The 288,358-nt window shown below is 36.0% G+C and overlaps 12 protein-coding genes across 25 annotated transcripts in view; 4 read left to right on the top strand and 8 right to left on the bottom strand.

Annotated features, from left to right (window-relative positions):
* The window catches only part of LOC123523791 (adhesion G protein-coupled receptor E2-like), a 39,162-nt gene extending 12,615 nt beyond the window's left edge, over positions 1 to 26,547 (top strand). The window contains exons 3-14 of one of the 3 annotated variants that reach the window (XM_045301449.2): positions 6,731 to 6,967; positions 7,592 to 7,706; positions 8,056 to 8,165; positions 10,435 to 10,521; positions 11,012 to 11,087; positions 14,481 to 14,585; positions 15,789 to 15,911; positions 16,418 to 16,543; positions 17,008 to 17,238; positions 17,935 to 18,057; positions 19,233 to 19,355; positions 24,752 to 26,547. In XM_045301449.2, the coding sequence (XP_045157384.1) occupies positions 8,136 to 8,165; positions 10,435 to 10,521; positions 11,012 to 11,087; positions 14,481 to 14,585; positions 15,789 to 15,911; positions 16,418 to 16,543; positions 17,008 to 17,238; positions 17,935 to 18,057; positions 19,233 to 19,355; positions 24,752 to 24,831 (1,104 nt within the window). In that variant the 5' untranslated portion in view covers positions 6,731 to 6,967; positions 7,592 to 7,706; positions 8,056 to 8,135 and the 3' untranslated portion in view covers positions 24,832 to 26,547. Of the gene's footprint in view, positions 1 to 6,730; positions 6,968 to 7,591; positions 7,753 to 8,055; positions 8,166 to 10,434; positions 10,522 to 11,011; positions 11,088 to 14,480; positions 14,586 to 15,788; positions 15,912 to 16,417; positions 16,544 to 17,007; positions 17,239 to 17,934; positions 18,058 to 19,232; positions 19,356 to 24,751 lie in introns of all 3 variants that reach the window. The other 2 variants (XM_045301451.2, XM_053539586.1) reach the window with 2 other exon arrangements.
* Positions 26,548 to 32,422: 5,875 nt separating this feature from the next.
* Positions 32,423 to 84,134, top strand: LOC123523711 (myelin transcription factor 1-like). Of its 3 annotated transcripts, none has more exons than XM_053539582.1 (12): positions 32,423 to 32,512; positions 52,972 to 53,019; positions 55,596 to 55,653; positions 56,873 to 56,954; positions 61,682 to 62,568; positions 64,979 to 65,048; positions 65,978 to 66,018; positions 66,717 to 66,744; positions 68,677 to 68,739; positions 69,391 to 69,458; positions 73,767 to 73,898; positions 76,016 to 84,134. In XM_053539582.1, exons 2-12 carry the CDS (start codon positions 53,008 to 53,010, stop codon positions 78,034 to 78,036), a joined length of 3,462 nt encoding a protein of 1,153 aa, XP_053395557.1. In that variant the 5' UTR covers positions 32,423 to 32,512; positions 52,972 to 53,007; the 3' UTR covers positions 78,037 to 84,134. The 3 variants fall into 3 exon arrangements, with proteins under 3 accessions (XP_053395557.1, XP_053395559.1, XP_053395558.1); XM_053539583.1 differs by lacking the exon at positions 32,423 to 32,512 and adding an exon at positions 51,230 to 51,349; XM_053539584.1 differs by lacking the exon at positions 73,767 to 73,898.
* Positions 84,135 to 115,988: 31,854 nt separating this feature from the next.
* On the bottom strand, positions 115,989 to 141,843 carry LOC123523786 (protein-L-isoaspartate O-methyltransferase domain-containing protein 1-like). Of its 3 annotated transcripts, none has more exons than XM_045301441.2 (5): positions 141,756 to 141,843; positions 129,103 to 129,464; positions 128,170 to 128,444; positions 124,235 to 124,352; positions 115,989 to 121,274 (listed from the first exon to the last, which is right to left on the bottom strand). In XM_045301441.2, exons 2-5 carry the CDS (start codon positions 129,407 to 129,409, stop codon positions 120,142 to 120,144), a joined length of 1,833 nt encoding a protein of 610 aa, XP_045157376.2. In that variant the 5' UTR covers positions 129,410 to 129,464; positions 141,756 to 141,843; the 3' UTR covers positions 115,989 to 120,141. The 3 variants fall into 3 exon arrangements, with proteins under 3 accessions (XP_045157376.2, XP_045157375.2, XP_045157378.2); XM_045301440.2 differs by having other exon boundaries at positions 141,535 to 141,792; XM_045301443.2 differs by lacking the exon at positions 141,756 to 141,843 and adding an exon at positions 140,842 to 141,301.
* A 16-nt stretch (positions 141,844 to 141,859) lies between these two features.
* LOC123523785 (lethal(3)malignant brain tumor-like protein 3) lies at positions 141,860 to 186,969 on the top strand. 4 transcript variants are annotated; one of them, XM_045301439.2, is made up of 20 exons: positions 141,860 to 141,971; positions 144,088 to 144,281; positions 147,187 to 147,287; positions 152,086 to 152,151; positions 164,021 to 165,682; positions 166,028 to 166,199; positions 167,029 to 167,164; positions 171,151 to 171,284; positions 172,652 to 172,734; positions 174,290 to 174,524; positions 177,023 to 177,117; positions 177,695 to 177,923; positions 178,309 to 178,394; positions 180,498 to 180,723; positions 181,532 to 181,634; positions 181,889 to 182,026; positions 182,297 to 182,362; positions 183,035 to 183,096; positions 183,544 to 183,767; positions 184,224 to 186,969. In XM_045301439.2, the coding sequence occupies exons 2-20, from the start codon at positions 144,116 to 144,118 to the stop codon at positions 184,350 to 184,352; spliced, it is 4,113 nt and encodes a 1,370-aa protein (XP_045157374.2). In that variant the 5' UTR covers positions 141,860 to 141,971; positions 144,088 to 144,115; the 3' UTR covers positions 184,353 to 186,969. The 4 variants fall into 4 exon arrangements, with proteins under 4 accessions (XP_045157374.2, XP_053395553.1, XP_053395554.1 ...); XM_053539578.1 differs by having other exon boundaries at positions 141,923 to 142,093; XM_053539579.1 differs by lacking the exon at positions 141,860 to 141,971 and adding an exon at positions 142,208 to 142,348.
* Positions 158,939 to 162,649, bottom strand: LOC123523788 (uncharacterized). Its single transcript, XM_045301444.2, has 2 exons — positions 162,516 to 162,649; positions 158,939 to 162,247 (listed from the first exon to the last, which is right to left on the bottom strand). The coding sequence occupies exon 2, from the start codon at positions 161,252 to 161,254 to the stop codon at positions 160,154 to 160,156; it is 1,101 nt and encodes a 366-aa protein (XP_045157379.2). The 5' UTR covers positions 161,255 to 162,247; positions 162,516 to 162,649; the 3' UTR covers positions 158,939 to 160,153.
* A 1,380-nt stretch (positions 186,970 to 188,349) lies between the features above and the next one.
* LOC123523301 (uncharacterized) lies at positions 188,350 to 197,637 on the bottom strand. The gene is made up of 2 exons (XM_045300990.2): positions 197,532 to 197,637; positions 188,350 to 197,322 (listed from the first exon to the last, which is right to left on the bottom strand). The coding sequence occupies exon 2, from the start codon at positions 197,319 to 197,321 to the stop codon at positions 195,225 to 195,227; it is 2,097 nt and encodes a 698-aa protein (XP_045156925.1). The 5' UTR covers position 197,322; positions 197,532 to 197,637; the 3' UTR covers positions 188,350 to 195,224.
* An 8,220-nt stretch (positions 197,638 to 205,857) lies between these two features.
* On the bottom strand, positions 205,858 to 210,381 carry LOC123523710 (uncharacterized). Its single transcript, XM_045301360.2, has one exon. It carries the CDS (start codon positions 210,379 to 210,381, stop codon positions 205,858 to 205,860), a length of 4,524 nt encoding a protein of 1,507 aa, XP_045157295.2.
* A 63-nt stretch (positions 210,382 to 210,444) lies between these two features.
* On the bottom strand, positions 210,445 to 210,963 carry LOC123523709 (uncharacterized). The gene has a single exon (XM_045301359.2). The coding sequence runs from the start codon at positions 210,961 to 210,963 to the stop codon at positions 210,445 to 210,447; it is 519 nt and encodes a 172-aa protein (XP_045157294.2).
* A 5,624-nt stretch (positions 210,964 to 216,587) lies between these two features.
* On the bottom strand, positions 216,588 to 226,242 carry LOC123523784 (uncharacterized). Its single transcript, XM_045301438.2, has 2 exons — positions 226,149 to 226,242; positions 216,588 to 225,777 (listed from the first exon to the last, which is right to left on the bottom strand). Exons 1-2 carry the CDS (start codon positions 226,156 to 226,158, stop codon positions 218,297 to 218,299), a joined length of 7,491 nt encoding a protein of 2,496 aa, XP_045157373.2. The 5' UTR covers positions 226,159 to 226,242; the 3' UTR covers positions 216,588 to 218,296.
* A 2,469-nt stretch (positions 226,243 to 228,711) lies between these two features.
* On the top strand, positions 228,712 to 275,344 carry LOC123523783 (serine/threonine-protein kinase ICK-like). 3 transcript variants are annotated; one of them, XM_053539573.1, is made up of 16 exons: positions 228,712 to 228,829; positions 233,867 to 234,208; positions 238,051 to 238,105; positions 238,603 to 238,724; positions 244,716 to 244,795; positions 248,214 to 248,346; positions 248,698 to 248,869; positions 250,941 to 251,108; positions 259,776 to 260,021; positions 260,359 to 260,570; positions 260,923 to 261,032; positions 266,240 to 266,350; positions 267,803 to 267,988; positions 268,434 to 268,554; positions 269,085 to 269,144; positions 270,090 to 275,344. In XM_053539573.1, the coding sequence occupies exons 2-16, from the start codon at positions 234,108 to 234,110 to the stop codon at positions 270,103 to 270,105; spliced, it is 1,893 nt and encodes a 630-aa protein (XP_053395548.1). In that variant the 5' UTR covers positions 228,712 to 228,829; positions 233,867 to 234,107; the 3' UTR covers positions 270,106 to 275,344. The 3 variants fall into 3 exon arrangements, with proteins under 3 accessions (XP_053395548.1, XP_045157371.2, XP_053395549.1); XM_045301436.2 differs by lacking the exon at positions 266,240 to 266,350; XM_053539574.1 differs by lacking the exon at positions 269,085 to 269,144.
* On the bottom strand, positions 251,363 to 258,823 carry LOC123557080 (uncharacterized). Of its 2 annotated transcripts, XM_053539576.1 has the most exons (3): positions 257,963 to 258,823; positions 254,070 to 254,221; positions 251,363 to 252,479 (listed from the first exon to the last, which is right to left on the bottom strand). In XM_053539576.1, exons 1-3 carry the CDS (start codon positions 258,444 to 258,446, stop codon positions 252,438 to 252,440), a joined length of 678 nt encoding a protein of 225 aa, XP_053395551.1. In that variant the 5' UTR covers positions 258,447 to 258,823; the 3' UTR covers positions 251,363 to 252,437. The 2 variants fall into 2 exon arrangements, with proteins under 2 accessions (XP_053395551.1, XP_053395550.1); XM_053539575.1 differs by having other exon boundaries at positions 251,363 to 254,221.
* A 4,933-nt stretch (positions 275,345 to 280,277) lies between the features above and the next one.
* The window catches only part of LOC123523782 (general transcription and DNA repair factor IIH helicase subunit XPD-like), a 13,734-nt gene continuing 5,653 nt past the window's right edge, over positions 280,278 to 288,358 (bottom strand). For both annotated transcript variants that reach the window (XM_045301435.2, XM_045301434.2), the window contains exon 2: positions 280,278 to 283,003. In XM_045301435.2, coding sequence (XP_045157370.1) covers positions 280,669 to 282,951 — 2,283 coding nt within the window. In that variant the 5' untranslated portion in view covers positions 282,952 to 283,003 and the 3' untranslated portion in view covers positions 280,278 to 280,668. The remainder of the gene's footprint in view (positions 283,004 to 288,358) is intronic.

Here is a 288,358-nt window from a genome sequence, read left to right as displayed (position 1 = left end):
TGAGTAGTCAAGAATATTGACAATGAGTGGTTAAGGATTTGGTTAATGAGTGGTCAAGGATTTGGCCAATGAGTGGTCAAGGATTTGGACAATGAGTGGTCAAGGATTTGGTCAATGAGTAGTCCAGGATTTTGCAATGGGTCAAGGATTTGATTAATGAATGGTCAAGAATTTGGTGAAGGATGTGGTCAATGAGTGGTCAAGGATTTGGTCAATGAGTGGTCAAGGATTTGGTCAATGAGTGGTCAAGGATTTGATTAGTGAGTGGTGAAGGATTTGGTCAATGAGTGGTGAAGGATTTGATCAATGAGTCGTCAAGGATTTGGTCAATGAGTCGTCAAGGATTTGGTCAATGAGTCGTCAAGGATTTAGTCAATGAGTGGTCAATGATTTGGTCAACGTGTAGTCTAGGATTTGGTCTATGAATAGTCAAGGATTTGGTCAATGAGTGGTCAAGGATTTGGCCAATGAGTGGTGAAGGATTTGGACAGTGAGTGGTCAAGGATTTGGTCAATGAGTAGTCCAGGATTTTGCAATGGGTCAAGGATTTGATTAATGAGTGGTCAAGAATTTGGTGAAGGATGTGGTCAAGATTTGGTCAGTGAGTGGTCAAGAATTTGGTCAATGAGTGGTCAAGGATTTGGTCAATGAGTGGTCAAGGATTTGATTAGTGAGTGGTGAAGGATTTGGTCAATGAGTGGTGAAGGATTTGATCAATGAGTCGTCAAGGATTTGGTCAATGAGTCATCAAGGATTTGGTCAATGAGTCGTCAAGGATTTTGACAATGAATGGTCAAGGATTTGGTCAATGAGTTGTCAAGGATTTGATTAGTGTGTGGTGAAGGATTTGGTCAATGAGTGGTCAAGGATTTGATTAGTGAGTGGTCAAGGATTTGGTCAATGAGTGGTCAAGGATTTGATTAGTGAGTGGTGAATGATTTGGTCAGTGAGTGGTGAAGGATTTGATCAATGAGTCGTCAAGGATTTGGTCAATGAGTCGTCAAGGATTTGGTCAATGAATTGTCAAGGATTTTGACAATGAGTTGTCAAGGATTTGGTCAATGAGTTGTCAAGGATTTGATTAGTGTGTGGTGAAGGATTTGGTCAATGAGTGGTCATGGATTTGATTAGTGAGTGGTCATGGATTTGGTCAATGAGTGGTCAAAGATTTGTTCAATGAGTGGTCAAGGATTTGGTCAATGAGTAGTCATAGATTTGATCAATAAGAAGTCAAGGATTTGGACAATGAGTGGTCAAGGATTTGGTCAATGAGTGGTCAAGGATTTGGACACTGACTGACTGGTGAAAGATTTTGTCAATGAGTGGTCACGGATTTGGTCAGTGAGTGGTCAAGGATTTGGACACTGACTGGCTGGTGATAGATTTTGTCAATGAGTGGTCACGGATTTGACAAATGAGTGATCATGGATTTGGACATTGAGTGGTCAAGGATTTAGACAATGAGTGGTCAAGGATTTGTTGAACAAGTGGTCAAGTATTTTGTCAATAAATGGTCAAGGATTTTGTCAATGAATGGTCAAGGATTTGGACATTGTGTAGTCAAGGATTTTGACAGTTAGTGGTCAAGGATTTGGTCAATAAGTGGACATGGATTTGGACCATGGCTGGTAAAGGATTTGGTCAATGAGTGATCAAGGATTTGGTCAATATGTAGTTCAGGATTTGGTCAATGAGTAGTCAAGGATTTGGCCAATGAGTAGTCATGGATTTGGTCAATGAGAAGTCAAGGATTTGGTCAGTGAGTTGTCGATGATTTGGACAATGAGAGGTCAAGGATTTGGTCAATGAGTTGTTGATGATTTGGACAATGAGCGATGAAGGATTTGGTCAATGAGTGGTCAAGGATTTGGATAATGAGTGGTCAAGGATTTGGTCAATGAGTGGTCAATATTTTATTAATGAGTAGTCAAGGACTGGGTCAATAAGTAGTCAATGATTGGTCAATGAGTAGTCAAGGATTTGGACAATGCGTGATGAAAGGTTTGATCAATGATTGATCATGGATTTGTACAATGGGTGGTCAAGGATTTGGTCAATAAGAAGTCAAAGATTTTCACAATCATTGGTGAATGATTGGGTAAAGGAGTGGTCAAGGATTTGGTCAGTGAGTGGTCAAAGATTTGGTCAATGAATGGTCAAAGATTTGGTCATTGAGGGGTAAAGGATTTGGCCAATGAGTAGTCAAGGATTTGTACAATGAGTGGTGAAGGATTTGGTCAATGAGGGGTCAAGGATTTGGCCAATGTGTAGTCAAGGATTTGTACAATGAGTGGTGAAGGATTTGGTCCATGAGTGGTCAAGGAGTGGTCCAGGATTTCGCAATGAGTGGTCAAGGGTTTGGTCAATAAGTGGTAAAGGATTTGATCAATGAGTGGTCAAGGATTTGGACAGTGAGTGGTCAAGGATTTGGTCAGTGAGTGGTCAAGGATTTTGCAATGAGTGGTCAAGGATTTGGTAAATAAGTGGTCCAGGATTTGGTCAATGAGTAAGCAAGAATTGGTCAATGAGTGGTCAAGGATGTGGTCAATAAGTGGTCAAGAATTTGGTCAATGAGTAGTCAAGGATTTGGTCAATGAGTAGTCACAGATTTGGTCTTTGTGTAGTCACAGATTTGGTCTTTGAGTGGTGAAGGATTGGGACAATGAGTGTTCAAGGTCACAGATTTGGTCTTTGAATGGTGAAGGCTTTGGGCAATGAGTGGTCAAGGATTTGGTCAGTGAGTGGTCATGGATTTGGTCAGTGAGTGGTCAAGGATTTGGTCAGCTAGTGGTTAACTTAATATCCTGCCTTCAAGTACATAGATTAATGAAATGTGTTCTTTGTACTTATTTTTTATTGTGATCATTGCTAGGAACAAGATATTACAAGTTCTTGTTAGATTTGCTGTGACACATATACTAAACATGTGTTTGTTTGTTGGGTTTTTTTTGGCCAGCTAAAAAAAAACCCAGAGAATCCTGACTATGTACTGTGTAAAAGCATTTTTCTGATTGTAACAAGGAAAATACTGTTGATAACTGACAAAAAAGAAGTTGTAATCATTCATTATATTGCTAAGAGATCATTATTAGCATTTACTAAAACTGTTTAAACAAAGGGAAATTTTCATATACATGGTTATAAAAACTCACATCTGTCACAGAATAACAAGTTTCACCATGTATAATGTTCACAGCTTCTTTCAAAATCGATTTTTAGGATGTGTTGATATTCTAACTTTCTAAACTGTTAAAATATTTCCCCTGACATGAAACTTTATACTGTATGTTGCAAAATGACAGTAACAGTATTCTAATTACCAGTGTGGCATACCTTAGCACTTGTTTCATCCACCACTGATTCTTGTGGAGGAGTTGTTGTTTACTTGCAGTGGAGAAGCTGTTGTTTATTTGTGGTGGAGAAGTTCTTGTTTCCTTGCAAAATTGTTGTTTCCTTGCAGTGGAGAAGTTGTTGTTTACTTGCAGTAGAGAAGTTGTTGTTTCCTTGCAATGGAGAAGTGGTTGTTTCCTTGCAATGGAGAAGTTGTTGTTTCCTTGCAGTGGAGAAGTTGTTGTTTACCTGCAGTGGAGAAGTTGATTTTTCCTTGCAGTGGAGAAGTTGTTGTTTACTTGCAGTGGAGAAGTTGTTGTTTCCTTGCAGTGGAGAAGTTGTTGTTTACCTGCAGTGGAGAAGTTGATTTTTCCTTGCAGTGGAGAAGTTGTTGTTTACTTGCAATAGAGAAGTTGTTGTTTCCTTGCAATGGAGAAGTGCTTGTTTCCTTGCAGTGGAGAAGTTGTTGTTTACTTGCAGTGGAGAAGTGGTTGTTTACTTGCAGTAGAGAAGTGGTTGTTTTCTTGCAGTGGAGAAGTTGTTGTTTACTTCCAGTTGAGAAGTTGTTGTTTACTTGCAGTGGTGAAGTGGTTGTTTCCTTGCAGTGGAGAAGTTGTTTGCAGTGGAGAAGCTGTTATTTACTTGCAGTGGAGAAGTTGTTGTTTGCAGTGGAGAAGTTGTTATTTTGAATCCAGGAGTACTTACTGAGGTCATCTGTACGCCTGTGGTTTCCTAGCCCCGGGACTTCATATATCAAAGGAAACAAGCCTTAAAATTATAAAAATGGTCATTCCATAGTCGAGATATTGATATACTATTGATATATTATGTGATATACGGCTGTGCCTTCACCTTTAAATTTTGAATTTTGAGCCATGACATAAGTCCAGATGCTGAAGTTATTAACCCTTAACATGCTGGATATGACTGATTCTGCCTTTGTGACCAGTGTAGATCTTGAAAAGCCTGCACATCCATGCAGTCTGATCATGATCTGCACTGTTCACTATTCATCCTGTATCTTTTTGGTAAACTCACCCTTTTTAACAGGTAATGGTATTGTCCAAATTGAAAGATGGACAAGTTCATTATAGAAATTTAGCAGGGTAAGGGTAGTGTCTTGGACTAACTGACAAACTTTGTCCTCTTTATTTCGTTCCCCTTTTAATGTTATTTCGTAGAATAATTTTGTACAGAAAGAATGTTGTTTTTTATTTACATATCTCTATCAATTTCAGCGAGCATAAAGGTATGTCACCTCGGCTGTTTTAAGTTATAAATGACTGATTTGAAAATGGTATTCATTTGTGAGAATCAATAACAGAAGCAGACTTATTAAATCAGTTTTATGACAAATCAGATTTATTGACAAATTCCCTGAAAAGTTTTACTTCAGTACAACTTTTTATAATACTACATCACATATATAAATAATCATATAAATTCCAAACTTCACATGCATTTTTTTCTTTTTACTTTTATTTTTGAGAAAATTTCTAGTAAAGTATACTAAAAATGTATAAAATGAAAAAAAAAAGAAAAATTGTAAAAAGAAAAAAAAATAAATAGCCAAAATCAGAGAACTCTTCCTTCACTAGATGAAATCTTACTCGTAACTGCAGTGTATGTAGGGATTGGTATTTTTCTAACTTTTGCTTACTATTTGATTGATTTTCATATTCTGTTTTATGTAGAAAGTTTTCTTATCCATATACATGTATATTATATCTAGTGAAGTAAAATGACTGTGAATACTCGTAGTATCACACCTGTTACATAGTGAAAATGTTCAATTAACTTGTGTATAAATCAAAAACTACTAGTATGAACCGGTATGAGCCAGTATTGAACCAGTATTGAATATACTGATCTGCCAGTTTAATATTTGAGAGCTGCTATTGCTCAGCAGTGCTCATGTCGGTTACCAAGATTCTCCGCAACTGCACCACCAACCCCACCAATATTTAGCTGTTCTCTGCAGGTAACTGCCAATTTCTCCACATGAATCAGAGGTGGAAAACGAAATTACTTCAGGCACAGTGTCTGCTTTAAGTGGACACAGAGAACATACACCTTGCCCAGGGATCAGACTCATAGCCCCCTGTGTGCTCTCCCTATTTAGCTAAGCAGGCAGGCTTCCCTTACAGAAGAAAAAGGCCTGCTGCGCACTCTTGCTGTGTACATACAGCGTATATGATGCGTACATGATGTGTACTGAAATCAAGTGCTTTAAATAGTACGCAGGATATACACCGCACATACACTGATAGTACGTTTGTAGTACACTTTTGACATGCAAATGAGCTCTGCTGCGTACATGCTGTGGACTACATAGTACACAGGATGTACGCTGGAGGAATTTAGTATGCGGGAAATAGTACGCAGCATGTACGCGGCACATACACTTTTCACATGCAAATGAGCTTGCGGTGTACTACCCCTGCGGCGTACATGCTGTGTACCCCTGCGGCGTACATTCTGTGTACTCCTGGCCCGAGTCCTGCGGCGTACATGCTGTGTACTCCTGCGGCGTACATTCTGTGTACTCCTGGCTCGAGTCCTGCGGCGTACATGCTGTGTACTCCTGCTGCATACATGCTGTGTACTCTTGTGGCGAAACTGCTGTGATAATGTAAATTCCTTACCCCACCAACTTTCTTATGCAAATGCTGATCATCTGGACAGAAAAAAACAGAAAAAAGATAAGTGACATGCATCAATAAGTATTTACCCTTACCAAAATAATGTAGATTGATGTTATCAAATAAATTAGTATGCTTTTCTTTATCCACTTTTCAATGAAATAAATCAATTTTTGTAGCATGTAATTTGGTAAACATCTGAAGAAAATGGTGTAACTGCATCAAGGGGAAACAACTTTAATGCAACTATATATAAGTGTTATAAATTTCGAAGTATCTGCGGTGTACATGCAGTGTACTATTTTCTTGTACAAGTCCCTCCTGCGTACATGCAGTGTACTCCTTAAATTTTCAGAGTCTGTGCTGCGTACTTGAAGTGTACTAGTGACCTCCTGCGTACATGCTGTGTACTCGTCGAAATAGTACGCGGCATGTACGCGGCATGCGGTGTATGTAAAATGTACTCCTCTGGCTTACTACTGTGTTCGCGGCATATACACAGCAAATACGCAGCATGTACGCCACAGAGGCTTGCTTCTGTAAGGGTTAATATTGATCTAAAAATCACTTTTGTTTTGAATGATATGTCAAATCCTTTATGAGAAAGTTCACTAACCCTAGGTGAGAGTAGAATGACACGGAGATAACACAGCTTGAAGACAGTTAAACCAGTTTGTAGACAGTTAAACATTGACAATTTTCCTCAGTTACAGATCTGTTCAGTATAGGCTAATGCGTAGTATTGTTTATCATTGTAGATCAATCAAGGGGATGTCCTAGAGGCGTGGCTTCTAAAAGAAGGATTGCCCAGTGGAGATGTATTAATGTTAAAAGGCTTGGCTAATGTGAATACATTAAACATATATTTTGAATTGAGAGGCATGGTTTATGAAAACAAGATTGATGTAAATGGAAAATGTACGAGGAACTCAGTGTAGGTTTGAAGAGACGTGGCTTATGAAATGATGAACGGACAGTGTTGCATTGCTGAAACAGTAAGGTCGCATGATATTTTCCAATGTTTGATTCATATATTTTATTGCAAGTTGGCCACAATATTGATGTAAAATATTAGTCCAGGTATGTAGAGGGATAGAATGCGAGTGAAAATTTCCTGAAATCATTACAATACATGTACTTCTAAACGTTGCAAAATATAAATTTAAACTCTTCCTGAATATGCTACTTATTTAAATTTTCAAGTTTTAGAGCTTATGTTGTCCCACTCTCTAGTATGAAGCATGTGTCCTAATAACAAAAGTTTTGGATATAAGCAGGTTTCTCAGCACCTGTTGGACAACTTTTAAACTCCACATCAAGTGACCTCCATAACTTTTATTTCCTTCTTAACAAAATAATTCTACCTAAGGTGGTTTAGTGAAAACTAAGTTTGTGTATAAGCTGGTTTCTCAGCAAGACTTAACACTCCTTGGCTGCAGTTAAAGGGGCTGCCACAAGTAAATATAGAAGAGACCTTAAAGGACTGCTAAGGCAAACTTGCTCTATAAAACCCTTTAATGTGTCTATCTTAAATCTGGAACAGCTTAGACTCAGAATAAATTTAATAAATTTAAATAACATTAAAATAATAAATAATTTGAGTGTTGTTATATTTTCAGGTCCTTTCAGATAGTGGATTCCATTAAATGTTAATGGATATTAGAGTACTGTTGGGGTTGAGTGGGGTTGCATATTACATTACCTATCAGTCAAATTACGTCTGTTTTCATCAAGGTATGAAGTTTGACATCTAGACTTAGCATTTGGCTACCTTGTACATGTAAGTGTTTGATGCCCAAGGTGTGTCTGTATATTGATTCCCTACATGGCCTTCTGTAGGGTTACCAGGGACTGAACCTTGTTAGTATTTGTATATCTATTTTGAGAAATCTTTTGTCTTTACTTAACATTTTAATACTTCATATTATTTCACATGGTGAGGTGTTAATGTGTTTTCAAAGGTCTTTTGATGATTTCATTCTTATCTACGTTAATAATCAAAACTGTCAAAAGAATAATTGGAAATAACATGTTTTCTGATGAAAACGGCATGTGCTCACTAACAGTTAAGTATATATTACAGGTGAGAACTAGCTCCTGCTATCTTTCACTACTTTGGATTTGCTGTTGATCAAATACAAGGGAGGACATCACATTGTCATCATGGCAGGAGGAAATTTCGTCCTGAAAGCGGTGAGTGTTGATTTTGTTTTATTTAAATATTTTTCAAGTAATTTTATTTTACTGCTTGTTCAAATATTGTACTTCAAAATTTCCACTAAAATTTTTTTAACTGCATCTCTCACTTTAAAGTTTACTAGTTGGTAATAACTAAAATCACCTGAAGTGAAAGGAAGCTTAGAAAAAAATAATAAAATATTTAATCTTTAGATGTTCCCTTCAAATGTAGCTGAAGTGATCTTTACTAAATTTATAAATAAAGTACTTGTGTATGTAGAGGTATGTGGTGCTACATTCATAATTAGACGTCATGCATTGCTTGTTAAAAGAAAATCCATTCACATTTATCTATGCAACTGTTTTAAATCTAATGCGAAGTATTGTTAATTAAATACAATTACATTTACACAAAATATATTTGTAGAACTTGTGCATCTTTATTTCTTAAACACATAATTTTCTCAAAAATTTGTATTGGAACAATTAAACCTAATTTTAAAAAGAATTGATAAAGTAGGATTTTAATTCTATGAATTTATGGTAACCAGCTAATGTTTTAATATTGTAAAATATGACATTATCATCAAAAAGTCATTCACACAATCATGACACATAGTATATTTTCGATAAAAAAAGGTGTATGTATTAAAATTGATTTTTTTTATGGATAACAATTGCAATTAACCAAGTATTTCAGTTAAACAATGTAAAATAAAATTAATTAATTGAAAATATAAAATCTTACATATCTTTGATATTAATTGATTATTAAACTTTTTCTTTGTGATAAAATTAAAGCAAAATGATTTATGAAATATTCTAAAGCTCGATATTATTCTTCCACCTTACATGATACAGCTAAAAATGATTCTTAAAGGCACTGACCTCCAGGTTTGGCTAAAAAATAATCTTTCTTTCAAATTGAAGTTTGGTTATATTATGAACATTAGAATATGAGGTTTTTTTTCTAAAATATTTTAAAAATTCTAAAGAAAAAAAGATGACTGCATCGGGAATCGAACCCCGGATGGCCGCGGCAATAAAGACATTTTCCCGTCATTGTAACCAATAGTGCTATGGTGGAAGTAGTGAATTATGACTTCAAAATATAGATATTTATAATTGAGACAGAATACAATTGAAAATGGAAGAACAACTTCAAACTGGTTTTTAATTTATTTTTAATTAATTGAGACAGATAACCTGGAGTAAAAGTGTTACAAACGCTTTTTGATTTTCATCCTAAAAATTAGTAAAACCAGCAAAGCGTGTCAGTAATTAAGTTTTAAAGCTTTCTTAAGAAATATAGTATTTTATTCCAAGATATCTAAAAAAAAAAAAATGTTGTCAAACGATCTGGGGGCCTGTCCTATTTACTACTTTTAAATTCTATTACTGAAGTTGAAAGGTACTCACACAAAAAACCTATAAAATAGAATATATCCTCATTATGTTTAATGTAACAAAGCTGAAATTTCAGTGGTCCCAGAACAGTGTTTTCTTTGACAAAAAGAATTGTAATTTTTATAACATTAATTCGTTATCATCATCATAGTCCTTGTCATCATCATCATCACTAGTATATTTAAATTAAATAATTGAAACCTTCTGAATGTCCTTAAAATAATCAAGCTGAATGTTTTCAACTTGTGAAACATTCTGTAAAAATATTACTTGATTTGCTCTTAAATCAGGCGACTAGGTTGCCGACTAGTTAAGACTGATGACTTTGAATCACTTGCCAAAATCTTGCTTGGGGTGTAGGATATTTTAACTTGAGGAAGCCATTCAGCTGGCTAAGGGAAGGTTGGTGGTTCAACCCAGGTACCTGATTGTGTCTGCACTACTGCCCGGATGGGCACATGTGGTCCTTCTCCACCATCAAGAGCTTGAAAGTCACCATATGAATTATGAGAATATACGTGCAGTTTTCTAGTATCTGTGCAGTCTGATCATGATCTTCACTATTTGCCATTCAGTCAGTATCTTTTTTATTAACACCCCTTTTTACAGTTAATGGTACTGTCAAAATTGAAAAATGGACCAGTTCGTTATAGAAATTTAGCAGGGTAAGGGTTAAAGGTTACATATGTGCAATACAAAGTTTACAGAATTATGCGCTTTATTAAGTTGACTGAACTCTTCCATTCTCAACATGGCACACAACTGAATCTCTCTGTGATCCAGTTAGTTGTCTGCAAATGATTAAATACTAGAATATGCCTTAGTTTCTTTTTAGTTTCTTTTTAGTAAGTCTTACTACAGTGTTCTGTTCTTGCAGGTACTCCTTTTAGTTGTAGTTGCTGTGATAAAAGCAAAACCGCCGTGGGTGGAACAGAAAAGCAACTGTAGAAAAAATTTTCCTGATGTAAGTATTAAAGCCCTTATACTTATTTACAAAAACAATGTCTTTTGATTGATTAGAATTTGTTACATGTTTATGGCATTTTTTTCACAGTACCCGATTAATAAAATGTTTTATTAACTATTGCTCTGTGCACTGAGAAATAAAACTTCTTCATTTTACCACATGATTGTGGCATTTTCCTTTGAAGTACTATTGTACATTGTATTGTGTTTTCTAAAGACTAGTTTAAGTAGTAAAAGTGCTTTTAATCATGCTGCCTCAAGGCATTACCCTCTGATGTAAATCACATTGCATGGACGGAGTTGTGAGATAAATTGGACAATATGATATGGTTATTATAACAGGGCCATGATCTGAAATGTTGTATTCAGCTGAGTTGACTTTGCCAGGTCTGGATTGTATGAGGTGCAGGCCTGTAAATTCACGAGAATTTTTCTTTTTGTTTGTTTTCGGTTTTGTGTTTAAGAGTTGTAATGTTGCATTTTGACAGGATTGCCCGCCTGGTGAGTTCTGCCTTGCAACAGGCAATTCAAATAACCCTAACAGCCAGTTTAAATGCAAACCCTGTAAGTAAATTAATTATTGCATACCACTACTGAACCACTATCAAGTACATTTGTATTCTAATATGCTTGTCTCTGTTAAAACACTCTTACGCTAGAATGACGTCACATTAATGTGCGTTGACGTCATATTTTTGTTGTGACAAAGAAAGAGCTCTCCTATATTTTATCTACTGTTTTAGATTAAGGGCATATTAGAATCGAAATAATTTATGGCAAAACTGTGTTTTAACACTATTTATACACTCAGGCGGTAGTACGTTGTACAAATAATTTCACTCGGGCAGCATCCTCGTAAAATTATTACGCCCGACGTATAACCGCCCATCGTGCATAAATAGTGTTGAAACATTCTTTTGCTATAAATAATTTCTTAAATACTGAAGGTTAAAAGTTAGTAGTTTATGAGATACAGGTCATTAACTCAGTCTGACAATTAGCTTTTATCATTTTGGGAATTGGCATTTCCTGTTTAACACTGGCATTTAGCATTAAGTATATGGCATTTGGTATGTAGGATTTAACAGTAAGAAATTGGCATTTAACATTAAATATTTGTCATTTAGCATCTTTAGGGGCAATCAGCATGGCTAAATGTATATTCTGAAATCTTTACCATGCTTACATCTAGCCAACTTCTAGCTAAATTATGTTCCTGTTGTTCTAACAAATTGTTAGACTTGCTCCTTTGTATGCTATTGCTGTTTGCCAGTTGCCATTGTTGCTAAATGCTATTTGCCAGTTATACTTTTAATTATTATTAGCTCGACTATTCGAAGAATAGTCTAGCTATTCTACTCACCCTGGCGTCGGCGTCGGCGTCGGCGTCGGCGTCGGCGTCGGCGTCGGCGTCACACCTTGGTTAAGTTTTTGCATGCAAGTACATACAGCTATCATTTAAAGGCATATAGCTTTGAAACTTATTTATTCTTTTTCTAGGTCAATTACCAACCTCACTGGGTCAAGTTCCATAACTCTAACATGTATTTTGAGCAAATTATGCCCCCTTTTGGACTTAGAAAATTCTGGTTAAAGTTTTACATGCAAGTTACTATCTCCAAAACTAATGCAGATATTGAATTGAAACTTCACATGTGTCTTCGGGGTTATAAAACTAGTTGATAGCACCAAGTCCCATAACTCTGACCTTCATTTTGGCCAAATTATGCCCCCTTTTGGACTTAGAAAATTCTGGTTAAAGTTTTGCGTGCAAGTACATACAGCTATTACTAAAAGGCATATAGATTTGAAACTTATTTTTTCTTTTTCTAGATTAATTACCTACCTCACTGGGTCAAGTCCCATAACTCTGACATGTATTTTGGCCAAATTATGCCCCCTTTTGGGCTTAGAAAATTCTGGTTAAAGTTTTGCGTGCAAGTACATACAGCTATTACTAAAAGGCATATTGATTTGAAACTTATTTTTTTCTTTTTCTAGATCAATTACCTACCTCACTGGGCCAAGTCCCATAACTCTGAGATGTATTTTGAGCAAATTATGCCCCCTTTTGGACTTAGAAAATCCTGGTTAAAGTTTTACATGCAAGTTACTATCTCCAAAACTAATGCAGATATTAAATTGAAACTTCACATGTGTCTTCGGGTTATAAAACTAGTTGATAGAATCAAGTCCCATAACTCTGACATGTATTTTGGGCAAATTATGCCCCCTTTTGGACTTAGAAAATCCTGGTTAAAGTTTTGCGTGCAAGTACATACAGCTATTACCAAAAGGCATATAGCTTTGAAACTTATTTATTCTTTTTCTAGGTCAGTTACCAACCTCACTGGGTCAAGTTCCATAACTCTTAACATGTATTTTGAGCACATTATGCCCCCTTTTGGACTTAGAAAATTCTGGTTAAAGTTTTACATGCAAGTTACTATCTCCAAAACTAATGCAGATATGGAATTGAAACTTAACATGTTTCTTCGGGGTTATTAAACTAGTTGATAGCATCAAGTCCAATAACTCTGATATGCATTTTGTTCAAATTATGTCCCGTTTCGAACTTAAAACTCTTTTGATATTTAACATTTTGGGTAATAATTTCCTGCTTCTGTGACAATATTTCGAATAGTCGAGCTTGGCTGTCTTACGGACAGCTCTTGTTTTTCTTTGGTGTTTACAATGCTTGGGCTGAACCAATCCAGTATGTATTTATCCTTCATGATGCTATCAATTTTGGCACAACTAAATCAGACATTTCTATGTTGTTTTTTTTAACTATGTGACCTTTGATAGTTGTTGTAAATATCATTCCTACTGTTTAATTGACTGTTCTGCAGGAATCTCCAGGCTACACTGGATTTACAGTGTTTAATTGACTCTTTCTGCAGAAATCTCCAGGCTGCACTGGATTTACAGTGTTTAATTGACTCTTTCTGTAGAAATCTCCAGGCTACACTGGATTTACAGTGTTTAATTGACTCTTTCTGCAGAAATCTCCAGGCTATACTGGATTTACAGTGTTTAATTGACTCTTTCTGCAGAAATCTCCAGGCTGCACTGGATTTACAGTGTTTAATTGACTCTTTCTGTAGAAATCTCCAGGCTACACTGGATTTACAGTGTTTAATTGACTCTTTCTGCAGGAATCTCCAGGCTATACTGGATTTACAGTGTTTAATTGACTCTTTCTGCAGAAATCTCCAGGCTGCACTGGATTTACAGTGTTTAATTGACTCTTTCTGTAGAAATCTCCAGGCTACACTGGATTTACAGTGTTTAATTGACTCTTTCTGTAGAAATCTCCAGGCTATACTGGATTTACAGTGTTTAATTGACTCTTTCTGTAGGAATCTCCAGGCTATACTGGATTTACAGTGTTTAATTGACTCTTTCTGCAGAAATCTCCAGGCTGCACTGGATTTACAGTGTTTAATTGACTCTTTCTGCAGAAATCTCCAGGCTACACTGAATTTACAGTGTTTAATTGACTGTTCTGCAAGAATGTCCAGGCTACACTGGATTTACAGTGTTTAATTGACTCTTTCTGCAGAAATCTCCAGGCTGCACTGAATTTACAGTGTTTCATTCACTTTTTCTGCAGAAATCTCCAGGCTACACTGGATTTGCAGTGTTTAATTGACTGTCTGCAGGAATATCCAGGTTACACTGAATTTACAGTGTTTAATTGACTCTTTCTGCAGAAATCTGAAGGCTACTCTGGATTTACAGTGTTAAAATGACTGTTCTGCAGGAAACTCAAAGCTACACTAGATGTACAGTGTTTAATCAAGTGCTATATATATGCTATTATTTCAGTGCTACATAGATGTATTATAATGATTAATGTAAATATGTAAATATTTTGTTACCTTTTGATGTAGTGTTTTTAATATTGTTTGTTATGTTTCTTTCTATTTATCTGTATTATTTTCTTTTGTGTAGGTGATTGTGCTCTTTTGACTCAATGTTATTTGGTTGGTCAGCTAGTAGGACCACTTGATTGTAACTGTACAGGTTCCGGATTCACTGGCGAAACATGCCATGAAGGTATTATATCTACATTTGAGAGGTTGACACGTACATCATACTCGTAGGTAGTTTATCTGCGTGACAGCGGTTGATACATTGTAAAAAAATGTACTTTATTTTCGTCTGAGAGGTTGATACATCGTACTTGTAGGCACCATTTTTATGTAAGAGAGATTGATAGATTCATCATAATATAAGATACTATATGTACATCAGAGAGGTCAATACAGCATACAATGTCCACGTCAGAAAGATTGATACATTGTACATGTACAACAAGTGCTTGTCAGGATATTTAGCATATAAATGTATGTCCAATTTTAAAAATTCACAACACATGTTAAACCTGATTCTGAGATTTAAAACCTGTCAACTTGTGCTGCTTCTTGTAATCTGAGTGTAGAAGTCGCTTCAAACCCAGATGTAATGAAATATATTGCTTTATTAACATATTGGCAGACACTAATTGATATGTACAGGAATGGTCTGTACTTAAAAATAAACTGCAGCCCCTGGTTTGATGATTCTGAATGCTTTCTTGAAATTAGCTAGTGGCAATGCTGCAGTCTTAAGGTTGACCAAATTAATTCAGTGACATAGAATGTACACAATAAATTGTTAAGGATAGATTTTTCAGGATCATTGAGCGCATACAAGGCAGCCAGAGCCACACAACAAAGTAGGCTGCCCACAAATAACAAGCACCTTAGCTGACATTACGGTCTAAACTTATAAAACTAAGTTTGAATATCGCTCTAGGATTTGATTGGCTGAGTTTGAATATCACTCTAGGATTTGATTGGCTGAGTTTGCATATCACTCTAGGATTTGATTGGCTGAGCTTGAATATCACTCTATGATTTGATTGGCTGTGTTTGAATATCACTCTAGGATTTTGATTGGCTGAGTTTGAATATCACTCTAGGATTTGATTGGCTAAGTTTAAATATCTCTCTAGGATTTGATTGGCTGAGTTTGAATATCACTCTAGGATTTTGATTGGCTGAGTTTGAATATCACTCTACAATTTGATTGGCTGAGTTTGAATATCACTCTAGGATTTGATTGGCTGTATCTGAACATTATCTTAACACCAGTTTTAAGGTTTTATTTCTTTTAGATGAAGAAGCAGACTGCAGTTTAATTAAACAATTATATTTGTATTATTTAATGGAACATTTACATAACCTGAATGAAATACAATCTTGCAATTGTTTTTAGACATTGACGAGTGTGCAACAAACACAGACAATTGTGATACGAATGCAGCATGCCAAAACACAAATGGAAGTTTTACATGTGCTTGTAACGCAGGTTGGACTGGCAATGGAGTTACATGCACAGGTAAGTGTTTTTGGTTGGAAATATGATTGATTTTTGCCTGCAAGTTCTTATCTAACAACAATAAAAACAAGAGTATCTGAGTCAGCAGATTGTCTTCCATGATTTTAATAATATTCATAATGAATTACTGTGTTTACTTTAAATGGGGATGTAACAGGGAAAATCATATAATTTGAGAATCTGTGTTCTCTCACTTTAAGTTGTTTAAATTATGCTTGAAAGCAGACAACACCAGCGTTTAAGACTAAGGACATAAAAGTATGTTTGAATATCAGTCTCAAAACTTTAGCCTTTGATAGGCTGTTTCTGAACATAGTCTTAAATTAAAACAATGGTAACGTTGAAATCTAAAATTTATCTTATCACTTTGGAAGGTCAGGTTGAATAACAGCTGATGAATTTTCTTTCAGACGAAGATGAATTTTCAGACTTCAGTTTAAACAACTTTAATCTGTATTATTTAATTCCATACCCTGAATGAAATATGGTCTGTCAATTATTTTCAGATGTTAACGAGTGTGCACCTGGAGGATCCAATAATTGTGATACAAATGCAGCATGCCAAAACACTGAGGGAAGTTTTACATGCGCTTGTAACGCAGGTTGGACTGGCGATGGAGTTACATGCACAGGTAAGTGTTTCTGGTAGGAAATATGATTGATTTTTGCCTGCAAGTTCTTATCTAAGAACAATAAAAACACAGAAGTATCTGATTCAGCAGATTGTCTTTTACAATTTTGATAAGGTACAGACTGAATTGCAGTGTTTACTTTAAATGGGGATATAACAGTGAAAAATCAAATAATTTGATAATCAGTGTTCTCTCACTTTAAGTTGTTTAAATTATGCTTGAATGTTGGCAATGCCAGCATATAAGATTAAGGACATAAAAGATAGGCTGTTTCTGAACATAGTCTTAAATTAAAACAAAAGTAGCATTGAAATCTTAAATTTATCCTATCATCTTTGAAGGAGGTTGTATAACAGGAGATGAATTTTCTTTCAGAAGAAGATGAATATTCAGACTCCAGTTTATACAATTTTAAAGGAACATTTATTTGAATGAAATAATCATGATCTGTCAATTATTTTCAGACATTGACGAGTGTGCAACTGAAGCAGACAATTGTAATTCAAATGCTGAATGCGCAGACACTGATGGAAGTTTCACGTGTACATGTAACACTGGTTGGACTGGCGATGGAGTTACATGTGAGTGTATTGATTCAAGCAGTTGTGATGTGAATGCAGCATGCACAGACACTATTGACAATTTACAGTGTGTGTGTAACACAGGTTGGACTGGCGATGGAGTTACATGCACAGGTAAGTGTTTCTGGTAGGAAATCTGTTTGATTTTTGCCTGCAAGTTCTTATCTACGAACAATAAAAACAGGAGTATCTGAATCAGCAGATTGTCTTTCATGGTTTTGATAATGTACATACTGAATTACTGTGTTTACTTTAAATGGGGATGGAACAGGGGAAAATCATATAATTTGAGAATCAGTGTTCTCTCACTGTATGCTTCAAGGCTGACAAGATCAGCATCAAAGATTAAGGATATAAAACTAAGTTTTAATATCTGTCTCAAAACATCAGCATTTGATAGGCTGTTTCTGAACAAAGTCTTGCATTCAAGCAATGGTAAGGTTGATTTTTTTTTTTTGGTTTTGTTTTGTTTACAGTTTCAGTGAACTTAACTATGTTTCTAGAATCTGTACCAGTGCAAACCTGTTTTCAGCAAGTAATTGCCAGCTTCCCCACATGAATTATGGGTAGTGGACGAATAATTTCAGACACAATGTCTTTAATCAAATTGTCATGGAGAACATATGCCTCATGCAGGGATCAAACTCACGACACCGTAGAACTGAGCTTATGGAAAATTAGGATTCATCTTTTGATCACCTTGGAGTGAGATTGAATAACAGTTTTAGACTTGAATCCAATTTTAATCTGTATTATTTAAGAGAAACCTTACATGCCCTGAATGAAACACGGTCTTCTAATTATTTATAGACATTGACGAGTGTGCCACAAACACAGATAATTGTCATTCGGATGCAACATGCACAGACACCGATGGAAGTTTCACATGTACTTGTAACACAGGATTTTCTGGCAATGGAGTAACATGCGATGGTAAGTGTTTCTGTAGAGAAAATGGTAGAAAGTCTGATTTATTTCTGCCTGTAAATTCATATTTAACAACAAGAAAAATTAGGTTTTATATAAAGTATATAGCACGTCTTCAGGCTAACAGTGCAATGTTCTTAATTCTAACACGACTCAATTTATTTTCCTATTAAACAAAGAAGGCTGAAGATCGTGTGTTATTATACAACAATTAATTTTGCTTATGTCACAATTATGACATCATAGCATTAAACCACAGGATCCTGTGGTTACAAGGCATAGCAGCACACTGGAAAAGAAACCAATAGAAAACAGGCAAATATTTGATGTGTGTCATCAAGGATGTACTTGAAAATCCTTGATAATGTGTCAGAATTGAAATGATATATCTCATTTGCTCTTGAATAAAGTCATCGTTTGTCATTCAGATGCTGCGCCCTTGTGATATGATTCTTTTATTCAACAACAAAATCACAAAATGAGATATATTAACTGTAACACCACAGTTGTAATTGAATCCTAAAATTAATATTACCACCCATGTGTTGAATCCCAATCCGTCTTTCAATTGTACCCTTACAGTAATGAAATGTAAGTCATTTTCAGACATTAATGCACCTGTCAATATTTTGCCCGCCCGGGGGAGCGGCGGGCATACACGGGACTTTAGACAGAAGACCATTCCCGACAGGCGGGAATTTGACAAACATTTGATGTACCAACCAGGCTCTAGGGTGGGATTTAGACAAAAAAGGTTGTCCCTAGGGTGGGGATTTAGACAACAAAATTTTTGAAATGTCAAATTCCCCCGGGTCGGCCCGCCGCCCCCCTGGGCGGGCAAAATATTGACAGGTGCATAACTAGTGTATACAGACCTCAAACAATGATTGTTACATAGAGGTAGCCTGCACTTACACTCAAACACTCGAGGAAGTTTCTCTAGTAATCCTGTATGAATTAAGAGAACATATACTCCTCATTCATGGATCAAACTCTCCACCCTGTTATCCGTAGATCTGCACTCTCCAAGCTTCAAGCTTATAGAAAATAAGGATTCATCTTTTGATCACCTTGGAGTGAGATTGAATAACAGTTTAAGACTTGAATCCGATTTTAATCTGTATTATTTAAGAGAAACCTTACATGCCCTGAATGAAACACGGTCTTCTAATTATTTTCAGACATTGACGAGTGTGCCACAAACACAGACAACTGTCATCCGAATGCAGCATGCACAGACACTGATGGAAGTTTCACATGTTCTTGTAACGCAGGTTTTTCTGGCAATGGAGTAACATGCGAGGGTAAGTGTTTCTGTAGAGAAAATGGTAGAAAGTCTGGTTAATTACTACCTGCAAATTCTTATTGAACAACAAGAAAAATTAGGTTTAATACATGTATGTGTTTCACGTCTTCAGGTTTATAGTGCATTGTCCTTGACTGTAACACCAAAGTTGCAATTCAATCCTTAAAGCCCTGCTCCCGTTCTACCTTTTAACCTTGAATTGTCACTGAAAAAGCATGAAAATCCTGACTATGAACTGTGACACTTGTCAAAATAGAATCTATTTTATATAAAATTCTATATGAAATATTGTGGTTTTGCGTGCTTAAGAGTGGCACGTGTCCTTTAACTGTTACCTATTGTAATCATGGGTTGCATACACACAAAAGAATTTGAATAGCTGGGGAGCAGGGCTTTAAGGTTTATATTACCACCCAATATATTGAATCTCAGTATAAATGTAATCCGTGATTGCACTGTTACAGCAGTGAATGTAATCCGTGATTGCACTGTTACAGCAGTGAATGTAACCCGTGATTGCACTGTTACAGCAGTGAATGTAACCCTTGACTGCACTGTTACAGCAGTGAAATATAAGTCCTTTTCAGACATTAGCATGTGTACCGGTACACAGAACTTCAACAATTATTGTTACATGAATGCAGCCTGTACATACACTAGTAACCCTGTATGAGAAAAAATTTGTATTAGTTAAGGTATTAGGCCCATAATAGGGTACCTCCTTTTTAAAGAGTATTCAATTCTTACCATAATCCTACTTTGACTGCAATTTTCAGGGGGGGCATAGGTTCAAGCCCCACTGAGACCAAAATTTTTTTTTGTTATTTTCCTTTTTTAGCTCACCTGTCACAAAGTGACAAGGTGAGCTTTTGTGATCGCACGGTGTCTGTCGTCCGTGCGTGCGTCCGTAAACTTTTGCTTGTGACCACTCTAGAGGTCACATTTTTCATGGGATCTTTATGAAAGTTGGTCAGAATGTTCATCTTGATGATATCTAGGTCAAGGTCGAAACTGGGTCGCGTGCCTTCAAAAACTAGGTCAGTAGGTCTAAAAATAGAAAAACCTTGTGACCTCTCTAGAGGCCATATATTTCACAAGATCTTCATGAAAATTGGTCAGAATGTTCATCTTGATGATATATTGGTCAAGTTCGAAACTGGGTCATGTGCCTTCAAAAACTAGGTCAGTAGGTCTAAAAATAGAAAAACCTTGTGACCTCTCTAGAGGCTATATATTCCACAAGATCTTCATGAAAATTGGTCAGAACATTCACCTTGATGATATCTAGGTCAAGTTTGAAACTGGGTGACGTGCCTTCAAAAACTAGGTCAGTAGGTCAAATAATAGAAAAACCTTGTGACCTCTCTAAAGGCCATATTTTTCATGGGATCTGTATGAAAGTTGGTCTGAATGTTCATCTTGATGATATCTAGGTCAGGTTCGAAACTGGGTCACGTGTGGTCAAAAACTAGGTCAGAAGATCTAAAAATAGAAAAACCCTGTGACCTCTCTAGAGGCCATATATTTCATGAGATCTTCATGAAAATTGGTCAGAATGTTCATCTTGATGATATCTAGGTCAAGTTCGAAACTGGGTCACATGCGGTCAAAAACTAGGTCAGTAGGTCTAAAAATAGAAAAACCTTGTGACCTCTCTAGAGGCCATATATTTCATGAGATCTTCATGAAAATTGGTCAGAATGTTCACCTTGATGATATCTAGGTCAAGTTCGAAAGTGGGTCACGGGCCTTCAAAAACTAGGTCAGTAGGTCAAATAATAGAAAAACCTTGTGACCTCTCTAGAGGCCATATTTTTCATGGGATCTGTATGAAAGTTGGTCTGAATGTTCATCTTGATGATATCTAGGTCAAGTTCGAATGTGGGTCACGTGCCTTCAAAAACTAGGTCAGTAGGTCAGAGACCACCAATTTGAAATAGTACAGGGAACTTACTGGGAATGAGGTAAGCGTATACCTGGGAATAAGGTAGCATCTGTGCGTTCTGATTGGTCAGTCATGTAAACAAACCCAAGAAGTGATTATTTTTTTCAAAATGGAATATTTTTACTGCATTTACAGTATTTCATTATACATTTTGACAAAATTTGCTACATTTTATGTGTATTGAAAAAAAGTCTCATCAAATGAATTTCTCCCGCCATGACAACGATGTAAACAGGGGGTCATCTCATTCACACGAAAATTACTTAAATAAAGTATCACTATTCATATGTTTTTCGTCCGATATTTTGGTGGAACTAAGATAGTTCTTGAAAAAAATGTGATTGGATATACATGTTTCGATATATGGAAGGCCGTACACGCCATAATGTTATAATGGAAGTCTATGGGAAAACAATTGGTGTTCTCTACCCAGTAGGTCAAATAATAGAAAAACCTTGTGACCTCTCTTAAGGCCATATTTTTCATGGGATCTGTATGAAAATTGGTCTGAATGTTCATCTTGATGATATCTAGGTCAAGTTCGAAACAGGGTCATGTGCGGTCAAAAAATAGGTCAGTAGGTCTAAAAATAGAAAAATCATGTGACCTCTCTAGAGGCCATACTTGTGAATTGATCTCCATAAAAATTGGTCAGAATGTTCATCTTGATGATATCTAGGTCAAGTTTGAAACTGGGTCACGTACCCTAAAAAACTAGGTCAGTAGGTCAAATAATAGAAAAACCTTGTGACCTCTCTAGAGGCCATACTTTTCATGGGATCTGTATGAAAGTTGGTCTGAATGTTCATCTTGATGATATCTAGGTCAAGTTTGAAACTGGGTCAACTGCGTTCAAAAACTAGGTCAGTAGGTCTAAAATTATTAAAATCTTTTGACCTCTCTAGAGGCCATATTTTTCAATGGATCTTCATGAAAATTGATCTGAATGTTCACGTTGATGATATCAAGGTCGAGTTTAAAACTGGGTCACGTGCGGTCAAAAACTAGGCCAGTAGGTATAAAAATAGAAAAACCTTGTGACCTCTCTAGAGGCCATATTTTTCATGAGATCTTCATGAAAATTAGTGAGAATGTTCACCTTGATGATATCTAGGTAAAATTCAAAACAGGGTCATGTACCTTCGAAAACTAGGTCAATAGGTCAAATAATAGAAAAACCTTGTGACCTCTCTAGAGACCATATTTTTCGATGGATCTTCATGAAAATTGGTCAGGATTTTTATCTTGATAATATCTAGGTCAACTTTAAAACTGGGTCACATGAGCTCAAAAACTAGGTCACTATGTCAAATAATAGAAAAAACGACGTCATACTCAAAACTGGGTCATGTGGGAAGAGGTGAGCGATTCAGGACCATCATGGTCCTCTTGTTTCTAGTAAGTTTTTACTTCTTTCAAGACTTGTTATTGATTTATTGTATAAAAGTGGGAAAAACTCATTTGATACGCGATTTCTTGCTATTTAAAGTGAATTTATCTCTGAAACAGAAGGGTTAGAGTTAGACATCTTTAAGAATACTGAGTTACATGCGGTAAAAGTTCTCTATTTTGGCTTCTTTTTATTACATATTGTGGAAGAAATGTAGGTAGGTTTTACTTCTGCCCCAAGGTTATTTTTGAATGAAGTAAGCAAAATTCAAAACAGATCCGCAGGATGCGACCTTAATTTTTCAATTTTGGAGTTGGAATTCTGTCTGATTAAATCCGTTTACTTGAGGCACCCTAGAAAAAATTATATAGAAAGATTTTATTTTAAGTTTTATGATTGTTTACCGATAGTTTGATGTTTCTTACATAAATAATAATAGAATAATGAATTCTCTGCAAACATTTTGGATAAAGGCCACCACTTAGAAATTTGTCTCTACTTGAGCTTTAGGAAATACCATTAATTACACAAAATTTATAAAAAAACGTCACGGTAAAAGTTTTTAAAAATTTGCATATAAGTGCCAAGCACGGTCAACTGTAAGAATATACCAAGCAGATGCCTTTTTTTAAACATTGCTATTAGGGGCCTAATACCTTAAGTAACTAGACTGTAACAATTACGTACATAAACTCAAATAGTTTTTAGCTCGACTATTCATAGAATAGTAGAGCTATTGGACTCGCCCATGCGTCCGCGTCCGCGTCCCAATTTTGGTTAAGGTTTTGTATGTAAGCTGGTATCTCAGTAATCACTTGTGGGAATGGATTGAAACTTCACACACTTATTCACTGTGACAAACTGACGTACGTTGCACAGGTTCCATAACTCTTTTTTGCTTTTTTACAAAATTATGCCCCTTTTTCGACTTAGAAATTTTTGGTTAAGGTTTTGTATGTAAGCTGGTAACTCAGTAACCACTTGTGGGAATGGATTGAAACTTCACACACTTATTCACTGTGATGAACTGACCTACATTGCACAGGTTCCATAACTCTATTTTGCTTTTTTTACAAAATTATGCCCCTTTTTCGACTTAGAAATTTTTGGTTAAGGTTTTGTATGTAAGCTGGTATCTCAGTACTTACTAATGGGAATGGATTGAAACTTCACATACTTGTTCACTGTCATGATCTGACATGCACTAAGCAAGTCCCGTAACTTCAAAATTTCAAAATTATGCCCCTTTTTCAACTTAGCAGTTTTTGGTTAAATTATTGTATGTAATCTGATATCTCAGTACCCACTAATTGGATTGGATTGAAACTTCACACACTTGTTCACTGTCATGATCTAACATGCACTGTGAAGGTCCCATAACTCTACTTTGCATTTTTACAAAATTATGCCCCTTTGACTTAGCAGTTTTTGGTTAAGTTTTTGTATGTAAGCTGGTATCTCAGTATCCACAAATTGGAAAGGATTGAAACTTCACACACTTGTTCACTGTCATGATATGACATGCAGTACAGAGGTACAATACCTCTACTTTGCATTTTACAAAATTATGCCCCTTTTTCGACTTTTGTATTCATTCAGTTGACAAGGCTGTTGAATAGTCGAGCGTTGCTGTCCTCCGACAGCTCTTGTTACAAAATATTGTAAATTCCCTTTCAAATGAATAAATGCAGACTAAGCAAAAACTGTGAGTGCAGGTCTGCGATCACAGAACTGTTTGAAAGTTAACTTGAAGACCTGCATTTATAAAATACTGATTACATATGAGCCATGTCATGAGCAAACCAACATAGTGCATTTGCGACCAGAATAGATCCAGACCAAACTGCGCATCCACGCAGTCTGGTCAGGATCCATGCTGTTCGCTAATGGTTTCTCTAATTGCAATAGGCTTTGAAAGCGAACAGCATAGATCCTGACCAGACTGTGCGCAAAAGCAGGCTGGTCTGGATCCATGTTGGTCATAATGCCACTATGTTGGTTTTCTCATGGTGCAGCTCATATTTAGACAATAACATTTTTTTCAAACATTATCTTACAGATATAGATGAATGCAATCCTAGTCAATGCACGTCTGGGTTAGCCTGCACCAATACAGTACCTGGATACATCTGTGGATAAATACAAAGAGGACCCATTGAAGATGACATCTAGGAAATCTAGAATCACGATGGATTTATATATCAATTCATGTTTAATTGGTTGATATGTATATTTTAATTGTAATAAAATTTCTCTTATAAATGAAAGTCAGTGGCACAGTGGTCAGCAGGTTGGACTTACGCCAGAAGTCTTTATTCAATTCCCAGTCACGACCGATATCCGGACTAGTGTTCAGTGCTGGGTGATTTACTTAAATTGGTACTGTTTCCAGCAGTATCAGCCTAGACTGGATGCTAAGGAGGTAAAGATGACTCCTACCATGGGCTCAGCTGGAAATAAGTTGTTCCATTCATTCCAGGTGGGGATTTTATCAACTACCCACGTTAAACAAGAAACCTTTTACCTTTTTTTTAAAGGAGCAGGCCTGCAGATGAAGATAAGACTTTCAGATAGCAGTGACAGTATCAAAGTTAATTATTTTTTCAAGCTATGGCCTGTACACAAACAATCTGCATTCTCGAAATAGAAATCTTTATGTGTAAGTTTATATATGAATCCATTGTCCTTCTTTCATGACTGAGAAAAAAACACACAAAAAAAAAATCTCTTTTTCATATGAATGTTAGAAAGGTATGTGTTTATACATGTCTTAATATTGTAAATATAACAGATAACTGGCTAATAATTAATTAATTCTTCTATAGATTTCAATGTGTTAAGTGTGTAATTAATAAATAAGCTGTCTTTAAAACAGTCATTTGCTAAGATTAATTCACAAACACAGTTCTGAATTACTAATTGTTAAGTCCATTTAGCTTTCCTCTTAAACACGGTGAAGCATTACTCAAAATAATATATTATTATTCCTTCTAAACAATAAACACAGTTATGCATTAATTCTTGCCGTTCAGAATTTTTCTTGTATTACAAACAGTGTTTAGGTTTAACTGATGTTAATGTGAGCTGTGCCATGAGAAAACCAACATAGTAGCTTTGCGACCAGCATGGGTCCAGACCAGCCTACGCATCCATGCAGTCTGGTCAGGATCCATGCTGTTCGCTTTCAAAGTCTATTGCAATTAGAGAAACTGTTAGCAAACAGCATGGATCCTGACTAGACTGCGTGGATGCGCAGGCTGGTCTGGATCCATGCTGGTCGCATAGCCACTATGTTGGTTATCTCATGGCGTGGCTCAGTTGTATTTTTTTATGTAAATCACATGTGTACAGAAGACCAAGCATTCACCTCTGTTGTAATGACCTTGTACATACTGGTATGCTGTAAAATCATAACATTTGGTGGTCATGAAATTTCATGGTTCCAGCCAAACCGAAATTAATAATTGGATTGCAGCCACAGGAGATGAAATTGATTTGTTTGTTTGTTCGGATTTAATTTCGTGTATTGGCACAATTTGGAAACCTACAAAATTATATTCCACCACGAATATTAATGATTATACAGTAATTGTTATGATTGCACAAATTATTATCATTTTGTCAAATCTTTTTGGATCTTATAAAGTAATTGTTTTATTTAATGCTAAAATGTTTTATCTTATCATTAATTTACTACACCTATTGTAAACAGTTTTGATTTATGTTCGAATATTTATGATTTTACTGAAATGTATGGAATGTTTGTGATAGAATTGTTGATATCATTTAGCATTGTCGTTTTACTTTGAACTTTTCTGTCTTTCCCCATAAATTCTTTCCAATAAAGTTCTTGAAAAATTTCAAAAGAGGAGTTTGTGATTTACTTGTGATAGTGTATTGCTAATGGTATTGTGTTTAAACACTTACCCTGCTAAATTTCTAATAATGAACTTGTCCATCTTTGAATTTGGACATTACATTTAACTGTTAAAAGGGGTGCTTACCAGAAAGATACTGACTGAATAGAGAAATATGTAGCACTGATCACAAAGGCCAAATCAGTCGTGCCCAGCATGGTAAGGGTTAAGTAGACATAAATTGCAGGGTATGTTATATAGCATCAAATGTGGTCTAAGAATACTTTTATCAAAGTGTTTTGAATCCTGTTCTGGCATTTTGTCATTTTTGTCAAGTCATGGTTCAAGACAAGAAGATCCGGCAGGTACTAAAGTCAGTAAGAATATGGGACACTATGATTTGTTAAAACAAATCTGTAAACCTTCCTCCAAGATCAACTGTAGCCATATAAAAAAAGTGACCGCCAATTCTGAATATACCCAGTACTTCCTGTTTACTATGAAAGTTTGCTATAAATACTGATTACAATAATCGTCACTACATACAGTCCACTTCATCTGGGTTCCCTGAATGATGCCCGAATGTTCATTCAATGCTATGGTTTCTGTGTAGAAGACAGCAATGATAGGCTGGTTTTTAACATATAAAAAAAACAAGTTTATGAAAATTAGTAGTTTGTCTTGATTTTGTATAATTTCCTCAACACTGTAAAACAGCACAGCAATCCACTCTTACAAAAAAAAAAGAGCACCTCTGTCAGGTAATATGCCTGAAGCAATGTGCCTACCAAATTTGAAAATCATGAGTCAAAGGTCAAGGTCACAGTGACCTGGAGACTGAAAAAGGCTTCCAGACTGTAAGTTACCGGTATAAAGTGTAACAGTTGTGGCTATCAAAAATACAGTGACTAAATATTAGTGGCGGAACATTGATTTTGGAGTCAGTCGTTTAAGGTATTGGACCCGTAATAGAGTACCTCCTTTTTGAAGAGTATTCAATTCCTACCATAAACCTACTTTGATGCAATTTTCAGGGGGGCGTAGGTTCAAGCCCAACTGGGACCAAATTTTTTTTCTCCATATTTTCCTTTTTTTCTAGTAAATTTTTACTTCTTTCAAGACTTATTATGGATGTATTGTACAAAAGTGGAACATTTTCATTTTATAAGCGATTTTTTGCTGTTCAAAGTGAATTTACCTCTGAATCAGCAGGGGTAGAGTTAGACAGCTTTAAAAATACTGAGTTACATGCGGTAAAAGTTCTCTATTTTGCCTTCATTCTTTCGATTACATATTGTGGAAGAAATGCAGGTAGGTTTTACTTCTGCCCCAAGGATATTTTTAAATGAAGTGAGCAAAATTCAAAACAGACCCACAGGATTCGACCTTAATTTTTCAATTTTTGGAGTTAGAATTCTGTCTCATTAAATCTGTTTACTTGAGGCACCCTAGAAGATATGATATTTACAGTTTTATTTTGTGTTTTATAATTGTTTAACAATAGTTTGATGTTTCTTTTATCAAAATTATAGCTGTAATGAATTCTCTGCAAACGTTTTAGATAGTGGCCATAACATTGAAATTTGTCTCTTCTTGAGCTCGAGGAAATACCATAAACTATACAAAATTTACAAAAAACGGCACGGTAAAAGTTGTTTAAAATTCGCAACACGGTGCAAAATATGGTCAACTTTAAGAATATACCAAGCAAATGCCATTTTTTAAACATTACTATTAAGGGTCCAATACCTTAAAGGTTAAGGTCACAATGACTGGACTTATTTTCTGGTAATTTATGTTTCTAGGCTTTAAGTCACAAAGCATAATAACTATAGCTTTTAAACTTTACAGGATGACTCTGAGTCACCTGAGGAGAATCCCTTTTTTTTTTGGAATCAATAGGTCAAAGGTCAAGGTCACTGACTTTAGAGAATGAAAATAGTTTTTGAACTCGTAAGACATTAAGTATAACAGCTTTAGAACTTAAGACAGTGATGAAGTACCACTAAAGTCTGTTCCACCTATTACGTTTACCTCGTTTCTGAATTATCAGTATCGGTAAAATCGTCCAAAAAACATATTTATATCCCATACATCAATATCTCTAGACCTTTTTTTCATTTTTTCAATAAAGTGTATATTAAAGAAATAATCTTGGATTTTTCTTTTTTCCCCATAGACCGTAATGCTATATGACGTTACGTCGACTTTCCAATATGGCGGCGCCCGTAGCGCAATAAACTAGGGGTTAACTCAAAATTAAAATGCCCGAGTTAATATTTGAAAAGACTGTGTTTGTTATTGTATTATGTTAATTCTTATGGGAATTCGTGACATGCCACCTCAAAATGAAAAATAAATAAATAAATAAAATAAATAAATAAGAAAATAGAAAGAAACAAACACAAAAAACAAGGTGATTTCTAAAAAAAAAAAAAAAAAAAACAAATGTGCGTGCGAACGTCTCGTTATTTTGATAACACATGGGCATTATTCTTATATGAATAATTTTTCTGTCACTGAAACTCGAATGAAAAATATTATAAATACAGACATTTCAGAGTCTGTCACGGACGTACAGGCACAATATAAAAATTCGAGCTCTAAAGCATGCATTTTCATTTTGTTGTAGTGCATTTTGTTTCCAATTACATGAAAGTTTCAACATAGTACTTAACGTTTCTGGTGACGCGAAAATATAACGCCAACACGTAATTTTCCATAAGCACACGGTCATTTCCGAAGGAGCATCATGGAAGGCACGTGCAGTTTTCCCGCCAAAATACGAAGAAGAAACGTCTGCTTCCGGTTCTATGGAGAAATTCATTATGTTGTATACGATGGCCCGATATTTACGTATATTTAAGCTGGATTTTCATTATGTTACTATTCCCGTTTCCATCTTAAAGTTGTGTTCAACATCTGCCGAACAATGTACGAAAATGTACATATCGATCTAGCACAGGTTCTACAGAAATATGGTTTCGGAAGAATCGTGTTGCATTGAGTCATTAAAACTAGTATCACTCCCTGACGCCGACAAGGCTTGTAATTTCTTTGGACATGATTTATGGAAATTTGTTTTTGTTTGTTTGGCTTTGGGTTTAACGTCGTTTTTCAACAGTATTTCATCATGTAACGGCGGGCAGTTAGCCTAACCAGTGTTCCTGAATTCTGTACCAGTACCTGTTCTCCGCAAGTAACTGCCAACTTCCCCACATTAATTATCAGAGGTGGAGGACGAGTGATTTCAGGCACAATGTTTTTTATCAAATCGTCACGGAGAACATACACCCCGTCCGAGGATCCCGCGATCCGTATACCAACGCTCTTCCTACTGAGCTAAGCCGGCGGGTCCGTTTTCAAAATAATTACACGCAGTATATGTTTTACTAAATTTGTTTTAAAAGCACTGATCCCCAGAAAGTATGACAACAACAAAACAAGAGCTGTCTCCATAGGATGACACATGCCCCCGATGGCACTTTGAATGAATAGTTATGGCCGATGTTAGAGTTTAGGACCTTTGACCTACGGACCTGGGTCTTGCGCGCGACACGTCGTCTTACTGTGGTACACATTCATGCCCAATAATTTTAAAATCCATGCATGAATGACAAAGATATGGACCGGACACGCCCATCAATGCACTATCATGAAATATGACTTTTAATGTGTAAGTGTGACCTTGACCTTTGAGCTACGTACCTGGGTCTTGCGCGCGACATGTCGTCTTACTGTGGTACACATTCATGCCAAGTTATTTGAAAATCCATCCATCGATGACAAAGATATGGACCGGACACGAAAATTGCGGACAGACTGACAGACCGATAGACCGACAGACTGTTCAAAAACTATATGCCTCCCTTCGGGGGCATAAAAATAGATATCAGAAAATTATTGCTAAATTTCTCATGAAAGTTTTAATAGTTAATGACAGATTATGTTACAGAAACACATAAGAATTATTTATTTTTTTTTTTTTTGGCGATTCATTCAAAATAACGGGATACTGGAGGTAAACTGCCTTAATCATAAAGCTTTATATTTATTTAATTATTCCTCCGTGGTGTATTGGTCACGACCCCAGGGAAATTTTTATCGCGGCGGCGGCCCGGGTTCGATTCCCGACTCGAGCATGTTTTTATCTCTTAATTTGGCATTCTGAAACAGATTAGCAACAAAACCTCGTGTTCTAATATTCAAAATCTGACCAAACTTTAAGCAACTTGCACTGATTCCAAGGTGTGACCATGTAATTTGTAGTTGTACTTAATTGGATGATGTTTACGAGAAATTGTTATCACATTGCATTTTTCCGGATGAAATGACATTTTCCATCGGTTTTCCCAGATAGCGAGAGTATCAAGATCTTTCTGTAGAGTGTGGGCATCTGATTTTGATGACACTGTTAGATATGCTATTGTATCGTCAGCAAACAAACGGACTTTAGATGTTATGCCCTGGGGATGTCGTTTATATAGTATAAAAATAAGCTTGGTACCAGGACCGAGCCCTGAGGGATGCCAGATTCAACACTGATACTTTCGGATGTTACCCCTTCTACGACCACGGATTGTGACCTGCCACTAAGGAAACTTTGTATCCAACGATTAATCTTGCCATCAATACCATAATGTTCTAGTTTTTTAATCAGTAGGCTGTGGCTAACTTTGTCGAATGCCTTCGAAAAGTCCATAACTAGGACGTCAGTTTGTTTACCAGAATCCATATTTTTTGTTACGTCGTCAATAAATTCGATGAGTTGCATTTCACAAGAGCTCCCCCACCTAAAACCATGTTGCAAAGGATACAAGATGTTATTTATATCAGCATGCCCCATGATGTGACTTGTAACGCAGTGTTCTAAAAGTTTACAACACACGCACGTTAATGAGACAGGTCTATAGTTCTCGGCTTTATATTTTTGCCCTTTCTTAAAAATTGGTGTCACATGGGCTTTCTTCCAGTCGGTAGGAATGTCTCCAGTTTCAAGGGAGAGATTGAAAATTAACACTAGGATAGGTGCAATTACACTAGAAAGTTCTTTTAGCAACCTTGGTTTAATATTGTCTGGGCCTGGTGCCTTAAATTCATTCAAGTCTTTGAGGAGTTTTTCAATTCCCTTCGTTGTTATTACAAGTTCATTAATTTTTGGGTGTGATCCAGTCATGTTACATCTTGCTTTAAATTCACTGTCTGTTAAGTGTTCGCTATTAGAAAAAGCCGATTTGAATTGGTTGTTCAGAATTGTAGCCTTATCCAGTGGATCTGGGTGTAAGATTCCATTACTTTTCAAAGGACTCACTCCACCGCTGTCTGAATTCTTATGTTTTATATAAGTCCAAAAACGTTTTTTCCCCGAATAATCATTGTCATTTTCTTGCGGAGTTACTACATCCTCAATGTATTCCCAGTATGCTCTCCTGAGCTGCCTCTGAACCAATCTCTTAAGATCTTTATACTTATTTTTGAATGATTGATCTGCACTTTTTTTCATTTTTTTTTGAAATACCTGTCACGTTTTCTGATTAATTTTTTTAGCTCATAACTAATCCAAGGAAGATTTTCTTTCTGCTTTGCATTTTTATGGGGTATATGTTTGTCGGCACAACTTTCAAGTTTTCCAAAGATCCTCCACAGATAAAGGAAAGAAGCCAATTTGAGACAGCATTTAGATGCACTGGTCAACAAGGATTTGGTGAGCTATATGTATTGTCAATAAGGGGAAGAGTAGTTTTTTGTTTTTTTCCCCTTCCCCCAACCTTGAGATCGCTCCTACGCAAATGATAAAGAATAATGGCTCCGCGTTTCTACTATCAACTCCGTGGTTCGAACATGCGCACAGCCTTTTGTTATGATAACAACTTCCGGTCTAGAAAAAACTTTTCAGCGCGCGATTCACAGAAAATTGTTTATAAAAATCAATATGCCACTTAAAGTGAAATAACATTGTTGTGGTAGGTGTAATAAAAAAGAGCATTTGAATAAGAACCTTAATAGATTCTGATTGACGGTTATTATGGAATGCTGTAATGGGGAAACGTAGCATGTTTACCAAGTTAGCATGTGAATATTTCTAAGCCCCTTTCGGGTAAACTAGCAGGTGCATATCAAGTGCAAGAATAAAACTAGTTTAAAAGCATTGAAAGAAAACATCAAAGAAAAAAAAGTGAGAATGAAATAAAAGCATGATAGGCCTAGTGTTATTACTGTTAATACGTGGTGGCTGCTTGTGGTACTGGTAGCTGCCAAAAAAAGCTGGTAAAAACAACTGTCTCCATAGCTAAAAAATTCTAACTGCGAGCAGCATGCCCATTCACGCACTGCAGTACGTGAATCACGCACAGAATATCAAATGCACGCATAAAAATCACTTGTTGGGGGTACATGCACGCAGAGGTTAGGACTTGTCGAGGACCTAACCAGGAATTTAATTCAAGGTCACCAAACAGACTTAATACTCCTCGACTTCTCAAAGGCGTTTGATAAGGTTAATCACCTAAAATTACTATATAAGCTGCACCAACATGGCATCCAGGACTGTACACTACAGTGGGTCAAATCATTTCTCATCGGTCGCCGTCAGTCCGTCTTAGTCAATGGTGATAAGTCGGATGAGGTCCCGGTCACATCTGGTGTCCCACAGGGCTCTGTCCTCGGCCCTCTTCTCTTTCTGCTATACATAAACGACCTGCCTGAAAATATTGTTTCACAGGTCCGGTTATTTGCTGATGATACTGCTGTTTATATCACAGTCAACAATGTTACACAACAACATATTCTGCAAGAGGACTTAACCAGGTTACAAAAATGGGAACACACATGGGACATGGAATTCAATCCATCCAAATGTACAGTGATTAATATCTCCAAGTCTAAACACCCTTACAAATCCACTTACACACTACATGGGCAGACACTAGAAACTGTGAGTGATGCAAAATACCTTGGTGTTAGCATCACTTCAGATCTAAACTGGAACAAACACATAAACCAGGTCACTTCAACAGCTGGTCAAACACTTCACTTCATTAAGCGCAATATTCCCTCCAAACAGCAAAATATTAGGGAATTTGCCTACAAAACCCTTGTTAGACCACAACTAGAGTACAGCAGCTCAGTGTGGAGTCCACATACACAGCTCAACATACATAAAATCGAGATGGTCCAACGCAGGGCCGCTCGATGGGTCACCAGTGACTATTCAAATTACAGCAGTGTCACACACATGTTAAAGCAACTGGGGTGGCGTTCCCTTGCAAACAGAAGAAATGATGCCAGGCTACTGATGTTTTACAAGATTGTCCATGGACTGGTTGCAGTGCCAATGCCATCTTATATTTTACCTCCTACCCGGCTCACTAGACACATGCATTCCCAATCTTTCCGGCAAATTCAAACACCCTGTAATTATTACAAGTTCTCTTTCTACCCGGCTACCATCATTCTCTGGAATTCTTTGCCGGCTGACATTGCTCAAGCACCTACCCTGGACCAGTTTAGGCAAGGGGTAACCAAACTGGGCCAGGACTTCTGAGTGACCAGGCTGTTTTTAATCCTTTTACTGTACATTTCGCCTTTTTATTAGCACTATCAGCTTTTTCTCAAATTCTCACAAATACTTTATGTATTACTTTAATTCTTCTGTACATTCCTGCTTTTAAACTCTTATGCACTGACGCGCACCTGCATAAAATACTGGCAAGGGTGTCATGCAGTATTTATAGATAGATAGATAGAACTCGTGTTCAGCTGGCAAATCGCTGTTTATTTCATCATGCACTTGCCAATTGTTTGGTACAGTCTTAAACGCAGATCCGGTCCAGGGACGTGATAATTTTGTTTCCATCACCGAATTCTCGGCGTAATTCTCAGCCGCATAGAGGGGTTTCGTAAGTGTTTTAGTCAGACGTCACATGGGTCGTGTGCAAAAACAGTATGGATACAAAATGCAAAAAGGCATTTTAGCTTTATAAACTCAACAAAAGGTTAACAGCATTTTATTTTTGGATATTTAACTGCAATTTTGATACACATTGCATATCTGTAATAGTTTGGGCATTTATTATTGATTGGCAATTTTTATCAGTCTTCAGTTGACTGTATGTTATTTCGGACAAATCATGTTCCGTCCACGAAATCCGGAATACATGAACCGTGCTGAAAACTTATTTATATTTAGTATAATATTGGGAGGGGTCCTATGATTCAAAATTTCCTATCTTAACTTTGGAAAAACATTTTAAATTTTCTAAAATTATCTCATCTGTTATACCCCACCCACGAGAGTTCTACATGAAAAAAAAACATGTATATACAAATTTCAGTAGTTGAATAGAAAAAATTCAGATCTACCATGTAGTGTACCCCCAGATTTTGAAGTGTACCCCTATTTTGCAAAAGCAGGGGGTACATGTACCCTTAACTTTAAAAATGAGTGGGCATGCTGTCCGAGATGTTTAGATGCTGTTACGGATCTCTGAGATGAAACGAATCCCATACTGAAACCTAACCAGGAATCGTCTGTTGCGCTAAAATTTCATTAAAAGAATTGCAGTGGACTCATCTTTTACTTTAAAATATTTCTTGGCAGTGGCAGAACCGGAATCGGTTCCCTAGATAGCGAACTTATTCGTCCGGAACCGGTTCTCTAGCCAAAGTACCGTGCATAAGCTAGGGAACCGGAATTTTATTTCTATGCATTAAACTGCCGAAATTCACTTTGTTTCTTTTGGTATGTTTCATGCATGTTCTTATCTTAATTAATTTTACCATATCAGGAAGCCATGCCCTTTCATTTCTCTGTGTTTACTGTGTCTCCAAAAGTGTACTCGCCGCATACATGTCTGTCATATTGAAATGATAAAATAAACTAAAGTACGAATGAATGCGGAAATCGTCGGCATTGGAGCAAGCCGAAATAAACTTGAAAATTTAACATAAAAGGTACCATAAAATAAAAGAAACAGTTATAACAAATTAAGTAATTTCTGTTAATTAGTATTGATCACATATCTTTTCAATTTGCTATAAATTAATTGCAGACTTTAATCCAAAAATTGTTGCACATGAAATGCCGAGGTGTTACAAATCAGGATTTTTAAGTGATCATAGAATCCACATGAAGTTTTAACGGCAATTAAATTATTTTGTTTATTCATAAAGTTTACATGTAATGACGCAGATACAAATCAATATTATTTTATAGTACATGTTTAAAGCAAATAACATTTAAAAACGGCAAAGTAGTTTTCACGCATTCATTTGTACTAGTTATATCATTCCAATATGGTGGACACGTATGCGGCGTGTACACTTTTGGAGACAGTAAACGCAGATAAATGCAAGGGCATGGTAAAATAAATTAAGATAATAACATTCATGATACTAACCGAGAAACAAAGTGGATTTCGGCAGCATTATCACGGTGAGGATGCGTACACCGGATATTGCCATTTAGTGATAAGGTATTTTCCGAAAACGTGTTTATTTTTCGTCAACAAGGTAAGTAAAACACCTATTTATGCACCTGTCAATATTTTGCCCGCCCGGGGGAGCGGCGGGCATACACGGGACTTTAGACAGAAGACCATTCCCGACAGGCGGGAATTTGACAAACATTTGATGTACCAACCAGGCTCTAGGGTGGGATTTAGACAAAATAGGTTGTCTCTAGGGTGGGGATTTAGACAACAAAATTTTTGAAATGTCAAATTCCCCCGGGTCGGCCCGCCGCCCCCCTGGGCGGGCAAAATATTGACAGGTGCATTACTATTGTATTATACTATTATAGAAGAAAAGAGCATTACATTTAATAACTAGATACCATGTATATGCTCTCACAAGCGTAAAATGAGTCAATCTTATGAAGGAACGCTAAAATTTGTGATAAAATGGCAACTTTATCATCTGATAAATGCAGGTCGGGGACACATTTCTCTCGATAGCGTCACTTATTGTCTTGTAATAAAAATTCTGAATCGTACGATTTATTTAGTTACATACAAAGAAAACATGTGGAAAATTTCAGCTTTGTAAATGTTCAAATGACGGAGAAATCGATAATAAATGAGCGTCGATGGTGTACTGTGTATTGTAAATATATGTACTGTGTATTGACCTGTATCACATTTTACTGTACTGTGTATTGTTTAAATTATCGCTGAGTTTTAAAGAATAAATCGTACAAAATGTACATTATCATTTCCTTTTCAAAGTACAAAACAGTAATTTCTTTAGCCCTGAAGATACGTGATGTTTTACGTTGATATTTATAGCGTTTACTCTGTCGTAATTCATGTAATAAGCTCTAAATGTAACCCACAGTCAAAATAGTGCAACAGTGGGCAATAGTTTTTGTTATGCTTACCAGTTGTAAATGTATATATATATTCTATTCTTCCATTGAGCATTGTTTAAGTTGATATTACACGAATTATCTAAAAAACTGTTAAAGGTATCTTTTAAAATTTTGCATTGGGATGCCACTAAGACTTATTCCCAATATCTTGCAGAAAGCCCGGCCCTACTAATAAATACTATATTGTGATTTTTTTCGTTGCAGATTCAACTTGTTTATGTGTGTTTATGGCTGGCTCGACGAACGAATTTAAGGCCATTGTATGTCATTTTGTTGAACACCACCCAAATGACGTGAATATTACACAGTACGCTAATGACCAAAACCACAAAAAAAGTAAATTGCAAGAATGCACCAGACATTTGCGAGAAAAAAGCAGAAAAAAATACTGTTGATTCAGAAAATATTAACATACATGTTTCAAAAAGGAACCTGCTTACAAAAGGAACCAGTTTGCAACAGAAAGAAACCTTTGATTTGGGCAAATGGTGAGGAGCCTGTTCACTGACGGCAGTGGAAATGTATGCTACCTACCACGCCATCTAGCAGAACTCAACATTTACACAATGCTACCAGTACAAAAATATAATCTAGAGACCCATACACGACGTTATACATGGAACTTTCAATGTTACACAGAGTGCAATTCCATGGACAGACAAGGTTTTCGGAGAGTATTGTTATACAGTCTATGAAAAAATGTGACAAAATAGATGGATGAATAAATAGCCTTTAATCAGTTCGTTTGCCAAGAAAGTTTCTTTAACTGATTTTATAGTTTCCTATATTTCTTGAACGTCGCAAAATGTTTTCATCGACAGCTTGGTTAATATGAGGTATAGTGAAGACCTCAAGTTGTTTTGAAGAGCAGGCTTATAACTCTTCCAATGATTTTACAATTATACAACTGCCTGCATAACAGAGACCGCATTTCTGACGCTAAATTAAGAGGAAAGAGAAAAGCAAGACAGACGAATACTTATTGACATTAAAAGAAGCAGCTAGTAACTTCATAAATGTGATGAGTGTATATTACTTCCACATAAGACTAGGGATTGATACTGAAATAGGTTCTGTTGTGACAGATTTATTTTACCAAACATTATTTGACAAGCAATATTCTAAAAGCCATGTTTTACTTTGATAAAGAACAAATAGTCATGTACATTGAAATATTTATTAAACAAACACAAATTCATAAGATAGCAAAGATCATAATAAGATAGCAGAAGAACTCTATAAGATTTGTCTTTCGTTCCAATCCTTCCAACTGTACTTGTAATGTTAGTATAAAAATATAGTTATGTATATTGTTGGGAATAAATATGTTTAAACCAAAGATCATAAACATTTTTACATTCAACAGTTTGAATACATTTAAAAAAAAAAATCGGAATGATCTTCAAGTCAGTTCCCGATCGTTTGTTAGAGTTCGAAGTTGACCTTGACAATAAATATACTATTTTGGTCAACAGGGAAATTGATCACATAAAAGTGATAACGAACTGTTTGCATAGAAATGACATTTATCTTGCAAATTAAGTGTGCAAAATATATTTCAAGAAGAACACATGGCACTGTTTCCTCCTACCTTTAAAACAAAATTGCTCAGTGCATATGACACCCATTTTGTTTCGTATGAAGCAAGTGGTGAGCTAATTACCTCTCAGAACAATGCATTTAAAGCAATAAAAATAGCTTTGACTACATTATTTTAAGAAAATTTCATGTGAAACTAGTTCGAAGGTTCTTCGTCAAATGAGTCTAAGGTTATTGAGGAGAAACCACTTTAAAAGTTCAAAGCCCCTACGACCTTGACCTTTGAACTATCGACACCATAATCGATAAAGGTCGTCTGCTGACCAAGGTTTATGTCTCTTTGTAGTATGAAGGCAAAAGGGTAACATATTTTCATGTTTGCTCTTCTTATAAGGTGAGACCTTTTCCACACTTATCGTCAATTGGGCCAATGGAATTACATGCCTTTTCTATCATATGACCATAAATGCTGGGAATATGCACGGTTTTCAATATCAATACTCAGTACACCAAACTGCAATACACAGTACAAATATTACTATGAAAAGTCAATACACAGTACACCACCGACGCTCATTTATCACCGATTTCTCCGTGATTTGAACATTTACAAAGCTAAAATTTTGCACATTTTTTCTTTGTATGTAACTAAATAAATCGTACGATTCAGATTTTCCCTACAATGCATACAGGTTATGGTATCGGGACAAATGTGCTTACGGCATGCATTTATCAAATGATAAACTTGTCATTTTATCACAAATTTTAGCATTTCTACTTAAGATTGACTCATTTTACGCTTGTGAGAGCATATACACAGTATCTAGTTATTAAATCTAATGCTCTTTTCTTCTGTAGTTGTATAATACAATAGTAAATCGGGGTTTTACTTACCTTGTTGACGAAAAATAATAACGTTTTCGTAAAATACCTTATCACTTAATGGCAATATCCGGTGTACGCATCCTCACCGTGATTATGCATAGAAATAAAATTCCGGTTCCTTAGCCTATGCATGGTATTTTGGTTAAGAGAACCGGTTCCAGACGAATGAGTTCGCTGTCTAGGGAACCGATTCCGGTTCTCTAGCCACTGCCCTATTTCTAATCCATTTTTCTTTTAATCTGGCATAAAATAATCCATGCAACATAATTTGAACACAAGTTATACACACAAGTTTCAAATTGGTACCGTCTTCAACATTTTGTCGACCATTGCAGTTGTCACCTGATAAGGTAGGTCTTCATTTTGAAAACCAATAGGCGGTATAGAATCGTTATTTATTGACCTTTTCTGAGAATTTAAACCTTTTAAGGTATATTTTTTATGAATTTTATCAGAACTAGTTATGTTTATGATTAAATTTAATTCACAAATAGGTAAAACTTTGATCTTGATTTTCAAAAATAACCACATGCTCTGAACTGTTGCATGATGTATTAACCACTCTATACCGGTAATATGTAATATGACAACGTAAGATCTTTGTCTTGTGATTTCATTATCACTTTTATACCATCATGTGACACAGTTTTGTTAAGAATCACTTAAGATCTAAATGTGACAGCATGGACCCCGTTGGAAATAAGTTTTTGCATGTAAATGCCGAAGCTTTACGGGCAAGCCAGTGCACTATCTGCAATTTGAAATTATATATACTGGAAAAAGTATTGAGCCCGCCCGCTTAGCTCAGTAGGTAAGAGCGTTGGTCTACGGATCTCGGGGGTCGTGAGTTCGATCCCCGGGTGGGGCGTATGTTCTCCGTGACTATTTGATATACGACATTGTGTCTGAAATCATTAGTCCTCCACCTCTGATTCATGTGGGGAAGTTGGCAGTTGCTTGCGGAGAACAGGTTTGTACTTGTACAGAATCCAGGAATACTGGTTAGGTTAACTGCCTGCCGTTACATGACTGATGTTGAAAAACGGCGTTAAACCCAAAACAAACAAAAGGAACAAGTATTACAACTATCTAGAGGTGATATCGATATCATTTACATTTGTTTCAGTCACTAGATTATCAAAACAAGAATAACATCCTGTGATAAATTATAATCATTATTATATGGTAGATCACATTAGTATTACAACTGTGATATCTGAGAAATACTGTTATTATTTATTAGGCTATGTAATAAGTAGGCTGTAAACAATACACTAAGGGGCGAATATGATACGTATCACAAATACAGGCCAGGGTGACGAATACGAATATTTATTCATGAATATGAATTCTATACTAAAAGGTCATTGAACATTATGTGGCTTTTGCCAACAATATATTATAGTACTTACTGTGTACTCAAAACACTGTGATTGTGAAATAATACTGTTAAAAAGTAAAAAAAAAACCAGACGCACAGAGTCAACATATAAGTTTAAAGAGCTCTGGATTCAAATGACTTAAAGTGTCAACTGTTTGCAAAAAAATGACTTGAGGCAACCAAAAACGGACAATGCATATTTGGCAGGAGCAGTGTACAAAATTCAGATTTGAATCCACTTGCCCGTTCTGGCTACCAGATAGGAAATTGTCGAAGCCCGACACCAATTTCACTAGCCTGAACTTTAACTCCATAAAATACTTAATTTTTGCACCATATAACATTTTGTTTTACAGATATCTATGCATGTTTGAAGTAATAAAAAAAGACATGTTTGCCATGTTTTCGAACAATTTTAACTCTGAATACTCCAGTCCAGATCAGCATCGCCAGAGTCCAAAATCATCGGACATGTCACTCCTTGCCAAACAAAATCTAACCTCAAACGCACGATTTTTTAGGATCAGCACTCGCCAATTACTCCTACTCGGACTGTCGACAATTTGCAAGATGTCAAAACGAGTGCGGAATAAACGCACACACATACACACGCTGATTGCATAATTTAAGCTCCGCCTATTTCAGGTACTTGTGAGATTTCTGTGAGAAGTGTGAAAGCTAATCAAATTATCCATTACACTAGAGGTAATTGTATTCAGCCAATTAGCGCTGCGGTTACGTCTTTGACACTGCGTTTCATTGTCAACATATATGAGTGCAAAGAAACAACAATAATTCAATAAGCGTTCCTCAATCTGGATGGTGCATGATGCATTCTTGAACAATAAACCTTTATTAATGGAGATCATAATATTGAAATCACGATGCTATACTCGTTCAATTAGCATATTTTTTTAATCATATTAGGAAAATCCAGTAGCCTGGTCGGGTTTGTACCTGCGAAAAATTGGTAGCCGGAGCTGAAATTCAGTAGCCACAATCACATTTCAAGCCCAGAAAATTATGAAAAGCATTTTATTAATGGTAAACCAACATCATATATTGCCCCTATAACTTATCAAATCAATGTTGTGAAAATATTTGTCTACTGTAACAGTTGTGGGTGGGATAATATGAAGAAAAAGAATGATTAATCCAAAATGCGCCATGAAACAGGAGCTTCTTCAGTAGATTTCTTGTGTTTTAGGTAAATTCAAGTAATTTTAGTTTGGTTCATGCAGTTTTTATTAGCTCACCTGTCACATAGTGACAAGGTGAGCTTTTGTGATCACGCAGCGTCCGTCGTCTGTGCATCCGTCCGTCCGTCCGTAAACTTTTGCTTGTGACCACTCTAGAGGTCACATTTTTCGTGGGATCTTTATGAAAGTTGGTCAGAATGTTCATCTTGATGATATCTAGGTCAAGTTTGAAACTGGGTCACGTGCCGTCAAAAACTAGGTCAGTAGGTCTAAAAATAGAAAAACCTTGTGACCTCTCTAGAGGCCATATATTTCACAAGATCTTCATGAAAATTTGTCAGAACGTTCACCTTGATGATATCTAGGTCAAGTTCGAAACTGGGTCAGGTGCCTTCAAAAACTAGGTCAGTAGGTCAAATAATAGAAAAACCTTGTGACCTCTCTAGAGGCCATATATTTCACAAGATCTTCATGAAAATTAGTCAGAACGTTCACCTTGGTGATATCTAGGTCAGGTTCAAAACTGGGTCACGTGCCTTCAAAAACTAGGTCAGTAGGTCAAATAATAGAAAAACCTTGTGACCTCTCTAAAGGCCATATTTTTCATAGGATCTGTATGAAAGTTGGTCTGAATGTTCACCTTGATGATATCTAGGTCAAGTTCAAAACTGGGTCACTTGCGGTCAAGAACTAGGTCAGTAGGTCTAAAAATAGAAAAACCTTGTGACCTCTCTAGAAGCCATATATTTCATGAGATCTTCATGAAAATTGGTCAGAATATTCACCTTGATGATATCTAGGTCACGTGCCATCAAAAACTAGGTCAGTAGGTCAAATAATAGAAAAACCTTGTGACCTCTCTAGAGGCCATATTTTTCTGGGATCTGTATGAAAGTTGGTCTGAATGTTCATCTTGATGATATCTAGGTCAAGTTCGAAAGTTGGTAACGTGCCATCAAAAACTAGGTCAGTAGGTCAAATAATAGAAAAACCTTGTGACCTCTCTAAAGGCCATATTTTTCATGGGATCTGTATGAAAATTGGTCTGAATGTTCATCTTGATGATATCTAGGTCAAGTTCGAAACAGGATCATGTGCGGTCAAAAACTATGTCAGTAGGTCTAAAAATAGAAAAACCTTGTGACCTCTCTAGAGGCCATACTTTTGAATGGATCTCCATAAAAATTGATCAGAATGTTCATCTTGATGATATCTAGGTCAAGTTCAAAAGTGGGTCACGTGCCTTCAAAAAGTAGGTCAGTAGGTCAAATAATAAAAAACCTTGTGACCTCTCTAAAGGCCATATTTTTCATGGGATCTGTATGAAAGTTGGTCTGAATGTTCATCTTGATGATATCAAGGTCAAGTTTGAAACTAGGTCAGCTGCGGTCAAAAACTAGGTCAGTAGGTCTAAAATTAGAAAAATCTTTTGACCTCTCTAGAGGCCGTATTTTTCAATGGATCTTCATGAAAATTGATCTGAATGTTCACCTTGATGATATCTAGGTCAGTTTCGAAACTGGGTCACGTGCGGTCAAAAACTAGGCCAGTAGGTATAAAAATAGAAAAACCTTGTGACCTCTCTAGAGGCCATATTTTTCATGAGATCTTCATGAAAATTAGTGAAAATGTTCAACTTGATGATATCTAGATAAAATTCAAAACAGGGTCACGTACCTTCGAAAACTAGGTCAATAGGTCAAATAATAGAAAAACTTTGTGACCTCTCTAGAGACCATATTTTTCAATGGATCTTCATGAAAATTGGTCAGAATTTTTATCTTAATAATATCTAGGTCAAGTTCAAAACAGGGTCACATGAGCTCAAAAACTAGGTCACTATGTCAAATAATAGAAAAAACGACGTCATACTCAGAACTGGGTCATGTGGGAAGAGGTGAGCGATTCAGGACCATCATGGTCCTCTTGTTTTTTGGTCAATGATAAATAAAAATAAAGATTAATTTCTGTTTGAAAAATATTGTAAGATATTTTGCTAATGAACAGTTAAAATATGTATGTACCTAAGGTGGAAAGTTAGTGCTGGTCCTGAATAATTAAAAATCAACAGTTAACAGATGCTTAGAGATTGCATGCATGTAAAGTATCTATGTGATATAAACTTGAAATAAGAATTCTCGACTTGTTTTGACATTTGTTGTGATTTTTTCATATATCATATTAAGAGGGATCCCAAAACCTGAGGAGGATCCCAATATTTAAAAGGTAGAGATTCCTTTGTGCACCCTGTTCAAATAAGTTAGTGTCTAACCCTGGCAACGTATGTGGTACACTGACATTTTCTTCGGTCCGGCATATTTTTTTCCGGTCCGGCAGATTTTTAGGCATTGCTGGGCCAAATGTCCTGCCATTTTTTCCAACTTTCCTGAAGTCTGCTGACATCAAGGAGATGAATCATACCAAGGAAAATGAAAATGCGTTCCTTCATTTATAGCACTGGTTTTTTCTTTACTATCTTAAATTAACAATTGTGGGCACATGGAATATTAAAATGTTCCAGATAATGCCATACTAAATGCTAGTTGAATGGAAAGCTTGATTTTAGAAGGAAAAACAACAGTACTAAGTACATTCATATGAAATAAAGCGTGCATTAATGGTAAATATGATGTTAACGTAGATCATGGACAGCATTTTATATGAGAGATAAGGCCAAGCAAGTAAGACACAGAACGGTATCCATTTGATTGCATTGCATAGCGATCCACTTGAAACTGTGGTGTGTTAGGTTTAACAAACTAGAATAATTCTAGCATCCATTTTATTTAGTCACAACTAAACAATTTCTGCCAACTGGTTTCATTTTGAATTATACCAAAATTGATTACATGCAATATCAAAGTTTGTTTGATATACAAATATTTGAAACTGATATATTTCTGCTCAAAATAAAATGTGGTTTGCAAAAAAAAGTCTTGCACGGAAATGAAAGTTTAATTTGACAGTTGGCGGTAAAATAAGCAGATTGTTTGAAACACTCTCCGTGACGATGTTCCGCGCCTATAACATTATCGATTTTGCCTCCGGGCATGATCAAAACAGGCAATTTTTACAGGTGATAAAATGTATGTACATGAAAATTTATATATTGAAATTTCATAGCCGGGCGCTTAGATATTTAAGCAAGACCCTGCACCCGGCTGAAAGGGCCTGGGCAGGACTCTGACTTACAAGACTGGAAATTTATACAATCGGCCATATGTATGTCTCCCACCGTGACGCCTAACCTATACACTGGTTTTTCTAACTGTTCGCTTATCAATTTATTCACAAATAGTGTATCTATCATGTTTTGTTTGCCCAAGATTTAGCAATATTTTAATACCTGTACATGCTAGGCTTAATTCAGACCAAAAACTTGGTATACATTTTTAACCCCCGTCGAAGTGGCGGGATATAGTTTTGGTGCCGTCCATCTGGAGCCATATCTAGGAAGTGATTTGGAATATTTAAATAAAACTTCATGTACAAGTTCACCACTATAGGGAACAGTGGCCTGTCAAGTTTCAGTCACCCAAGTAACACCGGAATGATGGCCAGTAGTAGTTTCTAGTTTTAACTGTATAGGATCTTTGCCGGTGGTTACTTCATTATCCGATCCAATGAATACTTTTTCCGTACATTTCCGCTATCTTTGCTTTGTTACTATTGCTTATATCTTACTGTAACTTTACATAAACATTGTCCAGCATACAAACAAAGTATGTACAGGGGCTGGGCCCATTATACCCAAGGTCAAGGTCACCATGGTGTTACACTTAGGTTATTTTTAATGTTAAACTTTTTCGGCAAGCTTTGTTTTTAGCTCACCTGAGCACAAAGTGCTCAAGGTGAGCTTTTGAGATCGCCCTGTGTCCGTCGTCCATCCATCATCAACAATTTGACTGATAACACTCTAGAGGTCACAATTTTGGTCCAATCTTAATGAAACTTGGTCAGAATGTTACTCTCAAAAAAATCTTAGACACGTTCTATATTGGGTCATCTGGGGTTAAAAACTAGGTCAACGGGTCAGATCTAAGGAAAAGCTTGTTAACACTCTGGAGGCCACATTTATGGCTGTATCTTCATGAAACTTGGTCAAAATGTTAATCTTGATGATCTTTATGTCAAGTTCGAATCTGGGTCATGTGGGGTGTGTAAGTTGGTCACCAGGTCAAAATCAAAGGAAAAACCAGTTAACATTCTAGAGGCCACATTTATGACCATATCTTGATGAAACTTAGTCAGAATGTTAATCTTGATGGTCTTAAGGTCAAGTTTTAATCTGGGTCAGGTGGGGTAAAAAACTAGGTCATTGGTTCAAATCAAAGAAAAAGCTACTTAACACTCTAGAGGCTACATTCATGGCCATAGCTTAATTAAACTTGGTCAGTGTATTAATCTTGATGATCTTTAGGTCAAGTTTAAATCTGGGTCAGGTGGGGTTAAAAACTAGGTCACCAGGTCAAATCAAATATAAAGCTTGTTAACACTCCAGAGGCCACATTTATGACCATATCTTAATGAAACTTGGTCAGAATGTTAATCTTGATGATCTTTAGGTCAATAGGTCAGATGAGCAATACAGGGCCTTCATGGCCGTCTTGTTCTGTCATATGATCACTCATATCTTTGTTACTATCGCTTATATCTTACTGTAAGGAATTATTTTCATGTTAAATTTGTTCGAAAACTTCGTTTATAGATATATCTTTGGTACTTTAAAAGATAATGACTTGAAATTAAAAGTATTTCTTTATAATCATCATCTGCATGTGTGGGTACAAACTCCATAACTCTAGTTGTATTTTTGACAGAATTATGCCCCATTTGTACTTAAAGTTTTTTTTGCAATCTTCGCTTTTGGATATAACTTTAATGCAATATAAGATAAAGACTTGAAATTTGTATCTTTATCATAACTTTGGTACTATATAAGATAATGACTTGAAACTCAAAATATACTTGGCGTCACTGAAAAGTTACCACCCTAATGGCCCTTATATTTTAAAAATTGCATTTGACTGTGTTAAAAGCATAACACGAATACATTTTTGACGCAACTGAGACGTCACTGGTGTAAAAATTTGTCAAATTCGATGAACTCCATTTGAGGCACGGGCTGCACGTGCAAAATGACTTTTTCAAGAAATGTCGACATGTACGAACATTCTATCACAAATCATTCATCGCACTTGAAAGTTAGTCGGCAGACTAAAAGAAATACGTTAAAAAACATAATATCTTTGCTAAGAATGCCACGTTTAAGGCACGATCAACGCCATCGGGCCATTTGCATGGTTGACGCCAAACTTTCATGTCATGAAATTGCATGTCGTATGTGCTGTTCTCACCTGACAGTCACGAAATTGGTTAGGAGACATGATCAGACAGGGTCTATAAGTAATAGACCGCGTACAGGCCATGAAAAAGTGACGTCGATATTGTATAAAAAATAAAGAGGTATATATTTATATTAAGTGGTAACTTTTCAATGACGCCCAGTATATATCTTTACCATCATCCCCTGCATGTGTGGTAACAATCCCAATAACTCTAATTTGTGTTCTTGGCGGAATTATGCCCCTTGGTGTATCTTCCTTTTAAAGTCTCTTATTGAGACATATTCATTTTACTGTCAAATCGCCGAATAGTGGAGCGTGCTGTCTTACGGACAGTTCTTGTTGACTTAGCAGTTTTTAGCTCGACTATTCATAGAATAGTAGAGCTATTGGACTCATCCGTGCGTCAGCGTCCGCGTCCCGATTTGGTTAAGGTTTTGTATGTAAGCTGGTATCTCAGTAACCACTTGTGGGAATGGATTGAAACTTCAACACTTATTCACTGTGATAAACTGACTTACATTGCACAGGTTCCATAACTCTGTTTTGCTTTTTTTACAAAATTATGCACCTTTTTTGACTGAACAGTTTTTGGTTAAGGTTTTGTATGTAAGCTGGTATCTCAGTAACCACTTGTGGGAATGGATTGAAACTTCAAACACTTATTCACTGTGATAAACTGACTTACATTGCACAGGTTCCATAACTCTATTTTGCTTTTTTACAAAATAATGCCCCTTTTTCAACTTAGAAATTTTTGGTTAAGGTTTTGTATGTAAGCTGGTATCTCATGAAACCTCACACTTACTCATTGTCATGATCTGAAATACACTAAACAGGTTCCATAACTCTACTTTGTTTTTTGTTGTTGTTTTTTAGCTCATCTGATTTTTTGAAAAAAAATGATGAGTTATTGTCATCACTTGAGCGGTTGTCGGCGTCGGCGTTGCTTGGTTAAGTTTTATGTTTAGGTCAGCTTTTCTCCTAAACTATCAAAGCTATTGCTTTGAAACTTGGAATACTTGTTCACCGTCATAAGCTGACCCTGTATAGCAAGAAACATAACTCCATCTTGCATTTTGCAAGATTTATGGCCCCTTTTGTACTTAGAAAATCAGTTTTCTTGGTTAAATTTTATGTTTAGGTCAACTTTTATCCTAAACTATCAAAGCTATTGCTTTAAAACTTGCAACACTTGTTCACCATCATAAGCTGACCCTGTACAGCAAGAAACATAACTCCATCCTGCTTTTTGCAAGAATGATGGCCCCTTTTGGACTTAGAAAATATCAGATTTCTTGGTTAAGTTTTATGTTTAGGTCAACTTTTTCTCTTAAACCATCAAAGCTATTGCTTTAAAACTTGCAACTGTTGTTCACCATCATAAGCTGACCCTGTACAGCAAGCAACATAACTCCATCCTGCTTTTTGCAATAATTATTGCCCCTTTTGGACTTAGAAAAATCATTTTCTTGGTTGAATATTATGTTTAAGTCAACTTTTCTCATAAACTATCAAAGCTATTGCTTAAAAACTTGCAACAGTTTTTCACCTTCATAAGTGGACACTGTACATCAAGAAACATAACTCTATCCTGCTTTTTGCAAGAATGATGGCCCTTTTTAGACTTAGAAAATCATGGGTAGGACAATATTTCTATTATACAAAAAAAATCAGATGAGCGTCAGCACCCGCAAGGCGGTGCTCTTGTTCAAAATTATTCTCCCTTTTTTCGACGTAGCAGTTTTTGGTTAAGTTTTTGTATGTAAGCTGATATCTCAGAACCCACTAATGGGAATGGATTGAAACTTCACACACTTGTTCACTGTAATGATACGACATGCATTGCAAAGGTTCAATTACTCTACTTTGCATTTTACAAAATTATGCACCTTTTTGCAACTTTTGTATTCATTCACTTGACAAGGTTGTTGAATAGTTGAGCGTTGCTGTCCTCCAACAGCTCTTGTTGGTTAAGTTTTCGACGTAAGCTGGTATCTCAGTAGTCAGTACTCACTATTGGGAATGGATTTTAACTTCACGCAATTGTCCATTGTCATGAGCTGATATGTATGTACAGGTTCCATAACGCTGTTTTGCAATTTTACAAAATTATGCCCCTTTTTAGCTCAACCTTTCGAAGAAAAAGTAGAGCTATTGCACTCGCCCTGGCGCCGGCGTCGCTGTTGGTTAAAGTTTTTGATAAAGTCAAATATCTCTGTTACTATCAAAGCTATTGACTTGAAACATAAAATAGTTATCTATTATCAAAGTCTACACTAGGAGAAACAATCCCCATAACTCTGATTTGAATTTTGATGGAGTTATTCCCCATTTTGGCATGGATTTTTTTTTTTGAGTTTCTGATAAAGTCAAATATCTCTAATAATATCAAAGCTATTGACTTGAAACTTAAAATAGTTATTAACTATCAAAGTGTACACTTGAAGAAACAATCCCCATAACTTTGTTTGAATGTTGTCAGAGTTATGCCCCTTTTTAACTTAGAATGTTTGTTTAAAGTTTTATAAAGTTCTTACTGGTCATGGGCTGGAATACCTTATCATTGGTAGATCTTATGTTGGTCACTTGATTGGATGAAGGATATTATATTTTCATTATACCACATTTATATAGCGCTCTTTTCATGCACTTGTACATGTTCAAAAGTGCTTAAATATTTAGAGCATGCTTAATTTTTTAAAAATACAGACCTAGTTTTTGTCGAGCCTGCTTGTGGTGAGCTCGATGTAGTGGCCACTTTTGGCGGTTCGGTTGTATGTCATATTGTGCGTGTGTGCGTCCGTGTGTGCATCCATCCATCCGATTTTGTCCGACCATATCTTTGACATGCACAGACCAAGCTTGATTATATTTGGCATGAATATTTACCTCGATGAGAAGGCGTCATGCGCAAACCCATGTTCCTCAAAGGCCAAGGTCACAGTTGGATTAAAGGTCAAATTGAAGTTTGTCCGGAGCATTTCTTTTTCATGCATGGTGAGATTTTGATGTAACTTGGTATGAGTGTTCACCATTATGAGATGGAGTGTCATGCGCAAGAACCAGGTCCCTAGGTCTAAGGTCAAGGTCACACTTGACAGCTGGCGGGCTCGACATTCTGCCCGTGGACATACATGATTTCTGTGTATAATGTTTCTGGTACAAAATAGTCCCAATTTTCAATGTGTTTGTTTGCAAATTTCAAAACATATTTATGCAAATATGCAGCATACATGGAGCACAGATCAAAGGTCAAGAAGGCTGTATTTCATGAGGGCTCTGTATCTTTTTGTCCCTTGGAAGGATAATAAAATTTTTTTAGTTACTGACATGTGTTTACATGTTTTTGAATTAAACGTCTGAATGTAAAAAAATAGTTATTTATTGTTTCATTTTTACACACTAGTGTATCATAATGTCCAGATTTTACTATAAGGCATTCCAGAGCTGTGTTTGTTTTTAGGTTGAAGACTTAGATTAATTTCAATAAACTGTCAACAGTGGCATACATCGTAAAGGTTGAGAGATTGCAGCTGATGGACAGACTTGATAGATTTCCCCTTAAAGAATGTTTTTAATCAGTTTTTAAGTTATCAACAGTTGTAGCAGGATAAATTATGCATAATGATTATTGCAAAGTTTTCCGTCAGCCTCATTTTGAAGTTGATTATTGATTTTGACCTTGTATGGCAGCTGTTTATGGTGGTACTGCTGTATATACCAGGCTATAGAGCAGCGCAAAATGATGGAGTGGTAGCTTCATATTGATTTTAGATAAATGAAAATTAGGCAGCAATAAGGCATTTTAATTATTATTTTATTGTGAAATTGTTGTTGTTTTTTTGGTAAGGGTGTTTGATTCTGAAAAAAAATTGATGTGAAAGGCTCTGTAAGGTTAAAAACGGTGTTTACTGTCTATACTGGTAAAAGGAGTTATTTTAAGGTGGTTATTGTTGATTCAGTCAGCATCAATTTATGAAAACTTGCTGCAAACATTTACAAGTTTCTTTAAGAAAGTTTTAGGTGTGGTTTTGGAATAACTTTTTATTAAAGTGCAGCTGAGAATTACTTGAGAGAGTTTGGTAACATGTTTGTTGTTTTACAGTATTATAGGGACAAGTTTTAAAGGAAATGAATGTAATCTATGCAACTTACATATTGATTTTTCTCCTTGTTTGTCTTTGAAAGTAGGAAAGTTCTGAACTTGACAGTTTTTCTTTGTTTCCTTTTTGTAGAGAATTTAAAAGTGGGATTTTAGCAAATATACTTTAATTTAATAGGCTTGCTAAAGTAGGAATAGAGCTTTAAAAAACATGGGGATTATTTTTTGTGAAAGAAAATTTCACATTATCAACAATATTGAATTGCTGGTATTTTTTATATTTTATATTCAATACAAGTAAGAATGGAATGTCCAGTAAATTTTGCATTTTGTTTTAATTTCCGCATGGGACATATTATATTTTTGTTTGGATTTGATTTACACAGTAAATAGATCATTTAAGAACTTTTCAGTGAATTCTTTTTCTTGTCAATCTAAATTTTGTTATTGGGCAATAATGAAGTTATGCATTAAACATTTACTATCAATATTTACAGTAGAAAACAAATGTTTGCTTCGAATAGAAAACTTGTGCATAACTTTTCCAACTGTTGTCAGTGAATGTACCGCCATGTATTGATTTTCACCCTCAGCTAAGAGAAGCAATGGAGTCTCATATTGATTTTCACAACAAATCACAAAGTTTTGTATAGGAATTGTGTGTCGTTTTTGTTGCCATAGAAACAGTTGACATTGGCAAGTTTTAAACTTTTCCAATTATAGTAATTGTTGTTACATTGCTTTGTTTGTTTTGTTTTGTTTTTTCATAGGAATTGCTGTCAATACTGAACATTTATAAAAATGCTAAAAGACCTTTTTGATAAAATACGTAACTCGATCATTTTCAAGGCGAAGTAATTAAAGTGATACACATGGTAAAACTGATGTTAATAAAAAGAAAGTTTAATTTTATTGTACATCATTTTTATTGCTGTTGCAAAACTCCAATCATTACTGGTAATAAATGTTATATACTCTTAAATTACTATAAATTTATCAAAATTCTATAATTGATACTGTAAAATCATTTAATTTCGTGGGCTTGAAATTTCGTAGTTTTGGTCAAAATGGCAATTTCGTGGGGATAAGAATTCACAGATTTTAAATTTTGAACATTAAATTAATGGGAATTTTACTTGTTCGTTGGGATAACTCTGTCCCTCTGGTCAGATTGTTCTGTGTTTATACTCGTGATGAATTTAGCACCCTGATTGGCTGCCTTTGTATGTAAAGCACCTCTGAATTTGTTTATCGTGAAAAATGGTTCTATTTAGGTCTGGTATAATATAAAAATAATATATCACAGTCATCATCAGATTCTGCTGACTAATGTTATTGCATGGAATCGTGTGATGTAGTGAGGTCACATGACAACATAGTGGAGGTAACTGGAGTGTACACTGCTTTTGTCACATGACCTTACATTGTCTCCAAACTTCCAACAATAATAAATTCAAATGTTGTCTCAAAGTGTTACAAAAAATAAATGTTCCTCAGATGCACTCTAGGAACTCATTTACTGGAGGCATAGCCATTGTCTTAGAAAAATACTTGAAATATATATTATACAAATTTTATATAATTGTTTCTCTCTCTTTTCAGGTGATTTATCTACTCTGAAGTGTAAGGGTTGGAAAGATGAGCACTAGGGTAAGTCCAGGGGCAAAAATTGTCCCAATTTTTTTTTCAGGGGAAAATAATGTCCCCGAAATTTTTTTCAGGGGCAAATACTGTCCCAAAAATTTTTTTTAAGGGGCAAATTCTGTTCCAAAAAGTTTTTAAGTGAGAAAAGGTGGGGCAAACAGTGAACTTAATGTATAGTTATTTATTACTGCAAGTTATTCAACTGGTGACTAGGCCTGTAACATGACGTACTGTATCATTGCTAAATGTTATACCAAACTTGGTTAGCTTTAGCCCACGTGAACTAAAGGTTAAAAGTGAGGTGTTAGTAAAGGCAGAATGGTCTGGCATCAAAGTCTTAATATAGAGCATTCTTTTCTGAAACTACTGGTCCGAATTACACTAAAACTTGGTATCCTTGCAAGATCCGTTCTCAAGTTTATTCAGATGATTTTACTTTATCCCTTGTAGAAATAAAAATAGAAAAAACGTTTAAACAGCTTCTTCTCATAAATCACTTGGTTGATCTTCACCAAACTTTGTCTGAAGCGTCCTTATATATTTCTCGGTTCTACTTGGTCCTTTAAGTATATCAGAAAGGTAAAGGTAAATTTTATTTACTGTGGATTTGTGAAACAATGAACATTAGCTCTGTAGAGATTTTGAGTGACTGTATCTTAAGAACAGTTAAAACCAATTATACCTTACCCCCAGCAATTTGCTAGTACCCATTTACAGCTGGGTCAACTGAGGCAGTCATGATAAATTGCCTTGCCCAAGGACACACCGCAATGAGCGTAGCAAGGAATCAAACCCGTGGCCTTCACCTCCGTTGGAAAGCGTCTTAGCCCTCTCGACCAGTGCGTCCACTAAAGGCAGGAACAATTTTTTGCACGAACCTCTTGATGTTGGGTCTGTAGGGTCCTTGTGTGGTCTTCTCTTAAAACTTTTTAAATGACTCGAGTTAGCCCTTTTAGGGGCCACTGGAGTGAAAAATCTTTTTTAACTACTTCATATGAAACCCTTGATGGATCTTCATCTGTTTGGTCTGTAGCATCCTTATGATGTAGGCATGGGAAATAGAGATCAATATAATTGCATCTTTACTAATCTTACAAATTGTTTTTAAAGTGCTTCTGTTGTGACATTTTGATACAAGCACTGTATTATCTTCACTGTAAAATACTTATTGGTATTTCATTATGTCTCTCACCACACAGTGTTGTGGGAGACATATTGATTTACTCCAGTCTGTGTGTGTGTCTGTCTGTCATAAAGCTTGTCCGCACTCTTGTCGAACATATTTTCTTATCTGATCTTCACCAAACTTGAACAAAATGTGTTTGACCATAAGACCTCGGCCAAGTTTGGTAACTAGCAAAATCCCCTCAGGCACTTTTGAATTATGGCCCTTGAATTATTGAGTCCACTCGTCCAAGCCATCTAATTGGGTCCACTCATCTAATCCATCAAGAGAAACTAGACATTTTTCATAGGGCAGTTGTGGGAGACATGCGCTTTTCTCAAAAGCATCTCTAGTTTTATTTTTGGCTTGTTAATTTTTTACCATAAGTAAGCTGACAAAATCATATGAAGCAGGTTTAAAGAGTAAAACAACACATGATAAATCCTAAATGTTTTTATCATGCAAAATGTATGATATTGTGTCTTAAACCATTTTCATTTTCCACTTAATTGTGTAATTGCAAGGGAAGTAAAAACTATTAGATATCTCTGCTTGTTATAAGTTATTAGTACTGGTCTAAGGCAAGAAATTAACAAAACTATCATAAATTTCACATTTGTAAAATCATTTTTGTTTATTTCAAGGACTAAGAAATCAATTTCTAGACTTTATTTAATGTATTTCTATCATTGAAAATTTTAGCGTCTATCCCTATTATGTAGGACCTCTCAAATTTTTGCAAACTGTTTACTTGGCATTTTTCATAGGCTGCCAGAATTAGAGTTAAAATAGAAAACCTTTAAATGACTTTGAACACCGTCTTACGAAACTCTTGATGGATCTTCCCAAACGTTCTTGTTTGGTTCTCAAATGGTCCCACTTAGCACAGTGCCTTTTAAGGGTGTATAGGATCTAAAAATAGGAAAAAAGCCTTTAACAACTTCCTAAATCGTTGTTAGGGTTTTCGCCAAATTTGCTCTGTGGCATCCTTGAATGGACCTCTCTCAAATGTGTTTATTTGGGTTAGCATTTGAAAAGATGGAGCTGAAGATAGGAAAATCTGTGTATGACTTGTAACCATAAACAACCTGATGATACATTTCTTGATACAATATCTCATGACATATTCACGGTAAGCAGTTGAGGTTGGGTCTGGCTTAGGGCCTGTATGGCCCATTTGTTTTAAAATGGCATTGTGTCAATTAGTTATGCTCATATTTATGTACCATTAAAGGTAAACCTACCAAAAGAATTAGTAGGTGACATGTTTGCGGGACTACTAAAAAAGCATGACCCATAAAATCCTAGATCTGCCTTTGGGTACCCATAGATCTTCGAAACATATATCTAAGTTATTATTTTTTATTTGTTATATTTACTTGTATTGACTTACACTCAATTTGTTTTTCATAAACAGAAACGCAAAGAGAGCCGCAAGGTGCTAGAAGAGAGGGAAAGACTTAGAGAAATGCAAGGTTAGACTTTGTTTTTACCAGTCCTTCCATTTCCAGTATTTTTATGCCCCCTTCGAAGAAGGAGGGGTATATTGTTTTGCAGATGTCGGTCGATCGGTATGTAGACCAATCCATTTCCGGATGATATCTCAAGAATGCTTGGGCCTAGGATCATGAAAGTTAATAAGATGGTTGTTCATAACCAGCAGATGACCCCTATTGATTTTGAGATCAGTAGGTCAAAGATCAAGGTCACAGTGACCAAGAACATTTAAACGGTTTCCAGATGATAACTGAAGAATGCTTGGGCCTAGGATCATAAAAGTTGATAGATAGGTCGGTCATGACCAGCAGATGACCCCTATTGATTTTGAGGTCAGTAGGTCAAAGGTCAAGGTCACAGTGACCAGGTAATGTTAGACGGTTTCCAGATGATAACTCAAGAATGCTTGGGCCTAGGATGGTTGGTCGTGACCAGCAGATGACCCATATTGATTTTGAGGTCAGTAGGCCAAAGGTCAAGGACAGGGTGACCCAGAACAGTAAAACCCTTTCTGGATGATAACTTGAGAAGGCTTTGGCCTAGGATAACAAAACTTAATAAACCAAATAAAGGTTGATCATGACCAGCAGATGACCCCTATTGATTTTGAGGTCAGTAGGTCAAAGGTCAAGGTCACAGTGACCTGAAACAGTTAAAATGTGTCCGGAAGAAAACTTGAGAATGCTTGGGCCTAGGATCACCAAACTTACTAGGGAGGTTTATCGTGACCTGCAGATGACCCCTTTTGATTTTGAGGTTAATAGGTCAAAGCTCAAGGTTGCTTTGACCAAGAACAGTAGAACTTTTGTACATGGTGACCAAATAATTTCTGTTCCTTATGCAATTACTGAATGCATTAAGGGGGGCATTTCGTGTTCGACGAGCTCTTGTTTATATCCCTGTTTTAAAGTTATTGGTAACAATTCAGAAGCTACAGATTCTATGACGTTGTGCATAGAGATGGATATAAAACATATTGCTGGTATGTCCAGCTGATAGTAGACTGCTAGAGTCCGTTGTTATTGAAATCTATAGAATTATCGTTAATTTATGGTTATTAAAGGTATACAATGCCCAAACTTCATATTTATAAAAAAAAATATAAATTTTCGAATTCTGAACAGGAAAGCTTAATACAGTATGAATATAGTATATCTTTAAGTTAAACATATATGATGTATACTTTTATGATTTTAGAGAGTCCGTCTGGGTATGGCTGCCCTGTAGAAGGCTGTGACAGTAAGGGACACATCAACGGCAGGTCTCAGAGACATAGAAGGTTTGTACAGTATTGTAGTCTTACCTTTATGTGAACCAATGTTAACTTACAAGATGTCTGAGTATACACATAAGATGGGAGGAATAGACCCCTAGCTTTTATTGCAGTTTAAATCTTAATGAGAGCAGATTTGAACTACATTGCTATGCTTCCTGAGGAATGACGTCTGGTTTGTAAATTTCCCAAATTGTAACACCTGCTGCCTATTAACATTATGTCAATAGGCAGCAGGTGTTACAATTTGGAAACAATCCAGGTACCCCTCCAAGCATAACTTAGGTACTTGGGGAACAACTACTGACCTTATCCCACCAGCTTCGCTCGATAGGGGGAATGCAGATCAGTGCTTCGCAGGGTCATCAGTTTGATCCTCAGGTGAGGCGTATGTTCTCCGTGACAATTTGATAAAAGATATTGCTTCTGAAATATTTGTCCTCCACCTCCTATTCGTGTAGGTAATTTGGCAGTTATTTGCTGAGAACAGGTTTGTACTGGTACAAAATGCTGGAACACTGGTTAGGTTAACTGCCTGCTGTTGCATAACTGAAACACTGTTGAAAAATGGCATTAAGAGCAAAACAACTTTTAACTGCAATCCATCTGGAGGGCTTTCTTACACCATTCAAGCATTGGTCGATCCCACAGCAGTGAGGGAAGTAATTCAGTCAGATTGACAACTCGTGTTCCCGTCTTAGGAACCATTTCTGTATAGGTGTTGAAAAAAAATGTTTTAATCTCTTCCATAACTCTGGGTCAGAAAAAATGTCAGTTGAGTAATTCCTGTCTCTGCCTCACTATCTTGTGATTTAAGCATATTTTCCTTTATAAGAAATTAATGGGAATCCACTAATTACAGCTTCCAGTAAGATTTTTTGGACTTAATTTTTATGTTAAGTGAAATTTGGGTTTGCTTTTGGTAAAATAAAACTTATCTGTAGGTATTCAAATTATGTTATAGTGTACACAGTCATATGCCCGAGGTAAGATTGGCTGAGTGCTAAAAATTTGACTGTTATTATATTAACATTTATATTAACATCAAAAATAAATTGTCACATTTTTTTCGTCATGTTCCGGCTTCAGCCCAGAAAAATTTAGTGTTGAACTAGAAATCTATAGACTGTGAAATAAGACTAACTATGGACTGGTGAATTTATACAAGGATTCATTTAATAATAATTTGTACGGTTAGTTTCCAGCTTGTTTACGTATCGTGAAAACTTGTTCACCAAACAACATGTTACACATTTCATGAAATCATGAGAACAATGCAATATTATCCTATATTGAACATTCTAATACTTTTAAGTACATGGGGGCTATGTTGGAGTGACATATTATGTTTGTCCATTAGTCCAGTGGTTGGTTTGGCATCTTAAAATAGCTCCAGATAAGGTTTTGTGCAATTAGTAACGGTACTACCTGATGTTTTGATTAATTAGTAACGGTACTCCCTGATATTTTGTGAAATTAGTAACGATATTGCCAGATATCATAACAGACAAATATTAGTAACAAGGAAATTTGTCTAGTATCAGTACCACTTGACTTACTTTTGAAACAAAATAAGTAAGACTCTTAGATCATACTTTGGCTAAAAATGTGTCATAAACTTGTTTTCAATGTTTATTTCTTCCGCCGATGGAGAAACATATGTAAGCAGTGTGTTCTTTTGAATTTCGACCTGCCTCTTGCACTGCGCGCTGCCGTTTTATTTTGACTGGATCGATAGGTTCGGAAAAAAGAAGCAGAATAATGCACGAAAGTGGTAAACCAGTCTAGTACTTTTTGCTAATTAAAGTACCGGAAAGGTATATTGGGTTATAGACCACCAAATGCGTAACTCGGCGCGGCCATGCAATACGGCTGGTATTTTCCTTTGAAATTCGTAATACAGTTACATGTCTTACTGATATAACCACATTTTTAGCTCACCTGTCACAAAGTGACAAGGTGAGCTTTTGTGATCGCGCGGTGTCCGTCGTCCGTCCATGCGTCCGTCCATAAACTTTTGCTTGTGACCACTCTAGAGGTCACATTTTTCATGGGATCTTTATGAAAGTTGGTCAGAATGTTCACCTTGATGATATCTAGGTCAAGTTCGAAACTGGGTCACGTGCCTTCAAAAATTAGGTCAGTAGGTCTAAAAATAGAAAAACCTTGTGACCTCTCTAGAGGCCATATATTTCACAAGATCTTCATGAAAATTGGTCAGAATGTTCACCTTGATGATATCTAGATCAGGTTTGAAACTGGGTCACGTGCCTTCAAAAACTAGGTCAGTAGGTCTAAAAATAGAAAAACCTTGTGACCTCTCTGGAGGCCATATATTTCACAAGATCTTCATGAAAATTGGTCAGAACGTTCACCTTGATGATATCTAGGTCAAGTTCGAAACTGGGTCACGTGCCTTCCAAAACTAGGTCAGTAGGTCAAATAATAGAAAAACCTTGTGACCTCTCTAAAGGCCATATTTTTCATGGAATCTGTATGAAAGTTGGTCTGAGTGTTCATCTTGATGATATCTAGGTCAAGTTCGAAACTGGGTCACGTGCGTTCAAAAACTAGGTCAATAGGTCTAAAAATAGAAAAACCTTGTGACCTCTCTAGAGGCCATATATTTCACAAGATCTTCATGAAAATTGGTCAGAATGTTCACCTTGATGATATCTAGGTCAAGTTCGAAACTGGGTCACGTGCCGTCAAAAACTAGGTCAGTAGGTCAAATAATAGAAAAACCTTGCGACCTCTCTAGAGGCCATATTTTTCATGGGATCTGTATGAAAGTTGGTGTGAATGTTCATCTTGATGATATCTAGGTCAAGTTCGAAAGTGGGTCACGTCCCCTTAAAAACTAGGTCAATAGGTCAAATAATAGACAAACCTTGTGACCTCTCTAAAGGCCATATTTTTCATGGGATCTGTATGAAAGTTGGTCTGAATGTTTATCTTGATGATATCTAGATCAAGTTCGAAACAGGGTCATGTGCGGTCAAAAACTAGGTCAGTAGGTCTAAAAATAGAAAAACCTTGTGACCTCTCTAGAGGCCATACTTGTGAATGGATCTCCATAAAAATTGGTCAGAATGTTCATCTTGATGATATCTAGGTCAAGTTCGAAACTGGGTCATGTGCCCTCAAAAAGTAGGTCAGTAGGTCAAATAATGAAAAAACCTTGTGACCTCTCTAGAGGCCATATTTTTCATGGGATCTGTATGAAAGTTGGTCTGAATGTTTATCTTGATGATATATAGGTCAAGTATTAAACTGGGTCAACTGCGATCAAAAACTAGGTCAGTAGGTCTTGAAATAGAAAACCTTGTGACCTCTCTAGAGGCCATACCCTTGAATGGATCTTCATGAAAATTGGTCAGATTGTTCACCTTGATGATATCTAGGTCAAGTTTGAAACTGGGTGACGTGCCTTAAAAAACTAGGTCAGTAGGTCAGATAATAGAAAAACCTTGTGACCTCTCTAGAGACCATATTTTTCAATGGATCTTCATGAAAATTGGTCAGAATTTTTATCTTGATAATATCTAGGTCAAGTTCAAAACTGGGTCACATGAGCTCAAAAACTAGGTCACTATGTCAAATAATAGAAAAAACGACGTCATACTCAAAACTGGATCATGTGGGAAGAGGTGAGCGATTCAGGACCATCATGGTCCTCTTGTTAAGTAAATTAGTACTGATACGACCACATTTTAAAGTAAATTAGTACGATACGACCTCATTTTGAAATAAATTCTTACTGATGAGACCACATTTTAAAATAAATTTGTATCTGATCCCTAACAAATTTGTATTTATGAAAATACAGCCCTTATCTGGAGCTCTATTAAACTCTGTGAAGATTTTCATAAAACTTGCATCAATTATTGACCTCATCAAGGCTATATTCAGAGTGTACAACCCAGGTCACTGTGTCCAAGGTCAAGGTCACACTTGTAGGTCAAAGGTGAAATAGCTGACCTCTGCTCAGTATTGTTTAAACCTGCTGGGAAGATTTTCATAAAACAAGCATCATTTGTTACATGGAAGTCAAGGTCACACTTTAATCAAAGGTCAAATAGATTAAATTCATATCCTCTGCATATCTGTTAAACACTGGGAAGATTTTCATAAAACCATTATCAGTTATTTACCTCATTAAGGTAATCTGCTGAGAACACAACCAAGGTCACAAACCAAGGTCACAAAGCAAGGTCACAAACCAAGGTCACAAACCAAGGTCACAAAGCAAGGTCACAAACCAAGGTCACAAACCAAGGTCACAAAGTCCAACGTTAAGGTCAACTTGTAGGTCAAAGTGTCAAAAGCTTAACTTTGTTCTCTGCCCCATGTCATCTAAACAGCTGGTGAGATTTCCATTAAACTAGCATCAATTTTTAATCTCATTAAAATGAAAAGAGGAGCACATGACCCAGGCCGTTTAGTCCAAATTCAAGGTCATGCTTAAATGTCAAAGATCAAATAGTTGGAATTTGTGTCTGCACCATAATTATCTTCTAAACCGTCAGAATGATTTTCATAAAATTAACCTAAATTGTTAACCTCACAAAAGTGCAAAAACCAGTGACACTGGTGTCTTGAGATATTAATCACCTTTAGTGATAGCTCTAGTTTGCATTAGGTAAAAAGATTTTTAACCAAAACTAACTGGAATATTTCATTTATAGTTCTGTGTGATAACAGATTTATTACTTATTGTTTGTATATTACAGTGCTGCAACATGTCCACTTGCAAGAAAAAGGAAGCAAGAATCAGTAGTAGCTACAGACGAACCTAGAGCAAAAATACCAAAAAAGGAGATTAAAGAAGAAAATGACGATGATACTGTACTGTTAAAGGAAGTTTCTGATATACCATGTGAACTTGTTAGAGTTAAGGAAGAGCCAATTACTGAAGATGAGAATGGCAGGTTTAAGGGGCCAGAAACTATTCTTGTAGCTCCAATAAAAATTAAAGAAGAAACAAAAACAGACATTGGGGAAAATGGTGAAAGTGTTAAAGAAAATGACATAGATGCTTTACGACGGATTGAACAAGAGTGTGCAAGAATACAAAGTGAGAATAGTGTAGGTAATGTAGAGTCAGAAATGGATACCATACTGAGTCCGGTAGCTATACAACAACAGATTCAGAACGTTATTCGTGGGGATAATGTAAACATTACCAACAAATTTGGAAACAAAGTGGAAGTTGTGAACTTTGCAAAACCAGCTGCACAACTGAATCACCAGGAAAAGGATAAGGAAAATAAAAACTCAGCTGAAATAGGACTTGAAATGAATGTAACAGGAAATAATGAACCTAAGTGTACTCAAAATATATTAAAAGACGGACAAGATGAAGTGGTAAGACCAGGGCCAAGTGGTACCTTGAGCTTAACTGAATCTTCAGCAAGTGCTAAAAATGTTGAAGAGTCGTCAAATGGTTCTCGGATCATCGTGAAACAGGATCTGAATGATGACAGTGATGATGATGATATGGATGATGGCGGAGAGTACATGGTGCTAGCCGAGTGGACAGATGGAAAGCTAGAGGAGGCAGGATCAACAACAGCGGATAAAGAGAATGATAAAGACAAAGAACAGACTGCCTCAAAATGTAAGGGCACTGTTATCATACTTTGGGTTTATCCTGTTCGTCAACTTTCGACTTGGCGATATATGACCTTTTTGTGTCGATTTGCTGTAAAACCAAACTCACTCACTCAACTTTCGAAATGTGTAATGTAAACTTGCATACATGCCATATCTCCCGCCGGGAGCCTTTTTCTCCCATATTTTCAGTATATCTCCCGGTCTTCCGCCGGGACATGAAAACCTCGTGTTAAAAAAATAAATTCAGAAAAAAAGTTCTCTGTCGAAAAACCGTATTTCGGACCACATGTAGACCTTTAGAAAAAACTTGAAATTCAATATCGAGTAGCCCAGAAATACTCTTCAAACATAATTTTGATAGTTGTCTATAATCCCTTGCTTGTTTATCGAGAGATACACGCCTAAGGCATTAATCATCTTTCCACCTACTGTCACCATCTGCAATTAACCATTTAATCTTACCCGTAGGCAATTGTAAACATGTGCATTTGAGATTTTAGACTTGTTCAATAACATCAAAGTCACTGATCCATAGTTTTCAAAACAATATGTAAACCAGTCTTAAATTACGTCATTTCACTGCCACCTGCCAAAGTGTACTTTCGTTTTCGCTGACCTCAGTATTTATCGAACCATCAGAAGATGAGACAGGTTAGTGCTAACACCGAGTTCATGCTTCTCAATATAAATTCTTGTACAACATGCAAAAAAATAAATAATGGTTTAACAAAAATTGGCGAGTTAATGTCAGACTACACAGAATTTCGGACAAACATGAATTTGGATAAGTGAAATAGATTGCAATACTTACTGCCCAAAGAATTGAAAAATATTGTCATGTTGCAATAATTAACGGGAGAAGAATTCCCAGTTTAAATACATGTAGTTTTAATCTAAATATAGACAATCCAGCAATAGAACGACTTTCATTTTTAGCTCGACTATTCATAGAATAGTAGAGCTATTGGACTCGCCCATGCGTCGGCGTCCGCGTCCGCGTCCCGATTTGGTTAAGTTTTGTATGTAAGCTGGTATCTCAGCAACCACATGTGGGAATGGATTGAAACTTCACACACTTATTCACTGTGATAAACTGACTTACATTGCACAGGTCCCATAACTCTATTCTGCTTTTTTACAAAATTATGCCCCTTTTTCGACTTAGAAATTTTGGTTAAGGTTTTGTATGTAAGCTGGTATCTCAGTAACCACTTGTGGGAATGGATTGAAACTTCACCACATTATTCACTGTGATAAACTGACTTACACTGCACAGGTCCCAATAACTCTATTTTGCTTTTTTACAAAATTATGCCCTTTTTCGACTTAGAAATTTTTGGTTAAGGTTTTGTATGTAAGCTGGTATCTCAGTAACCACTTGTGGGAATGGATTGAAACTTCACACACTTATTCACTGTGATAAACTGACTTACATTGCACAGGTCCATAACTCTATTTTGCTTTTTTACAAAATTATGCCCCTTTTTCGACTTAGAATTTTTTGGTTAAGGTTTTGTATGTAAGCTGGTATCTCAGTACTCACTAATTGGAATGGATTGAAACTTCACACACTTGTTCACTGTCATGATCTGACATGCACAAAGCAGGTTCCATAACTCTATTTTGCTTTTTTACAAAATTATGCCCCTTTTTCGACTTTCGTATTCATTCAGTCGACAAGGCTGTTGAATAGTCGAGCGTTGCTGTCCTCTGACAGCTCTTGTTGTTTTAACAACTTCATTTCTGAAAAGAAGTGACTGCCCTTAAAAGACTGTTTGGACATGATATGTCTGTAATCTTTTGAGTATTGTATGCTTAAACATGTCAAAAAGATCACTCTCCAGATGCAGAAGCATCAAGACATAAAGCAAAAACAAAGTTCCTGGTTCAATCTTTCATGGAATTCTGAATTTCCTTGGATTAATTAAAGTGCTGTAAGTAATAACCATGAATTCTTTACACAACTGTTTGCTCCACTCATCAATTCAGTATAGAAAACTTGATGATTTTTTTTTCATGAAAACGGCTATTCAGCGCGTAAAAATGAGCGAATTAAAGTCTCCCTTATTTTTACCCAAATCTCCCTTAAAAAAGCCCTGTGGAGGCAAATCTCCCTTATTGACCGTCTGAAAATATGGCATGTATGAACTTGTGCTTGGAATGGCAAACTATTGTCATACTTTGGGTACATATTTTTCATCTTTAAGAGTATGTAATGTAAACTGGGACTCGAAGAGGCCAAAAATTTAGGTTTCTGTGTAAACTATAGTAGTTTTGACTTTCAAACCTTAAAAGTTTACTAAAGTGAAAGTGATGTAAAACTTTCTTGGACATCACAACTTAAAAAATAATTACTGTATAATACATGTGTTTGAAACAAGTTTATCGATATGTACCTATCTATTGTATTTCAGGGACAAAGTGCCCTACTCCAGGATGCACCGGTGAAGGTCACATTACAGGGCTATATACACATCATAGAAGGTAAACTTGTAAAGCAAAGCAGATTACTTCATTAAATAATTATCTGAATTCATGAAATTTCTTGAAAAATCATTCCAAATGTCCCTTAGCTTAATAGGGAGTATACAGATGGTATTTAATTAGCTCTATAGGCGAAGCATAGGGGCCAAGTGGTTAAGGTTGCCGACTTCAAATCACTTGCCTCTCATAAATGTGGGTTCGAGCGTCACTCGAGGCATTGAATTCTTCATGTAAGGAAGCCATCCAGCTGGCTGGTGGTTCTACACAGGTGCCCGCTCGTGATGAAATAATGCATGGAGGGGCACCTGGGGTCTTCGTCCTTATCAAAACTGGAAAGTCGCCATATGACCAATGTGTCAGTGCAATGTTAAACACAACAAAATAAATAAAGTAAATAAATAGGCAAGGTGTAAAGTCTTCATAAAAACTTTATAGGAGACAGTTTATCTGAAATTATTCATTATACTATACCTCTGATTCTCTGTTGAGAAGTTGGCTGTGACTTGTGGGGATCAGGTTAATACTGGTACAGAATCTAGGAACATGGGTTAGACTAACTGCCCACTGTTACAAAACTGAAATACTGATAAAAACCGTGCTGAGTCCTGAACTAGCAAACAGTGGTACACTTAGGAACCATTAATATTCATTCTAATTTTCATGGGTTTTGTGGTTGTTTCAATTCACAAAATTAAATTTAAAAAAAAAAAAGAGAAAGTTTTTGCTTATAAATTTTTGCTTGTAAATTTTATCGAATTTTAAACCCAGCAAAGTAGCAGTTATGGCCTAAACAACAATATTTAATATCATTGAAATAAAGTATTTCCACAGTATCTAGGAAACATTAACCAGCTCCATAGCTAGAATAGATTTGTGTAAATCTTCATTCTTCATAATTTTCTAAATTTAATACTATATTTACTTTTCAGTTTGTCAGGATGTCCGAACAGATCAGAGGTTTCACAAGAAAGTATGTATATCAGGTGTCATTTATTTGTTGAGAAATATCTGTCAGTGTAATCCTGTATCTGAGACTGTATGCAGATTATTCAGTAAAATTCTAATCATGTCTTAAACTTGTTTTTTTAAAGCCTAGGATAACTATTATACTTGGGACACACAAGGATAGGACAGTGTTGCCTGCTTGCTTAGCTCAACACAGAGTGCAGAGCTGCAGATCAGGGTTTGTTATTTCAATTCCTGAGGATGGCATAATGTTCTGCCTGACGAATTGATAAACGACATATTTGCATTCATTTCATCCTCCACCTGTGATACATATGGAGATGTTGACAGTTACTTGTGGAGAACAAGTTGGTACTGGTACAGAATCCAGGAACATTGGATAGGTTAACTTCCAGTTGTTACTGAAATACTGTTGCAAAAAACACACTAAATGCAAAACAAACACACAAAAAATCAATGTCAGATTTAATTATTGTTGGTTTTTACAGAAAAGTTAGACCAGGTTGAGCTTAATTTCTGTGGTCAGTTTTAAAACTTTGTTTCTGTTGGTAACAATGCTGAATGGTAGATTTGGCCTACAGATCCAGTAATGAATTTATTTACAAAGACGAGGGTATTTTTAGAATCTGTAAGGTTTTTTGTTCGAAACCCAAAGAAAAAATTTAGTACTGTAACTTATTTGATATGTTTTATTCTTTTCAGTTGTGAATGCCCACGAGTCAAGTCTCAGGTAAGTTATTGAAACCAGTGCCATAAAGGCAGAAACCTGTACACATTTGGTACTTCGTTTTAACTCAGCTGAGGTTTCAGGGTGAGCTGTTAGTACAGGTGGATGGTCTGGTGTTGATCGTCCCTCATACACAGTTAACATCAACATCTTTTCTGAAACTGCTTGTCAGAATTACACCAAACTTTGTCCAAAGCCATCCTTGCAAGGTCTTCTCTCAAATTTGTTCAACTTAAGGGACGTGGCCCTTCCCATAGGCTGCTAGAGCTAAAAATATAAATCCCTACAAACAACTGCTTCTCATGAACCACTGGATGGATCTGTATCAAACTTGGTCTTTAGCATCAGTGCTAGGATCTTTGCTAAGTTTCATTCGATTCTCTAATATATACCTTAGCCAGGGCTATTTTCATGGCAAGATCCTGGTAAGGTGTTTCATTGCGGCTGTTTAATTCATCCATTTGTTTTATTGTTTTTAGATAATTTTACATGCATAATATTGTTTGATGTACATAGTCGTTGAATCCGAGCCAGTATTAAAAATTAGTCATTCCTACGTATTTTTTGTGTCGTTTTTCTCAAGGCTGCTTCTGTTATATAAGCGGGTCATAAAATAATGCATTTATTATAAATTACTTTTTTCACACAAACTGCTTGATGGGTCTTCATCAAATTCAGTCTGTAGAATCATTTTAATGCTGTCTCATTTTTAGCTCATCTGATTTTTTGAGAAAAAAATGATGAGTTATTGTCATCACTTGATCAGATTTATTGGTTAAGTTTTATGTTTAGGTAAACTTTTCTCCTAAACTATCAAAGCTATAGCTTTGAAACTTGCCACTGTTGTTCACCATCATAAGCTGACTCTGTACATCAAGAAACATAACTCCATCCTGCTTTTTGCAAGAATTATGGCCCTTTTTGGACTTAGAAAATCATGGGTAAGACAATTTTTCTGTTATACAAAAAAATCAGACAAGCGTCAGCACCCGCAAGGCGGTGCTCTTGTTGAATAAAGAAAGGTGTTTGGCTGCTTTTTGGGACAGCCTGAGCTAGAAAATCAATACAAAAACCTCCAAATGATGTCTCATAAATCGCTGGATCTTCCTCTAAATTTGATTTGTAGCGTCAGTATAAGGTCCTTTCTCAATTTTGTTCAAATAAGGGTGTTTGGCTGCCTATAGGGGCCGCTAGAGTCAAGGATAGGAAAACTTTGAAATAATTTCTTTTAATACTCCACTTGATAGATCTTCAACAAACTTGGTATGTAGCATCATTATAAGGTCCTCTCCCAAGTTTGTTCAGAACGGGGTACTTTGAGTCGAGAGTTTGAAAATCAAAAACATTTAAACTCTTCCCATTCACCCTAAGCCTGCTGGCGGCAAGTGATTCTGCCACTGCGACCAGTGCAGATCAAGATCAGCCTGTACATCTGTGCAGTCTGATCATAGTCTGCACTGTCCGCTATTCAGTCAGTATCTTTTTAGTAAGCACCCATTTTAACAGTTAATGGTACTGTCCAAATTGAAAGATGGTCATGTTCATTACAGAAATTTAGCAGGGTAAGGGTAAAGAAGCCTTTGATGGATCTTCATCAAACTTGGTCTGTTGTAGCATAGTCAGGTCCTCTCTCTATTTTGTTGTACTGTCACTATTCTTGCATTTTATAATTGTAGATAAGCCTAACGTATATCTGAGAGAATTATTGGAAACTGCACTCCTAAAAATCCAGGGAACCACACCTACTAAAAATCGAGCAGTCACATGAAAATTAGAACATGTTTGTGCAAAGCTTGTAAATAAAACAACAAAATATTTTACATGAAGTATAGTACACTTTTACAACCATGTCTTACATGTGTAGTATAAATATCACAATTGAAAATTTTCTTGCTTAAATTACTGGTACCGCATGTTTCAGTGTTTTATCTGCAGGTGCCCGACACCAGGATGTAGTGGTAGAGGTCATGTGAACAGCAACAGAAGTATGCATAGAAGGTTAGTCATCTAATATAACTGTCAGAACAGCTTCTAGTTTATCAGGCATCACTGTTTCTACCCAAATATGACAGACAGAAGTGCTACATTTTCTAAAAATCTGCTCTTTTCTGTACCTTTGTCTAGCAAATCTCATTTTAAGCAGTGATTCCAAAATTGCTGTAGGACCAGTCTTTTGCTGGGTTAAAGTTAAAAACGGATATTGAGTTTGATTCCATGACGATTTGATAAAAGATGTGTCTGAATCTTTCATCTTTCACCTCTGATTCAAGTGGGAAAGTTGGAAGATACTTGCAGAGAACAGATTTTTACTGCTACAGAATCCAGGAACACTGGCTTAGTTAACTGCCCACTGTTCCATAATTGAAATACAGTTGAAAAAGGCATTTAATCCAGAACAAACAAAACTTAAAGAAAATAATTATGAAAAGTTTCTTGTGTCATGTAATAAAAAAAAAGTCCATTAAGTGTATATTAAACATATTAGAATTTTCGTTGCATTCTTGTGTCAAGGACTTGTAAATTTATTGTAGTGGCTCTGCTTTTCTCTTCTATAAAACTGTAGAGAAATAGAAAGCTAACATAAACTTTAAACTCTATAACATGAGAACTTAAATTCAGATATGTTGGATGTTACATTCATAATTTCAGTGTGTCAGGATGTCCTATTGCTGCGATGGGAAAGTTGCTGGGAAGTGATGGTGGACGAAGGAAAGCAAGTAAGTTTCTGTTGTCTGTACACCTGTCTGTCTCTTATCTTGATAATCTTTTGCAAAAATTACGGTAACTTTTTGTTTCAGCATTAAAGTTGAGGTAAGTTTGTAAACCATTTAGATAAATAAGAATGATATGAAATGGATATTATTTTAGAACCATCAACAACAAAACTGAATATGTTTATACCTAACCACAATAGAAAATATTTTGAATGATACACTAAAGACATAATTCATGTGAACTCAAATATTAAATTTTCTCAAAAAAAAACAAAACAACTATTAAAATACTTAAAGTAGAAATTAATGCAAAATTTGAAATAAAATTTTGGAGAATAATTTAGGTAGACTTGATTCTAAGAAGTACAATTATAGTTTGATGTATGTTAAATATGAAATTAATTAATATTTCTTCTTGCATTTCTTTATAATGCATTTTAAGACTTTTACTTCCCCTTGTTTTTAGCTCACGTCACAAAGTGACGGTGTGAGCTTTTGTGATCGCGCAGCGTCCGTCATCCGTCCGTGCGTAAACTTTTGCTTGTGACCTCTCTAGAGGTCACATTTTTCATGGGATCTTTATGAAAATTGGTCAGAATGTTCATCTTGATGATATCTAGGTCAAGTTCGAAACTGGGTCACGTGCGTTCAAAAACTAGGTCAGTAGGTCTAAAAATAGAAAAACCTTGTGACCTCTCTAGAGGCCATATTTTTCACAAGATCTTCATGAAATTTGGTCAGAATGTTCACCTTGATGATATCTAGGTCAAGTTCGAAACTGGGTCACGTGCCTTCAAAAACTAGGTCATTAGGTCTAAAAATAGAAAAACCTTGTGACCTTTCTAGAGGTCATACTTTTGAATGGATCTTCATGAAAATTGGTCAGAATGTTCACCTTGATGATATCTAGGTCAAGTTCGAAACTGGGTCACGTGCCATCAATAACTAGGTCAGTCGGTCAAATAATGAAAAAACCTTGTGACCTCTCTAGAGGCCATATTTTTCATGGGATCTGTATGAAGGTTGGTCTGAATGTTCATCTTGATGATATCTAGGCCAAGTTTGAAACTGGGTCAACTGTGGTTAAAAACTAGGTCAGTAGGTCTAAAAATAGAAAAACCTTGTGACCTCTCTAGAAGCCATATATTTCATAAGATCTTCATGAAAATTGGTCAGAATGTTCACCTTGATGATATCTAGGTCAAGTTTGAAACTGGGTCATGTGCCATCAAAAACTAGGTCAGTAGGTCAAATAATAGAAAAACTTGTGACCTCTCTAGAGGCCATATTTTTCATGGGATCTGTATGAAAGTTGGTCTGAATGTTCATCTTGATGATATGTAGGTCAAGTTTGAAACTGGGTCAGCTGCAGTCAAAAACTAGGTCATTAGGTCTAAAAATAGAAAAACCTTGTGACCTCTCTAGAGGCCGTACTTTTGAATGGATCTTCATGAAAATTGGTCAGAATGTTCACCTTGATGATATCTAGGTCAAGTTTGAAACTGGGTCACATGCCATCAATAACTAGGTCAGTAGGTCAAATAATGAAAAACCTTGTGACCTCTCTAGAGGCCATATTTATACCCCCACCAAACATGTTTGAGGGGGGTATATAGGAGTCAGTTTTGTCGCGCTGTCGCGTCGCGTCCCGTCCCGTCCCGTCGCGTCCCGAAATCTATTATCTCAGTTATTACCAAATGGATTTGATTCAAACTTAAAATACATGTTCCACCTTATCACCCACATCATGTGACACAAGGTGCATAACTCTTGACACCAAGTTTTCATGAATTATGTCCCCTTTTACTTAGAATTTAGGGTTAATTTTGCTGTATTTTCACTCTATCTCAGTTATTACTAAATGGATTTGATTCAAACTTAAAATAGATGTTCCACCTGATCACCCACATCATGTGACATAAGGTGCATAACTCTGACACCAATATTTTTTATGAATTCTGCCCCTTTTTACTTAGAATTTAAGGTTGATTTTGATGTATTTTCACTATATCTCAGTTACTACTGAATGGATTTGATTCAAACTTACTTAAAATAGATGTTCCACCTCATCACCCACATCATGTGCCCACATCATGTGACACAAGGTGCATAACTCTGACACCAAGTTTTCATGAATTATGTCCCCTTTTACTTAGAATTTAAGGTTAATTTTGTTGTATTTTCACTATATCTCAGTTATTACTAAATGGATTTGATTCAAACTTAAAATAGTTGTTCCACCACACCACCTACATCATGTGACATAAGGTGCTTAACTCTGACATAAATTTTTTTATGAATTATGTCCCCTTTTACTTTAAATTTAAGGTTGATTTTGATGTATTTTCACTATATCTCAGTTATTACAAAATGGATTTGACTCAAACTTAAAATAGATGTTCCACCTCATCACCCACATCATGTGACACAAGGTGCATAACTCTGACACAATGTTTCATGAATTATGCCCCTTTTTACTTAGAATTTAAGGTTAATTTTTATGTATTTTCACTATATCTCAGTTACTACTGAATGGATTTGATTCAGACTTAAAATAGATGTTTCCACCTCATCACCCACATCATGTGACACAAGGTGCATAACTCTGACACTAATTTTTCTTGAATTGTGTCCCCTTTTACCTAGAATTTAAGGTTTAATTTTGATGTATTTTCACTATATCTCATTCTGATTGGCTTAGAGCCAAAGGGAAGTAACCTTTTTTTAACTTTTGTTTGGAGTTTCTTCACCTTAAATTCCAGGAATTAGTCTATTTTAGAAATCCTATTTTTAGATTTTCAATTATTTTAGGTATTTTTCTAACTTTTTTATTATAAGTCCTATGTAAAAAGTAAATACATTTTTCTGTGGTAACATGGATCGGTAAGACACTTTTTTGTATTCACTTTTAGTGTATCTCTAATATTAGAGATTTAATATATTTACTAGTATTACTATACTAGTATTATACTAGTATTACTTACATGTGGAAGCCCAGGATGAAGTACTCCAAAGACTAAGTATTTTTAAGATTTCTTATGGTTGCCATTCTTCTGTGACAAGACCGTATGGTGGGGGTATGAGTCACTCCTGTGACAGTTCTAGTTTTCATGGGATCTGTATGAAAGTTGGTCTGAATGTTCATCTTGATGATATCAAGGTCAGGTTCAAAACTGGGTCACATGAGCTCAAAAACTACGTCACTATGTCAAATAATAGAAAAAAAACGACGTCATACTCAGTTCAAAACTGGGTCATGTTGGGACAGGTGAGCGATTCAGGACCATCATGGTCCTCTTGTTAGAGTTGAGTCATTGGTTTAATTTGTAATTTTAAATATGAAACTGAATGTTTTGTCCCATTATTGTTGTGTTTAGAGCAACTGCCGTACATGTCCGCTTGAACTATTGCTAAAGTGAGATGTTGGACTGGCTCTGGCAGTAATTTTGATAAAAAAAATTGCATCTTTTGTTTGTATTGGACTGGCTCTGGCTTTCATTTTGACACTGAAACAAACAAGTATACTCAATATGTTAGCAACTTAGCAGCATTTGAAGTTTGTTTGAAGACAGCAGTGAATTTTAACCAGCACTTTGCCACAATTTGGGAAATTGAGACTGATGATAATGAAAAAGTGAAGTAAAACCATCGAGAAAGATTCCCAATACATAGTCCACACTTCCTGGTTACTGATTACTTTGTCTTCCTGCAGAAAGTTATCTTTCAGATTTAAATGACTCTAAATATTATATACTGTGAAACCATTTACTTCTGTGGGCCTGAAGTTTCAGGTTTTTGCCTAAAAACAGCTGTTTCATGGGGATATAAAACATGGATTTCAACTTTTAAAGATTAAATGAAGGGGATTTTTTGTTTGTCCATTGAGATTCAATTTCCAGGATTGATGAACTCTTGAAAGAGCAAAAATTATTGCCTAACATATATTATTGATTTCACAGTATATAAAAGCAAGCATTTTTATTTGAGGCTAGAATGATGTATTTGTACTAGGTGACCACAGACTAGGAAACTGAAAAACTAAAATTTTAATCAGGGGTAGTAGTTGGGGGTTATGGTAAAATGGTATGTACAAAATTTTTTTAATCTGTACAAATGTGAATATGTATATTTTAAAGTGTTTGAGCTAAAGTGCCTTTGATAAAAAAAACAGTTGCCTTGGAATTTTGTATAATCACAAAGTGTTTTATATTTGTTTCCATCAAGTCTGTGGTCGTCCAGATAACCTGCCTTCAGTTCATGTTCACTTACACGCCGTTTATTTCTTTTTCTTTTTGTTGTTGGTGCCTATAGATTACCACCTAGTCGTTCTACCGAAGCAAGACGACTCGGCTAAGGCCATCTTGGCCGCTTGTACAGAAAAACAGCTAATCAAATTAGCCGCAAAACAATTGTTCCAGACATCGGACTACTTAAAGAAATCTGGTGTGTACTAAAAACACTAATAAAACATTTACTAATTATACAACAATGAACTGTGAAGATATATATAGATGTATATTCTGCCAGAGGTCTTTCGAACAAAAAAAAAAATGCCAATTTTGGTTTTCATTTTTGGGATATCGAAGTGTTGCAATTATTTTTTAACAGATCCTCCTATTCTCTATAAAACAATATTTGTGTTTTCTCACTCCCTGGCAATATTTGGCTGTGAAACTAATAAAGAATAGAATAGGTATTATTTTTCATTTAATGAAAAAAAACAGAACTGCTGTAAGAATAGAAATGGCCCGTCTTGTTCTACTGGAGTCATAAGTATCAGGTTAGACCAGGCTCGGTAGCCTAATGGTAGAGCTCGCAATTAAGTGCAGGATGTCATGAGTACGCTACCTGGTCACGTCGTACCAAGCATGTGAAAAATGGTACCAGAAGCTCCCTTACATGTCCCTCAGCATTGGAAGAGAAACTGGCTTCTCTTCTCCTGTTTCTATCCTACCCTCATAGTGATGCATGCCACCAGAAATGTGGTGTCTGGGCATTTAATATAAGTTCGAGAAAATATTTGAGAAAATATTTCTTAATCGACAGAACATACCTAAATTAATATAAACTAGTAGACCAGCTATGATCTTCATGATCCTATAGACTATAGCTGTTTCACCTTTAATGGAAAACTTTCAGCAGCTATTATAGTGGGCTGCATAATGAGGAATTCTATACTGAAACTTTTACTTAGGCGTTACTATTTTTCAGGAAAATAACACATTTATTCCAACCATTTACACGATCTATGTATCCAATGATGGGATTAAAATCCTTTGTTTATAAGTTTCTTCCAATTTATTTTAGTTTATATATATAATCTTCACAGTTCAAGTAATCCATATTTTGGAGTCAATATGAATCGTGCAGTTGTTTGTACAACGTGTCTGGCATTTCAAAATGAAAATACTAGAAACCTCCATGCTTGTATGGAAAATTTACTTTTGAGAACTTTGAGTACCATTGTCTGGAGTAATCTAAAAAGGAAACTGTAACAGAAGAATTCTGTATGAGAAATTATTCAGATATAACTGAAAACTCGAGGTCAACTTGCTTGGTCGTATTGACTCTGGATATTGTGGTGCTGTATTCTATGCCTGCATCTTGGTGTGTAATAGTACTGTAATACTTTTTTTTTTAAGTTTGAGAATTAGGTAAGTACTTGTTGATTGGTTTCATTTTTTTCATTTTTTCAGTTGGTTCCTATTATTGAGCTGTTGATTTTAAATATTTTTTTTTATTATTATTTACAATTTTATGTGTATATTTTTTTATATTTTATAATTTTTATGTTCAAAGCTGTACATTGACCTGGTATCAGTTACAGGCTGTATAAAAGCTGTTAGATCTATTACATACTTGTTTCTATTTTCTGTTAAGCTACAGAGGTACTGGAAAAGTCAATATTTTCCCATACACTAACACTTGAATTTCATATCGGGTGTGTGACGTAATTTTTTATGTGACATTGCATTAATTGTTTTATTCAGTTCAGTATTGTCAGTCTTATTCAGGCTATTGAACAAATTCATAATATTTACATTACATTTATATGTGTAGATATGTATGTAGTAAAAAGGTTATTATCTTTGCGTCAGGAAAATATGCACTCGTTTTTGAGCAGAAGAATATTGCGCTCCTGAAGTCACTCTGGGCATTGAATTCTTTATGTGAGGAAGCCATCCAGCTTTCTTGTTGCTGAAGGTCGGTGGTTCTACCCAGGTGCCCGCTCTTGATGAAATAATGCAAGTAGGGGCACCTGGGGTCTTCCTCTACCATTAAAGCTGCAAAGTATTTGATACCAGGCTACTGTTTCATTCCTTAGTGTTTCTGTTTTTCAATGTACCTTTTTGTTAGCAACCACTACCTTTATATCAGCTTGTTAAAAATGATATATGTCTTTGTAAAATTAAAAGAGACAGAAGTTTGTGTAAGTTATTTATAGTACAGACATCAGTATTGGTACTTTTTAGAAGATTTTCAGTGGATGCAAGTTTGATGCTATTTGCTTTGTATTTGTTTTCTTTGTGCTAACAAGTAAGTGTCTGTTTGTATTTTAGCATCAGATAGGGTTCTGCGACCGATGATTCTTACAAAACAGTTGGACTTTGCATCAGGGTCGTCAATCACAACACCAAGGATAAACCTGGTGAAAGAACTGGAAAAATATAATCGCCAGAATCAGGAGATTGCAAAGCAGAAGAGTGAGTCTGAAATAAAGCCCAGTGTGCAGACGTTATCTAGTGATGAAGCTGACGACAAACCGGCCACTCCAGCTATAGTACGATCGGTGTCAAGGCCAAACATTTTGAGCAGACGACCCCGTAATCGTCCTCAGCAGCGTTCATCATCACTTGATTCAGCATCATCAGGTGCTTCATCATCAAAGTCAATAGCAACATCATCAACTGCATCATCAGTGTCATCATCTAAAACAACTTTTTCTGCGTTAACCTCGAGAATTTCATCTTTAGTAGAGAAAAATTTGGATATAGTGAAACCAGATCCAGAATTAATGAGAAAGGGTCCAGAAGTGCGATTTTTTACAGGAGAGAATACACCAGTTAGTGCTGCAGCCGTTCTGACCATTCCAAATCCATCATTTTTAGGAAAATCTAGTGAATCTTCAAAACATTCTAGTTTAGTGTCAAATTCAGAAGCAGTCAATTCTGCTATTACTAGTATACCCGCGTATACTAACGCGAATCAGTGTCAGATAAGTTCTGATACAAATGTAACAACTGAACCAATTTTGCAGTCAGGAAAGGCTCAAGTTACACAAAAATCAAATAATACAATGATTGTAGGTAATGTGCTGAAGACTTCAGTGGTTACAGATCCGACAACTCTACCAGTTCTGATGCCGGTCGCCACTAACAAAGCGTTCCCAGCTAGCCCTGATGACATTGTTCTACCAGCAGGCAAAGGGTATGTTGTTTTTAAACCTATGGGAAATCTTCCAAAAGACTGTGTTTATACAATTGAGTCATCTACTGGCCTCATTAATGCTGTTGTTGACCCAGGAAAATTTGTAAAACCCGCTGGCCCGGCCCCGAAAACTGTTACTAGTTTCGGTCCGAAGAAAATTCTCCCCAAGACAGGCTTACCTGTAGCTACTGAAACAAGCATGTCTGCTCAGAATTTAAATCAAGCAATTCAGTCTGGGAACCAACCCACTGCACTTCCTGTTCGGAGTAATGGAGATACTAAAATTTCTGGAGAATCTGAGAAGTTACAGAAAGCGGCATTAAACCCAGATGTTCAGTCTAAGCTTAAGAAACATATTCACATTGAAGACAAAACAACTGTCAAGGAGAATTTGAATTTAATGGGTAATTCAGTTGCTAGCACCTCGAGTTCTGTTGTAGTGCCGGTAATTACCATGGGTAATAAACAAGTGTCTTATTCCAGAAAAGAATTGAGAGCTAACACACTTGTTGCTTCAGGGGTTACTCCACAAGGTCAGCGAGTACCTGTGCGGGTTTTAGGTTACACTACTCCACCTGGCTATTGTGGGTCAGAATCCATGTTTCCATCTCTGATGAGTAAACCAGTCATTACATTATCAGCTGTCACTTCCTCTGGCAACCCTTCACCCGCTATTGTGTCATATGTAAGTATTACCCCACCTGTTTCTGTTATTTCCCAGAGTTCCCCTCAAAGTTCCACTCAAAGTTCTCAAAGTTCCACTTTAAAAAAGATTTTCACTGACCCAACAGAAAACCTAAAACAAGAACATAATACCCTAAATGAACTTAAACATCGAACAAAAACTGTCCAGTCTCCCTCTACAGATACAGCCGTCACTGCCACAGTAGCTTCTGGAGACAACGTGAACACCTCTACCCCACAGCTTGATCCAAGGTTACGGCCGAGTTCACTCCCAACGGTCCTTCCAACTGTTCTCACTGAAGTACGGCACCATGGTTGTCAGACAGATACTGCTCAACCCATAAAAAATATTGTATCCAAAACTATGGTATATAAAGTATTTCCGGGGTCCCCAACAACCTCAATCCAGGTAGACCCAGAGAAGGTACCAGTAGATGATTCACTTGGGAACACAGTGATCAGTACGTGAATTGACCTGCCCAACCATTTGTCTCTCAAGATTAGAGAATCTTTTCAGTGATTTGTTACACCCAGTCTGTGTATATTTAGATTCTCTGACATACATGTTGTGTGAGGATCATACATTATGATAGCTGTTTTACCTGTTAACAGTGACTGTCTTGTCACCCAGACTGAAGTTAAGTCTATCATTCTAGGTCCTGTTTTTATAGACATTGTTATAGAATTACATTAGTTGTTAACAGTTTGTTTAAGTTTTTATTGAACCTTGCCTCACAGGAATTTGAGGGGGAAATCTCAAAACACTCTGTAGATGGAATCCATCCAATGTGAAAAAAAAATCATTTTGTTCACGATGATAGTGTGTAAGTGTCATGTTTCTCTGGCATGGGATTGTCATGTACAAACATATCCTGTTTTGTAACGTTTTGAAACAGCAATATTTAACTGTAACTTTATCCATCAACAATGCTGTCAGTAGATCAAGAAAGGTTGAACAGCTTGTTGATTTCAAGCCTTGTCCCAGAAAATAAAAATTTTCCTTACTACTGTTTAGTTCCTATTCTGTACAGTTTACTGCTGTTCAGTTCCTTACTACTGTTTAGTTCCTTACTACTGTTTAGTTCCTATTCTGTACAGTTTACTGCTGTTCAGTTCCTTACTGCTGTTCAGTTCCTTACTACTGTTTAGTTCCTATTCTGTACAGTTTACTGCTGTTCAGTTCCTTACTACTGTTTAGTTCCTTACTACTGTTTAGTTCCTATTCTGTACAGTTTACTGCTGTTCAGTTCCTTACTACTGTTTAGTTCCTATTCTGTACAGTTTACTGCTGTTCAGTTCCTTACTACTGTTCAGTTCCTTACTACTGTTTAATTCCTATTCTGTACAGTTTACTGCTGTTCAGTTCCTTACTACTGTTCAGTTCCTTACTACTGTTTAGTTCCTTACTACTATTTAGTTCCTTACTACTGTTCAGTTCCTTACTACTCTTCAGTTACTTACTACTGTTCAGTTCCTTACTACTCTTCAGTTACTTACTACTGTTTAATTCCTATTCTGTACAGTTTACTGCTGTTCAGTTCCTTACTACTCTTCAGTTACTTACTACTGTTTAATTCCTATTCTGTACAGTTTACTGCTGTTCAGTTCCTTACTGCTGTTCAGTTACTTACTACTGTTTATTTCCTTACTACTATTTAGTTCCTTACTACTGTTCAGTTCCTTACTACTGTTTAGTTCCTTACTACTGATCATTTTAACTACTTTTCAGTTCCTTACTACTGTTTAATTCCTTACTACTGTTAATTGTGAAACAGTCGTTGTTTACTTCAGTCAGATTGAAAGAAATCAGGATATTAATTGTTGAATTAAACTGAATTTTTGAGCAAATGTACAATATTGTGACTTTGATGAAGTGTGATCTAAGATAAGTCATGTTTCCTTCATGGTTTTTGTTCCAATTTACCCAAACACCAAGTTGTTTTTCCTCAAATAAGCGCTTTCTTGTCTTACGAGCAGACTGTGTCAGTAATTATGTCCGCCCCACCCCCAACCACTTTGGGAGACATATTGTTTTTGCCCTGTCCGTCTGTCACACTTCATTTCCGATCAATAACTGGAGAATCATTTGACCTAGAACCTTCAAACTTAATAGGTTGGCAGGGCTTATGGAGTAGACGACCCCTAATATTTTTGGGTTCACTACGTCAAAGGTCAAAGTTACAGGAGCCTGAACATGGAAAACCATTTCCGATTAATGACTTGAGAACCACTTTACCCAGAATGTTGAAACTTCATAGGATGATTGGACATGCAGAGTAGGTGACCCCTATTAATTTTTGGGTCACTCTGTTAAAGGTCAAGGTTACAGGGGCTTGAACATGGAAAACCATTTCCAGTTCATAAAGAGAACCACTAGGCCCAGATTGTTGAAACTTAGTGGGTTGATTGTTCATACCAAGTAGATGATCCCTATTGCAGCCAACCATCAGTGTCTCTTTGATTTTCGCTCCTGTCCCCTATAGACTTTTTGCCTATACAAGTATGCATTGGGGGAAGCATTTTCTGCAAAAGCATCGTCTAGTTGGAGATTAGGTCAGAAGTTGAATCTAACATTCCTCCAAATTAAGATTCAGGGTATATTGCCTTTCTGACATAGAATAATGTAAATGTCTGCTAAGAAATGACTTTGATCAGTCACAAACCCTATTCATGCTGGAGAAGATTCTGCCTTTGCAACCAGTGTAGATCATGATAAGACTGCACGGATCAGGCTGAACATGATATACACTGTTCGCCATTCAGACAGTGTTTTTGGTAGGCACCCCTTTTAACATTTAATGGTACTATCAAAATTGAAAGATGGACAAGTTCATTATAGAAATTTAGCAGGGTTAGGGCTAATGTTCTACCTGTTTTACTATTTAATGAAATTTGCCATGATTGCATCATTTTTGCTGTTCATTACCTCCTCTCTCAATTCAAGTGGGACACTGGCAAGAAAAAACTGGTTAAAGAGTGCAAATATTACATGTCTTCTAAATCAGTGTGACCTATAGATAGGAGATACCTGTTCACGTTGTGTCTGATTTATTTTTTAAAATGATGAACAATTGATATTTTAATTAGTATAATGAAGATTTTCAACTGAAGTCTTAATTGACTGGTATTGATAGAATTTAGCCATCAGAAATATGTGTTATAGGTAGTTTTATCAATTGTAATTGGTGTATTGATCAAGAATTGTTAGTGGGAATTAACTTGTATAAACCAGGTCTTTGATTAATTGTTTTTAGCTCACCTGTCACAAAGTGACAAGGTGAGCTTTTGTGATTGCGCGGCGTCCGTCGTCAGTCCGTGCGTACGTGCGTAAACTTTTGCTTGTGACCACTCTAGAGGTCACATTTTTCATGGGATCTATATGAAAATTGGTCAGAATGTTCATCTTGATGATATCTAGGTCAAGTTCGAAACTGGGTCATGTACGGTCAAAAACTACGTCAATAGGTCTAAAAATAGAAAAACCTTGTGACCTCTCTAGAGGCCATATATTCCACAAGATCTTCATGAAAATTGGTCAGAATGTTCACCTTGATGATATCTAGGTCAAGTTCGAAACTGGGTCACGTGCCATCAAAAACTAGGTCAGTAGGTCAAATAATAGAAAAACTTTGTGACCTCTCTAAAGGCCATATTTTTCATGGGATCTGTATGAAAGTTGGTCTGAATGTTCATCTTGATGATATCTAGGTCAAGTTCTAAACTGGGTCACGTGCGATCAAAAACTAGGTCAGTAGGTCTAAAAATAGAAAAACCTTGTGACCTCTCTAGAGGCCATATTTTTCAATGGATCTTCATAAAAGTTGGTCAGATTGTTCATCTTGATGATATCTAGATCAAGTTCGAAACTGGGTCAAGTGCGGTCCAAAACTAGGTCAGTAGGTCTAAAAATAGAAAATCTTTGTGACCTCCCTAGAGGACATATTTTTCAATGGATCTTCATGAAAATTGGTCAGAATGTTCATCTTGATGATATCTAGGTCAGCTTCGAAACTGGGTCACATGCGGTCAAAAACTAGGTCAGTAGGTCTAAAAATAGAAAAACCTTGTGACCTTTCTAGAGAACATATTTTTCAATGGATCTTCATGAAAGATGGTCTGAATGTTCACCTTGATGATAGCTAGATCAAGTTTGAAAGTGGGTCACGTGCGGTCAAAAACTAGGTCATTAGGTCTAAAAATAGAAAAACCTAGTGACCTCTCTAGAAGCCATATTTTTCAATGGATCTTCATGAAAATTGGTCAGAATGTTCACCTTGATGATATCTAGTTCAAGTTTGAAAGTGGGTCACATGCGTTCAAAAACTAGGTCATTAGGTCTAAAAATAGAAAAACCTTGTGACCTCCCTAGAGGCCATATTTTTCAATGGATCTTCATGAAAATTGGTCAGAATGTTCACCTTGATGATATCTAGGACAGGTTCGAAAGTGGGTCATGTGCAGTCAAAAACTAGGTCAGTAGGTCTAAAAATAGAAAAACCTTGTGACCTCTCTAGAGGCCGTATTTTTCAATGGATCTTCATGAAAGTTGGTCTGAATGTTCACCTTGATGATATCTAGGTCAAAATCGAAAGTGGGTCATGTGCGGTCAAAAACGAGGTCATTAGGTCTAAAAATAGAAAAACCTAGTGACCTCTCTAGAGGCCATACTGTTCAGGAGATCTTCATGAAAATTGGTGAGAATGTTCACCTTGATGATATCTAGGTCAAGTTCGAAACTGGGTCATGTGCGATCAAAAACTAGGTCATTAGGTCAAATAATAGAAAAACCTTGTGACCTCTCTAGAGGCCATACTTTTCATGAGATCTTCATGAAAATTGGTGAGAATGTTCACCTTGATGATATCTAGGTCAAGTTCGAAACTGGATCACGTGCCTTCAAAAACTAGGTCATTAGGTCAAATAATAGAAAAACCTTGTGACCTCTCTAGAGGCCATATTTTTTCAAATGATCTTCATGAAGATTGGTCAGAATTTTTATCTCGATGATGTCTAGGTCAAGTTCAAAACTGGGTCACATGAGCTCTAAAACTAGGTCACTGTGTCAAATAATAGAAAAAACGATGTCATGCTCAGTTCAAAACTGGGTCATGTGGGGACAGGCGAGCGATTCAGGACCATCATGGTCCTATTGTCTAAGATAAATTTCAGTGTGGCTTTGACCTTATAATTTTTAAGTAGACAAATCTGTTATGTTGAAATTCTTTGTGTCACCTGTTAAAGTAAAGTTGACAATTGCCTGATGATGAAAGATAAGTTTTACATTTTTACACAGAATTTACAATCCTGCAGAGCCAGGAATGTTTTGCTGTAATAGTTTTGAGTACTGTAAAAGCACATATTTTTGCTGGGTCAAATTTTCACGCATTTAATATTTTGAGTATGTTCGCGAGATATAATATTTGCGAAATAGTATACTTTAACTCAAGGTGAATATCTATGCTATGATTAATTTTCGCGAGATGTAGGGCCTGGCGAAATTAAACCCCTGTGAAAATTTCTGCTTTTACAATAGTTCTTGTGTTTTTCTTACCTTATATAGACATAGTGTCAGATTTGTTAGATTTTTACATGAATTTTGATAAATGTACAAAAAGTACCTTTTAGTACTTATATACACTGTTACATTGCAAAAAGGTCATCTGCTTCCAAGATGATGACAGAATTGCATTCAACTTTGGGTTGTATTTTTAGCTCGACTATTCAAAGAATAGTCTAGCTATTCTACTCACCCTGGCGTCGGCGTCGGCGTCACACCTTGGTTAAGTTTTTGCATGCAAGTACATACAGCTATCATTTAAAGGCATATAGCTTTGAAACTTATTTATTCTTTTTCTAGATCAATTACCTACCTCACTGGGTCAAGTCCCATAACTCTGACATGTATTTTGAGCAAATTATGCCCCCTTTTGGACTAAGAAAATTCTGGTTAAAGTTTTACATGCAAGTAACTATCTCCAAAATTTCTACAGATATTAAATTGAAACTTCACATGTGTCTTCGGGGTTATAAAACTAGTTGATAGCACCAAGTCCCATAACTCTGACATGTATTTTGGGCAAATTATGCCCCCTTTTGGACTTAGAAAATCCTGGTTAAAGTTTTGTGTGCAAGTACATACAGCTATTACCAAAAGGCATATAGCTTTGAAACTTATTTATTCTTTTTCAAGGTCAATTACCAACCTTACTGGGTCAAGTTCCATAACTCTTAACATGTATTTTGACCAAATTATGCCCCCTTTTGGACTTAGAAAATTCTGGTTAAAGTTTAACATGCAAGTTACTATCCCAAAAACTAATGCAGATATTGAATTGAAACTTCACATGTGTCTTTGGGGTTATAAAACTAGTTGATAGCACCAAGTTCCATAACTCTGACCTTCATTTTGGCCAAATTATGCCCCCTTTTGGACTTAGAAAATTCTGGTTAAAGTTTTGCGTGCAAGTACATACAGCTATTACTAAAAGGCATATAGATTTGAAACTTATTTTTTCTTTTTCTAGATCAATTACCTACCTCACTGGGTCAAGTCCCATAACTGACATGTATTTTGAGCAAATAATGCCCCTTTTGGACTTAGAAAATTCTGGTTAAAGTTTACATGCAAGTTACTATCTCCAAAACTAATGCAGATATGAATTGAAACTTCACATGTGTCTTTGGGGTTATAAAACTAGTTGATAGCACCAAGTTCCATAACTCTGACCTTCATTTTGGCCAAATTATGCCCCCTTTTGGACTTAGAAAATTCTGGTTAGTTTTGCGTGTAAGTACATACAGCTATTACTAAAAGGCATATAGATTTGAAACTTATTTTTTCTTTTTCTAAATCAATTACCTACCTAGGGGCAACCCATACTTGACATGTATTTTTGTGCAAATTATCCCCCCTTTTGGACTAAAAAAAATTTCGGGTTAAAAAAAGTTTTAATGCAATTACTATCTCCAAAACTAAAGCAATATGAATTGAAATTTCAATGTTTTTTCGGGGTTTATAAAACTATTGGCCCCAAAGTCCCAAACTCTGACCTTCTTTTTGGGCCCAAATTTATCCCCCCTTTTGGACTTAAAAATTCGGTTTAAAATTTTGGGTGCAAGTAATTACAGTATTACTAAAGGCATATAGATTTGAAATTATTTTTTTTTTTTCTAGATCAATTACCTCCCCAACGGGGTCAACCCCTCTCTGACTTTATTTCCCAAAAATTATCCCCCTTTTGGACTTAAAAAATTCTGGTAAAGTTTTGCGGAAAGTACATACAGCTATATAAAAGGCATAAAATTTTGAAACTTATTTTTTCTTTTTTCTAGGCATTACCACCTCACGGGTCAAGCCCCAAAACTCTACATTATTTTGGGAAAATTTAAACCCCCCTTTTGGGACTAAGAAAATTTGAAAGTTTTACGCAAGAACTATCCCCAAAATTCTACAGATATTAAATTTGAAACTTAAGGGTTCTTCGGGATAAAAGAAAGCCCCAAGTCCCATAACTCGGACATGTTTTTGTGCAAATTACCCCTTTTTTGGGATTAGAAAATCCGGGTTAATTTTTGGGTGCAAGTAATACAGCTATAAAAAAAGGGCAATAGTTTGAAATTATTATTCTTTTCAAGGTCAATTAAACCTTCGGGTAATTCCATAACTCTAACATGTATTTGAAAAATTTTCCCCCTTTTTGGACTTGAAAAAATTCTGGTTAAGTTTAACAGCAATTACACCCCAAAAAACTAATGCGATTTGAATTAACTTAACATGTTTTTTTGGGGGTTATAAAACTATTTTGAAACATAAAGCCCAAACTCTGTAGTTTTTTGGTAAAATTTATGCCCCTTTTGAATTTAAAACTTTGATTTTAACATTTTGGGGTAATAATTTCCGCTTGTGACAATATTCGAATTCAAGGGCGTCTTGTGGACACCTTGTTACATTACTTGAAAAAACTTTTTTTAAAAAAGAGATTTATTTTAAATTTCAGTATAAACAACAGTAAATTTACTAAGCTTGGGGAAAAATTCTTTTATACCAGTAGAAAACATTTTGATTAAAAATGTCCCTTTTCCTGTCATGGAGACAAACCATTTAAAATTTCCCAAAAGGCATGTTTTTGCTTTTTAAGAGCATAGACAAATAGAAAATTTTGTCGAGGGAAAATCGTTCATTGTTGAAAAAATAAAAATTTTAAAAATTTTGACTTTATTTTACTATCCTTTTCTAAGATTCCCAATTGTTTAAGTATTTGAGAAAAAAAAATTGAAATAAGGGTAAAAACAATCTAAGTCTTATTTTTTAGTTAGTTACAAGAGCCTTCTAAACGGAACCTCAGAAAAAAAGGAAAAACCTTTGAAACTTAACAGTCGCATCTAACTGAAAACCCTCTAAACCGTCGTTTTCCTTTGCTTCTGAGGTTATTTGGTTTAGGGGTCTTTGACTGTTTTATGGAATAGTCTCCAAAACTTTTCAGGGGACATCCTTCAAAAAAATAAGTGGTATCCCCAAAATTGAATGATGGACCACCCCATTTTAAAATTTACGGGGAAAAGTTAAAGCTTTTCTTTCACGCAAATTTCATGGTTCATCCCTAAGTCCTTAACATGTTACAATATTCGAGAGAAAATCATATTGGAACAAATCACTCCATTAATGCAAAAAGTACCTTTTGGAAAAAAAGGGGATTTTTTTTTTAATGGAAAAAAAAAGAAAAAAAAGTCAAAAATTTAGAGGCCAAGATTTTTTAAACTTTGTTATTACAAATGCATGGAAGTTGGAGATACCACGGGTATACGCTTGAAAAAAAACTAAAGTATTGGGAGCTTTTGTGCATTGGGGGAATACCCAAAGTAACAAATTCTGACAAAAAAAATCCCCCTAAAAAGGTTATATTAAAAAAAAAAAAAGAAAAAAACTACTTTTTTGGCCCACAACCTTTTTTTACAGAGTTAAATTTTTTCCCAGGAGTTTTGTTTTTCAGTTTGCCTGCAGAAGATACTAATACCATACAGTCGGGTTTTTTTCTGCAGAAACGTTTGATACCCTTTTAATTTAATATCATTTTGTTGGAACTTTTTTTTTTGTATTTTGTTAGCAAAAGCCATTTGCCCCTTGAGCCGGGGACACCGTTTTTTAACACCTGAACACACCCCCCTGTCCCCCCACTCGTCCCTGACCACCCCCGGGGGGGGGGGGGTGACCATGCCCGTGACGGGGGATTCCCTGCTTCAACTGTCTCAGGATTTGCTACCTCTAACACTAGGCAGTGCCAGTTTACTCGGTGCTAACCGTGACCTGTTGACTTGCCCGACACCTGGTTGTGACGGGTCCGGTCATGTTTCAGAAAATTATATCCCCGCGGTTTATCGGGCTCCCCTTTGGCCGATAGAGCACAGTAACCAACATTTAAAAAAAAGTAAGGGTTTTAAAGGGGTATAACTATTTAATTAGTGGAACTTTGAACAGCCCTGTTTTAGTCCCTTTTACCATCGGGCGTTGACTTTGTGCATTTTCCCCAAAGTGAAAAAGAATAAATTTGAATTTTAGAAAACTAAAAAATGGGATACTAGTTTTGGGACAGGCCCTTTTCTCTCTTTTTTGGGTATAATACCAAAATGCCTTTAAATTTTTTATTTTTTTTGCTTTGAGATTGACCTATAGGGGCACCTGCTCATATTTTAAAAATAAAGTAGCGATACCTAGAGGTTAAGCACTCTATTAGAAAATAAGACAGAGGGCAGGGGATTTCTAGGCGTCCGAGAAAAGATTGGACAAAAAAATAAAAATTTACGCTTTTTAACTCCCACAAACAGGTATGTTTTTTTGGGTTTTTGTATCTTGTTTCTGAAAAATTTTTAACTTCGTTGTTTTCAGTTGGTGATTCCTAGATGTGTTTTTGGGTTTTTCCCTTTTTTCGAGCATTTTATTTTTTAAGTGCTTTCGGTTGGAACCAGCTAAAGTATGACAATCCTTTTACCAAAATTTGGGCCCCAATTTTGTGCAGAAAAGGTTACAAAAAAATTGGAAAAAAAATCCAAAGGTATACACAAACCCCAGTTTCAGAATTTTTTTCATCTGTTTTCCTTTTTGTTAACATAGTTCCAAGCGTCAGTCTGGGGGTTTTGATAATCTGAAAAAATTTTGGAAAACAGTCGGGGGTTCTGATCAAAATTTATGTAAGAAAAAATGGGGAAAACAATCTAGGGGCTTTGAGATATGTAAGAAAATTTTGGAAAGGACTGGTTATTTCATTTGTTCTACACCGTTTATGTGGGGTTGTTGATGGTTTTCTTGTGGAGAGCATTTAATACGGTGGGGGAACAGGGAAGTCGAAATTTATATCCCCACCTTGAAAGGGGGAGTTTTAGCGAACCCCCAGGGCAGGGGGGGTGTTTGGGCCCAAAAAGCTGTCGCCCTTAATAAAACAGTTTTCATCTGATTTTTACCAATTTGCTGACAATTTGTGGGCTTTATATCTTGGCCAAGTTAATAAGCACCCAAATCCCCCCTGGAAAACGGGGGTTTATGGCCCTTAAATTCCGGGAAAAACGCGAATTTAGCCCTTTTTGCTTTTGAGTCGAACAGTTTTCTTCAAAATTTCACCAAATTTTAAACAATTTTTGTTGGCAAAATTTCCCCAAGACGAAAAACAAAACCCCAATACCCCCAGGCCCCTTTGGTGGGCCCCTTAAATTTTTTTCTCGAAAAAGCAATTTAGCTTTGTCTGCTCTCGTAATGAAAGTTTTCCCCCGACTTCATCAAATTTGCTGACAATGTTTGGGGGCAAATATTTGGGGAAAAGTTCGTAACCACCCAAATCGCCCCGGGGCAGTTGGATTAGGCCCCTTTGAATTGGGCCAGGTTTGATGACAGGCGTTTTTGTGATAGTCGGGGCACCCCTTTGTAAAATTCAGGGTTTAAGCAAAAATGGCTTTTTCTTGGGGTATGAAATTGTGGATAAAGAAAATAAAAAATAAAAAACATTTTTGGGGGGGGAAAAAAAATCCTCTTTTACCCACAAAGTATGTTTAAAGATAAGGGCTCATTAAAATTTACAAATATTTTCAGGGCCCTGCCCTACCAAAAAAAGGATCTAAAGTCATTTATTCATGAAGCTGACAAAATGTTGAAAAAACGGGAAGAAATAAATTTCAAGGTACATTTGAAGGCATTCTGAAACCTACCTGAGTCCGGACAGTCAGGTAAGAAACATGTTGTCTTTGGTATTTTTTGTTCATTTTCATGTGTGCTTATTTGGTTTTGGTAATACGAATAAGGGGTTTTGGTAATTTTTCGACCGTTTTGAAATTTTTTTAAAAAAAGAAAAATTGTCTTTAAATCCCCATTTTTTTGGTTGATTTTTAATGCGCTGAATCCGCAGTGTTTTGAATTCATGTGCCACTTTTAAAAAAATTAAAGCGGGGTTTAAAAAAATTCACAGTATACATTTTTAAATTGTAAATTTTTTCATTGTTTTTTTATATTTTTGGGCCCTTTAAAAAAATTGAAAGAATGTATGAAAATTCTCACAAAAGGTTTTGCGCAGTTGCGGGCTTTAGACCAGTTTTGATGGTTTTTTTTAAAGTTCTTAAGACTTACCAACTTAACTTAATTAAACCTTGTTTTCACCCTCTAGATATTGAGTTTTTATTAATTGTAAGTAAGATCATATTTGGAAAATAATAAACCTGAGATTTTTTAAGAGTATATTAAAACAGTTTCTCAACCTAATACAGATGTCCAACACCAGGATTGAGGGTCGGGCATGGAGGGGTAACTACTCTTACAAGGAGTCTGCGGGCGCCCAAGGGGGGGCAAACTCAAGAAAATTTTTGGAAAGAAATTGAGAAAAGGAGATGACCCTTTAAAGGTGGGGAAGCTTGCATTCAAAAAATAAAAGGGGATTTTCCTGTTAAATGAGTTATGTAATTCCCCGGTTTGATTTTTAAAAACCTAAACTAAGTTTGTTTTATTCACTATAGAATAGCTTCCCCTTTGAAAAATTAGAACTGGATTTTTTGACTATTCCCTGAAAAGCTTTAGAAGGTTTTATTACAGAGTTCAGAAAAAAAAAACCCTAATTTTTTTTTATGTTTTGACACCTAGAAAAAATTCAAGTTGAAACAGAATTTCCCAAATTTTGATATTAAAATGTGCCCCAGATATAGATGATTGTAAGTGCCCATTTCTTTTAAAAGTTGTTAAAAAACATTTTGTATGCAAATAATCGGAGCAAAAAAAGAGAAAAGGGGACGTTTTGTTTCATATTGTCGTATAAGCATGACGATGACCATGGGGTTTTCGCCGGCCCTTAGCTCAGGGGAGGCATTGGTTTACGGATCGCAGGGTCGCGATTGATTCCGGGGGCTGGGGTATGTTCTCCGGGGACGTTTGATAAAAACTTTGTGTCTAAAAAATTTTCACCTCCACCTCGAAATTCATGTGGAGAATTGGCAACTTGCTTTTGAACAGGTTTTAGGGTACAGAATCCGGGAACAGGGTTTAGGTTAATGCCCCCGTTACTGACAAAAATCGTTGAAAAACGGGTTAAACCCAAAAACAAAAAAAAACAGGGAGGTTTTCTTTTAAATTTTGATTTCTAAATTTCTTTGAATTTATTTTTAAAACTTTTGCATACATCACAGCGCAAAAGTTTTTTTTCAGATGTCCAATCCAGACTGTGAGGATCAGGGAAAAACAAAAATACCCTCTCTAAAAGGTAATTTTAAAATTCCTATAGAAGGTAATGCTTTAAACTTCTCCCAAGAAGATAATGCTTTAAATATTCCCCCATAAAAGTAATGTTTTAAATATTCCCCCATGAAGGAATGCAAAAAATACTTCCCCCATAAAAGGGCAATGTTTTTAAACCCCTTCTAAAAGAAGGTAATGCTTTAAATATTTCTCTCTAAAAGGGCAACTTTAATCCCTCTCTCAAGAAGGAATGTTTTAAATACCTTCCCATAAAGGCAATGTTTTAAAAAACCTCTTCATAAAGGGAAATGCTTTAAATACCTTCTCAAGAAGGAAAGTTTTTTAAATACTTCTCTCATAAAGGGAAATCTTTAAATACCCTCTCATAGAAGGTAATGCTTTAATACTTCTCCCATAGAAGGAAAATGCTTTAAATACCTTCTCTGGGTACTTTAAATACTTTTCATAAGGCAATGTTTTTAAAAAACCTCTCTCATAGAAGGCTGCTTTAAATCCCTTTTTAAAAAGGGGAAATGCTTTAAATACCTCTCTCAAAAATTTAAATGCGTTTTAAATCCCTCTCTCATAGAGGTAATGCTTTAAATACTTTTCATAGAAGGAAATTTTTTTTTAAATACCTCCTCATGGAATTAAGTTTTAAAATACTTCTCTCATAAAAGGAAGCTTAATGTTCTCTCATAGAAGTTAATGTTTAAATATTCCCCCATAGAATTGCTTTTTGTTCCTCTCTCTAAAAGGGAAAAATCTTTAGATATTTTTTCAAAGAAACATGCTTTAATACTCTAAAAGAAATCTTAATTTTTTCTATTATGGGGGGTATCCTTTAAATATCCCCATAAACTTCCTTTAAATACCTTTCATAGAATTAGTTTTTAATTACTCCTAAAATTTAATATTTTGAATTTCTTCTTTAAAGATAAGCTTTTAATTTTTTTTATAGAATTAATGCTTTTTTTTCTTCTCTATAAAAGTTAATGCTGAAAATTCTTCAGCTGAAAGTAATGTTTTAAATACCCTTTAAAATTTTACTGTTTTAATACCCATAGAAGGTAAGTTTTAAATTTTCTTCAGTTTTTAATATTTGTGAATATTCCTGGTGAATAAATTTTATTTTGCATTTGATAATGGGGATGATGCCTTTTAATATTTTTACTGCTTTTTGGAAAAAAATATCGAGAAAATTTTATCTAACCCATACTTTAAAAAGACTAGATAAAAATTTTCCTGTTTCGGGCCCTCAGGATGTCCACTAGAAAATGGGTTTTCAAATTCAAGTAATATTCCCGGGAAGGTACGAAATGGGGGTGTGGACTGTCCGGCCTCAAAATGGAAAACCTTTGTTTTAAAGTAACAGATTTTAACCCTTATCATGCTGGATTTCTGAAAAGAACTTTTTTTTGCCTTTGGACTGGTTTTTCCCGGGTGATTTAACCCCATGGGGGCAACCCTTTCCCCCCCATGCCAATGACTTCGTGTGTTAATGACAACTTTCGATCCATGCTTGAAATATGTTTATAAAAAAAAACGTACCTTGATTTTTTCTTTCCTTTGTAGTATATTTCCGTTCAAATTGTTTTTAGGGAAAGAAATACCTTAGCTACAAACTAAAAACCTTTAAGTGGAATTTTGTTTTTTGGTCACTGAAATGCAGATTCATTCTGTTTAAGCGTTTTTTTCCCGTGTTTTGTATACATATCTACTATAAAGGTCCAAAAGCTTTAGTTTTTCTATTATTTGTAAAATAGGGTAGAAAGAAAAAATTCTGTCAAATAAAAGTTATATTATACAATGCAAGAAAAAAAAAACATCTGTTTTTACGAATCTGATAAAAAAACCTCTCTTTCCACCTGCCTGGGCGGGAACTCGGCTACGGTATTTCTGTCTGACGAAAAAACATGAAGATATTTTTGTCCATCTTTTTAGTTTTGGGTTACCATTAACGTTTAAAAAGGGGTTTTTCCAAAAAAAACTACGAATGGGAAACGTGCAAAACTTGAAAATTTAGGGGGTGCAGGCTATCACGATCTACACTGGTTCAAAGCAAAAAAAACAAAACGAGTCTGGGGTGATAAAGGTTAAAGTTTTTTGTCATTGGGTATATTTCGTTAATTAAAAATTTCAACATTTTGGGGCCTATTATTTTTTTTCAAAAATGTCTTAGCTGACTACTCAAAAGTCTAAACTATTCACTCACCCTGGGGTCGGGGTCCGGGGACACCTTGGTTAAATTTTTTTTGTCAATACATACACTATTACCCAAAGGGATATAATTTGAAATTATTTTTTTTTTTTTTCTAGTCAATACAAAACCCCAGGGGCAAGTCCCAAAACCTGAAGTATTTTTTGGGAAATTATGCCCCCTTTTTGGGCTTAGAAAATTCTGGTTAAAGTTTTACATCAAGTTATATCTCCAAAAATAAACAGATATTGAATTGAAACTTACATGACTTTTTCTTCAGGGTTAAAAACTAGTTATAGCAGCAATCCATACTGTATCATTTGGGGAAATATTCCCCCTTTTAACTTCAAACCTTTTGAATTTAACCTTTTTGGGGGAATATTTTTCCTGCTTCTGGGAAAATATTTTAAATAGTCGAGCTTGGCGTCTTACGGAACCTTGTTAGCATGATTCTGGGTAATTCATTTATTTCAAAAGGCATGTCTCACATTGGGGGTATTAGCCCTCATGAAAATGCCCAGGTGCAGTAGTTCGGTCGTATTCCTTTTGATTCAACAGGTTTATCACAATTTAGAAAAGGGCCGTCATCAAATTTATGTCTTAGCCTTTATGGTGTTAGATAAAGCGGTTTTAAAAGGTTGACTTTTGTTTTTCATTAAATTTGTTTGTTTTTCGTGAAATATAAAAATTGTCCCTTCTTGGCAGATAATTTCCCTATTATAAATATTAAAAAAATTTTAATTATTTTTTGAAGTAACATTTTGAGTGTCTATATTAAAATTTTTAAAAATGCACACAAAAATCCTTTATTTTGTTAGGGAGCATGCTTAAATTTCATTATGTAAGCTATTTGAAAAGAAAAGTACAAAAAGAACAAAAGGGGACTGAATTTTAATCCCTTTCCATGCAAATTTAGAAATAGTATACAATATTCAAACACATTGACAAAGTTATTATCATTCAGTGTGTGACTGATACAAACAATATCTTAGTTATTATTTCAAGTACTGGTATTTCTCCAAAAAGCATAAAATAAATAACGCACTTCCATTATTGAAAGTCTTCTAATGTTCGATCAAAAATTTTGAAAACATAAATAAATATTTTACACATGTTTACAACCCGGGATTAGATAATGTCATAAAAAAATTATATATTGCACTATTGTAAAAGCTTGATGTTTGTTTTTTTTAAAAATAGAAAGTTGGTAATTGCTTGGGCATATGGGAAAAAAAAAAAAAAATTTTTTCACAGGGGAAAAACTTTCATGCAAATTGAAATTCATTTTGGCTTTCCAATTGCATTTATAAAATTGTTCAATAAAATTGATAAGGGCTGGACAAACCCCAAATTTTATTTTATTCAACTTGTTAAAAAAATTTCCCTAAAAAATTACTGGAATTTTCCCTATAAGTATATTTTTTTTGGTTTTCACAAGCTTTGATAAAGTCGGGAAAAAAGGGAAACATGAGATATTTTCAACCGGGGTTTTAATCATATTTAATTGCCGCGCCCGGGTGGACGGGTTTTGGCATGCAATGGAAATTCTGTACATCGTACCTGCCCCTTCCCGAGCTGTTGCGATGAAGAAACCCGATGAGTCCGGGAAAAGGGAATTAACAAAAGTGGGGAACGGGGAAGGTTTTTTTTACATTTCTCTTTAATAATCAAAACACAGTGGGTGGGCTTTTGAGAATAAGTGTTTTAATTTTTATTGGTGCCTGGAAAAGAAAGGAAGGTACCTGTTAGCTGTACAAATACAGCAAAACTGTTTAAAAAGAGAGGTTTTGATTTTGATACCCCGACGGTATGGTTTCATTGCGTTGTAGAAGTCCTTTACCTCCCCCTTTGTTTAATAATTTTTGCGAAAAATTTTTAATTACGATTTCCGGAATGTTTAAAAAGAATCTGAACTTCGATGGGTTAACTTTAGGGCCCCTTGGGAATTAGTTCGAGTTTTTTCCCTTTTTAAAAAGCCAAATGGCGGCCATTTTTAATTTGGGGAAACGAGGGCAAAGTGAAAACCTTACATTAACAATTTATATGTACCTAATGTGTTATGATATGAATCAACTGATGAAAAAAAAACGAACCGAAAATTGCTTTAGATTTTTTTCAAAATGACATAGATACGAAAAAAAAAAGAAAAACAAAATGTTTAAAAAACACACAAAAAAAAAACTGAATAGCAAAAACCCTTTTTTAAATTTACAGGACAAAAATATTTTCATATTTTATTGCTTTCCCAAAACCCACTTTAATAACCCCGTTTCCGGGTCCTTTATAAGGTTCAACCCTACTAAAGCAGTAAAACTATGAAGGTTGAATCGGATCCCTGTTTTATGAGAAAAAATAAAGAAACATTGCTCATTTTTTTGTATTTTTATTTTTTTAAATCAAAGCCAAATTTAAAACATTCATGTCGAAATCACGGGATTTAATTTTTTTGCGTTTTTTTAACCCACTTAAATTTAAAAAGCATGTGAAAAATTTCGCAGGCCCTTTTTAAAGGGGAACCCTTGGGGAATGTCAGGCAAAGGTGTGAAAAACTTATAATACAAGCCAATTCGCGACAAATTGTTTTCGACGAACCGGTGTAAATCAAGTAATTGGAGGGGCCACCAAAAAGGTTTGAGATTCGAATTTTCGAAATTCACGATAAGTAGAAATATAAGAATAAAAATGAAAAAATTCGGGGGCCAGCGAAGAGTTCGAGCAATCCGGTGTTGAAAGACCCAAATTTTGAGCCATTTAAAATTCAAATGAGTATAGAACTAAAAAGGGGGTTTAGATTTTATAATCTGAATTTCAGCATTGAACTGACTAAAAAATCTCCCCTTCAAAAGCACTTGGTAGTTTTCCCTTTTTAAACTTCCATTATTCTTAATTTCCCCCTTGAAAACTTGTTTGAATTTAAAAAAGAAACATTGTTAGAGTCAAACATTTTGATATTTGTTGCTTTCTGCAGATTTGAATGAAAATAAAAAGGAGAGGTGTTTGAGGGAAAAAATTAAAGAAATTTAAGGGCAACCCAAACTAACAGAAAGTCCCAAAAATAAGCTGAACTGAGTTAGTTTTGGAAGTAAAAAAGTTAAAAAAAAAAATTTTGCGATTTTTAAAAATAAAACTGCATAACATATTTATATTTCAACCTTCAGCCATGTTTTCAGGTAGGGGGTCCCACCGTACCCCTTAAGTAGGGGTGGAAATAAACCCCACAACCTTACAAATAAAGTTGGAGGCTTTCCCTTAGCCCTGCCGGGAGATCCAAGGTCTTTTTCCCCCCTGGGGAAACTGGCGATATAACCATTTGTGTTGATTTGACGAGAACCCCAATCACTCTCCAACTGGAAGACACCGTTGACCGAGTATTGGCTGTGTAAATTAAAAACCCAGCAAAAACTTGGGGGTTGGACCAAAGCTGAACTTTCCTAACGCCCGCCATTTTTTTTCAGGGGAATTGATTGGGTTTTCCATTTTCCCTTTTTATTTCATATTTGGAAAGGATTTAAAGAAGATGTTTTTGGAGCTTAGAAAGCAAAAATAGTTTTGTGCTTGTTTTTGAGGCTGTGATTTCCGGCAAGTTCCCGGCAGGGTTTTTAGCCCGGATTTTTGAAGGTGTTGCAGAAGGGATTTTTTTGATGAACAAAAGGGTGGGTGGGGGGGGGGTCCCCTCCCCAGGGGGGTTACCCCAAAAATTTTGGGGTTTTCTAAAAACCCTTTTGGTCTTTTGGGGCATTTAGGTGAAAAAAAATAGGGGGATTTTTCAGTGTTAATAACATCATTTTCATGCAAAACAAGAACAAAAAAAATATTTGGGGCATAAAAGTCTATGGAGTTTTTGCTGAATACAATTTAAAATTTATAAATTTTTTAAATTTTAAAAATGTTTATTTTCTATTTTTGTAAATAAAACAACACAATTTTGACTGCACAAGATTATTTTTTTAAAGTTTATGTCCCCTTCTGTGGGTTTATTTGCTGAAACTTATCCATTTTAAGTTTTTAAAATGTCCCCGTTTGTTGTAAACATGTAAAACAACACAATCAGGACGTCACCCCGGGGAATGTGGTTTCCCTTTTGGGTCAAGCCCGTTTCTTTGGGCCCTTCGGCGTGGCGGGAGGGATTTTTTGAAATTGTGTGTGGCCGAGTGGTTAAGGCGCGACTTAAAAATCACTTGCCCGTCATCGATTGGGTTTTACCCACTCGGGGCGTTGAATTTTTCAGTGGGGTTACGGAAGGTCGGTGGTTCTACCAAAGTGTCCCTTCGTGAGAAATAATGCACGGGGGGATTTCAAACTTTTCTCTAAAAGTTTTATTTTTAAAGTGACGAAAAAACATTAATTTTGCATTGTCTTTTCGATATTCCCCCCAGAAAACACTTTCATACATGTGAAAAACATTAATATTCGGCGATAATTGTTCAAAAATTTTACCGGTGTCGACAATTTTGACTTTAATTCCTTACATTTTCTTTCCCTTTATTGCAAAAATATTGGCATAATTTGGGAAACATCTTCATTATATCTAATCGTAAATCTTAAAACTGCGAAAACAGTCACTTTCATGTACACATCACAAATACCGCCCGTCAAAGGATTTTAAAAGGGAACTACGAAGAAAATTTCGTCACACGTTCCACATAGGGGAAATGTCATTGGGTATCGGGTTTTCTTAACTGGATCGCTTTTCCTAAACTTTTGGGTAAGCAGGGAGCTTTCGAATACACAAAAAGGTTTAAACAGGGTTTTATTGGATTTTATGACATTGCTTCGGCAAAAAAAAGGGATGACGGGGGGAAATAAGGGATGTCGAAAAAACAACCAAAAATCTGAAGGGATAGTCGCACGGACAGCGATAATAGCCGGGGGAACCTGCCCGGTTATGTTTTTTGTTTAACGAAAGGGCCCTCTTCTTGAATGTTTTATTTTCCCGGGTTTAAAGGGGCCGTCATACTCTTAATGTTTTTTTACCCCGGGGTTTAGCAGAATGAGCCGAGATTTCAGTGATTGACATCCAAACCGCAACTCCACGATACCTCCAGACTGAGCGTAAAAATCATCGCCAGTCCAATGCGTCCCCTTCCCACGTGGAAAAGTTTTTAAGAAGAAAGGTTTGACAACTTCCATAGAACATCACTTATGCATCGAGAGGCTCCATGGGGGGTACTACTTTCAAAAACAATCAAACGGCCTTGTCAGACATTCCCGTTGCCTAAATAGCACTTAACATTGACACAGCAAATATATTGTTTTTTTAAAGTTACCCTGTTAAATAATATTTTGTTTTAATTTATTTTGAAGAGTTTTTGTAAAATAATGATTTCATTTTTTAAGTTTTAAACAAATGCCGTTTTTTTGAAAAATCTCTTAAAAAATTGATTACCATAAAAATTTTTTAATTTTACACCAAAATCTTTTAAAAAATTTAAGAGTTTTTTTGAAGGGTCAAATTACTTTTTGGGGGCTTTTAAAATGTAATGACAAGTTTAAATTGAGTTTTGGATATACTTAAAAACATTTTTAATTTTTGGGGTTGAAATTTCGTTTTTGGTCAAAAGCCCTTTTTGGGGGGTTGAATTTTTGGATTTAAAATTTTTGAACAAAAAATAACTTGAATTTTATTTTTGTGGGGTTAAATTTTTTGGGGTTTTACTAAACCCCAAAAACCAGAAAAAAAGTCCCCCCACAATTTAAAGATTTCCAGTATCCCTAACTAAGAGTATGAATACCAGATATTTTTAACTTTTTTTCCCGCTATATTTTTTACATTGGCTGGTCATTATTCAATTTGGGCAATAACATTTATTATTAAAGGGGTGTTTACTGAAAATTTACTGAAGAATACGAAAAAATGCGACCATGACAGCCTGCATTTGTGCAGGCTGTCTTGGGAAAAATGGTCGCGAAGGCAAATCCTCTTTTGCAACAGGTAAAGGTTAAAATAATGAGTTTTTTATTTTTGACGGTCTTCGCTTATTTATGTTTATCAACAGAAAAAATGTGAGCAATGGGTATTGTTAATACATGAGGCAACTCTTATGTTACTTTGATGTTTTAACTTAATCTGATTTATTTCATTTAATTGAAATATAAATTCTTAATGTAATTTATTTGTTTTTATTGGAAATATAAGTTCTTTGAGGTGCGTTTTTTTACATTTCTTTTAGATAGTTGTTAAAGTGTGGAAAAGTTACTATGGCAAACAGACTGGTTGGTGTGTTTTCCTGTGGCTTAGCTGTTGTTGGTTTCTAGGTTTAAGATAAAAAACAGTTTAAAAGCTGTGCTTTAGAACTATGAAAAATAAAACCCTTTTGGGAAAGACCAGATATACGGTTCAAAAGATCATTAATTTCAATTTTCAAAGGGGTGATACACAAAACTTGAGATACATTTTTTTTATATTGATATTTAAAAACCCCATTTTTTTCAAAGGTCTTAAAAGCATGGTTTCCCTGGTAAACCCAATGTTTAAGGTACCGACCATTTTTTGTTTCAAAATGAGACTATGTCTTTGTTTTTGTAAACATCATATTACCTTGGTGTCCTGTCAGAATGTGGGATGGTGTGGCATATTACCATTATGTACCAGAATGATAATTGATTAAAATATAATGTTCTCATTCCATATTGAAATTCCTTGCTCAAAATATGCCAAATGATTTAATTTTTAGCTAGCGTATACGAAGTATAAGGAGAGCTATCCTACTCGACCCGGTGTCGGCGTCTTTCCGCGTCCCCACCTTGGTTAAAGTTTTTTTTTTACACTTTCTCTTTTTTCAACTTATCTCTGTAATTACTTGATGGATTTGATTCAGACTTGAAATACTTATTCCTCATCATCATCTGACATAAGGGTCATAACTCTGGCACCAATATCCATGAATTATCCCCCCTTCTCACTTAGATTTTTGATGCACTTTCACTCTTTCTCTGTTATTACTGAATGGATTTGATTCAAACTTAAAATAGTTGTTCAGCATCACCACCCACACCATATGACACAAGGTGCATAACTCTGGCACCAATATTTAATGAATTATGCCCCTTTTTGCTTAGGATATACTTATATAGTGTTTTGATACATTTTATCTTTACCTCTCTTATTACTTTAAGTTGATATTTTTGACATAGACTCAGGCTATTGTGCAATATCTTCATCCACAATTGGAGTCATTAAACACTCCAATGACAGCTCTAGTTTCCTCAGATGTGCCCAGTTTCACTATCCAGCATCGAAATAGTCGAGTGCGCTGTCTCCTGTGACAGCTCTTGTTGGTTTTCCAGCTTTACAGACTTTTTGCCATTCTTTTGTTTTTTCATCTAGAATCCAGGCTGCGTGTATTGTATTAAATATGGTTGTGAATGGTGATATCCAGCCATCCTCCTTGTTAATGTTATAGCTCTTCCGTGATTCTTTTAAAGACTGAAATTACATGATTTAATTGGATGACTTTTACTGAAACCACGACTTCATTGGAACATAAATTCATAAATTTACATTTTTAGCCCGACTATTCGAAGAATAGTCTAGCTATTCTACTCACCCTTGTGTCGGCGTCGGCGTCACACCTTGGTTAAGTTTTTGCATGCAAGTACATACAGCCATCAATTAAAGGCATATAGCTTTGAAACTTATTTCTTTAGCCCACCATCATCAGATGGTGGGCTATTAAAATCACTCTGCGTCCGTGGTCCGTCCGTCCGTCATTCCGTCCGTCCTTCCGTCCGTCCGTTAACAATTTCTCGTTATCGCATCTCCTCAGAAACTACTGGGGGGATTTTGACCAAACTTTGTCAGAATGATGTATTGGTACCCTAGTTGTGTCCCCCTGAAAATCAGACTGGTTCAACAATTTATAAGTGAGTTATGGCCCTTTGTTTATTTCTATATTTTACATAGATTTATATAGGGAAAAGCTGTGAAAATCTTCTTGTCCAAAACCACAGAGCCTAGGGCTTTGATATTTGGTTTGAAGCATCATCTAGTGGTCCTCTACAAAGATGATTCAAATTATTTCTCTAGGGTCAAATATGGCCCCGCCCTGGGGGTCACATGGTTTATATAGACTTATATAGGGAAAAACTTTGAATAACCTCTTGTCCAAAACCACAGGGCCTAGGGCTTTGATATTTTGTATGTGACATCATCTAGTGGTCTTCAACTAAGATTGTTCAAATTATACCCCTAGGGTCAAATATGGCCCCGCCCTGGGGGTCATATGGTTTACATAGACTTATATAAGGAAAAACTTTGAAAATCTTCTTGTCCAAACCGCAAAGCCTAGGACTTTGATACTTGTAATGTAGCATCATCTAGTGGTTCTCTACCAAGTTTGTTCAAATTATCCCCCTAGGGTCAAAAATTGCCCCGCCCCAGTGGTCACATGGTTCATATAGACTTATATAGGGAAAAGCTTTTAAAATGTTCTTGTCAATAAGTACAACATTCAAATTTGGACCACATGTATATTTTTGAGTGGCAAGATGAACCTTGACATGAGTTGACCTTGATTTTGACCTAGTGACCTACTTTCACATTTCTGTAGCTACAGCCTTCAAATTTGGACCACATGTATATTTTTGAGTGGCAAGATGAACCTTGACATGAGTTGACCTTGATTTTGACCTAGTGACCTACTTTCACATTTCTGTAGCTACAGCCTTCAAATTTGGACCACATGCATAGTTTTGTGCACTGGAAAAAACTTTGACCTTGATTTTGACCTAGTGACCTACTTTCACATTTTTGAAGGTACAGGCGTCAAATTTGGACCATATGCATAGTTCCGTGTTTCAAAATGAAATTTGACATTGATTTTGACCTAGTGACCTACTTTCACATTTCTCAAGCTACAGCCTTCAAATTTGGACCACATGCATAGTTTTATGTACCGAAAAAAACTTTGACCTTCACATTGACATAGTGACCTACTTTCACATTTTTGAAGCTACAGGCTTCAAATTTTGACCACATGCATAGTTTTGTATTCCAAAATAAAATTTGACCTTGATTTTGACCTAGTGACCTACTTTTACATTTCTCAAGCTACAGCCTTCAAATTTGGACCTCATGCATAGTTTTGTGTACCGAAATGAACTTTGACCTTTACATTGACCTAGTGACCTACTTTCACATTTTTAAGGTACAGGCTTCAAATTTGGACCACATGCATAGTTTTGTATTCTGATATAAAATTTGACCTTGATTTTGACCTAGTGACCTACTTTTACATTTCTCAAGCTATAGCCTTCAAATTTGGACCACATGCATAGTTTTGTGTACCGAAATGAACTTTGACCTTTACATTGACCTAGTGACCTATTTTCACATTTTTGAAGGTACAGGCTTCAAATTTAGACCACATGTATAGTTTTGGATTCCGAAATAGAATTTGATCTTGATTTTGACCTAGTGACCTACTTTTACATTTCTCAAGCTACAGCCTTCAGATTTGGACCACTTGCGTAGTTTTGTGTACCGAAATGAACTTTGACCTTAAGATTGACCTAGTGACCTACTTTCACATTTCTGTAGCTACAGGCTTCAAATTTAGACCACATGCATAGGATTGTATACCGAAACAAACTTTGACCTTGACATTGACCTAGTGACCTACTTTCACATTTCTCAAGCTACAGCTTTCGAATTTGGACCACATGCACAGTGTTGTGTATGGAAATGAAATTTGACCTTGAGCTAGTCAGTAAGTCTTGAAATTTGGAACACTCAAAAATGGCACATTGGTGGGCGCCAAGATCACTCTGTGATCTCTTGTCTTTTTCTAGGTCAATTACCAACCTCTCTGGGTCAAGTCCCATAACTCTGACATGTATTTTGAGCAAATTATGCCCCCTTTTGGACTTAGAAAACTTTGGTTAAAGTTTTACATGCAAGTTACTATCTCCAAAACTAATGCAGATATTGATTTGAAACTTCACATGTGTCTTCGGGGTTATAAAACTAGTTGATAGCAGCAAGTCCCATAACTCTGACCTTCATTTTGGCCAAATTATGCCCCCTTTTTGACTTAGAAAATTCTGGTTAAAGTGTTGCGTGCAAGTACATAGCTATTTCTAAAAGACATATAGATTTGAAACTTTTTTTTCTTTTCTAGATCAATTACCAACCTCACTGGGTCAAGACCCATAACTCTGACATGTATTTTGAGCAAATTATGCCCCCTTTTAGACTTAGAAAATTTTGGTTAAAGTTTTACATGCAAGTTACTATCTCCAAAACTAATGCAGATATTGATTTGAAACTTCACATGTGTCTTCGGGGTTATAAAACTAGTTGATAGCAGCAAGTCCCATAACTCTGACCTTCATTTTGGCCAAATTATGCCCCCTTTTATACTTAGAAAAAATTCTGGTTAAAGTTTTGCGTGCAAGTACATACAGCTATTTCTAAAAGGCATATAGATTTGAAACTTATTTTTTTCTTTTTCTAGATCAATTACCAACCTCACTGGGTCAAGTCCCGTAACTCTGACGTGTTTTTGAGCAAATTATGCCCCCTTTTAGACTTAGAAAATTTTGGTTAAAGTTTTACATGCAAGTTATTATCTCCAAAACTAATGCAGATATTGATTTGAAACTTCACATGTGTCTTTGGGGTTATAAAACTAGTTGATAGCAGCAAGTCCCATAACTCTGACCTTCATTTTGGCCAAATTATGCCCCCTTTTGGACTTAGAAAATTCTGGTTAAAGTTTTGCGTGCAAGTACATACAGCTATTTCTGAAAGGCATATAGATTTGAAACTTATTTTTTCTTTTTCTAGATCAATTACTAACCTCACTGGATCAAGTGCCATAACTGTGGCATGTATTTTGGGCAAATTATGCCCCCTTTTGGACTTTGAAAATTCTGGTTAAAGTTTTACATGCAAATTTCTATCTCCAAAACTAATGCAGATATTGAATTGAAACTTCACATGTGCCTTCGAGGTTATAAAACTAGTTAAGAGCAGCAAGTCCCATAACTGAAATGCATTTTGGTCAAATTGTTCCCCCTTTTGAACTTAAAACTCTTTTGATATTTAACCTTTTTGGGTAATATTTTCCTGCTTCTGGGACAATATTTCGAATAGTCGAGCTTGGCTGTCTTACGGACAGCTCTTGTTTATGCATGCGAGGAAGCCATCCAGTTTGAACAGATGGTCTACCCAGGTGCTGATGAAATAGTGCATGGAGGGGCACCTGGGGTCTTCCTCCGCCATAAAAGCTAGAAAGTTACCATATGACCTATAATTGTGTTGGTGTGATGTTAATCCCAACAAAACAAGCAAAGCAATATTTTGTTATGGTAAGAACAAAAAGAATGTTTTATTTGTTCCTTGCATTCATTTCGTGGATTAACCCATCCATATGCAAGCCCCATCACATTATTATTAAATGAAAAAATCTTTTTTATTATGTCATTAGTGAACATTTACATTATTTTGCTAATAATTCTTAAAATTTATTCATTACTAGCATGATTTAGTCAGTTTTTTTTTTTTAAATCAAGGCCCTTAATAAAGACCCCCCAACCCAACTTTGCAAAATGGGGACATTTATTTTGGGGATATAATTCTTTCAACAGAGAGAATTTGTTTGTGAGATAGCGGGATTTTTAAGGCTGCATTTGTTACAGGGTTACAGTTATAGTTACTGTTTATATTGTGCAATAGTCTGGCTTAGTGCTGCCTATATTGTGCAATAGTCTGGCTTAGTGCTGCCTATATTGTGCAATAGTCTGGCTTAGTGCTGCCTATATTGTGCAATAGTCTGGCTTAGTGCTGCCTATAATGTGCAATAGTATGGCTTAGCTTAGTGCTGCCAATATTGTGCAATAGTCTGGCTTAGTGCTGCCTATATTGTGCAATAGTCTGGCTTAGTGCTGCCTATATTGTGCAATAGTATGGCTTAGTGCTGCCTATATTGTGCAATAGTATGGCTGAGTGCTGCCTATATTGTGCAATAGTCTGGCTTAGTGCTGCCTATATTGTGCAATAGTCCGGCTTAGTGCTGCCTATATTGTGCAGTAGTCTGGCTTAGTGCTGTCTATATTATTTATGCTGTTAGTTGTTTCATTGTGCGTGTTATACTTGCAAAACTAAGAAATATTTATCTGTTGTTATATTCATGTTTTACAAGATTTATCAATGATTTTCTGACGATAGCTAGGAATTTATTTTTTATTATGGAATTCTGGAGTACTTGTATAAATTGGGGTGTTTTTTCTTTTTTTTACTTTTTTTTCCTCTTAATTTTGATTTGCATGTATGTTTTTGTGATTCTGAAACTGTACCGAGGTTCCAAGAAGAACACAGTCAATATGGAATAAAGAATGAATAAGAATTATAATTACACTGGAAATTAGCCAGTCAGAAAAAAATAATTACACTGGAAATTAGCAAAAAATAATTACACTGGAAATTAGCAAAAAATAATTACACTGGAAATCAGCCAGTCAGAAAAAAAAATTACACTGGAAATTAGCCAGTCAGAAAAAAAAAGCAATCCAGTCATAATTACACATGTAGGAGACTGTGTACTGTAATTAATTTTGTTTGACAGTTTAGTGCTTTTCGACAAAATGGTTATGGGGAAATTGAAATAGTTCACTAATCGGTACTTTGGCTTTATTAAGTGGACTGACAGAAGTAGTCCCCAAGAAATATTACTGATTTTAGTATCACAATAAATCTATTAATTTTTTTTTTATTAAACTGAATGTGGAGTTTACCTAAAGATTTTTGATGTTTTGTTATAATTTATAATGTTAACATGTCTTTCATATACATGTACATTCATTAATAATTCCAAACTTAAATTAAAAAGTAACCCATAACTTTCAACAATTTTATTTACCATGGAATTTTTTATTTTACCTCAACAATAAGCCCGATCGAAATTGCAAAGCATATTTCAGCATATTTCAGGGTTAAACTGGTGAGCATATAATCATGATCAAAAGTCTGAGGAAAATAAAATTGTTTCGAGTTATGGAATAGTATTGGAGCATGACGATAAACAACTATACTTGCAAAGATTTTTGAAGGTATGCAGGAGAAAGGACTAATAAAGACATCAGATTTATTTTGTCTTGCCCTCTATAAACACCTTTTATACTGCAAAAATTGAGTTGAATTGTATGGATTTTACCAAGGTATAATCTTCATGTTTTTAGCTCGACTGTTCAAAGAATAGTCTAGCTATTCCATTCACTCTGGCGTCGGTGTTTGCATCACACCTTGGTTCAAGTTTTGCATGCAAGTACATATGGCTATCATTTAAAGGCATATAGCTTTAAAAAAAAATTTTCTTTTTCTGGGTCAATTTCCAACTTCACTGGGTCAAATCCATGTATTTTGGGCAAATTATGCCTCCTGGTAAAAGTTTTGCATGCAAGTTAACTATCTCCAAATCAAATGCAGATATTGAATTGAAACTTTACTGTATCTTCGGGGTTACAAAACTAAGTTAAAGCATCAAGTCCCATAACTCTGACATGCATTTTGACCAAATTATGTCCCCTGTGAACTTAAAACTTCTGGTTAAAGTTTTGCATGCAAGTTAAATTGATATTCTAACATTAAGGGTAATATTCTTGTTTCTGGGACAACAATTCGAATAGTCGAGCATTTGCTGTCTTATGTACAGCTCTTGTTTTTTTGCTTTTTTGAATTTCAGTGGGTTTTTTTATGCTCTCGAAGGGAGGCATATAGTTTTTGAACCGTCTGTCGGTCTGTGCGCAATTTTCGTGTCCGGTCCATATCTTTGTCATCTATGGATGGATTTTCAAATAACTTGGCATGAATGTGTACCACAGTAAGACGACGTGTCGCGCGCAAGACCCAAGTCCGTAGCTCAAAGGTCAAGGTCACACATAGACGTTAAAGGTCATTTTTCATGATAGTGCATTGATGGGCGTGTCTGGTCCATATCTTTGTCATTCATGGATGGATTTTCAAGTAACTACGCATAAATGTGTGGCACAGTAAGACGACGTGTCGCGCGCAAGACCCAGGTCTGTAGCTCAAAGGTCAAGGTCACACTTAGACGTAAAAGGTCATATTTCATGATAGTTCATTGATGGGCGTGTCCGGTCCATATCTTTGTCATCCATGGATGGATTTTCAAATAACTTGGCATGAATGTGTACCACAGTAACATGACGTGTCGCGCGCAAGACCCAGGTCCATAGCTCAAAGGTCAAGGTCACACTTAGACGCTAAAGGTCATTTTTCATGATAGTGCATTGATGGGCGTGTCCAGTCCATATCTTTGTCATCCATGGATGGATTTTCAAGTAACTACGCATAAATGTGTGGCACAGTAAGACGACGTGTCGTGCGTAAGACCCAGGTCTAGTTAATTCAGAATCCATCCATAAATGACAAACTTATACTAACTCAAGTAAGGTCAAGGTCACACTAACAAAATACCCATTTTTGATAAGTCTTTCCCACTGACAGATAATTTTATGACCTTGACCCCTGAATGACCTTAATCTTGAAGATCCAATTGTCCTAAACTCTAACATCGGCCATAACTTATCATTCAAAGTGCCATCGGGGGCATGTGTCATCCTATGGAGACAGCTCTTGTTTATCATTAACAGAATTATACTGTTATAGTTGAGATTATTGTGTTAAACTGTCTCCTTTTATTCAAATTCAGACTTTATTATTTATAAGTGCAATGTTGTGATGTGCAATATGTCTATATGTCTGGTAAATTATTTTGTACCAGGGAATATTTAGAAATAAATTATTAAACTGTTCATCAGTGTTTTTCTTCTATCCACTTATTTCATTTTAAGTCCTCACACAGTTGAAAATCAAACAGATTACAAAATTGTCAGAAATGCACTTTTATTCTATGCAATATGGCTTTGGGATTGTCCATCTTTCCATTCATCTGTCATTTCGCTGTGGTAATGGTCAGTCACATTACATTGAAATTTAATGTGTTTTTAAGCATTTAGCTGCATCTCTGTTAGTACTGTGAAAATCAGCCCAATATTGTCTTTGTCAGTATCTCAGTATAAGTTGATATCATCTATAATAGATGTTTTACAGGAGAATGGATTCCAGCAAAATCTACTCAAAATCTTTACCATTATTACCCAAAAACTGCAACTTCTGTCCATTCAACGGGAGATCTAGATGAACATATCTCTTCACCGCCCAATAACCTGCAGCAGACATCTCATTTGCCCTATTTATTGGTCAGATATTGCCCCTGAATTAGTTTTGTAAGTACAAGTCTATTAATGTAGCAGATTCTGCGATGTCCTTTGTAGTACTGTTGACAAAGTTTCATGACTGTCTAGGAAAATGGTTGTGTGTTCAACTGTTCATGTGTACAGTCCAGCCAACCTCAACATTGCCACTATATTAGTAAGGATAAACACAATCATTTAAAGTTAGTATTGTGGAAAGTTTGATTACTGTTAATAACCTAAAACGACAGAAATTCTCCTGTGATTCGGATAGGGGAAAAAAAGTATGTTTCATTCATATTTTTCTTTCGTTTTATTGACTGACCAATGCAAGAAAATATCATCTTGAAACTAGGTCTCTAAATAATGAAACTAGAATGTGTCTGTAGGACACAGGGTGTGCCCCCCACTGGTACATTTGTCACAAATAAGGGGGAATAATTCAGATGTTTGCAGTCTTAATGTGGTATAGCCTCAACAAACATTTTATGAAAAGGATTCATTATTCTAGGCCATATACTTTTTGAGCTATGAGCATCACAAACAAAAATCCACTATTTTGGCTATTTCAAGGGCCATAACTCTGTAATAAATGCGAAGATTCTCAGGAAGAATGCCAAGTGTGCAAGGACACATCATGATAAAGACTCAAGCAAGGTTTCATGAATTTACATCGAATACTTTTTGAGCTAGACACATAATTAGGTGAAAATGTGCATTATTCTAAGAGATGTGCAAGTTTATATCATGATAAAGACTTCTGCAAGTTTTCAACCATTTATATTAAATACTTTTTGATCTAGGTGCATCACAAGGTGAAAATGTGCATTTTTGATTATTTCAGGGGCCATAACTCTGAAAATAAACAGACAAAAATAAAAAATAGGTGAACAAGTTCATATCATGATTAAGACTCGTGCAAGGTTTCGTGAATCTATATCAAATACTTTTTGAGCTAGGCCTGTCACAAGGTGAAAATGTGCATTTTTGACTATTTCAGGGGCCATAACTCTGAAAATAGGGGGCAGAGCTAGACAAAAAGTAGGAGGTGCGCAAGTTCATATCATGATAAAGACCCGTGCAAGGTTTCATCAATTTATATCAAATACTTTTTGAGCTAGGCGTCCCTTACAGAAGCAAGCCTCTGTGGCGTACATGCTGCGTATTTGCTGTGTATATGCCGCGAACACAGTAGTACGCCAGAGGAGTACATTTTACATACACCGCATGCCGCGTACATGCTGCATACTATTTCGACGAGTACACAGCATGTACGCAGGAGGTCACTAGTACACTTCAAGTACGCAGCACAGACTCTGAAAATTTAAGGAGTACACTGCATGTACGCAGGAGGGACTTGTACAAGAAAATAGTACACTTCATGTACACCGCAGATACTTCGAAATTTATAACACTTATATTTAGTTGCATTAAAATTTTTTCCCCTTGATGCAGTTACGCAATTTTCTTCAGATGTTTACCAAATTACATGCTACAAAAATTGATTTATTTCATTGAAAAGTGGATGAAGAAAAGCATACTAATTTATTTGATAACATCAATCTACATTATTTTGGTAAGGGTAAATACTTATTGATGCATGTCACTTATCTTTTTTCTGTTTTTTTCTGTCCAAATGATCAGCATTTGCATAAGAAAGTTTGTGGGGTAAGGAATTTACATTATCACAGCAGTTTCGCCACAAGAGTACACACCATGTATGCAGCAGGAGTACACAGCATGTACGCCGCAGGACTCGGGCCAGGAGTACACAGAATGTACGCCGCAGGAGTACACAGCATGTACGCCGCAGGGGTAGTACACTGCAGGCTCATTTGCATGTGAAAAGTGTATGTGCCGCATACATGCTGCGTACTTTTTTTCGCATACTAAATTCCTCCAGCGTACATCCTGTGTACTATGTAGTCCACAGCATGTACGCAGCAAGTAGTACGCAGCAGAGCTCATTTGCATGTCAAAAGTGTACTACAAACGTACTATCAGTGTATGTGCGGTGTATATCCTGCGTACTATTTAAAGCCCTTGATTTCAGTACACATCATGTACACATCATATACGCTGTATGTACACAGCAAGAGTACGCAGCAGGCCTTTTTCTTCTGTAAGGGGTGTCACAAAAAGTTGAGATTTTGTTTTGTCACAAGTAGTGAGTCCTCTAAGGAACATTTTATTTAATTATTTGAAAATCTGCCCAATGATTTCAAAGAAGATTTTCAGTTTTTCATAGTCATTTAGAGAAAATTAGTGCTCGCCCCAGGCAGTCGTGTTTTTAACCTTGTTTTTTAAAGTTGAAAACCTTAGATTGGTCATGTTGTTGGACGTTTGGATGGATGGGTGGCATCAAGATTAGGTTTCCGTTCAATAACTTTAGTTTGGGTTGAGTTATTGAAATGAAATTAGCCTATATGAATGCCTATAGAAAGCTTATAGTAAGACCAAGGTTGGGATTTAATATGGGGTTAGTGGAATCACGGTCAAGGTCACTAACTAAAAGTAGAAAACCAGTTTCTGCTCAATTACTGAAGTTTTGATTGATCTTGGCATATAAAAAGGTTATAGAATAACCAAGACTGGGATTGCACAAGAGGTCAGTAGGGAAAGGTTCAAGGTCAGTTTAAATGATTTAATTTGCATACTCCACAAATTCCGCGATGGCAAAGTAGTCTAGAGTATTTGGCCAAAGCTAAATTTTGTGTTGTGGAACGGATTGGTTGTGGCTCAAATCCCACTCGGCGCCTAAATTTTTTTTGTGTTGTCATTTAAATGCCACTGGTTCAAGATCAAGGTCATTGTTAATAACATTAAATAATTTTTTTGTTGTAATCGTCAAAATTTGGTGTCCGTTCAATCACTGGTTTTGGTTGGGAAATTGAAATGAAACTTGGCCTAGGTAGCTTATAGTAAGACGACGGTTGGAATTTAGTGTGGGGTCAGTGAAGTCAAGGTCATGGTTACTAATATTAGAGAAAAAAAACAACAGGTTTATGCACAATAATTTGTTTGGATCGATGTGTTGAAATTTAACTCTGCATATTAGTAGCTTATAGACAAACCAAGGGTAGGATTGCATATAAGCTCAGTGGGGTCAAGTTCAAAGTCAGCATAACTTACTTAAAGTGCATACTTTAAAAATTTGCCCATGGAGCAGTGGTCTAAGGTGTTGGGCTATTGTACCATTTATAATGTAATTTTGGAGTGTGACTGACCAGTATTGGTTCTAATCCTGGTCCAGGCTTAACTTATCGTTACTTGAAATAGAAAAAGAGGGCCATAATGGCCCTATATCGCTCACCTGTCATCATTGCATTTAAGGACAAGAAGGTCAAAAAATCATAATCAAGATCAATCAAAAGAATCATGAGAAAATATAGTTGAAATTTTCTTAAAGGTACAGATATGTCAAAATACACTTATTAGAGATAGACCCTAACATTTTCATTGATAGAAATACATTAAATAAAGTCTAGAAATTGATTACCAAGTCCTTGAAATTAACAAAAATGATTTCACAAATGTGCAATGTATGATAGTTTTGCTAATATCAATAACAGAAATTTTAATATTTAATTCAAAGTTGTGATCCGCAAAGAATGTCAACTCTTGCCTTGGGCTAGTACTTTAAAGCAGAGATATTTATTAGTTTACTTCCCTTGCAATAACACAATAGAGTAGAAAACGAAAACGGTTTAAAACACAATAATATACATTTTTGCACAACAAAATCGTTTAGGATTTATTAATATGTGTTTGATTTAACCCTGAACCACTGGTTCCTATGATTTTGTCAACTTACTTATGGTAAAAATTAACTTTTAACAAGTCGATAATAAAATGAAATACCAGTAAGTATTTTATAGTGCAGATAATACAGTTTTGCTTGTATCGAAATGTCACAACAGAAGCACTTTTGTAATACAGAACACCTGGTAGGATTAGTAAAGGTGCAATTTCATTGATCTCTTTTTCCTATGCCTACACTTATAAACTGGAGGTACCATCCATGTTGTACCACAGGAAAGTGGTCTCGGTTTTTCCCTACGGCCAATAATAAAAAAGTTACTAAATAAGCTATTTATAGTAACATAAAAGGGAAGTAATTAAAAAAAATTATTGTAAGTGAACAAAAGGATATGCCAAATAAAAACAAGAGCACTGCAATGCAAGGCAGAGCAATATACACACAAAAAAAAGTCATATGACCTTTGACCCCTAAGTGTGACCTTGACCTTGAAGTGAGCCATCCAAAACATGCGCTCTGCATCGTTTTGATGAGGTGAACATTTGTGTCAGGTTTCTTTGAAATCCTTCAAGGGGTTCAAGAGCAGAAGGGAAATCGCTAACCAACAGACAGACAGACAGACAAACAGACAGACACCGAGGCAATAACATAATACGTCTCTTAGGGTGTATAAAAAGGAATCAAGATCTTATGGTGATACAAGTTGTGTGCAAGTTTGGTTATAATCAATTCATAAATGAAGCTGATATTGTGCAGACAAAGTCAAAATAGCTAATTTTGGCCCTTTCAGGGACCATAAATCTGGAACCCATTAAGGGATCTGGCCAGTTCAAGAAAGGAACCAAGATCTTATGGTGACACAAGTTTTTGTGCAAGTTTGATTAAATTCAAATCATAAATGAAGCTGCTATTGTGCAGACAAGGTCAAAATAGCTAATTCTGGCCCTATCAGGGGCCATAACTCTGGAACCCATAATGGAATCTGGCCAGTTCAAGAAAGGAATCAAGATCTTGTGGTGATACAAGTTGTGTGCAAGTTTGGTTAAAATAAATCATAAATGAAGCTGCTATTGCACAGACAAGGTCAAAATAGCTAATTTTGGCTCTTTCAGGGGCCATAACTCTGAAACCCATTATGGGATCTGGCTGATTCATGAAAGGAAATGAGATCTTATGGTAACACAATTTTTGTGCAAGTTTGATTAAATTCAAATCATATATAAAGCTGCTATTGTGCAGACAAGGTCAAAATAGCTAATTTTGGCCCTTTCAGGGGCCATAACTCTGGAACCCATAATGGAATCTGACCAGTCCAAGAAAGGAACCAAGATCTTATGGTGATACAAGTTGTGTGCAAGTTTGGTAAAAATCAAATCATAAATAAAGTTGCTATTGTGCAGACAAGGTCAAAATAGCTAATTTTGGCCCTTTCCGGGGCCATAACTCTGGAACCCATAATGGGATCTGGCCAGTTCAAGAAAGGAACCAAGATCTTATGGTGATACAAGTTGTGTGCAAGTTTGGTTAAAATAAAATCATAAATGAAACCACTATCGTGCAGACAAGAAATTGTGGACAGACGGCGGACGAAGGGCGATCACAAAAGCTCACCCTGTCACTATGTGACAGGTGAGCTAAAAACTCTTTCCGCACAATAGCTCTAGTTAAGAATGGGAAATTCCAGTGCAAATTTATATGTGGGTAGCTAAATAGGAAACAAATACATGGGGATTAGTGTTTTTTGGCCATTAGGGTCAAGGTCACTGTTAGGTCAGTCAGTTTTTACTAGAAATAGAAAACGTTTGAAAAACCTGGTTTTCTAGAGTTTCATGGCTCTTGTATAACAAATTGCCATGGGCCATGATGGCTTGAATTAATTTGTAACTTGGCTAGCTGTTTCAGTGGGTTTTAAAGTTTTCTACATACTATTAGTCATAGAGGGAATACTCGTCCTGTATCTTGTCGACCATGTTTTTCTTAAACCAATCAACACTGCTTGACGAACTTTGGTATAGGGTCACCCAAATTGTGGGAAAGTATTTTGAAATCGGGTGATTGGTTTCAGAGATTATTTTTTAATTTTTCCATAAAGCCATACAGAGGAAACTAGCCCTGCACTGTAGCAGCCATTTAAAAAACAAGAGGACCATGATGGTCCTGAATCGCTCACCTATCTCCACGACCCAGTGTTCAACTGAGTATGACATCGTTATTTCTATTATTTAACATAGTGACCTAGTTTTTGAGCACATGTGACCTAGACATCAAGATAAAAAATTCTGACCAATTTTCATGAAGATCCATTGAAAAATATGGCCTCTAGAGAGGTCACAAGGTTTTTATATTATTTGACCTAATGACCTAGTTTTTGAAGGCACGTGACCCACTTTTAAACTTGACCTAGATATCATCAAGGTGAACATTCTCACCAATTTTCATAAAGATCTCGTGAAAAATATGGCCTCTAGAGAGGTCACAAGGTTTTTCTATTTTTCGACCTACTGACCTAGTTTTTGACCGCACATGACCCAGTTACGAACCTGACCTAGATATCATCAAGCTGAACATTCTCACCAATTTTCATGAAGATCCATTGAGAAATATGGCCTCTAGAGAGGTCACAAGGTTTTTTCTATTTTTAGACCTACTGACCTAGTTTTTGACCCCACGTGACCCAGTTTCGAATCTGACTTAGATATCATCAAGATGAACATTCTGACCAACATTCATGACGATCTCATGAAAAATATGGCCTCTAGAGAGGTCACAAGGTTTTTCTATTTTTAGATCTACTGACCTAGTTTTTAAGCCCACTTGACCCAGTTTCGAACTTGACCTAGATATCATCAAGGTGAACATTCTGACCAATTTTTATGAAGATCCATTGAAAAATATCGCCTCTAGAGAGGTCCCAAGGTTTTCCTATTTTTAGACCTTCTGACCTAGTTTTTGACCGCACATGACCCAGTTTCGAACTTGACCTAGATATCATCAAGGTGAACATTCTGACCAATTTTCATGAAGATCCATTGAGAAATATGGCCACTAGAGAGGTCACAAGGTTTTTCTATTTTTAGACCTACTGACCTAGTTTTTGACCCCACATGACCCAGTTTCAAACTTGACCTAGATATCATCAAGGTGAACATTCTGACCAATATTCATGAAGATCTCATGAAAAATATGGCCTCTAGAGAGGTCACAAGGTTTTTCTATTTTTAGACCTACTGACCTAGTTTTTAACCCCACGTGACCCAGTTGCGAACTTGACCTAGATATCATCAAGGTGAACATTCTGACCAATATTCATGAAGATCTCATGAAAAATATGGCCTCTAGAGAGGTCACAAGGTTTTTCTATTTTTAGATCTACTGACCTAGTTTTTAATCCCACGTGACCCAGTTTCGAACTTGACCTAGATATCATCAAGATGAACATTCTGACCAATTTTCATGAAGATGCATTGAGAAATATGGCCTCTAGAGAGGTCACAAGGTTTTTCTATTTTTAGACCTACTGACCTAGTTTTTGACCCCACATGACCCAGTTTCGAACTTGACCTAGATATCATCAAGATAAACATTCTGACCAACATTCATGAAGATCTCATGAAAAATATGGCCTCTAGAGAGGTCACAAGGTTTTTCTATTTTTAGACCTACTGACCTAGTTTTTGACCCCACGTGACCCAGTTTCAAACTTGACCTAGATATCATCAAGGTGAACATTCTGACCAATTTTCATGAAGATCTTGTGAAATATATGGCCTCTAGAGAGGTCACAAGGTTTTTCTATTTTTAGACCTACTGACCTAGTTTTTGATGGCACATGACCCAGTTTCGAACTTGACCTAGATTTCATCAAGATGAACATTCTGACCAACTTTCATAAAGATCCCATGAAAAATGTGACCTCTAGAGTGGTCACAAGCAAAAGTTTACGGACGGACGACGGACACCGCGCGATCACAAAAGCTCACCTTGTCACTTTGTGACAGGTGAGCTAAAAATCAACAGGGGTTGAGGGTATCCTAAGGAACAATTCCGTGGAATTTGGCTGAAACTGGCCTAGTGGTTTAGTAGGAGTTAGTTCTTTAAAGAAATTATGAATGGCAGGATTGCTACTATGTGCACTTTTTGCTAATTAACTACATGTTCAAAATTAGATCTGTAAGCATGAAGTGTACTATATATCGCATTAGACCAGTTCAAACTAGCAACTAAAACTTCTCCCTATTTTAACACATTAATGCAGAATGAACACTTCTTTATAGGTGGAAGTGCATTCTATTTTAGGTCATATGGCAATTTTCCAGCTGTGAATTATGAAGGATGATCCTCTCTCACTCTGTGAACTATGTTAGGCACAAACAGGTACCTGGCTAGAACCATCAGCCAGCTCAATGGTTTTCTCACATCAAAGTATTCAGTACCCTAGTTACATGTTCAAAGCCAACAAACTTATGGTAACCACTCTGCTACCAAGGGTGAGCACCACCACACCTCAACCACATTGACAAGTCTATAAGAAAAGAACAAAGATATGATAGAACCAATTTATTAAGCAAAACAATGTGATATAACAAAGAACTTGTGGCTAACTGGTAGAAACTATTTACATATTTTGTAAGTCTGCAAAATAGGTAGTAAGTTACAAAATATTTCTTCTACTTTAGACAGGAACCAAAATGCTGAATTTACTTATAGCTGTGTAGCAATATCCATGATTTACTTTGCATTTCTTTTAACTATTTGATCTTGGCAAAAATGAGACTCAAAATAAATAAACCTATAAGCCCCGCAGTTGCAACATAACATTTTACAAAGATTGGCAAAGCAGGCATTGAGATCAGGTAAGAACCACTTTACAATACAGGTTAATTAACTTTTATTTCATACTTTGCTGAAACTTAAGCATCTATGATTTTGTGTCATATTTCAAGATTAAAATATGTTAAAAATCATTCTTGTTTTTCTTTCATTATATTATATAGAAAAACTATTTAAGAACAAAAGAAAGGGTGATGAAAGCTCCCCCTTTTTCTTTTTAATCCAAAGGTTTGATCAATATAAAAAACGTGTCTAATTTTATTGAAATGTAAGTTAAATGTAAGTATTCACTTAACGAAAACATAAATGCAATATACAATATAAATAGCACTAAATATCATCGTACTGAATGTGTAGCCAACTAGAAACACCTGTACTGGGTAAATTCAAAAAAGCAAAAATTGTGTGGCTGTCAAAATGCTTGAAACAAACACAAATATTTGAAAGAAACAAAAACGTTCTACTGTAAAAAAAACCCAATCAATTTAACAGCTCTTGAAAAGCAAGCATAGGTATCGGAACAAAGTGCTTTGAAATAAAATTAACTAACTAAACTTGTTACACAAACATTATTTACCTATAACTGGTAGACAGTAACTCTGTATGCACTTATCTGCTCATAATTATGTAAGATTTCAGTCTGAAACTTCTGAATGGCAAATAATTATGTTGAACTGTTTTTAGCCTAGTACAGAATGAACATTCGTGTTAATTTCAATTACAATACCTGTTTATTCAACAATACCCAAGCTAATGAATTTAGCATTTCAAAGTCTGAGTGTAAGTTCACATTTAAAACATTGACGAGTTTAAGCCATGTCCAGATGCTGAAAAAATAAATAAGCTCAACATAAATCTGGCATGAATTACTGTTTGATTTCAGTATGAAAAAAGCGTGTAATGTCCAGTTATGGCATATATATATATATCTACACAGACTGATGAGGTTTTAGACCACAAAATTCAGCACATTCTGTTAGTGAGCGCAAGTAGTTCTTTTCAAGTTTTACTTCCAACAAGTGACAGTTTGTAAGAAAATCTTTGGCTGACCAACACTGAAGAATGACACAAGATGGAATAAATATTTCATAAATGCTCGCCAAACATCAACATTCAGTTGTACTGACAAGAAAAAAATAACAATATGATCTGTGCATAAGCTAATTATATACATGTATATTATCAGCCGAGAAACAGAAACTGCCTTCTATTAAAGAATACAGCTGTGTTGGTCCAGGAACAATTCACTAAATTCTCATAATTTACATGATCAACAATATTAATTAATTCAATATAATATATCAATTTATTATATTTATTTACAAACATCATGAATAAATTACATAATTTACAAACAATGAAACAAACCATTTAACAAAGGGAACGCATTTCTTTGAATGTTGGTACAAACTTCTAATGGCTAAAAAGTACAAAGTTCTACTGGGGAAAAAAAATGAAGAATTTTTAGACCAGGTTTTATCCATGTTGTTTTTATCGAACTGACAGACTGACTGACTGACTGACACGCAGCATTGAAACTGGTATCAAAATGTGTATATTTTTCATGAAATATTCGTACATGTCACAGAATTGGAATTCTCCTTTATTTAATGGCATGTCATTATTTTGATTGATGCATTCAAACCATAAAGATGTAACAAACAGGAGTCACTAAAACCTTAGTCAGTTGGTAATTTCTGCACGATGACGTATTCTCAAATGCTATTCTGGCATACTTCGGCCATAACATAAACATGTAACTGGTAATGAACAGCCAAAGAATGATGAAACAGCCTACAAGAATACGTTATTACACGAAATTGTTAAATTTTTAATCACAGTGTAATTCGGTAATTTATGTACCATTATGTATATCTCTAGCGCTATTTTGGCATCCTTCGGCCATAACATAAACATGTAACTGATAACTTCCTATCATCAAATACTGGTTACAGATAAATGTAAAACTTTTAGTCTTTACTGGGAATTTAACGCTAGCCATCTATAAATGAATCCAAAAACTGGACCCACTGAATGTACTGCTTGGAGTGTATTATACTAAACACAGTGTAATTCAAGCTGCCTTATTTGGTATTTCAGGAAATGATATTGTATGTTACATCTTTTTGGTTCCCGGCACCTAACTGATCACAAAGAGACACATGTCTATGCCGTGTCTTCAATCAATTGCACATGAGAATCACATTTGAAAAAAAATATACATAAATCATAAACAATTTTGAATATCACATGTCATTTTAATGACTGTAAAATAGTTCATGTTTTGTGCAACTTTTATTTTGTACTTTTTCTCTCTTTTCATCAATATTGTTTGTAAGACTGCCACCTTTTTTGTTCAACAGATACACAGAGAGATAATCTGACAATGACAGTTTGAAATAGGGATCAACACTTTTTAAAAATGTTCTTTGTAAAAATAACATTATAAGGGAGGTATTTAATTTTTTATTGACATTATAAGAAATGGTAAAAAAATTAGCAACATGGATTTATGTTGTTCAGGTTGTAAATGTGTAATGGTATCAATAATATTATGAACATCAAAAATCTAGAATTCTGTGGAAACATGTTTCTACTTTCAATATATTACAAGCCAAAATGACTATTATACAGGAAAATTAGACACTTTATAGACTACACATATATCAACAAGCATTTTACCTACTTATCACCAAAGCAACAAGTGCATGGAAATCATCACTATGGAGATAAAAAGAGGATAAGTTGATTCACTCTGGCATTGGCCTGCAAGCAGGATGAAACGGTATTACAGCAGGCATTATATCAATTCTATATTATATTCTCTCTGATTCCTTGTTTTTCAGCATTTACATTATTAAATGATAAATACTGCATGTATCTTCAATATCTATGCAACATCAATGTTTACATAGAAAATTTGGACATGTTTCGGAATACTGTACAAGCATACATTTTCAAACAGAATTATATCCATTCCATTGATGATCAACAGTAATCAAAAGGAGACTCTAGGGTTATAAAACTAAATTAGGAGACCAGTCTACAAATCCTACATTTCCATTGGTCAATTTCAAGAAATTTCAGAATCAGCCAATCAGATGCTGAAGTTTTGAGACTGGTTTCCAAATTCAAGTTTATAATCTACAGCCCAGGTTATAATACAATATTCATATCACAATTTTCCAAGGTGCATTTTAACTGCATCACATGCATTCCATTATTTTGCCAAACCCAGGGACGTTCCATGTCAACCCTGAGAAGAATCATATCACTTTAAATTGTTTCTATCAAAATGTTCTGTTGTCTTTCAGTATTTGATCATATATTCAATAAGATGGCCGCAAAGAGTTGAAAAGTAAACATATTTAAAATCTACATTTCATTCAAAGTAGAAAAAAACATCAATTTCCAAAGTCTTACCATGACAACATGATAAAGATTGACTAATCCAGACTTGGTCTTAAATTCTGCCTACTCATAAAAACAGACTTTTCTTGAATTTCACTCAAAATGGCTGATGAAAATAGGTAGCAGCAAAGAATTCTGATCTGTGTGAAAGATGTAGTACAACATGACTTAGCATAAGTAAAGTTCAAGAAATCAATCAGAACAACTCAAAATCCTGTAAATATAAGCAAACAAAAAATATTCAATGAATAAAACCTTTCATTAAGCTGAGAAACTCAGAAGTAACTAGCTTAAATCTCACTGTAATAAAATGCATATCAGATTCAAAAGTTCTATATTTAATCAAAACTGTAATAATTGCCATCCCTAAATTTGGCAAAATAAGAGTTAAAACTCTTTTTTTATTTACATAAAGTTTGTGTCATAAGCACATGTTTGTATAATTTCCTGCATTTCATTCTCGGTAATATCTGAGATAGGACTTCATGGCAGAAGGCAGGGGAAGTGAGTCTATGGCCTCCTTCATACACATAGACAGAGTTATTTTTAAAACATCTTCTCCGTCGGAATTTTTCTCATCCTCACTCTCAGTTTCTTCAACATCCATTTTTTGTGGCTTATTTTCGGAACATCCGGCTTCTGGTTCCAGCTGGTTCCAGCCGGGCGATGTTTTCTCACTATCACATTGACCCATTTCCTCTTCAAGATGTTCTTCAACAAAAGAACCAATCCCTGAAGTTGTTGACGTATCGACACTTGTACTGGATGAATATCGACTCTTCCGTGGAGGTTCCAAATTCTTCCCTCGTGCACCATATTTTATAAACTCCTCAATGTTATACTTCTTATCATCATCACCATCATCCTCATCTGTGTCTGACCAGTGAGCATCTGGAGGAGCCAGATTCTGAAGAGGGTCCTTACTTCTCTCTGGGCTGCATGAGGCCATTACATTTGCAATAATTTCATCAATTTTTGATGTCGTCTGTGCCACTCTTTTCTTAACACCATCTGTTGAAGCATTAACTTCAGCTACAGAGTCTATAGCTTCATTTATTTTCTCTTCTTCATCACTACCATAGTCACTTTCCAAATCACTATCCTTATCATTTTGCTTTTCAGAGACCTTTTCAATACCATTACCTTTCAATCCATTTCCTTTCTCTACCACTTCTTGCCGTTCATGGTTTTTGCTGACGTTGTTGTCTGCAGCCTTTTTATTTTCAAGCACTTCCTCATCTTCTTTCTCCTCTTCATCAGTAGAAAATTTCCCCTCAATACCATCGTTACTATCTTCTACACCATCCATTACATTATCGTCAGTTTCATTTTCCTCGTCTCTCCTGCCAGGTTCCTCGTCACTGTCTGTAACACTGTTGTCTCTGTCAAACTGATGAAGAATCATCATTCCCATACTTAACGGAACTATATTCAAGTTGGAAAGTCCTTTTGGTGTCTTCTTCTTTGGCTTTTTAGGGCGTTTACGAACTTTGGTCAATTCAGGATGTTCTCTGTGTATGTTTGTACGTAACACTCGCCTCACCGACGTCCGGCATAATTCCTGCAGTGTAGGTTGCTCAGGTTCAGCTAAAAGTAAAAGAAAGCATTCAACTAAATAGCAGTAAACATGACACATTGTAACACATGATTCTATGACTTCCTTTATTTAACACTTCTTTAAACTAATAAAATTAAAATGTTTTCAAGAGAAACTAGATTCTTTTCAAAACATGAGATCACAGAGTGATCTTGGTGCCCACCAATGAGCCATTTTTGAGTGTTCCAAATTTCAAGACTTATTTACTCGCTCAAGGTCAAATTTCATTTCCGTACACAACACTTTGCATTTGAAAGCTGTAGTTGAAAAATGTGAAAGTAGGTCACCAGATCAGTTTCAAGAACAAAGTCCTCTGGACACAAAACTATGCATGTGCATCAAATTTGAAGGCTGTAGTTTGAGAAATGTGAAAGTAAGTCACTAGGTCAATCTCAAGGTCAAAGTTCATTTTGGTACACAAAACTATGCAAGTGGTCCAAATCTAATGGCTGTAGTTTGAGAAATGTGAAAGTAGGTCACCAGTTCAATTTCAAGGACAAAGTTCTCTGTACACAAAATTATGCATGTGCATCATTTTTGAAGGCTGTAGCTCGAGGAATGTGAAAGTAGGTCACTAGGTCAATCTCAAGGTCAAAGTTCATTTTGGTACACAAAACTATGCAAGTGGTCCAAATCTAATGGCTGTAGTTTGAGAAATGTGAAAGTAGGTCACTAGGTCAAAATCAATGTCAAATTTCATTACGGAACACAAAACTATGCATGTGGTCCAAATTTGAAGCCTGTACCATAAAAAATGTGAAAGTAGGTCACTAGGTCAATGTCAAGGTCAAAGTTTGTTTCGGTACACAAACCTATGCATGTGGTCCAAATTTGAAGGCTGTAGCTACAGAAATGTGAAAGTAGGTCAATAGGTCAAGATCAAGGTCAGCTCATGTCAAGGTTCATCTTGCCACTCAAAACTATATAATTTTGTGGTTCTAATTTGAATGTTGTAGGTTATGGACAAGAAGATTTTAAGATATTCCCTATATGAGTCTATACGAACCATGTGACACCTGGGGCGGGGCCATATTTGACCCTAGGGGGTAACTTGAAGAAACTTTGTAGAGAACCACAAGATGATGCTACATTACAAATATTAAAGCCCTAGGCTTTGTGGTTTGGACAAGAAGATTTTCAAAGCTTTTTCCCTATATAACTCTATGTAAACCATGTGACCCCCAGGGTGGGGCCATATCTGACCCTGGGTGAATAATTTCAACAATCTTTGTAGAAAACCACTAGATGATGTCACATACAAAATATCAAAGCCCTTGGCCCTGCGGTTTTGGAAAAGAGGTTTTTCAAAGTTTTTCCTTATATAAGTCTATATAAAGCATGTGACCCCCGGGGCAGGGCCATATTTGACCCTAGGGGGATAATTTGAACAGTCTTGGTAGAGGACCACTAGATAATGCTACATACTAAATATCAAAGCCCTAGGCCCTGTGGTTTTGAACAAGAAGATTTTCAAAGGTTTTCCCTATATAAATCTATGTAAATTATAAAAATAAACAAAGGGCCATAACTCACTCAAAATTTGTTGAACCGGTCTGATTTTCAGAAGGACACAACTAGGGTACCAATACATCATTCTGACAAAGTTTGGTCAAAATCTCCCCCTGCAGTTTCTGAGGAGATGCGATAACGAGAAATTGTTAACGGATGGAGGACGGACGGATGGAAGGACGGCGGAAAAAAGGCACATGTCTCCCCATACAACTCCATTTAAATGGCAGGATCAGTATAGAATATCTGAACATCTAAACACAACTAGGCTTGTTACTGATCAATTCTTTTAAAGTTTCCTTCAAATCCACTAATAGTTAAGGAGAATTACTGTGGACAAACTTTACAACAATAAAAAACACCCTGAAGGTGCCATACTTTTGCTAAAAAAGTTCAAATTTTACAAAAAAAAATTGTCGTCGAAGATGCCATAATTCTGCTAAAAATAGTATAACCAGAATACGACATGAAAATCTAGCCTTGACATTGAACTTTTATACAAAGTTTGGCTGAAATCCCACTAGTAGTTTTAGAGTTATCTTGACCAGCTTTTGTCCCAGACCAACAGACAGATGGACATAAGGCAGAAAATCAACAGATTTCACTATGTATTGGGAGACATAATTCATGACTGAACTTATTGTCACAATTTGGTCGGATAATGCTAATATGGTGAATAAAATTTTTTTAAAACTTAAAACAAATGAGCCACGCCATGAAAAAACCAACATATTGGCTTTGCGACCAGCATGGATCCAGACCACCATGCACATCAGTGCAGTCTGGTCAGGATCCATACTGTTGGCTAACAGTTTCTCTAACTGCAATAGGCTTTGAAAGCAAACAGCATGGATCCTGACCAGACTGTGCAGATGCGCAGGCTGGTCTGGATCCATGCTTGTCGCAAAGCCACTATGTAGGTTTTCTCATGGTGCAGCTCATATTGTTTTATCTAATCAAAATAAATATATAGGCATAAAACCAGTACAGCTATAATAATTCATTTCATTTCTTAGCGGTACTTCATTTCATTTCATTTTATTCAAATACGTAACTTCTTATCTGAATGTAAATTGTTGCAATAAAAAAATGAACCAGTTCTTATCTGGAAAGAGAATGTAAATAAACCAGTTTTAACTGAAAATTTCTCTGGTCCACAGAAGTAAAATGAAAACTTTAAAAGTTTACATAAGTTCAAGCTGTCAATATTTACTAATTCATTTCTGAATGGTGTACATATTTACCTGTTTATAAATTCCAGTACCAGGGTATAAATCTGAATTTGGAAACCAGTCTCGAAGTCAAGTGAGCACAATTTTTAAATTGACCAATGGTATATTTTCATTTCGAAACTGGTTTCTGAACTCTGTTTTAAAATACTGGGCCCTGACAATGTGACTGTACAGATTCTCTGGTATGATGAGAAAAAAACTGTACTTACGGAGGTCAAACAAGTCTGGTGGAGCATCAGGTCCTGGTGACACAAGTGTAGCAAATGACACAGGTAATTTGTTCTTTATATCCCACTCCGTCTCACTTACTCTTTTAGCTTGAATCAGCTGAAATTATTCATAAGTCTTCATATAATATAAAACTGTTAACATAATAATACATACATAGTGTATTGAGCAGCCAACTTTACCTTACACGTACATGTTTCCAGTTGAACATGAAAATTTCATTATTTTAAAACTGTTAGCACTCGATATTTGATATCAACAATGATAAACCAGCTAAGTGTAAGTAGATGTTCTTTCTATATAATAACTAACAGTAATTTATTGTATTTTCTAAAACTTGAAAGTTAACGCAATTCTTTAAACATATTTAATAAATATTTTCTGAGCTTTCTCTAAAGCAAGTATTTAGCTTAACAAGAAGTATTAGAATAACACCCTTTATATTTTTCAAGGGTGCATCATTCAGATATATATCAGGATCAACAGCCCTAGCTGGTAATCAAAGGTGCATCATTCAGATATATATTAGGATCAACAGCCCTAGCTGGTAATCAAGGGTGCATCATTCATATATATATCAGGATCAACAGCCCTAGCTGGTAATCAAGGGTGCATCATTCGGATATATATCAGGATCAACAGCCCTAGCTGGTAATCAAGGGTGCATCATTCGGATATATATCAGGATCAACAGTCCTAGCTGGTAATCAAGGGTGCATCATTCGGATATATATCAGGATCAACAGCCCTAGCTGGTAATCAAGGGTGCATCATTCAGATATATATCAGGATCAACAGCCCTAGCTGGTAATCAAGGGTGCATCATTCAGATATATATCAGGATCAACAGCCCTAGCTGGTAATCATGAAACATCACAATGTACCAAAAAGTACTGCTGATCTTGACTTGTAATGTTCGTGAAGGCTTTAATTTATTTAACCTTTACCCTCCTGAATTTCTAAAGTGGACTGGTCTGTTATTCATTCCCAGTCCCACTTATTATATAAAGGGGTGTTCACAGAAAATTTTCTTGCAGATTAGCAAACAGCGCTGGTCTTGGTTTGCACTGGTCCCAAAGGCAAAATCACTTGCCATCAGCAGGGTAACGGCTACAGACTTTATGGTCTGAGGCCTTATTTGCAGTGTCAAGAATTTGCAAAACCTGAGTGTTTATGCTTGAGGACATATTCACAATTCTAATATGCTTGTTTCTGTTAAAACAGGTATACACTTAAATGACATCATGTTAACGGGCGATGGCATCAATGTTTTTGTTGCATCCAAGAAGAGTGCTAATATATTTTATCTTCAGTTTTAATTAAGGGCATATTAGAATTGGAATAATGTCATATCAAAATTATGTTTTACTAAAATTAAAATAGCCTCAAAATCAGTAGTACGCCACCAGACTAATTCACTCGGGCTACCCCTTTGTGAAATTATTCGGCAGACGTATAGTCTCTTTTTCATGTGTTAATAATGTTTAAACATGAATTTTCTGTACATTATTTCTCAGATATTTTGAATTTGTAATTGGCTTTATCTATAAATATCCATGAAAATAAAACAATCACAAATATTATCATATCTACATTTATATAATGCCAGAGCTATCACAAGAGACAGTGCGCTTGACTATTTCGATGCTGGATAGTGTAACTAGGCTCATCTGAGGAAGCTGGAGCTGTCACTAATGTGATGTGGATGAAGATATTGGACAAGAGCTTAAGGAGGTAGGATACCTTGTTACAAGGGTAAATTCAAATTAGTTGAACCGCAGCATGTTTTTGTATTTCGTGTAATATGAAGTTTTAACTGCTACAATCTCAATTTCGTTTGTCTCTGTCCCTTCAAGTTCAATTTTTATCCAGGTTTGAAGAACATGACCCTCCAAAGGTATTTCATATTGAAAGAAGAAGGAAAATACGGATATTTAACACTTTTCAGTGTATTATAGTTTCATTGGTATCCGTAGAAGTCTGCATAATTGATAATTTTACTGGTATGCACGTTATCTTTCTAATATAAGCTTAAAATGTATATGTCGCGGGGCTCGTGTTTCCATGGTAACGCATTTTCTCTCTTTTTTAAACAACTATGTATAAAGATAGGGGTTTTCGACGGCTTCAGTGCCATTCTGTTAATGACCAACATGAAATATTTGGGTAATATTATTAGCAAAATACCAAGCACTTTACATGGTACCCTGTTTTTCTTAAATTTTAAAGTAACCATGGCAACAGAGATGTTTAAAATAGCTAATATCTTGCTGTTTGTCGTAATTTCTTTAAAAAAAAAATGAGTAAGATTATCTTTCTAGTTGATGTAGCTTTAAAACATATTATTTCTAACGTAGGTTACATTTTCGTATTATTTGCATTTATTCAAACAAATTTCACAGCTTAGAATACGTACAGCAGTACCCCTCGTCTGCCATTTTTCATGGAAAAATCGTTCAGCGTGCTGCTATTATTCTCATGGATATTGTTGAAATGAAAATAAAAAGCCGAAGCTGTGTTTCTTAAATAGACCCGTGTCAACGCTTTTGAATTCTACATTTAGATACATAGGTCACGGGTTTCGTTTCCATGGTAACATCAATTCAATTCAAGAAACCACAATTTTCTACTGAAATTTTAACAATTTTAGATCTTAGTTTTAGTATGTAAGTAACAAATTATCAATGGAACCTGAAAAATAGGTATTACAAATCAAACTGCTAGACTATTTTTTTGAAAATGGCCGTAACAAGTAACCTTTCACCCAACTATATTCCAAATAACATTGGTTGCCATCATCTATTTTCTTACATTCCGCATAACATTTCAATATAACTACATAAAAGAAGCAAAATATTGATTATTATTCAGAGCAAAATGGTTATTTGAAAATAGTTAAAATAAAGAAAATGTACAGAATAACGTACTTTCAAGATAAAAGCTATTAATTTTGCGCGGTAACTGACACGTAACGTCATGACGTCATTTTAAGGCAACATTGTTTTGAAGCGTTTCTGCGACAATTTATTCATTATTTCTGCATTATTAAACCATAAAGCATCAGATCGAAGACAAGTTCATGATTTGTTTTCAGAAGAATGAATATACAAACACATTTAGTTTGTCGTAAACGTCGTCGTAAATCGTCACGTTAGCTTCCGGTTGGACATGCGCACATACAAATATGAAGGTAACCTACTTCCTTAAGTCAAGTGGCTAATAATGTGGAGCAACTATTTGAAGTTTGAATCACATAAGTGAGATAGAGCAGAAGTACATCACAACTTGAATGTGAAATTCCAGTGAAAAGGGTGGGGGGATAACTCATAGCATTTTGGTGCCAGCTTAATGAATGTTGTGCCATATGAACCACTTGACTTAAGCTTTAGGCTTTGATTTGATTTTATCAAAAACTTTAACCAAAAAATTCAAAGTTAAGAAAGGGTATAACTCTGTCAAAGAGATAAAGAGAAAAAAGAGAAAGTGCATCAAAACTTTAAAGACTCATGCCTTTGTATTAAACATGACTGCCACATTTTCTGTTATAAACATAAAATACATTGATTTCTTGTTAAATCCTATTTCCAATAAATGCTTTCTTTAACATCTGTCAAAGGTTTGAATATAGCTAAATATACTAAAATGTTTTATTGATTCTGTTGTTTTTTTATTACCTCCCTTTATGGCTTTAACTATATCAGTTCATGTGCAATATAAAAGTAGTGCTTTTCTAACCATGTAATTATGCATATCATCTATTTGGGAAGCTGTTTAATCTGTGGAAGGCCGACGCCGAGGCAAGTAGGATAGCACTCCATATACTTTGCATAGTCAAGCTAAAAACAAAGCCTGTTATCTCTATTCTGATCCTATCATTTAATGGGATAATAAATGAATATATTACTTTAAATCTTACCCGATCATTTAATGGCATAACAAGCACGCCTCCTATCTTTAACATGTTTTTCATATAGTTCTCATGCTCCGGTGGACAACCAGCACCGACGTAAACTCGATCATACAGCTGACATCCCGAGTTCAACTGTAGACAGTTTCCGACAATGAACTTTGGCTCGCAGAAATCAAATTCGTCAAAAGCAGAGCTGTTGTGCTTGAACTCGGCAAGTCTCTCCCGAGCGTACTGCACAACATCATCGTGCTGCTCGATGCCGTGATTCACACCGTACGGTCCTGCAGTGACAGTTATACCATATACACAGACATTAGACTTAGTCAAAAATCAGAATCTTAGAACTTAATAACAAACAAGAGACATATTTACATACTCTATATGCATCACAATATAACAATATACAATACAATTACACTGGCTATTCTACAAACACAAGCCTAATTCAAGACCATTCGAGAAAAGTCCCAGGTAAGATAAATATTCTATTAATAAATAATATTATATATAATATTATATTATTAAATATTATATTCATGTATAAGATAAACCCTTCATGGAATGTCTGTTATGATTGGTTACATACTTGTAACCTGTCTATACATGCAGGAGTAGAGCTTATACTCCCGTAGTTTGTGTCACACAGCGCCTATACATGACCCACTTAGTTTGCATCACACAGTGTAAGATGTGTTTTATGATCTAACAAAGATCTAAAAAAATTGCCTTTCATAAATACATTATTGTATTTTCTGTAACCAGCAGTTATCCTTGGTTATTAAAATCATTTTGAAATGAACAGGTAACGTAGAATCTTACACTCACAGCCATATTCATAAAAAAGTTGTACAAAATTATAAAATGTGATTAGTTTAGTAAGAACAGCTTCCAAATAATTTCAATGCTGTTAAATATTTCTTAAACTTGCAACAACGTTACCTAATATAAGCCCAACCATCGTGCTGAGATAGCCGGTGCCACTACCGAGGTTTAGAAAAGATAAGCTGGGTTCAAGCTGCAGTGCCTCCATAACCTCAGAGTATATACATGGTGCTGACATGTGCAGATGTTCATGTTTCCATGCTAAATCTTTGTACGCCGACTCGCGTTGATCAGGTAGATAATAGTCTGCACGATCCACTGCACGGAAAACTTTCTCCACCAATGGAGTTTTTATATAGTCTGCTTCAACAAGATTATCAACTAGATCATCATTGTCACTGCCCGTGCTCACAGCTCCGCCCATATTGTCACGTCAATGTTGATTGGTCTAATTAATGTTGTAAGGACGCTTCACATACCTGGAATATTAATAAGAACTTACTTAGTGACTAGATAAAGCACATCTTTAAATGTCACTATCATATAACATTCTAACTCCTTCAGTCCTGCATTTATTCCAAATACAATTTGAATGAAATCATTGTTATTCATGCTAATCAAATTTTCCTGGATTTCGTAGTTGCAACAATCCATGAAATTTAAATCCAACAAATAAACGAACATAGTCAATTATTTCCTCCCTGAATTTCAACCTTTACCCTGCTATATTTCTAATACGGACTGGTCCGCCATTCAATTTGGGCAGTACCACTTTTTATTCATAGGGTGTGTTCATTGAAATTTATTGACTGAATGACAAACAGTGCAGACCTTGATCAGCCTGCACAGATGCGCAGGCTGATCTTGATCTACACTGGTCCCAACGACAGAATCACTTGCCGACAACAGGCGAAAGGTTAATCACTTCTTATTTTTACTTCAGCTAATCTCAGAGATGGCAAAGAGGTTAAGGATGAAGACAGCAAATTACCTACCCCTCACCATTAGAATTTCATATGAGGATTCATACAGCTAGCTGGCTTTTCTTAACTCCACTGCCAACATAGCTGGCTTTTCTTAACTCTGCTGCTAACCTAGCTGGCTTTACTTAACTTCGCTGCCAACACAGCTGGCTTTTCTTAACTCTGCTGCCAACCTAGCTGGCTTTTCTTAACTCCTCTGCCAACATAGCTAGCTTTTCTTAACTCTGCTGCCAACCTAGCTGGCTTTCCTTAACTCCGCTGCCAACATAGCTGACTTTTCTTAACTCTGCCACCAACATCGCTGGCTTTTCTTAACTCTGCTGCCAACATTGCTGGCTTTTCTTAACTCTGCTGCCAACCTAGCAGACTTTTCTAAACTCCACTGCCAATCTACATAATGTAGCTGGCTTTTCTTAATTCCACTGCCAACCTAGCTGGCTTTTCTTAACTTTGTTGCCAACCTAGCTGGCTTTTCTTAACTCTGCTGCAAACCTAGCAGGCTTTTCTAAACTCCGCTGCCAACCTACATAATGTAGCTGGCTTTTCTTAATTCCGCTGCCAACATAGCTGGCTTTTATTAACTCTGCTGCCAACCTAGCTGGCTTTTCTTAACTCCGTTGCCAACATAGCTGGCTTTTCTTAACTTTGCTGCCAACATAGCCGACTTTTCTTAACTCAGCTGCCAACATAGCTGGCTTTTCTTAACTCTGCTGCCAACCTAGCAGGCTTTTCTTAACTCCACTGCCAACCTACGTAATGTAGCTGGCTTTTCTTAATTCCGCTGCCAACCTAGCTGGCTTTTCTTAACTTTGTTGCCAACCTAGCTGGCTTTTCTTAACTCTGCTGCAAACCTAGCTGGCTATTCTTAACTCCGCTGCCAACCTACATAATGTAGCTGGCTTTTCTTAATTCCGCTGCCAACCTAAAATAATGTTCTGAGGAGTACATACTTGGTCTTTCTCCAACATATAAAAGCACTGCAAAGTCTACCTGTCCTCTGCTGTGTCAGTGTACTTTTCTAACATAAATTACATTCATCTTCCACCAATGAGCTCTAGAAGGTACATAGTTTATAAGAGACTTGTCTTCAGATTGTACAACAAAAAAGAAAACAAAAAATTCAAGATTTCAAAATTATTGCTATATTTCTTAACAATGCCTTTCAACTTAATTACTGATAGATTATACATTATACAAGTTTTTACTTATTTTCCAATCAAATTTGAAAACAATTTGTAAATAGATACTGAGGGTAAACTGCCTTAATTATAGTGCATTTTATTTGACCTGGTGGGGCGTGGTTTCGCGACGGTCCACTACATTTTTGTGCAGGGTATGTAGTACATGTAACGAATGTAGCGTTGAATTTTAGTCGTTGGTTACCAAAGATTACGGAATGAAACAATTATATTGCTCTACCTATTTTGCTCGTTTTTTGAGATTACCATTATCTGCATATGTCAGAGATTAACTCCGCCCCACAAGGTCAAATAAAACGAAATATATAAAATCTTATATAAACAGTCATGAAGTACAATTACAGTAGAGTTTCTATTGCCATGGAAACTTTGAGTCAAATGTATTTAGTAATAACAGAGACAGATGGAAAGTATATCAAAACATTAACTAGGTATAATGGGGACATAACTGATGGAATATTTCTGCATGTGTCATATAATGTGACTAATTATTTGGAACAACTATTTTAAATTTGAATCAAATCCATTTTGGAATAACTTAGATAAAGTGATAGGGCATCTCACCTTAAACCTGAAATTCCTTGTAAAAACAGGGTGCATTTCATGAAATATTGGAGCCAGAGTTACGGACCTTGTGTTGCATGATGTAGGTGATGATGACAGCTCTATAGTCATGCTAAAAATCTTTTCCCCTTAATACACAGGGCAAAATGCCCATGGATGTAAAATCATATTCAATATAAAGGCACACAATTACAGATCCAAACATTTTAAAATTATTATACCAGTCTATCTAAATCTGCATACTGTCAATCCCTCTCATTAGTGTTACAGGAAGAATTAATGCATTTTAGTGACAGTATAAAGGGTGACAGTATGAAAAGAACCTAGCAATGATAAATGTCAGGTACAGCAAGACTTGAATGAAAGCGTTCCAGTCATTAAAGAATAAAAAGTAAAAGTAAAAGTAAAGGCAAAGGTAAAAGTAAAGGTAAAGGTAAAGGTAAAGGCATGGCATGGCATGGCATGGCATGGCATGGCAAGGCAAGGCAAGGCAAAGCAAAGCAAAGCAAGTAAGCTTTATTTATAGTCGGCAAGAGGTTACAACAGCACAACATAAGCTCATAAGAGCTTTTTAACTGACTACAAATAACATACTGTACATAAGCAACAGAATAAAAACTTCAAAATAAGACAAACTAGAGCTATCACTAAAGGTGATGAATGTACCTCCAGCATGCACTGACACATTACATTGCAATTTGACACACACAAGACTGCATAATTATGTGGACTGTATGTATATAGACCGTATGTATACAGTATAGTAACAAAAAACAAAGTCCCATAACTATGCAGAATATTTATCTAAAAGAATGTAACATGCACCATGCACAACTAGGGTTGGTACTGATCACTTGTGTAAAATTTCATTAAATTGTGTGCAAGGGTTTGGTAGATTTAGGCACGCACAAGATTGCATATGCAGACTGTATGTACATAGTATGTTAACAAGAAACAAAGTCCCATAACTCTGCAATTTTTGTCGCTGAAAGAACCTAACATGCCCCATGCACAACTACTGTTGTTACTGATCACTTGTGTGAAGTTTCGTTAAATTGTGTCAAGGGGATGAGGAGAGATGGTGCGCACAAGATTCTGTCTATGTATATAGTATAGTAACAAAAAAACAAAGTCCCATAACTCTGCAAATTTTTTTTCTGAAAGAACCTAACACGCCCCATGCACAACTACTGTTGTTACTGATCACTTGTGTGAAGTTTCATTAACTTGTGTCAAGGGGATGAGGAGAGATGGTGCGCACAAGATTGTGTCTATGTATATAGTATAGTAACAAAAAACCAAGTCCCATAACTCTGCAAATTTTTTTTCTAAAAGAACCTAACATGCCCCATGCACAACTACTGTTGGTACTGATCACTTGTGTGAAGTTTCATTAAATTGTGTCAAGGGGATGAGGAGAGATGGTGCGCACAAGATTGTGTCTATGTATATAGTATAGTAACAAAAAAACAAAGTCCCATAACTCTGCAAAATATTTTTCTAAAAGAACCTAACATGCTCCATGCACAACTACTGTTGGTACTGATCACTTGTGTGAAGTTTCATTAAATTCTGTCAAGGGGATAAGAAGAGATGGTGCACACAAGATTGCGTCTACAGACAGACAACCAGACGGACAGGTGGACAGACAGACAGACAGACAGACAACCTGAAACCAGTATACCCCCCCTTACAACTTTGTTGTCGGGGGGTACAATAATCAAGGCATAAATGCATTGTTAAGAATACATGAACTAAAAAACCAATGAAATAAGGCAAAAGAACTAAGACACTAGCTATATATAGCAAACAAAATTAAACAAGAGGACCATGATGGTCCTGAATCGCTCACCTCTTCCCACATGACCCAGTTTTGAGTATGACGTCGTTTTTTCTATTATTTGACATAGTGACCTAGTTTTTGAGCTCATGTGACCCAGTTCTGAACTTGACTTAGATATTATCAAGATAAAAATTCTGACCAATTTTCATGAAGATCCATTGAAAAATATGGTCTCTAGAGAGGTCACAAGGTTTTTCTATTATTTGACCTATTGACCTAGTTTTCGAAGGTACATGACTCTGTTTTAAACTTTACCTAGATATCATCAAGGTGAAAATTCAGATCAATTTTCACGAAGATCCATTGAAATATATGGCCTCTAGAGAGGTCAAAAGATTTTAATAATTTTAGACCTACTGACCTAGTTTTTGATCGTAGTTGACCCAGTTTCAAACTTGACCTAGATATCATCAAGAAGAACATTCAGACCAACTTTCATACAGATCCCATGAAAAGTATACACTCTAGAGATGTCACAAGGTTTTTTTATTATTTGACCTACTGTCCTAGTTTTTTATGGCACGTGACCCAGTTTCAAACTAGAACTAGATATCATTAAGGTGAACATTTTGACCAATTTTTATGGAGATCCAGTCACAAGTATGGCCTCTAGAGGTCACAAGGTTTTTCTATTTTTAGACCTACTGACCTAGTTTTTGACCGCACATGACCCTGTTTCGAACTTGACCTAGATATCATCAAGATGAACATTCAGACCAATTTTCATACATATCCCTTGAAAAATATGGCCTTTAGAGAGGTCACAAGGTTTTTCTATTATTTGACCTACTGAACCAGTTTTTGATGGCACATGACCCACTTTCGAACTTGACCTAGATATCATCAAGATGAACATTCTGACCGTTTTTCATGAAGATCTTGTGAAATATATGGCCTCTAGAGAGGTCACAAGGTTTTTCTATTTTTAGACCTACTGACCTAGTTCTTGACCGCATGTGACCCAGTTTCGAACTTAACCTAGATATCATCAAGATGAACATTCAGACCAACTTTCATACAGATCGTTTGAAAAATATGGCCTTGAGAGAGGTCACAAGGTTTTTCTATTATTTGACCTACTGACCTAGTTTTTGGCGGCACGTGACCCAGTTTCGAACTTGACCTAGATATCATCAAGATGAACATTCTGACCAATTTTCATGAAGATCTTTTGAAATACATGGCCTCTAGAGAGGTCACAAGGTTTTTCTATTTTTAGACCTACTGACCTAGTTTTTGATGGCAGGTGACCCAGTTTCGAACTTGACCTAGATATCATCAAGATGAACATTCAGACCAACTTTCATAAAGATCCCATGAAAAATGTGACCTCTAGAGAGGTCACAAGCAAAAGTTTACGGACGGACGGACTGACGGACGATCGATCCCACGCGATCACAAAAGCTCACCTTGTCACTTTGTGACAGGTGAGCTAAAAAGCACACATAGTGATAAAACTAGTAAGGAGAAGCACATTCACAAAGCAAAGCAAACAACAAGAACTAAGGCACAAGCATAGTAAGCAAATATAATAAGCTCAAACACAAACCTAGCTGTAGTGTTGAAAATTTACTAGGAAGTTATTTACAACAAGAGGACCATGATGGTCCTGAATCGTTCACCTGTTCCCACATGACCCAGTCTTGAACTGAGTATGATGTTGTTTTTTTTATTATTTGACATAGTGACCTAGTTTTTGAGCTCATGTGACCCAGTTTTGAACCTGACCTAGATATCATCAAGATAAAAATTCTGACCAATTTTCATGAAGATCCATTGAAAAATATGGCCTATAAAGAGGTCACAAGGTTTTTTTATTATTTGACCTACTGACCTAGTTATTGACTGCACATGACCCAGTTTCGAATTTGACCTAGATATCATCAAGGTGAACATTCTGACCAATTTTCATGAAGATCCATTTGAAAGAATGGCCTCTAGAGAAGTTACAAGGATTTTCTATTTTTAGACCTACTGACCAAGTTTTTGACCGCAGTTGACCCAGTTTCAAACCTGACCTAGATATCATCAAGATAAACATTCAGACCAACTTTCATACAGATCCCATGAAAAATATGGCCTCTAGAGAGGTCACAAGTTTTTTTTATTATTTGACCTACTGACCTAGTTATTGACCGCACGTGACCCAATTTCAAACTAGACCTAGATATCATCAAGGTGAACATTCTGACCAATTTTCATGAAGATCCATTTGAAAGAATGGCCTCTAGAGAGGTCACAAGGTTTTTCTATGTTTAGAACTACTGACCTAGATTTTGACCACAGTTGACCCAGTTTCGAACTTGATCTAGATATCAACAAGATGAACATTCAGACCAACTTTCATACAGATCCCATGAAAAATACAGCCTCTAGAGAGGTCACAAGGTTTTTTTATTATTTGACCTACTGACCTAGTTATTGTCCGCACGTGTCCCAGTTTCGAACCTGACCTAGATATCATCAAGTTGAACATTCTGACCAATTTTCATGAAGATCCATTCAAAAGTATGGTCTCTAGAGAGGTCACAAGGTTTTTCTATTTTTAGACCTACTGACCTAGTTTTTGACCGCACGTGACCCAGTTTCAAACTCGACCTTGATATCATCAAGATGAACATCCAGACCAATTTTCATACAGATACCATGAAAAATATGGCCTCTAGAGAGGTCACAAGGTTTTTCTATTATTTGACCTACTGACCAAGTTTTTGATGGCACGTGACCCAGTTTCAAACTTGACCTAGATATCATCAAGTTGAAGATTCTGACCAATTTTCATGAAGATCTCCTGAAAAATATGGCCTCTAGAGAGGTCACAAGGTTTTTCTATTTTTAGACCTACTGACCTAGTTTTTGACCGCACGTGACCCAGTTTCGAACTTGATCTAGATATCATCAAGGTGAACATTCTGACCAATTTTCATAAAGACCCCATGAAAAATGTGACCTCTAGAGTGGTCACAAGCAAAAGTTTACGGACTGAATGACGGACGCACGGACGACGGACGCTGCGCGATCACAAAAGCTCACCTTGTCACTTTGTGACAGGTGAGCTAAAAAACATCTAGAGAACTGGAAGTAGACCAGTTATTATCCTTGAATATTCAAAAAAAAAAATTTTTAATCCAAAATGTTAATAGCAGAATTTACAACTATACCACTTTAAAACTGGAACAAGATTAACTTAATACAAGAGGACCATGATGGTCCTGAATCGCTCACCTGTTCCCACATGACCCAGTTTTGAGTATGACATCGTTTTTTCTATTATTTGACATAGTGACCTAGTTTCTGAGCTCATGTGACCCAGTTTTGAACTTAAACTAGATATTATCAAGATAAAAATTCTGACAAATTTTCATGAAGATCCATTGAAAAATATGGTCTCTAGATAGGTCACAAGGTTTTTCTATTATTTGACCTATTGACCTAGTTTTCGAAGGTACGTGACCCTGTTTTGAACTTTACCTAGATATCATCAAGGTGAACATTCTCACTACTTTTCATGAAGATCTCATGAAAAATATGGCCTCTAGAGAGGTCACAAGGTTTTTCTAATTTTATACCTACTGGCCTAGTTTTTGACCGCACGTGACCCAGTTTCGAAACTGACCTAGATATCATCAAGGTGAACATTCAGATCAATTTTCATGAAGATGCATTGAAAAATATGGCCTCTAGAGAGGTCAAAAGATTTTAATAATTTTAGACCTACTGACCTAGTTTTTTACCGCACATGACCCTGTTTCGAACTTGACCTAGATATCATCAAGATGAACATTCAGACCAACTTTCATACAGATCCCATAAAAAGTATGGCCTCTAGAGAGGTCACAAGGTTTTTTTTATTATTTGACCTACTGACCTAGTTTTAAGGCACATGACCCATTTTCAAATCTGACCTAGATATCATCAAAGTGAACATTCTGACCAATTTTTATGGAGATCCATTCACAAGTATGGCCTCTAGAGAGGTCACAAGGTTTTTCTATTTTTAGACCTACTGACCTAGTTTTTGACCGCACATGACCCTGTTTTGAACTTGACCTAGATATCATCAAGATGAACATTCAGACCAACTTTCATACAGATCCCATGAAAAATATGGCCTCTTGAGAGGTCACAAGGTTTTTCTATTTCAATACCTACTGACCTAGTTTTTGAAGGCACGTGACCCAGTTTCGAAACTGACCTAGATATCATGAAGGTGAACATTTTGACCAATTTTCATGAAGATCTCATGAAATATATGGCCTCTAGAGAGGTCACAAGGTTTTTCTATTTTTAGACCTACTGACCTAGTTTTTGACCGCACGTGACCCAGTTTCGAACTTGACCTAGATATCATCAAGGTGAACATTCAGACCAACTTTCATACAGATCCCATGAAAAATATGGCTTCTAGAGAGGTCACAAGGTTTTTCTTTTATTTGACCTACTGACCTAGTTTTTGACGGCACGTGACCCACTTTCGAACTTGAACTAGATATCATCAAGGTAAACATTCTTCCCAATTTTCATGAAGATCTCATGAAATATATGGCCTCTAGAGAGGTCACAAGGTTTTTCTATTTTTAGACCTACTGACCTAGTTTTTGACCGCACGTGACCCATTTTCGAACTTGACCTAGATATCATCAAGGTGAACGTTCTGACTAATTTTCATGAAGATCTTGTGAAATATATGGCCTCTAGAGAGGTCACAAGGTTTTTCTATTTTTAGACCTACTGACCTAGTTTTTGATGGCACGTGACCCAGTTTCAAACCTGATCTAGATATCATCAAGGTGAACATTCAGACCAATTTTCATGAAGATCTTGTGTTATATATATGGCCTCTAGAGAGGTCACAAGGTTTTTCTATTTTTAGACCTACTGACCTAGTTTTTGATGGCACGTGACCCAGTTTCGAACTTGACCTAGATAATATCAAGATGAACATTCTGACCAACTTTCACAAAGATCCAATGAAAAATGTGACCTCTAGAGTGGTCAAAGCAAAAATTTACGGACGGACGCACGCACCCACGGACGACGGACACCGCGAGATCACAAAAGCTCACCTTGTCACTTTGTGACAGGTGAGCTAAAAAGCGGGGAAAATGAGTACTTGTGATTAATCAGAGGTAACGTATAGCTGGATGCATATGCCTGGTTAGTCTGATAGGTGTTTGAATGCAAGATGGAAGGCTCATTACTTCAGCATGTCTAGTATTTATTTTATTTATCATTTATAAAATTTCCACCGATAGAGAGTGATATACATGTATACTTGATTACTTCACTTAATCATGCAAGGATTTTACTAATTATAGAGTTAAGCATTTTGAACAGAAACATATCTACTCTAACAGTATGATACACTCTCTTTGTCTTAGTTGTAAACAAGAAGCTACTTTCAATAAACACTTGATGCCCCGGTGGCATCCTTGTCGATACAAAGCAACCTAACAGGGCTTAAGCTAGGCTAAGATTTTAGGGAGAAGTCACTTCTCCCTCAGCTAAGATTAGGGAGAAGTGGAGAGATTTTAGGGAGAAGTGACAAGATTTTAAGGAGAAGTGACGAGATTTTAGCACCATGACATGCAAGTTGAAAAAGGAACTAATTATGCTTAATACAAGTCACTATTTTTATTATTTCCTGTCTTTGTTTATTAATTTAAAGTAAATAACAAATTCATGGAAAATGTCAGTGATTCTGTTTTCTTATCATTTTAAACCTTGTGAATCTAATGTGCTTAAACTGCAATTTCAAGTTTTTTTCCACTCTTGCAATGATTGCCCAAACCAAGAAAACCCTTTAAATATGAATACAATTAAAAAAAGTTAATTCCATATCAGCAATAAATAAATCAAGCTCACTCAAAGTCAGTCACTTTAAATAATAAGTGTATGAATTAAATACATGTCAATAGCAGTGACATCACTATGACATCACACAGAATACACGTCTTCTTTGATCTGCTGGTGTCTCTTTGATACGCTGGTGTCGGCACACATTAAAAGAAGCAGTTGTCAAACCGGTTTAACCCAGTTTCTGATGGCAGGTGACAAAAATTTGCGTAAATTTCATTTACGTTATTCTATTCACAAAGTGTCAGTGATAATATTATATTTCTAAAGTTTGTGTTTTGAAAAATACGAGTAAAATTAAGTGGATTTAAGGAAACTATTCGAGCCAGTCACGGTAAGATACTTTCTAAAGGTCGAAAAAGAATGTGTAAGCTTATGTAATGTATATCCCTACTGCTTTGTTTATCAACAGTCAGTTTACAAAACAAGTGTCACATTTGCACTTCTCGGTAATCTGAAGTAGGCGGAGCTTAAATTATGCTTTCGTGTATTCCAGTCAAGTGTCAACAGGCCGATAGCGGATAACTGGAGGTGTGTACAGTAGATAAAAATCAGGCGACTTGAATTTCGCTTTGATGTTAGATTAGAGCGAAGTGGGGAGCTACAAAGCGACTATTTCGCTCAAGTCGCTCCCTAGCTCAATCCCTGCCTAAGTCCAAAACAAGGTAAAGTTCAAGGTCAAATTGAGGTTAGGTGATGACTGAAGATGAGGAATGGTCACAGGTTACATCTGCATTAGTATCAAGTCATTCTAGTAAGGGGTATTGATGCTAGACGAAACGGTCCCATTTGGTTAACCTCCATTCTCATCCATCAGATGTTCGTCAAAATCCCGAGACGAACCTCTGATTTATTTCTGTCGTTTATTTGGTGAGCATGCGCACTCGTAATTACTACCGGGAGAAGTTTCAGCCAATCAATGTTCGCCACTATTTGGCACGCCGAATTGAAATTTCAAACAATATGTAAGCAAGGTAGTTGCTAACGACAGATCAAGACGATATTCCGTTATTGCAATTAATAAAGATTTATTTCTGTTATTTGATGTTAAGAAATTTACCTGAAGAAATAATAATATTCCTCGTAAGTCGGCATCGATATGAAAGGACGCGGTCACGCTTTTCACGGACGATTTTGATTGGTTCGCTACATTTTGTCGCGAAACGACGCTGATTGGCTGAAACGTTTTACCTTTAATGTAACCAAACCACAAATATCGGCGAAATGTGCCAGAGGTTCATCCGGGGAACCACGGTAGACCTCTGGTATGCGAGAATGGTTAACCTCGTACGGATGGACGGATGAACGAATGGACAGGTCAATCACTATATGCCTCCCGCATCAGTAGATGCCAGTGTCAATATATATTGAAAGACTTTCATTTTTTCTTAATTATAACCTGTATTCTTACCAGACACAGAGACAGACTGGCTTTTTTGATCCATAAGCACGATTGCCAAGTTCAGTTGCAAGCACTAAATTTAATGTTTTGCAAAAATCAGCAGAACATATTGTATCCTGAAATTTCTGGTCCTATTTGGCTTACTTTAAACCCAATATTGGGTAATATCTCAACTTGTAAAAGTATCTTTATTGTTCAAACACAAGCACATAACTGAAAATTGTTAAAATTTCCCTTTCTAAAAAAAATAGGTTATTTCCATTCAATTTACATTTCTGTAGCTGTGACTACAACCACATTTATATAATTAAACCAGGATTATTTTCAAATAAACCACAAGATGTATGAATAATGTTGATTAAATTCCAAAGTCTGAAAACTGAATTATCCCATTGGACAATGTGGTGCACAATCCTGGGTAATATCACCAATCATCCAGTCCTTTTAAAACACTGTTGATTTTGCTTATAGCAAAGTATTCAACTGACATATGTTATTTCATTCCAACAACAGACTACCAATTCAGTCAGTTCCTATTTTGCATAAGTAAAAGTTCCAGATTTAGGACAATGCCAATTGGGTATATACAACAATCAGCTGGTCACGAGAAATGTTTCGTTCATCACGATAACACAGTGAATTCAAAATCAGTCTCAAAGTTACCTGTTTAGCTTAAAGTGCACGACAACTCGTGCTACTTACCGTGCAAAAACTGCGTCTCGAACTCACACTGATGTCAATTTCGTCCGTCACAAATGTCAGCACCAACCAAAACAAAAACAATTGAGGTCATGACGTCATTTGCTGTTCAACATAAAACTTGCAAATGAACATAGAATATTCCGTAGTTTTGGTTACAGGCGGAATTTTGAACACGAAAAAGCAACGTGATCAATAAGCAATCATTATTGAACTGATCTTACAAGTTGTCAATTATTTTTCCTGCTTTTTCCGATTGATATCTCGAACCACAATAATAATAACGAAAGTATCAGAACAGTCTCAAATGTACAAAATACCGGAAGTTGCCAAAGATAGCTTCCGCTGTTCTCGTTTACTCCCTCAAATGCAAATGGCGCACGGGGATGAAATTATAATGTGAAATTCAATTTGTTTATAAGTGTTTGGAAAGTTTACAGGTTTGCAACTTAGCCAAAGGCTGCAACATTTACTGTTTTAAAATTTTATAGTGTTTTATTATCTGCATTCAATGTTCTGAATGTAAAATTGTCACTTTTGTAACCTGATTTTCGTTTAAGAGGTTTGCTATTTTCTTTTTCATTCTTAATTACTGCGTTGAATAAAGTGCTGTTTAATTATAATCTTGTGTTAGCAAAATATTACATTTATTACAAAATTATACAGAAATGCAACTACACGAGTTTTCGTTTTCTTTCCTAAGATAGCAAAGCTTCGAAGGAATCGAAAATATCTGTTTGTTGATCACGTCCGTTGAAATTTCAAAACGAGGCTACAGGACACGGCATATTTTCCATTTCGTTTATGCTGAGTTTAGGTATTAAATCACAGGAGTTATTCTATTATATTTAGCAGACTTTTAGAAAAATATCTTATTTAGGAGACTGATTTATTTTTGTCCAGTTAGATGGCATTGTTTTTTCAAAATCATGTTCAAGAAATTTTGCTTAAGCCAACGGATGCGTCGCCATTTTGATGCGGTCACGGGCTTTGCACACGACTCATTAGAACATTTTTGTAAAATATCTTGTTTAATCAATGTGTCATGCAAAAGTAACATCATCTGGTATTCGATTGTTTTTCTGTTATATCATTGGTAATATGCAAATCACCTAAAATTAATGCAAACTGTAGCTACAGAGTACAGTGCATTGTGAGGTTCTTAAGGGAATTATTTTTGTCAGTAATGGGGCCCAATGAGGGTTTTATTAAGTAACTGGAAATTCAGAAATTCCAGTTTGTTGTTGCTCTAAACAGTTGTTTGATACATTTTCTTAATTTGTTTTATTTAAATTAGTTTTCATTTAGTCTGACTAAATTTTCTGAACAAAAAAAAACAACAACATATTTTAAGGGCCTACATGGTACTGATTAGTTTTAATGAAACTCATTTTACAAGATTAATACCAAAAACATGCAGGAGACAATCTTCTAAGCACTTGCAGTATGGTTAGGCTTAAAAAATTCTTTGACATTTTTTGGGGTTACTTGGAAATAAAAATGACACCATTTTTTTTCTGAATTTGAAAGTTCCTCAAACAAATATGATTATTGTGTTGTTTCATTTTGATAAATATTGTTTTTAGAAGATCTGGTTGTAGTTCATAAACAATTATAATTTTCATATTATATATCAGTGTACAGAAAGTCTTAGGGGGGAAACATTATACCCCAAAACAACACTTGATACTGCCCTCCCCCCCCCCCCCCCTGGGCCTGGAACTGGTTATTTGAGAAATGCTGTAAATATTAATAATTTTGCTCAGGGAGTATAGACTTTATAATTTCGTAGCACATGTTATATATTATAATTAATATGTTACTTTGAAATGTATCAACAAAATTAAACTGGTATAAGAAAAAAAATTCAGTCAAACCTACCAGCTAATGAAATGGGTGTTAAAAATGAAAGGGAAAACACGAACATCATTTAGGTTGGTCTTGCTTCGGAGGCTTAATAAGTTGACATTTCTAGGATGTTTGACTTTCTTTGTAAATTACTTCCACAATTTTTACTGAGCTGGCAGTCCATCTGTCCAAGAGGATGGGTAAATTTGTTATTTATATTTACAATACTGTATAAAGAATTTGGTATTATATTTGTAAATTACTTCCACAATGTTTACTGAGCTGGCAGTCCATCTGTCCAAGAGGATGGGTAAATTTGTTATTTATATTTACAATACTGTATAAAGAATTTGGTATAATATTGATATAGATCTGTTCCAGGGCATTTGATTCTTATATTGTTTAATTTTGTTCATTTGGTATTGATATGAGAGTGCTTCAAGAATTTCACAGGACAGGCATATAGAAATATTAAAGATTGTTTGCCTGTTCTGTTTTTTTTTATTGATTTCATAAGCTAATATGAAAGATGCATCTTTGTAAGGGGAATGTAATTGGCTCCTAGAAGGGAGGTAATTACAAAAAAAGGTTACTACATAAACAGTTGATAATTCATGCATGATATTTTTTTTGTTCTATAACTGTATGTGGGCTAAAAATGTTGTATCATAAAAAAGATGGTCTAATTGCATCTTTTATGTTTTACAGACTATAATTAACAACAGTCCCAAAGAAAATGAATCCCCAACAGGACTCTGGCGAACCTCCATTAAAGAAACAAAAGTCAGACAGTGCAGATGATCCACTGATAAAATATGACCCGGTTGCCATAGCAACAGCTTCTTTAACTTTACCAACTGTTGTCAGTGCTGTACCAACAACGGACATAAATGATCCCACAGGTATTACAAAAACATTCACAGCTTGATTTATATTTAAATAATATTTTGTGTTTTGTGATGCAATTACAGCCTTGATACATGTATTTCTCAAGTAGATTTTTTTTGTTTTTAAAATCCCGTATTGAAGGCTTTAAATTTTATGTCAAAAGCAGATGAAAAAGCTACCCAAATAGATGTTATGCATAATGATATGGGTAGAAAGGCACTATTCTTAATATTACACATGAACTATTACAATTAGACCATAAAGGGAGGTAATAAAAGACGATAGATTCAATAAAACTTTCTTCTGTGTTCATCACTATTCAAACACCTGGCAAATATTAGAGAAAACTATTATCAGAAATGAGATTTAACAAAAAAAATATATATTTTATGCTCCTAATGGAAAATATGGCAGCCACAATTTAAACAAAGGCATAATGAGCCTTTTAAATAAATATTAAGATAGTACAACACATTTGATAAAAATAGCATAATGGTGTTATAGCATTTATCCAGAGGACCTAGAATAAAGCCTTAAAAAATAAAATTGTCCTACCAATTATGGCATCTTAATTCAGAAGTGATAAAAGAACAATCACAATAATGAAAATGCTGACACATGAACAAGTCATGTCATATAAAATCTCCTTGAAATTTACTGGTCTCTTTTAATCATGAGTAATATATATCTCAAATAAGTACAGGGACATATATATGCATTTATTTTTCTGATTTTGTACTTAAAACATTCAAAATATTCTTTCCTGAAAATTTTCTTTTCGCAAATGATTTTCCCATAGACTCCCATTAAGAAAACTTGTTTTAGGTCCTTTTTCAAAATGAATCTGGCAAAAAATCAAGCACACACCTGTATCATTTTGTTTGTCAGATTTTCTTAAGTTTAAATTATAATCAGATTGCAATCAAGTTCTGCCTTTTAGAAAAAATGTGATCTATTTGAAAAGGGAAAAGTTTCATCAGATATGATTATAAGAAAGAACATCTATTCATTAAAAACACTAGCTGTTTTATTGAACTGATTTCTGCGGCTGACTGTGAAAACCCTAGTTTAGCTACAGATGCTCAAAGTTACGTCATGTGCAACCATTGTTCATCCATAATTCAATCTCACATTATGACCAGACCACAGTTTGTTGGTTTCCAGTTATACCGTATTATGTATGTGAAAAGTGGTACAGGAACCAGTAATTGCCATCATTAAAAGTTTTATCAAGGTTTTGAAAAAATGTTTATTTCATGATCATCCTTTGAAATTAGATGTTGAAATTGTACTTTAAGAAATTAATGCTAGTGTGTGTGAAAAATGAAAATAAAAATAGAAAATTATAGCATGATATGTGACTTTCATGGTTTCCATCAATTTGTGTGAAGAATCTCAGTGCTAGAATGGATTCAAACATGGTCACGACACAGCATGTTAACACTCTGTAGAGCTAGTTACGCACAACTTCGGCAAATTGGCCACATCAGGCAGTACATCACAGCTGATGCTACCAAGTCTCTTGTGAACTCTCTGGTTACATCGAAAGCAGACTACTGTAACTCGCTGCTGTATGGAATTTCCAAAGACTCACTGCAGAAACTTCAGTGTGTACACAACACAGCTGCCTGCATCATGAGGACTCCAGGATACAAACACATCAAGCCACTCTTGAAGGAGTTGCATTGGCTTCTGGTTCAGCACAGCATTGAGTTCAAAATCTCGACACTTACATACAAAGCCATGCACAATGAATCTCCTAAGTACATGGTCGATATGTTGGACATGTACAAGCCTCGTAGAGACATAAGGCCGGCAAATGGCCTGGTGTCTTTGGTTGTACCAAGGAGTCGAACAGTAAAGTATGGTGACAGAAGTTTCAAGCATGCAGCTCCAAAGCTTTGGAATGCCCTCCCTGCAAGCATCAGAGATCCAAGCTCACTGTCTGCATTAAAAAAATCTTTGAAAACGCATGTCTTTCACATATGTTATAAATGAATAACAAAATCTGAAATACTGTTGAAAATGGCGTTAAACCAGATCACATTCACATAATTATGTTATAAATGAATAACAAAATCTGAAATACTGTTAAAAATGGTGTTAAACCAAAAACCATGAAATGTTTATTTTGTGTTTAGAAAGGGATTGGTCTCATAATGTAATTTGACGTTGAAGGTAATTTATAGATGATCTTGTTTTAATTACTATTCATTTTAATCATTTACCAATATATTTTCATGTATGTATGTGTATGTGTTCTTGATATGTTTTTGTAAAGCACTTTTGAACGTACATATTTTGTATGAAAAGAGTTATATATAAGTTAGGTATAATAATAATAATGGTCACACCATATTTGTGACAGCAGTTAAATTAGCATAACACTAGAGGAGATAGTTGCTGCGAGTTTGATACCTGACATACTTTACAGTAATTTTTGTCATATATTTCATAGAGACTTAACACAAGAAAAAAGTATTGACTTCGGTATATGTGAAAATAGGCAGTTTTTTAGCTGACAAGAGCACAGTGTGAGTTACTAGTATTGTGATATCTCACTCCATCCATTCCATTAACATTTTCTTTGATTAAACTTAGCCTGGATTTTCCTTGAGTGGTCCCCTTGTGAAGTTGTTCAAATAGTTCTGCTTGGTTGCACATAGGGGCAGCCAGAGCTAAAAATTAAAAAAGTCTTCAAATATTGTCTCAGCCAAAACCACTGGATCATCGATAATTAAATGATTACAAGTTGGCAAAAGAACAGGCTGCAAAACAACACACAAAAAAAATTATTTGAAATAGTATGGAAAAATTTGTTTAGGATATTCCTGATTTTATTTATTGTTAAAGCTGGTGTTTTGTAACTTTGTGCAAGTTTTGTGATCATATTACTTTATAGTGCTTCTTTTTATACAGGGAAAGGAAAAGGGTTGCCAAGGGCGACAGTTGCTGTCACAACAGGAAATGTTAGACCCAGTCTTCAGCCACATTCGATACCAAGTGAACAAGTTATCAAGGTATGTGTAACCAGCTTGAGCTGAACCATAAACTCTACAGATATACTTGCATGAAATTTTAATGTTTGCAGTAGAACTGGTTTAGTAAAGTACTGATAATGCTGTTTGATTGTCTAGTCATCACTATATAAACAATTTTGCTTCTTGAAAGACTTATGAATGATGGTATTGAAACTTGCATGACCATCTGAAACAATTCTCACACAATTCAAAGTAGCTACTTGGCGTTTGTGTTTACATGCTTTTTAGTTTGACTATACAAAGTTATCCTACCCAACCAGACATTCATGTCCTTCTGTGTCCATATACTTTGGTTGCAGATTTGATGCACTTTTTCTTTAAATCTGTTATTACTTGATAAAGTTATTCCTCATCGTCATCCACATCATATTGCACAAAGGGTCATAGCTCTGGCACTAAAATTTCATGAATACCCTCAGGCGAGGGACCCTCGTTTTACTAAGAATTTCAGGTTAAAATTATGGTGCACTTTCATTCTATCTTTGACAGTTAATACAAAATGGATTTGATTCAAAATAAAAATAGCTGTTCTGCATCATTGCCTACATCATATGACATAAGGTCTATAACTCTTGCATCATTTTTTAGGAATTATGCCCCCATTTTACTTAGAATTATGTCTTGTCCGTCCATCTGTCAGTACGTCACACTTCATTTCCGATCAATAACTGGAGAACCATTTGACCTAGAACCTTCAAACTCCATAGGATGGCAGGACTTATGGAGTAGACGACCCCTATTGTTTTTGGGGTCACTCCGTCGAAAGTCAAGGTCACAGGGGCCTGAACATGGAAAACCATTTCCGATCAATAACTTGAGAACCACTTGACCCAGAATATTGAAACATGAGAGGATGATTGATCATGCAGAGTAGATGACCCCTATTGATTTTGGGGTCACTGTGTTAAAGGTCAAGGTCACAGGGGCCCAAACAAGGAAAACCATTTCTGGTCAGTAACTTGAGAACCACTTGACCCAGAATGTTGAAACTTCATAGGATGATTGCTCATGCAGAGTAGATGACCCCTATTGGTTTTGGGGTCACTCTATTAAAGGTCAAGGTCACAGGGGCCTGAACATGGAAAAAACATTTCCGATCAATAACTTGAGAATCACTTGACCAAGAATGTTGAAACTTCATAGGATGATTGAACATGCAGAGTAGATGACCCTTATTGATTTTGGGATCACCCAGTTAAAGTTGAAGGTCACAGGGGTCTGAACATGGAAAACCATTTCCAGTCAGTAACTTGAGAACCACTTGACCCAGAATGTTGAAACTTCATAGGATGATTGGTCATGCAGAGGAGATGACCCCTATCTATCTTAGAGTCACTCTAGTAAAGGTCAAGGTTACGGGGGGCTTAACATGGAAAACCATTTCCGGTCAGTAACTTGAGAACCACCTGACCCAGAGTGTTGAAACTTCATAGGATGATTGGACATGCAGACTAGATTACCCTTATTGATTTTGGGGTCACTTGGTCAAAGGTCAAGGTCACATGGGTCTGAACATGGAAAACAAATTCCATTCAGTAACTTGAGAACCACTTGACCCAGGATGTTGAAACAGGGATCAGCCTACAAGGCGATTTGAGCGATATCGTCGCTTTAAAGTCGGCCACTTCGCCTAATTATCGCCTCCGGGCGAAATCCAAATCGCCGAGCTTTTCAGCGAGTTATTATCTGTTTACTTAAAGTTGCAAAACTTGATGCATATTCTAGATTAAATTATCGATAAATCCATAGTCAACCCCGCCTACTCGCCTGTCAAACTCCAGCCAATCGTAGCGTTCATATCTAACAGTGTCAATCAATAATATTGTAAGCCGCCGCCATTTTGAAAATTTTCAATCGGCGTGTAAAAAACCGATAAACTTAACGAGAGCATGATTTTATGCAACAATTGTATATTATTCTTTCATTTTATTAAAGATTACTTCAAAAATTATTTCAATTACCATAATTACGGTCAATTTCTGTAAATGAACGGCTCGGGTACTGTGGATAAAAAATGATTTCGCGGACGTCAGAACTGCCGTACAAAATATTGTAAAAAGATCGCCATTAACTACGAGTTTGGTATTATTTTCGAAAAAAATAATAAATGAATAAATTAAATGTATAAATCTGAACAAATTGGTGCAAAAATCGGGCATTATAAAAGTACGAGAATCGAAACATTAATGAAAATTTTCACGCCGTTTTGATCGTGCACCTGTTAAATTTACGAATTTCGGACATGTAAATTTCGGATAAAAATTTAAAGGCGACTTTTTCATCGCTAAGTTTATACTTTATTTAGAAATTCATGAAAATGATAATGCAAGAATCAATTTTCTTAAATAATTACTGTTTATAAGTTACAGCTAGACCCACAGAAAGTGGATATATATAGGCAAGAAACTGAATGCTATGCCGATTCTTCTCCTTAAATTTCTCAACTTCTCCCTAAATTCTGTGGAGGGAGAAGTCACTTCTCCCTAAAATTTTGACCTAGGCTGATCCCTGTGAAACTTCATAGGATGATTGGTCATGCAGAGGAGATGACCCCTATTGATTTTGGGGTCACTCCATTAAAGGTCAAGGTCACAGCAGATAGAAAATGGAAAACCATTTCCGGTTTATAACTTCAGAACCATTTGACCTAGAACTTTAAAACTTCATAGGGAGATAGGAATAACAGAGTAGGTGACCCCTATTGTTTTTTGGGGTCACTTCATCAAAGGTCAAGGTCACAGGGGACTGAACATAGAAAACTCTTTCCAATCAATAACTTGAGAACTACTTGACCCAGAATGTTGAAACTTAATAGGATAATTGGACATGAGAGTAGATGACCCCAAATGATTTTGGGGTCACTTGATCAAAGGTCAAGGTCACAGCAGCCCGAACATGGAAAACCGTATCCAATTCATAACTTGAGAACCACTAGGCCCAGAATGTTGAAACTAAGTGGGATGATTGGACATGCCAAATAGAAGATCCCTATTGCAGCCAACCATCAGTGTCTCTTTTGACTTTTGCTCTTGTCCCCTATTGACTTCTTGCATATACGACTATGCAGTGGGGGAGACATGCGCTTTTTTACAAAAGCATCTTCTAGTTTTAGGTTACTTTTGATCAATGCATTTTCTCTGTATCTCTGTTATTACACAAGGGATTTGAATCAAACTTAACCCTTATGCTGGACAAGACTGATTTTGCCATTGCAACCCATGTAGATCATGATCAGCTTGCACATCCATGCAGTCTGGTCATGATCTGCATTGTTGGCCATTCAGTCTGTATGTGTTTGGTAAGGACCCCTTTCAGCAGTTAATGGTACTGTACAAATTGAAAGATGGAAAAGTTCATAATAGAAATTTAGCTGGGTAAGGGTTAAAGTAATTGTCCCACATCATCAAGGTCACCTGCATCTTTTGACAGAAGGGTCAAAACTTGATTAACTATCCCTCTTTTTATTTGAAATTTCACGTTAAAGTTTCAGCGCACTTTCACTGTATCATATTAAAACCAAACGGTATTGATTAAAACTTAAAATGTGCAGAGACATTCCAATTATTTGTTTTTGTCAGTGTTGGAGCAAAATGTTGGATAATCTTCCGTTTTGACCTTCTGGTCTAGACGACAACAGATTTTCTGATTGGCTGATGTGGAACATCAAGCATCGTTATAAAGGTTGACTTTCGGGTTAATGGGCCCTTTTACAATTAGGCCTTCTGGGTAGATAACCTGCAGAAGTGTCATTGTTCTAGCGAGGTTAAAAAATGAACAAGCTCATTGAAATAATTGATGTAAGTTTTTATGCCCCCCTTCGAAGGAGAAGGGGTATATTGTTTTGCAGGTGTCGGTTGGTCTGCATGTAGACAAATCCGTTTCTGTATGATAGGGAAGTTGGTCATAACCAGCAGATGACCCCTATTGATTTTGAGATTAGTAGGTCAAAGAGCAAGGTCACAGTGACCCAGAACAGTAAAATGGTGTCCAGATGATAACTCAAGAACTCATGAAAGTTGATAGGGAGGTTGGTCATGACCAGCATATGACCCCTATTGATTCTGAGGTCAGTATGTTGAAGGTCAAGTTCACAGAGACCAGGAACAGTTAAACAGTTTCTGGACAATAACTTGAAAACGCTTGGGCCTAGTGGTTTATCATGATGTGCAGACGATAAATTGAGAATGCTTGGGCCTAGGATCATGAAACTTTATAGGGAAGTTGATCATGACCAGCAGATGGCCCTATTGATTTTGAGGTCAGTAGACTAAAGGCCCGGGAACAGGTTAACAGTTTCTGAATTATGATTCAAGAACTCTTGGGCCTCGGAACATGAAAGTTGAAAGGGAAGTTGGTCATGACCAGCAGATGACCCTTATTGACTTTGAGGTCAGTAGGTCGAAGTCAAGGTCTCATTAACCCAGAACAGTTAAACCATTTCCAGAGGATAAGTTGAAAATGCTTTGGCCTAGGATCACAAAACTTTATAGGGAAGTTGATCATGACCAGCAGATGACCCTATTGATCTTGAGGTCAAAAGGTCAAAGGTCAAGGTCACATTAACCCAGAACAGTAGAACTTTAGTATACATTGACCAAATAGTTTCTGTTTCTTGTGCAGTTATTGAATGCATAAAGGGGGCATTTTGTGTTCTATGAGCTCTTGTTTTTTTAATGGTAAAGTAATTAAATCAGTTTCTCTGTAAAAATTATGTGTTTTAGCTGGTCAGATATGATGGACAAAGTTAAATTTAAGGATTTTCCATTTCAACTTTCAGACACAACCAGGTCAAAGCGCGAGAGTCACAGTAACCAGTCCACAGTATATATCGGGTCCACAATATGTAAGTTATAAAACTGCAAAAAATTATTTAACTTACTAATGTTTTTTCCAGGACTTAAAAGGGGCATGGTGCTGCTGGATCAAGAGGGCACTTTTCAGTGGGCTGATCTAACGAAAATTACAATCATTTCAACATTCATTATAGTCAGATATTTATGTCTCTCAAGACAATGTCATACTGTTTTTGCCCTGTCTGTCCGTAACACTTCATTTCCAGTTAATAATTGGAGAACCATTTGACCTACTACCTACAAACATAATATGGTGGCAGGACTTATAGAGTAGGCAACCGCTATTGTTTTTTGGGTCACTCCATTAAAGGTCACATGAATATGGGAAACCATTTCTAATCAATACTGTGAAATCATTTAATTTCATGGGCATGAAATTTCGTGGTTTTGGTCAGAACAGCAATTTCGTGGGGATATGAATTCGTGGATTACAACTTTTGAACATGAAATGAACGGGAATTTTACTTATTCATTGCGATTACATTACATGGATTGACTCAACCAGGAAATCCACGAAAATTAGTCCCCCATGAATATTAATGATTCCACAGTAACTTGAAAACTATTTGACCCAGAATATTGAAACTTCATAGGATAATTGGACATGCAGAGTATATGACCCCTGTTGATTTTTAGTTCATCTGACCCTTGTTCATTTTTTAGCTCATCAGATTTAAAAAAAGAAAAGATGAGTCACTTGATCGACATCGGCGTTGGCTTTCGCGTTGCCTGGTTAAGTTTTATGTTTAGGTCAGCTTTTCTCCTAAACTATCATTTAGCTATTGCTTAGAAACTTACAACACCTGTTCACCATCAATAGCTGACCCTGTACAGCAAGGAATATAACTTCATAACATAACTCCATCCTGCTTTTTGCAGGAATTATGGCTCCTTTTGGACTAAGAAAATCATGGATACTGTAAAAGCAGAAATTTTTGCAAGGGTTTAATTTTCACAATATCTGCGAGGCCCTACGCAAAAATTAATCCTCATGTAAATATTTACAATTAGTATAATTCTAATTAAAACAGGATACCATTTTTCCAGTTTCAAGAATATTAACCTTGCAAAGTTACTTAAAATTTCAAATTCGCAAAATGTTTACCTCATGAAAATATGTGTGTTTACAGTATGATAATATTCCGATTATACAGGGACAACACAATCAGATGAGTGTCTGCACCCGCAAGGCAGTGCTCTTGTTAATATCATAGGATCATAGGTCAAGGTTAAAGTGACTGATATTATGAAAACATTTTCTGCTCAGTTTCTTGGAAACCTGTTATTCTACCATTCTTCCCAGGCACATTGTGTGTGGGCAGTGGATGTCCATACATGTGATAAGTTCAAAATTCCAAAACTGGAGGTTTGCCATTTTTCAGCTGGAATTGGGGTCTCAAAACTGGAGATTTTTTATTGACATAAATTAAGCGCGCAGACACAAAAATTAGAGACAAAATCCAACATTTTAGGCCACACAATAATGCATAAGTTTACACCAAAAGAAACAATCCTCATATCTCTTGATTTAAATTTTGATAGAGTTATGCCACTTTTTAACTTACAGTTTTTAGTTAAAAGTTTTATATAATGTCCAATATCTCTGTTACATTCAAAGCTATTGACTATTTTGCCCCTTTTACTGGCAAAGCTTTATTTGCCCCTTTTACTGGCAAAGCTTTAATTCAGAGTCAATCACTGAGAAAAGTCAAGCATGCTGTCTTACAGAAGCTCCCTGTTATTGTTATAACTTTAAAACTTTCTTTTAAACAGATAAAATTTGTTGAAACAAAGTCTCAATTTAGGTCTGAAATGGTGGTGAACATGCATTAACATTATTCTACTCGAAGACTGAAAAAACCAAAAAAAACCCAAAGCTCTGAATTGGTCTGAACACAACTCATAAATTATGTAAATTTTAGGCCTAACCCCACCCACTTTCATATAAAAATACTGATCATTTATGATTTTGACATAAAAAGCAGAAAACAGAAATGCATCAACATGTCTTTACCCTTACCAAAATAATGTAGATTGATGTTATCATATAAATGAGTGTGTGTTTTCACCCAATTTTCAATGAAATAAGTACGATTTTAGTAGCAAATTAATTTGGTAAACATTGGAAGAAAATGGCGTACAACTGCATATCTGTGGTGGACGGATAGCTCAGTGGTTTGCACACTGGCCTTCCAATCCTGAGGTCCGGGGTTCGATCCCCGGCAGCTACTCACAAATTTTCAGAAATGCTTTTCAGTGTTTCCCACCCAAGTAGAGGTGTACTGGTCAGGAACCCAGGCAATCCTTGCGTGTATCAGTGCTATACACTGGGCACGTTAAAGAACCAGGCTGTCTTTTCGCAATGAGCCAGGCTAAGTTAGCCGGACAAGCATGTATCTGATTTCTGATCTCTCTGTCGTGGGGGTTTGTCTCACTCTGTCCCTCTGGTCAGATCACTCTGTGTCTGTACCTGTGTGGCTGCACTTGAACTATGTAAAGTGCCTTTGAACGTGAAATTGATCATGAAAAGGGCGCTATATAAATCTGGTATAATAATAATAATAATAATAATAAGGGGAAATAACATTCATGTTCTAAAAATAGTAATGGGTTGGATTTTCCAACAATTATTTATGTGATTTTATTACCGAACAAAACTTTTCTTTGAATAATCAAAAATTCATTTCAGCTGGGAATTATTTCTTATGACTGGGAGTTTTTTTTAGTTCAGATTGGTAAAAAATGGAGCCTAATTGGCATCAGTTGAGTGGGTTGATATTCGGCCCCGTGAGACAGGTGGAAAAGGCCCTGCTTGTTTAATCCCTTATCAAAACAATCATGTTTTCAAAATTCACCTGTGAAAAACAACTCTTTCCTCCAGCTACATGTGTGTCAAACATGTATAATACACAACAGTTGGTGACACTTTGATTTACTGTGTAAACATGTTTGGCACTCCTCGGTAATTATCAACCAAGTCATAATACTGATTTTTTTTTTTTTTTTTTGAAAAGCGGGAGAATTATGGTTTTGGTCGGGAGACGGAAGGCAAGGTGAAAAAATCGGGATTTTGACCCTCCCGCACAGGAGATCACATGTATGGGATGACCCTTAGTGATTTGAGGGCTTTAGGTCAAAGGTCAAGGTCACATTACTTGTTACTACAAAAATAACTTCCTGTCAATATTTTGGGAGCAATTTGGCCTGTGAACCTCAAACTTTGCAGGCACATTGTGGGCAGCAGATGAACCAAATGGGCAGTGAATGACCCCTACTGATTTTGAGGTCAGTGGTCAAAGGTTAAGATTACAGTGACTGTTAGTTGAAAAGAAAAGAAAATTCACAATGTAGCCATCTTGATTTTGATGTTTCTTAGTCAAAGGTCACGGTCACATCCATTTGAAGGAAACAGATTTATGTATTTCTAGATGGTGCTGGTCTCTATACTTTTCCACTAAGTAGCTTCAGAATGATTCATAAACTTTATAACAGTTATGCGTCAACTTCCGCTTTCTGCTCAATAACTTGTTTTAGAAGTGACCTTCAAATCAAACTTGGTATATAGGTAGCTTGCATGGAGATGGAATTTGCAATTGCATATGAGGTCAGTAGATTCAAGGTCAAGATCACTGTTGCAAAAAAGTAGAAAAAACAGTTTCCACTCAATAACTAAAGTTTGCAGGGATATATTGAAATAAAACTTGGCCTAGAAAAAAACACAGCTAGGATTATATATAGGGTCGCATGGGTCACGTTAAAGATCAGCATAACTTAATTAATCTTCACACTAAGAAAATTTCACAGTGGTGTAGTGGTTGAGGGGGTTGGTCCAAAAGTTACTTTTTGGTCTGTTGAACGGAAGGGTGTCAGTTCAAATCCCTCTGAGGTCAAAAGTTTTTTTCGTTACTTTAGGTACACTATTGTCAGTATATTTGGCATTTAGATAGTTTTTATAATGCTCACTTAGAAAATAGTCTACTCTAATTTATACGAGTGCAACCGTAGTGTAGGCGATTCTGTGTCTTTCATACTTGGTATTAAAGTTATTGTTGCCGATGCAGATGCTACTCTCGAGCATGTTTATCATTTTATTCAGAAGTATTGATATTATTGAAAGACACGTTATTATTCTTTTCTCATGTTTCACAGTTATTCTACTTTCTAAACTATTAACAAGTCTTTGATTAACGTTTCTATACTTTAATATTGATGCAAATTTATACACTCCCATTATATGTGATAAAAATTTGAGTTAATTCAACATGCACATTATATTAAAATAATTGCGAGATATTATAAAATATAAAATTTTTATAGTTCAATGAATTTGAATAATGCTTTTATCACTGAGCCAGTGCTCGGGGTATAATTATCTCATTGTGGCACCGTCCATTCCTTTATAACACTCTCCTAACGCTTGCAATTTTCCAAATTACGGAATGTTCCCATTTGGAAGCTTACAAAATGTTCAAAGATGTTCAATAGATTTGCGTTGCACAGCAACAAGAATTAAAGCTTTTCTAAAAACTAGATAACCCTAACTTTATTTTGTGTAGAACATTCCTATCTCTCACAATTGTTCAACGTGCCCATAAATTGACACCAGGTTATTTTGGCAAAATCTTATCTCTTCCAACATCGACTAGACTTAATATTGCATGTTAAGTTTCTAGTGACTTCTAAGTTTCATCTATCTCAAAATAATGCCAGGGTACTGATTTTACATAGTTTCTATGGATCTTCGTGTTAATAAAAAACTGAGCTTAGATATGCTGACTCTAGTCTCTACAATTTAATCTGACCCTGGGGTCAAATTATGCCCCTCATTGTTTTATTAGAAATTTCAAAATTTGTTAAATTTATCGGGCAAGTCTTAGTATTTACATAAATTGCATATGGATTTAGAAATTTGTTCTTGTCCTGATCAATTGACCCGTCCCAGGGTCATATTTCATAAAATCTTCAAATTTTTTGGGTGGTCTAATATTTGACATGTGCATGCCTATGGACTTGAAAATTTAATATCCGGGTTTAAATTTTGACATAGGCACTTATTTATATCTCCAAAATTTCTAAATAACCAGAGTATTTAATATTGAACTTACATTGCTTAGTAGTTACAAAATTTGATTAAATCAAGACCCCCGTAATTGACATGATTGGGTTACTTTTACATAGAAAAATTCTTCAAATTTTCTGCAAATAATACAAGGCTAATTCTAATATTTGGCATTAGCTTTGAACCTCTAAAATTTTTCTTTCCTCAGGTCAATTGACCAGCCCCTAGGTCTTATATACCTATAAATCTTACATTTAATTTGCTAAAAATTATCCAATCCTCTTATTTGGATATGAAAATTCTGTAACTTTACAAATTGTTCAAATCTTCCGAAAATTGCCCTGCAGGGATATTGATTGTAAAAACTCTAACAGTTTCTTCATCGTTTGACATTTAATGTACTATATACTAGTTGAGCGATCAGTCTCATAGACCCTCTGTTTTGCATTGAACGAATGTTTTGATGACTTTCACACAGTAGTCCGTGTTTCATTAATTATACTCTTTGTACCATCATATTAAATTTTGGTAAACTATATTCTCCTTGCTTCTTTGACTAACTTATTTACCAATGTAGAAGCTGCTATCTATGGATCTGGCACATTGTTCTTGCTCTTACATTAGGATATAATAACAGTAAGTCTCTACTCTTTTTATACACGTCATAGTTCATGTTCCGTCAAGTTGGGCAGGTCAATGTTATTGTAGGTATTGAAATGCTTTGTTTCTCTTGTCTCATATTGTGTAATTTATTAGAAAGTTGAGTAATGGAAAGAATTGACCAGTCCATCATTGTCACCGAAGCTAGATCTTGTGTATCTAATTTCTACTAAGTTTGGAATAAATTTCAATGGCGAAAGGACACAGATGATAGTGATGTATTCATTTTCATCATGTTGTCACTACAGTAAATTCTACTTTCTTAATAATATGAAACACACAGGTACAATGTTGATCATAACTTACTTCTATATTTTGAACTGTTCTGTTACTTGTCAAGATTTTATACTACTCCTGGATGTAGCTTCGTTACTGTGATAACATACCAGTAGATTCCAGTGAGAATTGCTATACACATGGCACTGTGAATGTTGATATGCGCAGTTCAAGTTGTACACAACAAATCATAAGCTGCATTTTAGTCAATCAATTTTGAAATACTACTAGTTGATAACTTTCAATGTTTGTTACTTTTCATACTTCGTTTTTAGATTCACGTTGCAGGACAAAAAGTATCGATGAGCTAGCATTGATGATGTCAATGTCCGCGAAATACGTCATACTTTCTTTATAAACAACATTCTCACTCGCTAACCGCTTGTCAAAATTTCATCCAAACTTCCGGAATGTTCCATTAGGTGAAGCTCTACAAAAATTGTTCAAAGAATTGAATTCAATGCAGAACTCTGGTTGCCACAGCAACCAAAAGGAAAAACTTTAAAAATCTTCTTCTCAAAAACCAGAAGCCCTAGAGCTTAGATATTTGGTGTGAAGCATTGCCTAGTGGACCTCTACCAAATTTGTTCAAATCGTGACCCCGAGGTTAAAATTGACACCCAGGGGCCACTTGATTTTACATAGGAAAATCTTAAAAATCTTCTTCTCAAAAACCAGAAGCCCTAGACTTAGATATTTGACATGTAGCATTGCCCAGTGGACCTCTACTAAAGTTGTTCAAATCATGACCCCGGGGTCAAAATTGACCCTGCCCAGGGTCACCTGATTTTACATAGATTTCTATAGGAAAATCTTCAAAAAAGTTTGAAAAATAAACCAAAAGGCCTTGAGCTTAGATATTTGACATGAAGCATTGCCTAGTGGACCTCTACAAAAAATTTTCAAATCATGACCCCGGGGTCAAAATTGACCCCGCCCCAGGGGTCACTTGATTTTATATAGGAAAATCTTCAAAAATTTTTAAAAAAATAAACCAGAAGGCCTAGATCTTAGATATTTGACATGTAGCATTGCCTAGCGGACCTTTACGAAATTTGTTCAAATCATGACCCCCGTGATCAAAATTGACCCCGCCCCAGGGGTCACTTGATTTTATATAGGAAAATCTTCAAAAATTTTGTAAAAATAAACCAGAAGGCCTAGGTCTTAGATATTTGACATGTAGCATTGCCTAGTGGACCTCTGCAAAAATTTTTCAATCATGGCCCCCGGGGTCAAATTTGACCCCATCGCAGGGGTCACTTGATTTTATATACGAAAATCTTCAAAAAATTTCTAAAAATAAACCAGAAGGCCTAAATCTTAGATATTTGACATGTAGCATTGCTTAGTAGACCTGTACAAAATTTATTCAAATCATGACCCCCGGGGTCAAATTGACCCTGCCCCATGGGGTTACTTGATTATACATAGAAAAATCTTCAAAATTTTCTAAAAATAAACCAGAAGGCCTAGAGTTTAGATATTTGACATGTAGCATTGCCTAGTGGACCTCTACAAAATTTGTTCAAATCTTGACCCTCCAGGGTCAAATTGACCCAGCCCCAGGGGTTACTTGATTATACATAAGGAAATCTTCATAAATTTGCTAAAAATAAACCAGAAGTCCGAGATCTTAGATATTTGATATGAAACATTGCCTAGTAGACTTCTACAAACTTTGTTCAAATCATTAACCCGGGGGTAAAATTGGCCCTGCCCCAGGGATTACTTGATTGTACATCGGAAAATCTTCTAAACAGTTTCTAAAAATCATCAGTTTGACATTTGAAACATGTAGCTCATATTACTCAGGTGAGCGATCCAGGGTCATCATGACCCTCTTGTTTTGCATTTGAAACAGAAATGTGTTTGATTACCTTTTATCACACAGTGAGTCACAGTGGTTTCATTAAAAAAAGTTGGATACATCACTTGTACCATCATACATAAATATTGTATAAACTGATATTCTCCACTTGTTTGTTCATTATAAACTAACGTTCATTTACCAATGTAGACAGCAGCCTACAAATATGGATCTTGGCAGCATTGTTTCTTGCTCTTACATTTAGGGATAATAAATAACATCGTAATGCATCTCTAGCTCGGCGCTCTTGTTCCATACACTGTCCCAGTAGGTTCAGGGCTGTTTCCCTGTGTCCAAGGTTTGGTTCCAGGTCAATGGTTATTGCTAGGTTTGAAAATGCTCTTTGCTTATTCTCTTGTCTCCCAATATTGCTGTAAGCCTTGTATTGTAGAAAGTAGAGGTATGGAAGAGAATCAATGACAGCCCAGTCCATCCACTTATCCCGTCTACCTCTGAAAGCTAGATCCTCTTGTGTAGATCTAAACATTTCATATCTAAGTTCATGTGGAACACAGTAAATTTCACATGGCAGAAATCGGACACAGGATGCTATAGTGAACTGTATAGCATTTTCATTATGATTGTCACTTATTGCATAAAATTCTCTTCTTCGAGGTTGATGGATGAAGTCATGACAACGACAAACAGGCTCAACAATGTCTAGATCATAACTTACTTCAATATTTCTGAGAACTGTTTCTGTTCTTTGAGTATCTTCTATACAGTAAAACATGGATGCTAGCTTCAGTTTACTAGATGAAACATCTGTGTGCAGACCCAGTGAGATCCAGGTGAGAACTTCTGCTGATACCGCATGGTACTGTTGAATGTTGATGGATGCCAGGGCAGTTTCAAAGGTTGTACACAACAATGGAGTCATAAGGCTGCAGGCTGTTTTGTCCAATCCATGGCAGTTTTTAGAAATACTAACTAGTTTGAAAATATACTTCAGCAATGTTTGTTTAGCTTCTTCATAACTACTGTTTTTAATTACAGTTAGACAGGACAGAAAAAATAAATCAATGAGCTCAGCAGTTGATGATAGTAAATGTCCCGAAATAAGGTCATTTTTCTTTATTTCAGAGGGCAAATTACTCATCTTCAGCTGAAGCCTTGTACCAAGAGAATCACATTCAATCTCCAGTAATGCTTTCCCTTTGCTGTTTATAACATCCAGCAGTATTTCAAGAATGTAAGGTTTAGTTTCATGAGAAATATGTCCTCTCATCAAATTGTTTCCAGGTATGATAAAATTTGGACAATTTTCATTTAAAATAAAGTTGTACAGGACAGATAAACACAATGATAAACAAACAAGTTATTTTTTATCCAGATGTTTGAACATGTATTTGCAGTGCAATGGAATAGAACAGTTTTGCACATGAAACTTGAAATATTGTCTTCAATGTGTGGCTTAATGAAGGTTTTTAACATCATCTTCATCAAGACGTAACAGCAAATCTGTGTAATATTAAGGTTAAACATTGAACACCTTTCCGCTAGAGATGTTGATATTCTCCATTCAAGCTCTTCATTTTCCTTGCTTCCAACACAAACAACAAAACATCCAGTACTTCTACAGTATCTCTTCATGTCATCTGAAGGCCACTGACCTACACCTTGCTGGTCTAACCATTGTCTAGCTTGAAGAGGCCATGATTTACAGGGGAAAGCACCAACATAGTCAGTATCTCTAATCCCAGGTTGTCCTTGTTGTGCATATGCTGGACCATGTCTTACTCTTCCCTCATAAACTTTAGCAGCTGCTGCTGACATGAATGTGTTCTTTAGCAATATTCTTCCTGTTCTGTCTCTGAAATGGTGTTCATAAGGTACATCATTGAATGGAAGAGGAGCATCATCTCTCAGGCGTTGTAGTAGACAGTATACCAGACGATACAGTCTCATCCTGGATTATCAACAAATTGTGTACACCAGGTTCCCAGTCTGCCCTGTCTAGTATCACATTAAGTCATAAAAACAGTTAAGTTGATCAATGTCTGATTTAAGTCCCAGTGTAGTGGTTCCCTCAGACTGACTGCCTAAGTAGTATCCTGAAGCATTCGTATCCGCTAATTGTGATGATATTGTTTTTATAGATTCCATCAGCAGCACTGCTCTTCTTCTCTTCAGCACAATCCTCTCATCCACTCCAATATCAGCAAGAACGTCAGACAGTCTCAGTGACACATTCTCAATATAACCAGGTTGTTGAAACATTCTGAAAATAAAGAAAACAAAGTCTGATTATTTTGTAGACTGATTCCATTATTTGCATGATACTCTATAAGACTATCTTAAATTTATTTAATCTTTTATTTATTTCATAAAATGGAAAGACATTTTTTGAGTACAGTTGTGAAATTTGATAAAAATTTACCAGCATGTAGTAGTAACACTGAGTAAGGCTTGTAATTCAATATGTTGCCAAGAACTGTAATGAAAAGTCAAAAATATCATATTTTAAAATACATCTACTTAATACATACCTCTGTTTGGTATGAAGTCAGCAAATCTGTATTTAAACTTCTTAAAATTCTATAATTTCTAGACTAATTAGATATGTCTATATTTATAGTTTTATGGAATGTTATTTTTTTCACTTCCTCTTTCTGTTTTGAATGAAGGATAACTCCAACAAAGAAACAGGTTTTGTGAGTCACTTGTTACCTACCTTTGTAATAGAATAACTCTGTCTTTCAAATTAAAGAATTATTTTTATACCCCCGAAGGTAGGCATAATAAAATCATACTGTCTCTTGAGCTGCTTGATGGATCTCTAGCACACTTGGACTGTAGCATCATTTAATAATTATAATCCTAGTTTTATTCAAATGGCACTTGGACCCTTTAAAGGACTGCTAGAGCTAAAATTAGAAACACCTTCAAACAACATCTCATGAACCCCTTGATGGATTTTCATCAAACTTGGTCCGTAGCAGCTTTGTTCAAATTCAGACTCTTGGCCCCTATTTGGGGCCAGAAGAGCTAAAAATAGAAATACTTTAAAAAGATTTTTTCTCATGAACTGCTTGATGGATCTTCATCAACCTTGATCTGTAGGATTATTATATAGTCCTCTTCCAATTTTATACAAATTGGGCCACTTATCCTCTTTGAGTGGCTGCTAGAGCTAAAATTAGAAACACCTTTAACATAACTTCTCATGAACTGCTTGGTGGTTCTTTATCAAACATGTTTGTAGCATCATTATAAAGCCATCTCTCAAATTTGTCCAAATGGGAGTAGTTGGCCTCCCGTAGGGGCCGCTAGCTCTAAAAATAAAAATAGCTTTAAAAGATTTCTTCCTTTGAACCATTTGATTGAGCTTTATCAAATTTGGTCTGTAGCATTGTTTTAAGGTCCTCTGGAAATTTATTCGATAGAGAGGCAATTGGCCCCTTTTAGGGGCCACTAGAGTTAAAAATAGAATTGCCTTTAAATGAGTTCTTCTCATGAACTGCTTGATGGATCTTCATCTTACCTTGTTTGGAACATCATTATAAGGTCATTTACCATATTTGTTCAACTGGGAGCACTTGCCCACTTTTAGGGGCCACTAGAACTTAAAATAAAAATACTTTTAAAGTACTTCTTCTCATGAACCACTTGATGGATCTTCATTAAACTTGGTCAGTAACATCATTATAAGGTTTCTTGCCAAATCTGTTCAAATGAGGGCACTTGGGCTCTTTTAGGGGCCACTAAAGTAAAAATAGAAATACTTTTGAATGATTAGTTCTGATGGTTATAAATGCATTTTTGGTGTGTGACAGCAAAATAAAAAAATAAAAAAGATTAAATAACTGTTGTTTTAATGAATAGCTCAAAGGATTTTCACCAAACCTAGTTAGAAGCAAAGTCAGATGGTTAAGGTTTTCTTCAGGTGAGCGACTAGGGCCCATTTGGGCCTCTTGTTTCGTGGTTGCATTCTATGCTCCCAGAGGATCTTTTTACAGAATTTAATTTAAATGAATCCTTATTTTTTTGACAGATTCCAATACAACAGAGTTGGACATCAGATGGAAAAGTTACCCTTCAGTTTGCATCAGGAACCTATGGTGCCCAGCCAAAGTCTCCAGTGACCCCTCCATCTACTGTGACTTTGACCTCGACTGGAGCTCCACGGTATCCTTCTCCTCAGATCATCACACTACCAAACAGAACTACTGTTGCAAGTACTACCAGCACAAAACCAGTCAAACCCACTTTGACTGTTGTTGATGCTAGGAACCAGCAACCAGTCCAGAGAGTAATTCAGTCTGATGGTGGAAAACCAGCTGAACCAGTCAAATTAGGTCCTGGACAAACTCAAATAAGTTTTCAGGTGCCACTTAACTGGAATTCACAAGGATCTAAATCTTTGCTAGACAGTTCAAAAACTGTATCTTTAGTCTCCTTGAACCCTTCAGATACAAATTCAAGGTCATTGCTACAAGGAAATGAGACACTGACCTCACAGAGTGGTGTTGCAAATATTGCTGTTCCAAAAGTAACATTATCAGGGACATCTGCCTCAGCACCAAAAACATACATCACTGGAAATAAAGTGTTTGGAAATCTGGGGGCAGGTCAGGTTATTGCACAAACAACAACTGGATTAATAGCTGTTACCAAACCAGGACAGACCGCATCAATTGCTAGAATTACTAAGGGAAGTTCTTTTATGATTAGTAACAAACAGTATACAATAGTTCCTTCAAGTTCAGCACCTGTGGTAACACAGCTTGTAAAAACTGAGAAGTTAAATAAAGGTAAAGTTACCATGGCAGAAGCGCAGATCATGTTACCAACAGGACCAGCAAAAATCTCGTGGCCAATTCAGTCACAGACCACTACTTCTGACAGTAAGCACATTTTGATTACCACCCCTGTTAGTAAAACTGGTCAGCAAGTTTCTGGAAAAATGACAAATGCCAAAGCACAGTTGCTTGTCACAACAAGTGATTCTAATGGTAAATCATCCAATAATTCATCAACAATTCCCACAGCAAAAGTGGTAGAAGTTGGATCAACTAATAAAGTTAACATGACAGCAGGGAACCAGACTGTTGGACAGAAAATTAGTGTTCCAGTCAAAACTAATGTAATTCCAGCCCAGAAAAACTGGGAGTTAGTGAAACAAAGTTCTCAGCTGATGCCACACAGGCCAGTTAAATCTCCAAATAATGGTTCAACAAGTACATCTGGTGACACTAATGGAAGTAAACATGTAGGAAAAGATGAAAAAGAGAATGTTTCTAAATCAGTCACAGATGACAAGTCATTACAGTCAAATATTACAAATGAACCAGTTGTTAAGTCATCAGAACTAAGTGATAAAATTGTAAGCAAAATAAAAAATGAGATGGACAACAATGGAAATGCCAAGAAACAAATGACAAAAAGTGAATCAAACACGGGAATTGAAGCAGCTAAGGCTTCTAAAGAAGTAAGTGAATCTGCTCAAAGTGATAACAGTAATGATAGTGTTGAAATTAAAGTAGAGAATATTAAGGATTCTAGTGAAAACATGGAAGTTGATAATGTCAATGTAGAAACAGTAAAGGATGAAAGAGGTAAAGAAGATGGTATGGACAAAAGAGAAGACTTTAATCCAGTAGATGCCATGACCTGGAAAAATGGTGTTGGTGAACTACCAGGCAGTAATTTGAAGGTAAAATAATTTCTTGAACTTTTTCTTTTCAAAAGGAAGTAGTCTTATTTCTTTAATAATTATAGTTTTATTGGTATAAAACTTCATTTTTCCGTAAGATCTGCTGTTAAGTAGGGGCATATAATTTGTGGGTTTCAAAATAGATTGGAGTTTTCTTTGTTTAATTCAAATTTGATTTTGAAGATTAGTCCTCTATACAAAGTAACAAACTAATGATTGCAGTAATTGAAAGTTTCACAAATTAAAAAATGTTTAAAGTTATGTTTATGTTGGTAATCGTGCAAAAATATATTTAATTATGATTAAATTTACAGTTTAAATCATGTAAATATAATTTATATACAGTTTCATATGAATGACCTTGGTATGCTGGAAGTGATCAATGATGACCTTGAATGTAATGAGACTCTCAATACAAGTGATGAGTTAGATCGTATGGAATCTGCAAATGATAACAATAATAAAGAACCCAAAAAGGAAAAACCAACTGAAAAGCTTGACACAGGAAATAAGCAAGGTATACATTTATTGTGGCCAAGTGGTTAGATCTCCAACTTCAAATCGCTTGTTGAGAATAAAATGTGTATGCAAGGGATATAAAATACTTTTGTTTATGAAAGTGATGCGGCTGGTTTATGTTTAGCTGATTGTTCTACCTAAGAAAATGCTCAGAATGGACCTTGAGGTCTTTCTGAACCATTTGCCATATGACCTAAAAAAAAAATCCTTAAAACTTTTCAAGTTTTCAAGAAAACATATACTGAAACAGTGACAAAACCTTAATGAATTATTTCGTAGAACTGCCAGTGTTAATATTTGTTTTGGAAGATATTAAAAGACCAGTATGGTATGCAATGTTGTATTAAGTTGACATTTTCAGTAATGTGAGCAGCGATAATTGATATTGTCACTGAAGTACATTGGGATTTTCAATAATGTAATGATATACATAGGAAAAATGGACATTCCCTTTGATGTGTGTGATGTGTTGAGGAAAAATGGACATTTTTTTGTGTACATAGGGAGAGTAAACATTTTCAGTGATGTATGTAGGGAAAAGGGGATTTTAATAATGTACCTGTATATAGAGGAAATAGACATTTTCAGTGATATACATGGAGAAATTGGACATCTTTATTGATATATGTAGAGAAAATGGATATTTTCAGTAATGCATATAGGAATTTTCAATGATGTATACATGTGAGGGAAATGGACATTTTCAATGATCTGTTTACGGAAAATAAACATTTTTCATGGTTCATTGTACTTACATTACAGAAAGCAAACTTTCAACTTATTTAAAGATGTAGATCAGTTTGTAAAGTGATTATTGTGTGTTTCAGAACCTTCTAATAAAGAAGTTAGCAACAAGGATGAGATCAGTCAGTGTGCGAACTGTGCTGAGTATGGTTTTACTACAGACTTCTATAAAGATGGTCGCTTCTGTAGTCAGACATGTATCAGAGCATTTGAAAGCAAGTAAGTTGATATTACTGTTTTATGCAATCATTGACAAATTAGTACAGAGCAGCTGAGTAATGATGTACATGGTTTTCATAGTCTGGAACTGCTTAATTAACTCAATAACTCTCAATATACTTGTAAGAAAAGAGTGCATTTAAAATCTGTGTTTTTGTACAATGAAAGTTATTGCAATACTTTGAGTGGGACAGTGATTATGTCAGTATGAAGTGGAAATACTTCGTGTCTCGGGTGACAGGCCTCAGGTTCACAATGTCTAATGTCCGTCTCCAAGCAATGGGATATTTACATAATATTTCATTTGACAAAATTCATGTGGTAAAATGTTATTTTGATTTAGTTAGTTATACTCTGTAACTTTTATTGCTTAGTATTACAGACAAAATGTGATTATTGTAAATCTGGTAAGTTAACAAACAACAGCAGAAATTTGTTCAGTCTCCTTTCAACAATTTGTATAACTGTATCAAGGGGTAGTACTGTGAAATCATTAATGTTCGTGGGGGACTAATTTTCGTGGATTTCGTGGTTGAGTCAATCCATGAAATTTAATCCCAACAAACAAGTAAAATCCCCATTCATTTTATGTTCAAAAGTTGAAATCCACAAATTCATATCCCCACGAAATTGTTGTTTCGACCAAAACCACATAATTTCATGCCCACGAAGTTAGATGATTTAACAGTAACCATGCAACTATATTATCAAATAGGATAGTATAATAGGTTAATAAACTCCCAAGATATAAAGAATATATCAGTGCTATATTGTAGTCAAGTGTGTTCATTTATCCGTCTGTCCACAATTCCTTTCTGGAAGCATACCTCTGAAACCTTTTAAATGAATTTTCGAAACGCTACATTTAAATGTAAGCTTTCATAATACAACAAGGTATATATTTAAAAACTTTTCCTAACCTGCTGGAAGGCTTTTCATAAAATTTGCATCAACTGATTAAAGTTTACGTTTCGTTTATAGACATCTGTGATTGCTAAGTTTTGTCATGTCAACTTGCTTTCCTTTAAATTAATTCTTCCACCCATTTCTGGTAGATGTACACCAAACTTCACCAGTTGACATTTGCCAAGCCTAGTTGTGCATATCCTCAGAATGTTCCGGTTCAATGGAGTTATAGGCCTTGATCCATCAAATTCTATGATATTGGGCTGATTTTATGGGATTTCCACCAGGCCTTACAGGAATAATCAGTGCCAAGCCTAATTGTGCATTTTGTGGGCATGTCCCAATTCAGTGATTTTCAGTGGAGTTATTTGCCCTTAATTTGTCATGATTTATATTGTTTGTGCAACTGCTCAGATACCACCAGTTGAAATTACACCAAATGGCGCGAAAGTGATTACTGCCAGTCTTACTTCTTGTGCATTTTCTGGTTCAGTGATTTTCAGAGAAATAATATTGTGACGCGCCTAGCTAGTATTTGATATAAATTGATGAAACCTCGCATGAGTTCTTGATCATGATATGAACTTTCGCACCTCCCATTTTTTGTCTGGCTCCGCCTCCTATTTCCATGAAATGGCCCCTGAAATAGTCAGAAATGCACACTTTCCCTGGTGACACGGCTAGCTCAAAAAGTATTCGATGTAAAGTGACAAAACTTTGCAAGACTCTGAATCATGATACGAACTTGCTCACCTTGTATTTTTCGTCTGGCTTTGCCCCAATATGTACAGAGTTATAGCCCCTGAAATAGTAAAAATATGCACATTTTCACCTTGTGAAGTGCCTAGCTCAAAAAGTGTTAGATATAAATTGATGAAAACTTGCATGAGTCTTTGTTATGTTATAAATTTGTGCATCTTCCATTTTTCATCTGACTCCACCCCCTATTTTCAAAGTTATGGCCCATGAAATATTCAACAATGCAGTATTTTAATCTAATGACGTGTCTAGCTCAAAAAGTATTTGGTGTAAATTCATGAAACCTTGCACAAGTCTTCATCATGATGTGACCTTGCACATTTGACGTTCTTCTTGAGATATTAGCACTTATTACAGAGTTATGGCCCTTGAAATAGCCCAAATAGTGGATTTTTTGTTTGTGATGCTCATAGCTTAAAAAGTGTTATATGGCCTAGAATAACGAATCCTTTATATAGAATGTTGAGGCTATGCCGCCTTAAGACTGCAAATATTTGAATTATTGCCCTTTATTTGTGACAAATGTACAAGTGGGGGCACACCCTGTGTCCTACAAACACATTCTAGTTTTGAGCAACTTCTCTTTCACCATTTGGCAGATTTTCACCACACATTACATGAGGCCTGGTTATGCATATCTTTAGTATGTTCCAGTTCAGTGATTTTAATGGTGTTCTTGCCCTTGATTTGTCGCACGCATACATATGCACGCATGAATTTCACCAAACCTCACTAGCGGCCATTATGAATGGTAGTTGTGCATATCATTGACATGTTCCAGTTTTATGATCTTCAGCAGAGTTATGACCCTTGATTTTCAAATTCTGTGATGTCTATGCTACATTTCTTATACCACTAGTTGGAATTCCATCAAACTTCACAGGAATAATCAATGCAAAGTCTAGCTGTGTATATATTTTGGAATGTTATTGTTTAGTTGTTAACACTTTAGTAATTGTTTTTCATATAATTTTTTAAATTAATATGGCATTTTACAGTGTCTGGTTGTTAAGTGGTAAAAGACATACGGTTTTCCTTAAAAAATCAAGCCCATTTAAAGCTTACTTTTAGAAGAAACTCACAACTACTACAGTAACAAGCTGCCTCAACAACATCTGTGATAAAATCTGTTGATGCATACTAACTTTAGTTATTGATTTAACATTATTTGAATTATATATATAGTTGTTATAGAATATATATTAGATTTTTTCTGTGTAAATGAAATTTTACCACTATACATGTGTGTCAAAATGCAGAAGACCCAGATGAACATATAAGTTTGAACTCGGTGTATGCCTGTCTGCCACAAAATATGAAAAATGGTTAATAATTTTCGATTTATGGATTTACAAGTTTGTCATAAGAGAGTACATTATCATTGTAGCAAGTTTTGCTTCAATCAGGAAACTTATACCAAAACAATACCAAAACCTGTAGCAGTTTCATATATTTACCAAAATCTATGGAAGCTGCTTCTTTTACCAAAAGCTATAGAAGTTACGTTATTTTCCTTTTTTGTCATATGAGGGAAGTTAAGAAGCTGGGAACCATTTCATTAATGTTAGATTTATTTTCCTGCATAGACATATAAGAGAAATAAAAAAGCAAGGAAACATGACAAGGATGGAACATTATTTTTCAGTAATATTTAAATAAAAAAGCAAGGAAACATGACAAGGATGGAACATTATTTTTCAGTAATATTTAAATAAAAAAGCAAGGAAACCATGTTAAATTAATTTATTTTTCCTTTGCAGACACATGAGAGAAGTAAAGAAGCAGGGAACCATGTCAAAGATGTTACATTATTTTTCCTTTGCAGACACATGAGAGAAGTAAAGAAGCAGGGAACCATGTCAAAGATGTTACATTATTTTTCCTTTGCAGACACATGAGAGAAGTAAAGAAGCAGGGAACCATGTCAAAGATGTTACATTATTTTTCCTTTGCAGACACATGAGAGTAAGAAGCAGGGACCATGTCAAGATGTTACATTATTTTTCCTTTGCAGACACATGAGAGAATAAGAAGCAGGGAACCATGTCAAAGATGTTACATTATTTTTCCTTCGAACATGAGAAAGTAAGAGCAGGAACCCTGTCAGATGTTCTATTTCTTTGAGCAAGAGAAGTAAAAAGGAAGCAGGGAACCATGGTAAAAAGATGGTTACATTATTTTTCCTTTGCAGACACATGAGAGAAGTAAAGAAGCAGGGAACCATGTCAAAGATGTTACATTATTTTTCCTTTGCAGACACATGAGAGAAGTAAAGAAGCAGGGAACCATGTCAAAGATGATACATTATTTTTCCTTTGCAGACACATGAGAGAAGTAAAGAAGCAGGGAACCATGTCAAAGATGATACTGAATATGAAAAAAGGGAAAAAGAAGTTACTGCTGAAAGATGGGGTACCAAAAGACAGGGACGTTAAGGCAGATCCACTAACACCAGGTATAGACAGGTTTAAGATTTTCATCTTACATGTCCCAGTCTAAGAAGTCTGGCATCTGATTGGTTTGAAAACAATTTTGATTTTGGCCAATGAGAAGATTGCATTCTTAGACTGGTCTCAATTCCTTAACCTTGGAACCAAGTAGGATTGATTTTAAGTGTAATTCTGTTACATTATGATGTATACTCGCTACCTGTCTTCACTTTGTAAATGAAACAGCAGCTTAAATATGCCGCACTTTGCAATACTAGTATTGAATTTCACATAAATTATTGTACCCCCCGAACAACAAAGCTGTAAGGTGGGGTATACTGGTTTCAGATTGTCTGTCCGTCCGAGCGTCTGTCCGTCCGTAGACCCAATCTTGTGCACACCATCTCTCCTAATCCCCTTGACACAATTTAATGAAACTTCACACAAGTGATCAGTAACAACAGTAGTTGTGCATGGGGCATGTTAGGTTCTTTTAGAAAAATGTTTTGCAGAGTTACCGGACTTCGTTTTTTGTTACTATACTATATACATAGACACAGTCTTGTGTGCACCATCTCTCCTCATCCCCTTGACACAGTTTAATGAAACTTCACACAAGTGATCAGTAACAACAGTAGTTGTGCATGGGGCATGTTAGGCTCTTTCAGAAAAATGTTTTGCAGAGTTACGGGACTTTGTTTTTTTTGTTGCTATACTATATACATAGACACAATCTTGTGCACACCATCTCTCCTCATCCCTTTGACACAATTTAATGAAACTTCACACAAGTGATCAGTAACAACAGTAGTTGTGCAATGGGCATGTTAGGCTCTTTCAAAAAAATAATTGCAGAGTTAAGGGACTTTGTTTTTCGTTAACATACTATGTACATATAGCCTACATATGCAATCTTGTGCGCGCCTAATCTTCCGAACCCTTGCACACAATTTAATGAAACTTCACACAAGTGATCAGTACCAACCCAAGTTGTGCATGGTGCATGTTACGTTCTTTTAGATAAATATTCTGCAGAGTTATGGGACTTTGTTTCTTGTTAACATACTATGTTCTTACAGTCTGCATATGCAATCTTGTGCGCGCCCAATCCTCCAAACCCTTGCACACAATTTAATGAAACTTCACACAAGTGATCAGTACCAACCCTAGTTGTCCATGGTGCATGTTAAGTTCTTTTAGATAAATATTCTGCATAGTTATGGGACTTTGTTTTTTGTTACTATACTGTATACATACAGTCTATATACATACAGTCCACATAATTATGCAATCTTGTGTGCGTCAAATTGCAATGTACTGTGTCAGTGCATGCGGGAGGTACATTCATCACCTTTAGTGATAGCTCAAGTTTTTACATTTTACAATCTTTAAGGAAAGAAATCAAAAGCATTTGTTTGGACAAGATATCTGGAGCAAGAAAAAGCTGTGGAGGCCCCTGCTAGACTCTTTAAAAATGTGAGTATACATTGTTGTTCTAAATATAAATGTAATGCATTGTGATCCATTTTTAGACAAGTAAGGCCTGAACAGATTTTTTTTGTTAGTAATTTACCCTGAAGCAGAAGAAAACACGTTTTTATCAACCCACCGGTACTTATCCACAGTTAAATATGGTTTGATCTCTCAGTCACAAATGTTTATTTCCTAACTTTTAAAGCATAGGGAAGTTTTTCTTAAATCATGGGTCATGGATAAAAAGCAATATATTCAATATACAGATCAATGTTTTGTCACTTTATCTGTCTGTTCATCCTTCAGTCACAAAAGATAGATCCTTTCTAAACTTATATTGCACTAGAAATATATTTATGAAACTTGAATTAAAGATTGTAGGTTTTTTGGAGGAACTGTTGATTTTCAATTAAATTTCAATTTAAAGCAATGTGGATCCTACAGAAGCAAATATGAGGAATCCCTCTGCCATTTTTGCTGATCAGTGGTCTTGTTTTACAATGTTCTGACAATCCTTTTTTTTTTTAATTGGCTAAAGGCTGAAAGCCTTTTGACGAGTCATTGCTATCCAACGATTCTCTAAATGGACCAAATAACACAGTGAAGGGATGTAGTTCCATTAGATTTCTCAAACTTCAAACAGTTCACTGCATGAATGAAGTTAAGTTGTGTCAATTCCCTTTGCTATGACCAATATACGATGTAATCTGTCATATTTATGACTTGTAATTGTGCAATTCTCGAATGTAACTCATTAAGCATAAATGTGCATTTGAAGAATTGCGCAGGCTTACAAAGCTTGGGTAACATCCAGCGAAAGACAAAAAATAGTTCCAGCAGGGCTCCAGATAAGATGCGTATTAGCGTAAATTACGTATAGAAATAATGCAAATACGCATGTCTAATAATTTCTAAGCGTATAAAAACGTATATAAAATTACAGAAACGCACACAATGCTTTTTTAAAAACAAAATCTGAATCGTCTGGATGCGTTAGGTAACATAGCCGATCAGCCTTAATTCTCCCACATTGAACGTAAACACGCATCGTATGATTTCAATAAACTTTGCATGGGTTGAATTTTGCAGTCAGTAAACGGATAAATTATCGGAAGAAGAAGCTCTTACTGGTTTGTTTAGTTACTACTGATATTAAAAATGATTTTAATTCTTATTTTTCGAGAAATAAACAAATCGGCGAAACATTAAATTGTATTTTCTTGTAGTTTTTGAAATCAAAAGTAGATCGTCTATGTTTGGCGAAACGAAACAACTTTTTTATGAAAAGATTTAAGTAAGAGGTAATTTAACCGTAAACTTCAATGTCAGATACTGCCAATTGCTGCTAAATGTCTTCGTATCATCACAATTTGTAAAATATATTGTTCAAACAGGAGAAAAGTGTAATCGTATTCGGATATAATATTTTGGGTAAATATCAAGCTGTGTTATGAAATTTTAAGAAAAAAACTGAAAACAAACTGAAACTGGTAGACTATACTGTCAGTACATCAATCATTAGCCGACTCAGGCCATTCAGGCCTTTGATTTATTTCAGCCATTTCCCTCGGTGAAGAACAATTTCCGAGTTGGAATGAAACTGGAAGGTGTTGACCCAATGCATCAATCAAAGTTCTGTGTTCTCAGTGTAGCAGAGGTCAGCGGGTACAGAGTAAGGTTACATTTTGACGGATACTCTGAGTGCTTTGATTTCTGGGTAGACATTGACTCACCATTCATATTTCCTGTCGGATTTTGTGAAAAACTTGGAAAAACACTCCAACCACCTAAAGGTAACGCACAGTTGAGAAATTGTCTTTTCAGAAAATATTTCATTCCTGTATTAAGGTTTGATTTAACATTTAATTCAACAAATCTGAACTAGGTTCATTATTTAAAGTACTAGGTGTGTTGCATAAACTGCCTTGAAACAGGATATCAAATTTATAAACAAAGATTTAAAGATAGAACTCGGGAATTTTTGATATTCGTATGTTGTCAGTCACTTTCAAAGAATCGAATATATATGTTTAACATTTCTTTTGAACAGTTTTTAACAGTATTTTCAGTTTGATATGTAATTATAGTCATTTAATTAACATTACTTGTTATCATTTATTACTGGCCCGATATCTTTTCTGATGAGAATCTGATGCGATGAATGAATGAATGAATGACTTTTCACGTACTGTCTCTTGTTGTTGTTTTTAGCTCACCTGTCACAAAGTGACAAGGTGAGCTTTTGTGATCGTGCGGTGTCCATCGTCCGTGCGTCCGTCCGTGCGTCCGTCCGTAAACTTTTGCTTGTGACCACTCTAGAGGTCACATTTTTCATGGGATCTTTATGAAAGTTGGTCAGAATGTTCATCTTGATGATATCTAGGTCAAGTTCGAAACTGGGTCACGTGCCGTCAAAAACTAGGTCAGTAGGTCTAAAAATAGAAAAACCTTGTGACCTCTCTAGAGGCCATATATTTCACAAGATCTTCATGAAAATTGGTCAGAATGTTCACCTTGATATCTAGGTCAAGTTCGAAACTGGGTCACGTGCCATTAAAAACTAGGTCAGTAGGTCTAAAAATAGAAAAACCTTGTGACCTCTCTAGAGGCCATATATTTCACAAGATCTTCATGAAAATTGGTCAGAACGTTCACCTTGATGATATCTAGGTCAAGTTCGAAACTGGGTCACGTGCCATCAAAAACTAGGTCAGTAGGTCAAATAATAGAAAAACCTTGTGACCTCTCTAAAGGCCATATTTTTCATGGGATCTGTATGAAAGTTGGTCTGAATGTTCATCTTGATGATATATAGGTTAGGTTCGAAACTGGGTCACGTGCGTTCAAAAACTAGGTCAGTAGGTCTCAAAATAGAAAAAAATTGTGACCTCTCTAGAGGCCATATATTTCATGAGATCTTCATGAAAATTGGTCAGAATGTTCATCTTGATGATATCTAGGTCAAGTTCGAAAGTGGGTCACGTGCCATCAAAAACTAGGTCAGTAGGTCAAATAATAGAAAAACCTTGTGACCTTTCTAGAGGCCATATTTTTCATGGGATCTGTATGAAAGTTGGTCTGAATGTTCATCTTGATGATATCTAGGTGAAGTTCGAAACTGGGTCATGTGCCATCAAAAACTAGGTCAGTAGGTCAAATAATAGAAAAACATTGTGACCTCTCTAAAGGCCATATTTTTCATGGGATCTGTATGAAAATTGGTCTGAATGTTCATCTTGATGATATCTAGGTCAAGTTCGAAACAGGGTCATGTGCGGTCAAAAACTAGGTCAGTAGGTCTAAAAATAGAAAAACCTTGTGACCTCTCTAGAGGCCATACTTGTGAATGGATCTCCATAAAAATTGGTCAGAATGTTCACCTTGATGATATCTAGGTCAAGTTTGAAACTGGGTCACGTGCCTTAAAAAACTAGGTCAGTAGGTCAAATAATAAAAATACCTTGTGACCTCTCTAGAGGCCATACTTTTCATGGGATCTGTATGAAAGTTGGTCTGGATGTTCATCATGATGATATCTAGTTCAAGTTTGAAACTGGGTCAACTGCGGTCAAAAACTAGGTCAGTAGGTCTAAAATTATTAAAATCTTTTGACCTTTCTAGAGGCCATATTTTTCAATGGATCTTCATGAAAATTGATCTGAATGTTCACCTCGATGATATCTAGGTCATTTTCGAAACTGGGTCACATGCAATCAAAAACTAGGCCAGTAGGTATAAAAATAGAAAAACCTTGTGACCTCTCTAGAGGCCATATTTTTCATGAGATCTTCATGAAAATTAGTGAGAATGTTCACCTTGATGATATCTAGGCAAAGTTCAAAACAGGGTCACGTACCTTCGAAAACTAGGTCAATAGGTCAAATAATAGAAAAACCTTGTGACCTCTCTAGAGACCATATTTGTCAATGGATCTTCATGAAAATTGGTCAGAATTTTTATTTTGATAATATTTAGGTCAAGTTCAAAACTGGGTCACATGAGCTCAAAAACTAGGTCACTATGTCAAATAATAGAAAAAACGATGTCATACTCAAAACTGGGTCATGTGGGAAGAGGTGAGCGATTCAGGACCATCATGGTCCTCTTGTTTTAAAGAGGAATATTTGACCTGACAGGAGATTGAAAATTTGATCTTTCAAGTTGGGGAGGGGGGCATGTTGGAATCATGTTATGATGCTATTTGTAACAATGGTTTCCAAAATGATTTTGACCTGATAAAAAGGATGATATTTGAACATATTATATAGTTTGATTTACTTGACATTTTCAGGGTTCAGTGTGGATGAATTCTTGTGGACGTCTTACCTGAAATTAACCAAAGGTGTTCCAGCTCCTAAATCTCTCTTCTCTAACCAGCCAGTCCAGGTAATTTTTTCCATTTGCTTGTCAGTCTACTTACCTAAAATCGTGAAAGAATGTTTTCCCATATTGCTATCTAACCTATCTAACATAATGCCATAGACATTTGTTCCAGTGTAATTTGTAATAAAATGTTTTGTGTAGTAGTGAATTGCTAAGATATGTATTGATTTATGATGTAATTTGTTGAGAGATAAATGTTACTATGTATCAGGATTTAAAAGTAAACAGGGATAGACCAATTTCTAATGTTGGCAAAACTTGTGGTCCAATCCTTTTGTCTTATCGCACATTTGCAAAGTTACTGAATATTTCTTAATGTACAGTAGTATTATATATGTCTTGATGTAATGATAGTTTGTTGTTGTATATATATTTACATATGTATCTGTATATTATTGTCTTGATGTACATTTACCATAATGTCTTGTGTGATAATTGCAATAAAAAATGATTAAACTAAACTAAAAAAGTAAACAGTTGCCCAGAAATCAGTAGAAATCAAGTCACCAAATTTTGCCATTGAAAAGAATCTACGGTATCTGGCAGGTGACATTTGTCAAACGCATTTCTGTGTTTATAGTCTGTGACACCAAATCTGTTCCGCGTTGGGAGTAAACTTGAGGCTGTGGACAAGAAGAATTCATCATTGATCTGTGTAGCGAGTGTGGCAGATACCCTTGGCGACAAAGTCCTCATACATTTTGACAGCTGGGAAGATAACTATGACTACTGGTGTGACATGACGTCACCGTTCATTCATCCAATTGGATACTGTGAGGAAAATGAACTTGTTCTTTCTCCGCCATTAGGTAAGTTACTACACAATTTGGATTGAAGTTATTTAGTGTTGCTGCAAGGTATAGTTACTATATGCTTTTATAAAGGCCATGCGGGTAAAGGGTTCCTCGTGATACTTGAAAAAAGACTTGTGTGACACATTGACCGTTTAAAACCTAACCTATAGCTGTAAATATTATTTCTGCATTGTCTGTGTATTATAACAGTAGAACACCATCGGGTCAAAGTTTCAAAGAGCTTGAGTTATCAAAATATAGAAAACATGAAGAAAATGGCTTTGGCCCCATGAATTTCCCGAATCAGCCCACATGCTGAAGTGGTTTGCCTTCAATCCAGCAGTGTTTTATTGTGTATGTATTTTTTGCACTAAGAATGTTTCTTTATTTACTTGTTCAGACTGGAAAGATGTCAATGCATTTACTTGGGAGAAGTTCCTGAATAAATCAAAATCTCAACAGGTGCCTGCTAGAGCTTTCAAACCAGTAAGTTTAAAAAAATTGCTTTGATACTGTTATATTTAAAATTTGTATTGAGATTGCCAGATGTTTTCAGACTAGTAAAAATAAAAAAAATATTGAGATTGCCAGATGTTTTCAGACAATGAATTAAAAAATTATACTGAGACTGCCTTTAGACCTGCAAAACCATGGTAACTGTAAATGTGAAGGTTACGTAGACTGTTTTGGATGTACATCTCTACTTGCATGACAAGAGATGTATCTTCACTTGTGTGACAAGAGATTAACAAAATGATTGTGAAATGATACTTGCAACAGTTTGCCGAACAAGGTTATTTCAGTTGGTAAAGCATGAGGCAGTGTATTGAGTTGTCAGTTTCATACTCCCAAGTGTGCAGTAGGTTTCAATGATGATCTGACTGATGACAGTGTGTCTGAAGTCATTCACCACCACTGCTGAGTCAACATCAGTGTTGTAACTTTTGACAGAATTCTGGCCCCAATTTCTCAGAAATTTAAGTAATTACTTAAGCCTGTAATGTTAAAAAATTTGCAGTTGCCTAGTAAGTTTTTGTTATTAAATGTGTTTTTTTTTTCTGTAACAATGTATTTATAGTTCAATTACACTTTGGTTAACAGTATTTGTCTGCAGTACTTATTTCAGTCATGCAAATATGATATTTTTATTTAACCAAGACATAACAAACTTAAGTATTTGCTTAAGTATATTTTTTATTTCTGTACTTTGTTTTCTGTTAAATTTATAACCATTGTGTTTTGATCTATGAAATAGTCATACATGTATGTGGTTCTGATATAGATGAAAAAATCAACATTGAAGATCTATGCATAAAGTGCAGAAACAAGCATTTGAAATAACAGACTTGGCTAAGCAATAACCTTTAGATTTTTTAGCTCACCTCAGCACAAAGTGCTCAAAGGTGAGCTTTAGTGATCGCCCTGTGTCCGTTGTCCGTCGTCGTACATCCACATCCGTCGTCAACAATTTGACTGTTAACACTCTAGAGGTCACAATTTTGGCCCAAACTTGATGAAACTTGGTCAGAATGTTATCCTCAATAAAATCTTGGACAAGTTTGATATTGGGTCATCTGGGGTCAAAAACTAGGTCACCAGGTCAAAACAAAGGAAAAGCTTGTTAACACTCCAGAGGTCACAATTTTGGCCCGATCTTAATGGAACTTGGTCAGAATGTTACCCTCAATAAAATCTTGGACGAGTTTGATATTGGGTCATCTGGGGGTAAAAAACCAGGTCACCAGGTCAAATCAAAGGAAAAGCTTGTTAACACTCTGGAGGTCACAATTTGGGCCAAATCTTAATGAAACTTGGTCAGAATGTTACCCTCAACAAAATCTTGGACGAGTTGATAATGGGTCATCCAGGGTCAAAAATTAGGTCACCGGGTCAAATCAAAGGAAAACCTTGTTAACACTGTAGAGGCCATATTTATGACTGTATCTTCATGAAACTTAGTCAAATTGTCAATCATGATGTTCTCAAGGTCCATTTTGAATCTGGGTCATGTAGGATCAAAAACTAGGTCACCAGTGGAAAAGCTATTTAACACTGTAGACGCCACATTTGTGACCAGATCTTAATGAAATTAGGCCAGAATGTTAATCTTGATGTTCTTTAAGTCATATTCAAATCTGGGTCAGGTAGGGTCAAAAACTAGGTCACTAGGTCAAATCAAACGAAAAACTTGTTAACACTCTAGAGGCCACATTTATGACTGTATCTTCACGAAACTTAGTCAGAATGTTAATCTTGGTGATCTTTAGGTCAGGGTCGAATCTGGGTCATGTCTTTTCAAAAACTAGGTCACTGGATCGTATCGAAAGAAAAGCTATTTAACACTTTAGAGGCCACATTTATGACCATATCTTATTGAAACTTGGTCAGAATGTTAATCTTGATGATCTTTAGGTCAGTAGGTCAGGTGAGCGATACAGGGCCTTCATGGCCCTCTTGTTATGAAATTGGGGTCATATTATCCACAGTTTAGGTTAACTGACTGCTGCTAAATAAGTGTAATACTGTTGAAAAATTGCGTTAAACCTATTAAAACAAATATGTTTAAAGCTTGCTTCCGTTATTTTTCAGAGACAGCCTATTTCATTTGAACCCGGTATGAAAGTTGAAGTAGTTGATAAACGTAACCCTCTGCTGGTCAGAGTGGCCACGATTGAGGAGGTAGAGAACTATATGGTGAAAATCCACTTTGACGGCTGGTCCGACATCTATGATTACTGGCTAGAGGACGATTCCCCAGACCTACATCCACCTGGTTGGTGTGCCAAAACTGGGCACCCTCTTGTTCCACCCATCAGTAAGTATCCTCTACAGCTATATTCTGTACCGTCCACACTTACAGTCTAGGAGATACTCCCTAGACATATATTCTACTTATTGTTGCACATTCTTACGTTCTATCTAGGAAATGGTATAACATACGTTTGCTTGTATCTTTGCTTCAGTTTAAGCAACACTGGGACTATATTAAAGCTTTTCCAGCTTTTGAAGGTGAGGACGATCCCTAGTGCACACATGGGCATTATCACAGACACAAGCTTGTATCTCAGTATTACCGCAGACCTTTTGAAGCAAAGCGAGGTTCAAAGTGAGAGGCAAATGCAATTTCAGGGACCTTAACCACTCTGCTACTAATGCTTTATACGCTCTTGATTAAATTTTGGAATTGATTTAAGATACTTGATAAAATTATGCATTTATCCGTTAGCTTACATTGAATCCCTTGTATAGTTACAGAAATATGGTCATACCACGGCACCATTTGCATTTGGCAGTATCGTATAGGTTTTTCACCAAGCATAAGTATTAAAATCTTCAGCCTAAGAAACAGAAATTTAATATTTTGTGATTTTCTGCTTAATTTAAAATCTTGCAATTCAACAACGTTTTATGAAGTTTCCTAAATGATCTGCTGGACACCTTCCAGATGTTGTATTGGTTGAGAAGTTTTATTATTAACAGGTACGCAGAAGTTGGTACTTTCTAGTCTTTGGCCTTCATCAGCAGTTTGACAGTTTCAAAAACAGAAGAATTAATTAAAACCAGTTCACTTACTGTTTTAAGAGTTGCTTATTCCTACTTTCTTCTACCCATATTTCTTTCAGCTCCTCAAGATTTAGTGGTAACAACGGGACCTGGTGTATGTCCTACTCCAGGCTGTAAAGGGATTGGACACATTAAAGGACCTAAATACTCTGGACATCACAGGTATATCAAATTAATATATGCTCAAGTATGTATAAGGGTAAAATAAACTTAATTCACGAAGCTTCAAGGTTCAACCACAAAGTAATCCGCTTTAAAACTGTTTTCTACCCTACTTCTTCACACGAGAAAGATATCAGTCTTATTTAATAAATAGAATATCAGTAGTGTAAGTTTATTTTCAAGACTTTATGTATTTTTTTGTATCTGAGTAACTGAAAAATATCAGTGAAGTATCTTGTACCTGTGTATTGCAGTACATTTGGATGTCCGTATTCCGATATCAACATGAACAAGGAGTCTGTACTGGGTGATAGATTAAGCTCTGTGACAATCAGACCGGAAGACACCGGATCCAGATACTATGATGATCAAAGAACTTCGCCAGACTCTAAGTATGACATTATATTACTTCACATTTTTGACAACATAACACTTGAATTGAATTACCTTGAAACAGCAGTCAGGATTTCCTTCATTTGAAATGTTAATGAATAAACACATTGAATATTTAAGTGTTCACCTGTTCTGGAAGTAAATTTACAAGATATTTCTAATTGCAAATTTCCTTGTCTATATATGAAAAAAATTTTGATTTAGAAACAGTTATAAGCTTTGTTTTTAACTGAATATCAACTATAATTATGAATGTATATCTGTTTCAGGAAACATGCTGATGCCTCACAACATGGTGACATACCTAAAAAACTTGGCAGAGGACGAAAACCCAAGTAAGTGGAAAGACTTTAACGGACATCAAGCTACTTTACACTGATTTATTATTATGTCATGTGACAAAGATCCTTTAGAAATAACTGCATTCAGAGAAGGAAGAACGAATCCAAGACCCCAAATAAAACCATACATCTGTGTATGTATGAGTACATGCATACTGCATAAACACACAATAACAGATAAAGCATATCAGCAGCACAGAAAAAGAAGACACATAAAGGATTAGATCTGTAATTTTTCAGTACCGGTCCTGATTTTAGGCATTTTGACTGCCAGAATTTCCCTGTATGTACATGTATCTCCATTGAAAAAGTACATTCAAGCCTTAGAAAGTAGGTTTTCAGGCTTCATTTATCCACCGAAATCCCAGGTCTGAATACAGAGCACTACCATGGAATAACCATTTGGTAAACACGATTGGGAAGTTTGAATCAGTTAATTGTGCACAGACCCTTCCTTTTAATCTTAGGCTTGCTCCAAGTTAAAGGACAGTGTAAATAAAAAAAATCCTGCCAGGTAAACCCCTGACATACCTACTTACACAATATGAAGTATGGAAAAAGAGCATGAAAAGTATAAAGACGTTAGGAAAATGAGAGAGAAAGGTTTTAAAATGTTCATGAAAATGAGCAAAAAATTTATAAAACATCCTTCAATCTTGATTTCAGGAGTTACTATGTAGCCTTAGAAGAACAGAAAGCAGCAAGGGAGAAAGAACGCTTAGAAAAAGGTAAGTAAATTTACATCAACACATTTTCTTTTATTCTGAACAGATTTTCTGTCACAACAGCTATTATATAACTAAACTTTTGTGTATAAAGTATTACTCTATTCCAAGGTATATGTTCTCTGTGATGATTTAACAAATTACATTGTGTCTGTCAAATGTTATTCATGTGAGAAATGCATTTTTTGCAGTGAACAAGTTTGTACCAGTGCAGAATCCTCTAGTTTACTTCTGAAATACTTGTGACAAAATGGCGGTAAGCCAAACAACAAACAAAAAAACATGCCCCTTTTCAAGTTTTTTGTTTGTTTGTTTTTGGATTAATGCCATTTTTCGACAGTTTTTCAGTTTAAAGCCAGAATTTTAAAAAATTCTAAATTAAATGTTTAAAAATATTTGTATATTTTCATAAACTTCAACATTCTTTATTCTAACATATGTTTGTTTCAGAAGAAACCCTGAGACAGGGAATCCATAATTCTGTGTTCTCATCATCTATGATCTCAGCTCCTAAACCTGATGTACCATTATGTTGGGAACAACACTGCAAGCTGTTGCCAGGGGTTACCAGTATACGTGGTAACGATGTCAACAAATGGACCATAGATCAGGTGGCAGCCTTTATTAACACGCTCCCAGGATGTGAAGAGCAGGCAAAGCTCTTCAAGGAGGAGGTGAGAGTTACAACTATAATTATTTTGTAACTAATATTCTATTCTGATAGAAAAAAGTCGCATGAAAATAAAAATATTCAGAAAGAATATATGTAATTAAGGCATATCAACAGTTTCGTAACTTTTGTGCTTCATGCAAGTTCTGTATGAGGTATTGTATTCTTAGCGAAATATCACTCATGGTTTTGTAACAAATTTTAGTTGACTTCAGTATAATCTAGGTTGAAATGAAGTGTGTTAGTTTAATATGTATTTCTTAAAGATTGTCTTATGTATACATTTAACATACAACTTCCCTTTGTAACAACAGTTTGTTTATCTGCCTGTGTAACACCACGGTAAAGTTTATTTTTCAAACCTGCTTAATACGCATTGATTTAGTTCTCACTTAAAGCATACTTTTTTAATTTTAGCAATGGTATACCTGTATAAAAGTTCTTTTATTTTCTGTTTCAGCAAATAGATGGTGAAGCTTTTCTCTTATTAACCCAGTCAGATATTGTGAAGATTATGAACATTAAACTTGGTCCCGCACTAAAAATATTTAATAGCATTGTCATGTTTAAAAATTCAATAGAAGTATAGTGGAAGAATGAATATCAAATATTAACACAACATGTACACATTATATGATGGAGGAGAGTTGTAGGCAGTGTATGCTGAAAATTGTCCATTGATAAAGGAATTCTTGCATAATACGCATCTAGAAAACTGTTGAATAGCGCAACAAAGATAGATGCATTTGATATTTTTGAAATTCTGATTTATAGGGTTGTTTTGCAAGTTTTTTGGAAGACAGATTTCGTGAAATTTGTATAGCTTATTGTAATTGTATTTAGTTGTTAAGACTGCTTAACTTTGAATTAAATGAAAGATATGCCAAGCAGGCAACATTGTCACATAGATTGTTTATACTTTGTTATTGTTTTACATATACTGTTTATGATACCCCTACTGGCCTATAAACATTATTCTAATCAATGAACTGCTGTTTACTTATTGCATGTGTCTAAGGATAAGCATACCCCGTGTATCAGCATCATGTTTTATTTAGTTATTACTCTACCAAGTTTTTCAGTGCCCCCCCGTGAACCAAATGCTGAGCTATTGTGGCTGGCAAAGGTCTGACATCCGTCATCCAAAGTTTAACACTAGAGGTTGAATTTTTTATCCCAGTCTTTAACAGTTAAAACCCTGTCCTACCAAATCTCGATAAGAAAATTAGGATCTATGAAATCACGACCTCGATACTATTCTCTGGAAAGTAAAAACTAGTATGTCAAGCCATAGCAAACCACTGACCACATTTTCAACCTTGTCTTCCATGAATTGGTTAAAGGGCAAGGAAAGCCTGACAGTAAGTTAATTTTTTATGAAAGCCATCCTCAAGAAGTCATGAAGTGAAATTATAGAAAAACTCAGCAACATGCAATTTATTCTCAGTGTACATTCTGTGATATATATGAGCTTTCTGTGTCCATTCCCCGTGAAATCCAAATCACTCCTTCACTTAATCTACATGAAACCTTTTGACAATGTTTGTTTAAAAAGATGTAGGTCAAGTTCTAAAGTTGGTGATGTAGTGCATTTTAGAGAAATAGAGGCTACATTGCCTTTCAGCTCTACCTGAAACCTAGCCAGAAAATTTGTTTTTTATGGAATCGAGACCAATAAGAGATATTCCATATTAAAACTAGAGGTGGATGTTATTCTTTAAAATTGTCATGAAATCTATAGGAATTTCGGAACTTGTTTTTTTTATGTTTTAAGTTTGATGGCAAGGTCAAATAATAGAAATACATTATAAACACCCTAAATCACATTTTATAATATCTGGATCTTCGTGAAATCCATTTAAAACTTTTTATGTGTAGCTGTATATTGAATTAACGTGAAACAAACATTCACCATACAAAAATCATAAGGAGCAATGGTACAAATGAGTGAATTAGAGCCATTTTGGCCCGCTTGCTTGTTCTCTTGCTTATGAATTTAAAGGACCATGCTAAAATGCATTAATGTTACCAATCAAATGGAAGTGCAGTTCTGTGTAGTCATTGGACAAAAAGAAGTGTATCTTCTGTCATCATTACTGGTCACATTCAACTAACTGAATATACTGCCAGGGGGTTGCACAGAATGGGGAAGAAAAAAGTTAAAGTGAGAATATGTACAGTTAAAAACAGATCAGAAGTTAGAAAAATAGTGTGGCTAGTCTGGTCTTAAAGGCCTCGGCTGACTGGATGTCCGGTGGTAGCTGGTTCCATTCCCGGATGGTTCTGGGTAAGGACTTTTGTATGGTGGTGGAGCTAGCAAAATGCTGCTGCTTATAAATTTTGTAAGACATATGAGTGTAATGTTTTGTATTCCATAGTGCCATGTAATAACCTTTGTTATCATGTTATAATAGTAATTATTGTACAGGGCAACATCTTGTTTTCTTATGTAATAATCTTGTTAATCTAGTTTGAAAGTAATACATTTTTGTGTACGTCTGTTTATTAAAATGAGGTTCTTCTTTTCATTGTAACATATACAAAGCTACATGTTTTAAATGTCATATTTAGAATATATCTTTTAAGAGATCGATCAGAACAGCATGGAATATATTTAATATATTATATTTAAAGGGAATGGCATCCATATCTTTTGGCAACAAGTAAAAAAGATCTTAAGACATTAGGAATTATTGGCACATTTCATAAGAAAGCTTTGTAACTTAGTTACTGACAGATTATATGTTACGGAAACACATGTTAATTAGTTGCTTTTATTGCTTTTTCCATTCAAAATTGAAAGCATTAGTCCCAGGGTACTGAAGGTAAATTGGTTTAGTTATAAAGCTTTATATAAATGGTTAAATACGAATTCCCTCATGGTGTAGTAATGATGATAGGATGGTGTACATGCCTAAGCAACCGAGGTTCAGTTCCTGAGTAATACATAGTTTTATTATTTAAGGACAAAATCTCATAATGTTCATATGACCAAACTTTAGTTTAAAAGAAAGGTCATTTTAAGCAAAATCTGATGTCCAGTCCCTTAAATATTTTAGATGGCATGTTGAACAATGGGTATCATTTCAACATAAATTACTTGTCATGTACCAAATCATGTTAGCAGTTGAATAGCTAAATTACAGTATAGACTACAGCAGAAACAACTATGTTATTACATGTACATTTATTTGAGCTGTAAATGTTGAAACCAGTTACTTGCGGAGAACAGGTTTGTACTGGTACAGAATCCAGGAACACTGGTTAGGTTAACTGCTCGCCGTTACATGACTGAAATACTGTTGAAAAACGGCGTTAAACCCAAAACAAACAAACAAAATGTTGAAACATTGTTGTAAAATGTGCTCAATATGTTTGTGTTACTAGCATTTGGTGCTGCTTGTTAATTATTTGTTAAGAAAGATTAAATAAATCTTTGTGCAATGGAATAATAAGTTGGTTGTTCTGATGATTACTATTACTTTGATAACTTTGAATGTCCTGAAATTAGCAAATCCTTAAACAAAGTGTATATGAACGTCATTTATTTACACTGTGACAATAGCATAAATACCGCTCAGAAACACTGTCTAGACTTCAGCTAATTTTTCCAGTTATAGTGCCAGTCGCTTATACACTTCTTTAGACGCCAATAAAACCCGATGGACTGATAGAGACATGGTGTTTATACAACAAATGTGCATGTAATGGTGAATATGTTAGTCAAGATATTTCAAAATCCCTTGTATGATAATATTATGACCACAAAATAGGCCATGCCTTCTATACAAATTGACGGATTCTGGTTCTAGAATGTTGATTATCATGTTTAATGTTAATGCAAAGTAATTAAAAATCATCATAAATAGGCGATGTCAACTGGATATGGCCAACATATTCCCAAGTGGGGAGATTGACCTTGCAGATTGAATCTGATGCGGTAATTGAACAAAATAGCATCGAGGTTTTTATAGGCGTCACAGTTATGGGTCAACCACTGAATGGATTGATTTCTTTTGCTCAAAATCGTGACAGTAACATTGGATCCAGGAACTTGGGATTTGCCTTTCACATGTGCCAATGTTTTGGTGTGTGATGTCTGTCGTAAAATACATACCCAAATGTGATGCTGGCTTATGATATTGGACAAATACCTTGATTATTTGTAAAGCTATAGACCTTGAATAAAATATACCACAAAAAGTAATGCTAGTTCTGGATATTTGACATATATCTATATGAATGACAGAGGTATGGACCGGGTATGAAGAAAATCCCCAAATATGACATGCTATTGGACACATACCTTTATAAATGACAGAGCTTTGGACCGTGAATGAGATAGATCTCCGGATGTCGTATTGACGATATATTACTTGACAAATACCGAAGATATGGACCGGGCATAACATAGGTGATCAAGTATCTTATTTTGGATAAATACCTTGATGGATGATAGAGCTATACGGACCATGCAAAAAAATTAATTGGAAACGGAGGAAGAAAATCAAGTCATCAAGTTTTATCTTCCAACCTTCTGTTTTATCAGAGCAAGATAAAATATGTCAAATTAATCTAAGGAAGTGAATTTAAACAACTTACAGAATCAAACATAAACAGATGGTGATCAGTCATGAAAACCTGGCCAGGAGCATCGATATCGTATTCTCAACGTTCCACGAACTTAAATACAACGGGTCCAAATTGTCTATTTTCTTCTATCATGCCATAATACCGGGAAGTGCGTCTGAGATCCTCTTTGACCACAAAAAACTGGGCATGTGAACATCAACTTTTCTGTATACTTGCACTTAGATTTTTGGTGAAGAGGAGCAAGGATTCAATCTACTGTAATTTTGTATGCAGCAAATGTGCCCCAGTGAAAATTTGCCTAGTTGCATGTAGCTGCAGAATGAACTCTCATGTGAAGTTTCATTGTAAACAGTGAATAGAAACAAGCATATTAAACATGTTGAAGTTTTCATATGACCTATTATTGTATTGGTGTGACGTTAAACTACACAAAACAAAACAACAAAAATACTAAGGAAGGGAAAATAATTTTTAAGATTTAAAGAGCACAAGAAGCACTACTCTGCATAATATCACTGTCAATAATAATTCATTTATATCCCCCTACAATTCTAGTGCATTCAGTGATATGGTACGATTTCAAGTGTTTTGCTATATATATATACTGTATTGTTACGTTTATATGTCCCTAAAACATTGCGGAACTGGCATACAATTCCTATTTCAATATATTTGTGAAGGTGTAGTGCGAAAAGATAGGCTGTTCTTTGATTTTCTGCAGTCGTTTCAATGTCCTTTTCTTAACAAAGGAAAACCAATATGAATTTATGAGTAAAAGAAATGATTACAAGCACACAATATGTATACTTACTAACACGGATGGTAAACGCGCAATCATACAAAATCGAGGTAGGTGGTTTTTGCTTTTGTAAATACTGACACAATTACGAGTGTTTTCGAAAATAAGCAAAATGCTATCCGACACAAAAATTAATAAAGATCGTATGTGTGAAATACCAAATTATTAATTTAAGAATCAGTCCTGTTATCACGAAAACTCTGCTGGCTCGAACTGTCAAAACAGTATGGAATCATGAATAATGCGAATTTTCTAACTCTTGTGCCTTCTTCTGGAAATGTGACGCTTCTAATGATCAAACACGTGTAAAACAGTCATGAATATTACATAAACTTGAGTGAAATGTTGTTTTTGGGGAAAAGCTGGGCAAAAATAATCGGGAATGGGATTGCGCCCCAGGAATGGAGTTGCGCATATACATTATATACATTATGATGTATACGAGCAACTCCATTTCATGTGTGCAACCCCATCGCCGATGATTTTTTGTCAATTATGTCCCCGTAATCAGGATTTGAAGCAAATAGTTTTGATATTTGTTACTTTATAACTGTTGAGTAATTATGAAAAGCATCAGGCGTCATCAGATTAGGCATATGAGGTCAGAAACTGCCATATTTGTTTATTTTATACTTTTTCACTTTTCGTGTCGCCTGGGCTTTTGTAATAATAGAGCCGAATCATAAATTACAAACCAGATATTTTTCGTATATGATGTATTATCATATTTGTGTCGCATAGCATTTTGCCCTTTTTTTCGAGAAAAATTATTATTGTCTCATACTAAGCAAAATCATAACTTCACATACCCCAATTTAGTCTTTTTTACGCGCACACCAGCACCGGACGTCGCGCAACCCATTTTAAGCGTATTCCCAGCGGGCATTGGATTGCGCATTTACCACCCGTGACTTAAATATCTAATAACTATGTCGATTATTCATATAAATGATTTTACAGACGAAAAGTATTTGTACCACCTCAAAATTGGGATCTATATGTTGGTATTTTGTTCATACGGGCTGAAAACCTTTATAGTATTAACTTTTTTCTTTTAAATAATTACACCACGTGAACTGCAGGTATAGATGATAAGCAGGATGAACATGAATGCACCCCTAAAGCTTTTCAGTAAGCTCAATACGCTTTTGTGACGGTCCTACAGAAGTAAATATATCATAAGCAATTTCTGTGCGATTTCGCATTCTCGTCTAATTTTGGCTTTCTTCGGCATTAAGTGAAGCTCAGGAGGACAACTGGGAATTTCTGAGATCACGAACGGAGAAAACTTATTTGATAGGAAATTACTTCCCACCGCCTTAAGTCATTATGGATCCTCCGCCTTAAGACAGTATGGATCAACCGCCTTGAGTCATTACGGACCCATCGCCTTGAGTCATTACGGAATCACCACATTCAGTCATAACGGATCAATCGCCTTAAGTCATAACAGACCCACTGCCTTAAGCCATTACGGATCTATTACCTTAAGTCATTACAGACCCATCACCTTAAGTCATTACGGACCCGCCGCCTTAAGTCATTACGGACCCACCGCCTTAAGTCATTACAGATCCAATGTTTTAAGTCATTACAGATCCACTGCCTTAAAACATAACGGGGATTCGCTGCCTTAAGTCATCACGGATTCTCCGCCTTAAGACATTACGGTCAACATTTTCCGGTTCAGATCGATATTTTCAACTTGTACATGTAACTCCTGATAGATACGGTTGGAATATCACAAACCGTAATAAAAATGATCAATGCCAAACCTAGTTGTGTATGTCATGGGCATGTTCTGATTCAGTGTTTTTCAGCAGTGTTATGGCATTTTATGTAAGTACAATATATATATCTGGATGTTCTGGTTCAATGATATTTAGGGGAGTCATGGCCCTTCGTTTTTCAAATTGTATGATATTACGGCAACTTCTCTTACACCATTGGGCAGACTTCCACCAACATTTACAGGAGTTATCAGTGCCAAGTATAGTTACACATGTCAACACATGTGTGTTCTAGTTCAGTGATTTTCAGCATGACCCTTGATTTGACATATTTTACAGATTTTACACTACTTATTGCATACAGTTTGGCTGAATTTCACCAAACTCCAGGAGTGCTTTGTGTGAAGCGCAAATTATTTTCATATGTTCTGATTAAATGATTTTGAGTGGAGTCAAGACCCTTGATTTGTCAAATTCTTTGCTCTGTGCTACTTCTTCTATACCACTGGTTGGAATAATTCCATCAGACTTTACAGTCCTGAGTTACCATTGCCAAGCCTAATTAGATGTTACGGTTCAGTGATATTCATTGGAGTTATTTTACATGAGACGAGCAGGTTTCTCAACTTCGTTAAAATGATATCTAGTACATCTTAAGCATCAAAAGATAAGTTCATAAGGATTCTGTTATAACTCTGGCTTACATATGACATACTGTAAAATCATTTAATTTCGTTGGCATGAAATTTCGTGTAGTTATGCCGCTTTTACGCTTGACTTTTTGAAATAGGCAAAGTTTCACACTGGCATCTTTTGATTAAGTAACTTAGTTTTTGTGTGTAAGCTGGTATTTCAGTAACCACTTTTGAGAATTGATTGAAACTGCACTCACTTGCTAACAGTGATTATCTAACAAATTCCATAACTCTATTTACCTTTATACCCCCACAAAACGGACGTGGGGGGGGGGGGGGGTGAGGAGCGTGTGGGTAGGGGGAGGTATAGGAGTTGGCTTGTCTGTTGGTCCGTTGGTTTTCTTGGTTTCCGGGCAATAACTCATCAAAGACTCGACAGATTTAAATAAATTTTGGTACACAGGTGTAGCATTATTAAATACAGGTTTGAATTCAGTAGGTCAAAAGGTCAAGGTCACAATGCCCCGAAACATTTTAATTGTTTCCGGATGATACCTTGAGAACGCTTGGGAACGCTTGGGCCAAGGATCATAGATCTTGGTAGATCTTGGTACACATTATGTGTGGGCAATGAATGACCCTATTGATTTTGAAAGCTTCAGTCAAAGGTCATGGTCACATTATTTGTTATTACAAAAACCATTTCCTGTCAATATTTTTAGGCCTGTGACCCTCACATTTTGCAGGCACATATTGGGCAGTTGGTGAAACATATGGGCAGTGACTATTCATTTTGAGGTCAGTGGGTCAAATGTTTAGATTACAGTGACAGTTAAAAAAGAACATTTACAATGGAGCCATCTACATTTTGATGTTTTTTAGTCAAAGGTCATGTGCACTTCCATTCAAAGAAAAACAGATAAATGTATTACAAAATGGTGTTGCTAACTCAATACTTTACACTCAGTACTTCAGAATGCTTTAAACTATGATCCATAAATTGGCTATGCACAGTGGTGCTCTTTGCAACTTTTGGTCAAGTTTTGTATTTAAGCGTGTATCTCATTTGATTAAACGGATTAAAACTTTCTTACACTTGTTTCCTGTGACGATCTGACATGCACTGTACAGGTTTCATTACTATATTTTATGCTGTAACAAAGTTATGGCCCATTATTTACTTAGCATATGTGTAATCTGTAATTAATCTCATTTAGCATCAACAGGGACAAGATTGTAGTCTGCTTCGTACTTTTAATCAGGTTTTCAAAGAAACCTGGTTATTAGATTGGTGAATGACCTTGGATAAGCGGGTGGGCTGCGTCAACTTTCGGTTTCCGCTCAATAACTTGTTTAAGAAGTGACTAAATGAAACTTGGTATATAGGTAGCTTGCATGGAGACTGAGTTTGCGATCGCAAATGAGTCAGTAAATTCAAGGTCAAGGTCACTGTTGCAAAAAGTAGAGAGAAAAAACAGTTTCCGCTCAGTAACTTTAGTTTGCGTGGATGTATTGAAATTGAAATTGGCCTATAGGTAGCTTTAAAAAAACACAGCTAGGATTGTATATGGGGTCACTGGGGTCAAGTCAAATATCAGCATAACTTAATCTTCACACCTAGAAAATTTTACAGTGATGCAGTGGCCTAGCGCGTTTGGCCAAAAACTACATTTTTAGCCCACCATCATCAGATGGTGGGTAATTCAAATCACTCTGCGTCCGTGGTCCGTAGTCCTTCCGTCAGTCCTTCCGTCCGTTAACAATTTCTCGTTATCGCATCTCCTCAGAAAATACCAGGGGGATTTTGACCAAACTTTGTCAGAATGATATATTGGTACCCTAGTTGTGTCCCCCTGAAAATCAGACTGGTTCAACAATTTTTTAGTAAGTTATGGCCCTTTGTTTATTTCTATAATTTACATAGATTTATATAGGGAAAAACTTTGAAAATCTTCTTGTCCAAAACCACAGAGCCTAGGGCTTTGATATTTGGTATGAAGCATCATCTAGTGGTCCTCTACCAAGATGATTCAAATTAATACCCTGGGATCTAATATGGACCCGCCCCGGGGTTCACATGGTTTATATAGACTTATATCGGGAAAAACTTTGAAAAACCTCTTGTCCAAAACCAAAGGGCCTAGGGCTTTGATATTTTGTATGTGACATCATCTAGTGGTCTTCTACTAAGATTGTTCAAATTATCCCCCTAGGGTCAATTATGGCCCCGGCCCGGGGGTCAATGATTTACATAGACTTATATAGGGAAAAACTTTGAAAATCTTCTTGTCCAAACCACAAAGCCTAAGGCTTTGATATTTGTAATGTAGCACCATCTAGTGGTTCTCTACCAAGTTTGTTCAAATTATCCCCCTAGGGTCAAATATGGCTCCACCCTGGGGGTCACATGTTACATATAGACTTATATAGGGAAAAGCTTTTAAAAACTTCTTGTAAATAACCTACAACATTCAAATTTGGACCACATGTATGGTTTTGAGTGGCAAGATCTCGATGAACCTTGACATGAGTTGACTTTGATTTTGACTTAGTGACCTACTTTCACATTTCTTTAGCTACAACCTTCAAATTTGGACCACATGCATAGTTTTGTGCACTAAAAAAACTTTGACCTTGACATTGACCTAGTGACCTACTTTCACATTTTTGAAGGTACAGGCTTCAAATTTGGACCACATGCATAGTTTCGTGTTCCGAAATGAAATTTGACCTTGATTTTGACCTAGTGACCTACTTTCACATTTCTCAAGCTACAGCCTTCAAATTTGGACCACATACATAGTTTTGTGTACCGAAACAAACTTTGACCTTTACATTGACCTAGTGACCTACTTTCATATTTTTGAAGGTATAGGCTTCAAATATGGACCACATGCATAGTTTTGTATTCCGAAACAAAATTTGACCTTGATTTTGACCTAGTGACCTACTTTCACATTTCTAAAGCTACAGCCTTCAAATTTGGACCACATACATGGTTTTGTGTACAGAAACAAACTTTGACCTTAAGATTGACCTAGTGACCTACTTTCATATTTTTGAAAGTATAGGCTTCAAATTTAGACCAAATGCATAGGATTGTGTACCGAAACAAACTTTGACCTTGACATTGACCTAGTGACCTACTTCACATTTTTGAAGGTACAGGCTTCAAATTTGGACTACATGCATAGATTTGTGTTCTGAACTGAAATTTGACCTTGATTTTGACCTATTGACCTACTTTCACATTTCTCAAGCTACAGGCTTCAAATTTGGACCACTTGCATAGTTTTGTGTACCGAAATAAACTTTGACCTTAAGATTGACCGAGCGACCTACTTTCAAAATTCTCAAACTACAGCCTTCAAACTTGATGCACATGCATAGTTGTGTATACAAAGAACTTTGTCCTTGAAATTGATCTAGTGACCTACTTCCACATTTCTTAAGCTACAGCTTTTGAATTTGGACCACATGCACAGTGTTCTGTAAAGAAATGAAATTTGACCTTGAGCTAGTCAGTAAGTCTTGAAATTTGGAACACTCAAAAATGGCACATTGGTGGGTGCCAAGATCACTCTGTGATCTCTTGTAGACTGTGGAACGGAAGGGTGTCAGTTCAAATCCCTCTGAGGTCCAAATTGTTTTTCTTTACTTTGATTTTCTCCACTTACTGGTCAAATAACTGTATCTTGTTCATTTTAAACCAAATTAGACAGCAGTCTGCAGATATGTAACTTTGCAGCATTGTTTCTTTCCCTTAGATTTAGGGATATTAGATAACATTGTAAAGCATCTCTAGCTCGGTCCTCTTGTTCCATACACTGTCCCAGTAGGTTTAGAGCTGTTTCCCTGTGTCCAAGGTTAGGTTCCTTGTCAATGGTTCTGATTAGGTTGGAAAGTGCATATTGCTTATCTTCATGTCTCCCAGTAGTGCTGTAGGTCTTGTATTGTAGGAAGTAGAGGTAAGGGAGGGAATCTACCACAGCCCAGTCCATCCAATGGTCATATCTACCTCTGAAAGCTAGGTCCTCTTGTGTAGATCTAAACATTTCATGTCTTAGTTCATGTGAAGCACAGTTAATTTCACATGGAAGAAATTTGACACAGAATGCTGTAGTGTAATGTATAGCTTCTTCATTATGATTGTCACATATTGTGTTAAACCCTCTTCTTAGGGGTTGACAAATATATCTATGGCAATTGCAAACAGGCTCAACAATGTTTAGATCATAGTTTGCTTCAATATCTCTGAGAACAATTTCTGTTCTTTGAGTATCTCCTATGCAGTATAACATGGATGCTAGCTTCAGTTTACTTGACGCAACATCGGTGCTCAGACCCAGTGCGATCCAGGTGAGAGCGTCTGCTGATACAGCATTGTACTGTTGAATGTTGTAGGCCTCAACGACAGATCCCAGTTTTAAAAAGAACCATGGAGCCAGAAGAATGCAGGTTGTTTTATCCAGTTCCTTGCATTGATCATAAATAATGGCTAGTTTGAAAATATACTTCAGCAATGTTTGTATAGATTCTTCATAACTACTGTGTGTTATTTTAGTTACACAGTCCTGTATGTTCTGATCAATGAACTGTGCAGTTGACATTAATAAGCGCCCTGAAATAGTGTCACTTGTTTTGAAAAACTCAAAGAGCAAATTAATCAACTTCTGATGAAATCTTGCGCCAAGATCATCACACTGAATCTCCAGCAATACTCTTCCTTTGCTGTTTATAATATAACGCAGTATTTGAAGTATGTAAGGTTTAGATGCATGTGAAATATGTCCTCTCATCAAGTTGTTTCCAGGCATCATAAAATGAGGACAGTTTTCACTCAAAACACAGTTGTACAGGACAAATAAACACAATGATAGACAAACAAGTAAGTTATTTTCTCTCCAGAAATTAGAATGTGTATTTGCAATACAGTGGAACAGAACTGTTTTACACATGAAACTTGAAATACTGTCTTCAAAGCGTGGTTTGATGAAGGTTTTTAATATCATCTTCATCAACACATAACATCGAATCTGTGTAATATCGAGATTAAACATTAAACACCTTTCTGCTAGAGATGTTGATATTCTCCATTCCAGTTCTTCATTTTCACTGCCCTTGCTTCCAACGCCAACAACAAAACATCCAGTACTGCTACAATATCTCTTCATGTGATCTGAAGGCCACTGACCTACACCTTGCTGGTCTAACCATTGTCTAGCTTGTAGAGGCCATGTTTTACAGTGGAGAGCACCAACTATGTCAATATCAATAAACCCAGGTTGTCCTTGTTCTGCATATGCTGGACCATGTCTTACTCCTCCCCCAACAGCATCAGCTGCTACTGCTGAGATGAATGTATTCTTTAGCAAAATTCTTCCTGTTCTGTCTCCGTAATGATATTGGTTAGGTACCTCATTGTAAGGAATAGGAGCATCATGTCTAAGATATTGTAGTAGACAATAGCCAGGTGATACAGTCACATCCTGGATCATCAAGTAATTTCTCAAACCAGGTTCCCAGTCAGCCCAACCTTGTATAACATTATAGCCATTATAACAGAGAAGTTGATCTATGTCTGACTTGAGTCCCGGTGTAGTAGAACCCTCAGACTGACTGCCTAAGTAGTATTCTGAACCATTCGCATCCTGTAGTTGTGTTGATATTGTTCCCATAGATTCCATCAGCAGCCATGTTCTTCTTCTTTTCAGAACAATTCTCTCATCCACTCCTATGTCAGTAAGAACATCTGACAGTCTCAGTGACGCATTCTCAATATAACCAGGTTGTTGAAACATTCTTGAAAAAAAAATAAAGTTGATTATTTTGCATGGAACTCTATCAGATATTTTATTCTGGTACGCTTTTATTTATTTCATAAGGTGGAATTATGAAAATTGATAAAATTTTATGTCGTTGTCAGGCTTTGTCTAGTGCTATAATGAAAATGTCCAATAAATTGCATTAAACAAAATTTATATTTTAAAATAAATTTACTTAGTATATACCTTTGTTTGGTATGAAGTCAGCAAATCTGTAATAAAATTTCTTCAAAGTCTGATTAAATAATGTCTATATTTATAGTTTTATGGAATGTTATTTTTTCACTTCCTCTTTCTGTTTTGACTGAAGGATAACTCCAACAATGAAACAGGTTTAGTGAGTCACTTGTTACCTACCTTTGTAATAGAATAACTCTGCCTTTCAAATATAAAGGAATATTAAAGAAATATAATTGTTTAGCTCGACTATTCTGTGAAGTGTAATTTTATATCTTTTTCTTTTTCTAGGTCAATTATCAACCTCACTGGGTCAAGTTGCATAACTCTGACATGTATTTTGAGCAAATTATGCCCCCTTTCGGACTTAGAAAATCCTGGTTAAAGTTTTACATGCAAGTTACTATCTCCAAAACTAATGTAGATATTGAATTGTAACTTCACATGTGTCTTCGGGGTTATAAAACTAGTTGATAGCATCAAGACCCATAAATCTGACCTGCATTTTGGACAAATTATACCCCCTTTTGGACTTAGAAAATCCTGGCTATTTTGAAATTTATGGTTTCTTTTTCTAGATCAATTACCAACTTCACTGGATGAAGTCCCATAACTCATACATGTATTTTGGGCAAATTATGTCCCCTTTTTGACTTAGACTTCTGGTTAAAATTTTTACATGCAAGTTACTATCTCCAAACCTAATGCAGATATTGAATTAAAACTTCACATGTGTATTTGGGGTTATAAATGATAAAACTGTAAAACTAGCTGATAGCATCAAGTCCCATAACTCTGACTTGCATTTTGGCCAAATTATGACCCCTTTTGGACTTAGAAAGTCCTGGTTAAAGTTTTGTGTGCACGTACATACAGCTATTACTTAAAGGCATATATATTTAAAACTTATTTTTTATTTTTCTAGATCAATAACTAACCTCACTGGGTCAAATCCCATACCTCTGACATGTATATTTGGCAAATTATGCCCCCTTTATGACTTCTTAATTCTGGTTAAAGTTTTGCGTGCAAGTCACTATCTGCAGAACAAATGCCGATATTAAATTGAAACTTCACATGTACAGCTCTATAGATATTTTATCATTTGGGACAATATCTAAAATAGTTGAACATTGCCTTACGGACAGCTATTGTTTTTGTTAAAGGCGCTGACCTCCAGTTTTTGGCTAAAAATGATCTTTCTTTAAAATCGAAGTTTGGTCATGTTATGAATTAGAATATGAGTCTTTTTTCTAAACTGTCTTAAAGATGCCAAATCAAGAAAAAGAAAAAAGGGAACCCGAATTGGAATCGAATCCTAGGCCGCCGTGACTATAAAAAGAGTTCCGCTGTGGTAACAATTATACCACTATGAAGGATTATATATTCATGAATTATTGAATTTAGATATATATTAAAAGACTTACACGTTAAAAGACTTCTTCTCTTGAACTGCTTGATGAATCTCTTGCAAACTTGGTCTGTAGCAACATTATAAGGTCCTCTCCCATTTTTGTTCAAATGTGGACACTTGAACCATTTTAAGGGGCACTAAAAGGAGCTAAAATGTAAATACCTTTAAACAACATCTTCATATAAACCACTAGATGGATTTTCATCAAACTAGCAGCATTGTAAGATCCTTAAAAATTATTCAGTTGAGGGGCACTAGAGTGAAAAAACAAAAACAAAACAGAAATCCTTTAAATTAAGTTCTTCCCGTGAACTGTGTGATAGGTCTTCATCAAACCTTGTCTGGAGCATCATTATAAGGTCATTTACCATGTTTGTTGAATTGGGGGCACTTGGCCACTTCTAGGGGCCACTAGAACTTAAAATACTAATACCTTTAAACCTTTAAAGTATTTCTTCCTTTGAACTGCTTGATGGATCTTTAGCGAACTTGGTCTGTAACATCATTATAAGGTCTTATGCTAAATTTGTTCAAATGGGTGCACTTGGGCTCTTTTAGGGACCACGAAAGTTAAAATCGATATACCTTTGAATAGTGTTATGTATGTTTGATGCGAGAACGCAAAATATAGAAAAAAACTTTAAATAACTGTTGTTTTATGAACAGCTTAAATGATTTTCACCAAACCTAGTTAGAAGAAAGTCAGATGGTTAAGGTTTTCTTCAGGTGAGCGACCTAGGCCCATTTGGGCCTTTTGTTTCATGGTTGCATTTTATGCTTCCAGAGGATCTTCTTAGAGAATTTAATTTAAATGAATCCAATACAACAAAGTTGGACATCAGATGGAAAAGTTACCCTTCTGTTTGCATCAGGAACATATGGTGTCCAGCCAGTTACGAGTGACCCCTCCATCTACCGTGACCTTGACCTCAACTGGAGCTCCACGATATCCTTCTCCTCAGATCCTCACACTACCAAGCAGAACTACTGTTGCAAGTACTACAAGCACAAAAGCAGTCAAACCAACTATGACTGTTGTTGATGCTAGGTACCAGCAACCAGTCCGGAGAGTAATTCAGTCTGATGGCGGAAAACCAGCCGAACCAGTTAAATTAGGACCAGGGCAAACACAAATTAGTTTTTCAGGTAAAATTAAAGACACTGATTCTGGTATGCAAGGTATGAGGCTTATGGTCTGCGTATTGGCAGTAAGGGCCAATATATAAGACTGGACGATTGACAGACTTGCTTTTGTTTATCATAATTAGCTATTGTATAGCTACTGTGCAGTACATAGACTGACTGCATGACATGTGATATTTTTCACCTTTATAGCAAACCAGTTCTCACCTTTATAACGAGTTTAGAAATCCTGATTAAATTAGAGTTAAACAAACAAAGTGATAAGATGCAACAGTATTTTTATTTTTTAATTAATCAAGTTGTATTACAATTATGTTTCATTATTGCTGGATTTTTTTTAAAGAAATAAAAGAAAATGCATTCAGGCACCTTTTAAAGTATTGAATAAGAATAACTTATGTATAAATAAATCATGTGTATTTTGAACAATGTTATCTGTTTATTGTTGGATTTTATTATACATGTCCATATATATTTTTTATCAATCAAAAATGCAACAGAACGCTTCTTTAATTTCTAATAAAATCCAGCAGTATTCATTTTTATGGTCATTTTATGGTTTTATTTAGATAAAAAGATCATGATAATTGAATAAAAAAACAACATGTCATTTCTCTAATTGAGTTTAAAATAATTATTTTATTTTTTATTAAGTACAGGTGAAAGTTTTCTTAAAGGGTGAATATAATAATGCCTTGATGTAAGAGTCATAATTTAATTGGTCAGAACATTACTCAACATGACTGAACAATTACATTTAGTATACTATAAACCAAAATAATTTTGTGTGTATTCTGAAGAAAAGCTGCATTTCAATCAATAAAATGCAAAAACACTGGAAATAACCAATTATCTTTACATATCAAATCTACAGGGGTTTTATGGACCCTTATCAGACAAGACCAGACAGGATCCTGTTTATTGGGGATTAAGATGTTTAGTGGGTGGGGGTAGAGGCCATTTATATAGGAGATTTTCTTTGCCTTTAACTGGAATTCACAAGGATCTTAATCTTTGCTAAACAGTTCAAAAACTATCTTTAGTATCCTTGAACCATTCAGATACAAATTTAAGGTCAAAAAAACGAAAAACTGACATCACAGAATGGTGTTGCAAATATTGCTGTTCCAAAAGTTACATTATCAGGTACATCTCCCTCAGCACCAAAGACATTCCAGTGTTTGGAAACCTTGGGGCTGGTCAGGTTATTGCACAAACAACAACTGGATTAATAGCTGTTACCAAACCAGGTCAGACCGCATCAATTGCTCGAATTACTAAGGGAAGTTCTTTTATGACTAGTATAAACAGTATATAATAGTTCCTTCTGTGGTAACACAGCTTGTAAAAACTGAGAAGTTAAATAAAAGTAAAGTTACGATGGCAGAAGCGCATATCATGCTACCAACAGGTCCAGCAAAAATCTCGTGGCCAATTCAGTCACAGATCACTACTTCTGACAGTAAGCACATTTTGATTACCACTCCTATTAGTAAAACTGGTCAGCAAGTTTCTGGAAAAATGACAAATGCCAAAGCATAGTTGCTTGTTACAACTAGTGATTTTAATGATAAAACATCCAATAATTCATCAACAATTCCTACAGCAAAAGTGGCAAAGTAGAATCAACTAATAAAGTTACCATGACAGCAGGGAACAAGTCTGTAGGACAGAAACTCCAGCCAAAACTAATGTAATTCTAGTCCAGAAAAACTGGGAGTTAGTAAAACAAAGTTCTCAGCTGATGCCAAACAGGCTAGTTAAATCTCCAAATAATGGTTCAACAAGCACATCTGATGACACAAATGGAAGCAAACATATAGAAAAAGAGGAAAAATAGAAATGTTTCTAAATCGGTCACAGATGACAAGTCATTACAGTCAAATATTGCAAATGAACTAGTTGTTAAGTCATAACTAAGCGATAAAATTGTAAGCAAAATAAAAAATGAGATGGACAACAATGGAAATGCAAAAAAACAACAACAAAAAAACAAATGGCAAAAAGTGAATCAAACACGGGAATTGAAGCAGCTAATGCTTCTAAAGAAGTAAGTGAATCTACTCAAAGTGATAACAGTAATGATAGTGTTGAAGTCAAAGTAGAGAATATTAAGGATTCTAGTGAAAACATGGAAGTGGATAATGTAAATGCGGAAACAGTAAAGGACGAAGGATGAAAAGAAGATGGTATGGAGAAAAGAGAAAACTTTAATACAGTGGATGTTATGACCTGGAAAAATGGTGTTGGCGAACTACCAGGCAGTTATTTGAAGGTAAGTTAAGTTCTTGAACTTTTTACAGAAGGAAGTGGTCTTATTTCTTTAATACGTATTGTTTTATTGGCATGAAGTTTTATGTTGTTTTCAAGATCTGCATTTTAGTTTGGGCGTAGATATGTGGGTTTCAAAATAGATAGGATTTTTCTTTGTTTATTCAAATTTGATTTTATAGATTGGCACAACCACAAAACCCAGAAAAATTAGTCCTCCATACGAATGAATGATTTTACAGTAAATACGAATTTAAAAAATGTAAAAATATTTTGAGGTTGGTATTCATACAAAAATGTACTTAATTATAATTGAATTTGTAGTTTCATATAATAAATGTTAAAAAATCATACAAATGTTTATCATGTAAATGTGATTTATACAGTTCCATATGAATGACCTCGGTATGCTGGAAGTGATCAATGATGACTTTGAATGTAGCGAGACACTCAAGTGACGAGTTAGATCGTATGTAATCTGCAAATGATAACAATAATAAAGAACCCAAAAAGGTAAAACCAGCTGAAAAGATTGACACAGGAAATTAGCAAGGTATACATTTAAACCGAAGGTCTTAGTGGCAAAGTGGTTTAGATTGCCAACTTCAAATCACTTGCGCTTAGTTTATACTAATTTGTTTTAGCTCATTTGTGATGAAAGCTTCAAGCTTAATTTGAACCAATGTCCATTTCCTGGTAAAGTTAGTACTGGTGTATATGAGAAACCTTGGTCATGGCCCCAGTAAGGCTCGAACCAACAAACCTTGGTTGAGCGGCAGACACCTTTACCGCTAGTCTACTGCTCCCCTTGCCCTTCACTGCTGTTGGTATAAATAAAAAATCTGGAAGGGTTTTAGAAACCTTTTGTTATTGGAATAAATGAATAAATTATGAAAAGGGAAATGGATATTTTTAGTAATTTATGAATGGAAAATGGATATTTTCAGTGGTTTATGTATGGAAAATGGATATTTTCAGTGGTTTATGTAGGAGAAATGGATATTTTCAGTAGTTTATGTAGGAGAAATGGATATTTTCAGTAGGAAATGGATATTTCTAGTGGTTTTTGAAGGGCCTCCATGACCGAGTGGTGAGGCTGCAGACTTTAAATCATTTGCCCCTCATCGATGCGGGTTCGAGCCTCACTCGGGGCGTTGAATTCTTCATGTGGGGAAGCCATCCAGCTGGCTTACGGAAGGTCGGTGGTTCTACCCAGGTGCCCGCTCGTGATGAAATAATGCACGGAGGGGCACCTGGGGTCGTCTATGTAATGAAAAAGGTATTTTCATTGAAATATGTTTGGGTATGGAATAATTTTAGTAATTCTTATCTATGGATTTTCAATGATGTACTGAGAGAAAACGGACATTTTTTACAGTTACATTGCATAAATTTACCTTTCAAAAAAGCAGACAATAAGGTTATTTAAAGATGAAGGTTAGTGTGTAAAGTAATTATTGTGTGCAAGTTTAGTCTGTTAAGTGATTATTGTGTGCAAGGTTAGTCTGTAAAGTGATATTTGTGTGCAAGGTTAGTCTGTAAAGTGATTATTGTGCGCAAAGTTAGTCTGTAAAGTGATTATTGTGCGTAAAGTTAGTCTGTAAAGTGATTATTGTGTGCAAGGTTAGTCTGTAAAGTGATTATTGTGTGCAAGGTTAGTATGTAAAGTGATTATTGTGTGCAAGGTTAGTCTGTAAAGTGATATTTGTGCGCAAAGTTAGTTTGTAAAGTGATTATTGTATGCAAAGTTAGTTTGTAAAGTGATTATTGTGTGCAAGGTTAGTCTGTAAAGTGATTATTGTGTGTAAGGTTAGTCTGTAAAGTGATTATTGTGTGCAAGGTTAGTCTGTAAAGTGATATTTGTGTGCAAGGTTAGTCTGTAAAGTGATTATTGTGCGCAATGTTAGTTTGTAAAGTGATTATTGTATGCAAAGTTAGTTTGCAAAGTGATTATTGTGTGCAAGGTTAGTCTGTAAAGTGATTATTGTGTGTAAGGTTTGTCTGTAATTTGTGATTATTGTGTGCAAGGTTAGTCTGTAAAGTGATTATTGTGTGCAAGGTTAGTCTGTAAAGTGATTATTGTGTGCAAGGTTAGTCTGTAAAGTGATTATTGTGCGCAAAGTTAGTTTGTAAAGTGATTATTGTACGCAAAGTTAGTTTGTAAAGTGATTATTGTGTGCAAGGTTAGTCTGTAAAGTGATTATTGTGTGTAAGGTTAGTCTGTAAAGTGATTATTGTGTGCAAGGTTAGTCTGTAAAATGATTATTGTGTGTAAAGTTAGTCTGTAAAGTGATTATTGTGTGCAAGGTTAGTCTGTAAAGTGATTATTATGTGCAAGGTTAGTCTGTAAAAAATATTGTGTGTAAGGTTAGCCTTTATAGTGATTAGTGTGTGTTTCAGAGTCATTGATATATGTAGGGAAAATAGATAAATTCAGTAATGCATATAGGAATTTTCAATGATGCATGTGAGGGAAATGGACATTTTCAATTATCTATTTAGGGAAAATAGACATTTTTCATGGGTACATTGTATTTACATTACAGAAAGGAAACTTTCATGTTATTTGTAGATGTAGGTCAATTTGTTAAGTGTTTCTGTGTGTTTTAGAATCTTCTAATAAAGAAGTTAGCAACAAGGATGAGATCAGTCAGTGTGCTAACTGTGCCGAGTATGGTTTTACTGCAGACTTCTATAAAGATGGTCGCTTCTGTAGTCAGACATGTATCAGAGCATTTGAAAGCAAGTAAGTTGATATTCCTGTTTTATGCAATTATTATTGAATTTGGAGGGGTTAGTAGATTTGTCAAGTTGTACCTAAAAATGACTGGAAGAAAATGAAAACTGAATATCAACATTGAATCAGCCACAGGTTTACGTTGTTCTGCCTTGGTGTCATCTATATCCTGTGTCACTAAAAGTTTTACTTCATTTTTCTATAGGTTAGATATTAATAGTATTTCTATTAAAAAATACTGGTTTTTAGGAAAAAGTGTACTGTCAACATGATGAGAGCTTTTCCTGTCGAGGATATTGGGAGGTTTCAGTTACTAGTATGTACATAGCTTTTGAGTACAGAGCGGCTTAGTTTTGATGTGCAGGTTTTCATAGCCTACAAAATTAAGTGTGTTTTCTTGAGCAGCTTCTCATTAAAACTTGTTAAAAAGGAGTGCATTTAAAATCTGTTTGTATTTTAATTTTTTGTACAATAAAACAGTTATTGTATTACTTTGCGTGGGCCATGTGGGGTTAGAGAGCAATAATTCGCGTTGTGGTTTTATCTGTCTTTATTTACCGGAAGCAAAACATGTAATAACGGAAAGCTGACGTCTGATCAGTGACGTTGACGTTGAACTCGATCCCGCCGTCATGACGTTGTTGGTATTCGCGCCAAAATAGTTGGGTATGTTTCTCGACATCCTCCGGGCCACGAAATGATAACTTTAGTCTATCTTACTTCCAAGGGGTAGAGTTTCACAATGGGTCTGGATGTTATAAGTCCATTACTCAGGCGTAACGTCGCCGCACGTGTAAGACCGTCGTTTCGGTGATGAGCTGCTCTATAGTTCCAAGTTTCCAATGAGTCCTTGGTGAGTCATCGTATATCTGCACCACATCGCCAACCTTTATAGTCTGTGTGTTGTTTCCTGTCGTCTGGTGGTATTGGCGTAATGACGTCAGGTATTCATGTCGCCATCGTTCACGGAAGTTGCCGATCAGTTGTTTCAGTATCCTTGCACGTTTGGATATGTCCGTTTGTGTAGAGGGTTTGGGTGCAGGAACTTCTTCTAGATGCGGAAGGGATGTAATACGACGTCCGTAGAGCAGGTGCGCTGGCGTAAGTGGATCCGGATCTGCTGCATCAGTTGTGACGTAGGTAAGCGGTCGGTCATTCATGACTCCCTCTATCTCTGTAACGATTTTACGTAAGCTTTCGTAGCTGACAAATGCACGACCTAGTACCTTTTTAATGGTGGTTTTCATTAGTCCAATCATCCGTTCCCACCATCCACCGAACCATGGTGCTCGCTTAGGTATGAATCTCCACTCGGTGCCTTGGCTATGGAAAGTATCTTGGATAGTCGCTGATCTCAATAATAGCTGAATGCTGTTGGCTGCTGCGTTAAAGGTAGTTGCATTGTCAGATACCAGGATACGGGGTAGTGAATTTCGGCAGGTAAATCGTCTGAAAGCCTGGATGAAAGATTCTTCAGATAAATCTGGTACCACCTCGAGATGAACAGCTCGTGTAGAAGCGCACGTGAAGAGGCAAATGTAGGCTTTCTTCTCAGCATCTTTTCTGTTTCTAACATAAAGCGCCCCCGTGAAATCGACTCCAGTTACTGTAAAAGGGGGTGCGTCTTGAACTCTCATCTTAGGTAGGGGCGGGGGGTCTGGGGCTGCATACGGTCTTCCTATAACCTTTCGACACTGGGTACACTTTCGCAGAAGGCTCTGGACGTACTGTCTGAGAGCAGGTATCCAGTATCTTTGTCTTAAATGTGTGATCAAGGCATTCGTGCCGGCGTGTAGCTGGGTCTCACGCGCGTCTAAAACTATCAAACGCGTCAGGGGGTGTTTGTTCGGGAGTAGGTACGGGAATTTTGTTAATTCTGTCAGTGGTGCATTGTGGATTCTCCCACCGCAGCGAATGTATCCATCTTCGTCAAGGAATAATCGTAACTGTTTCACGAGTGTGAGACGTTTCTCGTTGGACTTAAGGTTTGTAATTTCGGCTTCGTAATATGTTGACTGGCAGCTATGCAACCACATTCTGCTAGCTTCTTGTAGTTCTAGCACGGTCAAAGGTTCGAGTTTGGACGGACATTTTCTCATAGATCTGTGTCTGGACTTGCATCTGTTTATAAATCTTTTGACATATGCTGTCACTCTGAGTAGAGTTTTGTATCGGCTAAACTTGTTGATGTCGATGACATTGTGAATGCCGTACAGGGACTGAGTTGGATTAAAGGGGCTGCTATTCCTGTCGTTCCCTTGTTCATCGATCGTAGTGAGCAATACAGCGTTCTCGTCAACTTGCCAGCTTGGCCACATACTCTGGTCAGTAAGCCATTCAGGTCCATTCAACCATAACTTATTGTTCTGGAACTCTATGGCTGAGATTCCTCGTGTTAACAGGTCAGCTGGGTTTTGATGTGTTGGGCAATACCTCCACTTCCGGTTTTCCGTAAGCTCTTGAATCTCTGCTACTCTGTTCTGGACAAACGTTGTCAACTTTCGCTTCGATACTAACCAATGGAGGATTATCTGGCTGTCAGACCACATGTAGACTTTCTTCGCTGGTATTGAATGAAGAATGTGTGTCAATAGACGGGCTCCGATCACTGCCGCCATGAGTTCGAGTTTTGGTAGGGTCAACTGTTTCAGTGGCGCAACCCGCGATCTCGCCATAACAAATGTAGACTTCTTTCCTCGAGATATGTAGACCACTGATCCATATGCATGTAGACTGGCATCACAAAATACGTGAAGGGATACATCTTCTGCTATACCGGAAGTACTTGTGTCGTCTGCTTCATTAAAGTAGTACCTCGGGAATCTTGTCACAATCGAACAGTTTAGGTCTTCTGCTAAATGATACCATTGAATTTGTATGTCTTCAGGCAGGGGAACATCCCAGTCATATTTCTGTTTCCATATATCTTGCAGAAGAATTTTGGCTCTAACCGTTAATGGACTGAAGACACCAAGTGGGTCATATAGCTTTGCTGTTTCTTGAAGTATGGACCGTTTTGTCATGGAATCAAACATAGGAATGTTCTTTTGTGCCACGGATAGCTGGTCTGTAATAGGATCCCATCGCATGCCAAGAATCTTCGTGACCTTGTCAGAGTCAAGCACATCTTCGGCTTCAGCAAGACCTCGCAGACGATTGCTGTTGGAGTTCCAGGAACGTAAATTAAAGCCAGCAGACGACATCAGATCACGTGTATCACGGAAGTAGTCTGCTACGGTACCCTCATCTGGAAAACTGGAAATAACATTGTCCACATACAAGTCCTTCCTCAAGGTTTCACTCACCCAGACGTGTTCATTTTTATCGAGGTGTTTCATAAGTGTCGCGTGCAAAATGAATGGTGAACAAGTAGCGCCAAATAGAACGGATTTGAACCTGTAAGTCACCAAACTGCTATATGGATTGTTGCTGTCGCTCAACCACAGGAATCTCGTTACGTCACGGTCTTTCTCGTCTAGTTGCACGTGCAGGAACGCCTTTTCAATATCGGTGCATACGGCAAATCTATGTAGACGAAATCTCATAAGGATAGCAGTCAAGTCGTTGAGCTCTGGGGGATTAGATTCTAAACAGTCGTTCAGACTAGGGGAATCTTTGTTCTGTCGACAGCTACAATCAAATACTATTCGGATAGGCGTAGTAGCCGAATCTTTCTTCACGGCGTGATGTGGGATATAGTGTATCTGGTTCTGGGTATAGTCAACTACAACTCTTTCTACGAAACCTCGTTTCTCTTGGTCTGCAATTATCTTGCCATATTTCTGCAACATATCCGGGTCTTGACGAAGTCGCCGGATTGTGTTCTCTGTTCGTCTTACTGTGATGTTGTAGTTGTCGGGTAATGGTTGATGCTCACGTTTCCATGGTAACTTCGCTGAGTAATGACCGTCCTTGAATTCAATTGAGTTCATCTGATAGGTCGTAAGATAGTCAGAAGTAGTTCCCTCGTCTTTTTCATGGCTGATACCTAATGATTCTAACTTCCAGAATCTCTCTAAGTCTGACACATCTGGCGGGGATGTAATGAGGTTCATGATATAATCTGTAGCCGAATCTGTTGATTGTATCGGAAGTGGTCCGGACAGTAGGTATCCTATCTTAGATTGGACCGCAGTCGGACCGTTGCCTCGGACTACTCGGTTTCCAACGATCTCCCAGTATTTGTCAGCACCAATCAATAGCGATATGTTGAATGTTTCATCTTCTGTAACAGGATGTGCAAGTTTAAGCCCTCTAAGATACGGAAGTGCTGATGTGGTACGATGTAAGTTTCTCAATGGTACAGCAATGGTTGGTACTATGAGAACATCTATATCTATCCTCTCTTTGTTATCAGTCAACAAATACACGGTTGCTTTATTTTTATGGCTGACTTTCATCGAAGACGACCCAAACGCTGCAAGCTGTACGACCTCTGTGCCACTTCGGCTAAGTTGAAGTTTGTCTGCTAGTTCCTCTGTAATAAATGATCTCTGTGCGCCCTCGTCGAACAATATATTAGCATCTGTACAGTTGCCGTCAGACGTTACCTTGGCAACAGCGGTCTTCAATAAAACACTCGGTCTTGATTGCGTAGTAGAATGGAGTATAGCGGACTGTCCCCTAGAACCGGATATAACATTATCTCTGTTGACATAAGTAGGGACTGGGGTGAATCCTGGGGCTGCAGCGTTCATATTTGTGTATGCGGGGGTAGGAGCTGTGGTAAAGCTTGGGGCAGTAACATTCAAGTTTCTGTGTGGGGCTGTTTGCTTATCTTGTTGATCACATATACTTGTATGGTGTTTTCGGCTACAAATACGACATCGATGGTTAGATCTGCATGCAGCAACCCTGTGGCTTCCTAAACAATTAAAACATAATTGTTTCTTTTTAACAATATTTTTGCGATCAAGAGTTTGCGTTACCTTCTTGCAGTCACAAGCAAAGTGATGATCGTCACAGAATGGGCATCTTAGGCGTTTTGATCTTTCTGAAATTGTCGTCTGATGTTTGCGCGTGCTCGTGGGATTTGGTCTCGTTCCGGTGAAGAATGAAGCTGTAGCGTTATGACATTCCAGTGAATGTGTCGGCTGCCCTGACTCTAGAATGTTGATTTCTTTCTTCAATGCCTGTCTTAGTTCCGGAAGTTGCCAGTTACTGCTGCCATGTTCACGTGTCATATTTCTAATTATTTCAGTTGGAAGCTTCTCTATTATCACGGGAACCAGAAGATTTCCATACGAATCTTGGCACAGCCCAAGTGACTGTAACCCTCTAATATATGACTCCATTTTCTCCTGAAATGATCTTAGGCTAAGGATATTACATATTGGACGTTTTAGCTCGGGTAGGCCTTACATGTATGCATTTACGATTTTGTGTTCCTGTCCGAAACGTTCACGCAACAATTCAATTGCTTGCATGTAGTTAGAATGGGTCAGCTGGAATCCCTCGATCACTCTGGCTGCATCATCTGATAATAAGGACCTAAGGTAGCTGAATTTCTGGACGTCTGATAATGATTCGTTGTTATGAATACTCGATTCGAACGAATCCCAAAATGTCTGCCATTCCAAGATATTTCCGGTAAATATTGGGAGTGTCAGTTTTGGTAATTTATGAAACTGTGAAGACTGGTTTGATTGTATAGAAATGTTACTTACTTCTCTGCCGGAAGTGCTGTCGGTTGTATTTCCTGAACGATCTGCGGTGGTTGCACTGTTCGTACTGTTCCTAGGCTGCTCATATTGCGACAAATCTACGGGATTGAGCAATGGTGGCGGTAAATGGTCTTTGGTCTGTTTTCTCAGTTGTGCCTCCAGGTTCCGGATTCGAATCTTGAGATGCAGCATGTAATCTTCGGTTTCTAGCATCTCAGCTTCATAATCATCTTCATCAGTCTGGGAAAAAATCTTCTCGTTAACTCTATTAACTTCACCTTAGTCTGCAAAACGTTAAGTACTGTATGAAACTGTTCTTCGTCGTCCACTGAAGCCTCTAATTTCTCTAAATGTCTCGAAATAACTGCCTTTTGAGCGTCTCTCATCTTTATTATCTTAGATAGATCCATTTTTCTCTTTCTTTTGGTCACGGCACCAAAATGTGGGGTTAGAGAGCAATAATTCGCGTTGTGGTTTTATCTGTCTTTATTTACCGGAAGCAAAACATGTAATAACGGAAAGCTGACGTCTGATCAGTGACGTTGACGTTGAACTCGATCCCGCCGTCATGACGTTGTTGGTATTCGCGCCAAAATAGTTGGGTATGTTTCTCGACAGGCCAGTAGTTATGTCTGTAAGAAGTAGAAGTATCTACGGCCCTTCCAAAGCAATGGGATATTTACATAAGATGTTATTTGACAAAGCTTCGTGTGCTAAAATATTATTTTAATTCAGTTAGTTATACCATATTTCTTTTGTTATTCAAGACAATGTTGAGAGCACATGGCAACATTTCTATGCCAAAGGTCAAGGTGGTCATACTCAAGAGGTCATATAGTCCAAGTAATTGTACTCGAGAGTTGAATATCGTTAATATTTTTTTTGACTTGTCGATATCCGCCTCTAGGTAGACAACGTAAAATATCAAAATGTAAAATCGGTCTACCCGATGTCTCATTATTTAGACTAGAGGTCATAGGTCCTGATCTCAGCATTTTACCTTCCCTGTATCAACATCTGTGATGTTTGTTATGTCAACTTGACTTCTTTAATTAATTCTCCCGACCTGCGCTGGCAGATGTACACCAAACTACACAGTTGATCATTGCCAAACCTAGTTGTGTATATCCTTCAAATGTTCCGGTTCAGTGATTTTCAGTGGAGTTATGGCCCTTGATTTGTCAAATACTATGATACTTTGGATACTTTGTGGGGAATTTCACAAAGCTTTACAGGAATGACCAGTGCCATGCCAAATTATGCATGTTCATGTCCCAGTTCAGTGATTATCAGCGGAGATATGGTACTTGATTAGTGGTATTTTGTATTGTCCTAGCAACTGCACCGATACCACATATCACAAGGAGAAAGTACACGAAAGTACTAATCACTACTAATCTAAGTTATGCATATCTGGAGCATATTTCTGGTTCAGTGAAGTTATGGCTCTTTGTTTGGCATTTTTAGCTCGACTATTCATAGAATAGTAGAGCTATTGGACTCGCCCATGCGTCGGCGTCCGCGTCTGCGTCTGCGTCTGCGTCCGCGTCCCGATTTGGTTAAGGTTTTGTTTGTAAGCTGGTCTCTTAGTAACCACTTGTGGGAATGGATTGAAACTTCACACACTTATTCACTGTGATAAACTGACTTACATTGCACAGGTTCCACAACTCTATTTTGCTTTTTTACAAAATTATGCCCCTTTTTCGATTTAGAAATTTTTTATTAAGGTTTTGTGTGTGGGCTGGTATCTCAGTACTTTCTTATGGGAATGGATTGAAACTTCACATACTTATTCACTGTCATGATTTGACATGCACTAAGCAAGTCCCATAACTCTACTCTTTTTTTAAAAAAAATCATGTCCCTTTTTCGACTTAGCAGTTTTTGGTTATATTTCTTTATGTAATCTGATATCTCAGTATCCACTAATTGGAATTGATTGAAACTTCACAACTTGTTCATTGTCATGATATAACATGCACTGTGACGGTCCCATAACTCTACTTTGCATTTTTACAAAATTATGCCCCTTTTTCGACTTAGCAGTTTTTGGTTAATTTTTTGTATGTAAGCTGGTATATCAGTATCCACAAATTGGAAAGGATTGAAACTTCACACACTTGTTCACTGTCATGATATGACATGCAGTACAGAGGTTCAATACCTCTACTTTGCATTTTACAAAATTATGCCCCTTTTTCAACTTTTGTATTCATTCAATTGACAAGGCTGTTGAATAGTCGAGCGTTGCTGTCCTCCGACAGCTCTTGTTTTATGTTTTGGCAACTTCTGTTATATCATCTGACACATTTTCATCATACCTTATTAGTGTTATCATTGTCAAGCCTAGTTATGCATATCTTCAGCCTGTTCCAGTTTAATATTTTTTCAGTGGTGTTTTATGTCCCCTCTCCCCACAACTGGAGGAAACCTGTTATTTTTGCCCTGTTCGTCCGTCACACTTCATTTCCAATAAATAACAGGAGAACCATTTTAACCTAGAACATTCAAACTTTTTAGGGTGGCATTGCTTATGAAGAAGTCAACCTCTAATGTTTTGGGGTCACTCCATCAATGCTGAGGAATACTCCAGACAAGAATTGCGGGATGGACGGACACACGCACATACGGGCGTTCCTATATATGGGTATTTATTAAGCTATTCTTTTGTTCTAACTATTGTTCTTTTAGCCACGTTAAAGAAAAAATAGCCACATAAATACGGAATGAATTACTTCAAAGAAAAAGTACAGTTACCTATTGTTCCTGTATTACCTAAGTACATGTATGCAAATGTAAGCTCTGACTGACAGACCAACGGCGGACTAAGCGACGAATACATTTAGTCCAGTAAAAATAAGAACTTTAGGGGGAAAAAATTGCACAGAAATGATTCATTCTTCCTGTTTGGAGAGCATACTAATAATACATTTTCAAAACAAATAAAAACTACAACAAACCACCAACACGTATACATATTGTCAAAGACTTTTAACTTCAAGTACGACTTAATAACAAACAAAGGCCTCGATAACCTAGTTGAAGAGCGTCCGCTTCGAGTGCGGGAGTTCTATTCCCGGCCGCGTCAAATACGTGAAAACTTCTCTTCTCTCATACCCATAATATAAAGTGTTTACAATCGACCTTAAATAAAAGACCATAATTTATTATACTAAATATTTGACAAAGTAAGTCCATTAATCTATGTACAATAGCATTTTTTTCGTTGGAATTTTCGGAATAGTGTCCGTTTACACGAAATTATTTATTACGACTGAACAGAGTCCAAAAATTCTCCATAGACTTTTCATTTTTTTTTTTTTGGAAATTGCTGTTGTAAGATTTTCTTAGAAAAAAAATAAGCCAATTTTTCCTAGAAATAAAAAACTGCATTTTTATACGTTCAAGTTTTTCTTGATTTTGCCAGATGAATGTAAACATATCTATTTAGAAGTTGTTTTGTTTTAGGAAAGAAAAGTCAAAAAATATATGTCGCTCACAAAAGCTGAAGGGGGCAGACCCTATATTGAATACATTTTTGACAGGTCCAAAAACGCATACAGATTTCGTGCCAACAGAGTAAAAACTATTTCACTTAATTTTCATCAGAATTCTGCATGGATGAAACAAATTTGGAAACGAAAGGGGATCACCTAAGGAACATTCATATAGAAAACAGTTTGAGTGAAATTGGCTTGTTGGCTCCTTAATGAAATAATTGACGACGGACGAACGAACGGACGACTAGAGAGTTTGAGATTTCAACCTTCGCCTTCCCCTTCAACGTCTCTCATATATATTTGGGGTAACACGTCACCGGTATGTGTGTATTTTATTTATATCAAACGTTGCTACTAAAGTTTTCCATGTAATATCAAGTAAGCCTAAGACTTCTCTTTATTACTATGTGAAATAAAAAGCTTTGTTTCAGGATTTCTGCTTATTAAGTTATTCGATTATCCATATGTATAATTAGACTAAATTTGATGCGAAACACTATCAATGGCTAATAATTTTAACTAAATACATTGAATTGAACCTGGAAGTATGAAGTTATCAACTGATTTTGAGAAGCATTGAGATTTTGTTAAATCTTTAACTTTTACAGCATAATTGTGTCCTCAGGCGGTATCGATTATACTAGATGGGCCTTTTTGTCGTATGAAGTGAAGTTTTGAACGTCCGAAGAAGTGATATCACGAAAGTCAAAACTTCAGTCTTTTTTTTTTCATCTATTCTGTTCACATACTCGGCATCAAAGACTGAAATCTGGATGGAGGCACATGGCAGGGCAGTCATTTTACTTGAAAAATAAATAATTACGCGCGATTGTCATTTGGTGGAACGTTTTATTTTCACCAGATAAAAAATAAAAACAATCCGTTTCTGTCTGACACTTTATACGACAGTTACGTTAAATAATAAACATAAAATGGTACTAGTAAGACGGAAAATTCTTCTGAAGTATCAGACAAATTCAGATCTATGATATCATGATGCGAGAAGTTTCCTGTTAACCGTAATGGGATAACTCCATTCTTTACATGCACGGACCAAGAGTCTGGCAGAGGGGCATTGTGGGTCAATCCCCACTTTGATTCTTACATTTTACAAACCCCCTCTTTAAAGTTGGTGTCCCCCTAACCGAAATTCCTGGATATGCATATGCTTTATTTATAAAATAGAATACTCAAACAAATACATGATGTTTATGCTCACATGTTATTTTGTGCGACAATTTCCGTCTCCACCTAACATTTCTTGACTGTTTCACTAGACACATGGTGACTTGGCACGATTATATTGTGCTGTCTGAGAGTTTAGCGTTATACAGAGTCATGCAGAGTGTCATGATGCCAAAACGTATGATATCACGAGAGTATCTTACATTTGTTCAATTCGCTTGTTAAATGTATTCATAACTAGTGTATATTGGCTCATGTTATCAACATATCTTTTAAAAGGTTAAATTTTCATCAGATACATTTTTTATGAGTGTCTACAAGTAAAACGCGTCTTTTAAGGAATTCGATGTACAAAGTACCAATTCAAAGTAAAAAAAACCTTTAAGAAAAACTATGAAATACTAGTCCACAGCATGACGGATGAATCTGTCCTTTATATTTTATGGTCATGCCTTTTTTGTTTGGTTTATCGCATTTATTTAACTTAATTTCAAAGTATTTCGACAAATGCATTTGTAATAGTTGATGCTTCATGTTTTTGTTTGAAATATATTAACTGCATCATCTTTCAAGAACACCATCAACAATAAAATACGTTGATATGATAATCATTATTATAATGCACGAAAAAAAAAAAACTATCATAATTACGGATAAATTGATAGGGTGGATTAAAGTAAGGTTCATTCTAAAGTTTGAAATCTCAAGGAATTTTAATCGAACTTCAACTTCATACGTTAACTTCGCAAGAGACGTTGAAGGGGAAGGCGAAGGTTGAAATCTCAAACTCTCTATTGACTGATAAAGAACGATCCTAAAGTTTACCATGAACTTCGCTCATGTTTGATATAAACAAATTCCAAGATCTTCTATATGATTTTGCAGAGCAAGTCATTGTCGTTTACAACACGTGAAGTTATTTAGTGTTACATCCAGGGCATTGTGAGCATACTGCAATGATATCAATGAGGTGTGATTTGTTCTTTCAGCGCAAAAGAAGGTCACTTGATAACAACTTATATCTTTGTGGAGGTTCCATGTTGCATATTTCCTATGTTCCATAGTTTTTCATGTTGACTGAACTAGAACAAGGAAGAATATTCAACAGGGATGTTGTACTATGAAACAAATCAGTGTCATAAGATAAGATAAGATAGAATAGTAGTTTATTATTTTGACAAGTGCACAGTATCGCCATATACATATACATAAGAATACAAAATGAAACCAATATGACCCAACTGACCTATAAATAAATTACATTTATCAACAAACTCACGGATCATACAAATACTGAAAAAATGTATAGTTGAATCTACATGTCCAGGTTAATTTAAATAACCATCCTTTTTGCTCTTATTTTTCAACTGTTTCCTCGGACAGTAACAAGAGAACTTTAAGAAACCTGGCGTGATGAACTACATTGAAAGAAAGTGCATTATCATAGGTACCTTAATCTTCTTTCAAACTAATTAATGTTTGTCCAGGCGTGTCTGATAATATCTTAATATCTTTGCAACTATTATAGGGGATCTAAATTTTTTTATAGATGACAAAGAAAACCTGTATTAGTGACAAAAATTTCAAAATTGAGATAACAAAATATTCATGAAGAACATTCTTTTATCTTTCAAATCTGAAAATTTGAAATGGTTATCTTCACTATCTTAAGAGCTACAATGTTTTTAAGTTAGTCGCCGAGGACATTTTGAGACGTGACGTTAAGAACGTCATGAAAGCAGTATGACGTCGTTGTATATGGCGTGTATTTTTCAAGTCATTAATGAAACAAATTATGTGTAACACTTACTTAACATAATACATTTCAATATTTAGGAACAGTTTTAGGCGATTTTACTGTAAAATAACTTAACCGTATATTTTTTGTTTCATCACGGGTCTTTTATCTATACACCTTTATATTTTCATGACACATGGGTGCTTTGGAATTTCCGTTGCCGTGACAACAGAAACAACATTTATATGAAAAATATGGTAGAATTTGATTAGTCTTAGATGACAGTATTACAATATATTAGTTTCTAGCTTCTGGAGCAACATAAGAAAAACAGCGATTTTCCAGTATTTTAAACTACTAATTATGCAATAATTATATTATGTCACTAATACAGGTTTTCTCATGGAATATATGCACTCTGGGATTCTTTTAATGAAATATACACATACATGTATTATTATATGTATTATATCTCTTTATAAAACTAGGTGGAAAGACTCCCAGAATGAACTCCTTTTTCGCCAAGATGTTATATTTGCCTTTTTCATTTAAACGAACAAGTTTTGAAATATTCATAACGTTTGCAACCCAGTAGCACATTGTTTTCATACATTTCGCGCCCAGTGAAAGATAATGGAGTAACCCGTATCACGTGTCGTGTCGAATATTGCTTAATTGTCATTCTTCTTTTAGCTTCTACATTCAGTGATATTCTGAACAACTTCTTCACTTGTTTTTTTTTTCACTTCATCTATCCTTGTGCTCCTAAATGCGCGAGTAATCTCTTGTTCGAAATCTAAGTAACGCCAGAAAGAACTTATGCCAAACGCCCGAGCACTTTCTATAGTTTTATTCAAAAACAATTCGAAAACTGCCTTTTCTATTTCACTGAACCCCAAGCTAGTACTGACAAAAGATTGCTGATCTTTTATTTGTAAATTTTTTTTTTTGTGCAAATTGTTATACAAATTAAAGTGCGTTTATTAACTTCAACATAAAAATGTACGATTTTAATGATTGTGCTAAAATTGTCTATAAGAGTTTTACGAAAGAAAAGTAAATATGAGACAGAGATATATGTGTAATTTAAGGAAACAGCGTGAAAGTCATTTTCAAAGTATTACGTACGATAAAATGTAATGCTATCACCGGCGCCGCTAGAATATTTTATGTCAAATATTGCTTTTGCTGTAATTCTGTTTTTTGCTTCCACATTAAGTGACACTCGGATCAACTCTTGTACTTCTTTGTCTATTTGCTCTCGTATACGTTTTACGCCAGCCTTGACTGGGTAGTCCCGAAAAATATCGTCTAACCTGCCAAACAGGTTAAGCCAGAACAGACTTATGTCGTCCTCTGCGATTTTAACAGCCTCTGACATTGCGTGTCCGAAAATACGTTTTTGTCTTTCACTAAATTTCAGGTTCCAGCTGACTCTGGAAACACGGTTTTGTAGATTAAGTAAATTTTGCTCTGCAAATTTCTTTACCTCACGTATTGCGTCCGGAAATTCATTATGTATTGGTTTCTTTCTTCCAAATACACTAGCCAAAGATTCATCCATTTTAGCTGTAAAAATGTCATCCAAATAAGTTTCAGTGAAAATTATTTTGCATTTTGTTGAAGAACTTTGGAACCATGTTTTACATTGTTCAGTAAGATATGTTAAACAGGGTACTGCGTTCGGTGGTTCTCGCTCATTACAAGGAGCTAGCTTCGTGTATAAAATTACTTCACAAGGGTCTTGTTTTTTACACTTCTGTTTTACAGTGTTTTCAATTCTATCAATCAAACTTTGCTCAGTGTGCATTACGTCTTTCCCTTTATATGTTTTTGGGTTCGTTGCAGGTAAAGGAAATTTATATTTTGGTTTTGTGCCTGCACTTCTTAGTTTGTCTATAGTCTCTTCTGCTGTTTCAATAAATTTATTTCCTTGTTTGAGTCCAACAACTGCTACTTGTCCTTTATCTGGCAATACATGTTTTTTAGCAAGCTCCTCAAGGTCGTTTTTTATTGGATTTCCTGAAATACGCGGTATTTCGTCTTTATAGTCCGTTATGTCATTCAAAATCGGCTTTACACAGTTTCCGAGTGCTCTTTTACATCTCCGATGTATGTTATCTATTGTTGATGATAAATCATCTACTTTTTTTACAGCCTTTTCGGCCCTATTTGCCAAAGAATTTCCAAACACCTTTAGTTTTTCACTAGCCTTATTTTGTAAATATTCACCTTTTCTTTGAAGAATATGTGGAATTCTTTTCAAAGACGATTTGATCTTATAGATTGTAGCTTTGAATTTTTTTTTATATGTTGATATGTCCTTGATATGTGCAATTGTTTTAAATTTAAGCGTTTTCTTTATCCAAGACTTAAGTCGAAACAGTTTAGTGCTTTTGAGAGATTTTAGCCTCAAGAAGCGATTTTTTATCGCTGAAGATACAACTTTGGACTTCATATGTATTCTTGTCAGCTGACCGCTTATATTTTTCTTCAGGCCACGTCTTACAAATTTTAAGATATTTGATTTCATAGATTTAAATGTCACCTTTATCATAGACTTAAGCGCCGTTTTGACTGCATTAAAACCTGCTTTCACTCCTAGTTTGAGACCGGTTTTCACACCATACGCTAATGCAGACGCTGTGCCAGCACTAAGGGCAACTATAACATCTAAAGCAACATCGATTATGCCATCTATAAGTGACGATATAGCTATATCCGGACAGTTCTTTGCTCCATAAGCTATAGAACGACCGAGGTTATATAACCAACCGAACACGGGAATATAGGATATGACTTCAGATGCCGTTTCTTCTCCTTTATTGTAGCAGCGTGAACAGCGGAGTAGTTTGTCATTGTTTTCAATTTGCTCAACAGTGTACCATTTCCATTTTTGTTTATCATGATTGTCAGCCAAATTATTTGCCATTACTACTTTCGATCCCGTAAAAGTCAGATATTGAGAATGGTTTGTGTACTTGGATTTTATAACATCATCATCGGTAGACCAATGCTGTAATTTTTCATAGAAGTACTTCTGTTGAAGAAAGACGCTAGTTCCACTTACAACACTCTCTTTGACACTAAGACATTTTCTTTGATTTGTATGAATTATATGACTGTTGTCTTTCATCCAGAGACCATTACTAGAAAAAGAGTTTGACATTTTAGCAACACCGATAGAACTGCTATCTGTCGCCGTGAGCAAAGGGCAGGAATCATGCTCGCTTCTTACTACATAGAGCTTTTTATCTTTAAATGAATCAGTACAAATTAGCTGAGAAGGATTATTGACCCCTTCATCTCTGTCTATCAGGATCCATTGTTGGAGCTCGGGGGATGTTTGAAGAATCGAGTCTGCCACTATTTCACCAGTCGTTTCCGAAATGGTAATAAAGGCATTCTTTACTTGTTGAGACTTGAAAAACGAATTAGTGTATAACCACGAATATCCGTAACGTGAATCATAGGACGTATGTAACTTGACGGTATTTGAAGTGTTTGTTATTATCATAACACCATTATTTCCATAGTTGACCAGTTTCTTTCCTTTCCAGTACCATAACTGATGCAGGATCTGATCTGTGAGTAGAGGTCGTGTCCTAATTCGGTTACCACCAATGTGCGTCAAAAGCTCACAATGTTTAGCGTTACTTTTTATAAAGAACGTGCAAGTTAAGCTGCTTATGGCATCGGCGTCTTCACCATACATCACCATTTCTAAATCCGACATGACTAACTCAGAACATTTTGACACAATCGTGACAATTCCATCCAAATTTTCGGACTGAAGGAAACAGTTGTTTTGCAAGCCAGATCGGAATATGTCGTCCTTGTTCCTAGTCCACTTCTGAGCAAGAGAAAAGGCATAGTACTGCCACATAATCACGTTGTTCTCGTTGCTACCTTCCTCAAAATCGATCATCAAAGCCAGGTCTGTTTTAAGGTTGATAATATGATGATTGTCACGAAACCATATAAATCTGTCTATGTCGTCGGGATCAAAAACTTCAAAATACGGCGAGCTTCCCTGGTCACTCCCAGCCAGGACCAGACATGGATGTGCCTTACTGCGAATAAAGAAAACTGTGTTATTTGTCTTCTCTTCGACGATGCATTCATCTCGAGGCTCGGAGACATATGTATCAGTCAAAGTGTGATATGGTTCTTCTAACCATTGCTGTGACCATGCAGTCTGGTTTTCACAATACGATTTAGCTAGGACAACCTTGCCGTCAATATCTGTATTCACTTCTAACGCTAAGTAGTAATGACGCAGTGGTACAATCTGACTGCCCAGTGCCGACCAATGTTGGTAATATGTCTCTGTCTCGGTACCTTCTTGCTGAAGAGTGACTTCTGACGAACGATCTATGGATGCGGTCAGAAGCAATCCAGTTTTCATATGTACTATGTATTCATTTCTCCAGTAGAACAGTTGGTTATCTATAAGCTCATTTATGCGAGGTCTTACTTTTACTACTTCCTTCTCTTCATACCCAGTCAAATATTCGCAGGGAGCTAACTTGCTTCGTAGAAAGAATAAACAAATTAGATCATCTGCATTTCTCAGTTCTTCGTTAAAGTCAACACGTTTCCACTCCGACGCCTTTGATTCGGTAAACTGACAAGTCAGGCTGGAACTTCCATTATGTTCAATATAACTTAGAAAGCATTCGTGTGTTGTGTTGTACACATGCACGAGCTTATCGTTCATTGGGTAAATAATTTGTTCAGTGTCGTATATGAGCATTTCACTTATTTTAATATTGAAGGTACCAGATTTGTCCTTGACAAATTTAGTTACATTTCCTGTATATACATTAAACAATCGACCATTTTCAATGTACCACAATTGTTTCTCAATCAATTCTTCATCAAATATTTCAAAAGACAAGTGCTTGTCACTTGTTGCTGTAAGCAACTCGCATGGACGAATTTGATTTTTTAAGAAGAAAAACTTTGTGTTCGAGGAATGGCACGTGAACGTGTTCAAATGATTTGCAATCGTGTTTGAATTTATGATATTCCAGAATTTACTTTTATTAACCAGGACTTCATTTTCCGTAGCAAGTCGAACTGAAGCGAAGCCAGTTAAATATTCTTTCGAATTTTGTTCGAGGAGCATTTCATTTAGATAAGTCCACTTTAGTTCTGTTCCAGATTCATCATTGCTTATGGTTATTTCATTCCCCTGGGCTTTGATAGTAAGTGGCATACCACTTTGAAGATTTACCAAGCGACCGTCTGACATGAACCAGAGTTGGTCGTCAATTACGTCTGTAGCCATATACTCCAAAAACACTAGTTCGTTTGTTTTGTTTGCCGTAAGAAATGTGCATGGAGGATTCTGATTTTGTATAAAAAATGTACACAGCACGCTTTTTAGAAATGCAAAGTTTTCGTCGAAGGGGACAATATCCCATCGTGACTTAGTTCTGTTTTTGCACTGAACTTCAATATCACCATCTACCTCTGTCGCAAAAAGAGAGCATCCTGAATTTGTGGATTTTATGGTCTTGTTTTCAAAACTCCAGTCGTCATATTGAATAAAATCGGAATTTGATAAGATAAATTCGAACGAGGACAAGTTTCTTCTGTGAGTAGCAAGTCTTTTTCCAGTTCCTATGTTATAAAAATGTCCATTATTACTTGTCCAGAGTTGGTTGAAATACATTTCAATACTGTACTCGCGTAAGGCTAGTTTGTAACTTCCTGCATCAGTTGACACGGTAAGCAATTTGCATGGGAAATTTTCAGACTGAATAAAAAACCTGCTATGGTGGCATTTGGTTAGCACGCTAATTATTTTATCGGCTTCGTCGTATGGGATCTTCTGAAAGTTGCTGATGTTTTCATTAAAACTTTCACCTGTCCCCACATTTTCTAACGAATTGCCACTTGAGTACCATACTTGATCAAGAAGCTGTTCATTAGAATAAACTTGGGGTATTGGTTCTGATAAATTCTTGTCGGCGGTCAGAAACGCACATTTTTGTTCATTTGTCTGTTGTAAAAAGTACATGCAAACAACTTGCCTTCTGAAATTCATAGTGCCGTCGTGATAAACTTTGGTCCAAGATGCATTTTTGGAGGCAGTTTCTTTGCAACTAAACAATAATGTATCGCTCTGTTGTACATCCAGTTCTTTGTTGTCTTTCAAGTTAATTTCACAGGAGGTAGAAAAATTGCCGAATATAGTTCCATTCTTAAATAACCACGCTTGATCTGTTTCGGCGTTCAGTCGAACCACGAAGCCGACACCATCACTTGAAGATTCCAAATTAAAAACTCTATTGTTGTCTGCACTCCTAAGTTTCCCTGTATAATCGTGCCACAAACATGTTAAAGGCTTTGCTGTATAAAACTCTCGAAACTCAACAGTCTGATATTCCTTCAGAAACAATTTAGAAGATTCAATCACTGCAGCACATACAGCCGCAGATAATACCCCGACAGCGAATGCTATCTTAAAAGCTTTGTTATGTTCTGTACATGCAAGGCTCATTAGACCAAGCAGCATCCCTGTCACAAAGCTGATACTAACAGCAACAACACGAAACAGATTATCTGGACCCACTGACTCTGATTTCACACACAATACTTTACACGGCTCCTCTGCATGTTTAATGGCAAAATAGTGACCACGGGACTCACAGTTCAATAAATCACTTTCATTAGCAGTTGTCAGATTAACACGACTTTTACTGCTGGTATCAAGTGATACTTTTCCGTTTGTGGTATCCAAAACGGCTCCTTCAGTTGAACTAAACATTTGCAATTCGTGGTCGTCAAAAACCCATTTTTCAATTGTATCTTTCTCTAGAGTAAGAGCACGTGGTGTTATGCCTTTTGGACCGGAAGTCAGATATAATTTTGAGCTGTAATGTCTGATGTATTGTTGGTCCCATTGCCATACCTGGTTAATCATATCGCTTTCGTCAATCGGTTTGGTAACGAGGAGCTGCATTCCACTAGAATTTTGCGGTGTAACAACAGAGCAGGTTTCAATGTCTTGTATCAGAAAAAGGCAAGCTATTGATGCTATTGAGTTTTTTGCTTCTTGAAACGTTGTGAATGACCATACCTGTGGCGTTTTCTGACACGAAATCTTTAACTGTGCATCACTATCCTCGTCATCAACAAAAATAGTGCAGCTGCTGTTGTCCGTAAGAAAAAAACTGCGGCCACTAAACGTAAATTTCTCCGAAGGTAATTCATACTGTAAAGATATTGTATCTGTTTCTGTATGTCTGGTCACATACTTATATGTACCACGGTGTTGCAGGTATCCGTTTTCCCAAACCCATAATTGATCAATTAAAAATTGTTCATCATATGGTTTGAAACACAGCTTATTTCCACAAAACGACAAAAGTTTGCAAGGAAAATTTTCATTTCTTATCATTACTAACGATTCATAATCTTCAACAGATCTGTGATTTCGGATCCCCTTTCCTTCTAAGGTTGAATAACCGGAGCTATCCCTAACTTTGGTAGAATGATGGTCATCTGTATCGTGTTTGTAACGTCCCGCAATAACTGTAAGTGCTTTTGAATGAAGTTTATTCAATCTTTTTTTGCTTGAAGATGTGAATGACTTGAAAGCAGCTTCTGTCGATGTCCGAAATACTTCGTGTTTGTTATTAATGGTGTCAGCGCTACGTTTCTGTATTTTCTTGTTTGGCTGGATATTTAAAATCTGAGACATAATGTCATACTCTAGCATTGTTTCCTCAATCTTTTCTTCCAGGTCGGATGCGACTGTTCGGGTCTCGTTTTTATTCTCTTTATTCAGTAGGGCAGAGAATATGTGCACTTTGTCAATGCTGTCGACTAAGATATGTCTCATATGTTTAAAATGATGCTTTTCTGGACTTTCTGGTTCAAGAAGCCGATTGTCGTCTTCTTGTCCGAGAGTATCGTCGTCTGTAATCTTTCTGATAGACTCAATGATAGGAACGGATTCTTCTAGAAGTTCAATGGCGTCCTCGCTTCCCAAATTATCAACTAATTCTTCTACATGACTTATCATAACTTTATGGCACGATCCTATGCTAGCAACGACCGCACTTGATAGCAAATATAAGTTATAGACCACTGGCTGTCTTTTCCAAAAATGTTCCAAATGTTTTAACTTGGATTTGTGACAGACACTGGCTTTTAAGGTCTCTGCATTTTCTTGCTTGAATTTAAGCTTTTTGGCTACGTGTTTCACAGCGGAAACGACCTTATGTACTTCCTCATCCCTCTGAACTATTGAACGTCTTGATACTTTGTTTGTGGAATCTTCTTGTGGTTCACCAGACTTACCCAAGTGCCCGGGCCGGAAAGGAAAACCTTTAATTTCTTCGTCATACTTTGCAGGTTCTGTTTTGCGCAAGACATTTTGTTTCTGTTGTTTACTAGACTGCCTCAGCTGGGAGTGATCATACGTAGTGTTGCCATGGTCTTGGTTTCTCGGCAACTGAGTTCGCTCATTCTGCATCTGTAGCACGTTCATTAACAACACTTCTCTACATTGCTGTAGGAGAACACAAGTTATCCAAAGCGCACACCAAAACCGTTTTCTTCTGTTCGGATTCCTTGACATTGTATCTGTTTGTATAATAAGCAATTAATTTTATTTTTTTAATATTACCGAAGTTAATATGTGTGCAGTACAGTGAATATTATGTGCATCGAAAGCAAACAAAAATCACATTAAAGGACATGGTAATGTAAAATAACTGATATTAAAATAAAATTCCATATTTTGAATTATTAGGAAATAGGAGCAGCAACAACATTCATCGTAATTGTACGTACGCATTATAGTTTCAGTAAAGAGGCGCACATCAAATCGAAAAAAAAAAAGATAAATTAATTGCAAAACTCAGTTAATGAAATGCAATTAAAAGTTTAAGAATGAGAAATGCATAAACAGCTACAAGTTTTTATTTGAATTTGCAATTTCAAAAACATTTTACCTCTGTGCATTAATGCCTTGAAGTATTAACAAAGTGGTTGTAAATGTTCGAAAATTTACAATTATATTGGTATGAAACGTTTGTTTGCTTTATAAATTGCATTTTATAACTGAAATTAAATCGCTCAAAACGACCGGGAATTTTCTTAGAATTCAATGACTCATGTAAGTTTCAGTTTTCGGTCATCGCCAAGGTCCGCTAACCAGTATAAACTACATTTGTATGACATTTACTTTATTTTTACCGATACAAGTTTTAGTTCAGAAAATAATGAGATCATGTAGGAAAATGAGTAATCAAGATATCTAGGGCGTATTTTTTGTCTGGTAATGCGTACATAAAATAAAATCGCCACGTGAAAAATACCATATTGCACAGCAAACAACGTCTGAAATGGAAGATCGGCTTTCGACCCCCCCCCCCCCCCTACTCCCTAGGTGCTTTCTTCGTAAGATTTTAATTTTGTTTGGGGTTTAGGGTTTGGGGTTTCAGTCATGTAACACCGGGCAGTTAACCTAACCAGTTTTCCTGGATTCTGTACCTGTATAAACCTGTTCTCCGCAAGTAACTGCCAACTTCCCTACATGATTCAGAGGTGGAGGACTAATGATTTCAGACACAATGTCGTTTATCAAATAGTCACGGAGAACATACGCCCCGCCCGAGGATCGAACTCACTTCCCCGCGATCCGTAGACCAACGCTCTACCTACTGAGCTAAGAGGGCGGGCTTTTAATTATGTATGTGTACTATTTACATGACGTTCAAGCGTCTTACAGCTGGGTGCTGCGCATGCACTTTCCTCTTTGAATACGTCTGATGACTGTGCAGTAAGCAAAACAACAATTGTCCACCTAGTTATGTACTTTCGTGCGTGCGTGCGCATGTGCGTACGTGTGTGCGTGTGTTACTGTTATGAATCGGGGTGTTTTGAGATGTTTGTTGCTACGTACGTATTATTAAATATATTATACAACCTTCGGGTTTTGTTCTTAATGCGAGTTAGCCATTACAGAAAATTACAAATAATAAAATTAGCAGTTCTAAAAGCTCACTAGAGTTGAGCTACTTTGATATGTGTATTCTTGTCTGTATCCGCGCACATGGTTCTTTCTGTTATTTTAATACTTTTTTTATCATTTTATTTTTCAAGAGCCTTTTTGTATAAAATACGTACCTTTGTAACCACCGAATGTATTCACCTGACGTATAACTGTTCTTTAAGAGTTAATATCTCTGAAAAATGGTTGGGATAAAGAACGAGCGTTTTGGCGTAATTAATCGGTTTTTGTTGTTGTTGTTTTTTCACTGACCGTGCCAAGGCGGTGTCCCACAGTGTGATTTGCTGTTTGTTTGTTTGTTTTAATACGTTTATATGTTTATGTATATCGTTTACACATACGCTGTATAGTTTTGCGTTCGGGAACCTGCATTCTTGGTACATAACTTCTTTGATTTTCCGCGTGTGCCATATATATAATGTGCCAATTTTTGTTTTGAATGTTACCAGCTCCAGTTCTATTCACGATCGTTGAGCTTATTTTTGGACAATAACTAACAACAATTCTGCACGGTAACTTTAAACTTATTTAGGACATGTAATTACATTTTAATAAGTAATTGACGACAGTTGGGAATATCTTATTTGTAGTTAATTTTTGGGTAAGATTTGGGTATATTTGGGTTTTTCGTGCGGCCGGTTAATTTTAGAATGACTAATTCAGTACCCTCAATCAAAGAGCTATAAAATAAATATTTTATAGTTCTTTGCCTCAATCGAAACTTGTAATTTATTTTACGAAAATCGTGCAAACGGATAAGGCAAATTTTAAAACGTACTGTTGGCAATCTTTTCGTCATTTTGGAAAGCTTGTGGGAAAAGGAGTAAAAACTAGCAATATACTGCATTCTATCATTATATAGCATATGTATTGATCACATATATGACAAAAGATTTGGTTCACATGCAGCAGAGATCATTTGGCTCATGAAATTCATTAGTGATGGGTCAAGGAAATGTCACTAATTTTACCATTATATTGATATTGATCAATACATGTGACGGAGTCAGTGGGGCATCAGTACTTGTATTAACAGGTTGGACTACAATACCAGCGATCCGGGTTCGTTTCCTGAACTCTGTTTATATCAGGTTTGGGTGATTTACTTAAATTGATAGGCCTAATATCGCCTCAATAAAGTGCATTTCCAACCAGTTTTGCCGAGTGTATATTGTTCTTGATTCACGGAGATGAAGGCCTCGGGTTCGATTCCTGGCTACTCTCATTGCGGTGTGTCCTTTGGCAAGGCACTTTATTACGATTGCCTCAGTCGACCCAGCTGTAAATGGGGACCAGCAAATTGCTGGGTGTAAGGTTTAACTGGCTTTAAATAAGGCCCTTTAAATAACTGTTCTTAAAATATGGTCGCTCGATGTTCATTGTTTCACAAATTTTTTGTGTGTTTTGCATTTTCGATTCTTAGCTCTTTTAGATTGGGAGATAATACTCTGAATAAATTCGACATGTTTTTGCTACACTGTTTTGTTTGAGTTAGAAGCCAACGCGTGCGTAAGTAGTAGTGTCCGCATACTATATTTTGCACCGATGTTTATTTACATTGGTTGCTATACAGTCACGTGACATTGTGCGGAGCAAATAGCAACAACTGTCATGGCGGAGGTGAGTGTTTTGCCAAAATTTGGTACATTTTCAAAGAAATCGAGCCTAACTGACATATATTTACATATACGGAATAAATTGTGTGATATATAGAAGTGTCAGCATCGCAGGACATCACCTTCTATTGTTAAAGATTGTCATAAAAGCCAGCCTCTTCATGATCAAAATTACTGTATTGGAATGAATGATTTTGACAACAACAACAACTTTGAATAAGATTCCCAGGGTTGATAACCCATGGTTGGGAAAGGAGGGCGCGATGCATGAAAATCCCAGCTGAAAAAGAACTATAGAAATCGCAAAAATCAGTAAAAATATACCACACGACGACTTTATAAGGAGTCTACAAATTATGGACTATTCAGTCACAGTGTCTAAAATATTATCGAATTGAGACCGAGTCATTGATGCGTCGTAGCGGTACTTTCCAGAGATACCGATAGATGCTATTTAAATCACGTTCCGAGTTGTTTTCAATTATGACTAGATGCAATCAAAATGTTCGTTAGAAAGATCTCTGTGTCACAGGTCGGCCTTTCTGTGTTCTTTAGCTGCTGAGAAATTATAAAAATAAGAAATTTACAAAAAATGCATTTAAAATCAAACCTACGAGTATTGATATATGCATTGAATAAACGGGATACGTATTTTACTCAATTTAAATGCATTATCCAATTTTATCATAAATCAAGCACATCCCTTTTGTAATCGAGTACAACAAACAAAAGTGGTGTCTCATAAAAGCAAACGCTGATGATATCGTAAAATAATGCCATTTTCTTCTTCAAGTATATTAAAGTGTGTGACAAGAGATGACTCGGACAATTAATGCCCGTCGGACCGCTAAGTCTGTTATCTATGATATTTTATGGGTAACTGTTGAAAAAGCTGAAGCACCATACATGTGGGTGTTTCTGCAGAAGAAAAACATTGACAGTCAAAGTAATTCTTACAGTCAAATTTTCAAAATATCACTGGCTGTTGATAAATCGCAGTGGTCAGTAACTGAAATTAAGATGAGGTGTAAGATGTACACAATATATGCAGAAAACAAAATATTAAAACTATTGAATGAAGGCTAAAAAAATATTCAGGAAAACAGCATTGGTCAACAAACGTACGTCAACAGAGCACATGAATATCAAAAAATTATACAGTTATTGTTAATACCCTTTTGAATGAATTCTAAAAAAACATTTAGAAATTCTAAAATACCCTTTTGAAAAAAAACCTAGGGGGTGATATACCCTTTAACCTAAAATCTTATCTGAAGCTCTGTTGTCTGATTTTCTTGCGTACATTTTATGCTAACCCAATAAAACTTACGCAAACGACAATATTTCTATGTGTACGTAGGAAAAGTAAACAGCTAATTCAAACTTCGCTAAATGAACTGATCATTTACTGATAAATGTGGCCTCTAAAAACAATTTTCATAACCTGTGTTAACTCTAGGATTAATCTATGTCATGTGGATACACCACACAATTTGGTCTATTGGTTTTTTTAGAGATGGTCCAGCACTTATTGTTTACATCTGGAGCAATTTTTTGGATTTTTAGATTTTGCATGGCTTGTCCCAAACAACTTAAACTTGACACTTTCTTTGGGCATGAAAGTGTATTGAGTAAAGCATATATAATTAGTGATGCCCATTATTGATGATTTGATAACAGAATTTTTAACAAGAAGAAAGCAATGCAATGGTAAATCAGGCTACACTTGATAGCTGGAAGAGTTTTCCATGGCTTTTGGTCATAGACACAGATGACAAGGTTTGTCTGAAGTGTAGCCTTTGCACAAAATTTAGCATTCCTTATATAAATTATTATCTTTGTCTAAATTAAACATGGTACATTTACCCATCAGTCAAATTGTAATTTGACTATTTTCCCACATGCTGTGAAGAATGGGGGTGTAATTTACCCACATAGTCAAACTAATTAGACTATTTACTCCCATTCTCTGAAAAGTGGGAATATTTACCCATATGGTAAAAACGTTACCTACAATGCTGTGCCAGCTCTGAAAAAGTGGGGGAGAGATGTTGTGATAGAATGTTTGAGGTCATTTCCAACAGCTTCACACAACAAAGAAGAGAATGCCAGTCTGCAAGTGGTTAAAAAGAAGAAATGTACATGTCAGAGGGTAAAAGTGATACTAATGTATTTGTGAAGTGTTGAAAAATCAAGATGACAGTGTTATTAAAAAGAGAAGTATAAGCAGTTAAAAGACATTAAAAACAGCATTCTCTATATTATATTGTGTGAGAACATTATTTTGGTCACTCCCTGTCTTAATTGTTCAAGGGTAGGGCCTGGGCCCTGCACAACCTCGGCTGGAAGAGAGTTCCATAGAACTGTAGTAGCTGGGAAGAAGGAGAATTTGTAATAATTACAGGGTGTAATGACCTGCTTGTTAGACAAGGGATGCATATGTCTTGTGAAGGGGGTAGGGGGTATAACATAAGTGGGCATGGGCACACTGCAGCCAGTCCATTTACAATTTTGTAGGACATTAATAACGTTAATAACACTCTGGAGAATGTGGCAAGTACCTAGGAGTCTACATCAAGCAGGACTTTTCATGTCACAAGCACATAAAACAGATATCAGCGAAGGCACATTGGTCTGTTGGATTCCTGCGGAGAAACCTAAGGAGCTGCTCACAAAACATCAAGCCAGATTTACCACTAGGAACTATTACTCAGGAGACCCTGGATGTGTCACCACGTGCTACACCAACTAGAATGGGAGTCACGAGCCAGGAATACGATCGTCATGCTTTACACTTTCTTTTATTTCTTCTTACCTCTGTAATTACTTGATGGATTTGTTTCAAACTTAAAATAGGTATTCGTCACCATCATCCACATCATCTGACATAAGAGCCATAACTCTGGCACCAATATTTTATTTTTTATCCCCCAATATTAAATTAAAGTTTTGTTGCACTTTCATTTTATCTCTGTTATTTTGAAATGAATTTGAGTCAGATTTAAAATAATTGTTCAGCATCATCACCCACATCATATGACACAAGGTGCATAACTGTGGCATAGTTTTTTTCATGATTTATTCCCCCTTTTACTTAGAATTTCAAGTTTTGATGCATTTTCACTCTATCTCTGTAAGTGTAATGTTACTGAATGGATTTGATTCAAACTTAAAATAATTGTTCAACATCGTCAGACACCCACATCATATGACACAAGGTGCATAACTCTGGCACACTTTATCTGTCTTATTATGTAATACTTTGGACACAGATTCAAACTATTGTGCAATATCTTCGTCGACATTGGGAGTCATTAAACAGAGCATTTCATCAGGAAATTGGGAAGAGGCCCTGGCCTTTCAAACTGAGAAATTTATGTGCGATAATTATACATTTTGGGAAAAATGATCAACTGGAAGTACACACTGAATGACTAATTAAATTCATCTCCCCTAAAACACAGACTAATATCCAGGCCATGGAATGTAATGGACTAAAATCCAGGCCATGGAACATAATGGACTAAAATCCAGGCCATGGAACATAACAGACTAAAATCCAGGCCATGGAACATAACAGACTAAAATCCAGGCCATGGAACATAATGGACTAAAATCCAGGCGATGGAACATAATGGACTAAAATCCAGGCCATGGAACATAATGGACTAAAATCCAGGCCATGGAACATAACAGACTAAAATCCAGGCCATGGAACATAACGGACTAAAATCCAGGCCATGGAACATAATGGACTAAAATCCAGGCCATGGAACATAACAAAATCCAGGCCATGGAACATAATGGACTAAAATCCAGACCATGGAACATAACAAAATCCAGGCCATGGAACATAATGGACTAAAATCCAGGCCATGGAACATAATGGACTAAAATCCAGACCATGGAACATAACAGACTAAAATCCAAGTCATGGAACATAACAGACTAAAATCCAGACCATGGAACATAATGGACTAAAATCCAGGCCATGGAACCTAACAGACTAAAATCCAGGCTATGGAACATAACAGATTAGACTTGTAATGTGTCAAGCATGGTTCTGTGCACTGTAAGTCTATAGTGCAACGAAAAATCAATACCAGACAAAATTTAATGTTTCCTTTGGAAATACTAAAATGTAAACAAAATCTTAACCATCTGTTGGCATGATTTTGGGAAATCTTCTCTTGCATTTGGGAAATATCTCTGCCACAGTTGGGAAAAAAATAGTATATTTTTGGATTGGGAAGTGGCCTTATACAGGCCTCTGGTATATAATATAAGGATGAAAAGCCCTGTTAAACACTCCAGTGACAGCTCCAGCTATGTCCAGTTTCACTATCCAGCATGGAAATAGTCGACCGTGCTGTCTCCTGTGACAGCTCTTGTTTTCAGACCAGTTTGGGCCCAAACTTCAGCCCCAATTTAGTAGTGGCAGTGGCAAATAATGTGTTTCATTCCCTGTTCCAAAAGCTAAAAATAAAAGTATATATGTATTTGACACCTTAAGCATTTCAAACACAAAGTAGTATGTTAACTTAATCTTCGTAATGCATTTGTAACCAACTCTTTATTAACGTAGTTCATTTTAATAAAGTGCCAGTTTAACAATTTCCAATAAAGACATTTTACAACACTTTTCCCACAATTTTAAAGACCCCCAGCCCATCCCCCCCCCCCCCCACTCCAAACAAAAGAGTCTGTTGAAAAAGACACTGTATTACAATGGCTTTGGAAATGGCAATTTTCTTAGTTTTAGACCAAATTTAATATTCACTTTTCAGGCTTATTGTTAGAATAAAAGAATAAAAAGTATTGGTCTGAAAAAAAGAGAGAAAAGGTCAAAAAATTGGTTTAAAGTCCCAATTCAACCAACTGGTGTTGGTGAAATTTCCTAGGTACTGCCGGGCAGTGCCCAATGATGGACCAGTCATTAATTTATTGGAGCTTACTCATAATTCCTGTTCAAGCTGTTTATACAGTGGTATTGTTGATGGCATTATATATCCATTCCTATATATATTTTTATTGATTTCAGATTGCATACCACATACCAACAGTCAATATGTGAAGCTGTCACGACAATGATGCCACACTGTGATAGTGTTTCTATACCACTATATAACACTATCTCATAACAGGAATAGTTCAGTCAAAATTAAAGAAACCAGTTTGGATTATTTCTTCTGTGCAGTTTCTCTAATATTTTGGTTTGATTTGTTAAAAGTATTTATACTTGGTTATTGTATGGATTGAAAAAATAGGAAAAATCTGTGAAAATGAATCGCTACACAGTAACAAAGCAGCTTGGGGATGGTACATACGGGAGTGTATTGCTTGCTACATGTATAGAGACAAATGAAAAAGTGGCCATTAAAAAGTAAGTATTATTATTTAACTTTTGTTATTGTGTCAAACTTTGTTTATTGGTGGAATTCAGTTGCAAAATAAGCGGGAAGTTGTATGTTGTCATACAGGTATTGCTTGTCCATTCATAATGATCTATCAGTCTGTATAGGAAAATAAAAAGTTTTTTAGATAAAGCTATTTGTATCCCTGAAGGAATGTACTGTATAGTCTGGTGATGCTTGTTTGTCTGTCTGTCTGTAAGCAACTTAGTTTCATCTTGGTAATTTAAAAATGCTTTATCTGTGACCACAAATTGATAGGCACATTGGACAGTGGATGGCATGTCTTTGGTTTTGTGGTCTGTTGGTTAAAGGTCAAGTCATAGGATTAGTACAAATATTGTTTCAGTATATTGAGAATGCATTGATATACAAACCTTAAACTTTGCATGTTTTCCATGAGAAGTGGACAACTCAAACTTGGCAGGCACATTGTGTTTGGGCAGTGGGTGACTCAAAAATGATTTTATGGTCTGTGAGAATGATTAAGGTCACTGTGGCAATTAGTGCAGAAAGCACATTTACCTTGAACTCTTTAAGGCATCATAGTAGAAGGTTATGGTCACTTTTGTGCTGAGTAACGTATTATGTGATGGGTCTTGTCATCTGTCTGTCTGTTAGCAATAATGTTTCTGTAACTTCATAATATTTTGACCTATGATTCTCAAACCTGAAAGGTATACACTCATGTTCTACGTAAGTCTCTCTTATAATATTATCTTTAGGTTATTGTGAACATTCACTAGCCACCAACAGTTAAAACATAGGAATTATATATACACATTACGAGGCTGTGTAACATTTTCATAGGAACTGTTGGGAGACAGTTAAACCTTTAGTCTGCTGGTGACACGTGATTCTGTCTTAACAACCAGAGCAGACCAAGATCATGATTATGGTTTGCACTGTTCGCTTTTCAGTTGGCAAATTTTCAATGAACACCCCTTCAAATAATAAACGGTACTGCCAAAATTGAATGATGGACAAATCTATTTTAGAAATTTAGAAGGCTAAGTTTAAGATAAGAGTCGGTGTTCTGATATGACATGTCCACTGACGGTCAGGCAGCAGTAATTTACTGCATTATTGATTAGAAGTTGAAACATTAGTTCACATATTGTACATCTACATTTATCTGATTTGATATATTTGTTTGTTCCAGTCTGGTAATCGAATTACCAGGTAATATTTCTGGCAGGCTTGATCAAAGAATATGTTTTTTCAGTTCAATGAATTACAAAAGATTTCAGAAAACGAAATCAATGAAAAATCCAGTTCCAGGATAGATAACTCAATGCTAGAATTCTTTTTTGTTTCCTGCATGACTACATTTCACACTGACAGTTGTGTACCATACAGCATGTCTGGAAGTTTCAGGCTTTTTCAAGTAGGTGCTGTGTCATTCAGTTATATAATATTGTCATTTATTTTGAAGTATAGGGAGTCCATCTGAATTCAGGTCAGATTTCCTTTTAAGTCAATATTTATTTAAAATGAGGTTGTATCAATAAACATAACAAAACTAATCAAACATTTACGACAGTATAGATACAAAAGTTACATTTGTTATGCTTATAATCTGTCAAGAGCACAGAATCGATGAGGCAAAAAGTTAATCAAATTTGTTATTGATTGAATACTCTTTGAGGCGGAGAATAATCAGGTAAAAGCATGGTAATTATCACAGGCTTTGTTACCCAATAAACCCTTACCCTGCTAAATTTCTGTAATGAACTTGTCCACCTTTCAATTTGGACAGTACCATTAACTGTTAAAGGGGTGCTTACCAAAAAGAATACCAAATGGCGCACAGTGCAGACCATGATCAGGCAGCAAAGAAGTGCAGGGCTGATATTGCTCTGCATTGGTGGCTAAGGCAGAATCACTTGCCACCAGGAGGCGAAGGGTTAATGAAACATTTCTTTCCAGATCAGAAACAAGTACTATATATAATTATGTTTGTCCTGCTTTTTAGCTCGACTATTCAAAGAAAAGTAGAGCTATTGGACTCGCTCGTGCGTTGGTGTCCACGTCTGCGCCGGTGTCCTGATTTGGTTAAGTTTTTGTATGTAAGCTGTATCTCATTAACCACTTGTGGGAATAGATTGAAACTTCACACACTTATTCACTGTGATAAACTGACTTACACTGCACAGGTTCCATAACTATTTTGCTTTTTTACAAAAGCACATCTGTGCAGTCTGATCATAGTCTGCACTGTTTACTATTCAGTCAGTCAATTTTCAGTGATCACCCCTTTGAATGATAAATGAATGATGGACCAGTCCATTTTAGAAAGTTAGGGTAGAGGTTAATAAAAGAAATGTGACCTTACTAACGATACTCACACAGCACTGTATACTGACAGAACTTCCATGAAGTATATGGTTATGAAGCAGTTAGACAAATGTAAACATATAAACTCTACAACCATAATGCTTCTCTCTCACATCTGATCTTACTTTGATTTAGACTAACATCAGTCAGTTGTATCATATAATATATGAAACCTTCTATGTGACTTCCCATCACTTTACAGCTGCCCATTTGGGTCAGTATATATAGTGTAAGACTGATTTCAGAGGGGACAGGTTTGATCTCTTGCAAGGCCAATGTTCTCCATGAGGAATTGACAATTGTCATATTACTCCCAACTGTTAGGTTAACTCAGTGGTGTTACCTAGTTGAATATAAACTATGAAAATATGGAAAGAGGCCATGAAACCATATATCAGAGACAAACATTTTGTGTTATACATTATGTATGAATATAACTATGATATACTGTGAAATCATTGGTACATGTTGGTGTCTAACTTTTATGTATTTCATGGTGCTGTCAATCTATGATTTTAACCTTAAGCCTGCCGGTGGCAGGTGGTTTTGCTTTTGAAACCATAGTCTGTGTTCAGACCCTATGTTTTGTTCACAGGAGAATATTCGCAGGCTATTCAAATTTTGTATAATTATGTCCCTTGTCTTCTCGAAACATAATCAGAGCCAATACTGATGAAGCCAGAATTTTTTACAGAATTATTTTTTCTAAAAAAAAAAGATTATTTCAGGTAGCCAGACTATTGTGACCAGTGCAGACCAAGATCAGCCTGCACATCCATGCAGTCTGATCATGGTCTGCACTATGCGCACTTCAGTCAGTAAATTTTTTAATAATAAATGATATTGCCCAAATTGAATGATGTACCCAGTCTGACTAAAGTACATATCCTGTTACGCTACACTTAGGATCTGAACACGAGCTATTGATAGCTTTGTTCTGACGACCCTTCCACTAGCCAATCAAAAGCTAACTTACAAAATTCTGCAAGCTTAAAAAAGCCTTGGTTTTTGATATCTATAATTCTTATGTCGGAAGAAGTCAGATAGCCGGTTAGCTCAGTCGGTAGGGCACTTGCTCTGTTAGCGAGGGGTCCCGGGTTCAAACCTTGGACTGACTTTTTCTTGCTCTTTGACATTTGAATAAGTCGTCTGATTGGTTCAAATAAAAAAAGATTTGCGAAAATAAAAATAGCAATATTGGAAATCCAAAATATACAGAAGACGAATGTGAATGGGTCGTTCTCAGATCTTCGTTTAGAAGATCAAGCACTTTAGTCAGATTGATAATGGACCAGTCCATTATAGAAATTTAGCAGGTTAAGGGTTAAATCTCAAGGAAAGAACAAATATCCAATCTGTTATCTTGAAAAGGTTTAATGTCCACAGAATTAAATGATTTTACAGAACTTTATAAATTAATACACGTTATAATAAACTGTCTTTCAGTAAAACAATGTTTTGTTTTGTATCTTTTCAGAATGAAGAAAAAGTATTATTCATGGGATGAATGTTTGAATCTCAGGGAAGTTAAGGTAAGATATTGCTTCACATTCCTAATTCTGTACAAGCTTTATAAATCTCAGATGTATGCTTTGTAACTATCTTACAGAAATGTAAGAAAATATGTCCAAAACCCTATCACTTATGCATGAAAGAATTATTTCTATCTTGTTTTATGTGTCAGACTGTCGGTATAACAAAAGGCATTTTACATTCTATTTCATGTTTTTCATGTACAATTCTGTTGAATGTGTTCATGTACAATTCTGATTAATGTGTACATGTAAAATTCTGTTGAATGTGTTCATGTATGATTCTGTTGAATATGTACATGTATGTAAAATTCTGTTGAATGTGTACATGTTCAATTCTGTTGAATGTGTTCATGTACAATTCTGTTGAATGTGTTCATGTACAGTTCTGTTGAATGTGTTCATGTACAGTTCTGTTGAATGTGTTCATGTACAATTTTGTTTTATGTGTACATGTAACATTCTGTTGAATATGTTCATGTAAAATTCTATTTCAGTCATTGCGGAAGCTCAATCATGCCAACATAGTCAAATTGAAGGAAGTTATCAGAGAAAATGATCAGTTGTTCTTTGTGTTTGAGTTCATGAAAGAAAATCTCTACCAGATGATGAAAGACAGGTAAGGCTTTCATTGACAGTATTTAAGTTTAGGATTAATAAACAAGCAAGAAGATATTGCATCATTGTTTTAAGTTGCTTTATAACTATATTTGAAAATAGAAAAAAACTGAAACAATGTATCTCTGTGTAAGATAAGAAAAAACTTCCCTCATTTGATAGTTCCTTGCCAAGGCCTGGTCGTGGTTTACAGAATATTCCTCATCTTAATTAATGTGAATAGTAGAGGAGGCTCTCAGTTTGTTTTTAGCTCGACTTTTCGAAGAAAATGTAGAGCTATTGCACTCGCCCCAGCGTCGGCGTCAGGGTCGCCGTTGGTTAAAGTTTTTGATAAAGTCAAATATCTCTGTTACTATCAAAGCTATTGACTTGAAACTTAAAATAGTTATTTACTATCAAAGTCTACACCAGGAGAAACAATTCCCATAACTCTGATTGAATTTTGACAGAATTATGCCCCTTTTAACTTAGATTTTTTTGTTAAATTTTTTGATAAAGTCAAATATCTCTGTTACTATCAAAGCTTTTGACTTGAAACTCAAAATACTTATTTACTATCAAAGTCTACACCAGGAGACACAGTTCTCATAACTATAATTTGAATTTGAACAGAGTTATGCCCCTTTTTAACTTGGATTTTTTTTTTAACTGGCAAAGCTCAAATTTAGAGTCAAGCACTGAGAAAAGTCGAGCGCGCTGTCTTATGGACAGCTCTTGTTGGTCAAAATTTTGTGTTTTTAAATGGAAGTTTTTTTATTTTATTGAAGGATGATAAAGTAAGTTCAAATTTCAAGTAACTGCTACTGTGTGACAGTACATGTACTTTATGTAGGAGGCAGGACTGCTACTTTGAGACAGTATATGTACTTTATGTAGGAGGCAGGGATGGCAAATATGCATGTAGATGTAATTTATGCTCGTCTTTGAAGAAGAGAGGTTATATTGTTTTGTTCATTGTTGGGCTGTTTGCTGATAAATTATTTGGTGTTTGCCGATAAATCATTTGGTAGACCATTTGGATTTCTGAACAATAAGTACAGAATGCTTGATTTGAAAATGGTCAGACTGATGTGTGTGGTCAGTAGATGACGCCTATCTACTGACCACACACATCAGTCTGACCATTTTCAAATCAAGCATTCTGTACTTATTTATTACTATACAATTATTATTAGTTATTGCTTTAAAACTTGAAGCAGTTATTTGCTTAAAACTGACTCTGCACAGCAAGTACAGTAACTCTACAGTGCTTTTTGCAAGAATTATGGCCTTTTTTGGACTTAGAAAATCATGGGTAGGACAATATTTCTATTATACAGAGACAAAAAAAATCAGATGAGTATCTGCACCCCTTATCTGCACCCGCAAGGGTTGCTCTTGTTAACTCACTAGAATCATTGCTTTTGTTCAGCAGATGACCCCAAATGTTTTTGAGGGTTGATATGTTAAAGTCTCAGTGACCTTGAAACTGAGAATGCTTATTGGCTTTCATATATTTAGCTAGGGCCATCATGGCTCTCTTTATAGAATGGTTGCTCGTGGTCAGCAAAAGACTCCTATCGTTTTGTTTACCTCAAGTGTTAAAGTGAAAGTGACTTTCATAGACTGGTTGTCTGTACTTGTTAGATGATCTCTGTGGTTTTTGATACCATTTTGACAAAGGTCAAGGTCACAGCATGCGAAATTACATACCCAGTTGTCTCCGGGAGGTCACGGGGGCATGTATGTTTTACAAACAGCTCTTGTTATATATATTTATGAACAAAGTATAGTCACTGATGAATTAACATGTATCTAGTAATTGCTAGTCATAGAGAGAAACATCAATGTCCGTGGGAGCTTTTATGGACACTTTGAATATACAAATGATTCTTAACTTCTTTTTCAAAAGTGAAATTGCAATCTGGTCATTTTACATGTACAGTGGAATAAACCCCAGTTACAGTCTATATATTAGCCTTCCCCTTTCAACTAATAAGTAATTTGCTCATAATGATAATTGACAAATTGGAATGTTTTCTTATTTTTTCCAATATTGATATTGATGTCAAGAGATCTGATTTCAGTTATAGCCAAGTTAGACATCAGTGTTTTCATCATCAGAAATACAAAACTTTGAAGTATTTTAGGCTATAGTGACAATTGAAATGTAGTAATGTGAATTTTGTTTTGATATTATTTTTTTACCAGGACTACAAAATTGTGAGTTTGTTTAATAAGCTTATGCATTGTGCATTATAAAAAATGTATTACTATATAATACATGTATATACTATGTTGGGTATTTAAGAATAGCTTTGGGCCAGTAGTTGTGTAAAATTAGTCGTAGCCGATAGGTATTAAGTAGATAGTTTGGCTACTAAGTATTTCATATTAGTTTCCTAAAACAAACTGGCAAGAAGAATTTTGCAAGAATTTACCAGATGACTACCAAAATAAGTGTTATGTATTAATACATTTAAAGTTTATTGAGTATATGTTGAAAAGAAGCAATACATAGGGTTAGCTGAAAGAAAAGACAAGCTATAGTGCTGCAGTTCATTAAAAAGCGTCCCTATTTGTATTTATGAAAAGACACAGTGCTGTTGAAAATGAAATCTAAAATTCAGAAGTCACATGGGACTGGACTGTTCTTCTGGCTTTACTACATCAAGGTTGTTTATTCTTTTGTGCCCAGTATGGCATTATCTCTATGTTTTCTCTGCTCACTGTGAAAGGTGTCTGCCTTATACTGGTATAAGGACATACAGCCATATTTACATTTACTCAAAGGTTATTAGTAGGCTTCTGGTGTCAGTCTTACACTGCCATTGTTAATTTTAACAGAAAGCTTTTCTCTGAAACAACTGCAGAGAATCATACCAAACTGTGTGTAGCATCCTGGTATGGACCTCTCTCAAATCATACCAAACTGTGTGTAGCATCCTGGTATGGACCTCATTCAAATCATACCAAACTGTGTGTAGCTTCCTGGTATGGACCTCATTCAAATCATACCAAACTGTGTGTAGCATCCTGGTATGCACCTCTCTCAACTCATACCAAACTGAATGTAGCATCCTGGTATGGACCTCTCTCAAATTTAACTCCATACCAAGAGCTGCTATTAATAGCCAAACATGATAATATTTGATATGTCAAGTTTGTTTACAAGGTTTTGACCATGAGCTTAAAATTGACGTCTTACCAAGATTCGCTTGATGTTACCTTGCATCATGCCTAATATCATGACATATTCAAGGTCAGAGGGTCAAGGTCAGGTGAGTGGCATAGGTCCGCCATGGCCCTCTTGTTTCAATAAATTTATATCCCACTATCTCAAGTCAGTTAAAGGCATTTAGATATTTTCAGTGTGTGACCTGGATGCATTCCAAGTTATGTGGTAATTTATAGTATATGTAAATAAAAAAGTCCTTGTAATTTAATCAATAAGGAATCAAATTGTCACAATATCTGTGGCGTGTTCAGGTATAGGCCATGCCAATTTGTTCTTATGTTTAAGCATTCAACTTTATTCTTTTTCATGTACAGCTGCTTAAAAAGTTACCGGTAATTGAACAAGCTTTTAATGGGATTTGAAAAAATTACCCTTAATTGCTTTTTAATTGGCGTAAGTATTTTTAACTTTTGCCAAGTGTCATAATATTCTCATCATTGACTAAAGGCTCTGATGCACTTAGTAGTCCCCCAACTCCAATATTCTGTTTTAAATGATCTTCCATTCATTAATCAAGTATACACGTCAAACAGATAATGTCTGATCTTTACATACTGCTATATTTATTGTTCCGAAGGAATGTTCAGTAAACTTACACAACAAAGTATTCTGTGAGATTGCCTCATGACAGTAATAAATGTGGAAGTATAGGTTGTAGCATTTCTTGGTAAATATTTGATTAATGACAATAGTTTCATTGATGTGCCATAACATTTCAGTATGCTCCAGTAAGCTGACTGGACTATTTTATGATATCAGTTAAGGTTTAGAATTATGCTTTGAGAAACAAAAATCAAACAGCATCAAATCATAGAAAGAAAGAGTTGTTTAACATGAATATTGAGCAGCATGTAAAACGTGTATATTACTTTACGAAACAAGTGTCAGTATACTGATATAAACATTGAATTCCATAAAAGGACTGCCTAAAGGGGCCCCACTTCCGGACAGTCAAACGCCTTTAAAAACCCACCATTTTCAAAGAACTGTTACACATGTTCGTTTTGATGGATTTGCAACAGCGTGCGAGTGGTGAAATTTCACATAACAAGGTGGAACACAGTTTTCAGCAATTGTTTATCTTTATTTCTTTACAAAGGGCATTCATTTTCAAAGGGAAACAACTTTGTCCGAATATTTTAAGTACAAATGGCATTCATTTTCAAAGGGAGACAACTTTTTCCGAATATTTTAAATATAAGTTGAGAAAAAGGTGCCAACAAATTCATCAAAACAAACATGTGTAACAGTTCTTTGAAAATGGTGAGTTTTTAAAGGCCTTTGACTGTCAGGCAGTGGGGCCCCTTTAGGCAGTTCTTTTCCGGAATTCAATGTTTATATCAGTATACTGACACTTGTTTCGTAAAGTAATATACACGTTTTACATGCTGTTCAATTTTCATGTTAAACAACTCTTTCCTTCTATGATTTGGTGTTGTTTGATTTTTGTTTCTCAAAGCGTAATTCTAACCCTTAAAAGTTAGGTTGTCTCATGTTCAGGCTTTTATTTTCTATGACCATTTGACTAAAGCACTTACATTTTATTGGTCCTTAATGTAATTTCTGTATAATATAGAAATTTTTTACGAAGGAGGATTAAGTATATTCTTTAAATCTACATTGGGTGTGTACTATCCATACCTTCTAAAAACTTTCGCCTATCTTTTTGATATTGAATGAGATGAGATTTAGCGCTCAAGTGAATACATTTAGGCCCATTACTTTTATTTATACAGATTTTAAGTATAATATCATATCATATCAGTTGATTTGGATGCACTGAATGCACTACACTTGCCCATCATTCTGAAATCACAGCAAGAAGGTTATGATACAGTGTTTAGACTGGGACCATAATGTGATGTAGTACTAGGATATTATAGCTCACAGACTGTATTTGATTATTTATTTATATTCAAGTTTTTATCTTGATAACTTCTGCAACAGTATATGACTGTGTATTGATTGCACACATTACACTTGATGAAGGAGATTGAAGTTATACTATCAGGTTTTGCAAAAGGAAAATCTGAAAAAAAACAACAAATTTACTGTGTAGGTTCAATAAAGATTACTTAAAAATGTTTCTTGATTTTAAAAGTATTGACACCTCATATTGGCCAAGTTTGGGTGCTAATGCGCAGGCTTAGTGCAAAATGGTTGTAACTCCTTCTTTATTTCATATAAGTTACAACTGTTTTGCTCTAAGCCCGCGTATGGTTTAATAACTTTAATTACAGGTTCGCTTACATGCTTACCCAGCTCTTTTGGAAGCTTTACCCTTACTGTGCTAAATTTCTACAATAAACTTGACCATCTTTCAAGTTAGACTGTACCATTAACTTTTAAAATGGGGGTAAAGATACAGACTCAATGGCAAACAATGCAGATCTTGATCAGACTGCACAGATGTGCAGGCTGATCATGATGTACACTGGTCGCAAAGGCAGAATCAATCTTGACCAGCATAATAAGGGTTAAAACACATTTCTGTGGACTATGGTATCAAAAATGGTCAAAATAGAGTAAGAAAATGAGGTTATCATGGATGAACCACACTGAGGTTTTTTGGTGTAAGGTCAAACTTTAGTAAGCCCCCAAACTCTGCCATAATTACGCTTCTTTTAATGTTTGTAAGAACATATTATTAATGAAAATGACTCAACTGGAAGGCAAAAGAACACTAATTTCAGGCTTTTAGAGTATATCAGTCTTGTATGTATCATAGAAAGAAATCCTCACTTCACTGGATAATTTTGCTTCTTTATCTTTCAGGGACAAGTTATTCCCAGAGTCAGTTATACGAAATGTAGTGTACCAAATTTTACAAGGTTTAGCTTTCATGCATAAACATGGTAAGTTTGTGTTGTGTTTGAGGAGTATTTGTGACTTTTAGTGAAAATAGACCCCCAAAAAAAACAACCAAAAGAAAATCAAAATGAAGGCAAGACCAGTTTGTAGAATATTAAACTCCATAATAAACTAATCCTGAATGGCAAAAAAAAATCAAAAAAAATCAGAGGATTGCTTCATATATGACCCCACCCCCACCCCAAGCTAAAACATCCATAAATTACCCTGTAACACATTAGTTGTCAGTATTTTCTCTCTCAAAGAAATGTCTCTAAAGAAGGGACAGAAAGCTTAAGTCGCTAGCTGTGTTAATTTTTAAAATGATGAATATATACAGAGTGAAGGTAATTAATTATTAATCAAAGAGATAATTGAGCTGCACCATGCAAAAACCAACCTAATGGCTTTGCGACCAACATGGATCCAGACCAGTTTGCGCATCCACGCAGTCTGGTCAGAATCCATGCTGTTCGCTTTCAGAGCCTATTGCAATGAGAGAAAATGTTAGCGAACATGACATGGATCCTGACCAGACTGTGCAGATGCGCAGGCTGGTCTGGATCCATGCCAGTCGCAAAGCCACTCTGTTGGTTTTCTCATTTTGTGGCTCATATTATTAATCTAACTTCTCTTCTTGAGCTATAGGAAAACTGTACATTGAAATTTAAGCCCTACTGTACAGGATACAGAATTTTATAGTTTAAGATAGGCTAGCTTTGTTTACTTGATTATAATCTAGTAATGTCTGTTAAGAAGTTCAATATTGACATTTGATACATGCATGGTTCTTTATACAAGTGCTATGTTAGAATGCTTAATTGTATAAATAAAATATTAGGGCTGAAAGGGTCAGTGGATTTGTATGTTGTGTGTTATTCTAGCTGACACCTGTAAAGATCAGGAGATTAGACGGTTACTGTTAGGGTGGGACATGTATCTTTTAGAAAAATATTGGTTTAAACAGTGCACTAAAATGTTAATAACTTACAATACAGCCATGCATATTGTGTGTTTCTGGTCTTGATCGTCCCTGAAGAGGCGAAGCATTTATAATCCTGGGATTAGATATACTCTAAATAGACTTAATGATTTTATGGGATTATAAATTATTTTAAGTGTGCACTTCAAACAAATGTGTTTGAATAAGTAACCAGAATACAATTTACTTTGAATTAATATAAAATAGTATGCATTAAGATTTTCCCGACCTCCTCTCCTGGATCTGTTTTCCCAAGGTTTTCTGTTTAATGTATCTGAAATATGTCAGAATTGTCTGTTTATCATGTCTTTTCATCACATTTGTGCAGGCTGATCATGGTCTGCACTGTTCGCTATTCAGTCAACAAATTTTCAGTGAACGCCCATTTAAATATGAAGTGGTACTGACAAAATTGAATGATAGACCAGTCTATATGAAGTGGTACTGACAAAACTGAATGATAGACCAGTCTATATGAAGTGGTACTGACAAAACTGAATGATAGACCAGTCTATATGAAGTGGTACTGACAAAACTGAATGATAGACCAGTCTAGTTTAGAATGTTAGGTGGGTAAAGGTTAATTATCTTGAGGTAAATACTGAAGAATTTTAAAGGGATCTCATTAAAACTTGCAGTCAATATTAACCTCAACTATATTAACATATTAACCTCTAGTGATCTCGTCACAAGTGCATGCAATCATTCTGTTTGTTACATTTCTGAAAGTTGCTAGTGATGTGGTCTCTTATAAAGCACCATTAGGTTTTGTTGTAAATATTTCAGTACTTCAGTCATATACAGAATCATGTTAAGTCACTTAGGAAATGATTCATAAGTTTGTAATATTTAGGTCATTAAATGGATATCATAGGGGTAAAGTTACGGGGAATATTTTATGTAGCTCTATAGAGTATTACTTGAAATTTATTTTTATTGCGATTGTCATAATGTTTATCTTAAATTTATTTTGTTAAGTGTGACAGTGATATCAGGTTAAAGACATTGCAGAAATTGGCAGCCTTCCAGACTTGACATTTCAGTCGTATTTAAAAGTTATATATTTGGTTTCATTTTAAAATGTGAAACAGGAAGTTGTTTCCCATCATGCTTTGTCATCAGTAGATAAAAAAAATCAAATATACCTGGTAATCACTTTCAGAAAAGTTAAATTTTATGTATAATTGTTGACCTATTTAAAAAAATTATTTTCACCTTAGAAAGTTCATGTTATGAATAATTTGTTAAGTTGACAAACTTCCAGCGTAAATCAAAGTGCATGGAATATTACTGTAATATAGAAGTCCTGTTGCTAGGGAAGCTTAAGAGCTTTGATAGGTTATAATAAAAACATTTGATGTTGTAGCTGACACAGAATACAACTGAAGATGTTTTGTAACTTTTTTGTAGGTAGATAAAAAGTCATTTCAAAGTTTTTATATTTTATGAAATTTACCTGTGGCACAGATAGAGTATATATCTGGTATCAAATATGCAGACTATTGACCAAGCTCAGATTAAGGTTAGATTATGAAACAATTTCATAGAAGCTACATACAGTTTTGTATTTAAAGCACTTTTGAAAGAGTTGGTCATGAAAAGGGTGCTGCATGTATATAAATCTGGTATAGTAGAGAGATTGTTGTGAGCTGCAGTAGCCTAGTGATAGAGTGAGAGAGGCTGTGGGTTCGCTGCCTGCCTGCTTCATACAGAATACATGAAATATGGTACCAGTAGCTCCCTTGCTTGGTGCTTAGCTGACCTCTCTTTTCTCATACTCCCCTGGCAAGTGCCATCAACAGTGAAATTTGAAATATAATAAAACTTGTTTTACAGTCGGCTTGAAATAAATTAATCTAATCTTAATCTAAACTTAGTCTGCATATTTGATACCAGTTTGTTATTTCTCAATATCAGATATAAATTCTCAGTCAGGTATATATCTGATATACTGTATTACATACATTTTATATCAAACAATATGTACATGAACATATTCAAATTTATCCATCTGCATAGAACAAGCTTTTGTATAATTATAAGGAGACAAGTTAGTGTGAGGTAACTGATTTACTTCACAAAAGTCTTGTACTGAGAAAAGCCTTACTTCAAGATCTAGGCAGGTATTCATCAACATTTGAGGTCTGATATTAAGACTTAAACTTTAAACCTGTGAAAAATTCAAATCGCTGCAACTTCTTTAGTAATAAACCTATATTGCTGAAATTTTGCACAGCTTCTTGTTGTAGTGTATGCCTTTTGCTTGCCAAGTTTCATTAAAATGCATACAAGATCTACAAATAAAGAGCAAATTAAAGGTAATTTTAGCATTTCAGAGTCTTAGTTTTCATCCTGACACTTATTTTCACTATGAATTATAATTGGTCAATATTGAGTCAGTTTTTTATTACAAGTAAAAATAAACATATTGTCTTTTGCAGGTTTCTTTCATCGTGATTTGAAACCAGAAAATTTGTTGTGTTCAGGACCAGATTGTTGTAAGATAGCAGATTTTGGACTCGCTCGTGAAATACGATCTCGGCCTCCATATACAGATTATGTGTCAACACGATGGTATGTGGTCAAGTGAATAACTTGTTATTATGGAAGTTACTAATGAAAGTTCTTCAACAGTCCTTGTTTTTGATCATTTAATCATGAATTCTTGTCAGAAGTTTATAGTGACCTTGTTTAAGATATGATTGTTAAATTGGATATACTGTTAAATTTCCTTGAAGCATGAATCTTTCCAGAAACTGTTCAGACTTCGAATCATTTGCTGTATCATTGATACGTTACTGTGTCAGAAAAATATTATGTCCTAAAATATCAAATTAGGTAGTTTTGTAACAGGGATTTCAGTCAGCCTTTGTGTACTAAAATGTATAAATGAGTAACAAACAAACATATTTTTACCTGTACCAGGTATAGAGCTCCCGAGGTGCTGTTACGGTCAACAAATTACAACAGTCCTATAGATATCTGGGCAGTAGGTTGTATAATGGCAGAAATGTACACATTACGACCCCTGTTTCCGGGCAGCTCAGAAATAGATGAAATATTTAAAATTTGTACAGTGCTTGGAACTCCAAAACAGGTAAGTGAAGATTATCCCAGATTATTGAATTGTCACCAAAGTGTGAAAACTGATTCACTGCATTGGCATGGAGAAGTAGTTTCTTTACTGAAGTAAGCATAATTATAGTCCTAAAGCTACCCTTGATATATAATATTGTACCATATTTAATCGCCTGTAAAACCGGGAAATTTAACAACTATTTCATGTACGAAGTCGCCTCCTACTCTTTTAAGTCTTACAGGAATTTCATAAACTTGTGCTGAAATTTTCTTTCAGACAAGTAGAAAATAGTATTTTTCTCTTGATGCATTGAAACTGCGTTTGTCTAAAGCAAAACTGTAAATTGTATAAAGTAATTGAATATGTCTAAACTATTAATAAATGGATGTGAAAATCATCATAGATCAATGTACTGTAATACTGCAGTATTACATAAATTTACCTGTATACAGTTGCATTGAAAACGAACATTTGGAAATATGAAAACCCATAAGAGAAAAAAAAAAACTACTTAGGAAGCTTTCAAATGTTGTTATTTCTATTATCTCCCTCACATAACACCAGTACTGTTTTTCTCTCAGAAAGTGGGTTCAAGAGTGGCTCAGATAAGGTTCAGACCTTACAGTCAGGCTCAAATAATACCCGCGTATTAAATGGAAATGGCAAGCCTTAAGTGATTATTGGATCCACCTGACCTGTATCGACAGGAGAGTGTAGCCCAAGTGCAGAGGGTGGTACCAGTAACCTGTGGATGCATAACATTACTGTACAATGAGTTGTTATAAACCTTAATGTAAATGTACATGCTTCCAGATTGTTGACATGGCATTTAAACTTAGTTTCTGGTTTTTCATTCCCAATAAACTCTTTATATTATATATCATATTTTGCAAAATGTGTAAAGGCAGTCACTCATAGCACCAAATTCATCCTAAAACAAAGACATTCACATAATGATCTGAACAATTATAGAGCAAGATAAAGCCTCCAGAAACAGAGAGAGAGAAGGATAAACCTTATAGATACAGGCTTTTCCAGCTACTGTATAGTGGGTTAACTCTGTGGGTTTTTATGCACCCGGCATCTACTGATGCGGGAGGCATATAGTGATTGTCCTGTCTGTCTGTTCGTTCATCCGTCTGACGAGGTTAACCAAATGGGACCATTTCGTCTAGCATCAATACCCCTTACTAGAATGACTTGATACTAATGCAGATGTAACCTGTGACCATTCCTCATCTTCAGACATCACCTGACCTCAGTTTGACCTTGAACTTGACCTCGTTTTGGACTTAGGTTGCTTTGTATCGACAAGGATGCCACCGGGGGCATCAAGCGTTTATTGAACGCAGCTCCTTGTTATTTCTGCTTATTCTGCGGGTCGAGGCTGTCACGCAGAAATAAATTCCGCACATGTAAACTATAAGCTGAAGTTTTTTACACCGAAATAAACTTTGATATTTCGCTTAATATAATGACCTGTTACCTTTATCTCTGGAGTTTTTCGTCTGCTGTCAAGTTATTCACACGGTATTGATTGAGGTTGATTGCTTTTGTTATTGTATCAATCTGTTGTCCACAAATAAATTGTTACCGTTTTGGGTGTGTAATCTTTATAAGTGTGTATCATAAAACACGCTAGGTTTATGAAAAGTTTGACAAACATTATATAAATAGATAATGCCTCCAAGGCATAACTGACGAGAACCATATGCAATTTAGTCGTTAATTATGACGTAGTAAATACGGTAGCTATTTCCTATGTGCAGAATTTACTTCCACTTCCGGTTTATGCAAACCGCAAAAATTAATTCCTTCTTTTCTCAGTGGTCGCAGAAATAAAAAATGCAGAAATAAACTAGGCCCATTTAAGGACAAAACTCCAGAATTTTTTGTCTGCAGAATTAACCCATTATACGGTAACTCAGCCTTGCTGTTTTTGAATAGACAGTCTGGTTCTTCAGTGAGCCCAGTTTATAGCACCGGTTTATGCAAAGCCCAAGTTTCTTTGAAAAACCAGTTGTTGCCTCTTATTATCATACCCTATTTTGTCTACTTTACCCTTGTTAAATGATATGTATCTATACAGGATGATTGGGATGAAGGATTTAGACTCGCCTCTGCAATGAACTTCCGATGGCCACAATGTGTTCCCCAGAATCTGAAGACCCTGATACCCAATGCCAGTCAAGAAGCTATACATCTAATGAAGGACATGATGCATTGGAATCCACAGAAAAGACCTACAGCAAGTCAGGTTGGTTGTCTTAAGCAATGAATAGAATTGTTATCAGTGGTGATAAACTTGGTTTTAATTATATTTACTTATTCATCATTAGAACTTGATAAAAGTTCCATTACCATTCATTCAAAACATATAAGATTTAATAACAGAGGACTGTTAAAAAGTTGTTCATTAAATTAATTTTTTTAACAGTAATTGAATTAACTTTGCCAATGTAAATTAATTCATGCAGTTTCAGGTAACTTAGTTACAGCTAGAATATTTTATTATTTCATAAGTCGAAACAAAACAATTTCTATAACATATGACTTTTATTATTATTTCGTCAATGAATGAAACACAATCTGGAGTGCGTATACAATACACAATAGTAATCAGAGCCTCATTTATATAGTAAATGGTTGGAAGGTTATTGGCCGCTCAAGTAAGGGGGAAACAGACGTGAACGTGTTATTTATTTAATTAAAATTTTTAATGCGGACCGATGATTCATTAAGTGCAATATACCACAGACAAATCACCGCAATGGCAGCTGAATCGAAGATTTTATTCCTCGCCGAGTCGTCCTGCGTAAGAATAAAACCCCGATCCATGCCAAGTACGATGAGGCCATATACTGCAACCGTACGGGATTGCCATCCTTAGGGCAAAACCCGAATGCATTCCTCCATTCCAAACTATTTGGGTTGCCATTCCTTATGACAAGCCCGAACCATTCAATCCATTCCAACATACGGTCCATTTCCTATAGATTCCAATCAAGAACGCCAAAAGTAATGATTTCCTGAAATATGGCCTGCCTTCCCAGACGAGTGCTCCGTCTCGAGAATTGAGCCTTAAACAGGGTAAATTAACTAAGCACGTCTGTTCCCCCCTAAGAATTTAAGAATTTTGGCCAATAGAGCGACAAATTATTAAAATTTATACTTGCAACAATTAATACATATACAAAGTATTTTATAGTTATATATAGTTTAAATAAGACTGATGAATCTTACTTAGACCAATCCTTAGAAAATAAGTAACTTATAGTGTTGTTAGCAACAAACACATATACTGATAAGCTAGAGTTCACGTGGATCATAATAGCCATCGCTGGTATTGAAAGTTATAGCACATCCATATAAAGAATAATACACTTATATAGTAGTATCATTTCCTATAAAAAGTACCAGTCCTTCACGAGCGTACCAAACACATCACATGATAATAATACAGTTGTACGACATGTAACGCAATAGCACTGAACTGTCCTCACATATAACATCCGAGTAAAGAATGGTTTCTGTCCGTATATCTACTGGCTCGTGAGTTTTGATGGCCATCAATGTGCTCCACGTATCATTCTGACAGCTTGCAATTATTTGTATATAGATTACACTTCTGGAAATAAAGAAGTAAAGCAGCAGAGTGTTGTCAAATCAACATCGACATAAACATTCATTGCACATAAGGTTTCATATTTTATATCACTGTTTAGAGAGAAATTGTTTTCTTCCGCCTCACAAAATGGCTTAAAATTAAAAGTAGAAAAAAAAGGGTGCGGTGGGTGGGTTGCTAAATTTGACGCAGCTATTTGTTGACAGTGTAATCAAGGAAGATATCACGGTAATTTCGTGCTTTTATGCTGTCTTTAGAAGATAAATTGTTCATGGTAACAATGATTGGATTATTTATACCAAAACGTCTTTTCATTGGATGTATTTAGTTGTTTTTGAAATTGCTTAGCTACAACTGTATACCGACGTGTAATGGGGAACCAGTAATATTCTATAATTTTTATAAAACGACAAACACCGAGTAATCCCTGTTGCTAAGCAACCGCACCGACTTGGTACCGTATTTCTCCCAAAATGAATAAAATTATTTTAATTCTAAAATAATTTCTATTATTTCATAAGTCGAAACAAAACAATTTCTATAACATATGACTTTTATTATTATTTCGTCAATGAATGAAACACAATCTGGAGTGCGTATACAATACACAATAGTAATCAGAGCCTCATTTATATAGTAAATGGTTGGAAGGTTATTGGCCGCTCAAGTAAGGGGGAAACAGACGTGAACGTGTTATTTATTTAATTAAAATTTTTATTGCGGACCGATGATTCATTAAGTGCAATATACCACAGACAAATCACCGCAATGGCAGCTGAATCGAAGATTTTATTCCTCGCCGAGTCGTCCTGCGTAAGAATAAAACCCCGATCCATGCCAAGTACGATGAGGCCATATACTGCAACCGTACGGGATTGCCATCCTTAGGGCAAAACCCGAATGCATTCCTCCATTCCAAACTATTTGGGTTGCCATTCCTTATGACAAGCCCGAACCATTCAATCCATTCCAACATACGGTCCATTTCCTATAGATTCCAATCAAGAACGCCAAAAGTAATGATTTCCTGAAATATGGCCTGCCTTCCCAGACGAGTGCTCCGTCTCGAGAATTGAGCCTTAAACAGGGTAAATTAACTAATCACGTCTGTTCCCCCCTAAGAATTTAAGAATTTTGGCCACAAGAAATTGAGCGGAAAACTGTTCACGAAATTTCTCCCCCAATTCTTAAATAATCTTACAAGTGTTTAATTATGGCCTGTTTAATCTCATATAAGAAGAATTCTAAGCCTATATCATTCAAATGAACCCCGTCTTTGCGAAAAAAGTTTGTTTTGGCATCAATATCTGTTCTTATAACATCTACATTTCCTACATCTTTCAGTAACTGACGACCAATTCTGTTAACTCTTTTTCTTTTCTGTTCTATTCCGACCCAACCACCCGTAGCACCCTTCCAGATGCGGCGTTGTAAAATATCGACCCATATAATTACCGCATCTGGAAAAGCGTCACGCATGTAACTCAGTTCTTTCTTAATATAATCTTTTATGTCTAAGATTGACAAAGAAGATAAATCATTCCCACCTAAATGTATGAAAATAATTTTGGGGGGCGAGTTACAAAACAGCACCTGATATTCAACGGTATGTCGGAAATCATGCCAATGCAATCCACGCACTCCTAACCATGCTATTGTCGTATTCAGCTTTAAAGTTGGCTTGCTAGTTCCAGCCGCACGATTTCCCGCCCAGTACATTATTGAATCTCCCAGACACCATACATCTAAACATAAAGGAATAATGACAAATTGACGGGACAATAAATGTACCTGTATTATAAAATTCAATAATGCGGTACCAGTAAATTAAACAGTGGTATATTATAACGCATTATGTTGCTATTCAGTTGGTTACTAATTATAAGCTGCTTCATTTCACGTCAATTATACTTGTATAATTGTTCCGCTTATGACAGTATAATTGTTCCGCTTATGATAGAACAAACAGATGGCTTAAATCTATAACAGAAAATTGTCTTGATCCCTGACATCGTGACTAAAATTATTCTTTTTTAAAAAATTGACCATATATTTATTGCCTAATATAGAGCTTAAATGCACTACTTGACCAGCGGCCTAATTGTTTGATCACAGATGAAGGAGCCCCTTGTAGGCTTAGATCTGTTGCTCGGCCGATACGAAATGAGTGACTTTTCACCGATGTATTTGAGAAACTAGACCTACTGATACATTTAGTTAAGACGGCTGAAAATTGAGTTCTTGTAACGGGCGTTCCATTACTATGACAAAACAGCGGTCCTTGTACTTTTGGCCTTGAAAAAATGTAATCTAATAATGCAGATATCGGGCACAGATCGCCTGTTTGTTTTGGTATTTTAAGAAATACTGGGAACCTGCTTTGGTTCGTTTTTGAGTGACGTAATCTTATGACTACGTATTTGTTGTTTTGCATAAATGTGAGATCCGATAAGAATATTGCATGCTGTGTTTGCGTTGCGGATGCTACAACAAGTTCACCGATGCGAAACAGACCAAAATAAGCTAAAATAAATATTGATTTAAATAGTCTGTATTCATAAAAATCATAACATACATGAGAAAGGATCCCACATATTTCTGATAACATTCGTATTGTCATTGGTGCTCGGTTATCATTTTTACTGCGAGACCTATAGCAACCTTCTAACAATTTGCTTACAATGAAAATCCGACTAATATCAAAATAGCCATGTATTTTGTGACAAAATTTTATGCCAGCAATGTATGTAGAGATTGTTTTAGGTGATTGCCCTTTTTCAAAACAGTATGCCATGAATAGAATAATATGCTTGACAGGAATTGGCCACTGCGTATCTAAGTTGTAAAGGGATCTGAATTTTTCAAAAGCAGTGATGCCAGTTTGATACGTGAGACGAGTATTATGAGCTATTCCAGACTGCAAAAGTTGTCCAGCTCTAGATTGAAGGCGTTCCATAGAAATTCCGGAACCTGACATGGGGTGCTGTCTGCGTCTGGTGCTAGCTCCCGGAATCTGGTTAACTGAAACCGAGATAAAGCATCGCAGATGTCGTTTTGGTGACCAGGAAGGTGGCAACCTTTTATAAGTATATTTAATTTAAGACACCGTAAGGTAAGAATTCTAACAAGGCACATGACAAGGTCTGATTTGGAGGACAATTTATTCAAAATTTGAACTACTGCTATATTATCACAGTTGAATTTAATTTTCTTGTTCGCTAATTCATCTCCCCAAATAAACAATGCTACCACGATTGGAAATAGTTCTAGGACAGTAATGTCTGTCGTAATACCCGATAAATGCCAGGACACTGGCCACCTAGCGTTACACCAATGGCCCTGATAATAAATACCAAAGCCTAGTTGTTCGCCCCCAGCACTGTCAGAAAATAATTGCACATCTTCATTTGTGACCCAGAACCTATCGTGGAAAACGGAAATACCATTAAACTTTCGAAGGAATGTCAACCACATAGTCAAATCCTGTTTCACCTCATTTTTCAACCTAATGTGATGGTAGGGTTTAGTGAGACCGCAAACTGTATTTATTAGCCGGCGTATAAACGGCCTACCTACCACAATAGCCCTGCAGCAGAAATTCAGAGACCCTATCAACGACTGTACTTTCTTTAAAGTTGTTTTGGGGTGATGTAACATGTCTTCAATTTTTGAGATAATTTCTTCGATTTCGAAATGGGAATCCTTACAGACATGTCCCGGCTCGAAAGTTCAAGTCCCAAAAACGTAAGACACTCACAGGGACCTTCTGTCTTATCGTCTGCTAACGGTACCCCTAGCTCGGACATCGTTTCTTTAAAAAACAGTTAATATTTTTGAACAAGAATCTTGAGTTTTATTTCCCCTAAATAATCGTCTAGATAATGAATCAGTTTTCCCGATTTCATTTTCAGCTTGACACAAAATTCCAGAAATCTGGCAAAACGTTCAAAAGTAATACAGGAAATTGAGGCTCCAAATGGGAGCATTTTGTCCACAAAAAATCTGTTATTGAATTTGAAACCAAGTAGTTCCCAGTCCGCGGGACAGATCGGAATTAACCTATATGCGCTTTTTATATCGGATTTAAACAATTTGCAGTTGCGACCAAGAGCCTGTACCAAATTTACTGCCTCGTCAAAACGGGTGTATTGTACGGTACAGAGGGCCGGGTCGATATAATCATTTATAGATTCACAGGGTGGGTATGACAAATGATGTATCATTCTGTATTCCCCCGGAGATTTCTTTGGCACTAGTCCTAAGGGTGAAACAATTAAATTCGATACAAAATACGGATCTTGGAATGGTCCCGCCACGCGCCTAGCCTCAATTTCCTTTCTAATTTGCTTTTCTACAATGTCTGGTTTGAGTAAAACTGAACGTAGGTTATTAGCATCACGAGAAATCCTAGGACCAGAGTATTGAATAGAAAATCCATTCCTAAAACCATTTAGTAAGAAACTGGCTTCAGCTTTATCATAAAATTGTAAATAATATTCCAGAACGGATATATTTATCGGGGAAGGGGCTAAACTCTGAACATCTAAATTAGAGGGTTCGTTTTGACTTACTGATTGCTGCCCTTTACTTTCTGTTGTTTTGACCCCTAAAGAAACCTCTACCTCTTTGAAAGCCTCTACCTCGGAAGGGCCTTTGAAAAGCAGAGGTGTTGTTTATATTTCCCTGACTGTTAACTGATGGATTGCACTCAGCTTGAGGATGAGGCCCATTACATCTAGAACATACATGAGGGAATCTACAATGTGGCCATGAGCAACGACCAGCGTTAAAGTCCAAGCATGCAAACCTACTTTGTCTAACAGCAGGTGGAGTTGATGAGCTAGGCTTTGCAAGTGTACAACGCCACCATAGGTCGTTATTTATCTGTGACCACGGGGCGTGAGATATAGCTTGGCGAAGCCTAAATTGTTCATCATACGTTCTCCACGCAAAGCCAGGTTGACGCGTAGCACATTCACGGATGTTGTACATATAGTGCAATAATTCATATACTTGATCCGGTTGATTAGATAAATAAACAGATGCAAAAATAAGAAATGCGTCAGTCCATTTTTCAATGTTCGAGATATTTTCCTTACATTCTTTTTGAGAAGATATAATAAGGCCCTCTGAATTTAACTTAAACACTCCACCTTTGCAAAATTCTGACAACTCTATCGCTCCCTTAAGAAGTAGCGCTAAGTTAATATATTCTCCTCGACATATCTGCTGTTTTAGAGTAGTTGGCACGTGCACCGATAAATCATCGTGCGCTAGACGTATTATAGAGTTAGAATAACTGTTTGGTAGAATAGAGTTCGTCCCGTTTTGAAAATTATTTTCACAGACGGGTGAATGAAAGGCTGTATTACCCGCTTGATTCATAGAGCTACACCCATTTGATGTCAAATTTGAACTAATATTGTTTTGAGAAATTAAGCCAGAAGATCTTAAAATCTGTTCAAAATCTATAGTATTTGACCTACCGGCTTCTGTGTTTGTGATGGTATCATCCACCAGGTCCTCCAACTCCTCCGATGGCCGTTTCCGCCCTCGCTGTCGCTCAGGGTCCCGCTCCGCTGGGTGTTCCCGCTGTAACGCATGAATATCGCCAGCAGGGTGTTCCTGCTCTGCCCCTGGGATATTGCCAGCAAGGTGTTCCTGCTCGGCAACCGCCTGTGCTTCGTTGGCTCGGCCCCTAGCGATGTTAGCCCGTCTCCGCTCCGGCCTTTGTTCCCTCAGATTATCTGCCCCCGGGATATTGCCAGCAGGGTGATCCCGGTCGGCAACCGCACGTGCTTCATTGACTCTGTTTGCTCGACCCCTAGCGACATTAGCCTGTCTACGTTCCGGCCTTTGTTCCCTCAGATTTTGTGCTGCCCTATTTCTCAACACACGTTGGTTGATTCTTGGAGGACTCCTGGCTCTGTCCCTCCGTCGAGCTCTTCCTCCGCCCTGTCTACGTGGCATAATTTCTTATAAAAAACTTAAATAATTACTTGTTAAATCCTGTTTGCTAAATTTGACGCAGCTATTTGTTGACAGTGTAATCAAGGAAGATATCACGGTAATTTCGTGCTTTTATGCTGTCTTTAGAAGATAAATTGTTCATGGTAACAATGATTGGATTATTTATACCAAAACGTCTTTTCATTGGATGTATTTAGTTGTTTTTGAAATTGCTTAGCTACAACTGTATACCGACGTGTAATGGGGAACCAGTAATATTCTATAATTTTTATAAAACGACAAACACCGAGTAATCCCTGTTGCTAAGCAACCGCACCGACTTGGTACCGTATTTCTCCCAAAATAAATAAAATTATTTTAATTCTAAAATAATTTCTATTATGTCTCAGACAAAATGCTTTCTTGCTGTCCGACTGTCTGTCACAAAGTTTGACCATGCAAATCGTGCAACACCACTTGGCCAGTTCGCACTAAACTTAACAAAAATTATCAATGCCAAGCCTAATTGTGCATGTCATTGGCATTTTCCAGTTCAATGATTTTCAGCTGAGTTATGGCCCTTAATTCATCAAATTTTATGATGATGGATTTCCACCAAACTTCAAGGAGTGATCAGTGCCAAGCTTCATTATTCACATTTCTGGTTTGTTCCAGTTCAGTGATTTTCAGTGAAGTTATGGCCCTTGATTTGTCTTATTGTTACCATATCTGTGCAGCTGCTTTAATGCCACCTGCAGGAATTACATTATACTTCACAAAGTTGTCATTGCCAAGCCTAGGTGTGCATATCTTTAAATATTTTCAGATTTGATAGTTTTCATTAGAGTTATGGCCCTTGATTTGTCAAATTTTATGATGTTTTGGATGGATTTCCACCAAACCTTACAGGAGTGATCAGTGTCAAGTCTTAATATGCATATTATCAACATGTTCCTAATTAATGGATTTTACAAGATTTATTTCTATTTATTTATCTTTTTTATATTTCGGCTTCTTTTCTGAAATCATTAGGCAGATTTCTACCAGACTTTACTGGATCTATCAGTGCCAAGGTTAATTATGCATATCATCATGATGTTCCTACTCACTGATTTTTAGCAGAGTCATGACCCTTGCTTTGCCAAATTCTTTTATATCTGTGCTTCTGCTGTACCACTGATTAGGATTCCACCAAACTTCACGAGTTACAACTGCCAAGCCTGTGTATATCTTTGGAATGTTTTGGTTCAGTGATTTTCACTGGAGTTATTGCCCATGATTTTTGTCATTTTACAATTTTTGCTCGGTAAGTCATGGAAGACATGAAGAATGTTTTGTTTTCTGTTTCAGTGTTTAAGATATCAATATTTTCAAGTTGGCCAGAATCTTGGTACAACTATGCCATCCCCAGCTCGTCCCCCCGCCCAGCCCATTCACACACAATCATCTTACAAACCCCCAGAGAAGCCTAGCGTACCATCACCACAACATCACATGACAAATCGACCATTCCAAGAAAAGCCGACGATACCTAACCAACAACAACCAGTTGTGCCAAACTATCCTCAGAAACAGCAGCATAACCAGGATCTAGATGTAAGCCTTGTTGCATTTATTGTTTTACTGTTTTAGTTTTAAAATCATTTACTGATTCTTCTTAAATTACACTTAAAACACGCTTATTCTTCTTACTTTAAGATCAGAATTTATACCTTGTACTGTTTCAGATAACACCCTAATGAACAGTATTCATGACTGTTTCCATTTTGAACAGTAATTAGTGAATATAAGCAAAGATGAAACCATTGCCATATTTACCCAGTCTGCTTTGTTTAAACATTTACACTGGTTAGAATGTGGTCTCATGGTGTTTTTATTCTAAATTATGTATCATAATTCTTGAATATTAAAATATGAATTTTTATTACTCCAGGATCCTTTTCAAATGTCTGTAACAAAGAAACAAAGTGCAAGGAAACGTTGGGGTGGCGGTGTATCCGACACCTGGGATGATTTTGATGACCTAGATTTTGGTGTACCTCGTAAACAGAAAGCTGCACCAGTGAAACCATTACCTGGGATAGGTGGTAAACGAGAGGAAAAGAAGGAAAATATGTTTAATGATGATGAAGATGATTTCTTAGCGTAAGTAAAGTGCAAACCTTACAGTAAATGACAGTATTTAATATCTGTTTGATTAAATATTCACTGAATTTACACATCAGATGCCATATAATTATGTTTGGTACGTTTTAATAGTTCAAAATGATATTAAAATTCAGAGGAACATAGCGTTCTCTCCAATTCCTCAACTGTTATTTTGTAAAAGTTTCATGAATTGCTGAAATGAGATGTGTAAACTGAACTTTAAATATGAAATAATTATGCATGTACATAAAATTTATTTATTCTGCATTTAAAACCTTTTTTGAAGTGTTTACTAGCATTATAATTGTGTACAGTTCTGGTTTATTTGTAACATGTGTATATTTACCAGGAGTATATTAGGGAAAAAGTCATCGAAGGCTAACCAGCGGATACCTTCAGGTCGATCTCGAGAATCTTCTGCTAAACAACATTATCTCTCCAAGGCGAGGTATTTACCTGGTATGTATACAATCTTACACACATTTATCTCCCTTTAATATGGTTAATAAGCATACTAGCAGAGGGAGCAGATCTGTGTGGCAGATTCCTGAGTAGATTTCAGCAGGACATTGGTGCTGAAGTCATTCAAAAATGAATGATGTTTCTACACCATTTGTTCATAGTGGGTGTTTAGTAAAAGCAAAAATTTTATAAAAGGTTTGTACAACTTATATTCAAGCTGGTATAAATTTGAATAAGAAAATATAGAATGTTAAGCAAGAGTCTTCTGTTTGATTTTCCTAATCCATAATCAAGTTTTTCATGAATTTCTTTCTCATTTTGTAAGGACCACATATATTTTATACATTAAGCTGCAGTTGCAGTGTGGTTCTCAAATTAGATTTTTTTTTTTAATTTGAAGGTTTCTTGAATCATTTCAATTTTATTAGGAAAACTACATATAATTATGTTTTAGAGGACAAATGACTGGGTAAATTTGAATGTTTTATTCAAAATTTGACACAAAAGAAGTCACAGGAGTTTGATGTTTTTATGTGAGATATTCTGAATGTTTCATATGAATCATGGGAGAAACTGAGACAAAATTGCTGCCTTTTTACCAAAACAGCTACACATCAAACTACTATCCTGTCATTTTTTGACGATAAATTGATGTTTTAGAATCCAAAAGTTTTTTTTTTAAAAATTAATCTATCAATGATGGTTTTGTCAAATATTCAAAAGAGAAATCACAGAAGTACTTGTTAAAGAATATATGAATCCAACAGTAGGGTTGAAGACAGAATTGTTGTGACTTTTCATGTTCTATTATTGTAACTTTATTGTTAACTAGTGAACTAAAGTTCAAATACGTTAAAGGTACTGACCTCCAGATTTTGGCTAAAAAAAATTTATTTTTTTTAAAATTGAAGTTTAGTCATATTATGAACATTAGAAAATGAGTTTTCTTAAAACTGCCAATCAAGAGAAAAAAACTTAAGCCAGGAATCAAACCTAGGCTGCCAAGGAATTAAAAACATTCCTGCCTTCAGGACCAATACCCCACGGAGGGATATATGTATTTAATGATCGTTAAATATAAGTATTTATAATTAAGGCAGTTTACCTCAAGAAACCTGTTACAAACACTTTTTAGCTCACCTGTCACAAAGTGACAAGGTAAGCTTTTGTGATCGCGCGGTGTCCGTCGTCCGTCAGTCCGTGCGTGCGTCCGTAAACTTTTGCTTGTGACCACTCTAGAGGTCACATTTTTCATGGGATCTTTATGAAAGTTGGTCAGAATGTTCACCTTGATGATATCTAGATAAAGTTCGAAACTGGGTCACGTGCCATCAAAAACTAGGTCAGTAGGTCTAAAAATAGAAAAACCTTGTGACCTCTCTAGAGGCCATATATTTCATGAGATGTTCATGAAAATTGGTCAGAATGTTCACCTTGATGATATCTAGGTCAAGTTCGAAACTGGGTCACGTGCCTTCAAAAACTAGGTCAGTAGGTCTAAAAATAGAAAAACCTTGTGACCTCTCTAGAGGCCATATATTACACAAGATCTTCATGAAAATTGGTCAGGACGTTCACCTTGATGATATCTAAGTCAAGTTCGAAACTGGGTCACGTGCCTTCAAAAACTAGGTCAGTAGTTCAAATAATAGAAAAACCTTGTGACCTCTCTAAAGGCCATATTTTTCATGGGATCTGTATGAAAGTTGGTCTGAATGTTCATCTTGATGATATCTAGGTCAAGTTCGAAACTGGGTCACGTGCGTTCAAAAACTAGGTCAGTAGGTCTAAAAATAGAAAAACCTTGTGACCTCTCTAGAGGCCATATATTTCATGAGATCTTCATGAAAATTGGTCAGAATGTTCATCTTGATGATACCTAGGTCAGATTCGAAAGTGGGTCACGTGCCATCAAAAACTAGGTCAGTAGGTCAAATAATAGAAAAACCTTGTGACCTCTCTAAAGGCCATATTTTTCATGGGATCTGTATGAAAGTTGGTCTGAATGTTCATCTTGATGATATCTAGGTCAAGTTTGAAAGATCATCATGTGCGGTCAAAAACTAGGTCAGTAGGTCTAAAAATAGAAAAACCTTGTGACCTCTCTAGAGGACATACTTGTGAAAGGATCTCCATAAAAATTGGTCAGAATGTTCATCTTGATGATATCTAGGTCAAGTTCGAAAGTGGGTCACGTGCTCTCAAAAAGTAGGTCAGTAGGTCAAATAATGAAAAAACATTGTGACCTCTCTAGAGGTCATATTTTTCTTGGGATCTGTATGAAAGTTGGTCTGATTGTTTATCTTGATGATATATAGGTCAAGTTTGAAACTGGGTCAACTGCGATCAAAAACTAGGTCAGTAGGTGTTGAAATAGAAAAACCTTGTGACCTCTCTAGAGGCCATACCCTTGAATGGATCTTCATGAAAATTGGTCAGAATGTTCATCTTGATGATATCTAGGTCAAGTTTGAAACTGGGTCACGTGCGTTCAAAAACTAGTACAGTAGGTCAAAAAATAAAAAAACCTTGTGACCTCTCTAGGCCATACTTTTCATGGGATCTGTATGAAAGTTGGTCTGAATGTTCATCTTGATGATATCTAGGTCAGGTTTGAAACTGGGTCAACTGCGGTCAAAAACTAGGTCAGTAGGTCTAAAATTAGAAAAATCTTTTGACTTCTCTAGAGGCCATATTTTTCAATGGATCTTCATGAAAATTGATCTGAATGTTCACCTTGATGATATCTAGGTCAGTTTCAAAACTGGGTCACGTGCGGTCAAAAACTAGGCCAGTAGGTATAAAAATAGAAAAACCTTGTGACCTCTCTAGAGGCCATATTTTTCATGAGATCTTCATGAAAACTAGTGAGAATGTTCACCTTGATGATATCTAGATAAAGTTCAAAACAGGGTCACGTACCTTCGAAAACTAGGTCAATAGGTCAAATAATAGAAAAACCTTGTGACCTCTCTAGAGACCATATTTTTAAATGGAATCTCATGAAAATTGGTCAGAATTTTTATCTTGATAATATCTAGGTCAAGTTCAAAACTGGGTCACATGAGCTCAAAAACTAGGTCACTGTGTCAAATAATAGAGAAAACGACGTCATACTCAAAACTGGGTCATGTGGGAAGAGGTGAGCGATTCAGGACCATCATGGTCCTCTTCTTAATGTTTGGTCGGGTTTTCGAAGAAAAATCTGTCTTGTAGATTAGGGCTGTCTGGGCTGGCGGGTGGATGGATGAGATAATGAGTTTTGCTCACTCAGTATCTAGACAAGTGTTTCACCTAGGACCTTGAAACTCCATAGGTTTGTTCTTCTTGATGTGAACATGACCACGATTGATTTTGGGGTCACTTGGTCAAAGGTCAAGGTCACAGGGACCTAAACATTGAAAATTGTTTCCGCTCAATATCTGGACAAGTATTTCACCTAGGACCTTGAAACTTAGCGTGTATGTTGGTCTTGATGTGTACATGACCCCTATAAATTTCGGGGTCAAAGGTTAAGGTCACAGGGATATAAACATTGTAAATGGTGTTTTTTAGTTCACCTGTCACATAGTGACAAGGTGAGCTTTTGTGATCGCGCAGCGTCCGGCGTCCGTCGTCCGTGCGTGCGTCCGTCCGTGCGTGCGTGCGTAAACTTTTGCTTGTGACCACTCTAGAGGTCACATTTTTCATGGGATCTTTATTAAAGTTGGTCAGAATGTTCATCTGGGTGATATCTAGGTCAAGTTCGAAACTGGGTCATGTGCGGTTAAAAACTAGGTCAGTAGGTCAAATAATAGAAAATCCTTGTGACCTCTCTAGAGGCCATATTTTTCAATGGATCTTCATGAAAATTGGTCAGAATGTTCACCTTGATGATATCTAGGTCAAGTTCGAAACTGGGTCACGTGCCTTCAAAAACTAGGTCAGTAGGTCTAAAAATAGAAAAACCTTGTGACCTCTCTAGAGGCCATATATTTCATTGGATCTTCATGAAAATTGGTCAGAACGTTCACCTTGATGATATCTAGGTCAAGTTCGAAACTGGGTCACGTGCCGTCAAAAACTAGGTCAGTAGGTCAGATAATAGAAAAACCTTGTGACCTCTCTAAAGGCCGTATTTTTCATGGGATTTGTATGAAAATTGGTCTGAATGTTCATCTTGATGATATCTAGGTCAAGTTTGAAACCGGGTCAACTGCGGTCAAAAACTAGGTCAGTAGGTCAAATGATAGAAAATCCTTGTGACCTCTCTAGAGGTCATATTTTTCATGGGATCTGCATGAAAGTTGGTCTGAATGTTCATCTTGATAATATCTAGGTCAAGTTCGAAACTGGGTCAACTGCGGTCCAAAACTAGGTCAGTAGGTCTAAAAATAGAAAATTCTTGTGACCTCCCTGGAGGTCATATTTTCCATGGGATCTGTATGAAAATTGGTCAGAATGTTCATCTTGATGATATCTAGGTCAAGTTCGAAAGTGGGTCACGTGCCATCAAAAAGTAGGTCAGTAGGTCAAATAATGAAAAAACGTTGTGACCTCTCTAGAGGCCATATTTTTCATGGGATCTGTACGAAAGTTGGTCTGAATGTTTTTCTTGATGATATCTAGGTCAAGTTTGAAACTGGGTCAACTGCGATCAAAAACTAGGTCAGTAGGTCTTGAAATAGAAAAACCTTGTGACCTCTCTAGAGGCCATACCCTTGAATGGATCTTCATGAAAATTGGTCAGAATGTTCACCTCGATGATATCTAGGTCAAGTTTGAAACTGGGTCACATGCCTTAAAAAACTAGGTCAATAGGTCAAATAATAGAAAAACCTTGTGACCTCTCTAGAGACCATATTTTTCAATGGATCTTCATGAAAATTGGTCAGAATTTTTATCTTGATAATATCTAGGTCAAGTTCAAAACTGGGTCACATGAGCTCAAAAACTAGGTCACTATGTCAAATAATAGAAAAAACGACGTCATACTCAAAACTGGATCATGTGGGAAGAGGTGAGCGATTCAGGACCATCATGGTCCTCTTGTCTTACTTTCTGTAGTAACGTTTCAAAGCTTTCTGAAAAAATACAGCATTAATTACCTGATACCTAAAACTTTTCCCTTTTTATGTTGTTGTATGATCTGGAGATCAGTGCCTTTAAACAAATAGTGTAATTAGTTGTAGCTGTGCTTAGATAGATTGCTTGTTGCTTGCTAGGTATAGCAGCTCCGTTTAACAAGAAAAACAGCAATGCTGCCTTAATTACTGTACAGGGCCACAAACCTGCGGTAGTTAAGCCCCTTGAATATTGGACCAATCCAGAATCTGGTAAACAATGGTGCACATAGGCTGTCAGAAGTCTATCATTTATAGATGGGCATGCACACATTGTGATAAATGGCTGAAAGAATGACTAATATGGTTGTTGTAAAATGAGAAGAAGAAAAAAATGAAAAAAAAAAAATAATTTGTTGTCATGTGTTTTGAGACATGAAATCTCATGCTATGAAATAATTTTAATGTTAAAATATATATTTGGCCCTTCTTTTGATATTTTCAGATTTTCATTTTTTGCCTAAGCATAATTGAATGATTGAAAAGTTTCTCATAACATTTTGAAGAAGAAAGTCATTGAATTGAAAAAAGAAACATGTGTCAGTGAAGTTTTACTTACAAATGTACAATAGGGTACAATGTGGTGTCTTGTTTTCTGTCAAAACTGTTTCATTGATCATCTTAAAAACCAATCATCTTTCAGACCATTTCTTTCTCTTTTTTTTTGCAATTTTATCTATCCTGCCTACAGGTCGTAGAGGTTACAGTCAGTTGGAGGGATTGACTCAAAATTTTGTCTGCACTTAAGACAGTTTCTGCTTGAAACCATTCATTATTGTTTATAAGGTTTTTGTGATGTGATTGTATGTTACCGCATGTTTGTTATGTCTAACTTGGGTTACATGATTCAAAGCTACATGTAGTATACCAGTTGTGAACCAACACAAAAATTGTGTTCATGTTTCATAAACTTGCATGTACCTCAGTTATTTTAGATGAAATACATTTTTTTCCATTCTGTTTAATATTTTATAGCTTCTTGCTATTGTCCAATCAGAGATTCACATTTGAACCATGTGACCGTACAATACATTACTGTTTTGGATACAGTATATTACATATTGTACAATGTATAAATTCCTGTGCTAAAAAAAAAATTAAAAGCTAAAGCTGTTGATTGTTAAACATTTCTGGATGGAAATCAACAGCAATAAGTATTTCTTCACTTTTATATAGGTATGTTTTAAGTCATTTCTGTTACATTGATCTATAGGCTGTGCTGTAATTAACTGTTCTTGTTTTTGTTTGTTTTTTTTTCACCAAGAAAAATAGGCATACGATAAAAATCTTGTTTCACAGGGTTTTAGTAGAGTACGTAATAGAGCTTGAAGTGAATCAAGCCGAAAAATCATGTTTAACTCGCTATGATTTTGCTCAGATATATATCAATGAATTGTACTGTACAGTATTAAATAACATAATGATAATGAAAAATGTCCTACAGTATTTTAGCTTTAGTTACTACTGGTAGGTTTTTATGCATTAAGAATGTCTAGGTTAATGCAAATCACAGAATATTTCAAATGATCTTCGGATTTTTGCACAGATTATCTATTTTTCTCTATGTGTTAGGTACTGTATGTAAAGTTGTAATGCTACTAGTAACAGACTCGTAGTTTTAAAATATTGGTTATGTTAGTATGACTTATTTTGTCTTATTTTTAGGAATAAATCCCAAAAGTAGTTCAAGGAAGGAATCAGGAGGACCAAGTCTAGGTCCAAGCACCTGGGGCAGTCCGGCCATGAACAAACCAAGCGGTATGAACATAGGACGGGCGAACCAAGGGTTAGCGGGTAATCAGGGATCACCATCATATGTACCTTCATTCTTGTCTAGTAATAAACCTAACAGTAAGTATTGTTTTCATACTGTGAAATCAGTACATTTTGTGGGGGACTTACTTTCATTGATCAACCCGTGAAATCGGATACAATTCCGATTAATTTTATCTGTTACCTTTACCTTGCTAAATTTTTAAAATGGACTAGTCTGTCATTCAGTTTTGGCAGCACCACTTAATGTTCAAAGGGGTGTTCACTGAAAATTTACTGACTGAATTGCAAACAGTGCAGACCAAGATCAGCCTTCATGTATGTGCAGGCTGATCTTGGCCTGCACTGATCACATAGAATCGTTGCCAGCAGGCTAAAGGTTAAAAGTTAAAAAACAAATATAAACCAGTTTTAGGAAAAATATAGTTGTTATCTAAATTGTTTTACTAGAACTAATTAATTACCATAAATAATTTGAACAAACTTCTGAAATTTTTATTGAAAAGAATTTGTGTTTTTGCAGATTATTCTAATGTAAGTTGGAAGCGGGCACAGCCAGCTCCTCTGTCATTAAACAAGAATTCTGCGGGCTACAGACAACCAGTGGGTGGGGCAGCAGCTGGGAGAACAGACTGGGCAGCTAAGTATGTTGGCTAACATATTTGATTGTATTGAATGTAACAATGATACAGTCAGTGTAGCTTCTTGATAACAACCTGTTTCTACCAGTTCTCTAAAAATATGTATGATTGTCCAGCAAACCCCACTTTAATGATCATTCTTTCACTGAGGATTGTCAGTTGAGAACTATAGGTAGCTGTTTGTAGTGGCTTTCAAACAGACACAGTGATAAACTAAGTTAAACTGCAATGTCTTGGATGAAATAGAAAAAAAAATTATTAAGTCAGATTTATGGGCGTTCTGAAAATACTCCGTCAAGAACTAAATCAGATTCTTTGTGACAATGTATCAACCAAATATCTGCATTGTTTGTGATGTACAAAGGTGAATTTTTATGCACACATGAACTCTTAACAACTTGACTCAATGTGGGTATCTTACAAATTCTACAGAAAAATCTATCTGTTTCTTCTTCTCTCTCTATGTCTTTTTCTTTCTTTGTTTCTTCTGTATGACATTTCTTCTTTCTCTCTTCTCTGTTCTCCTGTAACAGTTCAAGTAGCCCTCTACATGTCTGTAACAGCTCTTCATCAAGGCCAAATTGGTTCAGAAAGTAAGTGTTCTGTACTACACACAGTCAACAGAATTTAACTGAAATTTGCAATCTTTCCAAATAACATGTACAGTCAAACTTCAATTATTCAAATTTGACAGGACCGGCAGACTTTATTCGAGTTACCAGTAGTTTGAGCCACCGAACAATATACATTATAAAGAGATTTGAATTAACTAAGTCTGAGCGAACAAAGTCTGGCTGTACATATAAGTTATATTAATGCAACATATAAAACCTGTTTCACAGTTCAGCTTATATATGTATGTTTGTTGCAATAAAAAGTTAAATACATTTATAAAAATATAAGGACTGTTGTGTTACTGACAAAGTTATGTAGTAATGTTGAAAGGTTGCAGTAAACCTGTTAGAGAAATTGAGAATGTAAACAGACATCTAAAGTACAGCTAATATTCAGACATATGACCCGCGCCAAGAGAAAAGCACCATAGTGGCTTTGTAAACAGCATGGATCCTGACCAGCCTGCACATCCGCGCAGTCTGGTCAGGATCTATACTGTTCGCTTTCAAAGCCTATTGCAATTAGAGAAAGAAGCATGGATCCTGACCAGACTGCATGGATGTGCAGGCTGGTCTGGATCCATGCTGGTCGCAAAGTCACTATGTTGTTTTTCTCATGGCACGGTTCATATATGTAAGCATATGCTTCTGAGCAGAGAAAAGATGTATGAAATTAAACAGATCTGGAAGTCTCAGAAAAACCTTGTGTGAAATCTCACTGAATCTTATAATAACAAAATGAGATCATGTTTAGCTTTGATGGCATTGTGGACTTTACTTACTGTGAGTGTTTGACCATTGACTGTAATATGTGATTTCAAAAGAAAAAGGTCAGTAATGATTCTGTTTGTATTATTTCTTTGTTTCAATTGAAAACAGAATCAAATATTGTTTATCATTTCAAGAAATTATTTTATTTTTCAGATACTTGAAGTCATGATCATTTATTTCATCAAGGGACAAAACTCTTCATCAACAATCATTATTCCAACTGGGTAGTCATTTAACAGTTATCTCCCTTGGAAAAGTTTTTCCAGAATGGATTCTGGTGTAAATTTCAGGCTTTGTGAAAAATTTGTGGAACAGAAATTGTGTTGTTATTTGAAACCTTGACTACAAGACAATCTTCATGAGATGCATTTGATGTAAATTCTTTCAATGTGAAATTTTATTCCATGACCTGCAACATGGCAGTTTTTTGTCCTTTTAATTGTTTATATATGTAAAATACAATAATACATGTATATATTGTTAAAGAGAAAAGATATATAAACTGTGATTTGTTTTAATTGAATTTAATCATGTTTTAATTGAAACTGAAATATTTATTACTGTAATGTACATGTATGGAAGTTACAGTTCCACTCTCACAGTTTTACACAGTAAAGTTCTTGCCTTAGATGCCAAAGTATCATTTATGAGGTATGTTTATATGCAAGTTCCCTGATCTCTGTTTTACTGATGAATTAATTAGAGATGTCAATGTGCCTTTAAATTATTGAAATTCTTGTTATTCATTGTAAAAACCAATTGTAAATGGTTTTATTTTTAATTTCAGCTTGCTTATCTGCTACTTTTAAAGCATACATAAGAAAGATATTTTAAAAAATGCACATTGCATTAAATTTACCTCATATATGGTATTGTACTAACACCATTTATTACATTCAACATTAGATCTAGGTAGGGTGAAGGATCCAGTCCACTTTGTGGTAGTATTTTAAAAGAGAAACAAGATATTCATAGGAAGTTAAGTGTAAGCTGTCCATAAAATGTACTGGGGCTTGTATTTGACCTGTTTGTGCCAGAGTGTATGGATAGTACAGTCCTACACCTAAGTAAATGATATGATTTATACCTGGTTGCACGCCCATCGTAGCTCACATTAATGTGGGTGGGGTAGACCTGTATACTTACAGTTATAAGGAATAGACTCCTTAAGGGCTGAAACCAAATAAATGCATTTGATAGTTAGAAAGTTTTCCTTTTATTTTCTTATTAATATATATAGTGTTATTATGTCCAGAAAATGTTATTTTATTTCATGTTAACATCAGTTGTTAGTGCAACTGTTAAAACATAAAAACAATTGTGGTCTGTCTAAATCTGTATCTGTAGATCTAGTTAAAATTTACTGCTTTAATCCCAGATTCTGAATTTTAATTCCAATATGGCCATATTAAAAGCATATTTAAAACAATAATTTAAAGCTGTAAGTGCTGGTCAAAGAATGTTGCATTTTGGGTCGTTATCATTGAGTCGAGCAGTTTTCCCCGTTTATTAATTTGTTGTTTTGTTGTAGAATATTTAAATATATATATTCTCTGTATTTAGACCAGTAACTTTCTAAATTATTTTGTATTGATTATTGTAAAAAGTTTTTTCCCCAATGAATCTCTTCTTAATTTAATTTTGAATATTTGTGCAAGATTTAACTTTGTAAGATTGTACAGGAAGAAGAATTACAGCTGACTATTAATTGATATTCTGTGAATATTACATTTTTAGCTCGACTATATGAAGAATAGGGGAGCTATCCTACTCGCCCCGGCGTCTGTGTTAGGGTTAGCGTGAGCGTTGGCGTCACACAAATGTTAAAGTTTTCAAAGTCCATTGAGATATTGCTTTCATATTTTGCATACTTGTTTACCATCATGACCCCAGTCTGTAAAAAGGAGGAGGCAGCTCTATCAAGCATTTTGACTGAATTATGGCCCCTTTTCGACTTAGAATAAATGTTAAAGTTTGCGTACCACCCCAAACATTTTCAAAGTCCATTGAGATATTGCTTACATATTTTGCTTACTTGTTAACCATCATGACCCCAGTCTGTAAAAAGGAGGAGGCAACTCTATCAAGCATTTTATCGGAATTATGGCCCCTTTTCGACTTAGAATAAATGTTAAAGTTTGCGTACCACCCCAAATATTTTCAAAGTCCATTGAGATATTGCTTTCATATTTTGCATACTTGTTTACCATCATGACCCCAGTCTGTAAAAAGGAGGAGGCAACTCTTTCAAGCATTTTACCGGAATAATGGCCCCTTTTCAACTTAGAATAAATGTTAAAGTTTGCGTACCACCCCAAATATTTTCGAAGTCCATTGAGGTATTGCTTTCATATTTTGCGTACTTGCTTACCATCATGACCCCAGTCTGTAAAAAGGAGGAGGCAACTCTATCAAGCATTTTGACTGAATTATGGCCCCTTTTTGACTTAGAATATGCTTACTGTAATGTTAAAGTTTTACTCATTGCTTATATTATACTATCAAGCACTGAGAATAGTCGAGCGCGCTGTCCACTGACAGCTCTTGTTTATATTATAAATGTTTCTAATTCTGGTGAATCTCTTCTGGAATATTAGAATGACAGTTCCTATGAAATATTTCTGTGAGATTTAACTAATATAAATGTTACTGCAATGAAATACTAGATGGCAGATTAAAAATCTTCTGTGATTTTTACTTTTTCATCAGTGTGAACTTATACAAGTTTGTGATGTAAGTATCAGTATAAATTAAAAGTAAAGTTGATGTTTTTATGTAGGTTTATTTGTTTTGTAAAATACTATTTAAGAGGAAAAGGCACCTAGGAAAAAATATATATATATATATAAATTGGGGTCATAAACTTGTATTGTTAATTAATGCAGAATAGTTTAGGTTGTTAAAAATGGTCAGTGAGTCTGTGATATGTATGTAGTTACCAATTTTAATTTTTAGCTCACCTGTCACATAGTGACAAGGTGAGCTTTTGTAATCACGCAGCGTCCGTCGTCCGTGCGTACGTCCGTCCGTAAACTTTTGCTTGTGACCACTCTGGAGGTCACATTTTTTGTGGGATCTTTATGAAAGTTGGTCAGAATGTTCATCTTGATGATATCTAGGTCAAGTTTGAAACTGGGTCACGTGCCATCAAAAACTAGGTCAGTAGGTCTAAAAATAGAAAAACCTTGTGACCTCTCTCGAGGCCATATATTTCAAAAGAGCTTCATGAAAATTGGTCAGAATGTTCACCTTGATGATATCTAGGTCAAGTTCGAAACTGGGTCACGTGCCGTCAAAAACTAGGTCAGTAGGTCTAAAAATAGAAAAACCTTGTGACCTCTCTAGAGGCCGTATATTCCACAAGATCTTCATGAAAATAGGTCAGAACGTTCACCTTGATGATATCTAGGTCAAGTTCATACTGGGTCACATGCCATCAAAAACTAGGTCAGTAGGTCTAAAAATAGAAAAACCTTGTGACCTCTCTAAAGGCCATATATTTCATGAGATCTTCATGAAAATTGGTCAGAATGTTCACCTTGATAATATCTAGGTCAGGTTTGAAAGTGGGTCAACAGCCGCCAAAAACTAGGTCAGTAGGTCAAATAATAGAAAAACCTTGTGACCTCTCTAGAGGCCATATTTTTCATGGCATTTGTATGAAAGTTGGTCTGAATGTTCATCTTGATGATATCTAGGTCAAGTTCGAAACAGGGTCACGTGCCATCACAAAATTAGGTCAGTAGGTCAAATAATAGAAAAACCTTGTGACCTCTCTAAAGGCCATATTTTTCATGGGATCTGTATGAAAGTTGGTCTGAATGTTCATCTTGATGATATCTAGGTCAAGTTCGAAACAGGGTCATGTGTGGTCAAAAACTAGGTCAGTAGGTCTAAAAATAGAAAAACCTTGTGACCTCTCTAGAGGCCATACTTGTGAATGGATCTCCATAAAAATTGGTCAGAATGTTCATCTTGATGATATCTAGGTCAATTTCGAAACTGGGTCACATGCCGTCAAAAAGTAGGTCAGTAGGTCAAATAATGAAAAAACGTTGTGACCTCTCTAGAGGCCATATTCTTCATGGGATCTGCATGAAAGTTGGTCTGAATGTTTATCTTGATGATATATAGTTCAAGTTTGAAACTGGGTCAACTGCGATCAAAAACTAGGTCAGTAGATCTTGAAATAGAAAAACCTTGTGACCTCTCTAGAGGCCATACCCTTGAATGGATCTTCATGAAAATTAGTGAGAATGTTCACCTTGATGATATCTAGGTCAAGTTCAAAACAGGGTCATGTACCTCTGAAAACTAGGCCAATAGGTCAAATAATAGAAAAACCTTGTGACCTCTCTAGAGACCATATTTTTCAATTGGTCAGAATTTTTATCTTGATAATATCTAGGTCAAGTTCAAAATTGGGTCACATGAGCTCAAAAACTAGGTCACTATGTCAAATAATAGAAAAAAACGACGTCATACTCAAAACTGGGTCATGTGGGAAGAGGTGAGCGATTCAGGACCATCATGGTCCTCTTGTTTACCATTTCAATAATGTACAGTCATGAAAAAACCTGAGGTCAGTGCAAACGGTTGTCAACTTTTTTCAGTCACATTTATTCACCTGCTGTTTACATAAACTATTTCTTGTTTTTGTCATGTAAACAAATTATTTCACTAAGCTTGTTTGCAATTAATTTCAGTTTCATTTGATCAGATGTAAAGGTACATATTCATCAGAAAATGTTGTTACGTGTAAGTAACAGATTTCAACTTTATCATGTACAGTCAGACAGCATGTACAGTGTTTGACACCTTCCCGTATTTCTGAGTCCGTCCAGTGACCTTGTATTAATGTTGACATTTTTTTGTGTATTTATGTTGAAATTCTTGTATATAAAGAAGTTAGACTTCTTTCCTCTTGTTTAACTAGACTGGTTCCATTTAACTAGAACAGTTTAAGAAGTCGAGGCGTTGGTCCAGACAGATCTTGCAAAACTGAGAATAGGAAAGTAAAATAATACAGCATTGTGTCAGAAACTACGAGTCAAGCACTTTGTAGTTGGCCAACACTGGCTGTCCCCTTAAAAAGGGAAACGATTACCTTTTTAGCAACTTGGTATTTGGACCTTTTTGCGGGAAATCATGGTAAAATGCAGCTCAATCATTAGTAGTTTTTAACAAGAAAAAAAAATAATTTACATCTTTTTATTGATTTTTTTTTTTTAAATGAAAGTATGTGTTAGTTTGTTTATTGACCAGCCCTGGTTATGTATGGATGTACATTTTTAGTTTATCATTTTACAACATGACAATGTTAAACTTTGACATCACAAGAAAGCTGTTATACCGTTGTAAACACATTACAATAGAATATAAAAGAATAAAAAGTGCCTCCAAATGTTGTCATCTTTATTATGTTTTCAGTTTCTAACCACTGACCCTAGCAAGTGATGAAAAGATTGAAAAGGTCCTCAAATTTTCCATATATAAAGGAGGGATTTCTGGCCTAGCAGTTTGTCATTGGTTTTGTATCACCTGCCACTCTCTATTGTGGAATCAAAGCCTTGTTTGGGGTGTTGAATTCTTTCATGCGGGGAAGTCATCCAGCAGGCTGACAAGATTCAGTGGTTCTACCCAGGTGTATGCCTATGTCTGAAAAAAAATACCAGGTACGACACAAGCCTTCCAGGAGGAAAGTTGCCATTTGACCTTAATTTGTCCAACTTTATACGCATCAACAAAAATGGAGGACAAAAATTAAATCACACCGACATATTAAATGTGAATGGCTCTTTCCTAATGTGTCTTTTTGGTGATGGTGTTGTGTTTCAGTACCCATTTCGCAGACTTGAGTATATACGCTTCACTGTCAAGGAATTCTTTACTAATATGAAAACAAAATAATTATCGTTTAAAGTGTTACAGATTACAGGAAACTCCGGAACTAATGACTTTGGAAGTCATGGCGTACTCCCCATTAAATTCCATTTAAAAACACACTTGGCTTGTTAAGGTATCTGATGTTTGGTATAAATTGTGTTTAATACAGTACAAAACATTCACAATTGTTGAACTATAATTCACAATTCAGTAATACCACATCGCATCCAGTCAGAGTAGGTGCTCTGATTATTACTGATATGATGATAAAAATTTCATGGTCCCTTGAATATCCTGACAAACATAAATTGAAATGAACTTGTTTCACCTCTAATCTTGTTACGAGATGATCTAGACAGACAGTGAAGCTTAAAGTGATAACTTGTTTTTATTGTCACGCTTTCAGTTTAATGTTACCTTAGGAGATACAAGCCAAGGGTACTTAATGCTTTTTGGCAAGAATGATTATTGCTGTAATAAATATTTAATTTACCTTGCTTTGAAAGACCACAGATGCAAATGTACTAATATATAGTTCATTAATTAATGAATTCTGAGGGAGCTGCTACAGGCAGTTGCAATAATCAAATTGGTCTCTAACAAACCTTGTAATTACATGTACAAAGTTAGTCTGTGTTCTGACCCTGTGTTTTGTTCACAGGAGATAACTCCTGAGGCTATTTAAATTTTGTATTTATAATTATTTTCCTTTTCTTCTCAAAACACTGGATAATCAGAGCCAAGAAAGATTGGTCTGAATATATAACTTAAGTGAAATGATTAAAAGAATTTAAAAAAGATTATCTAGTGGTTGTTTACATGAAGTTCTTGGGTCATTTTCATAAAAATATTAAATTTTAACCTACATCATCATGATAGTAGCATTTTCACGTTAGCTTGGTAAATAACATACACACTCATTTTTAAACTGTTGCAATGGAACATTAAACATCAATTTTTCTAACCCCAAAGAACAGATATGTTTCATTTATAAATAAATATCAATGAAACTTATTACATTTGCATCAAAAAATATGCACACATTCTTTGGCAGATGAATATTTCTCACATAAAATTGTTCAATTCTTTACAAAATTTTAATAACCTAAAAATATAATGCTGTTCGACAAAATGAGAAAATTCACACATTTTGCATCTTGCCTTTTAAAAAGAAGTCTTGGGAAGTGCCAGTTTATACTAATAAGAATGGTCAATGAAACACGAGGTTGATTTTACTGAATTGTCCTGGGGAGAAAAGTTCATATCCTTACATATTATATGACCCTATGGTCGGACAACCCACAACATTGCTATAGTGACCATGTAATTATTTACCGACAGTACACGCATGGAATACCCTCCAGCATCCCAAATGACCAGTCTAATTAAACCTGATTAACAATTCATGATGTTTATAGAATTTGGCATTAAAAATGCATATTTCATTGTTTTGCTTGACTAGCTGTAAGTCGTATCAAGATGAACTCAGTCAATTTGTCCCGATGGAATAATTTATTATCCAAACTTGTGTACTTTGAAACAGAATTATTCATTATTATCCAGTTTCACTTAATTTCTGTAGAGAAAACAATTTCATGCAAAAAATAACAGAAAAACAGTTATTAAAAGTTAATAATTAAATACATGTAAAGTGTAAATACTTGAAAGTTTTTAGTCCTTTGTGCCTCAATACTGATTTTTTCTCATGTTTAATAAAATCTAAAAATGTAAAATTAACATCTTTTTTATTTTAGAAGGATTAAATAGAAACTGATTTTCTCCATGTATTTCAGTGACACATGGTCTGTTAACCTAAGTAACAATATATAGATCTCAATTTCTAAGTTGTTCTCTACCAGTGACAATTTCCTAACCCGAATAAGGGAGAACATATAGCTTTAGTAGTAGACCATTAATCATAGTTAAAAGTGTCTGTTGAAACTCATCTGAAAAACAACCTAACGAGACATTATCCTAGCAAGGTGTACAATTCATGGCAACACTTCTGATCTCAACAACACTTGGTTGGATTTCAATGTACCAAACTGAGACGTGGTATTATTGCCACTTTATGAAATGAGTTATGGCCCTTTGTTTTTTTATGCCCACCTTCGAAGAAGGAGGGGTATATTGTTTTGCAGATGTCGGTCAGTCGGTCAGAATGTAGACCAATCCGTTTCCGGATGATAACTCAAGAACGCTTGGGCCTAGGATCATGAAAATTGATAGGGAGGTTGGTCATCACCAGCAGATGACCCCTATTAATTTTGAGGTCTGTATGTCAAAGGTCAAGGTCACAGTGACCCTGAATAGTTAAACGGTTTCCAGATGACAACTCAATAACACTTAGGCTTAGGATCATGAAAGTTGATAGGGAGGTTGGTCATGACCAGCAGATGACCCCTATTGATTTTGAGGTCAGTATGTTAAAGGTCAAGGTCACAGTGACCCTGAACAGTTAAATGGTTTCCGGATGATAACTCAAGAATGCTTAGGCCTAGGGTCATGAAAGTTTATAAGGAGGTTGGTCATGACCAGCAGATGACCCCTATTGATTTTGAGGTCAGTATGTTAAAGGTCAAGGACACAGTGACCAGGAACAGGAAAATGGTTTCCGGCCAATAACTCAAGAATGCTTGGGCCTAGTATCAGGAAAATTGATAGTGAGGTTGGTCATGACCAGCAGATGACCCCTATTAATTTTGAGATCACTAGGTCAAAGGTCAAGGTCACATTGGCCAGGAACAGTTAAATGGTTTCTGATCTTTTTATTCAAAACCACAGGGCCTAGGGCTTTGATATTTGGTATGTAGCAAAATCTAGTGGTCCTCTACCGAGATTGTTCAGATTATTTCCCTTGGGTCAAATATGGCCCCACCCTGGGGGTCACATGGTTTATATAGAATTATATAGGAAAAAACTTTGAAAAACCTCTTGTCCAAAACCACAGGGCCTAGGGCTTTGATATTTTGTATATGACATCATCTTGTGGTCCTCTACTAAGATTGTTCCAATTATTTCCCTAGGGTCAAATATGGCCCCGCCCTGGGGGTCACATGGTTTATATAGACTTATATAGGGAAAAACTTGGAAAATCTTTTTGACCAAACATCAAAGACTAGGGCTTTGATATTTGTAATGTAGCATCATCTAGTGGTTCTCTACCAAGTTTGTTCAAATTATCCCTCTAGGGTCAAATATGGCCCAGCCCCGGGGGTCACATGGTTCATAAAGACTTGTATAAGCAAAAAACTTAGTGTCTTCATGTCCATAACCTACATCATTCAAATTTGGACCACATGTATAGTTTTGAGTGGCAAGATGAAGCTTGACATGAGTTTACCTTGATCTTGACCTAGTGACCTACTTTCACATTTCTGTAGCTACAGCCTTCAAATTTAGACCACATGCATAGGTTTGTGTACCGAAACAAACTTTGACCTTGATTTTGACCTAGTGACCTACTTTCACATTTTTGAAGCTACAGACTTCAAATTTGAACCACAAGCATAGTTTTGTGTACTGAAATGAACTTTGATCTTGAGATTGACCTAGTGACCCACTTTCACATTTCTGAAGGTAGAGGCTTCAAATTTGGACCATATGCATAGTTTTGTGTACCGAAATAAAATTTGACCTTGATTTTGACCTAGTGACCTACTTTCACATTTCTCAAGCTACAGCCTTCAAATTTGAACCCCATGCATAGTTTTGTGTACTGAAATGAACTTTGATCTTGAGATTGACCTAGTGACCTACTTTCACATTTCTGAAGCTACAGCTTCAAATTTTGACCGCATGCATATTTTTGTGTTCTGAATTGAAATTTGACATTGAATTTTACCTATTACCTACTTTCACATTTCTCAAGCTACAGCCTCCAAATTTGAAGCACATGCATAGTTCTGTCTACCGAAATGAACGTTGACCTGCTTTCACATTCCTCAAGCCACAGCTTTCAAATTTGGACCACATGCAGTGTTTTGTACAGATGTGAAATTTGACCTTGATTTTGACCTTGAGCTAGCCTTGAAATTTTGAACATTCAAAAATGGCTCAGTGGTGGGCGCCAAGATCACTCTGTGATCTCTTGTTAGGTTAATAGGTTAAAGTCAGATTGAACCAGAACGGTAGAACTTTTGTTTACAGTGAGCATACATAATTTCTGTTTCTTGTGCAATTACTAAATGCATAAAGGTGGGGGGGGGGGGGGGGGGGGGTCATTTCGTCTTCAACGAGCTCTTGTTAGTGTTGATTTAGACTATTATATCTGGTTTTGTACATGCTTACAGTTCGTGCTGTAATGGTATATGCCTTCTGCATTATTTTTAAAATCTCTGCCTGACATTAGTTTCATATGTGTAATACAGCATGTTTCTCAGGGAGAATCCATCAGTTCTACTGCTATTCTTTTGTTTATCATAAAATTGTAATAATTCTCAAACAACAATATCACCCACTTTACTTTTATTACGTACAGTATGGCTGTCCATTTTTATATTCTTCTGAATCTTGAACAAATACAGTGTAAAACTGTAACAATGATACACCCAAAACAGAATTTTTCATCCAATTTATGCTCTGCAATTGTATACTTTTTCTTAACAAAGATCTTCCAAACAAATTAATGAGAATTTTTTTTTTTATCAACAGATTTTGCTTCTGTTATAGAAAATTCTGAATAATATATAAAATATTCAAAATGTTACAAAATGCTACATGTGTTATATTATTACAGCTATTTTCACTGCTGCTTAGTCCCTTAAGCAATTGCTTAAACCTGCACAGTCCCATAAAATCAGGTCTACTATTTTCAGGTGTATTTTTATACTGTCCATTGACTAGTTCAGACATACTGCATTCTAGATTCTATTTTCTTCTTCATGTCCTCGGACTGTAGCTGTTCTAGCGTAAGCAGTGACAGACCAAGCTGATCCTCCCTGCTGAACGGCTGTGCCATCTGTCTCAGGAACCGCTTGGCTACCTGTACACCCTCGTCAGTGGACAGGTTACACAGACTGTCCTTCAGGTGTTCCTGGATCCATTTCGGCAGCTTACCCCGCTTGTCAGCACGTGCAAATCTCTTGTCAGCAAACAACATAATACCATAGTCAGTTTTCCCTCGAAGACACCTTCCGACACATTGTGCAGCATGCCTCATCGCGTCAAATGTCAGAAAGTCATTTTCTCGTATCTGGAAAGCTTCCCTCAAATATTCAAGACGTGCCTTCAGGATGCGGCTCTGTGTGTAGACATAAGGTACTCCAAACATGATAACAGCTCGTCCCAGATGGTGATCAAAGTCCACACCTTCCGAGACTTTTCCTCTTGCAACAGACAGTAACACCGCACCCCGGCCATTTTCACAAGCCTTCTGGTAGTTGAGAAGAGCCAAAGTTGTCTCCGCTGCATCCTGAGTTTCTATAAATAGCAACTTCTGTTTCTGTATCTGATCAATTATTCCCTGCTCGTACCATGATGCCACAGTCGACTCCATGTAAATGTAACTTGTGAAGAAACACACCAGACCATCGGGAACAACACCACACATTTCAACAAGCAGGTTGCCATAGTTACGTATCACTGCTGGATCTTCTCTGGATTCAAACTTGGAACTCATTGCAACCTGGTCATTTCCCTTGCTGATGATCATAGGGCATATACAAGTCCGTGCCAGGGTCATCGTGAACAAAGCCATGTTGACTGGGCGGAAATCAAGGATTTTTGGGTACATGTCTAATGGTGAAAGAGTTCCTGATGTGATGACGACTGACTGAAACCTGTCAAATATAGGCTTTACTGCTATAGATGCATCCAAACAACTGAAGTTCAGGATCGGATTCGAGATTGTTGGTGTTCTGTCATCAAAAGGCTCAAAGATGAGAACGAAACCTTTTGCGTATGTGCTGACCAGTGTCGCGAAGTGTGAAATCAACGTCAATGCTTTGAAATCAGACACATCTGCCAATTCTAAAGTCCGTAATAAAGATGCCAGTCTTTCCGAACAGAACCTCAAAGGCTTTCGTTCAATGCAGACTTTCTGTGAGCAATCTTTAAGAAAAGAAGGCGGAGTTTCTGAGACAACATGCTGAACTCTTAACCGGGTTTTCAAGTACTCACAAAATCTCTTTAGAAAAGAAATGAAATGTTCAGCATTTCTAATATTTCCCGGTACAGCTTCTTGCAGAATCTCATCAGGAATAACTGGATTGGCCAGAACAACATCTGTTTCTCTATTTAGATTGGTTTCCTTCAACCCCTCAACCAATCTTTTATACTCCTCCTTTAATTTCTCAGTGTCGGACTCTTTAATCCTGTTAATGTGACGTGTGAGAGTGTCCATGTTGTTCTGGCATCTGTCTAACGTCTTCTTGGTAATTTGTACACTCATTGATTCAATACACACATTGTCGATATTGTGTGCCTCGTCAAACACAACGCAAGACTTTTTAGAAAGTTCTTTAGAAACAATGTCTGCTATCTTCGGATCCAGGAGGTAGTAATAACTATACACAACAACATCTGCCTGCATTATTGCATTCCTAGCCAGGAAATAAGGACACCAGCCTTTCTTTGCACCATACTCTTTCAACTCATCCAAGCCGTATATTCCTTGTGGTAACATAGTCCCCTTACCATTCTTTTCCCACTTTTCAAAGAAGTCACATACCTCGATAGAATCATCTCGTTCATGTTTCTTTCTCACATATGACACTGTCATTTTCTGACATTCGGCATCAACAGAAGTTCCCTCCCCTCCTTGTGATGCTCGTGGATGTATACACAGATTTTTTCTTGAGGATAAAGCTAATCCTAATATGGTCTGTTTTTCACCAGTTTCCTTTTCATAATATTCCATCAGATTCTTCAATTCTTCTACAACCTTTTCTAACTCCGGGATTGTTCTTGAGCAGTATATCATTTTGTTAACTTCATCAGGGTTACCCTTAATGTAAGCAACGACCAGTGACAGCAGTGACACAGTTTTCCCCGTACCAGACGGCATCTCAAGGACACAGTGACCTTTGGCATCGAGCGTCTTTTTCAGTTCCATCATATACATGAACTGTTCCGGGTATATGTAGTCATAAGGGAAGTAAACTAAAAGTCCATCAACATTTATCTTCATGGTTGTGTCTGTTTGGTCCTTCTTAATGTAGTCTATGTTCCTCTTCAAGCAACTGCAAACAGAGAAAATAGTTCTTTCAAGGTACATGACTAAGTCATTGAAAGGTTATAATTTTAAATATATCTATCATTTTTCATATTGTTAATTCTACATGTTGGGTAACCTATATCTTGTGTTATGAGTCACCACTTTGGTAAATTTTCATAGGAATCAAATCAGAATTTGTGCAGCCAGTTTTAACTTTACATTTTCAAGTCTACAGAACTGTGCCAATTAAAACCAATGTTTTAAATGATTTCACATTTAATTAGGGCTGGGACGATTTTAAAATGCTGAAACCGGTTAATCAGTTGTATGAAATCAAATCGAACCGGTTAATCAGCCGCCATATTGAAAATGCTGTTTTCTTTCCTGACGACCATTTCTAGATTCTTCAAGCAGCTGACTTCATTAGGAACTTACAGACTTTATCGTTTAGAAGCAGTGTGATAATTAATAAGTAATATTTTAGATTATATATCACGACAGGCAAATCCAAGGCTATTAATTATATTCAAGTTGATGTGTTTTAGCGGAAATATACTGCGGGTCTATGTGCTGGTCAAAGAAATGTATAAAGATAAAGTATTTGTGATGTTTATCGTTTGAGAGTGATTAGCGGTTTTGCAAAATTGAAACCGGTTTCACCTAGTAATCGAATCAGATCCAATTCACAGAGTAATCATCCCTGTCCTACATTTAATCTGTGTACTCATATGATTTTTTTTCTCACCAACAGCAGAGTATACACATTCTAGCAAGTCCACACGATGAAATACTTAAACAAGAGGGCCAAGATGGCCCTAGGTCGCTCACCTGAGAAACACACCATAACCAGTCAGGGGTGTAACTATTTCAAGTTATCGCATTTTGTAACCCATTTGAGTTATTGCTTATTCTTCCATAACTTGTTTCAGTTATCATAAAATATTACAAGGCAGTCTGAAAGACAGCTAAATCCCCCGCCACTGCTATGGATAGTGAAAGGGTAAACCTTTGATTTTAGCTGTGACCTTGACCTTGAACTGACATGGCTGACTCATGAATTCTGCACAACGTCTTGATGAGGTGATCATTTCATTTTGACCCAAGTTTCATGAAAATCCTTCAAGGGGTTTAGGGGATACAGAGCTGAAACCTTTGACCTTCAGTTGTGACCTTGACCTTGAGTTGACATGGCTGACTCATGAGTTCTTGATGAGGTGATCATTTGACCCAAGTTTGATGAAAATCCTTCAAGGGGTTTAGGAGATACAGAGTGGACACAAAATGGAAGGCTCAAACCTTTGACCCTTAGTTGTGACCTTGACCTTGAGCTGGCATGGTTGACTCATAATTTCTGCACATCATTTTGATGAGGTAATCATTTTACCCAAGTTTTATAAAATTCCTTCAAGGGGTTTAGGAGATATAGAGCGGACACGAAATGGAAGGCTCAAACCTTTGACCTTCAGTTGTGACCTTGACCTTGAGCCGACATGGCTGACTCATAAGTTCTGCAAATCGCCTTGATGAGGTGATCGTTTGACCCAAGTTTGATGAAAATCCTTCAAGGAGTTTAGAAGATAAAGAGCGGACACAAAATGGAAGGCTCAAACCTTTGACCCAAAGTTGTGACCTTGACCTTGAGCCGGCATGACTGACTCATGGGTTCTGCACATCGTCTTGATGAGGTGATCATTTGACTCAAGTTTGATAAAATTCCTTCTAGGGGTTTAGGAGATATAGAGCGGACACAAAATGGAAGGCTCAAACCTTTGACCTTGAGTTGTGACCTTGACCTTGAGCCGACAAGGCTGACCCATGGGTTCTGCACATCGTCTTGATGAGGTGACCATTTGACCCAAGTTTCATGAAAATCCTTCAAGGAGTTTAGAAGATATAGAGCGGACACAAAATGGAAGGCTCAAAACCTTTGACCCTAAGTTGTGACCTTGACCTTGAGCCGGCATGGCTGACTCATGGGTTCTGCACATCGTCTTGATGAGGTAATCATTTGACCCAAGTTTTATAAAATTCCTTCAAGGGGTTTATGAGATATAGAGCGGACACAAAATGGCAGGCTCAAACCTTTGACCTTGAGTTGTGACCTTGACCTTGAACCGACAAGGCTGACTCATGGGTTCTGCACATCGTCTTGATGAGGTGATCATTTGACCCAAGTTTCATGAAAATCCTTCGAGGGGTTTAGGAGATATGGACCGGACACGATTTTGTTACGGACGGAAGGACGGACGGAAGGACGGACGCAGACCATTCCTATAATCCCTCCGCCACGGCGGGGGATTAACAAAGCCCTCCTGTGCAAATTCCTTGTTTTGAATGAGACTAATGCAATTTTTTCCTGAATCCTTGAACTTTTATCTTTCCAGCTATGCAATAAATTTTTTTACGCAAGGCTGATAAAGTTTTACGCAAAAGTTTTAAAGCTATAAATCTCTTAACATCCCATTATGCTTATCAGGTCATGATCAGACTAAAAGAGAATTTGATTAACCACAGCTACTAATTTCACTTTAAAGGTCACTTCGTGAGAACAGCAAAAAGACTTTTTTTTGAATAACTTACCTGAGTTAACTTTATTAATCCCCCGCCGTGGTGGAGGGATTATAGGAATGGTCTGCGTCCGTCCTTCCGTCTTTCCGTCCGTCCGTAACAAAATCGTGTCCGGTCCATATCTCCTAAACCCCTTGGAGGATTTTCATGAAACTTGGGTCAAATGATCACCTCATCAAGACGATGTGCATACCCATGAGTCAGCCTTGTCGGTTCAAGGTCAAGGTCACAACTCAAGGTCAAAGGTTGGAGCCTGCCATTTTGTGTCCGCTCTATATCTCCTAAACCCCTTGAAGGAATTTTATAAAACTTGGGTCAAATGATCACCTCATCAAGATGATGTGCAGAACCCATGAGTCAGCCATGCCAGCTCAAGGTCAAGGTCACAACTTTGGGTCAAAGGTTTGAGCCTTCCATTTTGTGTCCGCTCTATATCTCATAAACCCCTTGAAGGAATTTTATAAAACTTGGGTCAAATGATCACCTCATCAAGACGATGTGCAGAACCCATGAGTCAGTCATGGTGGCTCAAGATCAAGGTCACAACTTAGGGTCAAAGGTTTGAGCCTTCCATTTTGTGTCCACTCTATATCTCCTAAACCCTTTGAAGGGTTTTCATCAAACTTGGGTCAAACGATCACCTCAACAAGGCGATGTGCAGAACTTATGAGTCAACCATGCCAGCTCAAGGTCAAGGTCACAACTAAGGGTCGAAGGTTTGAGCCTTCCATTTGGTGTCCACTCTGTATCTCCTTAACCCCTTGAAGGATTTTCATCAAACTTGGGTCAAATGATCACCTCATCAAGAACTCATGAGTCAGCCATGTCAACTCAAGGTCAAGGTCACAACTGAAGGTCAAAGGTTTCAGCTCTGTATCTCCTAAACCCCTTGAAGGATTTTCATGAAACTTTGGTCAAATGATCACCTCATCAAGATGTTGTGCAGAATTCATGAGTCAGCCATGTCAGTTCAAGGTCAAGGTCACAGCTAAAATCAAAGGTTTACCCTTTCACTATCCATAGCAGTGGCGGGGGATTTAGCTGTCTTTCAGACTGCCTTGTTTTATAACTAATACAGGTTATAAAATGCTTGCAAAAGTAACTGAAATAGGTTACATAACTTAAAACAGTTACACCCCTGACTGGTAACAGTGTAAACATGTTTGACCTAGTGATTTCATGGAATCTAATATCTGGCCAATTTTCATTAAGATAGGACCAAAAATGTGGTCTCCTGAGTTTAAGCAAGTATTTTCTTAGATATGACCTAGTGACCTAGATTTTGACCCCAGATGACCCATATTCAACCTTGACCTAGATTTTATCAAGACAATCATTCTGACCAAATTTCATGAAGATCAATTGAAAAATACAGTCTCTATCGCATACACAAGGTTTTTCATTGATTTGACCTAGTGACTCACTTTTTGGCCCCAGATGACCCATACATTCAGACTCGACCTAAATTTCATCAAGGCAATCATACTGACCAAATTTCATGAAGACCTATTATTGAACAAGAGGGTCATGATGACCCTGGATCGCTCACCTGAGTAATATGAGCCACATGTTTCAAATAGCATTCTGATGCTAAAATATAAAGAAAGTAGGTCAGTAGGTCACATTCATGGTCACTGAAAGTCAGATTTAAGATCTGTGTGCTTAACTGTACATGTCATCCAAATTTCAAGGTTGTATCTTAAAAAACAAGAAATTAGGTCAGTAGGTCAAGGTCACAGTCAGGTGACCCCTAATCACTTGGGGTCATCAGGTAATTATAGACTTTTTTTTATTAATTAAACAGTCTAGGAACTATGATCTAATAATTTTTAAGTACTATTTCCTATACAACTCATATAACAAGTGACCCCCAGGGCAGGGCCTCTTTTCACCCCAGGGGTATAATTTGAACAATCTTGTAAGAGATCCACTAGGCAACGCTACACACCAAATATCAAAGGCCTAGGCCTTGAACTTCAGGACAAGAAGATTTTTATTTTTTTTCCTATATACCGTATTTTTCCGTATTAACGCCCCCGGGGGCGTTACATTTTCCAAAGAGGGGGCGTTTATTTGAGGTAAAAAAAAATGAAAATTTTTACAAAACTTAAAAACATCGTTCAAACTAGCTGTAAAGTGTTTCTGTATTGTTTAATCCCCCTAAAACGTAATTATTTGGCATCCAATTTAATGCAGTGTGTCTTTTATGCATTTAAATACGGTACCTCATGTATTCCATGTCTGGCTTTTTGACACGCTCGCGACACTACACATTACGTCATGACCCAAACAGCTGTGTACTCCGATAACATTTTCCTTAGTACATGCGGGTAGCTAATAGCGCAATACACAATGTCAATGGTTTCACACGCTGCTGTGTCTGCTTTTAAATTAAAAGTTCTTAAAACTGCCGAAGAAAAGGGTATATCGTAAACACATTGCTGCAAGTTTGTTTAAAGTCGGCAGGAAGCGTGTGTGCGAGTGGTGTAAGAACAAATCAAAGATGTATTTACCGTTTAATTTTCTGTTACGTACCGTACTTAGTGCAAATGTTTTGGATTTACGCTACATGGACTGTTTAAAAGTGTGTTTAATTTTTAATACACTGGACTTTAGTACTGTAAATTACTTATTATGTGGACTTATAAAAATGAGGTAGGTGATTTTTTCCCGTTCTTGTTGACTTTTTTCCCCTCCAAAATTGGTGGGGGGCGTTAATTAGGGGGGGGGGGGGGCCTTAATTCGGGAAAATACGGTAAGTCTATGTAAAACTTGAGACCCCGGGGCAGGGCCTCTTTTCACCCCAGGGTAA

Source organism: Mercenaria mercenaria, chromosome 3, assembly GCF_021730395.1.
Source record: "Mercenaria mercenaria strain notata chromosome 3, MADL_Memer_1, whole genome shotgun sequence".
Taxonomy (NCBI): Eukaryota; Metazoa; Mollusca; class Bivalvia; order Venerida; family Veneridae; genus Mercenaria; species Mercenaria mercenaria.
Note: the sequence above shows the minus strand (reverse complement) of the source record. Positions and strands in the feature narration are given on the sequence as shown.

What these genes read in the sequence shown, in the direction of transcription:
- LOC123523711 (XM_053539582.1), top strand. An exon ending in AAGACTTAGAGAAATGCAAG is followed by an intron (nt 55,654 to 56,872) that starts GTTAGACTTTGT and finishes TTATGATTTTAG; the next exon opens with AGAGTCCGTCTGGGTATGGC. An exon ending in CTATATACACATCATAGAAG is followed by an intron (nt 65,049 to 65,977) that starts GTAAACTTGTAA and finishes TTTACTTTTCAG; the next exon opens with TTTGTCAGGATGTCCGAACA.
- LOC123523786 (XM_045301441.2), bottom strand. Translation starts at nt 129,409, where the DNA reads ATGGGCGGAGCTGTGAGCACGGGCAGTGACAATGATGATCTAGTTGAT. An exon ending in GATGGTTGGGCTTATATTAG is followed by an intron (nt 128,445 to 129,102) that starts GTAACGTTGTTG and finishes CTGTCACTGCAG; the next exon opens with GACCGTACGGTGTGAATCAC. An exon ending in ACCAGACTTGTTTGACCTCC is followed by an intron (nt 121,275 to 124,234) that starts GTAAGTACAGTT and finishes TTTTACTTTTAG; the next exon opens with CTGAACCTGAGCAACCTACA.
- LOC123523785 (XM_045301439.2), top strand. Translation starts at nt 144,116, where the DNA reads ATGAATCCCCAACAGGACTCTGGCGAACCTCCATTAAAGAAACAAAAG. An exon ending in TACCAGGCAGTAATTTGAAG is followed by an intron (nt 165,683 to 166,027) that starts GTAAAATAATTT and finishes ATTTATATACAG; the next exon opens with TTTCATATGAATGACCTTGG. An exon ending in TGTTCTTTCTCCGCCATTAG is followed by an intron (nt 177,924 to 178,308) that starts GTAAGTTACTAC and finishes TTACTTGTTCAG; the next exon opens with ACTGGAAAGATGTCAATGCA.
- LOC123523788 (XM_045301444.2), bottom strand. Translation starts at nt 161,254, where the DNA reads ATGAGAGGACATATTTCTCATGAAACTAAACCTTACATTCTTGAAATA.
- LOC123523301 (XM_045300990.2), bottom strand. Translation starts at nt 197,321, where the DNA reads ATGTTTCAACAACCTGGTTATATTGAGAATGCGTCACTGAGACTGTCA.
- LOC123523710 (XM_045301360.2), bottom strand. Translation starts at nt 210,381, where the DNA reads ATGGAGTCATATATTAGAGGGTTACAGTCACTTGGGCTGTGCCAAGAT.
- LOC123523709 (XM_045301359.2), bottom strand. Translation starts at nt 210,963, where the DNA reads ATGCTAGAAACCGAAGATTACATGCTGCATCTCAAGATTCGAATCCGG.
- LOC123523783 (XM_053539573.1), top strand. Translation starts at nt 234,108, where the DNA reads ATGAATCGCTACACAGTAACAAAGCAGCTTGGGGATGGTACATACGGG. An exon ending in GATGAAGATGATTTCTTAGC is followed by an intron (nt 260,571 to 260,922) that starts GTAAGTAAAGTG and finishes TATATTTACCAG; the next exon opens with GAGTATATTAGGGAAAAAGT. An exon ending in GTCTAGTAATAAACCTAACA is followed by an intron (nt 267,989 to 268,433) that starts GTAAGTATTGTT and finishes GTGTTTTTGCAG; the next exon opens with ATTATTCTAATGTAAGTTGG.
- LOC123557080 (XM_053539575.1), bottom strand. Translation starts at nt 258,446, where the DNA reads ATGCCACGTAGACAGGGCGGAGGAAGAGCTCGACGGAGGGACAGAGCC. An exon ending in CATCACAAACACAGAAGCCG is followed by an intron (nt 254,222 to 257,962) that starts GTAGGTCAAATA and finishes CTTTATGTTTAG; the next exon opens with ATGTATGGTGTCTGGGAGAT.